Below are 288,358 nucleotides of genomic sequence, written 5' to 3'. Positions count from 1 at the left end.
GTCTGAGAGTAATGCAGAATTTACCAGTGTTGTTCCCAGTTTATCTGATCTTCAAAGAGATTTTTCAAGAAAATAAAATGTTGGACCTTCTCTTCAACACTGAAGGTAACAGGTGAAAACCCTAGGATGTCAACCTAACATTGTAGTCTATGTTACTCAGTCCTCATTAGCTCCATTCCACATGACATCTCCATGGTCTTAGCAGCACAGGGACCATATTGTCCAATAAAGCACTTGCTCATCAGTATCTATCCTTCTAACCTGTAATCCTGTTCTTAACCAGATATTCACTCAACTCCCTTCCAAAAGGACTCGATCCACATAGTATGAATTACTTTCAATGTATTCTGCATTTCCACCACCCTATGGGAGACGAGGTGGTAATTTTCATCCAATCTCAATATCCACCCCCTTCACCCCCACCATACTATGACTGCAGTATGTACAGTCTAAAGGATGCACTGCAGCAACTCACCCAAGTTACTTCAACAGCAGTTCCCTCCCTTGTGACTTCTACGCCAAGAAGGACAAGAGCAGCAATGTCGTGAGGATCACCATCACCTCCAGTTCCTCTCTAGGTCACACACCATCCTGATGTGGACATAAATCACCATTCCTTCATCGTCGCTGGGCCAATATCCTGGAATTTCCTACCTAACACCATCACCACACTGACTACAACGGTTCAATGAAACGTCCCACCAGCACCTTCTCAGGGCAACTAGGAATGGGCAATAAATGCATTCTTGCCAGCATCACCCATATCCAAAGAACAAAATTTTTAAAAATCTCATGTATCACTCATACTTGTGGTCTTTTAGATAGGTGGAACACCACCATTCTCGGCCCTTCCCCCTTTCCAATCATCAAGATTTTCATTGTTATTTTTCCTTTAACTTCCCTTCCCCCCCCCCACCCCCCGCCCCTCCAAATCTTCTCCCAAAGATGGTGACATATATAGCGGTACAGTTCCACAGCTGCCGGGCGTCCTTCAGAATCTCGCTCAGGTATTCGTTATTCACGTCTGCAGGCTGTTCAATAGTACAACGCATCTGAGCCAAGCCCGACCTGCGCACACCCAACATCCTACACCTACAGCTCACTCACAGAGCTGTGTGTCCCTTCCCTCGCTCTGAAGCGCTGCGGCCAATTTCCGCATGGCTTAGGTCGGCTGACACAGCAGACTGGGGGATTGTACCCAATGACGCCACCTAGTTCAGAATGGGTTTGGAAGAACATGTAGAGAGAAAAAAATATAAGGGGATAAGAACATTGATCTCTCCCCAAACCTGCTTTTTAAAATTGGTCTCCATTTTGATTTACCTTCAAGGGAAAAGCTTCGAAAATATGATTTTTAATAAACTGCGATGAAATAGAGATGCAGAAATACTGTAAATCACAAAGAATGTTTTAATAGAAGATAAAGTTAATTTAGGAAGATTCCTCTCCTCCCAAGCGCCTCCCCCGCCCCCACCCCATATAATGTCAACTTTCTGCCATTTACGTCTGTTACACATGTCAGCCTCTGGTGAGAATGCACAGATCATGGTTTTGTTTTAGGCTGATAGGGATGGTGCTCGTGAAAGTATTAATGGCCGTCGGAACTGCTTCACGATTTAATTCTTATCAAAAAAAAACCAGAAATGCCTCCTCGTCTGCTTTCTCGTCCCGAAGCTGCAGCATCGTATGTACCCTGGACTTCAAAGTCCAACAGTCACGTTAGTGGTGTCTACACAGCAAATGAGGCTTGACATCAGCCTGTCAGTTTGACGAGCTGGAACGTCGTATAAGGAAGAGCCAAATTCCAAAGAGTAAATATCAATTAAATTCATAACTCCTGATAAAAAGGTGATTAGAACAAAGGCAAAAAAAAAACCACACACACACTGCTTTACTCCCATAGAATTTAAAATTGGATTTTAAAATTTTCATTCTTGTTTTCAAATCCTTCCATAGCCTTGCCCCCACCCCCCACCCATCTCTGTAACCACCTCCAGCCCTACAACCCTCCAAGATCTCTGCGCTCCTCCGATTCTCGCCTCTTGCGCCTCCTCGATTTTAATCGCTCCACCATTGGCGGCCGTGCCTTCAGCTGCTTAGGCCTTAAGCGCTGGAATTCCCTCCCTAAACCTCTCCACCTCTCTCTCCTCCTTTATGACGTTCCTTAAAACCTATCTCTTTGACCAAGCTTATGTCCAATGCCTCCTAATGTGGGTCGGTGTGAAATTTTGTTTGATAACACTCCTATGAAACGCTCTGGGACGTTTTACTATGTTAAAGGCACTATATAAATGCAAGTAGTTGTTGCTGCTGCTGTTGCAGAATCATAGAATCATAGGACGGTTACAGCAAAGAAGGGGTCCATTCGGCCCATCGAGCCCGTGCCGGGTCTTTGTAAGAGCAATCCAATTAGTCCCATTCCCCCGCTCTTTCCCCGTTTCCCTGAAATTTTTTTCCCTTCAAGTATTTCTCCAATTCCTTTTTGAAAGCCATGATTGAATCTGCTTCCACCACTCTTTCAGGCAGCGCATTCCTCATCATAACTACTCACTGTGTAAAAAGTTTTTCCTCATGTCGCCTTTGGTTCTTTTGCCAATCACCTTAAATCTGTGTCCTCTGGTTCTCAACCCTTCGGCCAATAGGAACAGTTTCTCTTTATTTACTTTATCTGAACCCCTCATGATTTTGAACCCCTCTATCAAATCTCCTCTTAACCTTCTCTGCTCTAAGGAGAACAACCTCAGCTTCTCCAGTCTATCCACATAACTGAAGTCCCTCATCCTTGGAACCATCCTAGTAAATCTTTTCTGCACTCTCTCTAAGGCCTTCACATCCTTCCTAAAGCGCGGTGCCCAGAATTGGACACAATACTCCAGTTGAGGCCGAACCAGTATTTTATAAAGGTTCAATATAACTTCCTTGCTTTTGTACTCTATGCATCTATTTGTAAAGCCCAGGATCCCACATGATTTTTAACCTGTCCTGCCACTTTGAAAGATTTGTGCACGTATACCCCCCAACTCTCTCTGTTCCCGCACCCCCTTTAGAATAGTACCATTTAGTTTATATTTCCTGTGAATATATCCCTGTCACTAAATGTCAATTATGTATTGGAAGTCCAGGCAAACAATCTGACCTCTTGACTAACCCATTCTGTTTGCTAACACAATGCACGGATTTGAATTATATACACAGTTAATCATTGTAAAATGATTGATTTAGTCTTTCATTTATCAATGACTTAATTTTGAGAGGACCACACGGAAATTGTGATTTCTGTATAGTGCCCAGGGGACAGACGATTGCCGGACTGTACTGTACTAGCTCGAAAATGCAACTGACTGAGGCAAAAATGCTTGTGGAAATCTAATAACTGGGCCATTTGGCATTAGAATCAGTCAACAAAATGAAAATATTTCAGATTACAGCTACTAGAACTCATTAATTCCCAGAACCTCAAAAAAAGGTGAACACCTTATCTCCCTCAGCCTTCCCTTCCTCCTATCGCTAATTCCTGATGGATCTTGTTTTGTTTTTCTCTTACTTTCTTCAACCTTCCTGTTGTCTGCACTTAAGGCCTTAGTCATTGGCTTGGGATTTTCAAGAAAAAAAACTCGCTGATTTTGCCATTTTGTAAATCTTGGGAATTTCATTACCACTTCTTACCTTATAATATTAGAGATTTTTAAAAAAAAATTGTTCTCAGAATATGGTTAATGCTTGCAAGGCCACATTTATCACCCATCCCTATTTGCCATGAAAAGATGGTAATGGTCCTTCTTCTTGATTGGTTAAGAGTGAACCACATAGCGTAAGACAGTTTAGGCAGGATCACAGGTTCCTCTGAAAGCTGCAAGTTTGGACTATTAGGATCCAACCTGTATTTACATAGATGGATAGATATACACACAATTCACTTAAATGGCATATAAAATGTTGGAAGGTATAAGTAGACTGTAGCATATTAACCTATAGACCACTGGCCAGTTCAGGGAAACTCCTGTCTCCCTGGGCTGGTCAGTTTTCTCATCTCCATCTCCCCACCATTGGCGGCCGTGCCTTCAGCTGTCCAGGCCCTAAGTTCTGGAATTCCCTCCCTAAACCTCTCAGCCTCTCTACCTCTCTCACCTCCAATAAGACCTACATCTTTGACCAAGCTTTTGGTCATCTGACCTAATATCTCGTTATGTGGCTCCGTGTCAAATTTTGTCTGATAACGCTCCTGTGAAGCGCCTTGGGACATGTTACTACGTAAAAGGTGCTATAAAAATGCAGGTTATATAAGGGGTGATGCCAGAAAGCATTTCTTCACACAAAGGGTAGTGGAAATCTGGAACTCTCTCCCTCAAAAAGCTGTTGAGACCGAGGATCAATTCAAAATTTCAAAACTGAGATAGATTTTTATTAGGCAAGGGTATTAAGGGATGCAGAACGAAGGCGGGTAGATGGAGTTAAGATACAGATCAGACATGATCTAATTGAATGGCGGAACAGGCTCAAGGGGCTGAATGGCCTCCTGTTCCTACGTGAGCTGTTGTTGTTGTTGTTTTGTTCAATTTCAGCCCGTACATTGCAAAACTTAAGTGAGCACTAATAGTACAGTAATGAAGTTACTCAAACATCAGGAATAGTTTCATTACTGGATGTTAACTCCCAAAGCATCAAACTAAAGGTCCGAAGCACAATTTAAAATTAAACATTGTATTTGTTTGCCTTGTCATCCCTTTTTACAATCCTGTTCTCTCTCTATTCCATATTATTAAATTAACTTTAATTTTATTCCTTTTCTCATTGATATATAAAAACTGAACATGGTACTTCATTGAAGAAGTAACGGAGAGGATTGATGAGGGTAGTGCGATTGATGTTGTGTATATGTTCAAAAGGCATTTGATAAAGTACCACATAATAGACTTGTTAGCAAAATTAAAGCCCACGAGATTAAAGGGACAGTGGCAGCATGGATACAAAATTAGCTAGGGGGCAGAAAGCAGAGAGTAGTGGTGAACGGTTATTTGTCAGACTGGAGGGAAGTATACAGTGGTGTTCCCCAGGGGTCAGTACTAGGACCACTGCTCTTTCTGATATATATTAATGACCTGGGCTTGGATATACAGGGTATAATTTCAAAGTTTGTAGATGACTCGAAACTCGGAAATGTAGGAAACAATGTGGAGGATAGTAACAGACTTCAAGAGGATATAAACAGCCTGGTGAAATGGGCAGACACATGGCAGATGAAATTTTATACAGAGAAGTGTGAAGTGAAGCATTTTGGTAGGAAGAATGAGGAGAGGCAATATAAACTAAATGGTACAATTTTAAAAGGGGTGCAGGAACAGGGGGACCTGGGGGTGCACATATACAAATCTTTGAAGGTGGCAGGACAAGTTGAGAGGCTGATAAAATAGCATAAGGGATCCTGGGCTTTATTAATAGAGGCATAGAGTACGCAGCGAGTTGTTACGATCTGGAATGCACTGCCTGACTGGGTGGTGGAAGCAGATTCAATAGTAACTTTCAAAAGGGAATTGGATAAATACTTGAAGGGAAAAAAATTACAGGGCTATGGGGAAAGAGCAGGGGAGTGGGACTAATTGAATAGCTCTTTCAAAGAGCCGGCACAGGCATGATGGGCTGAATGGCCTCCTCCTGTGCTGTAACATACTATGATACAATGTGGCTTGTGATGCATTTTCCTGATTCATTGGAGAAAATCTTCAAACGGGAAATACCCTGGATCTTCAAGGACATCACATTCAGGCAACCCCATGATGATATGAGATGAATTACACCACTGGGACTCAGACAGGTCATTTTGTTACGTGTTTTTTTTTTCTTTTTTTATTATTCGTTCATGGGATGTGGGCGTCGCTGGCAAGGCCAGCATTCATTGCCCTTGAGAAGGTGGTGGCGAGCCGCCTTCTTGAACCGCTGCAGTCCGTGTGGTGAAGGCTCTCTCACAGTGCTGTTAGGAAGGGAGTTCCAGGATTTTGAACCAGCGATGATGAAGGAACGGCGATATATTTCCAAGTCGGGATGGTGTGTGACTTGGAGGGGAATGTGCAGGTGATGTTGTTCCCATGTGCCTGCTGCCCTTGTCCTTCTAGGTGGTAGAGTTCACGAGTTTGGGAGGTGCTGTCGAAGAAGCCTTGGCGAGTTATAAACATAATTTAACAGGACAAAGTCAGCATGGCTTTATGAAGGGGAAGTCATGTCTGACAAATTTGCTTGAGTTCTTTGAGGACATAACGTATAGGGTGGATAAAGGGGAACCAGTGGACGTAGTGTATTTAGACTTCCAGAGGGCATTCAACAAGGTGCCACATAAAAGATTATTGCTCAAGATAAAGAATCACTGGATTGGGGGTAATATTCTGGCATGGGTGGAGGATTGGTTATCTAACAGGAAGCAGAGAGTTGGGATAAATGGTTCATTCTCGGACTGGCAACCAGTAGCCAGTGGTGTTCCGCAGGGGTCGGTGCTGGGTCCCCAACTCTTTACAATCTATATTAACGATTTGGAGGAGGGGACCGAGTTTAACATATCAAAGTTTGCAGATGATACAAAGATGGGAGGGAAAGTAGAGAGTGAGGAGGACATAAAAAACCTACAAGGGGATATAGACAGGCTGGGTGAGTGGGCGGAGATTTGGCACATGCAATATAATATTGGAAAATGTGAGGTTATGCACTTTGGCAGGAAAAATCAGAGGGCAAGTTATTATCTTAATGGCGAGAAACTGGAAAGTACTGCAGTACAAAGGGATCTGGGGGTTCTAGTGCAAGAAAATCAAAAAGTTAGCATGCTGGTGCAGCGGGTGATCAAGAAGGCCAACGGAATGTTGGCTTTTATTGCTAGGGGGATAGAATATAAAAACAGGGAGGTATTGCTGCTGTTATATAAGGTATTGGTGAGACCGCACCTGGAATACTGCATACAGTTTTGGTGCCCATACTTAAGAAAAGACATACTTGCTCTCGAGGCAGTACAAAGAAGGTTCACTCGGTTAATCCCGGGGATGAGGGGGCGGACATATGAGGAGAGGTTGAGTAGATTGGGACTCTACTCATTGGAGTTCAGAAGAATGAGAGGTGATCTTATTGAAACATATAAGATTGTGAAGGGGCTTGATCGGGTGGATGCGGTGAGGATGTTCCCAAGGATGGGTGAAACTAGAACTAGGGGGCATAATCTTAGAATAAGTGGCTGCTCTTTCAAAACTGAGATGAGGAGAAACTTCTTCACTCGGAGGGTAGTAGGTCTGTGGAATTTGCTGCCCCAGGAAGCTGTGGAAGCTACATCAGTAAATAAATTTAAAACAGAAATAGACAGTTTCCAAGAAGTAAAGGGAATTAGGGGTTACGGGGAGCGGGCAGGAAATTGGACATGAATTTAGATTTGAGGTTATGATCAGATCAGCCATGATCTTATTGAATGGCGGAGCAGACTCGAGGGGCCGATTGGCCTACTCCTGCTCCTATTTCTTATGCTGCAGTGCATCCTGTGGATGGTACACACTGCAGCCACGGTGCGCCGGTGGTGAAGGGAGTGAATGTTTAGGGTGGTGGTTGGGGTCCCAGTCAAGCAGGCTGCTTTGTCCTGGATGGTGTCGAGCTTCTTGAGTGTTGTTGGAGCTGCACTCATCCAGGCAAGTGGAGAGTATTCCATAACACTCCTGACTTGTGCTTTGTAGAGGGTGGAAAGGCTTTGGGGAGTCAGGGGGTGAGTCACTCGTCACAGAATATCCAGCCTCTGACCTGCTCTTGTACCCACAATATTTATGTGGCTGGTCCAGTTAAGTTTCTGGTCAATGGTGATTGTATGTGTCACCAACAAATCGTTGCCAAGACTTAACTGGATGGGCATGTGTCTCTCGGTGGCCTCCTTTGATAAGTTTTATTTAGATGTCAGCCATCACTAAAAAAGCCATGACTACACAGCCCATTGATAAAAATATCTCCTTACTAGTGCTGAGAGATCAATTTACTAGGCGGGACTAGATTTCCACTGAAGTACATGTTGTATTTAGTAAGTCTTCATCACTTTGTATTCTATTATTTACATTGGCTGCTTGAAGTGGTACGTTACAATAGAGCCAAACAGCATTAAATTAAACCATGATCTCAGATCAGTATTTACAATCATCAGATATGTTGTAGCTTCAGTGACTTTCCTTTGTTACCAACATCACTTAGCCTCCCTATCTAGGCTGACACTCCCAGTGCAGTAGTGAGGGAGTACTGCACTGTCGGAAATGCCGCCTTTCAGATGAGATGTTAAACCAAGGCCCCTGCCTGCCCTCTCAGGTGGACATGAAAGATCCCATGGCACTATTTCAAAGAAGAGCAAGGGAGTTCTCCCTGGAGTCCTAGCCAATATTTATCCCTCAACCAATATCACTAAAACAGATAATCTGATCATTATCTCATTGCTGTTTGTGGGACCTTGCTGTGTGAAAATTGGCTACTGTGTTTCCTGCATCACAATAGTAACTACACTTCAAAAAGTACTTCATTGACTGTAAAGCACTTTGGGACATCCTGAGGTAGTGAAAGCTATATAAATGCAAGTTTTTATTTTTTTTAACATGATGGATATAGCAAAGTCGATTACAATCTCGGCTTTTGAAACCCAAGATGACTTCAGCAAACCACTAGTCCTTGATTTATTTGATTTTCTCTCCTGCTTCTTTCTACATTTGTAGTGCTCTGCACATTGATCTTGGCTCTTCACTCTTGGCTTCTCAATTATAAATATGTAAAGAACAATTGATTGCAAGGAAAGCCCAGGGAAATAATCCAAGGGCAGTATCAGGTAAAACTGCATCCAAAACACACTTCAAAGCTAACATCAGACAGACAGCAAGGTACAATTGCTGAGGGTATCATTTACCACAACAGAAACACAGGTTAACCTGACCTGAGCTTAGAATTTGTTAGCATTGAAGAGAATTATTTAAGTGCACCTCAATTGTTCATGCAGTGCATTACTTTTTACCTGCCGTTTAATCCGTGTTTACAGCCCATGAAACAGAGACTGAAGGTGGATTTAAATAACTGTTTTGAAATGTTATTCCCAGAATCAAAGACCTGATTTCCATTTGAGATCCCACTTGTTCGATTTCCGATGCCCTTACTGCAGGTATTGCAGCTTCAAACAAACAGGATTAGATCCCATTCCCATAGCCACACTTTCGCTGCTTTGAAGCTTCCATCTTTGTGCTTAGTGAGGTGTCAAGTAGGTTAGCTAGCTAACCACAGTACATTTTGCTTAAATCTAATGTACGCCACAGGGCAGGCTCCCATGCCTGTGGTAGGCCTTATGGAGAGAACACTGTTGAATACTGATTAACACACAGATGGGAGCAGACACTCAATCATCAGTAATAAAAAACTACCATCACCCAAGGCAATGTACAGAATCTAAACCATCCACACAATCTAAACAGTCAACTCCTCTAAAACAATCCAATAATCACAATGGCAGTTTCAGAGCATAGTAATCCCATTCACAGGTAGAGTGTGTGTCATGCAAGCAGATGCACCTGACTTTCCTGAGGTGCTATGAGATGCTTACTTCTTTCTCTCTAGGGTTGTGTGGTTGGTGGCTGTTGCTACATACTTGATTAAGACAGGAGTTGAAAGAGGATGGATTAAAGCAGGGTGGTCATTCATAAAAGCTGCCAATTTAACACTGGCTGGACAGCCCCCTGGAATGCTGACTTCCTCCCTCGTGCCCCACCCCACCCCTCCCAACTCCCTTCCCTCAGGTCAGATGTATCGCAGCCCCACCTTGGCTTAACGATACCCTCCCTTTTTGCAACCAGACACATTTAACAAAGCCGCATATAAAGTATCACATTTACCACATAGTCACTTTGTCCAGAGCAGTGGAACCAGAGGACGCGGCCTGCGCGTGAAGTGGGGTAAATTCAACACTAGTCTACGGGGAAACGGTATTTCAGTGAGCGAGTGGTCAATCTATGGAACAGGCACCCTAGCGAGATGGTGGACAGCTGCCTTCTCTCTGTAATTCTGTGTCAGAAGGCAATGTTATAAGAAATATGACCTGCCAGCATCTGGTGGCAATTGGGGTTGCTACAATTGGCCTGACTATCCTCGGTGTTAAAGGGAGGGAAAAATCGGCTGGGATTCCCTGTCTTGATCGCTATCCACTGACCCCCCCCCCCGCTGGAAGTGTGCACATGTCACATGTCAACAATGGGTGAAGACAGGGTGGGTTACAGTCCCACGTGTTGGTCCATTTAAATGCAAATGAGATAGATTTCTTTCAGAAATTAACACTTTGGCAAACAGTTTATGAGTAATTTGAAACATGACATGTGCTAAGTGTAGCATTCTTGGAAGGAAAAAGATGACTTTGGACCTTTGGTTCCCAAATCTCTCCACCACTGGGGATTTCCTCGTGTCATGTCTGGGTCTGTTGTAGAGGAGCTGATAGAGATTGATTGCTATGATTAGTCAACAACTCCATTATCACTGTATCATGCGACTACCTAGCAATCTAGCAATTCCTATGTTCACATGTTCTCAAAGACTCAACTGTCAACCCTTTGTCAAACACAGCATTTTGCAATATTACATTCTTTATACACTTTATAAATTATGTACATTATAATATTTTCTGAAATTCAGTGACATTGCAGTCTCCTCAGGCAAATTATCATAAAAAGACTTCTGATACTTGTAAATATTGTAACAACTACTCTTTGTGATTCATCCTGAGTCTGCTGCCCGTATCCTAACTCGCACCAGGTCCCGTTCATGCATTACCCCTGTGCTCACTGACCTACATTAGCTCCCGGTTCACCATCGCCTCGATTTTAAAATTCTCATCCTTATTTTCAAATCCCTCCATGGCCTCGCCCCTCCCTATCTTTGTAATCTCCTCCAGCTCTACAACCCTCTGAGCTTCTCCAGATCTTGCCTCTTGTGCATCCCCTACTTCCTTCGTTCCACCATTGGCAGTCGTGCCTTCAGGTGTCTAGATTCTAAGTTCTAGAATTCCCTCCCTAAACCTCTCTCCTCCTTTAAGATGCTCCTTAAAACCTACTCTTTGACCAAGCTTTTAGTCACCTGACCTAATATCTCCTTCTTTGGCTCAGTGTCAATTTATGTCTGATAACATTCCTGTGAAGCACCTTGGGACGTTTCCCTACTATAAAGACACTGTATAAATGCCAATTGTTGTTGTTGACCCCATTATATTCTGCAGCTCAGGCAATTCATTCCTCTTCCCTCCTCTCCTGAAAGAGTTAACTTGATGTTGGGTTACAGTCCCACAGGTGCTTATCCCACTCCGGTATACTTCGTGTGGGATCCTAGACAGTAGGCATCTGCAGGCTATTTGACCGTGGGGACAGGCAGGTAATGACAATCCTGTCTTCACCCATTGCTGATTTGTGCCCACTTCCAGAGGTGGTCAGTGATCAGGAGAGCGAACCCCAGCCCATTTCCCCCCCCCCACCCCGCCTCTAAAACCGGTGACAGTCAGGCCAATTGTAGCAAACCTCAATTGCCACCTTGGCCGCGATCAGCCAATTCAGAATAGGGAGGGTATCAAACCTGAAACCTTCCTAGGGCAAGGCTCAGCGACACGTTGCCTCAACCAGCAGAGCCATTACTGGATCATGAAACAAGTCTTCCAGTAAATTGGGAATGTAGAAGAGATGTAAAGACTCAGTAAGATGCAGAATAGGGTTGAAAAATGCTGCAACACCAGATGCTGGCAGATCATATTTCTTACAACATTGCCTTCAGACACAGAATTATAGAGAGGAGGCAGCTGTCTGTGTGAGACAGCTGTGCAGGTGGATGAGGAGAAAAACAAAGGAAGAGGCATTAGGCAGTGTGGGGTTTTTTTTTGGAGGTGTTGTTAAACAAATGGTTCATTGTGAGATGCCAAATGAGAACTGCAAACAGATATACAATTCAAGTAACTGTGCCAGTGAGAGAAATATGTTAGAAGAATATTCCTCTGGAGAGTGGCATTAAAATATATTCAGTTAACACTTGCACTCCCACCCCAAGAATTAATGTGAAATAAGTTTACTGGCCATGTATTTTGTAATGCGTAATCAATTTGTTTGGACAAATGAAATCCATTACAATCGCTGGCTTAATCATGTTGTAATGTATAAATACTCCTAATACAACCCGGGGACCATTACTGGTCATTTCGTGTTACCTGTAATGATGCTCCACATATTACCTGTAATGATGCTCTATGTGTTACCTGTAATGATGCTCTATGTGTTACCTGTAATGATGCTCCATGTGTTACCTGTAATGATGCTCCACGTGTTACCTATAATGATGCTCCACGTGTTATCTGTAATGATGCTCCACATGTTATCTGTAATGATGCTCCACATGTTACCTATAATGATGCTCCATGTGTTACCTGTAATGATGGTCCATGCATTACCTATAATGATGCTCCACATGTTACCTGTAATGATGCTCCATGTATTACCTGTAATGATGCTCCATGTATTACCTGTAATGATGCTCCACGTGTTACCTGTAATGACGCTCCGTGCATTACATGTAATATAGGCTCCACTTGCCTCATTTGTGTGACCTTGGGAATGGAGAATAGGTGTAAAAATTCAGTTTTACTTTCAAAGAAACAGCTTAAAAAAAACTCCTTAAGACACAGAAAATGGTTTCAGGTATTTGCAGCTTGTATTTCTTTTAACATTGAGAAACTACCCTCAGACACAGAATTACAGAGAGAAAGCAGCTGTTTGCTGCTGTGTTTTAGCCAACTAACAGTGCCATCACTTCAAAAAAGCAATTCACTGATTGTGAAGCACTTTGGGACAGATGTGATAGGGTGCTATTTAAATGAAAGCTCTTTCTTTCTATTTCGCACTGCTGCCAGCTTTGAGTTTGCCAATATTATTAATGTTTTCACGCACATTTACTGTAATGAGAACAGCAAAATGGGGGATGGGGAATGGGCGTTTAACCTGGGACCCCAGGTTCACATCCAGCCCAGGCAGGCAAATGAATCTCTCCTCTGTCTTCTGCCTGCAAGGGTCCTATGTGACATAAGTCTCTGTAGCCTCAATCCAATTCTTAGCAGGCATGGACCCAAAGTACAAAACTGCCTCTAATGACTTCATAGTAGAGGATATACTTGCCTTAGAGGCAGTCCTATGAGGAGAGATTGAATAGAATGGGCCTATACTCTCTGGAGTTTAGAAGAATGAGAGGTGATCTCATTGAAACATATAAGATCTTGAGAGGGCTTGACAGGGTAGATGCTGAGAGGATGTTTCCCTGGCTGGAGAGTCTAGAACTAGGGGACATAGTCTCAGGATAACGAGTCGGACATTTAAGACTGAGATGAGGAGGAATTTCTTCACTCAGAGGATCGTGAATATTTGGAATTCTCTACCCCAGAGGGCTGTGGATGCTCAGTCGTTGAGTATACTCAAGACTGAGATCGATAGATTTTTGGACTCTACGGGAATCAAGGGATTATGGGGATCGGACGGGAAAGTGGAGTTGAGGTCAAAGATCAGCCATGATCTTACTGAATGGCGGAGCAGGCTCGAGGGGCCATACTCCTGCTCCTATTTCTTATGTTCTTGTGTAGAAGGTAGGGTTCAAACTCGAGATTGAGGCATAGTAGGAGGGATGGAGCATTACTTTGCATCTTATATGTTCTCTCTGGTCTGAGAACACTTGTTGCACAATCTGGGGGCAGTGTTATATATCCCTCTCCTTGATGCGTAAAAATTCTCCTCATAAAAGCCAATAAAAAAGTGCTAAAATATGTAACAGGCTAAACGGCACCCAATTTGTTTTTTTTTGAAGGGGGGCAGCAGGTAGACAGAAACTTCTCACACTACATCCACAAGTAAATACACCATCAGCACAACACAATATTATCTGCAAAAAGGACGACTGCAATCCAGTCCTTGAACAGTCCAGCCTTTATGATATTATCCTACACATCATTGATGAAGACATTGAATAGGATGGGTGACAGTGGACAACCTTGCCTCCAGCCTCTTTTCCGAGAGACAGATTCAGTGAGTCTCCCAGCTACCCTGGCACAGATCTTGAACCTGGAATACACTTCCCCAATAGAATCCAAGATTTAGCTACGTGCTCCCATAGCTTCCACCTTCTTCGCGAGGACCACATGAGGGGCACTAGGACAAAAGCCATTTGAAAATGTATGAAAGCAATCTGAGTGGGTTTCCCTTAAGCTTTGAGATGCTCTGTGATTTCCTGCAAAGCCATCACTTTTCCTACACATTCTTCAGGACAGTGAAATCCAGACGGTTCCCCTATGAATACCTCGTCGAGCTCCTGAGCATCTGCTATGCATGTCATGACTAAAGACATGGAGGATGATTTTAGCCTGGAAAAATGGGTGGGTTGGGGACGGGGGGACAGTAACAATTACAAAAATCTAAAACCCGTCCCCAACCCGCACGTTTCCGGTTTTCACAGAGGTGGGATGAGGGGCGGGCGACCAACTCGCTCTCAGGAGGTGGGTCGGGCATTAAAAGCTTTTAAGGAGACTGCGGGCCTCCATTTTCAAAGCTTTTTTGATTTTAGCTCTTGGGGGCCGGGATTCCTGGGCCTTCTCCTTCACGCCACATGAGAGGAGGCAAGAAGGCCCGAAACTGCAGGTAAGTGCCTTTATAGCACAGCTTTATAGCTTCTCCCAGGCCCGACAAGCCTACCTGCAGCAACACCCCCCCCCCCCGCCACAGTCTCGGACCCCCCCCCCTACAATCTCCGACCCCGGGAAGACTCCACCCCCCAATGACTGGCCCCCCATCCCGGTGACCCACGACCAGCCCCCCCCCGATGACTGCCCCCCCCCCCCCACCGATGACTGAACCCTCCACCCTGATGACAGCCCCCTAGATGACTGACGGTCCCCATTGGTGGCCCCAGACCTCCCCGTGTCCCCCGACCCCACCCCCGCCGTGACCTCTGACCCCCCCTCCCCCTAATCTAACACCTACCTGATCACTTCTTCTTCCTTGCTCTTCTCCCGTCTGACTGAGAGCCAGCCTGTCAATCAGGCCAGCCTGTGGGACGGGAAACTGGCATTCTTACGTCAAAATTGGAAGGACATCTGGGAAACCCTTACTTCTGGGTTTCCTGACAGGAATTTCACCCCCCCCCCCCCAACTCCCGGGCTAAAATCATGCCCATAGCGTCTGAAAGATAAAGACAGGTTTAAGGTGGAGCTCCTCATGGAGAAGGGTCCGCACTCACAATGCCATGTCTCCACTCAATACGTTAACCTATCATTCTCTTTGAAAGCTGATTTAAACCTGCAGTGAGTACCATCATTGCCTGTTTTTATATCAATATTTCATATCACAGTATCATAGTCGGTACAGCACAGAAGGAGGCCATTTGGCCCATCATGCCTGTGCCGGCTCTTTGAAAGAGCTATCCAATTAGTCCCATTCCCCTGCTATTTGCCAGTTGACCAGCAAATTTCATCCCTTCAAATATTTATCCAGTTTTGGCACTTTACAACCTTCCGGACTCAACAATGATTTCAATAATTTCAGATCATAACCACTGCTCCCATTTTTTCACTCAGCAAGTGCTGGTAATGGTTCTGCTGCTGCCATTTACACCTTTTGAAAGTCACTATTGAATCTGTTTCCACCACCCTTTCAGGCAGCGCATTCCAGATCATAACAACTCGCTGCAAAAAAATGATTCCTCATGTCGCCCCTGGTTCTTTTGCCGATCACCTTAAATCTGGGTCATAAAAACAGAAAATGCTGGAGAAGCTCAGCAAGTGGAGGAAGAAACAGAGTTAACATTTCAGATCGAAGACCTTTCATCAGAACTGGAAGATGTTAAAAGAGTTAAAGTTTTTAAGCAAGTACAGAGCCGGGGAAAGGTGGGGAGGGAGGGAAGGGGAGGGGAGGAAAGAACAAAGGGGAAGGTCTGTGATAGGGTAGAGGGCACGAGTGATTAAATCACAAAAGGGATGATGGTGCAAGGAAAGGAAGGTGGTAATGGGACAGGTTGAGAAACAGAAGATTAGTCAGGAGCAGCTGTGAATGGCAGCAGCAAAACCATTACCAGCACTAGCTGGGTGAAAAAATGGGAGCAGTGGTTATGATCTGAAGTTATTGAAATCAATGTTGAGTCCGGAAGGTTGTAATGTGCCTAATCGAAAAATGAGGTGCTGTTCCTCGAGCTTCCATTGAGTTTCATTGGAACAGTGTAAGAGGCCGAGGTCAGAGTGGGAGTGAGACGGGGAATTAAAATGGCAAGCGACCGGCAGGTCAAGGTCACACTTGCAGACAGAGCGGAGGTGTTCAGCAAAGCGATCACCCAGTCTGTTTTTGGTCTCCCCATTGTAGAGGAGACCGCATCGTGAGCAGCGAATACAGTATAGTAAATTGAAAGAAGTACAAGTAAATCACAGTTTCAATTGAAAGGAGTGTTTGGGCCCCTGGATGGCGGGAAGGGAGGAGGTGAAAGGGCAGGTGTTGCGTCTCCTGCGCTCGCACGAGAAGATGCCGTGGGGAGGAGAGCGGGTGTTGGGGGTGACGGAAGAGTGAATCAGGGTGTCGCGGAGGGAGCGGCCCCTTCGGAATGCTGAAAGGGGAATGGAAATGTGTTTGATGGTGGGATCGCGCTGGAGGTGGCGGAAATAGCGGAGGATGATACGTTGAATGTGGAGGCTGGTGGGTTGGAAGGTGAGGACAAGGGGGACCCTATCATGGTTCTGGGAGGGAAGGGAAGGGGTGAGGGCAGAAGTGCGGGAAATAGGACGGACACGGTCGAGGGCCGTGCCAACTACAGTGGAGGGGAATCTTCGGTTGAGGGAAAAGGAAGACGTATCGGAAGTGCTGGTGTGGAAGGTGGTATCGTCAGAACAGATGCAATGGAGACAGAGAAACTGGGAGAGGGGAATAGAGCCCTTACAGGAAGCGGTTGGGAGGAAGTGTAATCAAGGTAGCTGTGGGAGTCGGTGGGCTTATAGTAGATATTGGTTGACAGCCTCTCCCCAGAAACGGAGATAGAGAAATCGAGGAATGGAAGGGAAGAGTCAGAGATGAGCTATGTGAAGGCGAGGGAAGGGTGGAAATTGGGTGCAAAGTTGATGAAATTTTCCAGTTCAGGGCGAGAGCAGGAAATGGCACCGATACAGTCATCAATGTACTGGAAAAAGAGGTGAGGGAGGGGACCTGAGTAGGACTGGAACAAAGAATGTTTCACGTATCCCACCAAAAGGCAGGCATAGCTAGGACCCATACAGGTTCCCATAGCGACACCTTTTATTTGGAGCAAGGGAGTGGAGTCAAAGGAGAAATTGTTCAACGTAAGAACAAGTTCAGCAGGCGGAGGAGGGTGGTGCTGGATGGGGGCTGGTTGGGCCTCCATTCAAGGAAGAAGCAGAGGGGCCGCGGGCCCACTCGGTGGGGGATGGAGGTGTAGAGGGACTGGACATCCATTGTGAAAAGGAGACGGTTAGGACCGGGGAACTGGAAACTGTTAAAGTGGCGGAGGGTGTCGGAAGAGTCGCAGATGTAGGTCAGAAGAGACTGGACAAGGGAAGTAAAAATAGAGTCAAGATAGGAAGAAATAAGTTCCATGGGGCAAGAACAGGCTGAAATGATGGGTCTCCCAGGGCAGTCCTGTTAGTGGATCTTGGGATGGAGATAGAAGCGGGCTGTGCGGGGTTGGGGGACTATGAGGTTGGAGGCCGTGAGGGGAAGATCTCCAGAGGAGATGAGGTCAGTGACGGTCTGGGAACTATGCCTTGATGTTCGGCGATGGGGTCATGGTCCAGGGGAGGTAGGAGGATGTGTCGGAGAGTTGACGTTCAGCCTACGCAAGGTAGAGGTCTGTTCGCCAAACAACAACAGCACCACCCTTGTCAGCAGGTTTAATGACAATGTCAGGTTGGACCTGAGAGAACGGAGTGCTGCAAGTTCAGAGGGAGGTAGGTTAGAGTGAGTGAGGGGAGTAGAGAAATTGTGACGGCCGATGTCACGCTGGCAGTTCCCAATGAAAAGATCAAGAGAGGATAAGAGGCCAGAGGAAGGGGTCCAGGTGGAACGATAATTCTGAAGAAGGGAGAAAGGGTCCGTTGTGTGGTGTTGGGGGGGGAAGACTTCTGATCAAAGAAGTGGGGGCGGAGGCGAAAGTGATGGAAGAAGAGCTCAGCATCGTGTCGAGCTTGAAATTCATTGAGGTGGGGGCGTATGGGGATGAAGCTAAGGCCTTTGCTGAGGACTGATCATTCGGGGTCAGAGAGGGGAAGGTCAGAGGGGATAGTGAAAACACGACAAAGGGTAAGATTGGAGGGGGGGATGGGGTCAAAGGATAGTGTAGGGGAAGATGGATCAGGAGAGGCGTTGGTATCTAAAATCTGTGTGCTCTGGTTACCGACTCGTCTGCCACTGGAAACAGTTTCTCCTTATTTACTCATGATTTTGAACACCTCTATCAAATCTCCTCTTAACATTCTCTGTTCTGAGGAGAACAACCCCAGCTTCTCCAGTCTCTCCACATAACTAAAGTCCCTCATCCCTGGTACCATTCCACGAAATCTCTTCTGCACCCTCTCTATTTGTGTGCGTGGTTTTTTTTAAAATAACTTTACCAGGTTACTTTGGATGGCTGTTAGATAGGTACATACTAAACCAGAAAGGGCCATTGCAATACATCTGATAACAATAACTCGCAATTATATAGCGCCTTTAACATAGTAAAACATCCCAAGGCGCTTCATACGAGCGTTAGCAAACAAAATTTGACACCGAGCCACATAAGGAGGTATTGGGACAGGTGACCAAAAGCTTGGTCAAAGAGGTAAGTTTTAAGGAACGCCTTAAAGGAGGAGAGAGATGTGGAGAGGTGGCGAGGTTTAGGGAGGGAATTCCAGAGATTAGGGCCTTGGTAGCTGAAGACATGGCCGCCAATGGTGAAGCGATTAAAATCAGGAATGCGCAAGAGGCAAGAATTGGAGGAGGGCAGAGATTACTGTGGGTTGTAGGAGCTGGAGGAGGTTACAGAGATAGGGAGGGGCAAGGCCATGGAGGGATTTGAAGTCAAGGATGAGAATTTTTAAATCAAGGTGTTCCCGGACCGGGAGCCAATGTAAGTCAGCGAGCACATGGGGTGATGGGTGAACGGGACTTGGTCCGAGTTAGGATATGGGCAGCAGAGTGTTGGATGAGCTCAAGTTTATGGAGGATGCAAGTTGGGAGGCCAGCCAAGAAAGCATTGGAATAGTCAAGTCTGGAGGTGACAAAGGCATGGATAAAGGTTTCAGCAGCAGTTGAGCTGAGACAGGGGCCAACTGGTCCAATACCACAAACAGTGCTACACTCCATCTCCTATACCTCTCAATTTCACCAAAAAAGTATCTAGTTCCCTCTTGTACATGGAAACACCATCCAGGTGGGTGTCTGTTCCACACATTCACCATGTATGAAGCAGTTAAATCTAATGTGCTCACCTTCCCCCTTCTGATCTCACAACCGACCCAAATTTATTCAGGTTTCTTTTTGTGATCAAGTTGTTTATTTTGGATACACCAGTGTTAAGTGAACAGTGAAAATTGCCAACAAAGAAATTTTTTTTAAAACCAAAAGAAAGTACAAAACACATGCTGGGAGTACAGAAAGCTGGAGCCAGTCAAAACCCTTGGTTGTCAGGGAGTGATGGTGTGAGTATTTTTCTGCCTTCATTCGAGTGAAATAGAAATGGATTTTAATCACAGAAGCCATTTTCAGTACGTCGCGCAGCTCGCTGTGTACTGGAACACTCCATCTCTTGTAATGGGCGACCGGGCAGTAAGGTCATCGGAGGAGACTGGGTGGCACAGTGTCCTTTCACCTCAGAAATCTGTGCAGGCATTCTCCTTTGGCTACATAGGCTGTCAGTGGATTGACCTCTCCCTCCATTTACATCAATCTGTAATAAAAAGCTGCCCATGAATTGGCACTAACTGGCAGTCTCACTCTGAATGCCCACAAAGGTTGCTAGCCTTGTGAAAGAAAGAAAAAAGAAAGACTTGCATTTATATAGGAACATAGGAACAGGAGTAGGCCATTAAGCCCCTCGTGCCTGCTCCGCCATTTGATAAGATCATGGCTGATCTGTGATCTAACTCCATATACCTGCCTTTGGCCCATATCCCTTAATACCTTTGATTGCCAAAAAGCTATCTATCTCACATTTAAATTTAGCAATTGAGCTAGTATCAATTGCCGTTTGCGGAAGAGAGTTCCAAACTTCTACCACCCTTTGTGTGTAGAAATGTTTTCTAGTCTCGCTCCTGAAAGGTCTGGCTCTAATTTTTAGACTGTGCCCCCTACTCCTAGAATCCCCAACCAGCGGAAATAGTTTCTCTCTATCCACCCTATCTGTTCCCCTTAATATCTTATAAACTTCGATCAGATCACTCCTTAACCTTCTAAACTCTAGAGAATATAACCCCAATTTGTGTAATCAAATTATATAGCGCTGTTCATGACTTCAGGATGTCTCAAAGCCTTTTACAGCCAATTAAGTACTTTTGAAGTGCAGTCAATATAGGAAACGTGGCAGCCAATTTGCACACAGCAAGGTCCCACAAACAGCAATGTGATAACGATCAGATAATCTGTTTTAGTGATGTTGGTTGAGAGATAAATATTGACCAGGACACAGGGGAGAACTCCCCTGCTTTTCTTCGAAATAGTGCCATGGGATATTTTACATCCACCTGAGAGGGCAGACAGGGCCTCAATTTAACGTCTCATCCAAAAGACGGCACCCCTGGCAGTGTAGCACTCCCTCAGTACTGCACTAGAATATCAACTTCGATTTTGTGCACAAGTGGCTGGAGTGAGACTTAAAACCAAGACCTTCTGACTCAGAGGCGAGAGTGTTACCCACTGAGTCACAGCTGACAGCTGGTAAGGTAAAGGTTAAGGTAAACCTCTGGGCAGAGCAGAGAACGCTTCACCTGACTTATTACTCAAATTGTAGTTGACTATGTCAGGCTTGAGAAGTTTAGTTCTCCATTACGCATTTCTGATATCCCCTCACACACCAGGTAAATATTTCCTGGCATTATAACACTGACTGCACTTCAAGAATATTTAATTAGCCGTGAAGCGTTTTGGGACCTCTTGAGGTCGTGAAAGGCAAATGCAAGTTCTTTCTTCTTTTTCTTTCTTTAAATAAATAATTTTTTTAAAAAGCTGACCACAATTAATTGGTCTTTACCTGCATCAATGCAATGTGCCAGATCGCCAGCACCTTCAGGGAGGGAAGCAAAGAGTAATCATTTTGCAGAATAAAACACTAGGGTCTTGAAATTCGGCAGCGCAGCACCCGTGGGTGCCACCGGGTCCAACTAAGACCCAATATGGCGGGCAGGAAGCGCGCGCACATTTCTGAACGGTAGGAAAGGACTAAAAATCATCGTGTGGTGCTCACTCCTGAAACAAGCATTAGTCCCTTTGCATATGTAAATAAGGGGCCATAAGACTGTTTGAGGTCCCCACTGCAAGGCTGCACTCAGGAATCTGCACTGTGGGAGAACCTTCACCACACGGACTGCAGTGGTTCAAGAAGGCGGCTCACCAACACCTTCTCAAGGGCAATTAGGGATGGGCAATAAATGCTGGCCTCGCCAGCGATGCCCACATCCCATGAACGAATGAAAAAACTAGACCTTGGGACCCTCTGTTACCTACAAGGTACATCTTTGAAATACGCTCACCTGAATGTGGAGCCAGGAAGAGTAGGGGTGCTCCATGTGCCCCCCCCACAGGTCGCCACCGCTCCCCACGCTGCCCCCCACCCGATCTCCGCCGTTCTTCCCCGACCCAGCCTTCGATCTCCCCCCCCAACCCGGCCTCCAATCTCCTCCTCCCCACTACTCCTCCCGGCCTCCGATCACCCTTCCACTCATCTCGCCCCAGCCCCAGCCCCCCCAGCCTCCAATCTCCCTCCCCCTGCAGCCTCCGATCCCCCTGCCCCGCCCGCGGCTTCCGACCCATCTGAAAAGGAGGGGACTGTACCCCAGTCATGATGGGGAGAAAACTGGGGAAAAAATGGACCGTATATGCTGAATCATATTTTTTGGCGTATTTTGAGAAAGTAATGACTTTTAAAATAGTTTTTCTACAACACTAGGCACGCGTCATATGAGATTCATTGCAAATAGACTAGCACAGAAGAGCCTCTTCTGGTCACACAACAGTAATGACAGATGCAGTGAGATGTGAAGCACTTTATTGCTGGGAAAATCACAATAGCGATCACCTTCTTTTAAGTCAAGGCTCATTCCTTCAATTAGTCCCAATGACAGGTTTATGACAGAGAAATCTCTATAAAGATTTTCCACAGCAGTGTAATCTTGAATAATGTTATATTAAAAAGAAAATCATCTTCAAGGGATATAAGTTAAGGAACAATGTGTGATTCTGCACAGGCAGCTGGGCTGGGATTCTGTCCAGAATATTTCAATTTAATGTGATGTGGGATGTTCTTCCATTGAATTGATGGATTGGACCTTAAGTGAATATGAGTTCTACTCGAAAATAAACTCATGACAATTCATCAACCCAATCAAATCTAGCCATAAGATATCCAATATATACCATACATAAATAAACAGAGACACACACACACAATCTCCCCTGAACGGGGTTAGTTAATCTCAGTTGGGTCAGTGTGATAATTTGCCACAGCACTTCTGGGCTGCAGAAGTTAAGAAAAAAAGATAAATTAGCCACGGTTCCTACTCCTCATCGCTGTCCAGGTTCTCCTCCTAGAACATGTCCATGTGTGGCCATCAGTTGAAGGTAGGATCGGAATCAGCTGTGATATACCATCACCATCCAGGCTCACACATGAAGATTGGGCAGTTGGATGAGAAACCAAGAGGTTGTCAGGAGAAGAGGAACTGTACCCTGGTACAAGTCAGTAACTGTGGGAGAAATGGGAAGAAGCTTACAGTGAGAGAATTTTTTTTTTTAAAAGATAAAGAAAGTACTTCCATTTATATAGCGCCTTTCATGGCTTCAGGATGTCCCAAAGTGCTTCACAGCCAATGAAGTACCTTTGAAGTGCAGTCACTGTTGTAATGTAGGAAACGCGGCAGCCAATTTATGCACAGCAAGGTCCCACAAGCAGCAATGAGATTTATCACCAGATAATCTGTTTTGCTGATATCGGTTGAAGGATAAATATTGGCCAGGTCAGTGGGAGAGCTTCCCTTCTCTTCTATGAGCAGTACAATTGGATCTGTCAGGTCCACCTGAAAGGGCAGATGAGACCTCAGATTAACATCTCATCTGAAAGATGGCACCTTTTACAGTGCAGCACTCCCTCAGTACTTCACTGAGAGTGTCAGCTTAGATTATGTGCTCAAGTCTGTAGAGTGGGGCTCAAACCCACAGCCTTCAGGCTCCAATTGCAAGAGTGCTACCACTGAGCCAAGGTCTGAAACGTCATCTCATTTAGTGATAGGATGACACCAATCACTTCCTTGTAAGAACCTGGCAAATGTACAAGGCGACAATGCCCCTTTTAAGTATGAATACCTCTTATGTCTGCGTTTTTCTCCCCCTCCCTAATCTAGCTTCAGGCAGCATGAGCTGATCTTTAATCAGTCGGCAGGAAGTCCCAGCTGAGCCACTTTTCCTTTTAATTCACAAGATATAATTAAGTGCTGGATGCAACATCTCAACAGGTGCCGAGAGTCTAACAGGCGACAGGAGTAAACTCGAACAGTCCAACGAGGCCACAACAAAAAGTACCGGCGTGCACACCTGAACATGCAAGTCGTTAACACAACACAGCACCCACGCACCAGCATATTTTAGTGGATGTGTATTAACACCAGATGGTTGGTGGACTACATTACACCATATTAAGAAAGTGTTTGGTGGGAAAGGAAATGGACAGGCTTCAAACTAACGATGACAATGCTCTATTTATCCTGGCCAACTCTTGTCTCCAGCTGTGCATTGAAATGAAGACACTCCCGGGTCTTTCCATCAGTTTTTTTCATTACCAACAGTTGCAAATGTGACAGATGCAAGTATCGTAAGTAACTAGTTTAACAGGCTATAAGACATTTCCAATCGACATCAGCCGTACCACTAGCAACTGGGATTTTTATCCTTAGAGCAGAGATGGTTAAGGGGAGATTTAACAGAGTTGTACAAAATCATGAAGGGTTTTGATAGAGTAAATAAGGAAAAACTGTTTCCACTGGCAGAAGGGTCGGTAACCAGAGGACACAGATTTATGGTAATTGGCAGAAAAGCCAGAAGTGAGATGAGGAGAATTTTTTTAATGCAGCGAGTTGTTATGATCTGGAATGCACTGCCTGAAAGGGTGGTAAAAGCAAATTCAATAGTAACTTTCCAAAGGGAATTGAACAGATACTTCAGAGAGAAAATTGCAGGGCTATGGAACTAATTGGTAGCTCTTCCACAGAGCCAGCACAGGCACAATGGGCCAAATAGCCTCCTTCTGTGCTGTAAGATTCTATGATTCTATGGCATTCCAAAATGCTTTGCACGCAACTTATTACTTTTGACGTGCAGTCACTGTTGATCTGTAGGCTAACACAGCAGTCAATTTTCACACAAGGTCACACAAACAGCAAATGAACGACTGGATAATTTATTTTTGGTGGCATTAGTTAAGGGAGGAATGTTTGCCAGTACACTGTACCGTGTACCCAGTCCCCTGCTCGTCTTCGAATAGTGCAATGGAATCTTTATCATCCACCTGAGCAGGCAGATGGGGCCTCAGTTTAATGTTTTACCAATAGACAATTCAGCACTCACTCGGTACTTCACTGAAGAGTCTGCCTAGATTATCCATAGTAGGGCTTGAACCCTAAATCTTGCTCAGAGACAAGTGCGTTACCAAATGAACCAAGCTGGCACTTAGGGGGAGAAGTCAAATTTAAATAGACAATAAATCTTCTTGAATTAGTAGCACAGTCATCTCCAGTAGATACTATGACATAAGAAAGTTCCAGAAGTTTTAGGTGCTTACCACATCCCACTTTTGCTCTCACTCACCCCCCCGCCCCACCCCCCACCAATTCCTTTTGTCTCATGCTTAATCTTCATCTCGTTTTATCTCCTTAACTCTGATCTTTTGAGGTCCTCAATCTCCTACAATGGATTTTAAAATACAGCCTTGCCACTATTCAACTGCATTCTCACCTTCACCCATCTCACCTTCTGAAAAGTCAGAAGGTCATGGCTTCAAGCTCCACTGCAGGACTTCAGCATGTAATTTAGGCTGATACTTCAGTACATTACTGAGGGAGTGCTATATCGTGAGAGCTGCCATCTTTTGAATGAAACATTAAACCATTTGGTGAAAGATCCCACGACACTATATGAAGAAAGGCAGTTGAGGTCTCTCAATGTCCTGGCCAACATTCAACCCTTAACCAACACATCCAACTGATTAACTGGTCATTTACCTCATTGCTATATGTGATTTTGCTGTGCACAAATTTGCCTACATAACAACAGTGACTGCACTTCAAGAGTGATTCATTGACTGTGAAACACTTTGGGACATCCTGAGGAAGCAAAAGGGAAATTCTTAATATTCATTACTACCCGATGTCAAATCTTCCCTTCCTCTCTAAATCCAGGAAGGGAAGATTTGACGCAGCCTAGAGCAGTTGGAGAGGGTGAAGAGGTTTGTTTTGGAGGATAGGGGTTTTACACAACCTAAGATGTACTCTCCCCAATCTCAAGGTGCATGATCTGCTCTATGGGAGTTTGTTACATCCATTGTAAGGAATTTTACAACACCAGGTTATAGTCCAACAGTTTTATTTGAAAATCACAAGCTGTTGGACTATAACCTGGTGTTGTAAAATTCCTTACATTTGTCCACCCCAGTCCATCACTGGCATCTCCACATCATGGTTACATCCATTGACAGAGAAGCAGTTAAAAATAAGTTCCAACAGTAACAAACATCTCCCCTTTTTTTTATTGTAGGAAAGAAAGACAGACTTGTATTTTTGCAGAGCCTTTTCTTGACATCAGGACGTCCCAAAACACTTCACAGCCAATTAAGTACTTTTGAAGTGTAGCCACTGTTGTAATATGGCAGCCAATTTGCGCACAGCAAGGTCCCACAAACAGCAATCAGATAATGACCAAATAATCTGTTTTAGTGATGTTGGTTGAGGGATAAATATTGGCCAGAACACAGGGGAGGACTTGCCTGTTCTTCTTCAAAATAGTGGCCATGGGATCATCCACCTGAGAGGTGGGTGGATGAGGCCTCAGTTTAACACCTCATCTGAAAGACAGCACGTCCAACAGTGGAGTGTCAATCTAGATTTTATAATCAAGTCTCTGGAGTGGGGCTTGAACCCACAACCTTCTAACTCAGAAGTGAGAGTGCTACCCACTGAGCCAGAGCCAACATCTTATGGTTTGCATCAGATACCTCAACATCCCTATAGTTTATCTTCATTATTTAAAAAAAAACTTGGATCACATCACTCCTTAATCTTTTTTAGATTTAGTTTCTTTAGCTTCTCCTTGAGCTCAATCTTCTGCTATCTGGAATCACTTTCATTGCACTTCTCTGAGTCTATTTCATTAAGCCTTATAGCACTCTATGTGTGGTCTCACTAATGCTCTGGAGATTATCAGGATCACTTTCTTGGATTTAGTTGTACACCCCACATTTTACTTACCTTTACAACTGGTGCTGTGCACTACGGTGAACAATCTGTGTTCGATTGCCTTGTTACTCGCCCTCCCCTCAACACCTTTCTCATGTTCACATATAGACTATAGTTGCCATAATGAGGCAGGGATCCTTATGAATTGAAAGCTGCATCTTTATTCTTCATATTAATATAGAAAAGTAACCAAATTTACATAATATGTAAACTGGCGTCATTGATCAAAAACATTACAAGACTGAGTCCAAAATTGTCGTAGCTTTTCTCAACAAAGTCTTGGAAACCCAGTCTCTGATGGTAAGTTACGTGAACTAATACCTCACAGAGCCTCCACTAGCCCTGCTCACAGTTTTGCATTTCGCCAGTAACATGGCGAAATGCAAAACTGGCATCTACAAGAGAGTTTTGGGATTATAAGTGTGCCCTTGCTTTGGTGTGAAAGCAAACTCTTTGAAGATCGTCCTTAAACAGTATCTATAGGTACCCGTCACACTAAACAGATGCCTAATGATTCCAAAAAGAGTCTCTTCCTTGTTGTGTTCACACCCTCCCAGTTATACTGGCTCTCGCCACCTCATAAAAGCAGTGATTACATCTTTATCTGTCCTATCACTAGCATTACTTGAGATACCAGGTACCAACAGCACTTTCATCCCAGAACCAACATATATAATGCCCCTTTCCTTTCAAAGAACCAAAAATGTGATTAATTCTGGATCAAAACTTGTTGGGGTTTCCACAATAGAATTGTCACCAAGCAACCATTACAGTCTCCCAAGGAAGAACTTGGACTCCATCTTGAGGTTGCCACTGCTTTAAAATATCTATAATATATTTAAAAATCTTATGACTACATCTTATGTCTTCCTGTCTATAGAGGCTTACTTCCTGTTGTCAAACTTTTGTGTCAACTTTTCTCATTACATATGCCTATGTTCACATTTATAATGGAAACTTCCTATGTAAACTGGTCACGTTGTAATTACACCATCCTGCCAGTGGTAGCACTATAGTACACTCGTTGAGTATCTCCCAGTTACTCAGCCTGTTTTGCAGAGAATATCCTAGGTCGGGAATTTCTTTGGAGCTGCTCCTTGCTCCGCTGCCATAATGGCTCCAGGGATATTCCTGGTCCTATAGTCCAACTAACTCTACTTCTCTGCTTCCCAAATTGGACCAAGCTTTTCTATTTAACAATAGAAAATACAAAATGAAGATATTATATTTTAAAAAGGACAGAATAGGCACTGAATTACACCTGAGCACCCTGGTCCAATTATCCCTCATCTTCTAACCATGGGTCACCATGAAGACTACACTTATTCATAGCAATGTGCCTTGGGACGTTTTACTACGTTAACAGTGCTATATAATGATGTGGAGATGCCGGTGATGGACTGGGGTGGACAAATGTAAGGAATCTTACAACACCAGGTTATAGTCCAACAAATTTATTTTAAAATCACAAGCTTTCGGAGATTATCTCCTTCGTCAGATGATTTGACGAAGGAGATAATCTCCGAAAGCTTGTGATTTTAAAATAAATTTGTTGGACTATAACCAAGTGCTATATAAATGCAAGTTGTTGCTGTATTCTTGACTGCCAGTGTGCAATGCCACAGGAGGTTAATTAGTAATATATTAAAAGTTTTGCATATAGCTCACTTCCTATAATTCCTGTAACACTCCCCTCCCACCCCCATCACACTTTGATGATAACACCCCTACTGTATCAATAAACAACATATCGTTTCACTCACCATCAGCAATGGCACGGGAGGTCTGCTAGTATTACAGAAAACCTGTATCATCAGTTTCATTTTCTCCTCAATCAAATTCCACCAATAAAATTTCCACATGACCATGTTCTACGAAAAATAAATTCTAGCCAACTATAGTGCCAGGAGTTAAAAAAAAATCCTCACCAATATAACCAACCCTGACAGTTCTTCACCCACCCCCCAACTAGAAAACTTAAAAATAAAATGTAAATAAATGAATGAACCTATTAAATAAGTGCAACCATTCAGAAAAAAAAGTTGTCGATCCAATTATCCAATCACTTCAACAATTCCCCTTGACGTACTCAGGTGGACCATGAACACTGATATACCCTCCCATAGTACTTAACAAGACAGCCCAGCCCAGCCTATCTGAGGCCTGACTTGAGATATTCAACCATTCAAAAAACTGCTGCAAAGCCACCCCCCCACCTCTCCCCACCCCCGACTATTTTGCTCTCACGCCCGCGGCACCACCCCCCACCCCCCACCCCGCACAGCATCCATCAAAACTAAGAGTCTGCAGCTATTTGAATGACTCTTCCATTCTCCCTCCCCCAGGCCAAATTTTCAGGGTGTCTGGTGTCAGGAGTTTGCCGGAGGAAAAAATGGCTCTCCACTGAAGAAAAGTTAAAATAAAAAGTCAGGATTTCAGTAAATAAAAGCAATTGAAGTCGGGGCCGCATTGAAACTCCAGCAAGACTCTCAACTTTATTTAATGATCGAGGAAAGCAAACAGTGAGCAAAGCAGTGGCGTGCCCAGTGATGAAGTGTACAATAAATCAAGTCACTGGGGTTGCCAACTCTGGTTGGACATATTCCTGGAGGTGTCATCACATGACCTCCTGCCTCCACCTGTCCCGCCCCCCTAGCTCCCGCCATTGGTCGCCCAACATGCCCATCCTCGCGAAGCACCACGGCCAATCGGAAAGCGAACGGACTCTTCGTTATCCGATTGGATGATTCTTGACCGTCAGTCAAACAGCCTTTTCCTCCCCCTTTTTTTTTACAGCTAATAAACAAAAAAGCGTTTAAAGAATTTTTTTTTAATGCCCTTGTGACTTTTCTCCCGGGTTTTGCTTGCAGCAGTGTCCTGGAAGTTAACCGTTAATTCTTGGAGACTCCAGGGGCAATCCTGGAGGGTTGGCAACCCTAGTCACAACACAGATGTGGACAGGAGGGAGAGTGATGAAGTAACATCAGAGAGAGGAGCGTAGAATGAGCTGAATGAGAATGAGAAAATTTCAGTACAAAAACAAGGGCAACAAACTGGAATAATGCAGGGGTGAGAAAGGTGAGGAGTGAGCTACCTGAGGTGGAAAAAGAAATAGGTTCACAGGAGTGTGCAGCAACAATGGGATATTTCTAACAAGGAGACTGCAAAGTTGCTGTATAAATATGCACTATTAGAGAAGGAGATTACTTTAAGTTTCAGGATGCTGTGGATAAATAAAGAGGTTAGAATGAAAAATCCTCACTGATATAACCAACTAGGGTTTCCAACTCTGGTTGGACATATTCCTCGAGATGTCATTATGCCTTCACCTCAATGGCAATCAGGGATGGGTAATAAACGGTGTTCTTGTCAGCGACACCCACATCCCATGAATGAAGAAAAAAAAAAATCAAAATTAAAGAAGAGGGTACATGGAACCTATAGGGGTGTGACAAAAATGATAAAAGTATGAGAAAATAAGGAAAGAAGTTGAGAGAAGGATAAGGAAAGCAAGGAGGGAGTACGAGGAAAGCATCTTAACAATATTAAAAAGAACAGTAAAATATTCTACAAACATATCAGTAAAAAGAGAATTGTTAAATGTGAGATGGGACCCCTGAGAGGAGAGGACAGTGAGTTAGCAGAGGATGAATGGAAATTGGCTGAGATATTTAACAAGTACTTCATTCAGTGTTTAATAAAAGAGGATATTGAGGAGGAGCTAAATCCTGAATTGGTAAAAAGTTAGATGAGAGAGATTATAATCAATAAAAGGAAAGTATTGGAGAAGTTAGTTAAACTAAAGGAGGACAAAGTGCTGGGACCTGATGGGATACATCCAAAGATGCTTGCAGAAATGGAGGAAGAAATAGCAGAGGCCCGAGAAATTATAAGTCAGTGTTCTACTGAGTGTGGCTGTGTGACAGAGGACTGAAGAATGACCAATGGGAGACAGAGAAAAGAGAAGGCTGAGGGGTGACCTGATAGAGGTCTCTAAGATAATGAAAGGGTTTGATAAGGTAGAAAAAATGTTTCCACTTGTGGGGCAGTCCAAAACTAGAGGTCATAAATATAAAATAGTCACTAATAAATTCAATAGGGAATTCAGGAGAAACTTCTTTACCCAGAGAGTGGTGAGAATGTGGAACTCGCTACCACATGGAGTGGTTGAGGCGAATAGCATAGATGCATTTAAGGGGAAGTTGGATAAGCACATGAGGGAGAAAGGAATAGAAGGATATGGTGATAGGGTGAGATGAAGTCGGGAGGGAGGAGACTCGTGTAGAGCATAAATGCCGACATAGACCAGTTGGCCAAATGGCCTGTTTCTGTGTTGTAGTTCTGATGTAACTCGATGTAAGCAAAATTTTGGAACCTTTAATTAAAGATAAAGAGAAAATAATTAGAAGCAGCCAACATGGATTTCAGAAAGGAAGAATGTGCTTGGTAAACCCGATAGAGTTCTTTGAGGAGGTGATGGATATGGTGGAGAGGGAAAATGCACTGGATGTGGTGCACATGGACTTTCAAAAAGCCTTTGACACGATGCCTCCAAGGAGACCACTGGAGAAGATTAAAAGGCATGGAATTGGGGAATGATTGTTGGATTAAAAATGGTTTAAAAGGGAATAAACAGAGAGGTAGTTTCTCAGAGTGGTTAGAAGCGGGCAGTGTTGTCTCAAAGGATTGTTTTCTGGGAACACATTTGCTCACTGTGTACTTCAATGCTTTGGATATAGGCTTAGAGAGAGTGGTATCCAAATTTGCAGACAATAGTAAAATAGGAGGCATAAATAATAATTCTGAGGACCAAAAGGAAGGGGGCATTGATAAGACGGTGGAGTGGGCAGAAAAGTGACATATGGGGCATCATTAAACTGGGAGCAGCCTTCCCCCTGGGCTGCTCCATGCAGTCATTTTTGCTATTGGTTGCAGCATCTCTCAGTGGAGGACTGCCCCTTTAAATAGAGCACCTCCAGCTGACAGATCTTACTGCGCATGCGCAGCCCGCCCGACGCGCAGATCAGCAGCGGGGAACCCGGAGGAGCAGGTAAGTGGATCCAGTTAGTGGTTTGCCTGCTACGATCGCCCGATGTTAGCAGGGCTGCGGGTTCTCGGTGGGGGGGCTATCGGGCGCGTGGGTAACGCGCCCGGTGAAAGTAGTGGGTTTCCCGCGCGATCGTAGCAGGCAAACCACTAACTGGATCCACTTACCTGCTCCTCCGGGTTCCCCGCTGCTGATCTGCGCGTCGGGCGGGCTGCGCATGCGCAGTAAGATCTGTCAGCTGGAGGTGCTCTATTTAAAGGGGCAGTCCTCCACTGAGAGATGCTGCAACCAATAGCAAAAATGACTGCATGGAGCAGCCCAGGGGGAAGGCTGCTCCCAGTTTAATGATGCCTCACCCCAGGTATCAATACATGGGGTGAGGAGGAGGGGGGGGACAGAGATCTTCCACCCGGCGGGCGGGAGGAAGCGGCCCGCCTCTGCCACCAGGAAGGCATGGCTCAAGGTGGCAGAGGGGGTCACCTGCGCCACCAACATATCGCCCACCTGCACACAGTGCAGGAGGTGCTCCAATGACTTCAGTAGGTCAGCCACAGTGAGTGCACGTAGTCTTTCCCCTACACTCCGTCTGCCACAGCACTGCCCCCACCCCACATCTCCTTCGGCACTGCCAACACTACTCTGTTACATCACCCCTCATACCCACTCAAACCTCATCCTCATCTTACCTGCAGCTACTCACCTCGCCAGTACTCATCCCGCCACTACCACGCAACCCAATTCTCATACAATCTCATGGCTCTATCCCATACTCACCCTCTCGTGCATCTCTCTCACGGCCAGCCTCACTCAACCTGCCACAACCTGTGCTGCAGCCACAGGGCATGCATCACATATGTGCAGTAGGCAGCGTAAGGCAAACGTGTCGTGAGCATGAAGGGGATGCACAAGGGTGTTTGAGGGTTTGTCATGGTTTTTACTTATATTGAATTTCAGAACAACTCGCATCACACATTATATTGGCACCACTACTGCCATATCTTCGCAAATCCTGTCTGGTTTGTGCAATAATGCCCGCTCCTGGGTATCACTATGAGGACCCACCACTGATGCCACCCATTGTGTCACTGCAGAGTGGGTGTAGGTGTATTTGCAGGGCTCTTCTGCGCAGACGACTGAGAGACATCGGCGATGTCCCCGGTTGCACCCTGGAAGGATGCGGAGGAGAAGTTGTGGAGGGCAGTGGTGACTTTGACAGCGACAGGTAGGAAGATGGTGCACGGGCCAGCCAGGAGCAGCTCGGCATGAAAGAGGCTGCAGATGTCCACGGCTACATGTCGAGTGACTCTGAGCCTCCGTGTGCACTGCTGCTCAGAGAGGTCCAGGAGGCTGAGCCTCGGTCTGTGGACCCTGTGGCGAGGGTAGTGCCCTCTGCGACGCATCTCTCTCTCTGCGGTAGCCCTCCCTCCTGCTGTACAGGTGGATGTGTCACAGCACTCTGTTGTGGAGCTCCACGTGTCAGAGGTGGACGGCGTGGATGGTGAGGCTGGTGATGCTGTTCGCCCTCCGAGGAGGTCATGACTGCAACTACGGCGGCCCCCATCCGCAATATGTACATCTGAGGGGGTCCGCAAGATAGGTACATGTCTCTGGACCTCGGGGTAAGTGTGCAGGTTGGTGACTTTGACTGTCAGGAAGAGGGTGGTGGAGGCCAAACTTTGTCCCAAGTGACGGAGTGGCCTCCTACAATGAGTGAGGGTCTCCCCCCCACAACCTGTCAAATGGACCTTTGCAGCTGCCACAGGCTGACGGCTGCAACACGTCCATTCGAGCTGGGAGTGTTTCCCCCAGTGTGGGGAACAGTTCCATTTTGTTCTAAAATCCCACACAGTCCCTTAATCAGGTCAGTTAATGACCTGAAATACCTAAATAAATATTGTCAAGTGGCATCCCGCTGGCTTTAACTGCCTGCGGGATTCCCACCAGTGGGGGCTGTGTGCGCACGCCGGCGCGTCAGCGGGGAACCCGGAAGTGCGCGGGTTCGGGGCGGGCTCCGGTAGCTCGCCGAGATTCTCCGATTTTCGGAGCCCCCCCCGCGGGAAACGCACCCGATAGCGGGTGCTAAAATTGAGCCCATGGAATTCAATATCAGTAAATGTGAGGTGGTACATTTAGGTTAAAAAAAAAGTAATAATAATACTTTGAATGGGAGAAGGCTGGATGAAAAAGCAAGGTAAAATCAATAAAGTATTTGGATGAAAGAAAGAAAAAAGAATAAAGTATTTGGAGTCTGTATGTCTCAGAGGTTTCCTTGACCTTATGTGTTTAAAGCAATTCCATTGATTAGGTTTGCAGAGAATGGCCTACCCATCTGGCAGCAGTAAAGAAAAGGTAAAGTCTGTTCGAAACCCCTTCACAAACTAGTAAGTCAGCCAAAACTCCAAATACTTTATTGATTTTACCTTGGTGGATTTAAGACAGATTTTTTTCACGCCATCAATAGAATTAAGTCTGCATTACTTCTTTTGACCAGAGCTTTCTGAATCTGCGGAAAATCCTCAATTTATTTTGTGCTGGGTTATAAATTGGGTAGCTCAAATGCATAAAATCTCAAAAGAGAGAGAAAGTAAAATATACATTAAATGCAGATTTATGTTGAAAGCGTATCATTTCCCTTCAATGGCAGATTTACTGTCTCATTACTGGATAAGTTCCGTTGCAGTCCTCTCCGCTGATGAATGCCTTTTAGGAACGCTTGCTAGTGGTGGTTTTATTTAAGGTTTGAATGCTATGATAGGAGAAGCAGAGGAATAGTGGCAGTAAAACAAATTTATTTTATTAAAAATAGATGAGGTTGCGCAAAAAAAGTAAAAGAAAAACAAGGCTGAAATGGGAAAGATTCGGTGCTGAAATCAAAAATTGAGTTACACAGAATGTACAGCACAGAAACAGGCCATTCGGCCCAACTGGTCCATGCCGGTGTTTATGCTCCACACGAGCCTCCTCCCACCTCCGCTTCATCTAACCCCATCAGCATATCCTTTTATTCCTTTCTCCCTCATGTGTTTATCTAGCTACCCCTTAAATGCATCTTTATTTTCAGGTTGAAAGCTCAATAAATGTGGCTCTCAGCCTCAGTGAAATCTTAATAATGCTTTCTATAAATTCTCCTGGGTTATTTGATTCCAAACTTAGTCAAACTACAGATTGACATAATGGTTACAGAATATATTTTATTCAATGGCATTTTTTTCTGTTAACACCATACAGCAAATTTTATATCTCATGTTTGTTTCCCCTCAGGCAAAGCCATTTTGGGTAGAATTGAGTTTTCTAATTTAAATAGGTTTTAAGTCCCATTAGCACTGCTTATGGGTTGAAAGAATGAAGTGCACAGGTGTGGAAGGTGGTAAAGATTTATGATTGAGCAGCAATCGAAATTTAGCTCAAATGAAAAAATTCAATGTTTATATGGAAAAGAGAAAGCACAACGTACTTCCAAAATCAACATTTTCTGGGGGGTGCTCCATAGAAAATAAATTTTGAACCATCAGAACTCATTCCCCCTTCGAAGTTTTCTAAATCCACCACTGCAGAAATGACACTTTTGTGCACATTCATTCCCCCCCACCACCCCTTATGGTACAACTGATGAACACTGGGTATAACTGCAGCTCAAGTCATGACAACTTCATGTCCCACTGCACTTCCACTGCAACTATTACTTTTCATATGTCATACCCAAGGCCACTGGGGTTCACAGAAACATCAATTTGAAACGCGAATAAAAATCATGAAATCCAAACGTAACTTAATTTATACAGTTGCCTTGAAGCAATGGTTTTGCTCGTAGGTCTTTATTCAGAGCTGCACGGTGTTTTTTGAGCTGTCAACTATTTTTAAGGCCACTTGTCAGCTTTTTGGAGCTTTGTAGAATCGTTGAATCTTAAAGCACAGAAGGAGGACATTCAGCCCATCGTTCCTGTGCTGGTTCTTAGAAAGAGCTATCCAATTAGTCCCACTTCCCTGCTCTACCCCATAGCCCTGCAAATTTTTCCTTTTCAAGTATATATCGAATTCCCTTTTGAAAATTACTATTCAGTCTTCTTCCACCGCCCTTTCAGGCAGTGAATTCCAGATAATAACAAATCGCTATGTAAAAAATGTCTGCTCATCTCCCCTCTGATTCTTTTGCCAATTATCTTAAATCTGTGTCCTCTGGTTATCGACCTTACTGCCGGTGTAGTTGGCATGGAAGATTAGTACAAATTAATTAGTAGACAGGATTGTTTAAAGCAATGGTACTCATAAAAAGGCCAAAGGATCACTTGCAGCCCACCTCCCTTTCACCTGGGCCCTTCAAGAGACCTACTTCCTCAGGTGTCTCTAGGCCTTCATCCAAGATAAAGCAGCCCGCTTGATTGGCACCCCATCCACCACCCTAAACATTCACTCCCTTCACCACCGGCGCACAGTGGCTGCAGTGTGTACCATCCACAGGATGCACTGCAGCAACTCACCAAGGCTTCTTCGACAGCACCTCCCAAACCCGCAACCTCTACCACCTAGAAGGACAAGGGCAGCAGGCACATGGGAACAGCACCACCTGCACGTTCTCCTCCAAGTCACACACCATCCCGACTTGGAAATATATCGCCATTCCTTCATCGTCGCTGGGTCAAAATCCTGGAACTCCCTACCAAACAGCACTGTGGGAGAACCTTCACCACACGGACTGCAGAGGTTCAAGAAGGCGGCTCACCACCACCTTCTCAAGGGCAATTCGGGATGGGCAATAAATGCTGGCCTCGCCAGCGACGCCCACATCCCATGAACGAATAACAAAAAAGGCTGACCCCACCATTGAATTTCAGGGCTGTCTAAAGCTATCCAGACTATTTTCCTTCTTTTGCTGTCCAATAAGGAAAAGCAATAGATTTCTATCAGGAAGCAGTACTAACCTAGAATCCACAGTGGAAATAGAAGAGCTCTGTTAAACTAGAGGACCTGTAGGTTGAATGAAATACTGAGAATCACACTCCAAGGGGCAATCTCTATCAAAGTTTTAGAGAGGTCAATTAAAATGCTTACAACCTCAAAACAAACTGACATTTCTTTGACCTTGAAGAACAAGAATTTTAAATGAACGTCAACTTTCTGCTGGACAGGGATTCTACGGGGTAGAAGTTAATCCGGGCCCTCCTCCCGATCTAGATTCAACATTGCACAACTAGGAAGCCCGAGGCAGGCCCGAAATTGGGCCTCGGGCCTAGCTAATATTTTATGCGCAAGCTGCTGGCATCTGTCGCCCATTGAAGACGTTGAACGTAAGTCCTGGGAGGGGAGAGTTGGAGCAGGGCAATGGGGGGGGGGGGGGAGGCAGAGGGAGTGAACATGATGACTGTGGAGTCAGGGGAGCAATTCTGGTCCTCCTGGCTCCACAGAAAGGTTTTTTTGAAATTAAATTTTAAAAGAACTTACCTTTCATTTTCTGGCCCTGGGCAGACATGGGCTGATGACTTGAATTCACGCTCATCCAATTTAAGATGACTTGAGATTAAGCAGGAAGGTCAAATTTGTGCCAACATTGAAATTCTAATGAATCATTCACCAGATAGATAATAAATCCAATTCGGACCAATTATGATCAATTCAACCGTTTTGATTGGAATTTAAATGGAGCAACACTCCATTAATCTCTCCTGCTCCTTTAATCAGACGGTTTTATGAAACGGAAATCGTGTTTGACAAATCTATTAGAGTTTTTTGAGGATGTAACGAGCAGGGTAGATAAAGGGGAACCAGTGGATGTAGTATATTTGGATTTTCAAAAGGCATTCGATAAGGTGCCACACAAAAGGTTGTTACGCAAGATAAGGGCTCATGGGGTTGTGGATAATATATTAGCATGGACAGAGGATTGGTGAACGGACAGAAAACAGAGAGTAGGAATAAACGGGTCATTTTCAGTTTGGCAGGCTGTAACTAGTGGAGAGCTGCAAGGATCAGTGCTTGGGCCTCAGCTATTTACAATCTATATTAATGACTTAGATGAAGGGACCGAGTGTAATGTATCCAAGTTTGCTGATGATACAAAGCTAGGTGGGAAAGTAAGCTGTGAGGAGGACACAAAAAGTCTGCAAAGGGATACAGACAGGTTAGGTGAGTGGGCAAGAAGGTGGCAGATGGAGTATAATGTGGGGAAATGTGAGGTTATTCACTTTGGTAGGAAGAATAGAAAAACAGAATATTTTTTAAACGGTGTGAAACTATTAAATGTTGGTGTTCAGAGAGATTTGGGTATCCTCGTATAAGAAACACAGAAAGTTAGCTTGCAAGTACAGCAAGCAATTAGGAAGGCAAATGGTATGTTGGCCTTTATTGCAAGGGGGTTGGAGTACAAGAGTAAGGAAGTCTTACTACAATTGTACAGGGCTTTGGCGAGACCTCACCTGGAGTATTGTGTACAGTTTTGGTCTCCTTATCTAAGGAAGGGCATACTTGCCTTAGAGGCGGTGCAGCGACGGTTCACTAGATTGATTCCTGGGATGAGAAGGTTGTCCTATGAGGAGAGATTCAGTAGAATGGGCCTATACTCTCTGGAGTTTAGAAGAATGAGAGATGATCTCATTGAAGCATACTAAATTCTGAGGGGGCTTGACTGGGTAGGTGCGGAGAGGATGTTTCCCTTGGCTGGAGAGTCTAGAACTAGGGGGCATAGTCTCAGGATAAGGGGTCGGCCATTTAAGACTGAGATGAGGAGGAATTTCTTCACTCAGAGGGTTGTGAATCTTTGGAATTTTCTACCCCAGAGGGCTGTGGATGCTGAGCCGTTGAGTATATTCAAGGCTGAGATCCTTAGATTTTTGGACTCTCGGGGAATCAAGGGATATGGGGATCGGGCGAGAAAGTGGAGTTGAGGTCGAAGATCAGCCATGATCTTATTGAATGGTGACATAGGCTCGAGGGGCCGTATGGCCTACTCCTGCTCCTATTTCTTATGTTCTTATGTTCTTAACCCAAATGTTGCCTTCCACTCTCCACCCTAACAATTCACATTTGCTGCTACACTCCTTTGTCCATTAAAACAATCAACTTAGAATAGAGTTCAAGTAGTGCACGATTTCATTGACTCACCTGGCCCAGTTGGCTATTAAAATACAATGATACATTAACTGTGGAACGACAGCCTTCAACTCCACTTCTATTACAGATGGGGAAGGGGCATTGAATTTGCTGTTCTCAAATGTCCTGAATCCATCTGAAACTTTTCTAAAGAACAGCCTTTTTGACTCTGGTATTTATTCACCGATACCACATTTACACTGTGCCCAGCCTAGCACCTACCCCTCTGACCCACCATGTGCCAATTCTCAGGATGGCACTCACTCATCTGATTTAATGTAACTCTAGCATACACGGTTCCATATGTTTGAAAGGAAAGAGAGAAATTGCATTTATATAGCACCTTTCACATCTTCAGGGCATGCCAAAGCACTTTACAGCCAATGAAGAGCTTTATGAAGTGCAGTCACTGTTGTAATGTAGGAAACACGGCAGCCAATTTGCACACAGCAAGCTCCCACAAACAGCAATGAGATAAATGACCAGATAATCTGGTTTAGTGATGTTGGTTGAGGGATAAATATTGGCCAGGACACCAGGGAGAACTCCCCTGCTCTTCTTCAAATAGTACCATGGGATCTTCCACCTGAGAGGGCAGACAGTTTAACGTCTCAGACACCTCCGACAGTGCAGCACTCCCTCAGTACTGTACTGGAGTGTCAGCCTAGACTATGTGCTCGAGTCTCTGGAGTGAGACTTGAACCCACAACCTTCATTACTTAGAGACGAGGGCACTGCCGCTGAGCCACTTAAGAAAGGAGAAGGGGGAAGGTGGAGAGTCGGAGAGGTTTAAGGAGGAGATTCCAGAGAGTAGCAATTGAGAGAGATAAAGAGAGATAGAGTAGGAATTCACGCACAACTTTACATTTGACTCCTGAAGCCAACGACACACTAAAGCCGCAATAAATTTGAGCTCAGACTGCACGGTCTTTGGGGGAAAACTAATTACTGGAACGGAAACCATTTAGTACCCTACAATTTCAGCACTGCTGTATGACAACATAGAGCCATTATTACTAATTGTAAAGTGATAAACCATAATGACGCCTACAAGGAAACAGATTAATTGCTGGTTTCAATTCTTGGTAATTTAATGATGGCTATGCTTTCGGCAGCAAGTTGTTAATGAAATGAATAATTTCTATTTAATTTGGCATGAGGAATGCAATTAATCCTTCCTCTTAAATTAGTTGAGCAAGCTGACAATTGCCCTTTGACATATTTGGTGTTCAGTATTTGCACAAGATCCCTTGTATGCTTAGAAATGAAGCAGAGGAAGGAGATTAATTTTAATCATTTGGCAGCTTCGTGTTAATCTACTGAAGCTCGCTAGATGGCACTACAACAGAATGTATCAGACCAGTTCTGTGCTTCTCCCCATCAGACAACCTTTCAGGCGATACCTGTAGTGATGTGGTCCAAAGTGGGTTTGCTTTGCTCCGACACTGCAGTTGTAGTGTAAATGCTACCTCAGTGCAGAGTCATAGTCTAATCCGAGCCTGGAGCGAGGCTGCCTGGAGGAAGGAGTAAGTTCGGGCCTTACCGCCCGATCCGAAACCATTGTTACTGAAAGGAAAAAATGAAAGGGGTTAAGGGGAGAATGGGGGCAAATGGAATGGGTAGATCTGTACCTAAGAGTGGCCTAAATTACTCACTCTCTTTACCCAGAGAGAGGTGAGAATGTGGAACTCGCTACCACATGGAACTGTTGAGGCGAATAGCATTGTAGCCTTTAAGGGTGTTGACCAGAGGTCACCGGTTACAGTTATTAGCTTAGTACGAAGAGGAGAAGAGTCAATTCTCTCTTAACTCTCAATTCGCTTTATTCACGCCGTTAGATCATATACATATAGCTTATACGTCTGGTTAAATATAGACATGCAGTTTGGTAACTTACATCCGTACCAAAGGTCTCTGCGATCAGGTAAGTAGCAGATGAGACTACAGGAACAGAGAACATTAGAATATAAGAAATAGGAGCAGGAGTAGGCCATAGGCCCTTCGAACCTGCTTCGCCATTCAATAAGATCATGGCTGATCTTCGACCTCAACTCCACTTTCCCGCCCAATCCCCATATCCCTTGATTCCCTTAGTGTCCAAAATTCTATTGATCTCAGTCTTGAATATACTCAACGGTTCAGCATCCACAGCCCTCTGGAGTAGAGAGTTCCAAAGATTCACAACCCTCTGAGTGAAAAAATTTCTCCTCATCTCAGCCCTAAATGGCCAACTCCTTATCCTGAGACTATGCCCTCTAGTTCTAGACTCTCCAGCCAGGGGAAACAACCTCTCTGCATTTATCCTGTCAAGCCCCCTCAGAATCTTATGTGTCTCAATTAGATCACCTCTCGTTCTTATAAACTCTGGAGAGTATAGGCCCTTCCTGCTCAATCTCTCCTCATAGGCACTCCATATCAGGCACAACTGATGTGGGTTTCTCAGTAGTTTGGTTGCGATGAACCTTAAGTGATAAATTTCCACAGGTGCATCAGACACTCGGCCGATCAAGAAAAGTTGTTAAGCTTCCGCCCGACTTCCCTTCCTACTCCCAACTTCCTCCTTTTTAATTGGTGTCCCTTGACATTTGAACGATTCAAAGAGTGAACAATCTGCACGGATCAATTCGGTCCACCCCATCACACAGGAAGCACCTTGGTCCCCAAAAAGGTCGATTTTAACTCAGGGCGAGAATCGGGGGTGGGGGGCTGAAGTAGATGGTGAACCGTCCACCTCCCTGATGCATGAGATCCAGGAGATTGTAACTCCCGGGCCTCATTAGCATACTGACACCTGCCCGAAACTGGCGAGAATAACGTCACTGCCCGGCGGGCGAGAGTCAAAATTGGTTGGAGGGCAGGGTCAGGCCGCTGCGTGAAATGGTCCAGGGCAAGGTAAGTAAGGACTGGGGGGGGGGGGGGGGGGGGGGTTGGAGGTGGTAAGTCGGCAAGTCCGCGATCGGAGGGCAAGGACCGGGGCAGGGGAGGTCCAAGGTATGATAAGAACATAAGAACATAAGAAATATGAGCAGGAGTAGGCCCCTCGAGCCTGCTCCACCATTCAATAAGATCGTGGCTGATCTTTGACCTCAACTCCATTTTCCCGCCCGATCCCCATATTGCTTAGTGCCTCTAAAGTCCAAATATCTATTGCTCTCAGTCTTGAATATACTCAACGACTCAACATCCACAGACCTCTGGGGTAGAGAATTCCAAAGATTCACAGCCCTCTGAGTGAAGAAATTCCTCCTCATCTCAGTCCTAAATCGCCCACCCTTTATCCTGGGACTATGCCCCCACCTAGTTCTACACTCTCCAGCCAGGGGAAACAGCCTCTCAGCATTTGCCCTGTCACGCCCTCTAAGAATTTTATAACGTTTCAATGAGATCCTTGGTGAGGGCCAAATGAGTATCCTTGGTGAGGCCAGCACTCCTGCTCCTCCTGGCCCACAAGGTCTACTTACCCGGGCCTCCTGTGGGCCGGGATCCTTGCCACTGCCTCCGGCTTTCGCTGGTGTGTTGGAGACCGCGTGGACCGCGGACGGGCCCGTGGTTAAAATGGCGTCATCGGGACACAATGCTGCCATTTTAATTAGGCCACCCCCTCGATCCTCGGGATTCTTGCCTGAATTCAGGTAAGTAAAAATGGTCAGGTGGCAAAGGGGGGGCGGGGGGGGGGGGCGGTGGTGGGGGGATGGGGTGAATACATTAGGAACGTGGCACAAACTCCTCCCCCATCACCTTGTGCCCACACCTCTCCTGCCAGGCATAGGTGGTGGGGAGGGGGGGGTTAAAATCGGCCATAAAGAAAATACGGGAGAATTATGAGATGGGGAGGAACTGGTGGGGGGTCGGGAGAATAATTTCTGTTTGTATAGGGAAAAAAAAAATCTAATCACACGGTCGGACTACTATGACTCTTGGCAGTCAGAACGCTGCACTGGCCGTTGTCTCCGTGCCAGGAAATTGGTCCAAAGACTCAACAATGAAAATGTGGTAAATGTCTTGTGGGGCTTGGGGCGACGGGAATAAACATTCACTTAAAGTAACCCAGCACCCCCTGTTGAGGTGACTTCATTTTGAAAAGCCCCCCCCCCCATCCCATCCCATCCCACCCCACCCCGCGGTGAGATTTCTTGAAGTCACGCTTAACGATTGTGAAAGTGTCAACAGCTCAGCAGTCGAGTTGCCGAACAGAATGGAAGCATTTACAAAAGGGCACCTGCTCTTCCTTTATACAGGTAGGCTAATATTTCACCCCCGCCGTCAGCAGGCAACCAAAAAAAAAACCCCTCAAAATCAATGCATCGATTGTGTATCTCAAACACCTCCCACTTAGAGCATCCCAGGACTTTGGTGGAGTTGGTGAGATGGGAGCGTGAGGTCAAAAAAAAAATGATAGCCCTCCCTCTGGATGATTAATGCCACGTGAAAACAAATCACTTGAAATGTCATCATATTTAACTGTTACAATATTAAACCACTCTGAGAAAAGCAAAGCAGGAAGATACCAAGTATGGTCAGCAATACTGCGATTAAGAAGTCAGCAAATCCAAAATAAATAACGTATTGGAGATACGCAGCAGGGAAGTCCACATCTAAAAGAGAAAGTTTAATGTTTCATAAGGACTGAAAACGAACAGGGACCTCCAGTCCTAATGAAGAAGAATATCTAATCCAAAAGACAGCACCTCAGACAGTGCAGCACTCCCTTAGTACTGCACTGGGAGCATCAGGCTGGTTTTTGTTCTCAAGTCACTAAAGCGGGACTGTGAACCTACAACCTTCTGACTCAGGGGCAAGAGTGCCACCCACTGAGCAACGGCTAACAGCATTCGGTTTTAGTCACCAGGCCTCTAAAGGGACAAAGATGGATTGGATTACGTCCAGAGGGCAGTAGAAAGCTTATTCCCTGATGGCTTTGTGTAATTTTTGGAACTATTTCAGATGCCAACGGACCTGCTGAATTGTTCCAACAATTTTCTATTTTTATCTGCGGAAGATTTTTTTTAAAAACTGTAGCTGATTCACTTCACTTTGAAAGAGCTTTTTGAACAGCGTAGGCTGTGAGCCGCATGTTTCATTGCTAGCGTGATGAGTCACAGAGTTCTGGAACGCAGTAGTGCATTACAGGGTGCAGTAGTGTAGTGGTTATGTTACGTAGCCTAGTAATCTAGTAGACCTGGACTCGTAATTCACGAGACTATGAGTTCAAATCCCACCATAGCAATTTGAGAATTGGAATTCACTTTCAAAAAAGCTGGGAGCAGTAAAAGTGATCATGAGGCTGTTGGATCAGTCATAAAAACCCAATGGCTCACTAATGCCCTTTAGAGAAGGAAATCTGCCATCCTTACCCAGTCTGGGCCTATATGTGACTCCAGTCCCACATCAATGTGGTTGACTCTGAAGTGGCCATGCAGTGGTTCAAAAAGGCCACCTAATCAGAACAACTCAGCATGGTCAATACCAGCCTTGCCAGCGACACCCACATCCTGAGAATGAATTTTTGAAAAACCCTCTCAAACTCAACCAGAAAGCGACCCACTTATCTCCCAACGGACCCCTCTCCCTCACCCAGGAATGGTTGGCCCTTAGACAACTGAAAAGCAGGTTTGAGCCCTTGATAGATTTGTTGTATAAGTCTCCAGTATGACTGAGGTCCAGACAGGAGCTGGAAATGTTTTGGATTATCCCAACACTTCCGTTGGGTTAAATTCGGGAGCTCCAGGAGTAGAGATGCCATCCTTCTTTTTAAAATGCAAATTGCAATGTGGCACATCATAGAATTTACAGCAGGGATGGAAGAACTTTCAATGTCAACAGTCCAGAATCAACGGCATCTATGAATCATAAGTTAAAAGAAAAAAGACTCATAAGAACATAAGAAATAGGAGCAGGAGTAGGCCATACGGCCCCTCGAGCCTGCTCTGCCATTCAGTGAGATCATGGCAGATCTTTGACCTCAACTCCACTTTCCCGTCTGATCCCCATATCCCTTGATTCCCTTAGAGTCCAAAAATCTATCGATCTCAGTCTTGAATATACTCAACGACAGATCATCCACAGCCCTCTGGGGTAGAGAATTCCAAAGATTCACAACCCTCTGAGTGAAGAAATTTCTACTCATCTCAGTCCTACATGGCCGACCCCTTATCCTGCGACTAAAACTCTTAGTTCTAAACTCTGCAGCCAGGGGAAACATCCTCTCAGCATCTACCCTGTCAAGCCCTCTCAGAATCTTATATGTTTCAATGAGATTACCTCTCATTCTTCTAAACTCCAGTGAGTATAGGCCCATTCTACTCAACCTCTCCACAGAGGACAACCCTCTCATCCCAGGAATTAATCTAATGAACCTCCATTGCAACGCCTCTAAGGCAAGTATATCCTTCCTTAGATAAGGTGACCAAAACTGTTTGCAGTATTCCAGGTGTGATCTCACCAAAGCTCTGGACTCGCATTTATAGAGTGCCTTATACAACCTCAGGACGTCCGAAAGCGCTTTACAGCCAATGAAGTACTTTTTGAAGTGTTGTCACCGTTGTGATGTAGAGAAACACGACAGCCAATTTGCACAGCAAGATCCCACAAATGGTAATGTGATAAAGATCAGATAATCTGTTTTTGTGATATTAGTTGAGAGATAAATACTTAGATAAGAATGTGGGTTCCAACGACGTACAAACCAGGTATTCCAGAGTCAGTACGGACAAGGTGCACAAGTGGGTCGCGATCCCTCAACAATTACAATCAATAACAGTGTACATACTTCATCCTTCTCATATTTCTTATTAAAACACACAACTTGTACTCCAGCTGTTAAGGTCATCCAAAACAAGCATCTCAAACAGATGTGTTACAAAATATTTACTTTAACTGCAGTTTATGGTGAGCACACCAGCATATATCCATCACCAAGTCATGTATCTTCAAACCCATCGGGCCCACTCCACTTCCTCAGCATTGCAACAATCTTAGCAACTCACTCGCTTCTTTATCTACACTATGATTAAAATAATAACCAACGACAATCTGAACTCGCCTTACTTTTAAAAGTTACATTGTTCACAATGTTGAATAAGGATGTTCTCAGCTGACATTGTTAAGTAGTGTAGTTTAATTGCACCACTAATAGTGTATTCCCAGGAGTGTGCCATCTGGTGGTTCAAATTGAAAATGGCAAATGTTTCATCTCAGTTGATTGAAGGTTCAAACTAAGGGTAAGGAAACTGTAGACGAGTTTCCGCTAAAGCAAGTCTGGATGTTGTGAATCTGCGCTGTGACAGAGCATTTGTGAGCTGGGCTTCATTTAATTTCTGAAGCAGGTTCCTGCCAAGTTATTCCAGTGTGGTGCACAATGGTGACTGTTCAAGATTGTCCAGGTTCTAGATGTGTCCTGTAGAGCTCCCAGTGTCTAATGGCAGGGGGATAAATGTTCAGTTAGGCTGAACGGAAGAGACAGTCAGATGAGGACTACATTTTAAAGCTAGAACTGTGTTTCATAGAATCATAGAAAGTTCCGGCACAGAAGGAGGCCATTTGGCCCATTGTATCCATGCCAACGGGTACGGTAGCATCGTGGTTATGTTACTGGACTCGTAATCCAGAGGCCTGGACTAATAATACCGAGTCATGAGTTCAAATCCCGCCACAGCAGCTGGGGATTTAAATTCAATTAATTAAATAAAATCTGGAAATTAAAAAAAACTAGTATTAGTAATGGTGGCCAGGAAACTACCGGATTGTCGTAAAAACCCATCTGGTTCACTAATGCCCTTTAGGGAAGGAAACCTGCCGTCCTTACCCGGTCTGGCCAAGATGTGACCTCAAACCCACAGCAATGTGGTTGATTCTTAATTGCCCTCTGAAATGGCCTAACAAGCCACTCAGTTGTAAAATCTCGCTACGAAAAGTCATAATAAGAATAAAACCGGACGGACGACGAGGCACCGGACACGACAACGGCAAACCAATCCCAGTCGACCCTGCAAAGTCCTCCTCACGAACATCTGGGGACTTGTGCCAAAATTGGGAGAGCTGTCCCACAGACTAGTCAAGCAACAGCCTGACATAATCATACCTTTCAGCCGACGTCCCAGACTCTTCCATCACCATCCCTGGGTATGTCCTGTCCCAGGACAGACTGACCAGAGATGGCAGTACAATGATATACAGTCAGGAGGGAGTGGCCCTGGGAGTCCTCAACATTGACTCTGGACCCCATGAAATCTCATGGCATCAGGTCAAACATGGGCAAGGAAACCTCCTGCTGATTACCATCTACCGCCCTCCCTCAGCTGATGAATCAGTCCTCCTTCATGTTGAGCACCACTTGTAGGAAGCATTGACAGTAGCAAGGGCACAGAATGTACTCTGGGTGGGGGACTTCAATGTCCATCACCAAGAGTGGCTCGGTAACACCACTACTGACCGAGCTGGCCGAGTCCTGAAGGACATAGCTGCTAGACTGGGCCTGCGGCAGGTGGTGAGCAAACCAACACGAGGGAAAAACTTACTTGACCTCGTCATCACCAATCTACCTGTCGCAGATGCATCTGTCCATGACAGTATTGGTAGGAGTGACCACGCACCGTCCTCGTGGAGATGAAGTTCCTTCTTCGCACTGAGGACACCATCCAACGTGTTGTATGGCACTACCACTGTGCTAAATGAAATAGATTCAGAACAGATCTAGCAGCTCAAAACTGGGCACCCATGAGGCGCTGTGGGCCATCAGCAGCAGCAGAATTGTATTCCAGCACAATCTGTAACCTCATGGCCCGGCATATTCCTCACTCTACCATTACCAACAAGCCAGGGGTTCAACCCGAGTTCAATGAGAAGTGTAGAAGAGCATGCCAGGAGCAGCACCAGGCGTACCTAAAAATGAGGTGCCAACCTGGTGAAGCTACAACTCAGGACTACATGCATGCTAAACAGCGGAAGCAACACACTATAGACAGAGCTAAGCGATTCCACAACCAACGGATCAGATCAAAGCTCTGCAGTCCTGCCACATCCAGTGGTGGACAATTAAACAACTAACTGGAGGAGGAGGCTCTGTAAACATCCCCACCCTCAATGATGGCGGAGTCCAGCACGTGAGTGCAAAAGACAAGGCTGAAGGGTTTGCAACCATCTTCAGCCAGAAGTGCCGAGTAGATGATCCATCTCGGCCTCCTCCTGATATCCCCACCATCACAGAAGCCAGTCTTCAGCCAATTCAATTCACTCCACGTGATATCAAGAAACAGCTGAGTGCACTGGATACAGCAAAGGCTATGGGCCCGACAACATCCCAGCTGTAGTGCTGAAGTCTTGTGCTCCAGAACTAGCCGCGCCTCTAGCCAAACTGTTCCAGTACAGCTACAACACTGGCATCTACCCGACAACGTGGAAAATAGCCCAGGTATGTCCTGTCCACAAAAAGCAGAACAAATCCAATCCGGCCAATTACCGCCCCATCAGCCTACTCTCAATCATCAGCAAAGTGATGGAAGGTGTCGTCGACAGTGCTATCAAGCTGCACTTACTCACCAATAACCTGCTCACCAATGCTCAGTTTGGGTTCCGCCAGGACCACTTGGCTTCAGACCTCATTACAGCCTTGGTCCAAACGTGGACAAAAGAGCTGAATTCCAGAGGTGAGGTGAGAGTGACTGGCCTTGATATCAAGGCAGCATTTGACCGAGTGTGGCACCAAGGAGTCCTAGTAAAATTGAAGTCAATGGGAATCAGGGGGAAAACTCTCCAGTGGCTGGAGTCATACCTAGCACAAAGGAAGATGGTAGTGGATGTTGGAGGCCAATCATCTCAGCCCCAGGACATTGCTGCATCAGTTCCTCAGAGCAGTGTCCCAGGCACAACCATCTTCAGCTGCTTCATCAATGACCTTCCCTCCATCATAAGGTCAGAAATGGGGATGTTCCCTGATGATTGCACAGTGTTCAATTCCATTTGCAACCCCTCAGATAATGAAGCAGTCCATGCCCGCATGCAGCAAGGTCTGGACAACATCCAGGCTTGGGCTGATAAGTGGCAAGTAATATTTGTGCCAGACAAGTGCCAGGCAATGACCATCTCCAACAAGAGAAAGTCTAACCACCTCCCCTTGACATTCAATGGCATTACCATCACCAAATCCCCCACCATCAACATCCTGGAGGTTACCATTGACCAGAAACTTAACTGGACCAGCGACATAAATACTGCGGCTACAAGAGCAGGTCAGAAGCTGGGTATTCTGTGGCGAGTGACTCACCTCCTGACTCCCCAAAGCCTTTCCACCATCTACAAGGCACAAGTCAGGAGTGTGATGGAATACTCTCCACTTGCCTGGATGAGTGCAACTCCAACAACACTCAACAAGCTCGACATAATCAAGGTCAAAGCAGCCCACTTGATTGGCACCCCATCCACCACCCTAAACATTCACTCCCTTCACCACCGGTGCACAGTGGCTGCAGTGTGTACCATCCACAGGATGCACTGCAGCAACTCGCCAAGGCTTCTTCGACAGCACCTCCCAAACCCGTGACCTCTACCACCTAGAAGGACAAGGGCAGCAGGCACATGGGAACAACACCACTTGCATGTTCCCCTCCAAGTCACATACCATCCCGACTTGGAAATATATCGCCGTTCCTTCATCGTTGCTGGTTCAAAATCCTGGAACTCCCTTCCTAACAGCACTGCGGGAGAACCTTCACCACATGGCCTGCAGCGGTTCAAGAAGGCGGCTCACCACCACCTTCTCAAGGGCAATTCGGGATGGGCAATAAATGCCGGCCTCGCCAGTGAAGCCCACATCCCATGAACGAATAAAAAAAACTGCAAAAGAGCAATCCAGCCTAGTCCCACTTTCCAGCACTTGGTCCGTAGCCCTGTAGGTTACGACACTTCAAGTGCACATTCAAGTACTTCTTTAAATGAATTGAGGGTTTGTGTGAGTTCCAGACTCCCACCACCCTCTGGGTGAAAAAATTTCTCCTCAGCTCCCCTCTAATCCTTCTACCAATTACTTTAAATCAATGCCCCCTGGTCACTGGCCCCTCTGCAATGAGAAATAGGTCCTCCCTATCAACTCTATCTAGTCCCATAATAATTTTATATACCTCAATTAAATCTCCCCTCAGCCTCCTTTGTTCCAAAGAAAGCAACCCCAGCCTATCCAATCTTTCCTCATAGCTAAAATTCTCCAGCCCTGGCAACAGCCTCGTAAATCTCCTCTGTACCCTCCCTAGTGCAATCATATCTTTCCTGTAATGTGATGACCAGAACTGCACGTAGTACTCACAAAGTGGGTGGTAGAAGTTTGGAACTCTCTTCCGCAAATGGCAATTGATACTAGCTCAATTGCTAAATTTAAATCTGAGATAGATAGCTTTTTGGCAATCAAAGGTATTAAGGGATATGGGCCAAAGGCGGGTATATGGAGTTAGATCACAGATCAGCCATGATCTTATCAAATGTCGGAGCAGGCACGAGGATCTGAATGGTGTACTCCTGTTTCTATGTTCCTATGTTCCTCGCACTCAAGCTATGGCCTAACTAGTGTTTTACACAGTTCTAGCATAACCTCCCTGCTCTTATATTCTATGCCTCGGCTAATAAAGGAAAGTATCCTGTATGCCTTTTTAACCAACCTTGTCTACCTGTCCTGCTACCTTCAGGGATCTGTGGACATGCACTCCAAGGTCTCTTTGTTCCTCTACACCTCTCAGTATCCTCCCATTTATTGTGTACTCCCTTGCCTTGTTTGCTCTCCCCAAATGCATTACCTCACACTTCTCTGGATTGAATTCCATTTGCCACTTTTCTGCCCACCTGACCAGTCCATTGATATCTTCCTGCTTTCCTCCTCACTATCAACCTCACGGCCATTTTTTGTATCATCTGCAAACTTCTTGATCAAGCCCCCCACAGTCAAGTCCAAATCATTAATATATACCACGAAAAGCAAGGGACCTGGTACTGAGCATGCGGAACCCCACTGGAAACAGCCTTCCAGTCACAAAAACACCCGTCAACCATTACCCTTTGCTTCCTGCCACTGAGCCAATTTTGGATCCAACTTGCCACTTTCCCTTGGATCCCATAGGCTTGTAATTTTTTGACCAGTTTGCCATGTGGGACCTTGTCAAAAGCCTTGCTAAAATCCATGTACACTACATCAAACGTGTTACCCTCATCGACCCTCCTTGTTATCTCCTCAAAAAATTCAATCAAGTTAGTCAGACACAATCTTCCCTTAACAAATCCACGCTGACTGTCCTTGATTAATCCGTGCTTTTCTAAATGACGATTTATGCTGTCCCTCAGAATTAATTCCAATAATTTACCCACCACCGAGATTAGACTGACTGACCTATAATTACTCGGTCTATCTCTTTCTCCCTTTTTAAACAACGGTACAATGTTTGCAGTCCTCCAATCCTCTGGCACCATGCCTGTAGCCAGGGACGATTGGAAAATGATGGTCAGAGCCTCCGCTATTTCCTCCCTTGCTTCACTTAATGTTTGAATCCTCTTCAAATCTGTCTATGGCCTTATTCCACCCTATCTTTGCAAACTTCTTCAGCCCCCCAATTTCTTCTGCCTCCAGTATACTGCGGAACTCTCTCTCCCTCTGCTCAACCACTGATGGCAGAAACTACACATCCCTGCATTTTGGAATTCTCTTCCCTAATCCCTTTGACTTGCTACCTCTCTGCTCTTCTTCAAAAGCTTCCTCAAAACTCTTTGACCATGTCTTTGTTCATCTTTACTAATTTTCTCCTACTTCCCACTCAGAATTCCGCTCAATATCATTACGCATCGAGTTGTTATGATCTGGAATGTGCTGCCTGAAAGGGCGGAGGAAGCAGATTCAATCGTAACTTTCAAAAGGTAATTGGACAAACACTTGAAAAGGAAAAATTTGCAAGGCTATGGGGAAAGAGCAGAGGGATAGGACTAGTTGGATAGCTCTTTCAAAGAGCCGGCACAGATACAGTGGGCTGAATGGCCTCCTTCTGTGCTGTATGATTCTATGATTCTAAGAAACAAACACATTGAGGGACAGAAGAGGGAAAATACTTCCACCCACAGACTCCTTCCCCCTTTAACCATTTGGCAACACTTCGCTTCTCTCCATATTTCACATCAGCATTCTTGCCTCTGAGTCACAAGGTTGTGTGTTCATGTTCCACTTCAGAGACTTGAGCACAAAATCCTGGTTGACACTCCAATGCAGTACTGAGGGAGTGCTGCACTGTTGGAGGTGCCGTCTTTCGGAAGAGACGTTGAACCGAGGCCCCGTCTGCCCTCTCAGTTGGATGTAAAAGATCCCGTGGCACAATTTCGAAGAAGAGCAAAGGAGTTTTCTCCGGTGTCCTAGCCAATATTTATCCCTCAACCAACCCCTAAAGAAACCAGATTATCTGGTCATTATCTCATTGCTGTTTGTGGGAGCTTGCTGTGCACAAATTGGCTGCCACGTTTCTTACATTGCAACAGTGAATGCACCTCAAAAGCTCTTTATTGGCTGTAAAGTGCTTTGGGATGTCGTGAGGTTGAGGAAGGCACTGTATAAATGCAAGTTCTTTTTTTCTTATAAGGCTCATCAAGTGCATTTTAAATGGCCTGATTTCGTGCTATTGGTTGTAAGATAAATATTGCCCAGGATAGCGAGGACAACTTCTCTGCATGTCTTCGAAATTTGTGCTGTGGGATCTTTTACGTCCACCTAAGAGGGTAGATGGAGGGTTGTAGGGCTGGAGGAGGTTACAGAGATGGGGAGGGACAAGGCCACGAAGAAATTTGAACACAAGGATGAAAATTTGAAATTTGAGGCGTTGCCGGACCGGGAGCCAAGGTAGGTCAGCGAGCATAGGGGTGATGGGAGAACGGGAATTGGTGCGAGTTAGGATACGGGCAGCGGAAAGTCATTCATTCTTCAACGGAGCGAAAATCAGTTCTCTGATGTGTGTCAGTCGCGTGTGAGGCTCCACTGAGTGCAGGATCTGTGCAAAAGCTACCCAGCAGTTGCTGTCTGGAAGAAGTGTTTTGATACTGGTTTCAGTGAGGTGTAGCTTCTGTTAACAAGTTAAAGCCTCGCAAGTAAGTTAAGATGCTACTTGTACAAAATTGTAGTATTTATCTGACTCAAATTGCTTTGCTCAGCTGCACACTGAGTGGAGCCTGCTGAAACAGGCCAAATCATGTGTATTGTCAAGCTTGATTCCAGCATGTGGCTGGGGCTGTACTGATTGATAACCCATTTTCTCTGTCTCCAGAGACTGTTTCGTCCAACTGTGTTCAGCACTCTGTTCAAATTCAGTAACAAAAAAAGGGTGGTGATCCTGCACCATTTCTGCTGCACACACCGTCAGAGAGAAGCAAACTTTAAAACATTCTGAAGCAACATGCTCAGAGGATGTTGCAAAGGCTTTCGTAACAAACGGAATCATAGAAACATACGGCACAGAAGGAGGCCATTCAGCCCATCGTGCCTGTGACGGCTCTCTGAAAGAGCTATCCAATTAGTCCCACCGCCCTGCTCTTTCCCTTTAGCCCTGCAGATGTTTTCCTTTTCAAGTTTACATCCTATTCCCTGTTGAAACTGCCTCCTCTGTCCTTTCAGACAGTGCGTTCCAGATCACAACAACTCACCGAGTTCAATCATCTGCGTTAAATAAGCTGTTTTCCACGAGTGTAACTACATCCATTTTATTAAAGGAATTGTTGCCATAAATGGGCAACAAGAAAGAAAGAGAAATTCTTGCATTTACATAAATCCTTTCACGACCTCAGGACGTCCCAAAGTGTTTCACAGTCAATGAAGTACTTTTTGAAATATCGTCACTGTTGTAATGTAGGAAATGCAGCAGCCAATTTGTGCACAGCAAGATCCCACAAACAGCAATGTGATAATGACCAAACAATCTGTTTTTGTGAAAAGCGAAATACTGCGGATGCTGAAAATCTAAAATAAAAATAGAAAATGCTAGAAATACTCAGCAGGCCAGGCAGCGTCTGTGGAGAGAGAGACAGAGTTAACGTTTCAGGTCGATGAACTTTCATCAGAACTGGGAGAAGTTGAAGATTAAACAGTTTTTAAGCAAATACAGAGCCAGGGAAAGGAGGGGGGGAGGAAAGAACAAAAGGGAAGGTCTGTGATAGGGTGGAGGGCAGGAGTGATTAAATGACAAAAGGGATGATGGTGCAAAGCAAGGAGGGTGGTAATGGGACAAGTAAAGAAACAAAAGATGGGTCTAGAGGAGCTGTAAATGGCAACATCAGAACCATTACCAGCACTTGCTGTCCGAAAAAATGGGAGCAGTGGTTATGATCTGAAGTTATTGAAATCAATGTTGAGTCCGGAAGGTTGTAAAGTGTCTAATCGAAAAATGAGGTGCTGTTCCTCGAGCTTCCGTTGAGCTTCATTGGAACAGTGTAAGAGGCCGAGGACAGAGAGGCCAGAGTGGGAGTGGGACGGGGAATTAAAATGGCAAGCGACCGGCAGGTCAGGGTCACACTTGCGGACTGAGCGGGGGTGTTCAGCAAAGTGATCATCCAATCTCCCCATTGTAGAGGAGATCGCATCGTGAGCAGCGAATACATTATAGTAAATTGAAAGAAGAACAAGTAAATCACAGTTTCACTTGGAAGGTGTGTTTGGGACCCCAGATGGTGGGAAGGGAGGAGGTGAAAGGGCAGGTGTTGCATCTCCTGCGCTCGCACAAGAAGGTGCCGTGGGGATGAGATCGGGTGTTGGGGGTGATGGAAGAGTGGATCAGGGTGTTGCAGAGGGAACGGTCCCGTCAGAATGCTGGAAAGCGAGTGGAGGGGAAGATGTATTTGGTGGTGGGATGGCGCTGGAGGTGGCGGAAATGACGGAGGATGATACGTTGAATGTGGAGGCTGGTGGGGTGGAAGGTGAGGACAAGAAAACTCTATCATGGTTCTGGGAGGGAGGGGAAGGGGTGAGGGCAGAAGTGTGGGAAATAGGACGGACGCAGTTGAGGACCCTGTCAAGTACAGTGGAGGGAATCCTTGGTTGAAGAACCTTCACCCAGTTTCTCCATCACATCTGTTCTGACGATGCCACCTACCACACCAGTGCATCTGATGTGTCTTCCTTTTTCCTCATCTGAGGATTCCCCTCCACTGTAGTTGACAGGGCCCACGACCGTGTCTGTCCTATTTCCTGCACTTCTGCCCTCACCCCTTCCCCTCCCTCCCTCCCTCCCAGAATCACGTCTGCCCTCCACCCTATCAGAGACCTTCCCTTCAGTTCTTTCGTCCCCTCCCCTTCCTCCCCCACCACCACCACCACCCTCGCCCCCACCCCAGGCTCTGTACTTGGTTAAAAACTGTTTAATCTTCAACTTCTTCGATCAATGGTTTTTTGGACTCTAGGGGAATCAAGGAATATGGGGATCGGGCGGGAAAGTGGAGTTCAGGTAGAAGATCAACCATGATCTTATTGAATGGTAGAGCAGGCTCGAGGGGGCCGTATGGCCTACTCCTATTCCTATTTCTTATGTTCTGATGTTGTGACGAAGGGTCATCGACCTGAAATGTTAACTCTGTTTCTTTCTCCACAGATGCTGCCTGACTTACTGAGTATTGCCAACATTTACTGTATTTACATCTGTTTTAGTGATGTTGGTTGAGGGATAAGTATTGGCCAGAACACTTGTGGGGCGAAGGGGGGGGAGCTCCCCTGCTCTTCTTCAAATAATGACATGGGATCTTTTACATCCACTGAGAGGGCTCGGATTAACGTATCATCTGAAAGACGGCACCTCCGACAGTGCAGCACTCCCTCAGGACTGCACTGGGAGTGTCAGCCCAAATTACGAGCATCAAGTCTCTGGAGTGGGGCTTGAACCCATAACCTTCTGACTCAGAGGTGACAGTTGCTACTCACTGAGCCACGGCTGACAAATAAAACAAATACTTGCTGTTCTTTCTTAATATTTGCCCATTTTTCCCCACCCTAATCCAAGGCAGCTGCCTAACTCATTGAGGTCAGCTATCACAGCACAGATCAGGGAAAGAGCCTGAGGCCTTCCCTGGCTGCATGGCTCAGCCCCTTACTATCTCAGCCAACTGAGCCAACAGGGGAGCAGCATGTGTACGTCACGCAACTTCATGCATCTTTTTAAAATTCTAAAATACTAGTGCATCTCCTGCGACATTGCTCATAGATTTGCACGGTCTGGATTCCCATTTCTGCTCCATTTCCGCCATTGACTGATGCTCAGCCGCTGTCATGGCGGCTTTTTTGAGCAGGAGGGTGGGCCTTGGTCTAATTTGTTGGGGAGTTGTCATGGTTACTACACCTCATTTTTTGTAGTATGCGATTGATTGCTTTGGCTATTTTTTTCGAATGTGACTGGCAAATCAGAAGACTCTGGAAGGAGAAAACCTTTTCCATTGGCCGTACGTTGTATGTTTTGTGGAATGTGATTGGTGAGAATTGAAAAGTAGAGGATACTAATCAGAGAGTGGCAAAAACACAGCCACATTAACCAATCAGAAAGGAAAAAAATTACAGATACATAGGCACCAAATAAAATTGATAAAGTTAGAGGTTACGTAATGATGAAATAGTTGTCCAAAATCCAAAATGGTAGACCCATTAATTAGGGAGCAATCGAGATCATTGTTAAGAAATAGTGCTTTTTTAAAAACACAGATTGTTCATGCACAGCCTGGGTGCAAAATCAGGTACAAGAAGGCACTCCTTTAAACATCATTGACTAATAAATGACTCCAGCTGCTCGGGTATTCCAGAGCCCTTTGATTGATATCTGTGCATTTTAAAATTCCACACAGCACCGTGCTGTCAGCAAAATTCGTGAATAGACAGAGTTGGATAAGGGAACGATTTTACATAACCCACAGAGCCTTCCATTCTTGGGAGTTCATGCATTGCCTCGTAATACTCTCCCTGTGCCGGGGTGTGGGGAATGCTGCAATCATAGAATCTTACAGCACAGAAGGAGGCCATTCATCCCATCGTGCCTGTGCCGGCTCTTTGAAAGAGCTATCCAATTAGTCCCACTCCCCCCTGTTCTTTCCCCATAGCCCTGCGTTTCTTTTTTCAAGTATGTATTCAATTTCCTTTTGAAAGTTACTATTGAATCTGCTTCCACCGCCCTTTCGGGCAGCGTACATGCATAACACAGTCCTTGTAAGATTCAAGGCTTGAGATGGCCAGTGGTGAGGAGGATGGCCTTGCAGTTATTTTTGCCATGAAGCTACAATATACGTAGTTGAACAAAAAGGTATAAAAGAACAACTGTATGACTATCGCTCCAAGGCAGGTGTGAGCATGCTTTAGTTCAAAGAGTAATGCAATCTCTTACAAATACAGTAGCTACATCAAGGGCAGTTCAAGCTAGAAAGGAGGAAAGCAAATAACCCACAAGTGACAACAGTTCATTAGAAATTCTCCTTGTGTCAGAGAGCACAGGTGGGCCAGCTGGTATTAAAGGGCCGATTTAAACAAGGGGTGGAATTTGGTGAGTAGTCCCGTCCGCCAGCTGCACATTTTGGGAAATTGTGGACTTGTCGATTAAAAGCAGTGAGTGCAAAGTGGCGGGCAGTGTACCCACGGTTACCTGATAGGCGCATCCAGTGGGCAAGGCCAACCTGCTGGTAGGGGCACATTCGTAAAAAACTGATCTGTTAAGTGTATTAAAGAATCAATTTTAAACAGTTCGACACAGTTTTTAAATGAAGCTGCACCAGGACAATATTCTCCACATTGACTGTCGCCCGTCTCCTCTCCGATTAACGCAAAGTGGCTTTTGCTTTGCTTTGGCACAAAATGTGAGCTCTGATTGTAACCTAACTCACCCGGCAGGCACGGGGCGGGTGCGGGTCGAACGCCCATTTTGCGGTCAACAGAGAGCAAAATCGAGTGGGGTGTAAATCAGGCCTTCAACCAGAACCCGCTGGGCCGATTAGGCTAAAATCAAGGTTGTGGTGCATACGATGGATGAGAAGTCGCCAACTTGACAGTATTGTGCCATTAGGTGTCAGCCATGGCTCAGTGGGTAGCACTATCGCCTCTGAGTCAGAAAGTTGTGGGTTCAGGACCCACTGCAGTGACTTAAGCACATTATCTAGGCTGACACTTCAGTGGAATGCTGCGTTGTTGGAGGTACCGACTTTCAGATAAGATGTGAAACCAAGGCCATATCTGCCTTTTTCAGGTGGGTGTAAAAGATCCCATGGCCTGTGTGTTCTCAACGTACTGTATGCTGGCAAAATAGAGGTTGTGGGGCCCACTAAAGTGTTCCAGGCCAGATTCACAGAATGGAGCATCAAATCTTACAGCATAGAAAGAGGCAATTTGGCCCATCGTGCCTATGCTGGCTCTTTGAAAGTGTTATTCAATTAGTTCCCTGTAAACTTTTCCGTTTCAAGTATATATCCAATTCCCTTTTTGAAAGTTACTACCGAACCTGCTTCCCTCCACCCTTTCAGGCAGCGCGATCCAGATCGTAACTACACCACAAGTCTGAACTTTTGGCCCCAAAAGCATCTGGCCAGCATCACATTTTGCTGCCTCCACCCCTGCCTCCACCCATTTGGTGGGTGCCCAAGATGCGTTAATACTGGCGCGTGGATGCCTACCAGCATGACGCAAATGGCCGGGCCTCAAAAACTCCGATGGAGCCAGACACATGGGTCAATGGAGGGATCGCAGCTCCTGCTAATGGCAGCGGAGTGGGATGGCGGGTATTTGTGCCATGTGCTTCTTTGACAAGTTGTCCTTTCAATTCTTGAACCAGGCAGATTGGTGGAGACTTCCCTGAACATTGGCGAATAAAGCAAAAAAAAACAGAAGTTAAGTTCTAGGTGGTGTCGGAAGAGGCGAGGGTCAGTGGAAGTATTCTCCAGTGTGACGTAGAAAGGGTTGGAGGAGTAATTGCCTTTCGGGAGTGAGCGAAAAATCAGATAATTTTCTAATGACCAACTCTTCTCTATTGGCTGCCTGTCATCTGAGAAGCTAAGAAACGGTTTGCGATGGTGGTGTCATGAACAAGAGGGATGAATACAAAAAAAATGGAAGGAGGACTGCGAATTTTGCCCCTCCTGTATGTCCTGAAATTATGAGATTGCATAAACTTGGTTGGTATTCCCTTGAGTTTAGAAGAGGGGAGTAGGGAAAAACCGGGGAACTACAGGCCAGTGAGCCTAACATCAGTGGTAGGAAAATTATTGGAAAAAATTCTGAAGGACAAAATTAGTCTCCACTTGGAGAAGCAAGGATTAATCAGGGCTCGTCAACATGGCTTTGTCAAGGGAAGATCATGTCTGACTAATTTGATTGAATTTTTTGAGGGGGTGACTAGGCGTGTGGATGAGGGTAACGCAGTGGATGTGGTATACATGGATTTCAGTAAGGCCTTCGATAAAGTCTCGCACAGGAGACTGGTCAAGAAGGTACGAGCCCATGGAATCCAGGGTGCCTTGGCACTTTGGATACAAAACTGGCTTAGTGGCAGAAGGCAGAGGGTGATGGTCGAAGGTTGTTTTTGTGACTGGAAGCCTGTGGCCAGTGGGGTACCACAGGGATCGGTGCTGGGTCCCTTGCTGTTTGTGGTCTACATTAATGACTTGGATATGAATGTAAAAGGTATGATCAGTAAGTTCGCTGATGATACAAAAATTGGTAGGGTGGTAAATAGCGAGGAGGATAGCCTCAGTCTGCAGGACGATATAGATGGGTTGGTCAGATGGGCGGAACAGTGGCAAATGGAATTTAACCCGGAAAAGTGCGAGGTGATGCACTTTGGAGGGACTAACAAGGCAAGGGAATACACAATGAATGGGAGGACCCTAGGCAAGACAGAGGGTCAGAGGGATCTTGGTGTGCAAGTTCACAGATCCCTGAAGGCGGCGGAACAGGTAGATAAGGTGGTAAAGAAGGCATATGGGATACTTGCCTTTATTAGCCGAGGCATAGAATATAAGAGCAAGGAGGTTATGATGGAGCTGTATAAAACACTGGTTAGGCCACAGCTGGAGTAGTGTGTGCAGTTCTGGTCGCCACACTACAGGAAGGATGTGATCGCTTTGGAGAGGGTGCAGAGGAGATTCACCAGGATGTTACCAGGGCTGGAGCGCTTCAGCTATGAAGAGAGACTGGGAAGATTGGGTTTGTTTTCCTTGGAGCAGAGGAGGCTGAGGGGGGACATGATTGAGGTGTACAAAATTATGAGGGGCACAGATAGGATGGATACTCAGGAGCTTTTTCCCTTCATTGAGGGTACTATAACAAGGGGACATAGATTCAAGGTAAAAAGCGGGAGGTTTAGAGGGGATTTGAGAAAGAACTTTTTCACCCAGAGGGTGGTTGGAGTCTGGAACTCACTGCCTGAAAGGGTTGTGGAGGCAGGAACCCTCACAACATTCAAGAAGCATTTGGATGAGCACTTGAAATGCCATAGCATACAAGGCTACGGACCAAATGCTGGAATATGGGATTAGAGTAGACAGGGCTGATGGCCGGCGCGGACACGATGGGCCGAAGGGCTTCTATCCGTGCTGTATAACTCTATGACTCTATGACTCTAAGATTGAGGTGCTTAAAATGTTAAAAGTATAGGATAGATACAGAGAAACTATTTTCTCTAGTGGGGGAATCAAGAACAAGGGGGCATAATCTTAAAATTAGAGCCAGGCTATTCAGTAGCGAAATTGGGAAAAACTTTTACGTACCAAGGGTAGTTGAAATCTGGAACTCTCTCCCCCAAAAGGCAGTGGATACTGGGTGAATTGGAGCTTCCAAAACTGAGATTGATAGATTTTTGTTAGGTAAGGGTATCAAGGGATATGGAACAAAGGCAGGAAAATGGAGATGAGGTGCAGATCAGCCATGATCTAATTGAATGGCGCAGCAGGCTCGAGGGGCCGAATGGCATTCTCATGTGCCTAAGGTTACCATGTTGCTATGAAAACTTGAACTCCTATGGCAGTCATTTCGTAACCGAGTTAATTTTATGGCTTTTACTTGCACTGTCATTGACCCAGATGATTTCAGAACTGCATATTGTCATCTGTTATCTCCTTTCATATGTGTGGGATTTTAAGTCTATTTCTCTCTTTCAGAGATTGGAACAGTAAATCATTCCATAACCCTTAGATTAACCCACACTATAAATGTTATCTAAATACAAAAAGTTCCCACACTAACTATGATTGCAAGATGAGTCTGGAACTCAAGGCTGTGAATTTATCAGTCTATCTTTTTTCTGGAGAGAGTAGTTTGATGGCACAGCATATTGGACTTGGCAATGGCGCACCAATGAATGGTAAGATGCGGAAAAGTCAAGCTAGAACCCCAGAAATTTGGGAAGGAGGAGGATGAGGGGATAACTTTTAAAAAAAAGTTCCCAAATGTAAAAACAATCGCTCGGTAATTATTCCTCAATCTGGTCAACCAAGTACTGATTAAATCGCCTCGCCCATTACATTCATGAATGAAGTGAACTAGTCAATACACTTCTCATGATTTCATAGAACGAGGATTATCATGGGTCTAGCCCGTGCTTTCCGGCAGGGCTACGTAACCTTCCTAAGGAGTTAAACTGGCAAATAAAATTTATTTTTTTTATTTCAGAAATGAGCCACAGTTGTGTGGGAATTTCCAACAGAACAAAGTAGCTGCAGTGATGTCAACCTCCTCTGCAGGGCTGCAAGAATGATGTCGTCTTCCTGGGCAAAACAGGAAGCTGCATCTCCTCAGAACGCAATTACCATGGAAACACTTTTTTTTTTAAAAAGGGGCATCATTATTGTACGGAGGGAGACAAATCAGCAACGGGGCGGCCATCCATTTTGCAGGAAAACATCAGTCGCACATGATGCAACATCTTGCATTTCTATACCGCTCCACACGTACAGAAAGACCTCTCAAAGTGTTTTACATTAAGGAAGCAGGGAATGAGGGACAAAAGGGGAAAACCGGCAGGATTGGGTGGGTGTTGAAAGCTCAGGCAAAGAGAAGGATATGAGGAAATTTTTGAAAGCAAGGGGGGCAGCTGCCAAGGTGGAGGAAACTAGGGAGAGAGTTCCAGAGGGCAGGAGCGTAGCGGTTGAATGAGTACCATTAAGGATGGAGCAAAGGGAGCAGGGAACAAGGACTAACCTGGTGGAGTGAAGGCTGGAAGAGATACTGAGGTAGCAGGCAAACTTGAGGAAGGATTATTGATTCAGCCATGATCTTTCACATGCAAATTACACTCGTTATGCTGCGTGTTTCTAGCCAGCTCTCCATCAACTATCCTGTGAGATAATTCCTCTGTAAAAAGAGGTCAAGAGGTCAGCGTCAAAGCCATATGCTTGGGCCGTGAAGTTCTCTTGCCATTGCCAGTTCCACCTGAACACATCTTGTTGTCACATCTTGCACTGCATTAAGATTTTAGCATGTACCTGTCTCATGTCTCTGCTTTTTGCTCATCTCACCAGCTTGACTTTTCTTTCAAAGTTCATGATCTGATTGCAGGTCATTGCAAAGAGTAGCCGTCAATGACCCCAGTTCACTAAAATCTCCTCTTGGGTTTTCAGCACAGAGATTTCACTACAAGGTCAAATATACACAGCATGTTTCCAATTTAAATTAATCATCTCATGAAGAGGCAGAGGACGGCAAGCTTACTAATGGTTCATTGGAGAGATAAATGTTATTCACACACCTTGATCTTAAATCAAGTCACACTGACAGATTTCCCTATCAAAATGCAGTATGTGTGGTAGTATGTTAATTTTGGATGAACACAATGGGAATTACATTACACTGTCTGAAACGGAGAGAGGTAGTAAATATGCTGAAAATGAGATGTGTATCCATTTCACTTTCTGTCATTTGAATCTGTTTATTGCTCCTTTGGATATTCATATTAATATCTATTTAAAACATGTTCAAAAATGTTAACATGTTAGCATGAACTTAGAACCATACAGCATAGATGGCGGCCATTCAGCCCATCGTGTCTGTGTCGGCTCTTTGAAAGAGCTATCCAATTAGTTCCTACTCCCCTGCTCTTTCCCCATAGCCCTGCAAATGTTTCCTTTTCAAGTATTTATCCAACTCCCTTTTGAAAGTTACTATTGAATCTGCTTCCACCACCCTTTCAGGCAGCGCGTTCCAGATCGTAACAACTCGCTGCGTAAAAAAATTTCCCCTCATCTCTCCCTTGGATCTTTCGCCAATTGTCTTAAAATTCTTGCTTAAAATCCTATGGTTGCTGGAAGGTGATGCCAGACTTTGACAATTACGCCTGGGTGTCGTGCCAGGGGATGAAGTTAAAGCTGGTAAAGTTTAAGAGGTAGAAATGGGTCATCGTTGTGCCCGTTTTCCAGATGGCAAAATGGGGGCAAAAATGGCCAATTTTGCAGGACTATGCTCTGCGCCCCCAAGGAGGCTTGAAAAATGTCGGACGCCATATTGGCCAAAAGACCATTTTCAGGCGTCCAGGCCAGCTATCTAAATTGGGCGCCAGGCACCATGCATATGCTAAGGAGGGACCTAACACCTGTTTTAGGACCGCTCTGAGATATTGGGCTGCCCGGAGCAGGGCGAGTACCGCGCCTGATCTGCTCAAGTTTTCCTGGTGTGGATGCGGCCTACCATCCGACTACTACTGTAAAGCACTATCACAGCACTCCTGAGAGAAAAGGGAAAGAGATACAGAGCAGAGAAAGAGAGACAGAGAAACAGCAACAAAGAAACGACGGAGACAGGCAATAGTGTACAGTATTATCAATGCACCACGAGCAATGCAATGGGAGGGGCACCGGTAATTTTGAAAATGGTACGTCATACTCCACTTGGTTACAGATGCAAAACAATCTTAAGATGCTGTCTAATTCTCAGCTGCAAACTAAAACTGAGAAGCACGTTCCACTCTCTGTATTTCCCTGAGCAAACAACAAATAAGGAAAGAAAGAAGAAAGAAAGACTTGCATTTATATAGCCCCTTTCATGACTCAAAGTGCTTTACAGCTAATTAACTACTTTTTGAAGTGTAGTCACTGTTGTAATGTAGGAAACGTGGCAGCTAATTTGCACACAGCAAGGTCCCACAAACAGAAATTAAATAAATGACCAGATAATCTGTTTTAGTGATGTTGGTTGAGGGATAAATATTGGCCAGGACACTGGGGAGAACTCTCCTGCTCTTCTTTGAAAATTTAGTGGGATCTTTTACATCCACCTAACTGTTCGTGACCTTCTAGCCTGTGTTGGCTTAACAAGTAAGAACTTGGATTAATATAGTGCCTAATCACATCTCTCACAAATGCTTCATATACACAATTAATTATTTTTCACTGCAGTCACTGTGGTTTTGTAGGTAAACAAGGTAGCCATTTTGCACACAGCAATGTCCCTCAAACAACAATGAAATGGACGATCAGTTAGTCTATTTTTGGTGGTGTTGGTTGAGGACACCCCAGAAGAACTCCACTCTCTTCCACAAATACTACTATGGGGTCTTTAACATCCACCCAAATAGGCAGACTTGGGCCTCAGTTTAACATCTCAGCCAGAAACTTTATCAATGTAGCACCCCCTCAGTACTGAAGTGTCAGTCTAGATTACGATTACAAGTCTTGAAGTGGGACTTGAACCCACAACCTTCTGACTCAAAGGTGCTCCCAACTGAACCAAGCTAGCGTTTCATGGCTTGAACTTAAAGGAATACAGCTCCAGTTTAAGACCAGAACAATACATTGTGCTACACATAGCATAACAGTCTTTCCCTAATAAAACAATTATCTAACTTACCATAAGCAATACCACATGAGATCCACAGTATATATGTATATAAAAAAAGTTTAGAAATGCATTCAACACACCTCAGGCAAGACACCGCATGTGTATCTAATTACAGTAATTAGAGCTTGCAGCCTTAAAGGGACATGCCCTAAGGTACACCTAACTCCATTTTAGTAGCTGAATAACGTAGCCAATACTAGGACCTAGCAGTGGCTTGGGAGATCAGGTGTAATATAAAAGTGACGAGAAATCACCAGTTAGGCCTCAGCTGGAGTATTGTGTCCAATTCTGGGCCTACACTATAGGAAGGATGTCAAGGCCTTGGAGAGGGTGTAGAAGAGATTTACTAGAATGGTATTAGCAGAGCTATCTCGGGGCCTGGCCGTCATATTAAGTTGATTGAATACAATGTTCAAATCTAGTACCAGTAAGTCCTGCACCAGACAGGCCACATAGTTCTGGTCTGATAGTACTGCCCTTGCCGTCTGTGACGAGGAATTAAAAACTAAAGACAACTGGAACAGCTAAATGGGCTGAATGGCCCTGGCTCCTTCCCACCTATTATCTGATCACACTTTAATACCCTGATATAATCTTTTCTCTCACCTGGACAATGTAGAGAAATGAGATCTGCCTCTTTATCAATCCTAGCATGGTCCAGGCAACTGAAATATAACAAACAACTGATAGGCTCAGGCAGGAGAGAAGGCAAATTATACAGATGAGTTCAAAGAAAGACTCTGACCAGCAGAAGTACTTTTAGAGAAGCTGGAATTGTTCTCCGTAGAGCAGAGAAGGTTAAGGGGAGATTTAATGGAGGTTTTCAAAATTATCGAGGGTTTTGATAGAATAAATAAGGAGAAACTGTTTCCACTGGCAGGAGGGTCGGTAACCAGAGGACACAGATTTCAGATAATTGGCAAAAGAATCAGAGGAGAGATGTCGAGAACTTTTTTTTTAACACAGCGAGTTGTTATGATCTGGAATGCACTGCCTGAAAGGGCGGTGGAAGCAGATTCAATAGTAACTTTCAAAAGGAAATTGGATAAATACTTGCAAAGGAAAAATTTGCAGGGCTGTGAGGAAAGAGCAGGAGGGTAGTGGGACTAATTTGGATAACTCTTTCAAAGAGCCCGCACAGATACAATGGCCCAAATGGCCTCCTCTGTGTTGTATTATTCTATGATTCTATGAAAGAGTTAATGGAAAATGTGCTTATTAATGTCTTATATAAATCCATTGAGCTTTCAGTCTACTTCAGTTAAATCATTCAACATATTGACATCTCTCAATATACACCACCTTTCGGGGTTTTAATGCAGGTTATTACTCTCAAGTAATGAGGTGAGTAGACCAGAGGTTTCCAGGTTTGACCCCGGGTGTTTGGTGAATCAGCTGATGACAGTTGGATCATTCGTGGGAATGTTACAGCTGGGTTCAGTAATCCAGTAAGAGAGAGTGCTTTCGAGAGAGAAAGGGAGAACATTGTACTGGGAGGGGGGAATTCACTTGTTATTTACTGTCACACCCTCACTTTACTCTGCATCTAACCTGGGACTGCTTTATGTTGACACTAAGTAGTAAAAGAACAAAAATTGTTCAACTTCTAACATCTCTTCGCAAAAAGTGAAAAGGTTCAGGTGGTTGTAAAAGATCTCATGACACTATTTTGAAGGAGAGCAGGGGAGTTCTCCCCGGGTGTCCTGGCCAATATTTATCCCTCAACCAACATCACTGAAAAACAGATTATCTGGTCATTATTTCATTGCTGCTTGTTGGACTTTGCTGTGCACAATTTGGCTGCCGTGTTTCATACATTGCAACAGTGACGACACGTGGAATCATATAACTCAGAAGGAGGTCATTCGGCCCATCGTTCCTGTGCCAGCACTTTGAAAGAGGTATCCAATTTGTCCCTTTCCCCCGCTCTTTCTCCATAGCCTTGCAATTTTTTTCCTTTTCAAGTATATATCCAATTCCCTTTTGAAAGTTACTATTGAATCTGCTTCCTCTGCCCTTGCAGGTAGAGCATTCTAGATCATAACAACTCGCCGCGTTAAAAAAAAAATTCTGCTCATCTCCGTTACTTCAAAGAGAAAGTACTTCATTGGCTGTAAAGCGCTTTGGGGCATCTCGAGGTTGTGAAAGGTGTTACATAATTGCAAGTTCTTTATTTCTCCATACTTCAGTTTTGAGTCCTGAGTTGGAAATATGAAGGAAGGGTATGGGAAAGGGGGTGGGGAAGGGGTTGGGGATAGGGCTGGGAAAGGGGGTGGGAAAGGGGATGGGAAAGGGGATGGGGAAAGGGAAGGGGTTGGGAAAGGGGTTGGGGAAAGGGGTTGGAAAAGGGGGTGGGGATGGGGTTGGGAAAGGGGATGGGGAAAGGGAAGGGGTTGGGAAAGGGTTTGAGAAAGGGGTTGGGGAAAGGGGTTGGGGAAGAGAGTGGGAAAGGGGATGGGAAAGGGGATGGGGAAGGGGATGGGAAAGGGGGTGGGGAAGGGGTTCGGAAAGGGGATGGGAAGGGGTTGGGGAAGGGGGTGGGGAAGGGGTTGGGAAAGGGGTGAGGAAGGGGTTGGGAAAGGGATGGGGAAGGGGTGGGGAAGGGGGTGGGAAAGGGGGTTGGGAAGGGGTTGGGAAGGGGTTGGGAAAGGGGTGGGGAAAGGGGTGGGGAAGGGGGTGGGAATGGGGTTGGGAAAGGGGGTGAGGAGGGGGTTGGGAAAGGGGTGGGGAAAGGGGGTGGGGAGGGGGTTGGGAAAGGGGTGGGGAAGGGGGTGGGGAAGGGGTTGGGGAAGAGGGTGGGAAAGGGGTTGGGGAAGGGGGTGGGGAAGGGGTTGGGAAAGGGGGTGGGGTAGGGGGTGAGGAAGGGGTTGGGAAAAGGGTGGGGAAGGGGTTGGGAAGGGGGTGGGAAAGGGGTGGGGAAAGGGGGTGGGGAAGGGGTTGGGGAAGGGGTTGTGGAAGGGGTGAGGAAGGGGTTGTGAAAGGGGGTGGGGAAGGGGTTGGGGAAGGGGTTGGGAAAGGGGGTGGGGAAGAGGGAGGAAAAGGGGATGGGAAAGGGGTTGGGGAAGGGGGTGGGGAAGGGGAAGGGGTTCGGAAAGGGGTTGGGGAAGGGGATGGGGAAGGGGGTGGGAAAGGGGATGGGGAAGGGGGTGGGAAAGGGGATGGGAAAGGGGGTGGGGATGGGGTTGGGAAAGGGGATGGGGAAAGGGAAGGGGTTGGGAAAGGGTTTGAGAAAGGGGTTGGGGAAAGGGGTTGGGGAAGAGAGTGGGAAAGGGGATGGGAAAGGGGATGGGGAAGAGAGTGGGAAAGGGGATGGGAAAGGGGATGGGGAAGGGGATGGGAAAGGGGGTGGGGAAGGGGTTCGGAAAGGGGATGGGAAGGGGTTGGGGAAGGGGGTGGAGAAGGGGTTGGGAAAGGGGTGAGGAAGGGGTTGGGAAAGGGATGGGGAAGGGGTGGGGAAGGGGGTGGGAAAGGGGGTGAAGGGGTTGGGAAGGGGGTGGGAAAGGGGTTGGGAAAGGGGTGGGGAAAGGGGTGGGGAAGGGGGTGGGAAAGGGGTTGGGAAAGGGGGTGGGGAGGGGGTTGGGAAAGGGGTGGGGAAAGGGGGTGGGGAGGGGGTTGGGAAAGGGGTGGGGAAGGGGGTGGGGAAGGGGTTGGGGAAGAGGGTGGGAAAGGGGTTGGGGAAGGGGGTGGGGAAGGGGTTGGGAAAGGGGTTGGGGAAGGGGGTGGAGAAGGGGTTGGGAAAGGGGTGAGGAAGGGGTTGGGAAAGGGATGGGGAAGGGGTGGGGAAGGGGGTGGGAAAGGGGGTGAAGGGGTTGGGAAGGGGGTGGGAAAGGGGTTGGGAAAGGGGTGGGGAAAGGGGTGGGGAAGGGGGTGGGAAAGGGGTTGGGAAAGGGGGTGGGGAGGGGGTTGGGAAAGGGGTGGGGAAAGGGGGTGGGGAGGGGGTTGGGAAAGGGGTGGGGAAGGGGGTGGGGAAGGGGTTGGGGAAGAGGGTGGGAAAGGGGTTGGGGAAGGGGGTGGGGAAGGGGTTGGGAAAGGGGTTGGGAAAGGGGGTGGGAAAGGGGATGGGGAAAGGGGTTGGGAAAGGGGGTGGGGAAGGGGTTGGGAAAGGGGATGGGGAAAGGGAAGGGGTTGGGAAAGGGGTTTGGGGAAAGGGGTTGGGGAAGAGGGAGGAAAAGGGGATGGGAAAGGGGATGGGAAAGGGGGTGGGGAAGGGGGTGGGGAAGGGGGTGGGGAAGGGGTTGGGAAGGGGGTGGGAAAGGGGGTGGGGAAGGGGGTGGGGAAGGGGGTGGGGAGGGGGTTGGGAAAGGGGTGGGGAAGGGGTTGGGAAGGGGGTGGGAAAGGGGGTGGGGTAGGGGGTGGGGAGGGGGTTGGGAAAGGGGTGGGGAAAGGGTTGGGGAAGGGGTGGGGAAGGGGTTGGGAAGGGGGTGGGAAAGGGGTTGGGAAAGGGGGTGGGGAAGGGGGTGGGGAGGGGGTTGGGAAAGGGGTGGGGAAAGGGGGTGGGGAAGGGGTTGGTTAAGGGGTTGTGGAAGGGGTGAGGAAGGGGTTGTGAAAGAGGGTGGGGAAGGGGTTGGGGAAGGGGTTCGGAAAGGGGGTGGGAAAGGGGATGGGAAAGGGGATGGGGAAAGGGGTTGGGAAAGGGGGTGGGGAAGCGGTTGGGAAAGGGGATGGGGAAAGGGATGGGGAAAGGGAAGGGGAAAGGGAAGGGGTTGGGAAAGGGGTTGGGGAAGGGGTGGGGAAGGGGTTGGGAAGGGGTTGGGAAAGGGGTTGGGGAAGGGGGTGGGGAAGGGGTTGGGAAACGGCTGGGGAAGGGGTTGGGAAGTGGGTGGGAAAGGTGTTGGGAAAGGGAGTTGGGAAAGGGATGGGGAAGGGGCTGGGAAAGGGGTTGGGGAAGGGGTGGGGAAGGGGGTGGGGAAGGGTTAGGAAAGGGGGTGGGAAAGGGGGTGGGGAAGAGAATGGGAAAGGGGTTGGGGAAGGGGGTGGGGAAGGGGTTGGGAAAGGGGTGGGGAAGGAGTTGGGAAGGGGGTTGGGAAAGGGGGTGGGGAAGAGGATGGGAAAGGGGTTGGGGAAGGGGGTGGGAAAGGGGTTGGGAAAGGGGGTGGGGAAGGGGCTGGGGAGGGGGTTGGGAAAGGGGTGGGGAATGGTGTGGGGAAGGGGTTGGGTAAAGGGTGGGGAAAGGGTTGGGGAAGGGGTTGTGGAAGGGGTGAGGAAGGGGTTGGGGAAGGGGGTGGGGAAGGGGTTGGGAAAGGGGGTGGGGAAGGGGTTGGGAAAGGGGTTGGGAAAGGGGGTGGGGAAGGGGTTGGGAAAGGGGTGGGGAAGGGGTTGGGAAGGGGGTGGGAAAGGGGTTTGGAAAGGGGGTGGGGAAGGGGGTAGGGAGGGGGTTGGGAAAGGGGTTGGGAAGGGGCTGGGAAAGGGGTTGGGGAAGTGGTTGGGAAGGGGGTGGGGAAGGGGTTGGGAAAGGGGGTGGGGAAGGGGTTGGGAAAGGGGTGAGGAGGGGGTTGGGAAAGGGGTGGGGAAGGTTGTGGGGAAGGGGTTGGGAAAGGGGTGGGGAAGGGGTGAGGAAGGGGTTGTGAAAGGGGTTGGGGAAGTGGTTGGGAAGGGGGTGGGGAAGGGGTTGGGAAAGGGGGTGGGGAGGTGGTTGGGAAAGGGGTGAGGAGGGGGTTGGGAAAGGGGTGGGGAAGGTTGTGGGGAAGGGGTTGGGAAAGGGGTGGGGAAGGGGTGAGGAAGGGGTTGTGAAAGGGGTTGGGGAAGGGGTTGGGAAAGGGGGTGTGGAAGGGGTTGGGAAAGGGGCTGGGGAAGGGGATGGGGAATGGGATGGGGAAGGGGGTGGGGAAGGGGGTGGGGAAGGGATTGGGGAAAGGGGTTGGGGAAGGGGTTGGGGAAAGGTCTGGGAAAGGGGTTGGGGAAAGGAGATGAGGTAGGGGATGCTAAGTTTTGGGTCCTGCTTCTCCTTCCTTTGCTGGTGGCTGACGGTCCTCACTGCTCTTGATAACTTTGAAAACCATAGAAAGGAAAGAAAGACCTGCATTTATATAGCACCTTTCACTTCCCAAAGTGTTTGTAACCAATGAAGCACTTTTGAAGTGTAGCCACTGTTGTAGGGTTAGAGATGGGGTCGAAAGTTCAGCGTCGGACCTGGGTATCACAATTCTCCATCCAACGATTCATAGCAGCTATACTTTTGTGAATGCAATGCAATCTCATTATTACAAACCCCCTCATTATAAATAACTTACCGCCTGCAGCTCTGGCTTCTATAAGCCCAATCTCTGGCATCAGAAAATAGTTTTGCTTTTCATCGGGTGTCTACCTGCATTTGAAATATTCACAAATTTATATTCCATACACATTATGAGTAAAAATCTCACCCAAATTTTTTTTAAAAACCTCTGACAGGTTTATTCTGCCCAGGCAGGTATTGTCTGGAACCACAGACATCGGAATGCATTTTAATGCACTTTTTTTCTCGAAAAGAAAACACACACAAAGATTTCTCAAAAAAGGTTTCAGTTCGCACGAGTTGTAAAGCCAGCCCCCAGCGCAAACTTGATCAAAAGTTAAAAAAAGTAAGGGTGAATCATTGTCTTACTGATGCTTTTTTTTTAAAAAAAGGTTAACGTTAACCATTTAACTGCCATAAAGTAAAACAAAAAGATTGGATAAAACACCTCCAGGAACGGGAATTACTTTGCAAGCAAGCACGGAATTGCCAGATATGAGGACTTGTTGAAATCACAGAAACAGGCAAGTAACTGCAAAGTGGTTCCCCAAGTTGGGATGTCAAGGGAGACAAAGGAGTACATCCGCAGTATTTGCTTTTGTTCTTAGTGAACCCGGCCAGTGCCAATGCCCGGAACTTGCATTTATATAGTTCCTTTCACAATCTCAGGATGTCCCAAAGTGCTTCATGAAGCCAACAAAGTACTTTTGAAGTGTAGTCACTGTTGTAATGTAGGAAACACGGCAACCAATTTGCACACAGTAAGCTCCCACAAACAACAATGAAATAAATATTGCAGTGATGTTGGCTGAGTGATAAATATTGGCCAGGCCACTGGGGAGAACTCCCCTACTCTTCTTTGAATTGTGTCGTGGGATCTTTTATATCCACCTAAGAGGGCCTCTGTTTAACATCTCATCTGAAAGGCGGCACCTCTGACAGTGCAGCACTCTCTCGGTATTGCATTGAGAGTGTCAGCCAAAAGTTTGTACTCAAGTCTCTGGAGTGGGGCTTGAACCCACAACCTTTTAATACATAGGCAGAAGTGCTACCACTGAGCCACAGCTCACACCTACAACAATGAGCTTTATAACAACGATCTTTATAACAACATGCATTTACATAGAGCCATTAATGTAGACAACTCTCTCAAGGCGCTTCGCAGAGAGAGGAATGGTTGCTGTGCCTCTGTGGGGAGTTAAGAGTGGTGACCAAAGGTTTGGTCTTGTATTTGGATTTATTAAATGAGGGGAGAGAAGTAGAGAGGAGGAGGGTTTAGAGAAGGAGTTCCAGAGAATAGGACCAAGGTATCTGACGGTTCTGTTACCAACAGGTCAGTGAGGACAGAGGTGGAAGGGCAAACACATCATACCGCAGGACAGGATGTGGACGATGGGGTTTTGAACAAATTGGGAGTTTGTGAAGGGTGGAGATTTGTAGATCGGCCAGTAGGGATTGGGAGAAATCAAGTCCAGAAGCGAGGAAAGCACGGATAAGGTTTTTAATGGCTCTGGGACAGGTAGGGGCGGGAGTTGTTGTTATAAATTGGATATGGTGTTTGAAACTCAGCTCTGGGTCAATTAGGATGCCAAGGGCCGGGAATTTCCTTGGAGCGCCCCTGCTCCACCATCGTAGCTTTGCTGGAAGTATGGCGGGAACCTCATTTGCGCGTAAGCAGGTTTTCCACCACATTTACGGCAAAGTTGCATCGGCGGAGCGGGAGCAGCTCTGAGGAAATTCCCGGCCGAGGTTTTGCATATTCTGGTTCAGCCTCAGGAGGACCCAGTGGCAGGGGAGCAGAGTTTTGACCTCCAATTGGAGGAAATTCTGCATCATCCAGGGCATTTGTCAAACAGGCGGTCTGGATGTCAGACATAAATTACATAGAATGTACTGCACAGAAACAGGCCATTCGGCCCAACAGGTCTATGCCGGTGTTTATGCTCCACACGAGCCTCCTCCCTCCCTACTTCACTTAACCTCATCAATATGTCCTTCTATTCCTTTCTCCCTTATGTGTTTTATCTAGCATCCCCTTAAATGTATCTATGCTATCCGTCTCAACTACTCCCTGTGGTAGCTGGTTCCACATTCTAACCACTCCTGAATTCCCTATCGGATTTATTAGTGACTATCTTATATTTATGGCCCCCAATTCTGATCTCCCCAAAAGTGGAAACATCTTCTCTACGTCTACCCTATCGAAACCTTTCATAATCTTAAAGACCTTTATCAGGTCACCAGCCTGTTCACAACACAGAGCAATGGAGGAGTCGAGAGAGGTGGTGGAGAGGTAGAGTTGGCCCTCGTCAGCGTAGGAGAGGCATTGAGGAGACTGGTGTTGTTGATCATATCAAAGGCTGCAGAGAGGTCGAGGAGAACGAGGAGAGATAGTGCACCAAAGTCACAGAGGATGTCATTTGTGACTTTGATTAGGGCTGTTTCAGTGCTGTGGTGAAGTCCTGATTGCAGATTGAAACATGGTGTTGTGGGAAAGATGAGCACGGATTTGGGAAGCAACAAGTTCAAGGAGGGGGTGATGACAGCTATTTGGAAAGGGAAGGGAGAGGGAACCATTTACAATGTCAGCTAGCATGGAGGCCAAGAAAGGAAGTTGGGTGGTCAGGGGTTTAGTGGGGATGGGGTCAAGGGTGTAGGTAGGGTGGGTACATGGTTAAAATAAGCTCGGAGTTGGCATGAGGGAAGATAGGAGAGAAACTAGAGGAAGTCACAGGTTCAGGGCTAGGGTAAGGGAGAGCCTGAGGTGGGGGAGCTTTGGTTTGGCGGGCAGGAGGAAGGGGAGGATACAGCAGAGACAGCTGAATGAAGAGTCTTAATCTTAGTGACAAAGAAATTCATGAGCCCCTCGCATTTGTTGTTGGGGGAAGAGGGTAGAGAGAGCAGGAAAGAGGAGTTTAAGGAGATGGTTGGTAGTGGAGAAAAGAAACCAGCGGTTATCTTTGCTCTCCAGGATGATGCTGGACTAGTGGGCGTTTTTGGCAGAGGACACTTGATGTGGTCCAGCCAGATCTGGTGCTGGATGGCTAAACAAGTTGTGCGCCAGATACACTCAAGTCTGCACCCCTTGGACTTGAGGGAGCGAAGATTGGGACCATTCCTGGGGGAACGACCGGGATGGAAGTGAGTAAACATTTTACTGGGTACAAGACCATAAAAGGTGGAGGTGAGGGAGCGGTTGAGCAGATAGACAGCTGCAGAAGTATTATAGGGAATGGAGGGCCAAATGCTAGGCAGTTGGCAACTTGAAAGTGCAATTGTGATTTCGGGGAAGCTTTTTCCAGGGGCAGACACAGAAGGAAGTCGGGTTGGAAGGGGATAGGATGATGCGGGTAGTGAGCGATAGAAGGAAATGGGCTGAGATGGCTTTTTTTGTGATTGGGTAGAGAGGCCGTGAATATGGGTAGGTGAGTTTATATGGACGGAGAGGTTTAAGGAGGCATGTTTTGAAAAGGAGAAGACAGTGTTGGGGTGAAATGAAGGAAACTGCTAACAATGCCAACAAACATGAGGACCAGGAAAGGGAACTGAGTGGCCAGGAACGTTATGCCCACCTGAGAGGGCAGATAGCGCCTCAGTTTAACATCTCACACCTAAAGACAGCACTCCCCTCAGGACTGAACTAGAGTATGTGCTTTAAATTCTCTAGAGTGGGACTTGACCCCATGACCTTCCTGACCCAAGAGGCAAGAAAGCTATCACTGAGCCACAGCTGACACCTACAGAGAGTGAGCAACACTTGGGATGGACTGGGGTGGAGTCAAAAACCCTGGAATCATTTAAAAAAACAATTGGACGCAGCAATGGGGGAAGAGTAGGGTCATTCTGGATGGATGAATTAAGATGGACTCTCCTTATCCGTAAGTATCCTGTGAAGCCACTGCACCGCCCAGTCCCGAGTACTCATTTCCCTCAGTGTCAGCTTTGAGCACTCCCAGGTCAGGCACAGCACAGTTAGACGCAGAGTAAAACTTCCTCCAATCTGCTCCGACTGGCTTGTTGTGTCTCATGGCGGTTTACTCCGTCTCCTAAAAATGATTCTCTTCATATAAAAATGATCTTGCAAATAAGCTAATGTGTGAGTGCATTTTATTACAAAAAAATTTACAAAAATTAAATATTACTTACAGTATTAATGCACATAAGATAAGCAAACTAAAAACTTTCTTAGTGACATATTGCAACCATTACAATAATTCTGTGTTCCTGCATTGCTCAAACATGGAGAAACCCACTACATGAATTTATTAATAAATTAAAAATGTACAACAGGTAATAATAAAAAAATTATTTTGTTTAAAAAGACCTTTTTTTTTTGCCTTCTAACCAGAATAAGATAATCAGATACAAAATATATAAATTATCGTCAGGGAAACGACAGGCACAGCTAAACTGAGCTGGTTTTTATGCCGACCCTCATTTTGTCCAGGGTGAGCTTAAAATTAAACCCAGCCCCCCCCGATTCCACCCAGTCCACAAAGAACCAGGATTTTCATTTCACTTAAAGCTACGGTGCGGGTTAACCAGGAATGCGACGGAATTAAAACGCTCATGATTCACACTGCAGTTCTTGCTGAAAAACGCACTAAGAGTAGGGCAGGGATCACTGCTCTCTCCTCTCCTCCCCATCCCACACCCCCACTCCCACGCAAAAAACACCACCCCATGTTGCAAAATTCATGACAAAGTTTAGATCTGTCCAGTTCAGAAACCCCTGTCCCCCAGCCCGTAATAAGTAATCTCGTATTTGTTCTGGATTTTTTTGGGGTGGAGTACTTGTGATTCTGCACTGCCTTCAACCATTGGATATTTGTTTCGACTAGTCCTAAGTGTAACAACAATCACTGTCATACTAAACATACTGAACAGGCTGGGGCTCGTTCCTCTAGAAAAGAGAAGACTGAGGGGGTGACCTGATAGAGGTCTTTAGAATTATGAAGGGGTTTGATATGTTGGGACATAGAGATGTTTCCACTTGTGGGGGAGTCCAAAACTAGGGGTCATAAATATATGATGGTCACCAATCAACCCTATAAGGAATTCAGGAGAAACTTCTCTACGCAGAGAGTGGTGAGAATATGGAACTTGCTACAAGGAGTGGTTGAGGCGAATAGCATAGGTGCGTTTAGGGGGTAGCTAGATAAACACGACGGAGAAAGGAATTGAAGGATATGTCGATAGGGTTAGATGAAGAAGGGTGGGAGGAGGCTCATGTGGAGCATAAATGCTGGCATAGACCAGTTGGGCCAAATGGCCTGCTTCAGTGCTGTAAATTCTATGTAAAGGGTGATATCTAGGAAAGAAGGAAATTACATTTATGTAGCACCTTTCACGCCCTCAAAGTCCCAAAGTGCTCTGCAGTCCAGCATCAAAATCTGCCAATGATCAGTTGCCTGATCGAGGCGATGACGCTCCTCCCGTGAGTAATTTTACTGAAAAAAGTAAAAACAGGAAATCCTGCCCAAACGCTGACTTGTCCCACAAGAGGAAAATTATCCGATGGTTCACTGGGTTAGTTAATCAAATGACAGAGGCGATTATGGGTGGCAAAAATGGGGTAGGGTGAAGGCATCTGATGACATTTTGCTGAATGATTGTGTGCGCGTGTGTGTACGTATACGTGTGTGTATGTGTACGTGTGTGTGTGTGTATGTATACGTGTGTGTGTATGTATGTGTGTACGTGTGTATGTACGTACGTGTGTGTGTACGTGTACGTGTGTGTACGTGTGTATGTGTGTGTACGTGTGTGTGTGTACGTGTGTGTGTGCGTGCACACGTTCGGAGTTTCCCTTATGTAGGGGAAAATTGTCAAGTATAAAAGTTGCTCCAAAACGTTTCGAGCGGGTGTCCAGCACTAAGACTCTTTGCCAGGGCACAGGTTTGAGTCCCATTCCACTCAGCTCCCAATCCGAACCTCATCATGCAGTGAGCAGAGGCTGCAATGAGAGGGAAGAGCGCCCTCCGGTACCGCACCCCAAATGGCCTTTTTATCTACACCGCTGGAAGGAGAAATGTCAGGCCAGGCAGATGGAAAAAGGCAATGAATGATAGAAAATAAACGGTGAAACTTACCCAGAAATACCCCAAGCTTGATTAAAACCAATTGAGTGAAATGGAACCTTGTATCTACGACAAGTGATTGGACTTTGCCCTCAGAGAAAGTGACATTTTATCCAATAGGGAGGGTGAAATGCACCTGAATGTAAATATTACCCAAATTTACATAAATAACACTAAGCCTAAAAGGAAACCAACGCCACCAAAAATCTGTCAAATGTTTCTCAGGGGCTGACGTTTTTTCAATAGTCTGTCTCTGTTGCACAGCCGTAGGTTGTCTGGGCCTACACAGGAGGAAAGGCCTGTAACCATGGAAACGGTATCGCAGCCTGTTCGGGTGGGGGGGTGGAGATGCTTGTGGGGCGGGGGGGGGGGGGTTTGAAAAAACAAATTGCTATTTTGTATCACGCGACTCCAGCAATATTTAATCAACATACCGCTGTATCAGACACTCTTAATCAGACTTTGTGCTGTCAATAGGGTTGCCAACCCTCCAGGATTGTCCTGGAGTCTCCAGGGATCGAAGAACTGATATCCAAGGCACAGCTGCGAGTAATCCCGGGAGAAAAATCATTGGGACATTAAAAAAAATTGTGTGCTTTTTAGAAGAAAATTCTTTCGCTTATTAGTTGCAAAAGGCCAACAGAGATGGGAAAAAGGGCTGTTTGACTGAAGTTGAGAATCATTCGGTCTTTTTGCTTCTCAATTGGCCACGGAAAGGCGGTGTGCTGAGAAGATGGATGTGTTGGTAGACCAATGGTGGAGGCGGGGCAGAGGGCAAAGGGAGGTCGTGTGATAAAACCTCCAGGAATACGTCCAACCAGAGTTGGCAACCACTAGCTGTTAACACCAGTTATTTGTAGCAGGGTGCCACTGTGAGATATGACTCGGGCTGTATGTTTACCGTATGCCGCGCTTGTTTTTTACGTTTTGCACGAAATCCCTGACGTTCCGCAGATATCGGGGACATCCCGTGAAACTGATCAATGCCTCCCCATGGCACAATCAAATGAGTTGATCAATTTCAAGGGCTCCCCCTTACTTCCCGGGGAAGAAATGCAGCCCATGAAACGCAAACAGCTGTTGAAATGACCAACTAAACCGTTACTTTGACACTCCTACCCCTGTATCCACTCTACCCACTCCTTCCCCATTCTAATCCCATCTCTTCCCCCTCCCACCACACTCCTGAAGGCACCGAGGTATAGTTCCTCTCTTACTGGACACCTTCCAATATCAAGGTGGAATATTCCTCACCTGCCTGGACAGTGAGTGTCATTGGGTGGGGGGGGGGGGGGTGGGGAAGGGGGTATTCGACCGCATGGTGCATCACAACCACGTCCCAAATCCTCTGGTGCCCGTAACCCCGATATCTACATGCAGGAACTTCTCAGCAGGACTCTGGATAGCGATCGGGAATGGGAACCCCGGTCGATTCTTTTCCTGCAGTAGCCTGGGGAAGGGTGGGAGCGATAGAGTCAATCGTAGCACCCCCCACCCCCCACGACTGCCAAACTGACCGAGATCAGTTGACTCACCGCAGACTATAAACCGCAACTGGGGCCTTCCGGCGTTCAAGGCCCCAGTTCCTCACACCAACCAACTGAGCGGGATTAGTTTAGCAGGGTAAACCACACCTCAGTCCAGCTCTTGGAACGGATTGGACGAGAATCATGTTTCCAACAAAGTTACACTCAGCTGTCTAGCACGTCATTTGCACCCTATAGACTGGTTCCGTTTATTGCCATTGAAAGTTTGTGGGGAGTGGGAGTGGGAGGTGGGGGGGGGATGTTAATTGCACATTTACCCCATTCAGCGTGGGGCCTGGGTGAAATTCCCACAATATGTGGAAACGCAGCGGCCAGGTCTGAAATAATCAGATCGTCGGAAATAACCCTCTTTCAGCGAGCCGGCACAGGCACGATGGGCAGAGTGGCCTCCTTCTGCGCCGCTCGATTCTGTAACTAAGAGCCACAGCACCGTGCTTGCCGTGCGTTTCAGCATCTCAACCCCTCTCCAGCCGTCGAGACAGGTTGTAAAATCCGTGGCATCGCCCGCATTGTTTTATTTATTCTCTTCCCCTCTCCCCCACCACCCGCCCGCCTCCTGACAATCTTTTCTTGAAAACACAAGCGTATCTATTTCCATTTTTAAAAAAAAAACAAAACACCATTTGCCATACGAAGCTGTAGGTTGTTCCTACGTTAAAGGAAGTCGAGGAACGTGATGCTGATTGATGGCTTCAGCAGCCAGCTCAAATTCCTGCTGTAAATTAGCACCACGAAGGGTTAATGTCGCTGTTGCAGCGTTAATGAAGACAGTCTTTCTCCTTCCATCAGTAAGTGCATTATCTTCTCTCTCTCTCTCTCATATAAAGCTTCTGCAGTCCCACATGCTCTCGCCACAGTTTTTTCTCTTACACACAGACGGCAGCAATCAATTGCTGTCCAGAACAAACTGTAAATACTTCTTTTAAAAAAACGCTAATATATATATATATATATATATATTTATACTCCCAGGTAATCAGCAGATTCTCAAACGCTGAAGATGATTCAATTTATCCAGCTGGGCACTCAAAAAAAAAAAGTCATCAAAAGCTGAACTGATAGTGTTTCAATGTCTGTGTAGCACCAGCTGATAAACAGGCCGTTTCTCCACTGACTAGTGCTTCAAGTCATGCTGGATACCGTGTGTCCACCCTGGTGGAGGTGGTGGGGGGGGGGGGGAAGTCGGCCCATCAAGTCCATTGTCCAGACTAGCACCTAAACCACCCTTTTTTGAGGGAATAAAGAGAGCACTGACTTAAAGTCCACCCTTTCGCTGGACGCAGTCAACGCCTCTTGACTAGGACCAATAAATAATCTTGATTGGGGGAGAGGGGGTGCGGGGAGGGAAGGGGGTGTGTTCGGTGGTGGGGGGGGGGGGGGGTTAAGGGAGCATTAAGCGAGAGGATCATCGAGATCAGCGTGGCGGCTAAGATGGCGTCTCGCTATCGGTTGATTTTGCCGCAGGATTTGCAGCACTGCTTGCCGTAGAACTTGTGGCCGCAGACGCCATGTTGGGGCACCAGGTGGCACCAGCTGAAGAAGTCGACGCAGCTCAGATCTGCGGAGAGAAGAAAAATCAGAGCGGTGAAGTGCAAAACTCGCGACGTAAACAGTATCGACCCATTTCCTTATCCACCTCTTGGGTGGGGTCCCGGTTTCACAGGCACAGCAACCCATAACCTCATCCACGTGTCCGCCAGCCAGTGACTGGCGTCACACCCAAGCCCACCCTCTGCACGCACGCATTTGTCCAACAGGGGTCCGCTACACAGTCATCAGGTGTGGTTGTTGTTGTTGTGTCATCATACTCTTCATTTGGAGAGAAGTGTGAAGTAGTGAAAGGATTCACAGTCTGACAGGCCATGACGCAAACACTCCTTCCACAACCATAACCACATCTTTGTACCAGCTGATAGGTCGGTTTGTCTTATACGGTGGGAGGGTTTTATGGGCTTCCACAACCCATATGATGATGGAGGAGCTACTGGACCCACTGGACCCCAGCATCCTGCTAGATGTCAAACCAGAATTCAGAGTCAGAGCTCGTGTCTCCACTCGCCGGGACTGTCTGGAGCTCCCGTCTCCACTCGCCGGGACTGTCTGGAGCTCCTGTCTCCACTCACCGGGACTGTCTGGAGCTCCTGTCTCCACTCGCCGGGACTGTCTGGAGCTCCTGTCTCCACTCGCCGGGACTGTCTGGAGCTCCTGTCTCCACTCGCCGGGACTGTCTGGAGCTCCTGTCTCCACTCGCCGGGACTGTCTGGAGCTCCTGTCTCCACTCGCCGGGACTGTCTGGAGCAGGGCTTGAACCCTACACCTTCCAACTCAGAGGCAGGAATACAACCACTGAGCCAAAGGCTCGCTCCATTTGGTGTGTGGGGACACTGGCTGATTTTTCCCCTCTCTAGCCCATGGTTGGAAATTCAAGTAAAAAAACCAAAATCTCGGTTTGGGTGAAAGGAGAGGTGTGCTAAAGTTATCGACAGGGGGAATTTCATCCACAATGAGCTCAAAAAGTAACTTCTGTTTAAAAGGCAACAAAGATATAAAATAGACTAGATAAACTTAGACAGGAAAAGTAAAATTACATTTTAAAAAAGATAGGAGAGTGAGAATGGGAGAGAGGACTGAGGAAAAAAGAGAAATATTTTACAAAATTATTTGTTTTGTATTTGCAATTAAAACAGTTTTCTAAACATTTCATAGATAATCTGGTGTTACAGTAATAAAACTACTCCTGACGTTTGAGGGCCTTTAACGTTGCAATATTAGTGTTTATTCCTGTATCTCAGTGCCATCAGTTAAAAACAAATAAAACTGTGCGGTCCAGGGAGACAGCTGTTTCTCCGGACCTACTGGCAGTCTAAGGGTTAAAAAAAAATCAATTTAACATTGTCCAGTTTAACAGACGCTTTATTAATTTCGAACCGCCTCAAGTTGCTTCATGTATAAAAGCAGCACCACAGCACATGCCACACATGTGTCAGCCATGGCTTGGTGGGCAGCACTCTTACCTCTGAGTCAGAGGTTATAGGCTGAAGCCCCACTCCAGCAATTCAAGCAAAAAAATCTAGGCTGGTGCTACAGTACTGAGGGAGCGCTGCACTGTCAGAGACGCCGTCTTTTGGATGTGACTTTAATTGGAGGCCCCATCTACCCTTTCAGGCGGATGTTAAAGATCCCATAGCACTATTCGAAGAAGAGCAGGGGAGTTCTCTCCAGTGTCCTGGGCCAATATTTATCCCTCAACCAACATCACTAAAACAGATTATCCGGTCGTTATCTCGTTGCTGTTTGCGGGAGCTTGCTGTGCGCTAATTGGCTGCCGTGTTTCCCTACATTACAACAGTGAATGCACTTCGAAAAGTACTTTCATTGTCTGTAAAGCGCTTTGGGATGTCCTGAGGCTGAGAGATCGACCTCAGGGTGGGGTTGAGTTAGATGTGGATGCGGTGGGTCTGGGGGAGAGATTGCTGTTGCTTGGGCAGACCCTGAATCGAAGTCTGGGCATACCTATCCCCCCCACCCCTGGTGAAACCCATCTCATTTGATTTTATTTCTGACCTCCTTTTTGCTTGTTCTTCGCTCTGGGTTCCTGCTGTTAACATGTCATTCACAGGCAACCAGCATGGATTTCACGCTCACTGCACTTCAGTCCGAGGGTCCGTCCCTCTGTGCTTTTGGTGCACATGGTCTTCTTAATCCGTCCTTTGTTTGCGTATTCATCCCGAGCTTTTGAATCTCTCAGCCTGTCACACTGGTCACTGTGTTTCACCTCGGATTACAGGCTGTGTAACTAATTTCAACAGGCCATTTACATTCCGGTTCAAGAAGCATAAAGATGCATCTTCAAGTTGGTGCTGAGGTGTTTCATTTTAGTGCAATGTGTTGAAGTTAGTCACCCAGCCGGTTAGATCACAGGCCATGTCCTGCGTTATGTATGTTATGGTCCAAGGCTCCTCATCTCCTCTGCAGTGGACGGCAGTCATCAAAAGAGTCAATCTAACCCGAACGATTATGGCAAGTTCATGAACCCCAACAGTGAAGTTTAATGGAAAATAAAATCGGGCGGAGTATGAAACAGGCTTCCGATGCGCTGTTCCCGTTTTGCGCTACCGGTCAAGGCCGATTTCCATCGAGTTCTGAAGAAGAGCCAGTGTCTGTGTGGGCCCCACGACAGTAGGTTTCAGAATCACACAGACTGTTTTATAAGCAATGATTGTTAAAAGGTCCCCCTCACGGAGCCCAGGAATTACCTGCTTTATCCCAATAATTTCAATGTTGTGGGGGGGCGTGGAGGTTGAAGTGGGGGGAGCGTGGACACAGAGGAGGGAGATCCTGATAGAACATGACACACCTCCAACCATCAGACAGGTGTTGGGTTTATTGAAAGAGAATGAGAGCGGTTTCTTTAACCTGTCTTAATACAAAACTATCGACAAGGCAAATTAACAATGGGTAGCCTGTGATATTATTTCTAGTTTTCCAGATACTACTCGTATGTTGTCAGCTTTATATAAATTTTGGTCAAGATTTTATTACCCCTGTGTCTCTGTTAAACAGTATCATTAGCAACATAGGTACAGCAGCAGGCCATTTGGCCCATCCTGCCTGTTCTGTCATTCTGTTAGCCAATTCCTCATCCTTTCTCCATATCACTTAGCAGCCTTCACTTCCCAAGTTATTACCTCACTCCACACTTCCAATTCCTGTTGGAATGTTCCCGTGTGAACAATTTTCTCTGCACTCATTTTTTAAACTGGCCTAGTTTGAATTCTAAGATCACGGCCTCTTCTTTAAATTCCCCTAAAACCTGTCAATTCCCATCACTGTTTTAAAGATCTCAATTAGATCACCCCTTGACCTTCTCATCGCCAAGGAATATAATCCACGTTTATCCAGTCTTGTCATAGCTGAATCCGCTCCTCCCCTGTACCAAAAGCAAAATATTCCGAATGCTGGAAATCTGAAATAAAAACAGAAAATGCGAGGTATTTCCAGCATTTTCTCTTCTGCCTCCCATGTACCATCCTGGTGAATCATTGCTGGATACTCTCCAAGTTCAGTGTTCCTTCCTAAGGCGCGGTGGCCAAAGCTGAATAAAATATTCCAAATGAGGTCTGATCAGCCCTCTCTATAACTGCAATCGTACCTCTTTGCCTTTTATCATGGATTTTACAGCACAGGAGGCCATTTGGCCCATTGCATCTGTGCTGTCGTTGCTCGAATCCCATTTCCCTGCATCCGTTTCTAGTCTTCACTTTTCAAATATTGATCCAATTCTCTTTTAAATGGTGTTTATAGAATCTGCCTCAATAGCCACCTTTTGTAAAGCATTCCCTGTTCCAATAACCTTTTGTCTTACTTCTTCTAACTTCCTCCTTTGTTTTTCTAGTGATAATCTGCCTAACAATGGAAACAATCTTTCATTAGTTACTCTCTCAAAACTTTTCATAATTTGAAATCCTCTATTAAATTCCCTCTTAACTTTCTCCAGACCTAATTTTTCCAAGCCTTTCTTTGTGACGATGACCTTTCATTCTTGGTACCATTCTAGTAAGTCTTTGCCGTACCCTTTCAATGGCTCAAATATCTTTCCTATAATGGTGTGTCCAGGAACTCCCTGCAATTCTCCAACTGTGGCCGATCTAATTTCTTGTTATTCATCATTCATTCCACTTGTGCCTGTGTGAAAATCACTTGGAAAACAAAAGAGATCCCAGCACAGATCCCTGGAACAAGCACTACTGTGGTCATCTTTCTAGCCATCTAACCACCCGTCTATTCCTATGTCTACATTCCCTTGAGTACCACGAGCCTTTTCGTCCTCCTGAAAATCGTTTATGTTCTTAGCTCAAGTTATGTGATGAGGGTCTAAACAGTACACATAGCCCAGGGGAAAGGGAGAGTGAGAGAGCAAATGAGATCAAGATTTTGATAGAAAAAAGAAATGGGAGTCAGAGTGGCCGGTACTCACCGGCAGTCTTACCTTTCCTGGGCGACGGGCAGAAGCTCGTATTACAAGCTCTCGACACGGCTGGCTTCTGGTGGGGTAGACATCCCGCTGATGGCCGGCCCTGCCTCAGGCAATGCGCGGAGCGTATCTGGACCCCTCCCCCACAGGTTACTGTACACTGCACAAGAAAACGGGAAGCACCTTTATATAAAATGGAAGGAGAACCACACATTCTCATCGAAAGCCATGACATTCACGTTCAGATGGGTTATGAGATGGATGTCAGTCAGCTCTGTGGAAGTACTTCATTCAACTCAATAGGCCCAACACCACCTGCACGTTCCCCTCCAAGTCACACACCATCCCGACTTGGAAATATATCGCCGTTCCTTCATTGTCGCTGGGTCAAAATCCTGGAACTCCCTACCTAACAGCACTGTGGGAGAACCTTCACCACACGGACTGCAGCGGTTCAAGAAGGCGGCTCACCGCCACCTTCTCGAGGGCAATTAGGGATGGGCAATAAATGCTGGCCTTGCCAGCGATGCCCACATCCCGTGAACGAATAAAAAAAATAATAAAATAAAATAAACCACCGCTACTAAATGTTGTCGGGGGTCACGATCCCAAACAATCAGTTTCTCGACGGTCACTCTCAGAAATATTGCAAACGGAATGATAGGGGCATGCTTGTGATTCCCCATACAGTGGACTCCTGATTTTAGGTGTCAGCCTTGGCTCAGTTGGTTGCATTCTTGCCTCTGAGTCAGAAGGCTGTGGGTTTAAGTCCCACTCCAGAGAATTGAGCACAAATTCTAGGCTGACACTTCAGTGCAGTACTAAGGGAGTGCTGAATTCAGTTCCTCTGTCCTTATTTATCCCCATTCTCTTAACAAAATCTCTGCAGTTTTGAAAAATCACACTGCGGTTAAAGGATGCAAACACTTCTGCCTCATCCATGGGTGCGTTGGCTTCGTTATCACCAATGTGTTGCCATGCAACAAGGTCCCATCACATGCTCCACGTTGACCAATGGTAACTGGAGTTGCCACCTCAAGTCGAAAACTGGGCAGGGGGGCAGAATAGGAAGAGGGTTGGATTACAGCCAGAGTTCTGACATTTGCTTTGCTATGCTGCTGATGGAAATTCATTGACAACCTTCAAATGTTAACACCTCCACATCAGAAGACAATGAAGGAATGGAAAAAAAGAAATGACCATAAATTGTAGCAATTTCTGAACACCCCATTCAAAAATAATCTTAATGCTGACACTGGTATTATACAACGCACCCATAGTTCAGCCTTGGCCTACCTACCTGTTGCCATGGTGATGCATACCACGCTGAAGCAGCATTGTTGAGTATTCGATCCATGGAGGTTTTGGGGCAGACTCCCAGATTACAAACACGTTCAAGATCGACGTTTGCTTTGGGTAAGTGACGACATCGTCTCTGAGGAAACTCAAGGTATTTTCCAGATAGACTTTTCTCACTGCACTTCAGCTCTCTTTTTTGTAGGCCAGGACCACAGGATACTGAGCACTACACAACGCAAAAAATATATACAGAAACATATCTTGGAAAAACAAGTACAGTGAGTTTTTAAAAGCTGATGATTTTGATTTTTAAATAATGTGCACATCTAATAATTTCTCATATCCAAGATATGGAAAACCCTTAAAGATCAACTCCAGTTCCTCCCAATGGCAAAGTAAGTAGAATCAGTGTCTGATATGGTATAATATCTTGCAGACAAGAAGACCACAGGTTCAATTCCCCATCTTATGATGAGTAAGCAAGAAGGTTATTGGAAATTTGGCCTTTTATCTCAAGGGATCTGGAATACAAAAAGTGAGGAAATGATGTTTCAGTTGCACAAAGCTTTGGTCAGGCCCCATCTGTAGTATTGAGTTCAGTTCTGGGCTCCGTATGTGAGGAAGGATATATTGGCCTTGGATGGGGTACAGTGCAGATTCACCAGAATGATACCAGGGCTTAAAGACCTAAATTATGAGGCCAGGTTGCATTAATTGGTTTGTATTCCCTTGAGTTTAGAAGATTGAGGGGTGATCTAATTGAGGTGCTTAAAATGATAAAGGGATTCGATAGGGCAGATACAGAGAAACTATTTCCTCTGGTGGGGGAATCCAGAACAAGGGGGCATAATCTTAGAATAAGAGCTAGACTGTTCAAGGGTGAAATCAGGAAGCACTTCTTCACACAAAAGGCAGTAGAAATCTGGAACTTTCTCTCCCAAAAGGCTGTGGACGCTGGGAGACAATTGAAATTTTCAAGATTGAGATCGATTTTTGTCAGGTAACGATGTCAAGGGACGTGAAGCAAAAACGACAATGAGTTACAGATCAGCCATGATCTAACATAACCGCGGAACAGGCTCGAGGGGCTGAATGGCCTACGCCTGTTCTTTTGTTCCTATGAGTCGGCGGATCTCAGCTGGAGAAAACAGAGGCTTTACAATTGGCTTTACTGTTCCTGGGCTGGGGAGGAGAATAAATCAGTCAAGGTTCCTGCCTTCGATCACTATCCAGTGACCCCTGCTGGCAAGTGTGCGTGTGGACGTGGGAGGAAGACTGGACTGTGCTGGGCTGTGATGTGCACACAGTTTAAAAAAAAAGACCTGTTAGCATTCACTGGACTTACAAATGAAGAATGGGAAGAACTTAAGAAGAAAAATGGCAACAGCACTTTTTCGCCCCAAAGGTATTCTTCACTTGGTTTCTGACTTTTAAGCAAAATGTATTGATTTGTAAATAAAAATTTCCCTTTTCAATTAGCTCTCATTGTGCCACGAACCATAGTAACCACCCCCAACCCCTCCCACTCCCATTGAGTTGTCTATCCTGTTCCTGAATTAACTTCTAGGAGGAATGCAAGCTGGGCCTTGTTTGAGCCAGCCAATTTCCTCTCTCGTCCTGTGGGGAGGATGCAGCAGCCCACTTGCTCTGCATCTCACTGGGATGGGCTTGGCGGAGATCGGAGACTCGTGGCACGGTGGAGGGGGGGGGGGGGGGGGGGGGTCATGACCTAGCAATTCGACCAACGTTACCCTCCAATGGGCGCTCAGCCTCCAATTTGCCTCCCTCCGGGGATGTCCCTGGCTCAGCTCAGCCAGTCATGAACTCATAACCTGAGGGTCGATGGCCCACCGCGTGGGAGCAGCGGCCTCCTAATCTCTAAAGTTATTTTCAGTACCTCAGCCCAGGTCGACGTGATCCACCGCAGTCTGTCGTTCTTGGGGCACCTCCTGAGCACGCAGATCTCCTGATTCTTAGGCTTCAGTTCCTGGTTGCACAGGCTGTCCAGTATGACATGAGGCTTTGATGTAGGGTTTGTGCTTATACAGTAGACATCGCGCTTCCTCATTCCCCGGCCACAAGTTTTGGAACACTGGAGACACAAGGCATTTGGTATTAATTTGACAAATGCATACGAGGAAAGAAAAAAGGGTTTACATGTAAATAATGGCTCAGTGTAGCTCTTAGGAACATCTCAGAACATTTCGTACACGAAGCAGATACTTTCTGGTGTCAGCTGCGGCTCAGTGGGTAGCACTTTTGCCTTTAGAGTCAGAAAGTCCTGGGTTCAAGTCCCACTACAGGGACACGAGTGCACAATCCAAGCCGGCACTTCAGTGCACTGCTAAGGAAGTGCCGCACTGTCGAAGGTGCCGTCTTTCGGATAAGATGTTAAACCGAGGCTCCGTCTGCCCTCTCAGGTGGACGTAAAAGATCCCATGACACTATTTCGAAGAGCAGGGGAGTTCTCCCCGGTGTCCTGACTGATATTTATCCCTCAACCAACATCACTGAAACAGACTATCTGGTCAGGTATCTCATTGCTGTTTGTGGGACCTTGCTGTGCGCAAATGGCTGTCGCGTTTCCTACATTACAACAATGACTACCCTTCAAAAGTACTTCATTGCTTATAAAGCGCTTTGGGATATCTCGAGGTCGTCAAAGGCGCTTTATAAATGCAAGTCTTTCTTTCTTTTGAAGTGCCATGGCAAAAATGTTCAGCAGGACACCAGGAGAATTCCATGCTCTTATCTGAATAGCATCATCAGATCTTTAACATCCATCTGAACCACTGGAACAAGCACAAGGGGCCTCAGTTTAGTGTCTCATCTAAAGGACAGTACCTCTGACTATTCAGCACTCCCTCAGTTCAGCCTGGATTATGTCCTGGAATAGAGCTGAAACTCAGAGTCTTCTGATTGAAGAGGCGAGTGTTTTACCAACTGAGCAAAGCTGATATCCAACCATCTGAGCATTAACCGGCAGGAAGAAAATACTTAGTGGCTGAGTTACAATTAAAAGATTATGCTGTCTAATTGCAATTTATTGATAATAATCTGTAAAACATAATGACCTAAAACACGATGAGAGTTCCTACAAAAGGAACCATTTCATTATTCCCTCCCATTTACTTGGGTTTTTTGGGGGAAAAAGAAGAGGGGGGGGACCAACAGAAGGATTCCAGGCAGGTCAGGCCACCTGGTGGACAAAACTGAGATCGATAGATTTTCGTTAGGTAAGGGTATTAATGGGTACGGAACCAAGACGGTTAAATGGGGTTAAGATACACTTCTGTCATGATCTGATTGAATTGCGGAACAGGCTCGAGGGGCTGAACGACCTACTGCTGTTCCTATGTTCCTTCCTGTGTACTTGCTTCCATTTGTCAGAGACGTTCTGCCTGCGGATGTCGTGATTTACAAGGGACCTTGTAACCGATTTGTGCTGCATGTTCCAAGCTACCCTGCTGCAAACTCTTCCACGGGCACAGCACTGTCAAACTCACAACTCCCTTTACTTTTATGCATTTGGGATCACTCCAGGCCAGCACCGATGGCATGAGCAACATTAGAAACAGCCATTCGCAGATGTATAAAGCAATCGACCAATGTCTTCTTTGCTCAAGCAAGTGGTCTCATCTCATACCTAATGGACAACCAACAGAAAGAGTGAGAAAGCTGTACAATTTTACAGAGTGGCAGGGTTTAAAGTAGGATCAAAGTTCAGAGGGTTATAAATTGCACGCACATGGTCCTACAAGCTCCCTCAGACAATGTCACTAGTTACGTGAATAGGAAAGGATTGTTTTGGATGGTCAATCCACTTGCAACAATCAGCACCACATTATGCAAGTCAAGATGGCTTCATTTTAAGGAGCATGCATCCACCAGAGTAATCATCAAGCAGATCCAGGTGAGCTCTGCAGTCTGGTCCGGTTGCAAAACGGGATCCAAAAATTTGACAACGAGCCAGATAAAGAGATATTAAGACAGGTAGTCACAGAGGTAGGTTTTAAGGAGCACCTTAAAGGAGGAGAGAGAGGTAGAGAGACGGAGAGTTTTAGGGAGGGAATTCCAGAACTTAGGGCCTAGACAGCTGAAGGCACGGCATGGAGTGATGAAAATTGGGGAAGCGCAAGAGGCCAGAATTGGAGGAGCGCAGAGATCTCGGAGAATTGTAGGGGTGGAGGCGATCACAGAGATAGGGAGGGGCGAGGCCATGGAAGGATTTGAAAACAAGGATGAGAATTTTAAAATCACGGTGTTGCCGGACCGGGACACAATGTAGCTCGTGGAGCACAGGGGTGACGGGTGAATGGGACTTGGTGCGAGTTAGGATACGGGCAGCAGCGTTTTGGATGAGCTCAAACTTGGCTCTTCAGAAACTAGCAGGGCAGGTCGGGACCAAGATACGTTAGCCCAATTTCCTGCCCTTCCGTTGCATTCCCACCAGACTTACAATAGAAGTGCTCTGGAAGGAAAGTGAACTTTTGGCCATATATTTCTGGCTAAACTACAAATTATTACTATAAATAAATATACACAATGGAAGTTCAACCAGGATCTAAAATTAGCAGTACTTCACTTTCATCGGTACACTAACTGTTTTCTGAAGTTGACAGAACAAGCTTTTGGGAATATTTAAAATCCTTTTTTCCCCCCAGAATCTCAGTTAAAGCCATGGCATTCCAGCTCACTGCTGAGAACTGGAGCCAAATGGATGAATCATATAAAATGAAAAACTGGCCAACACTCATGCATTCATGTAATTATCAGAGCCTAAAGAGGCCATGATAAACAAAGCTGTCAATCAAACCACCTTCAAAGATACAATGGGGCATCTTGACCACGCCAGTCGTCTGATTGAACGCCCTGGTTTGCATCTCGTCCAGGTCTTGCAAACTCAATTAAAGCCTCGACAAGGCATTGGATTAAATCTTGGGAAGGACATTCTGAACCTGACTGATTTATAGCTCAAATCACACAATTTGATTCAAAAAACTACCGCGCCTTCCTGTCACAGAACCTGCAAGTTGGCAGTCCGATGATCAATACTGATCATTTCTATCACCTGGGGTGGATGAGCAAGAAAAAATATTTCCCCGGCCGTCTGGTGAATTGGTTGGTTGCTTTGTCAATAAGGCTCTCAAGTCGAGACAAAGGAAATCTCAGCAGACACGGTTTTCATGTTAATATTCCAAGGCAGGGGCTTGGCTACAAGTTCACACCAAAAGGTAGTATGTTTGAAACATAACTGATCCCTGCCTCCATCACATAAATGACTCAAACTATTTCCCAACGCGATGAACTCACGCTTACCGCAAAACTTAGCTTCCACGGGCAGGCCTGCATTTGATCTATGATCTGAGATTTGACTTAATGAGGTAGATTTTGGAGACCAGAACTGCGCACAGTATTCCAAGTGAGTAAAAGATCTGCAAATGGATTATTTTCATCTGCAGTTTAAAGAAATCCCGGTCCTGGCACAATGCCGTTGGTTGGGATTCATTGGCGGTTAAATCGCTGTCACTGAAACACGAGCACTCTCAAGTCAGGGCCTGTGTATCTCCGGAGGGCAGTGAGTTGCAGATCGCAGCCCGCCGACAGCCCATTAGGCCAAAGCAGGTGCGTGGGTTTCTTTCACAGATGTCGCCAGAAGAACAAATGAAATCCTGAACATGACCTTTGGAGGGCAGCAAAATAATGTGATAGAACAATAAAGGGCTTTCAGAAAGGCCTCCCTTTATACTTCGGTGCAAGGTGCTCCCTCTAAAACTCTAGTAGGAAATAAAAAGAAGTTTATAGATCTTGGAACACATCCAATAAAGGCTTCTATATCGGAGAATATCTGTGCTCAAAAGGATTTTCACATCAGGTCTTACTGGAGTTTTTAAAATTCCTAGCGGGTAATTTTATCAGAAATACTTTATTAAACACTAATAATCTGCAGCTGCTTTAGATGGAGGTACTGAGTACTGTAACTTTATTTAAAGGATAAGATAACTCAACAGGTAAATCTATCCTGGATAAGTACTTACCTACAAATTCGTTCTTGTACTATTGTTTGTGGGGAATGACCCACAGAGCTCCTCCTGTATTATTACTGTTAGGTACTTACACAAGTTTTACACAAAACAAGAAACTCTGGCAATATTCCGTGCAATGTATCTGTGGACACATAACATGGCACTTAAAATAATCGGCTGTTGCACTTTTCATAAATGGACCTTCAACTTTCTCCTTCAGCCAGTTCTGATTGTGCAGATATTCTCTGAGCAACATTGAGTTCCAGAGAATACTTCCGAGCTCTTCCGTGAAATGCTAGCATTTTTTGCATTTTGTGAAAACTCATCATAAATGATGCAGTTGTGCAAATAAAAATTCAGCTCCATATTGCAGGCTTCTTTTGATCCAAGTATAGAATTGTGGCAGTTGAAAGGCTTCGTGCTGCCTCCATATAGAATTTTTTTTTAAAATAGAATCTTACAGCATAGAAGGAGGCCATTCGGCCCATCGTGCCTGTGCTGGCTCTTTGAGAGAACTATCAAATTAGACCCACTACCCTGCTCTTTCCTCATAGCCCTGTAATTTTCTCTCCTTCAAATATTTATCCGTATAATATATTAAGGATCTTACTTCTGCACAAAGTTTCTGTCAACTTATTAAGCCTTCTGTCTACCTCTATAATGGGAACGGTGCATGTAAACTTGTCACGCTGTAACTGCTCCCCTCCTCCAAGTGGAGGCGCTGCAGCATCACCACCAGCAGGCAGAGGTGTTATTACAGTGTGACACGTTTACATAGGCAGTTCCCATTATAAATGTGGACACCGGAATTTCTAATGGAAATATGAAAACAAGGACAGAATGTGTGACTTGAAAATGGAGACTGCGCAGCCTGATCCAATTATTCGCTCAGCCTCTAATCCCTGCTTCAGCTGACGGCCAGGCTTGTCCTTGAATCCCTGCGTGTAACGCCACGGGGGGCGGACTAGCTACGAGCAACGTCTACCTGCGCCCATGCTCCGGTGCTCCACTCGGGTGGGCAGTCGTGGATGTGACAGGGCTGTATCTGGGCGGGTGCCACCGCGGGACACATGGAGCGTGGTACTGCCTCGTCTCGCTGGAAAGCTGCCTTGCGGAAGCACTGGATCTGCCGGGTCTGCTTCCCCCCTCCGCAGGACCTGCTGCACTCGTTCCATTTGCCTGTAGACCAGCTGCAATTAAAAACAAAAACCAAAATAAATTGGAAAGATGATTGGCACAGGATGAAGAGCGAGGCAAATATGGACGTCCCAAAATGTCAGCACGTCTAGAAATGTGAGCCAGATGTCTGTTTTCAGACTGGGTACATTTTTAGTCCCCTGTCCTCTAAGATAATCAGATGCAACTCTGTAGTAGGACAAAGATTTGTGGTTAGGCTTGGATGTGACTGATTTTAAAAAAGATTTGGAACCCATCTTAAACATTAAAGAAAAGAACTTGTATTTATATAGCGCCTTTCACAACCTCAAGATGTCCCCAAGCACTTTACAGCCAATGAAGCACTTTTGAATTGCAGTCACTGTTGCAACGGAGGGAAACGCGGCAGCCAATTTGCGCACAGCGAGATCCCACAAACGTGATATGAGATAATTACCAGATAATCTGTTTTAGTGATGGTGGTTGAGGGATAAATACTGGCCAGGACACCGGGGAGAACTCCCCTGCTCTTCTTCGGAATGGTGCCATGGGATCTTAAAGAGTTACAAAGAATCATGATCCGACATTGAAGATGGTAGAGTTGGGATTCTGGGCGGAGGAGATCAAGTAGACTGAAGGACCTTCTTCATCCAAACCTATGTTGTGATGATAAATGTCTTTTTCTTTATTTATTAACAATTACTAGCAGACCTCCTGTGCTGTTGCTGATGGTAAGTCAGAGGATCTAATGTTTTATAAGGACAGGGGTGTCACACAATTAAAGCACTATTCTACTTTCTTAAGTCAGTCAGAGCTGTGTCTCTTTAAGGCATTAATGCCTAATTGCTGTTCAGCAGACACAGGTCAATGACCGTTTGATCGTTCCTTGGTAAGGAAACTTTGCAGGTGAGACAGTGTTGGTAGATATCAGCTCCAGGTCAACAACTGGCTATTTTTCTTTTTGCTGAAGATTGCTTTGCCTTTGTAACGAAAGGGGGTGAGTTTCTCAGGGCGTGTCTCGCTCCGCCACCGTAACTCCGAATTTATGAAGCAGGTGAAGCCCCAAGGAAACTTCCCGGCAAAATTGTGAGAGTTTGAATTTTGATGCCTGATTGTGCCTAGATGGAAGACCATAAATAGATTTGTTTTTGTTTCAACAGGGAGCGTTTTGTGACATGTGTTGTATTGATTTGGAGACGCTATCGAACTTGAATTAACACGGTGTTGAGGCCTTGGATTTGGGGCTGTTCTCCGAAAATGACAATTCAGAGCTCCCACAGTTGGGCTGAACAGATCCAACAGCACGCGCAGCTTGAAACAAAACACATCAACGGAAGAAGGCAGATCAAAACAAAAAGGAATATCAACATTTACTATCCTTTGTAACTAGTTTCCTGTTAAAGAAGAGTCCTTGAAGGCAAGGCTCCTTCTTGAAGTATTTCTCGGACTGGACACAAATGACCTGCAGTCTGGTCCATCGAGCAGCAATTCATCATGTTTGCATCTTCTGCTAACGTGTCTGATCGCCAGTGCCAATGTGTAAATGTTTCTGCACGGATGACAACTTTAACTTGGCCAAACAGACGCTTCATTTTCCTTTTAGCTGGACACAAAAGAGAAGAGACTGGAACAACATTTACTTTGGGCAGAAAGACAATGTCAAATTAGTATTCGGACAACACAATGGGCCCGTTGGCAGACACTAGGAAGGGCTGAAAGGAGATGTCATGTGGAATTGGAAGATCCAGTAGATCAAAGTTAGCACAGATAGAGAGTGGGAAGGAGGGAGGGGGGTGGGGATGGGTTGAGAACACGAGGGAGGGGGTGAGAGAAAATAAGGATGCTGTTTCTCAAGGTGCTTTTTATAAACATTGACCTTTTTGCTGCTAGAGCAAAATGTAATTAATAAATTAGCATGAGGGAAAGTTATTTTCTTTGTTTCTTCATTCTTTTATTTTAATTTCCAGTGTCACGTATCAACACTACCCGAGAGCTGGGACTGGGGACTTGGCTCTGTCAATATCGCTCTGGAGCTAGCTCCGGATATATGTGACCACTATACCAGGCTGGGACAGGGTCGGAGGGGAGGCCGGAGGAGGGAGGAGGGTGTTAGCGGTGTTATTTGCACTCTTATCCACCCGCTTTGCTTTTGTTAATTGTCCCTTGCCTTTCTCTCCCTATTCTGTCCTTTATTTTTATTATTTTAACATTACATTTTCATCCAATCTAATTGGAAATATGTATTTCGAGCTCCACCCGTTTTCCTCCTCCTCTTCGGTCCCATTGTGCATTTTGTTGGTAGAAGCCAAACCTTTCATCCACCTTTGTCCCAAACCCGACTGTGCCCAAAATATGGGTTTTCCCTTCATTCTTTGTTCATTCTGACTCCAGGAAGCGGAGGGGCAAGTGTCTCTGACTCCTTCCCCATGCAGAGATTCACCAGCAGGCCTGTCAACCAAGCCGACCACCCCCCCAAGTCGCAGGAGTATATTCTCCGCAGACACCCCATGTTGTGCCCGCATGGATAGAATCGTCCTCACCACAATGGGCGTGAATATTTGTTCACCTGAGGCAAGATAACAATTTGCTTAATGGCTCCGGTCGTTTTGTGGAGATCTCTACTGTGTCTGGCTCATAACACCTCTGTCTCAGTGCTGTACGTTTTAAACCTGTGTAAATTCAAATTGTTTTTTTTTAAAAACGCAAAACTTAAAACAAAATTCATTCTGTGGAAAAATGGTCAAAAAATCCCAAAATATGACACCTGGCATCCGTTCCTAATGCTGACAGACCTGTGGACCCCATTCTACAAAGCAGCACACTCAAGTACTATGTCCCCCAGTTCACCAAACCCCACATTCTAACCTACAGTTCCGCCAATGACCAGATTGCCCCCTTCCACAGGCCGACAAACCCCAGAACCCTCTCCCACCACTACCAAATCCCGGAACTTTGATCTCACTGCGACCAAACCTCGGGAACGTCCCCTCAATGCTTCCAAACCCCGGCATCCTGCCCCAATGCCACTAAATTCCAGGAATATCCTCTGTGGTACGAAACCTCAGTGGAGTTGAGGCCAGAATCAGTTCAGCCATGATCTCATTGAATGGCGGAGCAGGCTCGAAGGGCCAAATGGCCTACTCCTGCTCCTATCTCTTATGTTCTTATGTAGCACTTTGAACACATTCCTGCCAAATTGCAAGGTGGCCACCCCAGTTGTAAGAAAACTCCAGGACCATCATCTCCAGTGTTACCAAGGTCCAAGGACTCGAATGCTACGAAACTCCATGATTTCCCCCCCCCCCACCATGTTCCTTGCCAGGTACCTATTTCCAACCTAATAGATCTTATCTACCATCTTCCTGTGCTGTGAATTCTGTGCTTTAACAATGGTAAGTGGTAAAAATTGAGAATACAGGTAAAGCAGTGTGCAGTAATACCCAAATCCACTCATTTATGACGAGGTGAACATTTGACCCCAAAACACTGGTTAAAAATTCCAGAAAACCGTGTAATAAAAGTTCAGTCACTATAAAACAGTAGGCCTGATATTAATACATTGGCCATTACATGACATAACACACCTCTCGTTATTAACCACCGCATCTCCGACTCACTGTAGTGGCGTGCGAGCTCTGTGAGTATATATCTATTCAGTAATATGAAAAATCTCAAGTTTAAGTATAATTCCTGTCAACTTTTACCATTAGAAATTCCTATGCCCCCATTTACAATGGGAATTACCTATATAAACTTGTCATGCTGTAATTGCATCCTCTGGGTGGAAGGAGTCAATGGAGTGCGCTTTAAAAGGACAAACCTGGTTCCCACAGCTGTACTTTAGCAGCAGAATACTAGATTGTTTGTTACATGTTAGAACTCCCTACCGAACAGCACTATGGGAGCACCTTCACCACACAGACTGTAGCAGTTCAAGAAGAAGGCGGCTCACCACCACCTTCTCAAGGGCAACTAGGGATGGGCGATAAATGCCGGCCTTACCAGTGATGCCCATCATCCTGAGAATGAATTTTTTAAAAAGGATGATATTGCCCTTCTAATATTGTGTATCCTGCAACTCACAATAAGCAGTGCCACAGGAGATCTGTTTTTATAAATTAAATGGTTATTCAGCAAGAAAGTAGAGTGCGACAGAGTGCAGCAGCAACAAAACAGGATTAATGTAAGGCCACTTCTCCAATCAAAGCCGACAACTATGGTTATAAATTCCTTCAAAAGAAAATGGAAAGTTCTCGAGATAGTCTCGAGTGGGGGAGGGTTAAAAAACCAAAACGTGAACTTCTGACTGCAAGAGATACATGTACCGACTGCATTCCTGGCACTGCACCTTTCGTATTTCCACCAAGTCTGAACCTGATGAAAGCTTGTGAGACACTTCACCTGGCACAAGTCACACCGTGAGTTCACACGAGGAGAATTTATATATGGGATGCTCCCCCTCCACTAGCAACTCCACTATTAGAACTGGTATCAGCATCAAACAGGGTCAACAGGGTCACACCGTCGAGCTTTTGTTTGATTATTGCTTCCCTGTTAGAGGTGCAGCACTAAATACCAGTCCTCTGGACGGAACATTAAACTGAAGTTCTGTCCCATAGAAATATTTGAAAGAAAGCGAGTTCTCCTGCTGTCCCGGCAAACATTTGTCCCTTATGCAATACCACTAAAAGTCATCTTAACTGGTCATTCACCTCACGGATGTTGGTGGGATGCTGCTGTAGAATGGTTGCAGCAATTGTCAACATAGCCTCACAAGATCACAAATTGATTAGAGGAGGAATGGTCATTCGGCCCATCTTATTTCATCCATCCTGAAAAACCCTTAATTCCTGCCTTTGTGGCATCTAATTGGTTCTTAAAATTATCCCACGGTTTTTGGTTCCATTACTCAACCTAGGAGTCCATTCTACGTGTCGATCACTCTTTGTGTTGAGAAAAACTACCATAGAGCTGTAGCTCGTGGCAGCACTCTTGCCTCTGAGTCAGAAGGTTGTGAGTTCAAGTTCCACTCCAGAGACATGAACACATAATCCAGGCTGACACTCCCAGTGCAGTACTGAGGGAGTGCTGCACTGTTGGAGGAACTGTCAAACTGAGGCCCTGTCTGCCCTCTCAGGTGGATGTAAAAGATCCCATGGCACTGTTCAATGAGAAGGGGAGTTCTCCCAGTGTCCTGATCAACATTTATCCCTCAAGCAATATCAGTAAAACAGATTATCTGGTCACTATCACATTGCTGTTTATGGGTGTTTGCTGTGTGGAACTTGGCTGCCGTGTTTCCTACAACAGTGATTACATTTCAAAAGTACTCCATTGGCGGTAAAGCGCTTTGGGACGTCCCGAGGTCGTGAAAGGTGCTATATAAATGCAAGTCTTTCACTTTTTTCTTTCTTACCTGACATCAGTCCTACATTTGCCTTTTACTCGTTTGTAACTTTGTCCCCTTGTCCTACTCTCGCAATTTAAAGTAATTTTCCAGATTTACCTTTTCAATACCATTTACTATCCTATACACCTTGGTGAGATCGGCTCTCAGTCACCTCCTTTCAAGGCTGAAAAGTCCAGGTTACTCCAATCTTTCTTCATGACTCAGACCTCTTCACACTAAGGATCAACTACATCGCTGTTCTCTGCACTGCCTCCAGTGCTTGAATGACTCCCGTGTCTCTCATCAAACAGAACTGGACACTGTACTCAAGGTGTTATCTGGTCAGAGCGGTACAGGAACATAGGAACAGGAGTAGGCCATTCAGCCCCTCGAGCCTGTTCTGCCATTCAATTAGATCCTGGCTGACCTGCAACCTAACTCCATCTACCCACCTTGGTTCTGTAACTCTTAACACCCTTGCCTAACAAAAATCCATCAATCTCATCGTGAGCATGACTTTCTACTGTTTTAGCTATCGTCAGCATTTTATTGGCTTCACTGCAAACCATTATTCATTGTATGGATCAATGTGAGGCATTTCATTGCGATAAGATGCCACATAAATGCAAGCAGCATGATTTTTTGAACAAAACATACTGCCCAGACTGATGGGATAAAAGGCTCAACTCTCTAATGGCTGTAACGTTGCGACACAAAATGTGTCTGGGCAGCTTCAGCTCCTGGTAGGCATCAGTCCACAGCACAAAACTGATTACCATCAATTTGGGGAGTTAGCGGAAAGCAATGATGTGCTTCTGACGGTCTGAGGAAGCTGATTTAACATCAGTGCAGATACAGTAATTGACTCAGCAGTGCTTCAGTGCTCTTGTTATTTCAATTGTGTGTCTTGTTCATTCTGAACCCTCTGAATCAATGATTTCTCTCAGACAGTTCTGAATGATGAAGTAAGACTATCTCTTTGAGTACAGTCATGCAAGCCATTTGAAACAGATACTGTGGCTGGAGATGGGGCACACTGTCTTACTATAGTAGAAGTGCAACAGGTCCTTGGGAACTAAGGTTACAGTTAAGTTGGTGATTTCCATCGTCAGTCGACAGTAGTTAAACCAATTAGTCTAATATGTCTAGTAACCAGCGATTAATAACAGTAAACATAATACTTGCATATATACCGCATGTTATCAAACACAACCTGCTTTTGTATAGAGCCTTTAACGTTGTAAAATGTCCCAAAGCACTTCACAGGAGTGTAATCAGACACAAAAAATAATTCACACCAAGCCAAAGAAGGAGACATTAGGTGAAGTGGCCAAAAGCTTGGTCAAAGAGGTAGGTTTTAAGGAACGTTTAAAAGGAGGAGAGAGAGGCGGAGAGGTTTAGGGAGGGAATTAGGGCTTAGACCGCTAAAGGCACGGCCGCCAATGGTGGGGCGAAGGAAGTCGGGCATGCACCCATATAACGGATTATCTTGGGTACAGTGACTGTTGTTGTGTAGGCAAACAGGACAGCCATTCTGAGCTATCAATGTCCCACAATCAGCAGTGAGGCAAGTGACCAGTTAACCCTTTTTTTTCATGGTTGAGGGAGGAAGGGTTGGCCAGAACATTAGGACTACTTCCTGCTCCTCCTCCAATTGTGCCACAGGATCATTGCTTTAACATCTCAACTGAGGACACAGACAATACATGGCTCCTACCATGTTGGTCATTTGCCTGGCATTAAAGGGGACTGATACATCTTTCAAAATATGTTTCCAAATGAGAGTCAATGGATAGGCAGGTCATTATAGAGAAGGTTGCACAGTATTGCGATATCCTTGTAGTGATATACTGTCATTATTAAGACTGATGGGTGTGCTGGTCAGTGCTCAATCATTGATATGTTTTAAAAATTTTAAAAAGACTTGTATTTATATAGTGCCTTTCACAACCTCAGGATGTACCAAAGAGCTTTTACAGCCAATTAAATACTTTTGAAGTGTAGTCACTGTTGTAATGTAGGGAAACACTTATTAGAGTACAATAGATTTTAGATCATAAATTGAATCTGAAAATTGACCAAAGCTTCAGACTAACCAACAATTGCAAACCAAACAGGTTGAATGTAATGTGGTTTTCCAACTGTTTAGACATCTGTTTTTCATAGAATAGATCAGGCTTGTTGAAATGACTTCTGGCCTCCCTTAGTGTGGGTCACTACATCAGATTAAATACTGAACACTGTCATACAGTGGAGAGTGCAGTCTTGTACAGCGTGTGATGGGTGAAATGAAAGCATTATTACTATTACACTCTCTTCACTTTCTCTTCCCCCGCCGCCCTTTCCTGACCCCTTCCAGATATTCCATGACTTTGCTCTTGTTCTTGGGAAGAAATTGTTAGGAGGAGCACTCCATTGCAGGGCAGTTTCTAACCTCAAGGTGAAACCAAAAGAAAAATGGGTGCAGCTGTCTCACAGGAAAGTTAGGAAGTCCTGCAGAGTTATGAGCATAACAAGAAGGAAGAACAACAAAGGTCATACCAGTCTTGCATACAGCTGGAAGAGCACCTAAAGATGCAGTGTTGTCATCATGCTCATTTAGCATATTGGCACTGATGTATTGTAAAAAATAATCCCACTTAAGCCAATAGGCTTTAACGTCTGATCCTTTCAGTCATCTCCGATTGCTCCCACCACTCCACCACCACCACTGCTTCACTCCAGTGCTTTGCAGCTCAAAATGCTCTCTCGAGAATCAACCAAATTTAGGAATGATCTGCTGAAAAGGTCATCGACCTGAAAAGTTAACTCGGTTCCTCTCTCCACAGATGCTGCCTGACCTGCTGAGAGCTTTCCAGCATTTTCTGTCTTTATTTCAGATTTTTTTTTCTCAAAGTTTTTTGGATTGGATTGGATTGATAATTATACGGCTGGGTGTTTAGACGGTTCAAGTCTTTTATTTATTCTGGGGAAAGTGGGCAACCCTGGCAAGGCTGCATTTATTGCACACCCCTAGCTGCCCAGAGGTGGTGGTCTGTGGCTATTGTTTGTACAATTGAGTGGTTTGCTAGGCCACTTCGGAGGTCATCAGGAGTCAAGCACCTAGTGTGGACAAGAATCATGTGTAGGCCAGACTAGTTAAGGGGTGGTTGGTCCCCTTCCTTTAAAGGATATTAACAACAACAATTTGCATTTATATAGTGCCTTTAACATAGTAAAACGTCCCAAGGCGCTTCACAGGAGCATTATCAATCAAAATTTGACACTAAGCCACATAAGGAGTTATTAGGACAGGTGACCAAAAGCTTGGTCAAAGAGGTAGGTTTTAAGGAGCGTCTTAAAAGAGAGATAGAGAGGGAGGTAGAGAGGCAGAGAGGATTGGAGGTAGAATTTCAGAATTTAGGGCCTAGGCAGCTGAAGGCCAATGCTGGAGCGAAGAAAATTTTGGATGCACAAGAGACCAGAATTGGAGTGGTGCAGAGATCTCGGAGGGTTGTAGTGCTGGAGGAGGTTACAGAGACAGGGAGGGGCGAGGCCATGAAGAGATTTGTAAACAAGGACCGAGAGCCAATGTAAGTCAGCAAAATGAAGAAGATGGGTTTATAAAGACAATCCCACAAGTCATTTTTTTTTACAGATGCACTGAATAAAATTTCATGACTTGGTGGCATTTAAGCTCTGGGTTTCTCGTCCAGTACCATAACCACTAGAAAATGGGCAAAGTCTGAAAATCTTACTTCACCCACTGTTTTAAGCTTTACTGAATCCCTAGGGAGGAAAAAAAAGAGCAGTGCAGTTGCGTTAAAACCCTGAACACCCACCATTACAATTCCCTGAAATCCTAGTGACACCGAGAAGGATTGACTTATGTCAGGAACAAATTGGGATTCTGCACCAATTTCCTGTTACGGGGAGTTGCCAAAAGTGTTCTTATATCAGCTTTACTTTTATGTGGATTTAACTATGTATTGTATTACTTTTGGGTTGAGAATTTTTAGAAGCCCTAAGGAGCGTGGACTATATCACATTATATTGCCAGTTGTAATAGCTACTTGGCACAGACTCAGAAACCTGTACCTGATCTAATAAATAAGCTATGGTCAAATGACTTTTTGCAAAGGTTTAGTGATGTCGTTCTGGATTCCAGTCAAGCTTTCATACTGGGCTAAATTCTTTGATGAGGTTCCAATTGGCCACAATTTTCATACAACAAGGTTTCAAGACTTTAGCTCTTCAACCTTCAAGGAAATATTCAATTTTGAACAGTTTAAAAAAAAAGAAAATGACTGTAACAGATATAACTGTTGGTCGACAGTTTTTAAGAGGTTGCCTGATTCAGTGCAGCCCAGATTCTAGATTTTAGGGCTCATTGTTGAAAATGTCCCATACGATGGGGGAATTTAGATAGATTTTTAAAAACAAAATGCCAAGTTTGAGGACTCAACAAAAACAACTTGCATTTATATAGCGACTTTAACGTAGTAAAACGTCCCAAGGCGCTTCACAGGAGCGATTATCAAACAAAATCTGATACCGAGCCACATAAGGAGATTTTAGGTCAAGTGACCAAAAGCTTGGTCAAAGAGGCAGGATATAAGGAGCGTCTTAAAGGAGAGAGAGAGAGGTAGAGAGACGGAGAGGTTTAGGGAGGGAATTCCAGAGCTTAGGGCTTAGGCAGCTGGAGGCGCGGCCACCAATGGTGACCCGATTAAAATTGGGGAGGCAAGAATTAGAGGAGCACAGAGATCTCGGAGGGTCGTAGGGCTGGAGAAGGTATTTAGTTTAAAAAAGAAAACGTGGAAATAAAAAGTTGGTACCAGTAAAACTGACCAAGAAGCTGTCGGATTGTCGTAAAAGCCCAACTGGTTCACTAAAGGGAAGGGAACCAGCCGTCCTTACCCAGTAGGGCCTATATGTGACTCCAGACCCACACTAAAGTGATTGACTCTTAAACTGCCCTCTAAAGTGGCCTAGCAAGTCAATCAGTTGTATTTAGGGCAACTACGGATGGGCAATAAATGCCAGCCTTGCTAGTGATGTCTTCAGCCCGAGAATTAATTAAAAATAAAAAGAACTTGGCTACTAATTCTAGACGATGGGTTTGAACACTGCAAAGTTCAATATTATCTCATGCCAAGTAGGAAGAGTGTTCGATTGAAGCAGGATGAAGTTTTCTCAAAGCAAGACCATCAGGGAATCAGGTGCTTAGAAATGGGTGCACAGGCCTTCTTGGTAGACCAGACACTTGGCCACATGCAGTCACAGGACTGCCAACGATCTCGCTCACACACACCATCCTGACACATGTACTGGATTAGTAGAATTTTTCCCCATGTTTTTCTTTATCCCTCCCATAACTGGAACACAAGGGACTTACAAGTGCACCAATAGTTCACAAGCTCCAGAGCTTGCCTTATTACCAGCTGTGCCAAGCTGGCCCATAAGGAGGAAATCACCCAGTTAGTGAACATCGCAAAAAGAGACAAAACATTCCAAATGAAGCCCTCTTGACAGAACCCTGAGCAAAGAAGGCAACTTGCCTGGATGGGGGCAGCCGCAACAACACTTCAGAAGCTCGACATCATCCAGGACAAAGCAGTTCGCTTAATCGGCAGACCACCCACCCACTTTAAACATCCACTCCCTCCACCTCCCGCCCACTGTGGCTGCTGTGTGTACTATCCATGGGATGCACAGCAGTAACTCACCAAGGCTTCTTCGACAGCACCTCCCAAACCCAAGACCTCCACCACCTAGAAGGACAAGGGCAGCAGCTCCATCACCTCCAATTCTCTTTCAAGTCACACACCATCCCGACTCGGGAGATATATCAGCCGTTGCTTCATCGTCGTTGCTTCAAAATCCTGGAACTCCCCACCTAACAACATTATGGGAGAACCTTCACCACACGGACTGCAGCAGTTCAGGAAGGCGGCTCACCACCACCTTCTCAAAGGCAACTAGGGTTGGGCAATAAATGCCGGCCTTGCCAGCGACGCCCACATCCTGAGAATGAATATTAAAAAAAAGTGGCTCAGAATCTGGCACCAAAGATCCATTTGCACTAGTTTCCATGGCAGTCAGTCCATGGCTGAAGAGCCTCAAACACAACTGAAACTGCGACTGCAAGACATACCCATTTAAAACTGGGCAACATTCCAGCCAGGTGACATCCCCCTCGGGTTGCTAGGGAGGAAGGATGGATGGGTAAGTCTGGATCCAAACAGCGCCCATCAGAAAGGCAGTGATTTTAATTAAAATTGGAATATTACAAATAGCCTCCCATCTATAGTGTGACAGAAACCCAGCCAACCACCCTGATGAAAATCTTGATGAAATATAATGAAGGTTTTTAATAATAGAAATGCAGGCCTGATATCGGGGGGAGGGAATTCCTGACTGTAGACAAGCATGTACAGTGAAAACAAAGTTAAATATATCAGTGGCACTTGATCTGTGACTGAATGGAATTGAACACTGGACTTTGGAATGGTAGTTTTGGATAGTAGTGTTACATTATCGGAAGTCTGAGTTTGCACTTTATGTGTACATAAAACTACGTGTGGTATACAGCCTCTTTGAACTGTTTGGATTTCGGGGCTGGAGTCACAAAACGAAAGAGAGGACTGATTGAAAGACATTCTGAGTAACAGCCACCGTCTTAAATATAAGAAAGAAAAGAGAGAAAGACTCTCATTTATATAGTGCTTTTCAAAACCTGAGGACGTCCCAAGAGGGCAGACGAGGCCTCGGTTTAACATCCCATCCGAAAGACAGCACCTCTGACAGTGCAGTACTCCCTCAGTACTGCACTGAAGATTTTGTGCTCAAGTCTCTGGAGTGGGACCTGAACCCACAACCTTCTAGACTCAAAGGTGATAGTGCTATCAACTAAATAAGACACAAGAATCAGATGCTAATTCAACTGCCAATATATGTGCTGAAATGATACAGTACAGTCCCACATATCTATGTAGTTTCATAGTATGATGCAGCAGAGAGGGAGGCCATTTGGCCCATCGTGCCTGTACTGGCTCTTTGAAAGAGCTATCAGGAGTCCCACTCCCCTGCTTTTTCCCCATAGCCCTGAATTTTTTTTTTACTTTCAAGTATTTATCCAATTCCCTTTTGAAAGTTATTATTAAATCTGCTTCCACCTCCCTTTCAGGCAGTGCATTCCAGATCATAACAACTCACTGCGTAAGAAAATGCTTCCTCATCTCCCCTCTGGCTCTTTTGCCAATCATTTTAAATCTGTGTCCTCTGGTTACCGACCCTCTGCCACTGGAAACAGTTTCTCCTTATTTACTCTGTCAAAACCCTTCATGATTCTGAACATCTCTATCAAATCTCCCTTTAACCTTCTCTGTTCTAAGGCGAACAACCCCAGCTTCTCCAGTCTCTCCACATAACTGAAGTCCCTCATCGTGGCATTATTCTAGTAAATCTCTTCTGCACCCTTTCTAAGGCATTGACGTATGCCTTGAAGTCAGTTGTACATTCTCTATCCATGATGTGGAGATGCCGGTGATGGACTGGGGTTGACAATTGTAAACAATTTTACAACACCAAGTTATAGTCTAGCAATTTTATTTTAAATTCACAAGCTTTCGGAGACTTCCTCCTTCCTCAGGTAAATGTTTCAGGCTTTACCCTGAAACATTTACCTGAGGAAGGAGGAAGTCTCCGAAAGCTTGTGAATTTAAAATAAAATTGCTGGACTATAACTTGGTGTTGTAAAATTGTTTACAATTCTCTATCCACTCAGCGCTGCAAGTCTCTGGTAAACTCGGATATAATGGGATTTTATTTCCTTTGTGCATTAGTTTTACAACATTTTCCCATTACATTCCGGCTACTTTCCCCCAGTCATTAGCCGTTTATTTTGAAGAGATTAATGATGGTGTTAAAATAACACAAAGAATGTAATATGAACCTGCTGTACTAAAACGACCTTCCGGAGATACCCAAACCTGCCTCGTACTTGGCTTGATGAAACATACGAACTTACGAAATTGACGGACAGGAAAAGACAAGCCAGTCCAGCAAGCCTGCCCCACACACCATGATGGTTGTGGCATTATGACTAAGCACTTCCCCCACAGCCAATTAATCTCCTGGGAGAGGCAAACACAAAGAGAAAAAACCCCAGGCCAATAAGGGAATTAAATACACTGGAAGATTCCTCCCCCACCCCTCAGGCAATCGAAACCAGTCCAGATCACATGGACCAAGTGTTATCTTGAAACGAGCCAAACACACCAATTGCTCTGGTTTGCTTCCTACTCTGGGCTCCGCTGCAGATGCACAGGCACCTCTGAGTGATACAGCACGTGAGTCCGGGCTGACGCGCAGTATCACTCTGGGTTTCAGAGGGAACTGAAGTGCGTTTCTGTGCAGTCTGTATACCAACCTCTCTGATGGATGTAAAAGATCCCACGACTTTATTCGAAGAAGAGCAGAGGATTTTTCCCCAGTCTCCTGGCCAATATTTATCCCTCAACTATCACTTGAAACAGATGATCTGGCCACTTATTTCATCGCTGTTTGTGGGAGCTCGCTGTGCACAAATGGGCTGTCGCATTTACTACATTACAACAATGACTACACTTCAAAAGTACTTTGTTGGCTGTGAGACGCTTTGGGACGTCCTGAGGTTGTGAATCGCATTATAACAACAATACAAGTTCTTTCTTTTATTTTTAACTTAGCCCAAGTGAGTCAGCATTGTTAATGCACCTTATGCCAATCCCCTGCATTCAATCTGCAGGGCCCAGTCTAATGTCTCTAAATTAACCTAGCTCTGCAGCACTTCTGCACTGAGCAACTGACCAGAAGACCAGAGTTCAAATCTCCATTATCAAAGGGCCAAGACCCCCAACAGAAGATACTATCAAGAATGAAGGGTCAGACAGAAGTCGAGAAGAGTCTGGTGATGTGAGGTGTTAACAAGCTTGGGTTTTTAAAGACTGTATGTTGTCAGAGGAAGGGAAGGCTGAGCAAGGTAAGGAGTAGCACAGTATTGAGATCCAGGGGGGAAATGTTAGAGCAGGGACAGTGTGGTGAATCTTGATAGCAGCACGTTGGGAATGTAAGGACGAGGGAAGCAAGTGCTACGGCATATGGAGTTTAGGACTCTAACTAGACAGGCACTCGCACGCAAAATTCCCAGGGGCAGGATGATGAAAGATGTCTGGGATCCACGATATTAGGTGGGAAGGGTCCCACCTCAAAGCTGCCTTAGCGGAATGACAATGAACGGGAACTGACCCCCATCTGTTGCGATGTCCAAACCTTGGAGGAGCACCAGCCTCCTGGCCGAGGATGAGTACAACAAGGAGGCTAATGTGGTTAGGAGGAAGAAAGTAAAAAAAAACTCTTTTGATCTAATACTATGTATGTTCGACAGAATACTCCTCACTTCAACACTGATTCCAGTGCGTTAAACCACAACATAATCTACAGATACAGACAACTACATACAGTATAGTCTTTGTGTAAATTATACAGGGTAACTTATAGGCTTCAACATGTCCGTCACTTCAAACAACAAAGTGAAATTCATACTGCTCAAAATCAGAAATTTGCTCAGGGGGCCACTGCAAATGGATTTGTCCAGGCCTGATCAAAATTCGAAGCCGAGGTGCTTTTGACATCCCTGTGGAATTCTACAGGAGCGTTTCTGTTGATCCTTCCGCGAAATATTATCCACTTGTGGGGCTGTACATCAACAAGAAAAACCAAACCACAACAGATTGACAATAATTACAGTTAACAATCATCTGCGGGTGACAGAGTAATGAGATTGGATTTCAGGTGCACGTTGAAGTCATTGGTTCACCATGGTGGGACAATGAAAAGAAAGGTTTAACCATAAACACCAGGAAACATAGGGATAGGAGTAGGCCATTCGGCCCCTCAAGCCTGTTTCGCCGTTCAATTCGATCGTGGCTGATCTGTACCTCAGCTCCATTTACTCGCCTTTGATCTATATCCCTTGTTACCCTTCCCTAACAAAAATCTGTTGATCTCAGTCTTGAAGGTTTTAATTCACCCAGCATCCAGAGCCTTTTGGGGGAAGAGAGTTCCAGATTTTCACTACCCTTTGCGTGAAAAAATGTCTCCTGATTTCACCACTAAACGGCCTAGCTCTAATTTTAAGGTTAGGCCCCCTTGTTCTGGATTCCTCCACCAGAGGAAATAGTTTCTCTCTATCTACCCTATCAAATCCTTTAATCATCTCAATCACCTGATTAGATCACCCCTTAATATTCTAGACTCGAGGGAATACAAGCCTATTTAATGCAATCTATCCTCATAATTTAACCCATTTAGCCCCGGTATCATATATCATCGTATATTAATGCCTCCCGTATCTTCCGCCATCGCAACATCAGGGTTAAACACGCCTCTAGCAACCAGTGTTGCTTTGGCGCGAATGATGGAAAATATGTCATATAATGCACTACCCTCGTCTGCATCATACTGAAAGGTTGCTGGTGGGAAACGCAATGGATAGGGATGTGGCGGAGTGCGTTTTCCATCCAACTATCCACCCCAGCTTCAGCTAGAAAATCGGCAGAGAGAAGATGTAAGAGCCTCAGTATCGTATCTAGGCTCCCACGTACAGAAGTTCCGCCTGGAGTCACCTGTGATGTCTCTTATGGTAGAATAGTCTAATGACACTTAGCATCTTGACTCACACCCAAAGAATGGCCACTTGGGCAAGCAACTGGTGGGCCCATGCGACCTGACCAACTGTATCCCAGCAACATGTCAACACTTTCAGGAGAGAAGGAAGAGGGAAAATTGGTAGCCCATAGGGAGGATTGCACACACAAGTGGTTTGTACAATATCCAAGTCTCAAAGACTTTCATTTGTTTAATGAAAACATGAACATTCCAACTGCTAAGGGAACTCTTTAGTAAGAGACAGTGTAATTTGGGACAGTGAACTCTGAAATCCAGTGATTTCCAACGCTCCTGAAGCAGGTGGAGTCAAAGGTGACAGTGAGTTAGAATCATAAAAAGGTTACAGCACAGAATGGTCCTTGACCCTTCTGCCAATGGGAATAGTTTCTCTCTATCTACTCTGTCTAGACCCTTCATGATTTTGAATACCTCTAACAAATCTCCTCGTAACCGTCTCTGTTCCAAGGAGAACAACCCCAGAGTTCATGACACTAACCGTTTATCATCAGGGAAAGAGTAACTGATGAATCATAAAAGGAGGACAGATCCTTCTTCACAGAGAAAAGGGGAACTTGGACCTCGACAGCTCCCCCGAATACTCAGTCACTAAGTGGAACACCGAGCCAGTCTGTTAGCACTCACTGTCTGGACTCGCACATCAAGAACAGTCACCTGTTGAGGCGCTGGAGAGCCCCCACCCCCACTGTGCATGTGGAACCGTAGCCCAACAAGAGTCAATATTTCCAGAGCAGGAGGAGAGGAGAAAACTGGAGAAAGGAGCGAATAAAGGAGACAGTTGCTCTCATGCACCTCCTATTGGGCGGTTTCAGAACAGCATTAGTAGGGCGCGGGAAGAGTCACGCACTCACACCTGGCTACAATTGTGTGCAATCTAAGTGGGGAGAAAGGAGAAACTGACTTATAAATTTCCCTCAGAGAATAATCCTGCAATTCCACTGGCAGGAACAGTGGGCATCAGCACATGACAAAGAGCCTCTACTATGATCAAATGTGGCGGCACACGAGCATTTCATGGGATTGTGCAGCCAAGAATCCACAGTAAAACAGCCCCTTGGAGTTGAGAAAAGAAAGAACTCGGCAAGGGTTCCAGTTCCTGATCGCTAATCATTAATCAAGCGTGGTTGGGTGCGAGTCTAGACAGTGAGTGCTAACAGTCTGGCACCTGGGACCTTCCTAGTCTGTATAGCTGAGTTACACACTCGGTGTTCCACTTAGCGACTGGGTAATCGAGGGAGCTGTCAACGTCCAATTTCCCCTCTTCTCTGCGAGGAAGTATTTGTCCTCCTTTCATAATTCATCAGTTACTCTTTTCCTGATGATAAACAGTTAGTGTCATGGTAATACCCTGCCCCAACTCCCCACCCTGGGGAATAACCTGTTCACACTCACCGTCAATGCTCACACTTCAAGAACGACCCATTGGGTGAAAAAGTTCATGCCTATGGAACTATACCCTAGGATGTGTTACTTCCTTCAGCAGACGACGATACAAAATTGGAGGTTAGGCCAATGGGTCTGTCTCCAGCCCTGGCAAACATCTAGAGCAAGAGCGCGGAGTTGCAGAGAAGAAACATGATACTGGAAACAAACTACTAAATGTTAAACCATTTGATTAAATAATGATACCCTATGAAAAATATTTTCCAATGCAGTTTGTAAGTTTTTTTTCTCTTCCCTCTGTTGGGTCTCTCCACATTCCCCAGCACTCCATGCTACATAACATTCCCTGATCAAAGAACGAGGCAGATAACCCAGCTCCAAGGTCTCTGCCAATGCCATTAGAACCAGCCACTTTCGAGGTACAATAGCAGTCAGCTGCCCTGTCCCTCCTCAGGGCAGCATTTCATTCCTGGCAGCCAGCCCATATCTCAGCAGTTGAGTAATAATAAGGGAGGGGTTGGATCCTGAACCCCAGCACTCAAGATACATACAGATAAGGAAGTCCAGTCTTAGCTCATCCACCCAGAAAGACCCTACAGTCTTAGAATCATAGAATGGTTACAGCACAGAAGGAGGCCATTCGGGCCATCGAGCCTGTGCCGGCTCTTTGTAAGAGCAATCCAGTTAGTCCCATCCCCCCTTCTTTTCCTGTAGCCCTGCAAATTTTTTCCCTTCAAGTATTTATCCAATTCCTTTTTGAAAGCCACGATTGAATCTGCTTCCACCACCCATTCAGGCAGCACATTCCAGATCATAACTACTCGCTGTGCAAAAAAGCTATTCCTCATGTCGCCTTTGGTTCTTTTGCCAATCACCTTAAATCTGTGGCTTCCCATCGTGTCATCCAGTTGTTTCTCATCCAAATGATTGCAGGATTTTTGCCTCCACGACTCTATTTGGAAGTCGATTCCATGTATTGATCACTCTTTGATATCAGTCCGAAATGTTAGTTTGCTAGTTTGAATTTGTGTCTCCTTCTGCTACTTTCACAATGTAGCTTGAAGTACTAGTCCAGATCTACCTTTTCAATACTGCTTATTATCTTAGAGACCTTTATAACTTCATCTTTCAGTTGCCTCCTTTCAAGGATGATCTTTCCATATACCCTATACTAAGAGTCAGCCTCTTAGGTCGTCTCTGAAGTGTCTCTAGGGCTTCAATGTCTCAACAAGCAAAACTGGACACAGTATTCAATGTGTAGTCTGACCAGAGCACCATACAGTTTGAGCACAAATTTATCTGCCTTGTACTCCACTGTTTTGCCTATATAGTTCACCATTCTATTTACTTTGCTGATTACTAAGATATTAAGGATGGAGTTGAAAGACACAGCCAGGTCTCTTCCAACTTCATCATTTGGACATCATTCTTCGAATGCTTATGTCATCCATGTTCTCTTCCTATCTGTAATATCTGGCACTTGGCCACTTGAACCTTCCTCTGCCATTTGTCCAAGTCATTCTATAGTTCTCAAGCTGCCTCCTCAATCAACTGGCCCTCCTACTTTAGTATCATCTGCAAATTTGACTAGTTTGCATTGAGTATTTGAATCAAAGCAACTGATATTGGAGAGGGTGCAGAGGAGATTTACTAGAATGGTACCAGGGATGAGGGATTTCAGTTATGTGGAGAGACTGGAGAAGCTGGGATTGTTCTCCTTAGAGCAGAGAAGGTTCAGGGGAGATTTAATAGAGGTGTTCAAAATTATGGCAGGTTTTGATAGAGTAAATAAGGAGAAACTGTTTCCGCTGGTAGGAGAGTCAGTGACCAGAGATCACAGATTTAAGGTAATTGGCAAAAGAACCAGAGGGGAGATTAGGAGAATTTTTTTCACACAGTGAGTTGTAATGATCTGGAAAGCACGGCCTGAAAGGGTGGTGGAAGCAGATTCAATAGTAAATTTCAAAAGGGATTTGGATAAATACTTGAAAAGGAAAAATATGCAGGGCTATGAGGAAAGAGCAGGAGGATTGGGACTAATTGGACAGCTCTTTCAAAGAGTCGGAACAGATACGATGGGCCGAACGCCCTCCTTCTGTGCTGTACGATTCTATGATTCTAAGATTTACACTCCCCTCCCGGGGTCCTGCATTACTTTAACAGGTTGTACTGCAAACCACTGAGGTATTCTTAGATTACATTCGGTTGATATTCCCCCATTAAAATAACCTTACTGTTTTCATGTGCTCCATAAGGTGAGCTGCACTCCTTTCTCTCTTGACCCTGGCAGTCTGTGGCACACCCTAAGTGTTAGCTTTGTCCTTTCACATTGAAGAGGTCTAACCAGAGCGGGTTGATTGTGTAACTTTTCACCTCCCACAGGATCGACGTCCTCAGCCTCCCAGGTGTCCCTGACATCTCGGGCTACACCACCTCCTTTCCTGAACACTCTACACCACTGTAGGCTGTATTCATTACCAATCCCTGGGGTCGGCCATGTTTCTGACATTGTTACTGCGTCTTAGTTCCCCAACTCCAATTCAGACATTTTATTCCTAATGTTACTCGCATTCATGTTTATATATCTTATTGCAGGTCCCGACACAGAGCATTAGCACATCAATAATGCACCCCTCCCCCACCCAGATCCAGTTAATTAAATGTTAAAATAACGTATACAGAAACCCCATACATTTGATTTTCAATGTCACAATAGGTACAAAGACCGCCAGCCTTGATGACACTTGCACAGAGACCACCTCCGAACCTCAGTGTCTACTAGACCGAACAAAACTTGAACCAGTTCTAAATGAACCTGCATTTGGATACAACGGCTACAAGAAACAAATCTCAAAGATGATTTTCCCAAACCATAAGGTAAAGGCTTCACGTACCAGAAGTGCATATCGGGAATTCCAGCCCATGTCCTATCCCTGACTCCCAAGTTTTTGCATCCATAAAGTGTCAGCTGTGGCTCAGTTAGCAGATTTCTCACCTCTTGAATCAGAAGGTCGTGGGTCCTAATCCAGAGACGAGAGCACAAAAATCTAGGCTGACACTCCAGTGCAGTACTGAGGGAGCGCTGCACTGTCGGAGGCACCGTCTTTCAGTTGAGACATTAAACCGAGGCCCCGTCTGTCCTCTCAGGTAGACGTAAAAGATCCCACGGCATATTTCGAAGAAAAAACAGGTGAGTTCTCCCCGGTGTCCTGGCCAACATTTATCCCTCAATTGACACTTAAAACAGATGACGTGGTCATTTATTTCATTGCCTTTTGTGGGACCTTGCTGTGCGAAAATTGGCTGCCGCGTTTCCTACATTACAACAGTGACTACATTTTTTTAAAAAAGTACTTCATCGGTTGAAAAACGTTTGGGACGTCCTGTGGTCTTGACAGGCGCTATAGAAATGCACGTTCTTTCTTTCTAGTCTTTCTTTCTAGTCATTTTTAAGGATGGGAAATTGTGAGGGCCATGAATCCAGAGTATGTCCCCATTCCCAATCTGTACTCCCGCCGGCTGAAACTCTGCGGCGACAATGCTAAAGATAAAAATGTTGCCTCTTTTCCCCCCCCATACAAGAGTTGGATTTCCTCAGGGTATTATTTTGGCAAAGGTGTTATCACATCATTTTTTTTTGTTCTTAAACAGGTGTTAAAAATTAATGCTCGTGGGAAAACTTAGCCTCACAGACAGCCAGTATGTAGAATGCTGGGACTGTCCGTTTTTAGTTCGGGCCCAACTTCTACAAAGCGCTCAATGAGGAAAGTTTAGTGCTGAGATCATTTACCTGCTGTATAAATCAACAGGAAACGTTAGAAAAACTTGTCTCTTCAGCCCAGAAAGAAGACGGATGAGAGGGGACCTGATGGGTGTGTAGGTGGAGTAGAAATGGTTAATCCTGAGCACTACTTCAAGGTGAGCCCCAACTGCAGGACAATGGGACGTAGGTACGAACTGGTAAAAGGCACTTTGAGAACTGATGTCAGGAGTGAGTTCCTCATAGTGATCCATACCTGGAATGGTCTTCAGGTAAAGTAGTGGAAATAAAGCACTGCCGTCAATCAGGCCCCAAGCCTGTTGTAGTCGCATATAACTACTGATTATGAAACATCATGGAAAATGATTACACAATTATTCTTGATATCATCAGAAAATGGAAATACTCAGTAGTTCCACTAGCATTTGTGAAGAGAAAGTTGGCTTATTCTTTCGGGCGTTTTTAAAAATTCATTCTCGGGACGTTGGCTTCGCTGGCAAGTTGGGCATTTATTGCCCATCCCTGGTTGCCCTGAGAAGGTTTGACAAAACTGAGTGTCTTTGCTGGGCCACTTCAGAGTCAACCACATTGGTGTGGGACTGGAGTCACATATAGGCCAGACCAAGTAAGTAAGGACAGCAGGTTTCCTTCCCTAATGGACATTAGAGAACCAGTTGGGTATTTACGACAATCTGACAGCTTCATGGTCACTTTTACTCATCCCAGCTCTTTATGTCCAGATTTTGTTTTAACTGAATTCAATTTCTCAAACTGCCATAGTGAGATTTGAACTCATATTCTCTGGATTACTAGACCAGTAACATAACCACCATACCCAGAGCCTGCCTTAAGTTCTGAAGAAGGGTCTCCTCTTGAAATGTTAACCCTTCATATTTCTTTACAGATTAGCATTGCTGTTATTATTGTTCTTATTTAAAGTTCTAGCATTTGCAGTTTTTTTTTAATCTCTACTGTGAGTTTGGCTCACTTGGTAACACTCTCGCCTTGGAGGCAAAAAGTCGCAGGTTCAAGCTACATTCCAGGACTTAGGCAGGTATTCTGGGCTGATATTTCAGTGCAGTACTGAGGGAGTGCTGCACTGTTGAAGGTGCCATTGTATGGATGAGATATTAAACCAAGATCCCACCTAACTTTCAAGTTGATGTAAGAGATCCCATGGCACTTATTTGATGAAGAGCAGGGGAGTTCTCCCCGGTGTCCTGGCTCACATTTATCCCTTAACCGAAATCACTAAAAAACAGATTAACTGGTCACTTATCTCATTGTGGGATCTTGCTGTGCACAAATTGCCTGCCACGTTTGCCTACATTACAACAGTGACTACACTTTAAAAGTTAATCGGCTATGCAACGTTTGGGATGTCCTGAGGATGTGAAAGGCATGACATAAATTTCTTTCCATTATAAATACCCATAGTTTTTTTTTAAAAAGAGCTCTTAACATGTTTATGGATTTATTTTAAATACTTACCTTGCAGGGCAGGGCTGAGTGTTGCAGGTAATTGTTCCTGTTACAGGTCTTGTGCGTGCGAGGCACAAGGAGGTGTTGACTTTAACGAGGTGGTCCTGTAGACAATAAGCCGTAGTCATCATTTTCCCTGCAAGAAAGGCAAACGCTTGTCAACATCTGAATTAAGTCCAGCCAAAGGTAGCCCTTTTTCTTCCAACTGATGTGGTATTGAGTCATTCGTACTAAGAAGGCACAGCCTCAAGCTCTGGGCTGAATTACCTGTGATGCAACAATATGGGGAAATAACACTCCTGTGAAGCGCCTTGGGACGTTTTACTACATTAAAGGCGCTATATAGATGCAAGTTGCTGTTGTTGAAAAAGCAGGGGAGTGGAACTAATTGGATAGCTTTTCCAAAGAGCCGGCATAGGCACGATGGGCCGAATGGCCTCCTTCTGTGCTGTATGCTTCTAAAGAGGCAGCAAGTTCGCTCCAAACAACGAGGCGGCCTTTTGGTGATGGGTCAAAAGACAAATCTAATCAGCACGTTGCGGTTTCAGCCGTGGCTCAGTGGGTAGCACTCTTGACTTCTGAGTCAGAAGGTTAATGGGTTCAAGTCCCACTCCAGAGACTTCAGCACACAATCCAGGCTAATACTCCAGTACAGTACTGAGGGAGTGCTGTTCTGGTGAGATGTTAATCTGAGGCCCTATCTGCCCTCTCAGGAGGATATAAATATCCCATGGCACTATTTCAAAGAAAAGCCGGGGAGTTCTTGCTGGTGTCCTGGCCAATATTTATCACTAAAACAGATTATCTGGTCATTATCACATTGCCGTTTGTGGGAGCTTGCTGTGTGCATTTTGGCTGCCGGCATTTCCTACATTACAACAGAAACATAGGAACAGGAGTAGGCCATTCAGCACCTCGAGCCTGTTCTGCCATTCAATTAGATCATGGCTGATCTGTATCTTAACTCCATCTACCTGCCTTGGTTCCGCAAACCTTAATACCCTTGCCTAACAAAAATCTATGAATCTGAATTTTGAAATTTTCAATTGACCCCCAGCCTCGACAGCTTTTTGGGGGAAGAGAGTTCCAGATTTCCACTCCCCTTTGTGTGAAGAAGTGCTTCCTGACATCACCCCTGAATGGCCTAGCTCTAATTTTAAGGTTGCGTCTCCTTGTTCTGGACTCCCCCACACCAGAGGAAATAGTTTCTCTGTATCTACCCTATCAATGCCTTTAATCATCTGAAACACATCATTTAGATCACCCCTTAATCAAGGGAATACAAGCCTAGTCTATGCAACCTGTCCTCATAATTTAACCCTTTTAGCCCCAGTATCGCTCTGGTGAATCTGTGCTGCACCCCCTCCAAGGCCAATATATCCTTCCTGAGATGCGGTGCCCAGTGACCACACTTCAAAAGTACTTCAATGGCTGTAAAGCGCTTTGGGATATCGTGAAAGGTGCTATATAAATGCAAGTTCTTTCTTTAAATATGAGGTGCAAAATAGATACTTAATCTGAGTCCATCTTATTGTGAGCCTCGGAAAATTCTCAGAACTCCTTACAGCAGAGAAGGTTAAGAGAAGATTTGATAGAGGTGTTCAAAATCATGAACAGTTTTGATAGTGGCAGGAGGGTCGGTAACCAGAGGGCACAGACTTGGAATAAGGGTCATGCTCTTTCAAAACTGAGATGAGGAGAAACTTCTTCACTCAGAGGGCGGTAGGTCTGTGGAATTTGCTGCCCCAGGAAGCTGTGGAAGCTACATCATTAAATAAATTTAAAACAGAAATAGACAGTTTTCTAGAAGTAAAGGGAATTAGGGGTTACGGGGAGCGGGCAGGAAATTGGACATGAATTTAGATTTGAGGTTAGGATCAGATCAGCCATGATCTTATTGAATGGCGGAGCAGGCTCGAGGGGCCGATTGGCCTACTCCTGCTCCTATTTCTTATGTTCTTAAGGTGATCGGCAAAAGAACCAAAGGCGACATGAGGAAACATTTTTTTTTAACGCAGCGAGTTGTGATGATCTGGAATTCACTGCCTGAAAGGGCGGTGGAAGCAGATTCAATAGTAACTTTCAAAAGGGAATTGGATAAATACTTGAAGGAGAAAAACGTGCGGGGCTTTGGGGAAAGTACAGGGGGAATGGGGCTAATTGGATAGCTCTTTCAAAGAGCCGGCACAGGCACGATGGGCCGAATGGCCTCCTTCTGCGCTGTAACATACTATGATACTATGAACTGGGGGGGCCTAGACATGCCACAGTGTGTGCTCTAAGACGGTTTTTTGAACTTTTTCTTTCTGCCCGCCCACCCACCACCCCCTCAGAAAAGATGAAACTGTAGAAGCTGACGCATTGTCTGATGGAAACAAAAAAACACAGAAGAGGACAAAATAAAAAATCAAAATCACTTTGCGTTTCACGTCACCGTTGCCGTGCGATTGTTCCGTGGCCTACGGCAGCGGATTTTAAATAACAACACAAAAAAAAAATGGAAGCAGCACTTACTGGCTTGCTTTTGCTAAGCAGGCCGCGGGCTATAAAAAGGACAAAGCTGCACTCTGTGTGTTTTTAGAAAGAAAAAAAAATCGTCCGTTTGTCTCTCTCTCTCGGAAAAAAAAAAGAAGCTTTTTCTTCAGATGAATGGGAGAGTTACTCACCTCCTGCACATGAAGCCGAGCAACCTGATCTCACGACCACCCAGGTGTAGTTGTGTCTCCGAACAGTGGTCTTGCTTTCATTCACAGCCCTCGGTAACGTGTACTCCCAGGCCATGCCTGGATTCTTGCCTTGTAAAAGGATCTGAAGTTTAAGAGGAGGGGGGGAGAAAAAAAGAGAGAGACACTGAATAGGTTTACTGTGAATTGCTCTCCCCACACACCACTTCCCCTCCCAACCCTACCCCAAATCAAATGTTAAGGGGAGATTTAATAGAGGTGCTCAAAATCATGAACGGTTTCGATAGAGTAAATAAGGAGAAACTGTTTCCACTGGCAGGAGGGTCGGTAACCTGAGGACACAGATTTAAGGTAATTGGCAAAAGAACCAGGGGGGTGGGAGAGGAGGAGAAATATTTTTATGCAGAGACTTGTTATGATCTGCAATGAAAGGGCGGTGGAAGCAGATTCAATAGTAACTTTCAGAAGGGACTTGGATAAATACTTGAAGGAGAAAAACGTGCAGGGCAATGGGGAAAGAACAGGGGGAATGGGACTAATTGGATAGCTCTTTCAAAGAGCCGGCACAGGCACGATGGGCAGAATGGACTCCTTCTGTGCTGTGTCAGTCTATGATTCTATGAAATCCCCTTTTTCTTTTCTCACCTCCATGTCGATGAGTGAAGACGTTTAACCAGGTAAAACGTGATGCACCTAGTGGGAAATGGGTCAGGCAACGAGAGCTGACAAATCGTCATTCTGTAGAGAACCCTGCCATGTAGTTCCACCTATAGCAACGGCAGGCTCCTCTTTCCCCGTGCCCTCTATGCGTGTGTGCCTTTCTTGAATTTCAACCTGAGATAAGGTGTCTTGTTTATTCACTGGTCTGTGCTCAGAATTCATGAAGCAACGTGCTTCTAGATGGTGCGTCAAAATTGGGGCGACCTGTCCCGACTGAACTTGTCTGTGCTCTGGGATCTTTCACCGGGGCACCGGAAACGGGCAGTCTCTGTGGCAATGCCGCTGCCTGCGAGTAACCGCAGCTTGCCTGCACTCCGAACCCTTTCGAACAACTGAGGGGGTTTAAGGTTAAAACACTTATTGAAAGGCTGCAACAGTTTGGGGGGGGGGGGGTGGGGGGGGGGGAGAAATGTTACGTCTTGTGATCTGCATTTTAGCCGCTGGTGGTGCCGTGAGCTTGTCAGTATTCATTCCTGCACGGCGTGGCTTCAAAACCCTCGTGGGAACGCTGTACGGTTAATGTGAGTCCATTCAAAATCACCAACACCACTGCTGGTGAGGGCCAGACTGAAGATAATAGAATTGCTGGGTGGTGTAGTGGGTCTGACGCTAACTTTTCACCTCCGTGATCCAAGTTCAGATCCAGCCCAGACCGAGGGGATTAAAGTCTCGGCTGTTTGCGAGAGTCCTACGTGAAATGTATTTGGATGGTCTCAATCCAGTTCCTGGTGGGCATGGGTCCACTGTCCCAAATTCAGCACTTATTGGCGATCTCGCTCAGAGAGGCTACAGAATGACTGGTGTGGGAAATGGAAAAGAATATCAGTGTCCTCGGAGGTGAGGGCTGAGACATATTGTTGGGGAAGAGTTCTTGTTGTAGTATGTACGCAGCCTCATTCATGATACAGCACTGCTCCATACAAAGGGCATAGAATGTGTGAAGCTTCTTTTTAAGATTTTGTGCTCATACAAGGTGAAAGATTGTCATGCTTTCCACTTTGGGCATCCAGTGACAGCATGAAGCACCCCCAAGCCAAGCATAGCACTGAGTAAAGCTTCCTCTACTCTTCCCTTGTGTTGAAGAATTGAATATTGAACAGGCTGGGGCTCTTTTATCTAAAAAAAGAGAAGGGTGACCTGATAAGATTATGAAAGGGTTTGATAAGGTAGACGTAGAGAAGATGGTTCCATTTGTGGGGGAGACCAAAACTGGGGGCCATAAATATAAGAGAGTCACTAATAAATCCAACAGGGAATTCAGGAGAAACTTCATGAAGGAGAAAGGAATAGAAGGATATATCGATAGGGTTAGATGAAGAGGAATGAGAGGAGGCTCGTATGGAGAATAAACACTAGCATGGAGCAGTTGGGCCGAATGGCCTGTTTCTGTGCTGTACATTCTATGTAATTCTATGTAACAGACAGGGTGAACCGGGCGTAATAGGCACTTTTGCTATATAAAATGGGGCCTGTTCCTCTGTACCGTGCCCTCCAGTCTCAAGTACGGTATAAATGAATTTCAAGCCTGTTTTCTCATGACAATTTCTGCCGAAGTTCTGCAAATGTGAGTGTCAGCCGTGGCTCAGTTGGTAGTACTCTCACCTCTGAATCATGAAGGTTATAGGTTCGAGTCCCACTCCACAAACTTAAACACAAAATCTAGGCTGGCACTCCAGTGCAGTACTGAGGGAGTGCTGCACTGTCGGAGGTGCCGTCTTTTGTTAAACCGAAGCCCCGTTTGCCCTCTGGACGTAAAAGATCCCGTAGCACTATTTCCAAGAAAAGCAGGGTAGTTCTTCCCGGTGTCCTGGTCAATATTTATCCTTCAACCAACATCACTAAAACAGATTATCTGGTGATTATCTCATTGCTGTGCACAAATTAGCTGCCACGTTTCCTACGCAGTGACTACATTTCAAAAAAAAGTTCTTAATTGGCTATAAAGCACCTTGGGACATCCTGAGGTTATGAAAGAAAGAAAGACTTGCATTTATCTAGTGCCTTGCATGACCTCAGGACTTCCCAAAGTGCTTTATAGCCCATTAAGAACTTTTTTTGAAGTGTAGTCACTGCTGCAATGTAGGAAAGGTGCTGTATAAATGCAAGTCCTTTTTTCTTTCCAGTGAGCAGGCACGCATCTGGCAGTGGCAGGGCACAATCCCGCTGCCAAATGCTTTGCACTTCAGGACCACTGGAACAGCCAACACACAGCAGTAGCCTGTGCTAACCCCAGGAAACAGAGACACTGAAAATACACGTTCGGTTACTAATGGGCTCAGTGTTCACAGTAAACAGCGCCGACTGTGACAGCCAAGTGTGAAGCAACTCAAGCGCAGCAAAAACTAAACTAAAACATACTGGCAAATGCTGACGAATGAGACAAAAAGAGATTAATGAGTTATCTCTGCCTCGATGTCATGTTGGGTGAAGGATTTTATACTTATCAGGGTGAGGGATGTCAGTGCTAAGAAATGGAAGACTTGCCCACTTCAGGTGCTCAATGCCAACATCAAGTGCGCCTAGGTCACGCTTACAACATGGTTACGACGCACAGTGAAGCTCCTTCCACTCTACGCCAACAATGTGGCTCAATCCCAATCACCAACATACTCCCTCTCCTGCACCAGCGTGATCCCTCTTCCACCATCCTTTTGGCCTCAGTGAAACTGCCAAACGAACGGTAGTTTTCTCCTGTGGGACGATGCCCACTAAGAACTGGGTAGAGAAAGCCCAAAGCCCATTTTAGATAGCCAATGGACAGAGGAGACTGTGACATCTCACCGCCAGGTGTATTGCCTTTTTTAAAAAATTCGTTCATGGGATGCGGGCGTCGCTGGCGAGGCCGGCATTTATTGCCCATCCCTAATTGCCCTTGAGAAGGTGGTGGTGAGCCGCCTTCTTGAACCGCTGCAGTCCGTGTGGTGAAGGTTCTCCCGCAGTGCTGTTAGGTAGGGAGTTCCGGGATTTTGACCCAGTGACGATGAAGGAACGGCGATATATTTCCAAGTCGGGATGGAGTGTGACTTGGAGGGGAACGTGCAGGTGGTGCTGTTCCCATGTGCCTGCTGCCCTTGTCCTTCTAGGTGGTAGAGGTCACGGGTTTGGGAGGTGCTGTCGAAGAAGCCTTGGCGAGTTGCTGCAGTGCATCCTGTGGATGGTACACACTGCAGCCACAGTGCGCCGGTGGTGAAGGGAGTGAATGTTTAGGGTGCTGAATGGGGTGCCAATCAAGCGGGCTGCTTTGTCCTGGATGGTGTCGAGCTTCTTGAGTGTTGTTGGAGCTGCACTCATCCAGGCAAGTGGAGAGTATTCCATCACACTCCTGACTTGTGCCTTGTAGATGGTGGAAAGGCTTTGGGGAGTCAGGAGGTGAGTGTTTCATCCTGTGTGCTGGACTTTCAAGGTCCAGTTGGATGCTAAGATAGGAGAGTTAGAGAGCTGGAAGGCTAAGATTGATAAGCAGCATAGCCTTTTCTCCTCCTTGGCTTTTGTTCCATGTTTTTATGTTTCAGAGGCAGAAAACTACATCTACCTATCTGCTTAAATTCTTCACTGCTATTCTCTGTTGAAAGAATTTACAAACGTGGACTGCTTTCAGGCTCTGACCTACAACCTCACTAGGCCCAAACATTCCAGAGTCGTCTGACCAGTTATCAGCTCTTTCCAAAATTTATGGCCGACATAAAAAAAAAATATATCGGCATCTCCATGTCCTTGATAGAGAGTCTTTAACGTCTGCCTTTACATGCCAGTGACTGACATTAAACACAAAACACTGACCTCTTGGCCACAGGATTTCAGTGCAATAAATTTTACAGCTTCCTAAATCCTGATAAACACAAGCTATGGAATTGGAATGAGGCCGCCATATATATATTTTTTTCGAGTGCACATTCCTGTTGAGGCTACGCTTCTGAGAATTTAGCTTAAGGCAAATGTGGAAGACAATGAGACAACAGCATCCTCCAGAGTAAATAATTTGTTTCTCATGTTCAATTATCCCTTCAAGGCGGAGCATTACCTTTATGGCCAGCTGTGCAGGAATTGTTCCATTCCCCACCCTTTGGGTTTTTCTGCTGTTTGAGGGGTTGATTCTGAACAATGCCCTTGGGCTAGGGAGGGCGGAAAGAAACAGCCAGAGTTCCTGCTCCCAGTCACTATCCAGTGATCCTTACTGCAAAGTATGTACGTGTGCACATTGAGAAACAAGCTTGGGTTTGGTTCTGCCGCTGCCAACCGTCAAATAGCTTACGGTTAGCTTTTGGGAACAGGAATCAGGAGAAACATCTTCACCCAGAAAGTGGTGAGAATGTGGAACTTGCTACCACATGGAGTAGTTGAGGCGAATAGCATGGATGCATTTAAGGAGAAGCTGGATAAACACATGAGGGAGAAAGGAATAGAAGGGTATGCTGATAGGGTTAAATGAAGGAGGCTCGTGTGGAGCATAAACACCGGCATAGACCAGTTGGGCCGAATGGCCTGTTTCTATGCTGTAAGTTCTATGATTTTCATCCTCTTTGCTTAGAACTCTTTTTAAAAATTCATTCTTGGGATGTGGGCATCACTGGCAAGGCCAGTCATTTATTGCCCATCCTTAGTCGCCCTAAGAAGGTGGTGGTGGCCTTGTTCTTGAATCATTAGTAGTTTGGTACAACTGAGTGGCTTGCTGGGCAATTAAGAGTCAACCACGTTGGTGTGGGAATGGAGTCACATATAGGCCCAGTTCAGGTAAGGTCAGTAGGATTTCCTTCCCTCAAGGACATCAGTGAACCAGTTGGGTTTTTAACAACAGTCCAACAGCTTCACAGTCACTTTCACTAACTAGTAACTGCTTTTTATTTCCAGACATCATTTTAACTGAACTCAAATTCTCAAACTGCCATGGCAGGATTTGAACTCTATGTTTCTACTGGGTTATTAGTTCAGGCCTCCGGATTACTAGTCCAGTGACATAGCCATTATGCTACCCTACCCGTATGAACGCACAGCCCTAAACAGTCCTCAAAATTGGCCTTCAATCAAAAAAAAACTAGCGAAATTGCCCCATTGTAGGGAACATTTTCAACAATAAGCTGGGGACTGCAGAAGGTGTATATCCAAGTAAAATGGTGGATAACTAACTTTGTTTTTCTTTTGTTTTGATGATCAACATGTATTTCTCTCTCTACACATGAGAAAGAGCATCTGCTGCCCTTCAAACATCACATTTCAAAGCATCAAAGGTGCCAAGGCAAAGGGAAAGAAAACTTGTCCAGAGTAGGCCGATTGATTACTTGGGCATTTTAAGCTAGAATTTCCTATTGATGATACTGTCAGACGAACACTTCTTGTATTTTTCTGTGCACTGTTGTACTGAAGGCACTAAACTTTAAATGGGTTAATGCTGCAGGGAGAGGAATGGCCGTTAAATCATCAACAGCTCATCCACTAATATCACCAAACAGTAATGTCTCACCTGCCATCTTTTAAAACTCCCTTAGTGGTGGACGGTGGATTCAAATGCTGGCCTTCGTTCCCGAGTCACCATTTCAGCTTTTCTTAAATTTAAAAATGATTGAAGCTTTACGCTGGCGGGGAACAGGAAGTGGGAGAGACCTCGCACTCGAGAGAAGACTCTCAACATAGCGGCGATGTGATAGGGTAGTTCAAAGGTCAAAGGATTCCATTTTGGTTTTATTTTTGAGGCCAAGTGTCCTCTCAAGTCCACTTTACTCACTGTACCCAACAAGCTCTTTTACAACGGCTGCTTCAGAGGCTCCTGGCCTCTGTATCTAGTAATAACTGCCTGTAACAACCATCTGAGACATGCCCTTCAGGGTACCCATTAAGAGATGTGTTTGGATGTTGCACTCCAGCTGGTTTGACAAACGACTTCAAACACAGCGCCGTGCTTTCGAGGCAAGGCACTTGATTGCAGCTTATATCTTGAACACTTGTACAAACATTCGCCCTCCCCACAAAGCTCTCCAGTTAAGCGATGGCCTCTGACAGAACTCACATTGCTTATCGCCCCCCTCTCCAAACACCCAGAGACTATCTTCTGGAGAGCACTTAATTTTTTTTTAAAAAAAGAATATTACATTTTTGATATAATGCATAAGAAAGCAATCACCCTAATAGTTCTGCTGCTAAACACAACATCCTGTGTGGAACTCAGCCACATAAACCAGGAGGATCCCAGGTCCAATCTCCAGGCTGCATGGAGTTAACCGATTTCAGTCAAGGTGACGTAGTTAGCTGAATTCAACCAGAGTTACGTCGGGACGCGACATCCCTGGATTAGGGAGGGAAAAATAAAATCAGCCAGAATTCCATTTCTTGAACAACCATGGGAGGCATCACAGCTGAACCTGATCCTGTCTCCCACAGCAAGTAGCCTGTTGAAGCTCACTGTCTGCGCTCATGCATGAAGATACTGGAAGACCACAAGGTACTGGAGGGCTAGTGGGACCCATGGAACCACAGAATACAAGAGGGATAATGGGACCCATGGAACCACAGAGTACAAGAGGGATAATGGGACCCAAGGAACCACAGAATACAAGAGGGATAATGGGACCAATGGAACCAGACAGTACAAGAGGGATAATGGGACCCATGGAACCAGACAGTACAAGAGGGATAATGGGACTCATGGAACCTGACAGTATAAGAGGGATAATGGGACCCATGGAACCAGACAGTACAAGAGGGATAATGGGACTCATGGAACCAGACAGTACAAGAGGGATAATGGGACCCATGGAACCAGACAGTACAAGAGGGATAATGGGACCCATGGAACCACAGAATACAAGAGGGATAATGGGACCCATGGAACCACAGAATACAAGAGGGATAATGGGACCAATGGAACCAGACAGTACAAGAGGGATAATGGGACCCATGGAACTACAGAATACAAGAGGGATAATGGGATCCATGGAACCAGACAGTACAAGAGGGATAATGGGACCCATGGAACCAGACAGTACAAGAGGGATAATGGGACCCATGGAACTACAGAATACAAGAGGGATAATGGGATCCATGGAACCAGACAGTACAAGAGGGATAATGGGACCCATGGAACCACAGAATACAAGAGGGATAATGGGACCAATGGAACCAGACAGTACAAGAGGGATAATGGGACCCATGGAACTACAGAATACAAGAGGGATAATGGGATCCATGGAACCAGATAGTACAAGAGGGATAATGGGATCCAAGGAATCAGACAGTACAAGAGGGATAATGGGACCCATGGAATCAGACAGTACAAGAGGGATAATGGGACCCATGGAATCAGACAGTACAAGAGGGATAATGGGACCCATGGAACTACAGAATACAAGAGGGATAATGGGATCCATGGAATCAGATAGTACAAGAGGGATAATGGGACCCATGGAACTACAGAATACAAGAGGGATAATGGGATCCATGGAACCAGATAGTACAAGAGGGATAATGGGACCCATGGAACCAGGCAGTACAAGAGGGATAATGGGACTCATGGAACTACAGAATACAAGAGGGATAATGGGATCCATGGAACCAGATAGTACAAGAGGGATAATGGGACCCATGGAACCAGGCAGTACAAGAGGGATAATGGGACCCATGGAACCTGACAGTACAAAAGGGATAATGGGATCCAAGGAATCAGACAGTACAAGAGGGATAATGGGACCCATGGAACCTGACAGTACAAAAGGGATAATGGGATCCAAGGAATCAGACAGTACAAGAGGGATAATGGGACACATGGAACCAGACAGTACAAGAGGGATAATGGGACCCATGGAATCACACGGTGAAGCAAAGCTCCATGCCAGAAGCAGAACCTCACATAATTATCCCTCATATCCTTTACTATCCTTGCTCCAAGCCCAGTGTATTGTTCCCAAGGTGGGGCACCCAAAACTGAACACAATGTTCCAAATGAGGTCATACTAGCGCTCTGTCTAAACATAATGGTGCTTCCTTGCTCTTATATTCTATACCTCTTGTGACAAATCCCAGCATCCTATGTCTTTTTGATCACTTTTTGCACCTGCAAACTAGCTTTTAATCACTTATGTACCAGAGGCCATAAATCCTTTTGTTTATCTAACCAACCTTTCCCTCCCCCCCCCGTTCCACCCCAAACCAAGTGCTTCACTGTTTGGATTGTCCCCTATCTGTTATTCTTACATCCATCTTGTTGAGTATAACTCCAGCAGCCATCGTTTAGCCCACTTACTAAATCTAGCTTCGAACTTTTCCAATCTCCTGTTCTCTTTTTCAAAGAGTACTGTACCTCGGAGCTTAGTGTCATTGGCACAAACTTGAGTATACTTCCCTCTATTCCCAAATCCCCGACAGTTTTATGTGGAGAGGAAAATCTGGGGCCGTAGCATCACAGCCAAGCTGGGAATGTACCTTTTATCCCAACTCTCCGCCTCCCACCTCCCAATCAGATTCCTATCCAGGCTGCAAGGTTGCATCCAGTTCTGTGTGCCTCAGTTTCAGCAATCTCCTGTGAGGAACCTTATCCAATGCCTTGTTAAAATAAAACAGTTATACAGCATCCTCATCCATCCGCCCCCTCAGCGGCTCTGTCAAAACACTTTATCGGAACATAATCGTAAAGTTAGAGTGAATGCAGTCAGTGAATGAAGGCAAAATTTCTTCACATGAAGGGCTGTGACACACTTAATTATCCTCAAAGGCACTAAATTCAGATTTTTAAAAGGGAGATAGCAACTTGCTTACACAGCGAGGGCACTATTTATCCCTCGACCAACATCACTAAAACAAATAATCTGGTCGTTATCGCGTTGCAGTGTGTGGGAGCTTGCTGTGCGCGATTTCGCTGCTGCGTTCCCTACATTACAACAGTGACTACACTTCAAAAGTACTTCATTGGCTGTAAAGCGCTTTGGGACGTCCTGAGGTGGCGAAAGGCGCTATATAAATGCAAGTTCTTTCTTTCTTTTAGGGATATGGGAAAGGGCTGGGAACTAGGGTTAAAAAGATAAAGAACTATTTGTCTCAGTGGGTGTGAGGGACTGCTGGCAAAGCCTCATTTTAATTGCCCATCCTTAGCTGCCCCTGATGAAGTGGTAGAGGAGCTGGAGGTTAGAACGTATGGGTCATGGACATGCTAGGTTCGGGGTCCGGAGCGGGGGGGGGTGGGTGTGGGAGATGGGCAAGAGGCATTGGAAACAGTCCCTCGAAGTGAGCTGCTGCCTTCTGGGAAAAGAGGAGAAAGCTGGCCATTTTAAAGTTTAAAAAAAAACATGTAGAAATGATTCGCCAAGGAATCGGATCAATGATGGGCTGAACGGCCTCCTTCTGCGCAGTGTGATTCTATTCTATGAGGAGAAGCACTCATCCTTGGACCTCACCAGGTCCTTGTGGGGAGAGCTTTATTCGCTCCCATTTTCACACAGAGAAGCGAGCACTCCAGTTGAGCACAGCAAGATTAATGGGACACTGTTCTGCTCCTTTGACAAAGGCACTGTTATTCTGCCCCTGGAATCAAGTATCAGTTCAGAGGCCCTGGCTATGAAATATATTCCCCTCTGCACTCCCCTGACTTGAGGTACTGTCCTTGAATTACCCACAGATAATGACAAATGACATCCAAAAGGTTTGGTTCTGACACTCAAGTGATATTTATATGTTTATGCCTTGCTCTTGGCGTAACCCTACTCTGGGAACAGTCAGTGGGGTTAACCTGCAACATTGATTCAGGATACTCCGGGAACGGGCCACACGAACAATGCATCAGGCTAAAGCCCTTCGCCTTCCAACTGTTTCTGTTTGCTTTTAACACTGTAAACAAACGAGAAAATTGCCTTTTCCTTTATCGTGTCCTTTAAGATCGATAGCATCCCGCCCCTCACTGCCGTGCCTGTGTAACATGAATGCAACTGTTTCACCATCAGTCACAGCAGAGCACTGGTGACATTTAGTTGAGTTCACAGGCCGACTACTAAAAACAGCAACGTGCTTAAGATTTAGAATCTTAAGAGACGGGCCGAAGCCCATACTGCAGAAAACTATCAAAGTCGAGGAGAGTGGACTATTAGTTAAATCAAGTGATTATGTTTGACACCAAACTTGAATCTCGGCTTGGAGTGTACATATCCTAAACGTGATTGTTGAACGGGACTTGGTGCAAGTTAGGATACAGGCAGCAGAAAGTCATTCTTTCTTCAACGGAGGCAAAGTCAGGAGCACCAGTTCACCCATCACCCCCTGTGCTCGCTGACCTACGTTGGCTTCCGGTCCACCAACACCTCAAATTTAAAATTCTCATCCTTGTGTTCAAATCCCTCCATGGCCTCACCTCTTCCCTATCTCTGTAACCTCCTCCAGCACTACAACCCCTCCCGAGCTCTCTGCGTTTCTCCAATTCTGGCCTCTTGCGCATCCCCGATTTGAATCGCCCCCTCCATTGGCGGCCGTGCCTTCAGCTGTCTAGGCCCTAAGCTCTGGAATTCCCTCCCTAAACCTCTCCCCGCCTCTCTACCTCTCTCTCCTCCTTTAAGATGCTCCTTGAAACCTGCCTCCGTTACCAAGGTTTTGGTCGCCTGTGCTAATATCTCCTTATGTGGCTTAGTGTCAAATTTTGTTTGATAATCGCTCCTGTGAAGCGCCCAGGGACGTTTTACTACGTTAAAAGCGCTATATAAATGCAAGTTGTTGCCAACCTAAAACTGGAGCAACGACAGGGGAAATTGAATTTTGTGCTCTCAGGGGGACCTGACTGACTGCCTCCAGTCGGGGATTTGTAATCTATTACACTTTTACAGATTATTAATGTCACTCCTCACATTTCCCCGTGGATGTAGGGCTGGAGGAGATTGCAGAGATAGGGACGAACAAGGCCAAGGAAGGAATTGCTGGCAAGGATTTTAAGTTGAATGCATCAGGGAATGGGGAACCAGAGCAGGTCATTGAGGACAAGATGATGGGCCACCGGGAATTAGTGTAGGACAAGATACTTGTGGCACAAGTATGGTATTAGTGTGGACAACTTGGAGTTTGTGGAGGATGGAGGATGGGAGACTGGAGAGGACAGCATTCAGAGTGGTCAGTCTGGAGGTCACGAAGGCATGTGTAAGGGTTTCAGTGGTGGAGTGGTTGAGGCAGGGGCAGGGGTAGGCAATGTTTTGGAGGTGGAAGTAAGCGACTTTGGTGATGGGTTGGATGTGGGAGCTGAAACTCAGCTCAGGATAGCAAGTCTGTGAATGGCCTGTTATCAGCCAGAGTGTGTGCTGGGGAAGGGGATGGAGTCAGTGGCAAGATTTACCCTCTTCTCCTACCCCAGAATGACACAGCACTTGGTCAGCAGCCCCATTTTCCTCTCTCCCATCAGGCAATCTACCCAATTTCCATCCAGGGCCCAATCTGAATTTGGGGCCCTCTGTCTTTAACCTTCCTTTAACCTTTAGAACCTGGTTCCAAGTCACCACAGATAGATGGGATGAAGATCTCTCTTTCTCTTTGGGGGGATTGGATTGCGTACAAGATCAGAGAATCATGTACAAGAAAACGAACTTTTCTCCTTTGAATCTTGGTTCCACTTGGACAAAAATAAAGGTTTCAATGGAGGAACAGATTGCATAGAGAGGAAAAGTCAATGCTCTTGCACTCCCAATATAAATCCTCACTCAAAGAGTGCAGGGGTGAGCAATAGGGTTACAACACCAAGTCGCTGATTATCCTATCCATGCGTCCTTTGACTGAGGATGCCCACTGGGAGCGTAGAGTCGCTGAATTTACCCAACAATGCCAAGGAAATGTCCTTTCACCTCTGCAAACCTGACTCCAAAATCAGCCCAGGACAAATGTAATGAAGGTTTGTCCCTGACAGAAAACTGGATGGTGGCGGGTACCCTTTTCTTGAAGGGCCATAGGTCCCAAATCTAGACGTAAGGTTGCGATCAAAATCGTCTCTTTATCCACAAGAGGACCAGGTGGTAGAGTGTACTGGTACACTGCCACCTCACCTCCAGATCAGGGTTCCAAAGTAGCCCAAACAGATGGGAGGAAGATCTCTCCGTGTGTGAGGGAAGTGCGTTGTCACGTAACACTGGGAAATGAAGGTCTCCTCTCTTTCACACAGGAGGATTTGCTTGCTTGTACCTATGTTGAGCTATCTGGGCGATACATTTTATGACAACAGGCAGAAACAGCAGTCAGTATAATGATACACTATGCATCAAAACGAGCAAACTGCAAAACCGATCATCAAAATAAGAAGTAAGTACATTATTAACAGAATCCCATAAAACTACTTCTTCCTTTTCCATCCCCATCTTTTGATTAGAATCTTTCTTCCCCCCAATTAAAAATGCTTTGAGACACTCACGTCGATATTTTGTAACTTGTTGCATCCAATTAAACACTCCTTTCATCTACCCCTCAAGATGAGGACCCAGCCATTACATCACACTGTCTGGGATTTTAATTTTCATTCCGAAGGCAAAAAAAAAACAAAACACAACAGTTCCTTTTCAAAGCCAAGCATCTAATGATGAAAATATTGTACGCGGTGTTGACATCATCCTTTTATTCCAACATCTCCGCGGTGATTAAGCGCTCACCATTTGGAAAAATTCTATAGTCGAGCAATCTTTCTCAGAATACAAGGCTGGACTGTAATTAAATGCGACTAAACGGGGGGGCCCTTATGTCACTGAATCCGACTGAACTCGGCAGCACACTGCCAACCTGTCACGGCTAATATAGCGGCGGACACAAGTGATGGAGTGAACAAGGAGGGGGAGAAGAAAAGAAGCTTACTTCAAAGACGAGCGTCTCATTAGTCGGTCCGGCCGAGTACAGGCTCTCTGGTTTGTTAAACGAGCGGCGGTAGTCAAACACAGCTCCGGCGAAGTCGAATTTCCCCGGCCAGTCCACTGTCCAGTCCCCCGTTAGATGGTATTTGCCCTTCAGGTTGCGCGCTGCCAAGTAACTCGTTGAGATCTCCAGTTCGCGTACATGAATGCTGCGAGCCCCGGCCGGTACCGTGACGACGACGTAGTACTCTACGAAACAAAAAACAAAAAAAGAACATGTGTTACATGTACCGGAATATAAAGGGGAGGAAGTTATGCTACAGTTGTTTAAAGCTCTGGTTAGACTGCATCTGGAGATACTGCGTTCAGTTCTGGGCACTGCACCTCAGGATTGGCCTTGGAGGGGGTGCAGTGCAGATTCACCAGAATGATACCGGGGCTAAAAGGGTTAAATTATGAAGTCAGGTTGCATAGACTAGACTTGTATTCCCTAGAGAAAAGAAGATTATGGGTTGCTCTAATTGAGGTCTTTAAGACGATTAAAGAATTTGATAGGGTAGACAGAGAGAAACTATTTCCTCTGGTGGGGGAGTCCAGAACAAGGGGGAATAACCTTAAAATTAGAGCTCGGCCGTTCAGGGGTGATGTCAGGAAGCACTTCTTCACACAAAGGGGAGTGGAAATCTGGAACTCTCTCCCCCAAAGAGCTGAATGGCCTACTCCTATTCCTGTGTTCCTACACTGTGGTAAGCAGTATCCAGATTCACATCAGTCAAGTTCGTTAAATGTCAGAACCGTACAGCTGCATTGAGAAAGAACCAGATACGGAATAAGATAGGATGGAACCCTTGATCAGATGAAATGTCTTTGCTCTTTCGATTTTCTTTTTTTATTATTTTAGGTTTTCACTATTCACAGCTTTACTTTTCATCTCTAGTTTCTGTATTGCAATTCAGAGTCAAAGGATAGACCATCCAACATGCTAAACAGCGCAGATCAAAACCATTCACAGAAGTGTGCTTTGTATTGTAGTTTATGACCTTATTTTTCCTGCGTTAAATGCAATGATCGGAGAACTCCTCACCTTATCAAAGTCAGGGATGGCAGATCTGAGTAGCAGACAACACTGGGATCACAGAAAGGTTACGGCACGAAAGGAGGCCATTCGGCCCATTGAGTCCCCACCGGCTCTATGCAAGAGCAATCCGGCTAGTCCCACTCCCCCGCCCTATTTGAAAGCAAAACCACAGCCCTGCCTTGATGGTGTCGTAGCATATTTTTAGCTGATAACGGAATGATACCAGATTGATACTGGAGCTTAGAGGGTTAAATCAGAATGAAACCAGGGCTTAGAGGGTTAAATTATGAGGTCAGGTTGCATAAACTCGGCTTGTATTCCCTTGAGTACAGAAGATCGAGGGGTGATCTGATTGAGGTGTTTTAAGATGTTAAAGGGACTCGATAGGGTAGATGGAGAGAAACTATTTCCTCTGGTGGGGGAATCAAAAACGAGGGGACACAATCTTAAAATCAGAGCTAGGCCATTCAGGAGGGATTCTGGAAGCACTTTTTCCACACAAAGGGCAGTAGAAATCTGGAATTCTCTCCCCCAAAAGGCTGTGGTTGTTGGGACAATTGGAGCTTTCAAGACTGAGACCAATAGATTTTTGTTAGGTAAGGGTATCAAGGGATATGGAGCAAAGGTGGGTAAATGGAGTTGAAGTACAGGTCAGCCATGATCTAATTGAATGGCAGAGCAGGCTCGAGGGGCTGAATGGCCTACTGCTGTTCCTATGATTGGAAATGATGTGGAGATGCCGGTGATGGACTGGGGTGGACAAATGTAAGGAATCTTACAACACCAGGTTATAGTCCAACAATTTTATTTTAAAATCACAAGCTTTCGGAGATTATCTCATTCGTCAGGTGAGTGACGAAGGAGATTATCTCCTTCGTCACTCACCTGACGAAGGAGATAATCTCCGAAAGCTTGTGATTTTAAAATAAAATTGTTGGACTATAACCTGGTGTTGTAAGATTCCTTACATATGATTGGAAAGACGAGGTGTAGGGCCAAAGCCTCTAGTGCAGGACACCACCAAGGTCAAAAGAGCATAGGAAAAGATGAGGTGACGCACAAAGTAGTGATTAGGTGATACCAAATGTAGGTCTTAAAGTTTGAAGGATGCAGGAGGAAGATAATTCTGAGGGAACTGGTGGGTTCCATAATTTTGTGCTGCTGGGAATACTGATACTAATAAAGTTGTTCTATTCAATGAGAACCTGTTCATTGGATTCACTGGCCTCAGATGTCAACAGATAATATAATTTGCCAAAAATAAAGGATTCAAAACAAATCATATTTGGATGGATTCACGCTTTCTAATCACCTCCAGAAGCCTTTTTTTTTTTACAATCAGTTAAAGAACGATGGCTAATATTAACAAAGTTTTGTTGAATTTTGACCAAGGTTTTTCTATTCTGCTAATGACATCACCGGGGGAAAATGCCCAGGATGAGTTACCGTGACGAACAGTCCGAGGGAATTGGATTGGTGTTAACGTAGGGTGCTGGCTGGGAGGGGTTACTGAAGATGAACGTGTGAAGGGAGCTGGTTTAACATCAGAAGGGATACAGTCGGTGAAAAGGGTGTTGAGTGTAAGGGGAGACTAAGCCCAACACTGTGAGGAAGATGCAGTGATAGCCAGCAAAGAGCTAAGTCATCAAACATGGAGTAATTCAGTTTCAGTTGGACACGTTGGTTCGGCTCGATCACAATGGAGGAAGATTTCCTCTCACATTACGTGCAACAGAATCATGAACCCATTTATAAAGAACAAATGTGCAGTTTTGTTAGATAAATCACACAGAGGAAAGTAGTGGAAATCTGGAACTCTCTCCCCCATAAAGTTGTTGAGGATGTGGAGGCAAGGGAAAATTTCAAAACTGGGATTGATAGATTTTTGTTTGAGGTAAGGGTATTAAGGGATTTGGAACCAAGGCGGGTAGATGGAGTTAAGATACAGATCAGCCATGATTGGATTGAATGGCGGAACAAGCTCGAGGGGCTGAATGGCCTACTCCTGTTCCTATGATGCTTGCCCCCGCTGAGGCTCTGGCCTAGCAACCTCCCATAACATTGTCCGTATTCATTGTTTGAAAAACAAAATACTGGAAAGATCAAATATGTGTTTAAAAGTAGTTACTCAAACTGTTTTTCTGTTGGTGACATGTGCTCAAGAAAATTAAAATGGGTTGGGTCTGTGCTCCAAACTGATTTACTTCATGTCCACCCCGCTTTTACGAACATACGAAAAAGGACAGGAATAGGCCAACTGGTCCGTCACGCCCATCTCACAGTGTGGCTGACATGCACCAACAACCTACTCCCCTCTCCAGTAATGTAATCGCATAGGAACAGGAGGAGGCCATTCAGCCCCTTGAGCCTGTTCCGCCATTCAATTAGATCATGGCTGATCTGTACCTCAACCCCATTTATCCGCCATTGCTCCATGTCCCTTGAAACCCTCACCCAACAAAAATCTATCCATCTCAGTCTTGAAAGCTTCAATTGATCCAGCATCCACGGCCTTTTGGGGGGGAACAGAGTTTCAGATTTCCACTACCCTTTGTGTGAAAAAGCACTTCCTGATTTCACTCCTGAACGGCCTAGCTCTAATTTTAAGATTATGCCGCCTTGTTCTGGATTCCCCCACCAGAGGAAATAGATTCTCTTTATCTACCCTATCAGGGGAAAGGCAAAAAAAGAGAGCAGTCTGATACTGACTAGCTCAAAATTACAATGCATCTTTGACACTGTTAGAAAGCATTGTTATTCTATGAGAATGCATGGCTGCATTAACCAGAATTTGGCCCCAAGCAGTTTGTGTCTTTCGAGATTCCTTTTCAAAGGGATACTCCCTTAAAGTCCTCTCAGGATCCCTGTCTGGAACCCGTGATATTCTGTAAGACAGGAGATCTTTCTGAATTCAGTCACTAAGCAAAATCTGCCAACAGCATTTCAACAATGTTTTGCAACAGACAATATTAACTGAATGTACAACGCAGTCCTCTAGTACTCTTTGCTTCTGATATACTTGCCATTCGCCCGGTGCTGTTGATGGTACTGCCCTCTGAAGAACTTGCAGGTTGAATTGTCTCCATTGCATACTCCGCAAGCATCCACCACGGCCTTTGACCCCAGAACACGGTCACATCCCACTGCCTGAAGGAAAATTTTGCCAATTAAGCTTAGATCAGCGACCTTAATACAGATTGGGGATCATACCCAAGGCCTTTCCGTTCTGTACGGCTCAGCTAATCGTTGCCTTAACCAGCCATCAAGGGAGCCCTAACCAACATTATTTTCAACACCCACGGTGCACGTCAATCCTTGGCGGTGAGCACGGTAAGACTTCTTGGCTGCTGGTAATGTTTCTCGAGAAGAGGAGAAGCACAACAGCAGCCTAGGAAGACGAGCTGGCTGATCTGCTCTTCCTGTGAGGAAGTATTTAGCTCCTGCTCTGCTCATCCTCCAGCTAGACTCAGTTGAGAAACTCTTTGTGCAGTGAAGATCAGCGAGATCTCATGTTCTACGAGACCATGGCAGAGTTCACTGAAGTAGTAATGCTCTGTTTCACATGCAACTCTGTATTTTTTTTTAATATATTGTGTGACAGTTGAATGCTGTAACCTAGGGAATTGAACGCTTACATTTGGAGATCCCAAGTTTAAATTCCCCAACGTGACTGGAATTTACAGTCAGGATTTGCCTAGGAGTGATCTTGTTGATCTTGACCAGGATCACTTGTAGGAGGAAGATTTTTTAAAAAGGTGGGATCCATCTACCCGCTATTTTTACAACAAATGGACTGTGACCAACAACTCAATTGATGTAGTCATGAGGAGTTGACTCAAAGAAAAGGAGGAAACAGAAGACAACACACTAAGAATGAAAGGAAAAGTTATGTATTTTACCTCACAAATGCCATCAATGCAAACATCAAATTTGTTCTCTACACAGGGAGTTCCATCTTTAACTTTGTTGGACATTGCAAAGAAGAAGTCAAAATCTTCAGCTATGCAGTACAACTTGCAAACATCTTCATCTGAAAACACAAAAGTAAGGGATCATGTCACTTAAAAACACCCCCCAGGGAGGTCTGCAAAGGCTGTATTTATATAACCATCAGCAATTAAAGCCGAGTCAATTTGCAACAGTTTTTATGGGCTGCAGATTGTATCTCATCAGATGGTAACAGGAACAGACACAAGACAGACACATCAGTTTCTGGGCTTGACATCAGCTTGAGCCACAGGCTAATCCTGCAGGCACTTCTGATAAGACAATTTTAAACAGTAGTAAACAATGGGCAGAATCCGTCAATGAAAGCAAACCAGCAATGGAATCCAAGGCATTAGGAACAGATACTTTATAGCCATGAAGACGCTGCTTCAGGAAACTCCACGGTAAATATGCCATGTCTTCTGGGAATTGCACCATTACATTACATAGAATTTACAGTGCAGAAACAGGCCATTCGGCCCAACTGATCAATGCCGGTGTCTTCATGCTCCACACGAGCCTCCTCCCACCCTGCTTCATCTCACCCCATCAGCATATCCTTCTATTCCTTTCTCCCTCATGTACTTATCTTGCTTCCCCTTAAATGCATCTATGCTATTCGCCTCAACTGCTCCATGTGGTAGCGAGTTCCATATTCTAACCATTCTCTGGGTAAAGAAGTTTCTCCTGAATACTTTATTGAATTAATTTATTAGTGACTCTCTTATGTTTATGGCCACTAGTTTTGGACTCCCCCACAAGTAGGGGAGTCTATAACGAGGGGGCATAGATTTAAGGTGAGAGGGGAGAGATACAAAAGGGTCCAGAGGGGCAATTTTTTCACTCAAAGGGTGGTGAGTGTCTGGAACGAGCTGCCAGAGGCAGTAGTAGAGGCGGGTACAATTTTGTCTTTTAAAAAGCATTTGGACAGTTACATGGGTAAGATGGGTATAGAGGGATATGGGCCAAGTGCAGGCAATTGGGACTAGCTTAGTGGTATAAACTGGGCGACATGGACATGTTGGGCCGAAGGGCCTGTTTCCATGTTGTAAACTTCTATGATTCTAAGTGGAAACATCTTCTCTACGTCCAACTTATCAAACCCCTTCATAATTTTAAAAACCTCTATCAGGTCACCCCTCAGCCTTCTCATTTAACAGAAAAGTGCCCCAACCTGTTCAGTCTATGCTGATAGTTATAACCATGATGTGGAGATGCTGATAGTTATAACCATGATGTGGAGATGCTGATAGTTATAACCATGATGTGGAGATGCTGATAGTTATAACCATGATGTGGAGATGCTGATAGTTATAACCATGATGTGGAGATGCTGATAGTTATAATCACTCAGTTCTGGTATCTCTTTAGAGTTTTCACTCACAATATAGCTGCGACTGGGTTCCGTTATAATAGGGGCATCCCTGGGCGAGGGAGAGGGGGAAAAAAGTCAAATTTCCTTTGTCCAACTGGTATCCAATTGACTCTTTCTAGAAAGTGCATGTGTGGATAGATTGCAGGAACATAGGAACAGGAGTAGGCCATTCAGCCCCTCGTGCCTGCTCCGCCATTTGATAAGATCATGGCTGATCTGTGATCTAACTCCATGTACCTGCCTTTGGCCCATATCCCTTAATACCTTTGGTTGCCAAAAAGTTATCTGACTCAGATTTAAATTTAGCAATTGAGCTAGTATCAATTGCCGCTTGCTTAACTGTGAAGCCCCTCTTGGTTGAATTGCCCACTGACGCACACTGTCTCAGCTCAAATATGAAGAAGGGCTCCTGGCGCAGTGAACCATGTCCTGGCAAAAGTCCGCCCATTCAGGAGAGAAAACATGGACAGTGGTCAGGGACTGAGGTGGTGCAACAGGTTAGTAATTTATTCCTTTAGTTCTGGGACCTGGGTTTGCACAGCCCAACTCATGGGATGAGCCTCTTCTTTCTCTCGCTCCCAATCGCATTCCGCCCTCTCCCGATCGCCCCTCCCCCACCCTCACCCTTGACTCACCCGAGAGTCGCTGCCGCTGACGCTGACTCGGCAGCCTGAATTCCAATGCTGATTTGGCAGCGAGCTGCCCGAGGATGGCCCAGAATGTGTCCACAGCTCATCTAAATCAGGCCCGAGGCCCAATAGTAGAGGTGTCTTGGGCCTACCCGTCCGGGCTCAAGGAACGTTCCCTAAACCCAGCAAACCCCGCCCCCCGCCCCCACCCCACGAGCTCATGGGCACTGCGGGCCAATTGAAATGCTCATATTAGCCATACCAGCTGATATTAGTACAGACTGAGGACATTATTGATCCGCTTGGGTCATCCGGGGAGGTGTGTTGAGCAGTTACGGGGAGCACGCAGAAGAAGGGGACTGGACTTACGGTGAAGAACACCAACAAGGGTTTGATGGACCTCACAGAATCATTGGGGGGTCATTTTAACTTTGGACAATGATGTAGAACGGGCAATATCGAATTAGCCGCCCATCATACACGATTTGCCTGTCCACTGAAGTCAACAGAAAGGAAGATCCGATGGGACAGCTAACTCAATAATAGGCCATTTCACACTATCGCCCAAAGTTAAAATTACCCCCAGTCAATCCTACTGCACTCAATGAACACCTATGATTCTACTGAATGAGCCACCTGGGCAGCATCAAGTAAGTTTTAAGACCCTTTAGCAAACATTTGCAGAATTTAACTCTTTGAACACCAATACAAGTGGCGTTCAAATAGGCTACAATATTAAGTAAGTAGCGTGGGTGGAGGGGAGTGGATCCATGTTTGCCGGTGGCCCAGGAAAAAGAACTTGCATTTATATAGCGCCTTTCATGACCTCGGGACGTCCCAAAGGGCTTTACAACCAATTATGTACTTTCGAAGTGTAGTCACTGTTGTAATGTAGGAAACACGGCAGCCAATTTGGGCACAGCAAGATCCCACAAACAGCAATGTGACAATGAGCAGATGTTCTGTTTTTTTTTTAAAAGTTATGTTGGTTGAAGGAGCTGCACACTTACAGCTGGTCCCAGTACCCTGTGGGACCACTCAAATTTCAACTGGGTAGGATTGCAGCCCCTAAATTATCAGGATGTTCATTTCTGTTTGCAAACTTCTGGTCCTTATTTATGTGATTGACCATTTAGAAGTTACAGAGGCCAGGCTAATACTTACCCCATCAGTACGATCCCTCAGAGTGTCACTACTATCTGAATACATCATGGCAATAAATATGGCTGTGTATTTTTTATTTCGTATTTCCCCCACACACATAAATTCCTCCCCATCTCTCCTGAAAGCACTGACTCGTGTTGAAGTCCAGTTCCACAGACACTGCTAGTCAGGTACCGAAACCAAGTGATATTTTTCACTTGTTAACCGTGGAAAGCATCCCAATCCCGTTCTCTTCCCACATGCCCTTGTCAGCAATAACCCCTGTAGCCGCAAGCCGGAGTGGGGAACCCTGGCTGATTTTTCCCTTCCTAGCCCAGGGTGCTGAGGCCTTTCGTAGCAGCTTAACTGTTGCCCACCAAAGAGAGCAGATCACTCAGCAGAGGCTGGGGACCCAACCTGGGGCCTTCGTGGTCTGTGCGGGACAGAACCGCACAGAGCTTGGAGGCGTCTTCTGTGTGTAAGGAGCATTAAAGGAATCTAAAGTTGCTGTTCGCTTTTTTACTTGTAGGTTGATAATGGTCGAGTGAAGGAGAATGAAGGGAACGAGAGGAGGGAGGTGAAAAAAAAAGTGTGGAGAAAGTGAGAGAATGAAACAGAGGAGCGATAAAGCAAGAGTGAGGGAGGGAATGGGGAGGGAAAGGGACCAAAGAAAACTCCCCCTGGCAGGCAAAGCACAGTCTAACGGGACAAAAATCTCCCCTACCTGTTGACTAAATCTGGGCCAAATTTGGGCCATCTCGATCCAACTCCTAACAGGCATGAGGCCTACAGCACAAAGCTAGTTTGTTTGACAGAGTCTGACCCAACCTGCTTTGCTCCAGGCTTTATTTCTATTTGTTGTGTCTCCAACCGATTCTTCGTCTTGACTTTCTGACACGGCTCAACATTTTTTTTTAGAGCTTATCTGCAGACCCTCAACTCAGGTCCTGTATTGGGTGCGTGGTCATCTTTTGAGGACGAGAGCGGAATAAACAACAAGAATACGGCGGTAGCTTATTCTGTGACGAGAGTGCGGCACACACTGAGCTCTCCTCCTGAGCTATGTTTGGTCTGTATATTTGGCTCCCAAATTAAGCTGCGACTCTAAATGTACTATCCAGCAGGGACCGATTCAGGCATCAGTCCAAGTGACTGCACTTCAGAGTGGGAGATCCTGTTGGCATCCTTTCTTGCCAAGAGACACCTGTTGCCAGGAGAGCCCTGCCCTGCCAACATAATAGAAACTAAGACTGGCTGGGCAGGAACGGCGGTCAGACGCTGACCTTTCACCACTGGGGTCCGCACTCAAATCCAGCACAGACCGACAGGATCAAAAAGTCTTGCATCGAAACTGCAGCTGCTGGTCCTACGTGAAATGAATTTGGGCTGTATTGACCCAGCTAGTCCTTAATTTAGCAATCTGATTCATAAAGGCCGCAGGATGAGCGATGTGGGGAAACAAAAAAGTGTCACGCCGTTAAGTTCCGAGTTTGGGACCGAGACACCTTGTTGCGCAAAAGATCAGAAGCTTCACTCAGCACCTTGCTGAAAATGCTTGATGCCAACACTGGATTGGTAGAGTGTTCCATTCCCCAGCATTCAGCTGCTGAGCATTAAATACATAAATCAAACACATACACAAATCTTTGAAGGTGGCAGGACAAGTTGTAAGGCTGTTAATAAAGCATACGGGATCCTTGGGTTTTTTCATAGAGGCATAGAGTACAACAGCAAGGAAGTTATGGTAAACCCTTAATAAAACACTGGTTAAGACCTCAGCTAGAGTATTGTGTCCAATTCTGGGCACCACACTTTAGGAAGGATGTCAAGGCCTTGGAGAGGGTGCAAAGGAGATTTACCAGATTGGTACCAGGGATGAGGGACTTCAGTTATGTGGAGAGACTGGAGAAGCTGGGGTTGCTCTCCTTAGAGCAGAGAAGGTTAAGGGGAGATTTAATCGAGATGTTCAAAACTATGTGGGGTTCCGATAGGGTAGATAGGGAGAAACTGTTTCCACTGCCAGGAGGGTCGGTAACCAGAGGACACAGATTTAAGATAATTGACAAAAAAGCCAGCGAGTTGTTATGATCTGGAATGCGCTGCCTGAAAGGGTGGTGGAAGCAGATTCAATAATAACTTTCAAAAGGGAATTAGATAAATACTTAAAAAGGAAATATTTGCAGGGCTTTGGAGAAAGAGCAGGGGAGTGGGACTAATTGGATAGCTCTTCCGGAGAGCTGGCACAGGCACGGTGGGCTGAATGGCCTCCTTCTGCGCTGTATGATTCTATCCTAAATAAAAAGTTAACAAATTAGAATTGCATCGCATGTGTGCTTTGTGGCTGCTGGGAACAGCAGGGAGTCTCATGTATGTGGGAAGCACGCTGCAGGGAGTATGCATTAGTCTGAATTCAATCAATAGGCTCCAGGAGCAGACATGTTCCCACTGCCACTGATGCCTTATGCTGCAGGTAAGGTGCCAAGTTCCCTCTGCAGTGCATTTCGACTCACTTAGCTGTGACGCTGGCTGCGTTAAGTATTCAAACAACAAGAGAAAAATGCTTGTTCCTCAAAGGGATTGAACCTGAACAAGTCCCCACAAAAAAAAAATCCCCCGATGAACTGCACAGGCCGACGGACATCAGACCCTACAGCACAATGCTGCCTTTTCCTGCCCTCCGCTTCTCAGGCATGGGGTTTCAGCCAGCTAATGGGCAGGAGACGGGCAGCAGATCGCAGCGAGATCCATGTCAACGCATCACCCTGTTATCAAAAACTCCTGGTATAGGAAAGACGTGCATTTATAAAGAGCCCATTAAGTTTCCGCATGGAGATATTTACCATCGACCTTTGTGTAGGGCTTCCACTTGTAGTACCATCCCCTGAAGGGTTTGCTGTTGTACTCGGCGCATTGCCGCGCTCGAAACAGGACGCTACCGTGCTGACAAGCCTGGATGTTGCACATCTGATAGATACGGTTGGAGCCGTGGCAGAACTTGCCGCCATACTGAGGCCTGAAGAAGAACAGAAAAAGGACAAAGCCTGAGTGCAACTCAGAATGGGCAGTGCAAGTAATTCAGACTTCTTAAAAAGGAACCGTCAATTAATCGCAGGCAAGCTGAACATAAGACTTTAATATTTAATTCATTGTTTACTTTAACACTACCAATTTCCTCCATCCAATCTCAAGGTCTTGGTTGGCTCTTGAGATTTGGTTTCACCAGTGCCAGTATCCTCCCATACCTCACCCAAAGGCCCATTATTCACGTGAACCTAGACAATGAATATTGGTGGACTCCATCACAGCAAAGCCCAATCCCCACGTTTGTGTCAGTCATGGCTCAGTGGGTATCACTTCTGGACTCTTGAGTCAGAACCTCGTGGGTTCAAGTCCCACTCCGGAGACTTGAGCACAAAATCCAGGCTGACACTTCAGTGCAGTACTGAAGGAGTGCTGCACTGTTGGTTGTGACGTTAAACCGAGGTCCCGTCTGCCCTCTCAGGTGGATGTAAAAGATCCCATGGCACTATTTCGAAGAAGAGCAGAGAACTGGTGTCCTGGCCAATATTTATGCCTCAAGCAACATCACTAAAAACAAAATATCTAGCCATCATCTCATTGCTGTTTGTAGGATCTTGCTGTGCATAAATTAGTTGCTTTGTTTCCTACACTTCAAAAGTACTTAATTGACTGAAAAGCACTTTGGGATGTCCCAAGGCCGTGTAAATTGCTATATAAATGCAAGTTCTTTCTTTCTTTTCATCTGATGTCTATAAACATACATGTCCGACGGGAGTCACTGGATAAATAGGATGTGGTCAATTTTTCTCTCTCACAACCAGATGCAGAAGAGCTAACTGCAGTCCCAGCTGGGATTAGCTAATGCAGCACAGACTGAGGTTCGAACCTGGCATCTAACCTGGTGTGTACGGTGAGCACCGCACTGAATAAACCCGCTGTGCCATCAGGAGAGTACTTAATGCAAACGGAAACAAGGTACTGAAGATGTAAAATCAGCAATGGCAGTTACAGGCACAATAGAAAAACATGTTGGGGCTCTGGCCCACTGAGGTGTGGAGTGGGTGGGCTGCAGGACTGAGTCCAAATTCCCTCATTTAGAGGAGTTCCCAATCTCCGTCACGTTGGAGACACTAAGTGGCGGTTCCGTCTTTCACAACGAAAGGAGACGGAGGGAAAATATGAGGGGCAGTGACTCCTCCTGCTCCTCCTCCCACCCCACTAAGGATGGAATTCATGGAAGCTCCTTATGCCAGAGCAACATTGCCTGAGGCCAGGAAGCAGGGATCTTACTTATCCTTGTTCAGTCGGGCAATCGTGGCTCTGAATCTCCATCTTAGAAAAGCTTAACACGTTTGTCTCAAATTCCTTTTTCTGCTATTCTGGAGGAGGCATTAACCTGTTTAAAACCTCCACTAAAATGGCAGTGAGAAGAACTTCAACCAAAAGCGTTGAGCGTTAGCGTCCCATGGTGAAATTACATGGCCGACGTTGGGTGGGGGAGGGGTGGGGGGGGCTGAGGAGAGGAGTGAACCGAAGGAGCAGATAGGAAATACCTTGGAGGAAAAATAAAGACAAATCGTTTCGCAATGTAACATTTAAGTAAATACGTGAGCATCAGACAACATACAAGTCGATTTGTTACAGAAACCTTTTGGATTTTCACCTTTACAAAGGACTATTTCCAAAATACATGACTTATTAAAACTTTTCTCACACAATGCCCACACACACCCCTGGGGCAAACCTTAAATCATTCCCTAAGGTTGACTGAACAGATTTTATTATTATGATGATGGCAGCTTTCCAGCTGCACGAATACAGCTGTGCAGGAAGCCAAGATTCCCACCTGGGCTCAAACACAAGGGCTAACCTTCAGTGAAGCTCAAGAGCGAGATTAAATATACTGGCACACCGCACTATTCCGAGATGACTCCAAAGATATTGTCAGGCACCATTTTCATGTGGAGAAATCATCACTTTATAATAAATATATCAATATAATAAAGAGTGTGAAAATTTACAGGTGCTGCTCATGAAATCGCTTCACAGCAAAGGAATGAATTACTGGACCATCTCCAGTTTTACATCAGGACTGCAGTCGATAGCATCAGTCTCACTTTACTGCAAAGTAGACTCCATTGAAAAGAACGTAATTAGTTCAGTAACCCCCTTCACCACCGGCGCACTGTGGCTGCAGTGTGTACCATCCACAGGATGCACTGCAGCAACTCGCCAAGGCTTCTTCGACAGCACCTCCCAAACCCGCGACCTCTACCACCTAGAAGGACAAGAGCAGCAGGCACATGGGAACAACACCACCTGCACGTTCCCCTCCGAGTCACACACCATCCCGACTTGGAAATATATCGCCGTTCCTTCATCGTCGCTGGGTCAAAATCCTGGAACTCCCTACCTAACAGCACTGTGGGAGAACCTTCACCACACGGACTGCAGCGGTTCAAGAAGGCGGCTCACCACCACCTTCTCAAGGGCAATTAGGGATGGGCAATAAATGCCGGCCTCGCCAGCGACGCCCACATCCCATGAATGAATAAAAAAAACCGCTCTGCCCGGTGTGGAACTGAACCAGAAAAGGATGACCAAAGGTCCCAGGTGTGATCACTGATCTGGGCTGAGTTAACTGATCTTGGCCAAGGTGCCTGTTGGGTTTCAACATCAAGACTCAACATTCCCAAACTAGGGGACCAATGGGGAGCAAAAACAACTTGCATTTATATAGCGCCTTTAACGTACTAAAACATCCAAAGGCTCTTCACAGGAGCGATCATCAAAATTTGACACCGAGCCACAAGGAGGTATTAGGAAAGGTGACCAAAAGCTTGGTCAAAGAGCTAGGTTTTAAGGAGCGTCTTTAAAGGAAGAGAGAACGGTGTAGAGACGAGGAGAGGTTTAGGGAGCTAATTCCAGAGCTAAGGGCTCAGACAGCTGGAGGCACTGCCGCCAATGGTGGAGCAAAGTAAACCGGGGATGCACAAGAGGCCGGAATTGGAGGAGCGCAGAGATCTCAGAGGGTTGTAGGGCTGGAGGAGGTTACAGCGATATGGGGGGGGGGGGGGGGCGAGTCCATGAAGGAATTTGAAAACAAGGATGAGAATAGGGGAAGAGAGGAGAAAAAAAAATTGTAGGGTTCCTGATCACTGTTGTGAAAGAAAGAAGAAAGAACTTGCTTTTATGTTGCACATTTCATGATCTCAGGATGTCTCAAAGCACTTTAGAGTCAATAAAGTACTTTTGAAGTGTAGTCACTGTTGTGATGTAGGAAACGCGGCAGCCAATTCGCTCACAAGAAGATCCCACAAACAGCAATGACATAATGACCAGATAATCTGTTTTTTTAGTGATGTTGGTTGAATGATAAATATTGGCCAGAACACCAGTGAGAAGTCCTCTGCTCTTCTTCGAAATATTGCCATGGAATCTTTTACATCCAACTTTGACGTCTCATCCAAAAGACGGCACCTCTGACAGTGCAGCACTCCACTGGAGCGTCAGCCTAAATTTTGTGCTCAAGTCTCTGCAGTAGAACTTTTGAACCCTTCTGACCTTCTGACTCAGAGGCGAGAGTGCGACCCAGTGAGCCACGGCTGACACTTTAGTTTAGAGCAGGTTGTTCATTGGCTATCCTCGGTGTCTGGGCTATTACCTGGTGGGCCTTTCTCTGACCCACTTAAATAACCCCATGTTCAATAAACCCTGCTGAACATGTGGATGTTGGGGATGGGGAGGATTGTCCGGAGCTCTTGAATAGCCTTCCGACGCTCACCCTGAGGGTCACACGTGAAGAATGACCATTTTGGCGAGGAACCAAAGGAGGAGAGGGCTCATGAAGCTGAACCTCATCAGCTTCAGATGAGGAGAGAAGTACTGTGAACATACAAGGCGACAGAAAGATTGGATCAGCTGTGAGCCAGTTCTCTCTCTCTCTCTCTCTCTCTCTTCAACATCCTGCCAACAGGAAATGTCTCTCTCACCTCGTATCCGGGATGTGCTAGAATTGGAACAGCTGTGCTCATCTGTAGAGAGAAGAGCTGAAATTGGACCTTCTTTTACAAGTCTGGATTCCGATACAAATAGCATTCCGTTTACAAAAATGGAACTGAATGGGAGCAGTAGTTTGGAGTCACACCTCCCTGATCAGAGAGATTGTGGAAATCTTGCACAAACAATCAGCAACAACTTGCGTTTATATAACACCTTTAAATTATTAAACGTCCCAAGGCACTTCACAGGAGCGTACTCAGACAAAATAAATTGATGCCGAGCCAAAGGAGGAGATATTAGGACAGGTGGTCAAAGAGGTAGCTTTTAAGGAGCGTCTTAAAGGAGGAGAGAGGGGTAGATTAGGGTGGGAATTCCAGAGCTTAGGGCCTAGACGGCTGAAGAAACTGCCGCCAATGGTGGAAGGAAGGCGGGATGTACAAAAGGTCAGAATTGGAGGAACATGGAGTTCTCAGATGGCTGGAGGAGGTTACAGAGACAGGGAGGGGTGGTAGATACGGAGATCATTATCTGGCAACTGTTCTTCACAATTTAATAGCGAAGTTATTTTTGAAACCTTCATTGCTGTCAATATTCAAGCGGAGGTAGTGGAGAAAGGCCCCTTCGCTCACTAGTTAATAACTGGGCACAGAGGATAACCAATCAACAACCTTCTCTGGAATACACAAGTGACAAAATGCACTTTTAAACTAGAGAGTTCAGACTGCTCGTGAGCAGTGTGTGTGCAGAGGTACAGAGTTTGCATTGCTACATCATCTTATTCTGCTGGAAGAATGGCATACCCCTGGAAATATGGGTCCGCAATTGTGCTGTTGGGAAAAGGAGGCTGCTTTTTGCAATCTAAATGCCGAGGGCTTGGCACACTGACACCGGTGTCCCACAACCTCAACTAAAGCACCAAAATAAACATGTTTCAAGTGTCAAAGTCACAAGTGGGTAGGATCGGGTCAGACAGTATGAATGTGAACGTGCAAGTGATTGTGTGTCAGAGAGTGGGAGAGAGTGGAGGAGAGTGGAAGAGAGAGGGGGAGTGAGAGTGGGGGAGTGAGAGTAGGAAGAACGAGTGGGAGAGAGTGAGCGGAGGGAAGTGAGTGGGAGAGAGTGATTCTGAGTCAGAAGCTCATGGGTTCAAGTCTTACTCCAGAGACTTGAGCACGTAATCTAGGGGTGAACACTTCAGTGCAGTACTGAGGGGGGCTGCAATGTCGTAGGTGCCGTCTTTCGGATGAGACATTAAACCGAAGCCCCATCTGCCCTCTCAGGTGGATGTAAAAGATCCCTTGGCACTATTCGAAGAAATGCAGGGGAGTTCTCCCCGGAGTCCTGGCCAATATTTATCCTTCAACCAACATCGGTAAAAAAGATTAACTGGTCATGCATCGCATTGCTGTTTGTGGGAGCTTGCTGTGTGCAAATTGGCTGCTGTGTTTCCTACATTACAACAGTGACTGCACTTCAAAAGTACTTAATTGGCTGTAAAGCGCTTTGGGACGTCCCGAGGTCGTGAAAACGCTGTAGAAATGCAAGTTCTTTCTATTTCATCTTTTCAACCCATTTCTGCTTCATGGCCCAGTCTCTCCAATTTACATAAAATGCGAAGTATTTTACAAGGTCTGATGGACAATTCCTTAACAAGCAGTAGCAGCAAGACTCTGTTAGCTGGAGTTGCAGCTGACATTATTTATTAACCTGCTCTGCTTTGCTTGGCAACAGATCAGATTTGCCCGTGCTGCGCTCTGTAGAAAACCTGCTGTGGAATGATTATTTTGAAACAGCTTAACCCTTCACACTCGTACTTTCATTCTGATCACTTTAAATAGACAGGGTCTGCAGAATGCTCCATAGGGCCAGAACCTGTTGGTGTACAAATGCACTGTACCAGAGTAATACCACCCTCAGGATCACGCCCAGGACTTGCTGCAGATCTCAGGCCTGCTCCCATGGGCAGGAGCTGAGTGGAGGCGACAGACAGAGCAAGAGAAACAGAGACAGAAACAGAGACAGAGAGCGACAGAGAAAGAGACAAAGACAGAGACACAGAAAGAGTGAAAGATTGAGAGAGAGACAGAGAGAGAGATAGAGACAGAGAGAGAGCAATAGAGAGACTAAGAGCGACAGAGAAAGAGACAGAGAGAGAAACACTCAGCCGAGTCATTATTATGCTGTCTGATCACTTGGTTTTAAAGCAATATTTGCAGAAGCCTTAAAGTACAACACCCAGCATTCCATCCATCCTTCTGACCAGAGATGAACTGCAGAATGAGAGAACCCAAGGAAAGAAGTAGCTTCCCCCTCAGATATAGTTTGAACCTTCATTTATGTAACTAAGTGTGCCGCCTGGTGCTGTACTGAGCTACACAGACCAGTAGGTCCCAAGGTTCAGTCTGTGGTCTGTACTGAGTTAATTGATCTCCAGCTGGGACAGCTGTTGGGGTGCTCAGCTCTGTAACTGGTCACAGCATCCCTGTACTAGGGATGTATGGGCAACAAGTGAAGGAGCGGATGGGGTTCAGCTGTGAAGCTCCTCCGTTGACAGCCTAATCATGCAGATGAAGAGGGCCCACCAGGGTGTGGTACCAGACAGTACATTGAGGTTACAGTTCCACAAGAACAAAGAGAAAAACAGTTTATTAAAAAAGTACTTTTAAAATGTGTTCGCTCCACAAACCCCCTAATCTTTTCCTCTTTGTAGGATCTTAGCACCATGCATTAACCCTTCACCTGTGAGAAGGGGTCACGGGCTCTTCAGTGTCAGCTTCCCTGTCCCTCTGTGCTTGGCTGATGTCTAGAATGTTTATATTGGAAACTGACTATGTGCAATTGTCACACCGTAATTACACTATTCAACCGGCTATTCAACCATGGAAGGCATCAGAGCCAAGACCTAAACCCGGCATCCAATCATACACACATTTTCCAGTAGGAATAGAGATTTATGAAATGAACCCGTTAGTCTGATACTATAACCTTGATACAACGGTTGCCGTGCCAACAAAAAACTTGCTTCTACACACAGTTCCTGTCATCTTTTTCCATTATAAATTCCTATGTCAACATTTATATTGGAAACTGACTGTGTAATTGTCACACTGTAATTACACCCTCCTTCTAAAGGAGGTGCTGTCGTGCCACCAGAGGCAAGAGAGAGTAATTACAATGTCACAAGTTTGCATAGATGGTCTCCATTATAGAGGTGGACTTCGGGATTTATAATGGGAATAGGAAAATAAGGACAGAATGTTAAAATGGGGATTGAATCAGATCTGTACACTCTGGTCCAATTATCCCCTGGCCTCTAACCCCTCCTCATCTGAAGAATACACCTGGTCTTGATTACCTGTGTGCAACACCATGGGAGATCAACTAGTATAGATAACACACTCCAAGTTCCTACATGATGTGGAGATGCCGGTGATGGACTGGGGTTGACAATTGTAAACAATTTTACAACACCAAGTTATAGTCCAGCAATTTTATTTTAAATTCACAAGCTTTCGGAGGCTTCCCCCTTCCTCAGGTGAACGATGTTCGTTCACCTGAGGAAGGGGGAAGCCTCCGAAAGCTTGTGAATTTAAAATAAAATTGCTGGACTATAACTTGGTGTTGTAAAATTGTTTACAAGTTCCTACAGATAGTAATCCTGTAAGTATTTACAAAGAAAGAGCTTGCATTTATATAGTATCTTTCACGACCTCAGGATGTTCCCAAAACCCTTTACAATCAATGAAGTACATTTTGAAATGTAGTCACTGTTATAGCATAGGAAACAGGGCAGCCAATTTGCACACAGCGAGCTCCCACTAACAGCAATGTGATAATTACCAGGTAATCTGTTTTTAGTGATGTTGCTCGAGAGATAAATATTGACCAGGGTGAACTCCCCTGCTTCAAATAGTGGCATGGATTCTTTCACATCGGCCTGAGAGGGCAGACAGGGACCTCAGTTTAACATCTCATCTGAAGGCCAGCACCTCTAACAGTGCAGCACTGGAGTATCAGCCTAGATTGTGTGTTACAAAGAACTCTGGAGTGGGGCTTGAACCCACAACCTTCAGACTCACCCTACTACACATTACTGCCGTCCCTTAGCCCATGGATGCTGAGGCCGATGAGGCCCAGGTTTTTAATATCTGTACTACAGAATTGCTCCGTATGGAAATGTGATTGCCCAGGGAACACTGTAGCTTTCATACCACCAGAAATGACATCTGTACTGTATCCAAGGGTGTGGCTTTATTCCCCCAAAAATTCCCAAAGGATTACTGTACTTCTGCCAACTTGACATCTTTACTTCTTTTTAATTAAAGCAGATACTCTTCAACCTTGGCATCAAAGCTGTCTTTTCTGTACTTACTGATTAATGTTTATATGAAAACACACACGCGCATACACACACATACACACACACACCCAAACATTTGAAAACAGAATCAAAAGGCATCGTGCGTTGGTGCCAATATGCAGTATTCCCAAACCTTTGTCAGTGAATAACCGCGAGATGAGCGATGTTGGGTGACTGTTCCTCAGTAAATCGGAGAGCCCAACTTCTGCTGTAAGAAAGGCATAATGGTCCGTCTATGGCCAGTGGGATTATGGCCCCTGGGGTCAGCTGATTCAGACGCACAAAACAACTACAATATCAGGCACAGCAACAATAGTGAGGGCATTGTGAGCAGAATCATGGCACCAACTGTTGTTTATCAACAAACACACCCACTCCTGACATAAGCCACAGATGGGATATAAACTACCCTTCCCCTGAGGAGCCCATTCTAAGGAAAACAGCTGGATTAAATGGAGTTTCTGCCAATTTTGCTTGCTACGTCTTACTTTGGGCTGTTGCAGTGTCTTTCCTTGTAGGTTACTCCACCTCCGCATGTCCGGGAGCATTCCGACCACTCTGCCCAGTTGGACCACTGACCATTAATGGGCTTGGGGCCGTCGTCTCCATATTTCAAGCACTGACCTCTCCGACACCACTGTGAAGATAAAAGGAGTTTTAAGCTTGAGGCTGTGGCTACTTGCCAGTAGTAACCTTCCATAATAGGCTGTAAACACCCGTAAACGAACAGCTGATGGCAGCATAGATGAAAGGAAATGAGGCCCTGTGCCAAGGATCTGTGGCCGAGGGATTCGTCCTTGTCCGTGTGCAGAGAGTCCCAGATCTGTTCTCCTGACCAGAGGACCAGCACTTCCCTGCAGAGAGGGACTCAAAATCGGAACGTGAGGTGTCCCAGGGGTACCCTCTCTCAAATTAACACATCAGCTTGCTGCAAAGCAGTATGAGCTCAAAGACCTATGTGTTGCTCACCTACCAGCCTGGTTTGCTAGCTCATCGGACATGCTATAAGACAGAGGGGCTCACAGCAATGGCATTGAAGTAATAGATCTCTAAATAACAGACAGCAAGGAAGCTTAGCTCTCCTTGCTAAGTATCCCCAATTCTTGGCTTCTACAGGCCAGCACTTTAGTTCACAACCTAGACTGTCCAACTGAGCTGGAGGCGGCAACGCACATGAGCAACAATTTATTTTGTAGTTGTATTTCTCTCCGCCATTTCTAACCTTCACTAAGAGAATTAACACTTGACATAATTAGGGGACATTAACTGATTGATACCAGCTGAGATAGTCAACTTGGCACTGACCATGGATGTTTATTCCCGTCTATGGAGACCCCCCTGCAGCAACTAAATTATAATCATGTGATAAATTTCACGGTCCAATTGTTGAGGAAGAAAGAGATACAGTATAATTAACGTTAGCAACTAGGCCTTGGCGAGGCGCCAACCTTCATCTTGTGCCTTGAGTCGAGAGCAGTATTGTACTCTGTAATTTATCATTCAACATTTCCTCCCAGCCTACAAACCTATACATATACATGCTGTACACAGAATATTGGGCACACGGCTACAATCTGATCGAGGGGTTCAGTTGATGATATGAGCCTGGAGGATGTCATCGGAACACAGAGTAAGAAAACAGACCTTTTTTTATTTAAATAGATTTTTTTTTTACATCTCAAACGTTCTTCCCTTCTCTCCCGAAGGCACTGACTCATGCTGGTGTCTGGCCAATGTGCTGACAAACCAGGCTTGCAGGTGCGTTCCTGGCCCACACTGCCTGACTCCACGGAAGCCAGTTGCCACCTGGTGCAGGCAACAGGCACCCTTCGAGACTGAGCCCTGGGGCATCTGAAGCCAGTTGGAGATCAGTTAACTCAGCATAGATGAGGGATTGGACTGGGAGAAGCTTCCTGGTCTGCAACGCGATGGGTGGTAAATTAAGCCATTGGGACATCTGGGGAGCAGCATTGAAGTACGGTTTAGAATGGGAGAGATTGTTTCATTTTGGTTTTGCTCTTGTACTTCTCCCAAGGGTATCCTGACAGACACCGAAAGCCTGAACATTCCATGCAATTAACATAGACCTTAACTACATTTGATTACCAGATGGCAATGCCGGAGGTGCAGGCTGACGCACACGAGCCACTCACCTTGTTGGGTCCACAGACTGTACCCTCTGCAGCTGGCATGAACTTTGTTTCACATCTGTGGCCACTCCTATGGCACCAAAGCGCTTTGCAAATGTCCTACAGTGAAACATGAAAGCACGAACATTATTTCAGCAGAACATTCCACTCCTGCACCAGAAACGCAACGATGCTGAAACCCCCCCTCCCCCAGCCCTGTGGCCAAATGTTTTTACAACTTGTTTTTTGCATTTTTAGGGAACTTTGTTAGTAGGAATGGCTCTTGTTCCAATTTGAGAAACTTAGCGCACAAGATAGATCTGGATGAGGGAGGTCATTTACCCCAAGCTAGCCTAGCTCAGCCATTCGGAAAGAAAAACTATTTCGTACGATTGTGTCAGTTTGATTCAGTTGATAGAAATTTTACTTCTGAATCAGAAGATTGTGAATTTAAGCCCCTGCTCCAAGACTCCAGCACATAAGCAAGGCTGATATTTCGGGGGGGGGTGGGGGTACTGCGCTGTTGGAGGTGCCACCTTTCTGTCTGTTCGTGGCTCATGTGCATGTTAAAGATCCCAGGCCATTATTGGAAGAGGAGCATTATACTCTCCCGTCCTCCCCTTCAAATACCACCATCAGTAACAGATTATTAGTGACTACACCTCTAAGGTAATTCTTCAGATGTGAAGCGTTCCGTGGATGGTAATAAGGAGGTCATTAGATGCAAGTCCTTTCTCTCTCTCAGTCCATCACATTATCGATTGGTTTCTTCAATAATTTCGGGATTTTTGTCTCCACTACGTGAGTGTGGGATACCACCAAGAGTAAAAACAGTAGAAGAAATAAAGCAAGCAGTAGTTGCTAGGTGACACCAAACTTCCATTTTAAAAGCCGATAGATTGTAGGAAGAGGGAGAAACTGAGAAAGATGAGGAAAACTGAATGGGAAGGAGTTCCATAGCGCTGAGGTACTAGGAAAGGATGAATTGAGAACACAAGAAAAAAGAGGGATGGGAAAAGGCCACTCAGCCCCTCGAAGCCTAAGTCTCAAGTGTATTAACTCTCTTATCATGGCATCTCATTGTATTTTCAATAACCACAAAGATTTTGTCTCACGTTACCTTGTTTGGTAGATGACTGTAATCATTTCACATTCTTTCTCGATGTCTGTCTTAAATTTACTTTCCATTTATCCCTCTCGTCCTAATTTCCTGCCGTTCTGAAAGTAATATTCTGGGTTTACCCTATCTATACCTTTCAGCAGCATTTTATACAGATAAGTGGGTTTCCCCACCACTCTTAACTGCCTTCGTTCTGGACTGTAAAGCTGAAGTTCCTATAATCTCTCTTCGTCGCACATCCCCTTCAGTCTAAGGATCAGTCTGGGGTCAGTCCCCCTGCTCTTCTCTGCATCCCGTCTGTAGCAGGCATGTCCTTTTATGGTGGGGTGAACAAAACTGAATACAGCAGGGCGAATTCTGCAGGGAGGCTGCGCTCAAAGAAAGCAATGGGTTGGAGATAGGGCTTCAATATTGCAGGTCCCATTACCCAATCCGTGCTCCCCATGGGTGCGGCTCCCTCACTGAGAGCACAAGATCAGAGAATTAGCCGTAGTATTCGCAGTGTGATCTGACCAGTGCCGTGTAAAACATTCGGGTGGTGAGACCACACTGAAAATGCCTACTGCAGGCTTACTGCCCTAATTATATATTCTATCAGCTTTTCACCCCATTGCCGCGTAAAGCGATGGGACCACGGTGCAATTTATTCAATGATTTGGCGACACACAATCTCATGGGCTTTCACATGGTTGACCTATTTAATTTAAGGCCTACATTGGCCAAGGCACTGGGAGCTCCTGGGGATGGGAGTCATCTGACTGGGTGGAAGTCCTAGCCATCCAATTGAACCGGTCCAAAAATCAGTCAGAAAATCTACAAGAAACCTCCTCTTCCTCTTTCAAAGTTAATTGTTAAATCAATTCTACTCATTACAGTTGAGGTACCATAACTGGCTAAGAGGTGGTCTTGGCCTAAGGAGGTCAAAAGTCAGTCAGGGTCCTTGCTCCTAACTCTGTCCACTGACATTTTTAGACATCAGGTGAAGGTTAGGGTCATCTGTGTTGCAACCCATGATGGATTAGCCTGCTGACACGCACCGTCTATACAGAATGGTCATGTTCTCTCGATGACTGTGCAGGTTTATCCAGTGAATAGCTGATCAGGAAGGTCCAAGTTTCAATGCTCGCCCAGTGCTGAGTCAGCAGCTGGAGCAGTAAAACAGGACCCAATGGCTCTGGGCTAGACATGGGGGAAATTCCTCCAGGACTCCTGCTCCTGATGATCATCCAGCGACTCGTAATGAAAGAGACTGACGCCACGAACTGCCAAGGTCCGCGTACGAATAATGGGCATTTCACAAGGTACCGAACGGAGTGACCAATACCATGAAACCCGTAACTAATCAAAGGCTTCAGTAGAGGACAGAAGGGGGGAAAATTGACAAGGAAAAGAGTTGAAAAATGGCCCCTTTGATGAGGCATGAAAAAGCCACTGGCTCCCATACAGCCGCACTCCAGAATGAGTCAACATCCTCGAGGGTTCTGAGGAGAAAACTGACAGAAAAAAAAACAATTGTGTTCACTGGTTTCCATTCAAGGGCCCCGATTCAGCAATCATGTCCGTCTACAAAAGCACAAGGACGAGTCAAAGACTTCTTACTGCCGTGCATTCTAGGGAACGTTAAGAACAATCACCTCTTTATTGTAAGTGAGATATGGGAAACCTGACCATCAATAACAGCGACCCATGTGATGATAATATTATTAAACATTAGGCTTTGAGTATACAGTCTTTGGAATTTTAATTTAAACTAGATTGAAAGTGGTTGCGTACAAGATAAGTAGCAGTTAGCCTCTGTTCCGAGGGCATCACTGAATAAATGTACCGATTTGGGGTGAGCTTTTCATCTACCGCGGATCATTAAAGGACTGTTGGCGAGATTTTATGTTCTGTTAATAGACATTCCATAATCTTCAGTTTGAAGTTTATTTTTCGTTGGCCTTAGACAGGCACTTTAAGAAGCTTTTCCGAAGAATATAAGAAACAATCCAACAAGAAAAGGCCATTCGGTCAATCAAGCCAGCTCCTTCCACATCCCATTTACAGTCCACTCTATTATTGACTCTACCCAACCCATTTAATCTCATGAAGTTGGTTCCGGAAGATTTCTCTCTCCCCTACCCACCCTCACACAAGAGGAAATCAAGCAAAATCTTCAGAATCCAAACCCACATCCGACATTATTCGTCCTTGACCAGTTGCCTTTCTTGGTTCTACATTCCTACGTTCCCAGCAGCTCAAGAACCATACTGTTCCATAGGGCTTTTGAATATCACCATAAGTGTCAACCGTGACTCAGTGGTAGCACTCTCGCCTCTGAGTCAGAAGGTTATCGGTTCAAGTCCCACTCCAGAGATTTGAGCACAAAAAATCCAGGCTGACACTTCAGTGCAGTACTGAAGGTGTGCTGCGCTGTCGGAGAGGCCCGTCTTTCGGACAAGAGGTCAATCCAAAGCCCCGTCTGTCCTCTAAGGGGGACGTAAAAGATCTCATGGCACTATTTCAAAGAAGAAGGGAGTTCTCCCTCAACCAACATCACTAAAACAGATGACCTGGTCATTATCACGTTGTTGTTTGTGGGACCTTGCTGTGCACAAATTGTTGGCTGCACATCATTGGCTGCAAAGTGCTTTGGGATGTCATGAAAGGTGCTATATAAATGCAAGTCTTTTTCTGAAATACTTAGAACCCTCAATCCCATCCTGGACCGTGCAGCAGTGGGGTGTCGGTGGGATGAAGGGGGAAGTCAGCTGGGGTTCCCACAACTTGGCGTCGATCATCTGGAAAATTAGAGGAATTTTGGGGGTAATTTCGCCGTGTGATTTAGGTTAAAATCGAGCGCAAAACAAGCATCCAACCCGTTCTCGCCGGGCGGGCTAGGTTAAAATCAAGTGTAAAGCAGGCATGCAACCCTGACCCAGCCCCGTTCTCGCCGGGCGGGTTAGGTTAAAATCGAGGCTTCTGATTCCGAAAATGATAAATTGGACCCAAGAGGCACAAGGAGAAACAGGTTAATAATTAACTTTTTTAAAAAGTGAGTAAAATATTTATAAAATAAGGTATGTTAGACAGAAATAAAAGTAGAGGTGACTTAAAAATAAAACGGAGCAAATGGGAGAAGGCAGGTCGAACAAGAATTGAAGATTTTTAATTTAAATGGTTTTGGTGATTATCTAAATTAGCAGTTTAATATTGTGGCTACAAACTTACTTATGACATTATGAATGGCTTTTACAATACTAGTATATGTTACAGGGAAACTGAAGTCTCCCACATCTGCCAGCTGTTTAATGGTCAATGAATTATGGGATGGTGTTTCTCAGTAATCCTTTTCAGATTAAATTCCTGTAACCTTGCAGCGATGTTTTCACGAATACTTTAATGGTGTGATAACATGTAAACGTTACAAATGACATCGCTTCTGTTTAAAAGAGTGGGTGAATGGGGCGACTGCAGTGAAAATAATCTCAACTGGGGCTCAGAGGACGTGACCAAAATCCCTTGTCGAAAATCATCTCAATCGCTTCCAATATTCTGTATTAACTCCAATCACGTTACCAATGGTTTAACTTGTCCCAGCGTGCTTTTCTAAAGGCGTGGTGGGAGGCTAAGTTTAAAAGAAACAGGGGACCTCGCACTCTTTGGAGCAAGTTTTAAACCTGACGCAGCGGATCGATCGATTGCCAAAGAAACCCTCTGAAAATAGACTACATAATAGTTGGAAAACCGGGCAATTAAAGTTCATTTTTTTAATTAAAAAGAATAGCGAAGGAGAAGAAGACTGAGTACAGCTAAAGGCCTAGAAATTTGACCGCACAGCGCCCATCTCTAGGCCGCAGTGTTTATGGGAGTGACCTTTCAACAGCAGCATTTTTGGCAGTTATTGGGGGCAATAACTTGTGTAGCCCACCCGAAATCCTGACTCACACTCTTGGCAACTGAAGAACTATACCGGGAGCACTACGGTCCATACCTTACCCTACTGCTTTTACTTACATTTTTAGGCGAAAATGTGCTTTAACGGCAGTTGATGCTAGCTCAATTGCTAATTCTAAATCGGAGACAGATAGCTTTTTGCCAGCCGAAGGTATTAAGGGATATGGGCCAAAGGCAGGTCTATGGAGTTAGATCACAGATCAGCCATGATCTTATCAAATGGCGGAACAGGCTCGAGGGGCTGAATGGCCTACTCCTGTTCCTATGCTTGCGGGATTAATTTGCTCTCTTGAGGTCAATCTTGCCATCCTAAAACTATTCCCCAATACTGAGCAGTTTTATTACTGCCACATCAGTGTTCCAATGTCACAGTGCGCGAGCTGAATACAAACCCGGTGAAACAGGGGGTTTCCCTGAACCTGTCAGCAGACTCAGGGTTAAAAATAAAAAAAAGATAAATAATGCCACCATTTATCTATTATAATCCTACATGTACAATGGCAACTGATGGAAATTACACACAGATGAGAACAATTTCTGGAGAAGACTCGTGCTTTAAGGATTTCTCTTTATCCCAGCACAGGCCACCGAGGACAGTGGAAATGAAAATTGGACTATTTCTATAATGGGAGACCGATCTGTAACACCAGTGTTACGCCCCAGGCGGTTAAGTTTGAGAATATATCTGCCTCCATGAGCATAATACGACAGTAAATGTAGCAGCGTCAGCCGTGGCTCAGCACTCTCGCCTCTGAGTCAGAAGGTCGTGTGTTCAAGTCCCATTGCAGAGACTTGAGCATAAAATCTCGGCTGACACTCCCAGTGCAGTACTGAGGGAGCGCTGCACTGTCAGAGGTGCCGCTTTTTTGGATGAGACATTAAAATGAGGCCTCATTTGCCCTCTCAAGTGGATGTAAAAGGTCCCATGGTACTATTTCAAAGAAGAGCAGGGGAGTTCTCCCCAGTGCCTTGGCCAATATTTAGCCCTCAAGCAACATTACTAAAACAGATTATTTGCTGTTTGTGGGAGCTTGCTGTGCGCAAATTGGCTGTCACACTTCCTACATTACGAAAGTGACTACACTTTAAAAGTACTTCATTGGCTGTAAAGCGCTTTGGGATGTCCTGAGGTTATGAAAGGTTCTACATAAGTGCAAGTCTTTCTTTTTTTCCTTCTTTCAGTTAAAAAGGGACTGGCAATATCTTGGCTTCATATTTACATACTTAACCTAAGTCTTTTTTCAAAAAAAAATCAATCTTTTCACATCCTTTGGATAAAGTAATACTTTAATAAACAGCGTGGATTGGATCCAAACTAAAAGCTGGCCCTGTGCCATGCCTGGCAGCGTTCCTCATTAAAGCTGGCAAAAAAATGGCACAGTTTGAAAAGTCATTCTTTCAAAGCCTATCTCACCGAGCAATCAGTGCTAAAAAAAATCTATTTGCTTCACACTGCGAAGCTCGTTCACTTGCAATGCTCATTAAACTTAGTGCGGTCACATGACATTGCTGGAGCCTAATCATCTGTGAGCTGCCTGAAGTCCTTTTAAAGCAAAAGCTTTGCATTTTCTGTTTGCCGAGGACCGATATGAAATTCCCACGAGCCGCGTGCACCTTTAATGGAAACGCAAAAAGTTTCCTGAGGGATATCGCCAGCAGTGTCACGAGATTTATTGGCGCCAACACACATTCTAACAGCGTCAGCTTGGGCTCAGGTGGTCATGGATTCGAATCCCACTCCAGGACTTTTGAGAGCACAAGCTTAGCTGACACTCCAATGCGGCACTGAGGGAGTGCTGTGTTGCCAGAGGTGTCGTCTTTTGAATGAGACCTCAACCTGAGGCCCCCCGCACCCCCCTCCCACCCCCATTTAGGCAGGTGTGAAAGATCCCAAGGCAATATTGAATAAAACAGCTGCTAATTCTCCTGGTGTACTGGCCAACGTTTATCCCTCAAGCAACACTTCCAAAAACAGATTTACTTCAATTTCCGCTGTGCCAGAGGGATCCAAGACACCCAGGGCGGGAAGGGGAAAACCAGCATCAGAGCGTACGTTGCCCAAGTGAGCTTAATGGGCTGAATGAGCTTTTCTTGATGCGTGCTTCATTACGTTCTTATTAGTTCAATATTAAGTCAAAGGTAGTTACTGGAGGCATAAATCAGCTTCTCGTTGCAAGCTGGTTACTAGTAGAATAATGCCAACTCATTACTGCTCAATCGAGAGATTGAGTTCAGTCAGGGCAAGCTGCCCATTAACTTATTGTCACCCAACATGGAATAGCTCATTTGCACAACACAGATTCTTTTCTTCCCTCCCAACTCAACCCACCACACGGCATTGACTACTTGATAGAATACGGTTCCAAGGATGCCAGTCGCCCTCTGGTACCCACCCTCGAGCGGGCAATAGTCACAGGTGAATCTCAACAGTGTCTGCGGGTTATATTACTGCGGGGAGGGGCACGACAGTTGTGTGAAATCTGTTTGACGAACACACACTCACACACACTCAAGCACGTGCATACACGCACGCGCACGCACATTTCTAGCAGCCAACTGTAGCACATCTCCCAACACTCCAGATGAGATCAGCTAGCAGCCGAACCAGGGATTGAGCCTTGTGTCCAGCTGGATTACCCAGTGATTAGCTCAGTCATACAATCCAGCAAGAGAACCACAAATGAGATTTGACCTAACTCACTCAACTAACACATCTGAATTGCAGTGTCAGGGCAGCCTGACAGCATCGTCCTTCTGTCTTAGAGTTGTTTCATTCAATTGCTTGGTTGACCATATCTACCTGTGTTGTGTCAGTACACTTATTCAGCACATTGATACACTATAGTAATACAGAAATTCCCAATTAAGCCAATACGAATGCATTGCCGGCTGGTGTGGTTGCGTGCTGACTCTTCGCAAACCTTCAAAAGGGAGCTGGACCGTTTCGTGACTGGGACAGAGATCGCATCAAATATAGAAGGTAAGCGGATTAACAGTTAACGTACACATGGTCAACGTGATCTCCTGGACTGGTTTCGATCACCCGAGGGGGTCGGAGAGGAATTTCCCAGAGTTTTTTATTCCCTTATTGGCCCTGGGTTTTTTCTCTTGTGATTTTGCCTCTCCCAGGAGATTACATGGCGGCGGAGTGGGATTAGGAAGTGCCTAGTCTTGATGCTCCAGGCATTATGAGTGTGGGGCAGACTTGATGAACCAGCTTTTCCTGCCAGTCATTTTCGTATGTTTTAGCGTGTGACAAAACGTTGTGTGTAACGCTCTTAATTCATCACTTCAAATTGCTCCGACTACTGCCACCACCAGCACTTCACTTATGCTTCAAGATGCATTCAACCAACCCAAGTTTCAAAAGGAAAAATAAAACCTCGAATTGGGACCGCTGGATGTTTTTCAGTTCAAGTGGAGATGGTAATTCTCAGACCCATTATTAAGTTTTACTCCCTTAAGTATAGAAGATTAAGGGGTGATCTAATTGAGGCGGTTAAGATGATTAGAGGATTTGATAGGGTAGATAGGGAGAAACTATTTCCTTTGGTGGGGGAGTCCAGAACAAGAGGGCATAACCTTAAAATTAGAGCTAGGCCGTTCAGGGGTGATGTCAGGAAGCACTTCTTCACACAAAGGGTAGTGGGATTCTACAACTCTTTCCCGGAAAAATTGACAGACTTTTGTTAGGTAAGAGTATTAAGGGATTATGGAACCAAGGCAGGTAGATGGACTTAAGATACGGAACAACCATGGTCTAATGGAATGGTGGAACAGGCTCCAGGGGTTACTCCTGTTCCTATGTTTCTACAATAACTCCTAGTGACAAAACTGCCTACAATCAACAGTTTACTGTGCTCGATCCAAAAACAAGAGCTGGAAACCAGGGAAACGGTTCAACGTTACAGCAGGCAGGAATGTACCTTCACAAAGTCAAGGGAGCACAACTTGGCCTTTGCTCCAAACTGCCACTTGCATTGCGTGTCGGCATCGTAAAGCTGCCCTGGCAGCCCGTCGGGGTACTGGTACTCCCGCACTTGCTTCGGTTCGTCGACCAGGCAAGAAGCCTGAGCTGTACTGTGAACAAAACACATTTCAGACACATAAAAGGAGAGCAAGCCCGAGGAACAACTAAATCTGGCACGGCCGAGAGGCGACTAAAAGGTGAGACGAGCCAAAGACAAGACAAGCCCAGAGGATGTTGTAACGGATTTTGTGTTACTTGGTAAACACAGCACTGCAGATTATGTGGTGAGTGATGACATTTTGTTGGCAAGATATTTTCTGGTATCTCACTGCCCAGAATGTTGTCGCATACAATAATCTACAGCTAAACGATTCCTCTGTCATGTTATAATTCACACCCTTGATCTGTCCAGTTAAATATTTAATGCGGGGGGGCTTGCATTCATGAAAAAAAAAGCGTTTTACTTGGGGAGGGAGAAGAGCTGGTGGAGCAGTGTGTGGATTAAGATTACATAGAATTACACAGAATTTACAGCACAGGAACAGGCTATTTGGCCCAACTGTTCTATGCTGGTGTTAATGCTCCACATGAGCCCCCTCCCACTCTATTTCCCTACTTCATCTAACCCTATCTGCATAACCTTCTATTCCTTTCTCCCTCATGTATTTATCTAGCTTCCCTTTAAATGCATCTCTGCTAATCGCCTCAACTATTCAGTGTTGTAGTGAGTTCCACATTCTCATCACTATCTGGGTAAAGAAGTTTCTCCTGAATTCCTTGTTGGATTTATTAGTGACTATCTTATATTTATGGCCCCGAGTCTTGGACTCCCCCACAACTGGAAACATCTTCCTTACGTCTACCCTATCGAAACACTTCATAATTTTAAAGATGAGGTGCGTCACTGCGTTATGGAACTTAGAGGCAAGCACAGAAAAGGTTTGTAGACACCGTTTTTTTTTTTGTGTGTGTGTGTGAAAGCCTGACTTCTTTTCCCAGTGAGCCAGTTTGTAAGTGTCTTGGCTCGGCTGCTATATCTGGCTTTGTTCGTGAAGTTCAAGGAAAATTCTTTCACTAGACTGGGGCGTGATTTAGTAAGACAATTTCTCTTCCAACTTTACATATAGGACATTCTGTATTCGGTGCCCAGTCTGTATCGAGTTAGCTGATCCCAGCTGGGTTAGTGGTTGAGGTGCTACCATTGGCCTCGCGGTTAGATAAGGGGTGAGGTGGTGGTGGGGAGGTGGGAAAGCAATCAGCCAAGGTCCCCTTGCCCGATTTTTAAAAAATGATTCATTCTCGGGATGTGGCCATCACTAGTAAGCACGGCATTTATTGCCCATCCCCAGTTGCCCTTGAGAAGGCGGTGGTGGTGGGCCTTCTTCTTGAACCGCTGCAGTCCGCGTGGTGAAGGTTCTCCCACAGTGCTGTTAGGTGGGGAGTTCCAGGATTTTGACCCAGCGACGATGAAGGAACGGCCGATATACGTCCAAGTCGGGATGCTGTGCGACTTGGTGGGGAGCTTGGAGGTGATGGTGTTGTTCCCATGCACCTGCTACCCTAGTCCTTCAAGGTGGTGGAGGTCGCGGGTTTGGGAGGTGCTGTCGAAGAAGCCTTGGCGAGTTGCTGCAGTGCATCCTGCAGATAGTACACACTGCAGCCACGGAGCGCTGATGGTCCACTATGTTTCTCCGCTGCTCTTGTGCATTCCAAAGTTCTGGTGATTTCTGCTGGGCAGCTCGTGTGTGAATTCATCGCAAAGGGACAGAACCAGGCAGCAGTGATGTCCCCCATGGTGCAACAGTCTGTTAAGGCTTAGACTGGAAGAATAGCCACTTGGAGGGTACTTGTTGAACCGTACCCCGGCAGGAGTCAGGGTCTTCGGGAGAGGAAGTGGGGAGAACATCCTGTGGATGTTCCTTTCAGTTTGTGTCAGGGATGGAAAGGCAGGCCGTAAGGTGACACGTTTATTAATTTATTTCTGAATTAGGCGACATTATCTTTACTGGATTCGATTTGTTAGTCTCTATTTTTGACTTCGAGTGAAGCCCATACAGCCCTTGTAAACTGACAGGTTTAAGAATTTATTAAATATTTCAGTCAGAGCCAGAAAGGAGCACTTCTTTTAAAATAAAGAGTTGATCACCCCCATGGCTTTTGGATCCAGGTGGTCTTAAGTAGTTGACATCTTGGACTGGGCTTGCCGGTAAATTGACTCCCAGGTTTGTCAAGAGGCCCAGGCCATATCCTCAGTTAAAACTTGAATTGTTAAACGGTTACAGTTGCAACTTAGATACTTTTTTAATTACATCTTTGAATGGCGAAGAGTTTTGCCAACTTACTTACATTTTTCAGTTCTTGGTGTGGAAGCTGCTTTCTGTGTTCGTAGTGCAACCTGATTCTTACGTCTTGACTGGTCCTCGCTGACCACGTGACCAATAATACTACGTGGTTAGCACAGGACAGATCAGAAAGCAATTAAAACACACAGGGATTATATTAGATAGATATGTAATTATTAAGGCTTCGGCCTACCTGAGGAACCTGTTGAGATACTGCCGACTGCACGCAGACCATGAGAAGATTCCATTGTTCCCAGCCAGGGTCGGTGACATGATGTTACCCTCAGTTTTCCGACATGGGTTCCCTTCTCCATCGTGAATCATGCCGAAGCTTTGATAAAAAGGCGTACAGATGCTGAGACAAATCAATCAGCGCATTCCGGGTTTTTAACATGGGATAAGAACATCGGAAAACCCAAAATTTAGTTCTCAATTCCTACAAATTAGGACCGGAAAGTTCTATTTACCAGTGAAACTGCAATGAGTTCGCTAACATCTCTGGTGAGGCCATAAAAAGAGGGGCTTGGCAGCTTGTGAGTGACATCTGTGTGCTTCTTAAGCAATAAATTATGTTCATTAGTTTCATGGTTTAGTACAGGATAGGTATAAGAGGAGACTCGTGTGGCGCATAAACAACGGCATGGAGCAGTTGGGCCGAATGGCCTGTTTCTGTGCTGAACATTCTATGTAATTCTATGTGAGAAATATGCTAATTAATGGGTCATGAGCATCGATATTTAAGTTTTTGGGCCAGCGTCCTAAAACAGCGGCAAACTAATCTTGAATTGACAGCACTCTTTCTCTCAGTGACACTAGGGTAAAAGAAGAAAGAACTTGCTCTTACAGAGCGCCATTGACAGGACGTCCCAAAGTGAAGTACTTTAGAAGTGTGATCACTGCTGTATTGTAGGAAACGGGGCAGCTAATTTGCGCACAGCAAGGTCCCACAAACAGCAATGAGAGAAATGACCAGATAATCTGTTTCCAGTGACGTTGGTTGAGGGATAAATATGGGCCAGGACACCGGGGGAGAACTCCCCTGCTCTTTGTCAAAATAGTGTCGTGAAATCGGCGGGGGGGGGGGAAAAGGAGAGTTCTAGCATTGATATCGCAGCAGTGTTAATTGCAGCTGTGCAGGGCTGGATACTGCAACATCTGGTCTGTGCATATCACTTCCAGTCCATAGTCAATCCATGCTTCATGCCTCAATGACAAGCAGGATACGCCCTGCAGTTAGTAACTTCTGTTGCTGCAGTACGGAACAGTAGCAGTAATAGTAAAAAAAAAAAAATTTTTTTTAATGGAAAGTCTTAACTTGCAGCCAATGGAAGAAAGAACAAAGCCACCTTATTTGGAAGAAAATGGGTGCTCTTCAGTAACCCGCTTGGCTCTGACTGAGCAACAGAAGTTACGTCCAACAGCAAAACACCATAATTAAACCATCATTGTCTGAAAGAAACCAGTTTTAGCTTGAATGAGAGGATCCTCCTTTTCGTTTGCTTTCCAGACCATAATAAATATATAACACGGTTTTTTTTCAACCCCTCCCCCGCCCACCCCTGCTCTTCTCCTCAGCAGCTGACAGACTCACACCAGCCTACTCTCGGAGGCGATCGCTGACTCGCCACATCTGTCTGGAGCCTGAACAGGCTTGTTATTAATCTTTTATTATTGTATATTTTTCGGGGTTTTTCTTAAAAAATAATAGGAGAACTGCTTTGAAAAGACGCGAGCTGCCAGGCAGGTTGGGGGGGAACTCGAACCGTTTGGTTTGTGCTGCTCGCAGAGACTGCACCTGCCGTCGACCGTTCCTTCATCGCTGAAGAGCTCGTCTGACATTGCTCCAAGGGCAGGTCCTGTCGTGGCAGCAGATGGTGTCACTTCTCCTGGCTGTGCGTTAGGATTAGGATCCTGCAGCACAGCCAACAGCAGCGAGCAGCAGCGAATGAGCAAAGGCTCTTCTGGTTACCTGGCAGTAGCCTACAAGAAAAAAAAGAACCTTTCAGGTCCAGGGTCCACGTGTTCTCCTGGACTGGTTTCGATTGCCTGAGGGGGAGTCGGAGAGGAATTTTCCCATATTGGCCCTTGGGTTTTTGGCGTCTCCCAGGAGATCACACTGGGGGAGGGGAGGAGTAGTAGGAAGTGTCTAGCCATGACATTCCAGCCATCATGAGTGTGGGGCAGGCTTGATGGAATAGCTGGTCTTTTCTTGCCCGCCATTTTCGTATGTTCTGATGGCCATTGCTAATGGCAATGTATAAAGCCACGTGGAACGGGAGGTCAGTGCTAAGTTAGCTTTAATTGAGCTCAGCACCCTCAGCTGGGGGGGTGGGGTTGGAGATTTCTCCACCTAATTGCCATCCAGTGACTTCTGTAGGAAAGTGTAAACATGAAGGCGAGGGCACGATTGGGATCGGGATCAACTCAGCTGGGAATACCGTGTCAGCAACTTACATTGGCTCCCGGTCCCGGAACGCCTCGATTTTAAAATTCTCATCCTTGTTTTCAAATCCCTTCCTGGCCTCGCCCCTCCCTATCTCTGTAACGTCCTCCAGCCCTACAACCCTCCGAGATCTCTGCGCTCCTCCAATCCTTGTCTCTTGCGCATTCCCGATTTTAATCACTCCACCTTTGGCGGCCGTGCTTTCAGCTGCCTAGGCCCTAAGCTCCGGAATTCCCTCCCCAAACCTCTCCGCCTTTCTATCCTTCTTGAAGATGCTCCTTAAAACCTGCCGCCTTTGCCATGCTTTTGGTCACCTGTCCTGATATCTCCTTATGTTGCTCGGTGTCAAATTTTGTTTGAGAACGCTCCTGTGAAACGCCTTGGGACGTTACTATGTTAAAGGCGCTATATAAATGCAAGTTGTTGTGGTAGTTGTGTAGGTTCATACATGATGAACGGCCAGGTGGCAAGGTACTGAGAGGCAATTCTACTCTCACCTGACAACCACATGCACTCACTTTCCAGCAGGGAGTCACTGGATAGTAAGCAAACCGCCGAGGCCATGTGTTGCCCTGAGATCATGGAATGATACATGGCAGGAGGCCATTCGGTCCGTCGTGCCTGTGCTGGCTCTTCGGAAGAGTTATCCAATCAGTCCTACACCCCTGCTCTTTCCCCATTGACCTGCAAATTTTTCCTTTTCAAGTTATTATTGAATCTGCTTCCACCACCCTTTCAGGCAGCACATTCCAGATCATTACAACTTGCTGCGTAAAAAAATTCTCATCTCCCCTCTGGTTCTTTTGCCAATTATCTTAAATCTGTGTCCTCTGGTTACTGACCCTCCTGGCAGTGGAAAGAGCTTGTCCTTATTTACTCCACCCAAACCCCTTCATAATTCCGAACAGCTCTATTAAATAGATCAGCCAACTGAGCTAGACCACCATCAACGTGCAGTCAAATAGCACCCTTAACACAGAAAACATCCTAAGACGCTTCAAAGGCGCAGTGTGAAAAACAGATGCCAAGCCAAGGAACAAGAGATTTACGAGTGGGCGGGGGGGTGGGGGGAATCAAAGGCTTGGTCAGCAAGGTGGGCCTTGAGGAGGGTCTTGAAAGGGAGGAGGGAGTTGAGGATCTGGATTGATGGAAGTCCAGGAAATGGCGCCAAGGGTTGAGTTCTTCTCTTCTCCTTTAAGACACTCCTTAAAACTTACCCCTTCTTAAAATTTTGTCAGATTAGGCTCCTGTGAGGCGCCTCGGGACGTTTTACTGGATTTGGAGTCCAAAACTAGGGGCCATAAATATAAGATTGAAGAAATCACAAGAAAATTCTTTACCCAGGGAGTGGTGAGAATGTGGAACTTGCTACCACATGGAGTAGTTGAGGCGAATAGCACAGATGCCTTTAAGGGGAAGCTGGATAAACACATGAGGGAGAAAGGAATAGAAGGATATGCTGATATCTGGGGGTGGTGGGGGAGGAGGCTTGTGTGGAGCATAAACACCGGCATTGCCCAGTTGGGCCGAACGATCTGTTTCTGTGCTGTAAATTCTATGTAATATAATGTTAAAGGCGCTGTATAAATGCAAGTTGTTGCTGAATGTCTTTGTTGTAATATTGGTTGGTGCCATTGCCCACTGGGGCTTGAGGGGAGGTTTCACTATTTCCTACGGTGTCAGAAAGATTGATTTAAAAAGACGGGAGGTGTTTTGAACGGGAACCTGTTTTAGATACAGCGAATTTTCAGTGAATTGGTTGTTCAGGGGAATATCTGGCATCATTTCGAAATGGTCAAATTGGAAGAATATCCCAAGAAACTCGTACAGCTGAGGAACACCGTCTGGGATGCTGTTTATTTCACTCTAATTCAATGCAGATATCTCAGCTGGCGTTCCCCAACTCTCCAGCAAGTAAATTAAATCCCGACTCATGCAGAAGCCACTCCCTGCAGCCCCCTCACATGCTACGCCACACTGTGCAAGTATCCACAAATGCCAGCTCGCCAACTGCTCAGAAAGACGGTGACCTTTTAATGAAACGGATTCATCAAAGCAAACCCAGAACGTCAATCAGAATTAGGGCACTGTCTGTTGCTAAATAACTTCGCACAGATTTATTCCACTGGAGGAAAGTTTTTTTTAAGAAAAAAAGAAGTTAACACTTTCCATGTGATTCAGGGAGGGGAAAAAATAAACCTCAGGGCCCCGTGAACGAGACCCACTGACAGTAGAGTGACTGTAAATGCAGAACCTCGCCAGTTTGACTGATGCAGAATTGAGCCTGCACAAAGCACAACTGGCAGCGATTAAATAGGACCGTGTCGTTGGAAATAGCACTCGAATTGAAAGCCAGCGATCTCTCAGGGCTAGGCCGGATGACTCCAACTTCTGGAGCAATCATTAGAATCGTACAGAACAGAAGGAGGCCATTCGGCCTATCGTGCCTGTGCCGGCTCTTTTGAAAGAGCTATCCGATTAGCCCTGCTCTCTCCCCCCACAGCCTTGCAATTTTTTTTCCCCCTTTTCGAGGATATTTCCAATTCTCTTTTGAAAGTTACTACTGAATCTGCTTCCCCCACCCTTTCAGGCAGTGCATTCCAGATCATAATAACTGACTGCGTAAAAAAAATAACCTTTCTCCTCATCTCCCCGCCCCCCCACCACCCCGGTTTTACTGCCAGGCCCCGGTCTGGTCACAACGCATGTTCACGATTGTCATTACTTTGTTTTTTTACGGATGGAATCGGGAGCGCGTAATCCCCGTCAACAATCCCGCAATCCCGTGTGATAAAAATGGAGTTTGACTTGTTTAGACATCGTGAAAAAAACTGGTAAAAGAATCGGAGGGGAGATGAGGAGAATTTTTTTTTTAACGCATCTGGAATGCGCTGCCTGAAAGGGTGGTGGAAGCAGATTCAATAGTAACTTTCAAAAGGGAATCGGATAAATACTTGAAGGGGAAAAATTTGCAGGGCTATGGGGAAAGTGTGGGAATAATTGGATAGCTCTTTCAAAGAGCCGGCACAGGCACGATGGGCCGAATGGCCTCCTTCTGTGCTGCATCAATGTATGATTCTATGAAACTAGTGACTCGTCATATAAGGATTAATTTTGAAAGGCTCGCTGCTACTTTTACATAGCCAGTGCCTGTCGGAAACTCGCAAGTACATTGCCTGCGGCTGTCCGATACGTGTAGGAGGTCTCGGTGGCATGGGATTTTGGAAGGCGTACACCGTGATGTATTCCCAGTACTCAGAGGTCCCAAAAGGCACTTGCACACTGGCACTCGTTTAGCTCAGATCGCAGGACAATGGAATCAGTGCGTCAGCTCCCGCTCCCGCTCCCACCCCCGTGTGTTTGCATGGCTAAAGCCGTTGCTCAGCGGGCAGCACTCTCACCTCAGAGTCCACTCCAGAAACTTGAGTCCAAAATCTAGGCCGACACTCCAGTGCAGTACTGCCTCTCCCCGCACGCATCATTCCTCACCGGCAGCATCCGGCCGAGAAATCAGCGCTTCACGTCACAATGAGAACGCTCTGAGCCAGCTCGGTGTGTTTTAGCAGCACGACCACAGCCGTGGGTCTACAAAGGGGCCTGGAATCGGAAGAAGATCGTGGCAAACACCCTTACAGTCCCAACTGCATTGGCAGCTGACGTCACTCGCAGAAGGTAAAGGCAACTTGGCCTGTGCTACGCCCGGCCTGGAAACGTTTTGACGATGGGTGGTTCAAGGAAAAGGAACAATTGTACCACTCCCCACTCACAAACATCACTCACCCTGGTGAGAACATGCTGGTAATTTCTCTGCCCTGTCCCCCCCACCTCCACTTTCCTCTCCTGAAGGTGCTGACTAATGTTGTTTCACAGGTTCTGGCAGATCTCCAGCACTTCGACCAAATGACCATGCTCTATGCGGGAGCCTCAACGATGGGCTCCACAACTGTGGAAAAGGATCACAAGCCCATCCCTGCCCTCGTGTGGCCTCCGCACCCCCGTGCTTTCCAGCAGGCATCACTGGACAGCTACCAGGAGCAGGAAACCGTGGCGGACTTTCCCCGTTCTCTATTCTATGGGACATCGAGGCCGATTGTAGGCTACCAGCTGTAACAGCACAGGCCAGGGATTGAACCAGTGACGCTCCCAGTCTATTGGTGCATTTAAACCCGCTCAGTCATTGGGGGTGGAATACAAAAACACGCCAGGTTCTTTTACTCTTCAAAGGATGATGCGGTTTTTGGAAACAAGCCTTATAAAACTGACGTGGTAAAATAGAACTGATATGCGCTCCAACAAACAGGAAGAACTTTAGTCCCCCGTCGCCAACAATGCATCCCTGAAGCTCTTGGCCTGAGGTGGAGCACGTTTATGGACAGTACACACTTTCAGTAAAAAAAAAATCCGCAAAACCATTTTCTCCACATAGGGTGAGTCCTAATGACTGGAAAAGAGGAAACAGCAGCTTCCTCAGATCGTTTCCTGGACCAGATCATTATTTTGCAAACTCCAACCCCTTTTTCCCCTCAGATAAATGACTTCTGATGAGATAAGCTTTCCTTTTGCAACACGTCCCATTGCCAAAACAGGTTTTTCTGTTCCAGTACCTCTCCTAATTTACGCAAGAACCTGGGCCTCCCCACCCCACCCCATCCCGTTAACAACTTTATCTGGCACCGAGTCAGAACCAAAAGTGCAGCACTTTGTATTCCAGCTTCCACCCCTCCTCCTTTAAAAGCGACTCTTTTGGAGGTTTTAGGGGGGAGGGGCTCTGATCCATGGATTTGAACAGCCCTCCGGTACCTCGGGTCAGTGCCCGGTCCGTGTCTAAAGGCATAGACAATGAATGTTGGCAGGCTATTTGGGAGTTGGCATCTTAGCCAACTCCCCCCGGTCGTGCCTTCACTGGATACCCACACTCTCGCACGTTTCAGAGGTATGATAGACAGTGATCAGGAGGAGCGGCCATTGGTCCTTCCCCTCACTAGGGTCAAGGAACAATGAGGCCAGTAGAAGCTGATTGTTGCAGTCCCAAATAGGAATAAAATCAATACAGTAAAAATAAATCATATATATACATATCTATATGAGCATTTGGGAGTACTCTGCACAGTTCTGGTCTCCATATTATAGAAAGGATACAGAGGCACTGGAGAGGGTGCAAAAAAGATTGACAAGTATTATACCAGAACTGTGAGGATATACCTATCAGGAAAGCCTGAACAAGCTGGGGCTTGTTTCTCTAGAAAAGAGAAGGCTGAGGGGTGACCTGATAGAGGTCTTTAAGATAATGAAAGGGTTTGATAAGGTAAACGTAGAGAAATTCTTTCACTTCAGAAAGGATGTGAAGGCCTGAGAAAGGATGCAGAAGAGATTTACTGGAATGATTCCAGGGATGAGGGACTTTAGTTACGTAGAAGCTGGGGTTGTTCTCCTTGGAACAGAGACGGTTGTGTGGAGATTTGATAGAGGTATTCAAAATCATGAAGGGTTTAGACAGAGTAGGTAGAGTGAAACTGTTCCCATTGGCTGAAGGGTCAAGAACCAGAGGACATAGATTTAAGGTGATTGGCAAAAGAGCCAAAGGTGACATGAAGAAAAACTAACTTACACAGCAAGTGGTCAGGATCTGGAATGCACTGCCCGAGGGGGTGGTGGAGGTGGATTCAATTATGATCTTCAAAAGGGAACCGGATAAATACTTGAAAGGAAAACATTTTCAGGGCTACAGGGATAGGACAGGGGAGTGGAACTAGCTGGATTGCTCTTGCATCGAGCCGGCACGGACTCGATGGGCTGAATGGCCTCCTTCCGTGCCGTAACCTTTCTTTCTATGATTTCTACTTGTGGGAAATCCAAAATTAGAGGTCATATATATATAAACAGTCACTAATAAATCCAATAGAGAATTCAGGAGAAACTTCTTTACCAATAGAGTGGTGAGAATATGGAACGCGCTACCACAGGGAGTAGTTGAGGCAAATAGCATAGATGCATTTAAGGGGAAGCTGGATAAACACATGAGGGAGAAAGTAATAGAAGGGTATGCTGATAGGGTGAGATGAAGTAGGGAGGGAGGAGGCTCTTGTGGAGCATAAACACCGGGATAGACCAGTTGGGCTGAATGGCCTGTTTCTGTGTCGTAGTTTCAATGAAGCTCGAGTTCAAGGATGTAATCGCCTCTCGCGGTTAGGGCGACAGTTATCAACCCTTCAATCTCATCACACCATCTGAGCCCTTCAGTGAGATTACTGCATTCAGGCATTCCCAGGCATCCATTATTATACGTTAAATTAACAAAGCCCCTTCATTAGCTTCCCGCCATCAAGTGTTAGGTGCCTTTTGATTTAAAACACATCGATTGCTCCCACACTCTGGAATTCTCTCCCTGATTGCCTGCCATCGAGGAGTCGGACGTGGCTCAATTGATAGCATTCTCGACTCTGATGATTGTGGGTTCAAGTCCCACTCCAGAGGCGTGAGCACATAATCTAGGCTGACACTCCCAGTGCAGTACTGAGGCAGTGCTGCACTGTCAGAGGTGCTGTCTTTTAAATGACCCGTTAAACTGAGATCCCGTCTGCCCTCTCAGTTGGATGTAAAAGATCCCATGGCACTATTTCGAAGCAGAGTAGGGGAGTTCTCCCTGGTGTCCTGGCCAACATGTAGCCCTCAACCAACATCGCTAATTATCTGTTTGCTGTTTGTGGGACCTTGCTGTGCGCAAATTGGCTGCCGCGTTTCCTACATTACAACAGTGGCTACACTTCAAAAGTACTTCATTGGCCGTGAAGCGCTTTGGGACGTCCTGAGGACGTGAAAGGCGCTATATAAATGCAAGCTCTTTCTTTTCTATCTCCTCCACATCGCTACGTCCCACCCCACCTTCAAAAGCCTCCATCCTTGAACCATCCCTTTGGTCACTTACCCTAGTTCCTGCTCCGTGTCGGTTTCTTCCTCTTCCTCTTCCCCCGCCCCCCCCAGCACCCCCCTCCCCCCCCACCACTATTTGAAGCTCGGTCAGGTATTTTGCTACATTAAAGAGGTCACGTAAATGCAATTGGCTGGTTGTTGCATTGAAGCAACAGAGCTAGAAAGTTGCCAATGGGTTTTTATGCCCTTTATTGGATTAGCACTGTACCTGCTCCTGGGAGTTCACTCAGTAGCACAGTAACTAATTGCCATGAGCCCTTGTAATCTGAATTATCAATGCACTCCACTCTCCACAGAAACTACTGAACTAACACAAACCAGAGAGTACGGTCTCTGTAACCAATTTAATATGCTCAGGGTCCCTGTTGGATCAATGACATTGCTCAGTCGAGCGCTTCTTTTTTTGGCTTGGAAGCAAAATATTTATCCCCTGCAGGCATCTATAAACTACATCTTGTGCTTTCCTTATTTCCTCCCCCCAACCTTGGGTTAACTCTGCTCTTGTTGGAACCAGAAACAATCGAACCTGATGTTATCCTGGGTTAAATTACAATGATTTGAAGCTTGGACGATGCCTTGACGTGTAAACATACCAGCTGCTGCCATACAGACCAAGGTGACCTCAGATTCCACTGCCAGTCTGTGCTGATCTCTGCCATGGCCACAGTTGGCCTCAGTACTCCTGGAGCAGGGAGAAGGAAAATAAGCCAGGGTTCCTGCCCCTCGCCCCTGGTTACCCTGTGACCCTTACTGGAAAGTGCCCTTTGGGCGGGCATTGCGTGAGGAAAATAACTTACAGAAACCCAAGAGGTCATTGAAAGAGTGCTGAGACATTAGAATAGTGAAAAACAGTAAGATTCAAGAGACCTAGCATAAACATTCTAAGACCAGATTACGGGGAAAGGCTACGTAAACACTAAGACATTAAACAATCCTTGGTGGTTTCTGAGAGTCAGCAAAGTGGGATGGTTTATGACCATAAGACCAGCAGTGCTTACATACAGAACAACGCAGCCCAATAGTATAAAGATAAGGCATGCTCCCTCCCAAAAGTTAGAGCTCTCAAGAGGGGACGGTCAGAAGTCGATTCCCACAGACAGTCCACGAAGGCTAAGTCTGATCAACTAGGGTTTGAAGGACAGATCGGGTTGTATTAATTGCTTGTCATTAATGTGATCTGTAGACAGTTGTATTATAACTATAACACTGTTGAATGCAATGTTGAAGACAGCTGCAATGCAACTCTGTTGTAAGTCAATCTATTAAATTTGCTATTTTGTAACCAGCCGGGTGAGAATCAAGCAGAGGTTATTGTTGATGGATTAACAACCTGACAATCTATAGTTGCGACAGTAATGGGAGAAATCCACTAACAATCGAATTTGGCCGTTATGCCTTCCAGGGTTGAATAGGCTATTGACATACATCGTTTTGGCTCGCTCATGAGGAATGCCAACTTGGATGAGTTAGTGGGGCCAAGAATCGGCATGGGGGAGGACTGAGAAGTGGATTAAAAAGAGAACTAAAACCACTTACTTATGTCCAGATTCATGAGCAATGGTGAATGCCAAGCCAAGGCCTGTATCTTCATTGATGGTACAGCTACGGTACCTACTGCACATTCCACTTATAGGAGCGAAACCTACAAAAATAAATCAAAGTTTCAGCAACCCCACTAAAGAGCAGGCACAGGCAAACATCACACACCTCAAATCTGAAGTATATATTTTAGTTACGGTTCCAACAAGTTCTTGCTGAGCTTTATCCGGAGGGTGGGAGCTCTCCCGCAGTGTTTCCTACATCTCTTCTCCACACCCACTCTTCCTGGCGTGAACTTCCCTGCTGTTCTAAAAGGCTCCACCTACCACCTAGCAACCCAAAAGATGACTGCTCGTAAGCACTGCCTCCACTGACCTAAATAATATCAGTCGAGGCCAGAAGTTCAAATAAGGCCATCTGCGAGAATTTCCAGCCATGCCAACATGTAAAAATGGCTAAAAGTGGCATGCAAGAACTGCAGGATATGACCAAATAATATTAATATCTCCTTTTCACTCCTATTTCTGACTATTTTTCTCCCTCATGTTTTACTCACTTTCTCTTTCTTCCTTTTGCCTACACCACCCACTTGCCCAAAAATGGTCACGGCCCAGTTTCTAGGCCATTATCCACTCACCCTTCAGACTCATGAATTACATCTTCCTGATGTGACCCGCTGAACTATTTCCCATATTCTACCTCCCCCATTGCTAATTCAAAACTACAACCAAACTGACAAGCCACATAAGATCAGGTTACTCGTACTGTTTTATACATAATATGGACTCCCCTACCTTCTCCTGTGTCCCTCACCTGACTTGCTGTTCCATGTTCCTCTAGGTCTCCGCTCATGGCCTCCCTGGCTGTAGGATGTTGACAGAGCTGGGATTCTGTCCAGTCCCTCTCCTTGTCTCGCACTCCACAGCAAAAGGTGGCAAGGGAATATCTTTCAGAAGTGGGATTATCCCAACTTTCATATAGCAAGTGAAAGAACTTGTGGACTGTGTTCAGTCCTGCTCACTGAAGCTCAAGGGAAACTTCCAACTATACAGAAGGGTTAAGGGGCCGATTCCTCGTCTGAAGAGGCCTGGACTTTGAGGAAAGGTACCTGTTACCAACCTACTCCACGATAGAGGCACCAATCCTATCCTCACCTGCCCAACCCTCACTACCCCAGAAACACTCTGGTCAATTGCGAGACCCCGAACCGTCACCGTGGCTGAGATCTACTAGCTCAGCACAGACCAATGATTGAAGCTGGGACATAATAACATTAGGAACAGGAGTAGACCATTCAACCCCCTTCAGCCTGGTCCACCATTCAATTAGATCAGGGCTGATCTACATCTCAACTCGATTTGCCCTCCATAATCGCTTGACACCCTTACCTAACACAAATTGGGGAGCTTTCTGGATTGTGTGGTTTTTGGTGCCAAGGGGGAAGCACATTTACCTTCTCGAGTCTTCAGGGACTCCCTGGGCATCCCATCAAAAGCAGTGAGGAAACCCAACAGTGGGGAGCACTGCATGCATGGCCGGCTTACCCAAGGTGTCACAGGGCTCGTTCTTCCAGGAGCAGATGTCCAATCCGGTAAGCAACACCGCGTGATCGTGGCGTTTGCCATTCTTTCCCATCAGCCTCGACTGCCACTGACAGAAGCTGTTCAACGATTGGTCCGCGTGATGGTTGATCACTAACCCAGGCTGGGAAAAAAAACAAGACAACCCAATTTTTTTTCCCCACAATTACTTCTGCAACCGTGACACGCGTCAATTATTTGTTAAAATTCCACCCGACACCAAAGGCAATTCGTTTTATAATTAGCTGAACAGAACTGAGATGGGTGCACATATTTTGACAGTGTCGTCCATTTAGCAAATGGACGATCTTCGTACATGAGTGTCAGGAGAATACTTGAGCCAAGAGAGGACATCGCAATTGAGCCAATCACACCCTCTTGTCACTAGATAGTAATCAGAAGCAGAAATTTTCCTCTCCCTAGTCCAGGGGCATGCATCACAGATACTTAGCAACATAGAACAATGCAAAGGACTATTGGGGTCCACTTAGCTGGTCCCATACCATATTCCATCTCTCATACCCCTCAATCTCCTTCTCTGTCAAATAGCTTCCCTCCTGAATTGGCCAAAACTGACTGCCTCCCTGGGCATTCTGTTCCAGTGCCCACTGTCGGCCAGTGGGTAGCACCCTTGCGTCTGAGTCAGAAGGTTGTGAGTTCAAGTCCGACTCCAGAGACTTGAACACGTGGCCTAAGTCGTCTCTTCGCTGCAGTACTGAGGGGATGTTGCACAGGCAGAGGTGCTGTCTTTCAGACAAGATGTTAAATCGAGGCCCCCTCTGCTCTTTCAGATGGAACTAAAAGATCCCATGGCAGTATTGGAATTCTGACCAATAATTATCCCTCAACCAATGTCACTAAAACAGATTATCTGGTCATTAATTTATTGCTGTTTGTGGGAGCTTGCTGTGTGCAACTTGCTGGCTATGTTTCCAACATTACAACAGTGATTACTTCAATGGTTGTGAAGCACTTTGGGACATCTGAGGTCATGAATATATAAGTGCTATATAAGTGATGATGTGGAGATGCCGGTGATGGACTGGGGTGGACAAATGTAAGGAGTCGTACAACACCAGGTTATAGTCCAACAGCTTTATTTGAAATCTCGAGGGCAATTAGGGATGGGCAATAAATGCTGGCCTCGCCAGCGACGCCCACATCCCGTGAACGAATAATATAAAAAAAACAAGCTTTCGGAGCTTTCCTCCTTCGTCAGGCGACTCGCCTGACGAAGGAGGAAAGCTCCGAAAGCTTGTGATTTCAAATAAAGCTGTTGGACTATAACCTGGTGTTGTACGACTCCTTACATTTGCTATATAAGTGCAAGCTCTTTCTTTCGTCATATATTCGCCATCTTCTGTTTGAAGTAGAGAAATCAGATCTGCTGACTGACCTTCCCTCTCCTAAGCTGGAGTCTGTGTCCTCCCCTGTACAGTTTGTGATTATCTCAAACATATGGTTAGGGTTCGGCTCGGCTATACCCCTTCAAGTATAGATCAGAAGGTAGGAACATGAAAACAACCTACTGGATCCTGCTCCAGGAGTAACAGGCTCACAACCACAATCCTTATGTCACTTCCTATGGTGCCATCTTTGAAAAGACTGGAAACCTGTTGGGAATGAAGTCAGTGTGTCACTGCATAGAATTACATAGAATTTACAGCACAGAAACAGGCCATTCGGCCCAACCAGTCTATGCCGGTGTTTATGCTCCACACGAGCCTCCTCCCCACTATTGGCTTCATCTTATCCTATCCTTCTATTCCTTTCTTCCCTCTTCTACTTATCTCGCTTCCCCTTAAATGCAACTATGCTATTCGGCTCAACTACTCCCTGTGGTAGCGAGTTCCACATTCTCACCGCTCTTTGGGTAAAGAAGTTTCTCCTGAATTCCTTGTTGGATTTATTTGCGGCTCTCTTGTATTTATGGCCCCTAGCTTAGGACTCTCCCACAAGTGGAATCACCTTCTCTACGTCCACCCTTCATAATTTTAAGGACCTCTATCGGGTCAACTCTCAGTCTTCTTTTTTCTAGAGAAAAGAGCCCCAGCTTGTTCAATCTTTCCTGATAGTTGCATCAGTTGTTTCAATGCCTGGCTAAAACAGAGGAGCAGGGTAAGAAACAACAACGTCTGCTTCACGCCTGTGGAAGGTGCAGTGAAGCAATTATGGGCTGTCCCTCACAGGCGAGATAAATCTCAATTGGACATTGCCGGCAGCAATATTCTGCTCATTATATACATCCTGGAGGGAAATATATTTTGACACTTTGAAATCTTATAATTTAAAGGAGAGGAATGGTCCAAGAGTCTCCTCATCCCATGTCTCTGTAAAAAATATATAATAATTGGAAAAATACTCGCCACCGCTTTTGAAAAAAACGTTGAAATTTCCTCAGCCACTGGCAACCCTGAAGGACTGCCTTGTCTCCAGTAAAGTTGCAGGAACAATAGGAGGCCACTCAATTAGATCATGGCTGATCTGTATCTTAACTCCATTTATCTGCTTTGGTTCCATATCCCTTAATACGCTAACCCAACAAAAATCTACCAATCTCAGTTTTGCAATTTTCAATTGACCCCCAGCCTCAACAGCTTTTTGGGGGACAGAGTTCCAGATTTCCACTCCCCTTTGTGTGAAGCAGTGCTTCCTGACCGTCCTAGCTCTAATTTTAAGGTTATGCCCCACTTGTTCTGGAGTCACACACCAGAGGAGTCACTGTTGGGGAGGAGTTAAAGGCATCCACTGAAAGAGGGGGCAGCGAAAGGGGCCCGACAATAACAGAACTGGTCAACGGAACTACTGACCCATTAGTTTTTCTCCCTTTCTTCCGGTGGCCAAGCGTCTGATCTCCAGTTGGGAACTGGCCACAACGGCACCATCGAGACCAGGAGCTCACCATGTGAGGAACCGCAGACCCGTACCCCATTAATACTCCAAAACTCCAGCGTGCTGCAGCCTCCCTGGAGTAAGACTTTGGTTGGGACTGTGGCCCCTGACAACAAGTTAATGAGTAACACTGCCCTGTAGATCAATTCTGACTGAACACTAATTTCCAACACTGAAAGAAAAAAGGCACAAAGAAAATGGCTGCTGCGGTCCCTCAGGTACAAGCTCCCACCGATGTGCAGCTGGTAGCCCTTCTCACCCGCTTACCATGTTCATAACAGTGAGGATGTAGGTGGTGATGTTCTCCTTGCCGTGTTTCTCCATCATTTTCTTGTCTGCCACCACCAGAGTTTCGACAGTCAGTCCCCGGCTTTTCCGGGAATCTAGGTCGGAGCGTTTCAATCTGCTCCTGGAGCTGTATTCATCGGGCAAGATGTGGATATCCTCTACTGGAGGTTTAGGCATGTCTAAAGAGGGGGAGGGGTGGGGAAGAGAAGAAAGCAGAGAACGTACAGTTCCAGAGAGAAGCCAAAGTACATTTATTGTGTTCCCCTGCGCATCTGCGAAAAACAGAAACTTATTGCATGGCAAACAAGCACAATGAAACAAAACCTTGAGGCAGTCTTCGATCCACAATGCTGACCAACTTTAATCTCCTACCTTGTATTGGAAACCCAAGTATTCATTTACCTCCTGCACCCTCCAGAGTGACCCACCATTCCAGGCATCAAGTTCACCGGGGAGTTATAAAATTCAGCAGTGAACGGGTCAATATGGTCAAGTGACGATCAGAAGCAGTTTGGCGGATGCTAACTCAAGGGGGGCTTGAAACGTCAGTACAGAGTGCACAGCTCCCAAATCGCATCTCTGCTCTCTATTGCGTTAGCCAATCTCACCTGGAGCAGTGATGGAATGCTTAATTGGCCTCAGTGTCACGGAGAGAGGGGAGAGCGGGAAAAAACAGCTAGATCCATTTTGGCTGCTACCCAGTCACAGACCCCCGCCCCTTCACCTACCCACCTACCTCGCTGCATGTGGATCTCGGGCGAGGGTAGAATTGTAAACAATTGGCATTTATTTTGCATCTTTAACGTGGAAAAAACATCTCAGTGCTTCACAGAGGCGCAACCAAAAAAATGGACGCCAACCCAAAGAGGGTGACTTTAGGAGGGGTGGCCATAAGAGGTGGGTTTTCAGGAGTCTTAAAAGGAGCAGAGGGAGACGTCAGACGTGAGGTAAAGCAGGGGGGGGGGGGGGGGAACGGAGAGTTCAGAGGGAGGTGGGGTTATAGGACTGGAGGAGGTCACGGAGATAGGGAGGCAAGCGTCCAGCTGACAATCACACGTGAAAAATGGGCACTTAGTTGAGGTTTGAGAGTGTCCGTAGGACCATACCTCAGCAAGAATCAAAGTGCTCGGGAGAGAAGGGGAAGAAATTATGTTTAAGAAAAGAGATATTACGGTATCTGCTGACTACGCTAAACACTAGTGCTGTTTGGACAGTGCTAAATACTTTCTCTGACTGACAGGTTTCCCTGCGTTACCTCTACCTTGCTATGATGAGGCCTCACCAGAAAAAAGCCCGAGGAAATACTTATGGGAATAAACTTCTTGGCAAGAGAAAGGCAAAGCGAGCCCCTGGAGCAACAATAGAAGATCAAGCAACTAATTTACCAGCAGGATGAACGGTGTGTTCACAACGCGCAGGGCCATTATAGACCAATTCCCTTCTCCCTCACCCACCCTCCCCCCACCCTCCGCTGCCACCCCCCCCACCCTCAAAAGATATTACGACCTGCAAACCACAGCCAAGAAAATAAAGGCGAGAGATGCCAGATCCACACAGGCCTGTGGGGGGGGGGATGTGAGATATGATACATTGATTGACCAGGAGAGTAGGATTTAACAGGTCTCATGCTGAGAGCTGTGCAAGGAGCAAGGAACTGTTGAAACGGAGGCAGTCCCTGTAACTCGATGCCCATCAAGCATGTTCCTCGATGATTACCGACAGACACCTTAATGTGTCACAGCTGAAGGCAAAAGAAGCGGTTCTCTCACTGCTAACTGCAGTCAGAGATACTATAGCCCCCGACTCACCGTGTGGAGCTGGTTTAGCGCGCCATGACACAGTGGGCCAACGATGCGCCCCGGCCACCATATTAGATGCTTCAGCACCCATTTTGACCCTGAAAAATGGGCACGCGCCAATGAACGTTTAGGCCAAAGGAGTTGTTTGGACGATGGAATGTCCTCCCAGTAACAGTGGGGTCGGTGGGGGGGTGGGGGGGGGAAGAGGGGAGAGCAGAATCCAGAATTAGCTTTCGAAAGGGAGGTGGATGAATATTTGAAAAAAAATGAATGTTTGCAAAGGACTATGGAGAAGGGCAGGGGAAATGGGACTAGACAGAGGGCTCCCCAGGCGCGATGGGCCAAATGGTCGCCTTCTGTGCTGTAAAACCCAACGGCAGGAGAAAAAAAACAGTTCCTGTAAAAGCTAATCTTCTAATTTTAAAAACCTGTGGCATTGCACCAGGGACAAGTTACCGGGTAACAATCAGTCAGCACTGCGCTGGTATCAATACTGAACGTGGTCCAATCCACACATCTCTGCTATATTTCAACATTAAGACAGTATAGAGAAGGAACTTATTATGAGCAGAACGAGCGTTTGTATGAGAAAAGTGCTGGCTTTAAAGTCTACACATGCACAAGAGTTATTTTACCAACGCCTTTTTTTTTGTTGTTGACTAAACTATGGTTATAAATGCTAAAAAAGGTTCCTTACATACATTTCTTTCGCCGCCCACAGTAGTGTTGCTTCTGGTCTCTCTCGTGGTGCTGATACTTTTGTTGGTGGTGATGGTGATAGCGGTGGCGGTGGTGATGCCCGCCACCCGCTGGGCGCTGCTGCACTCTGTGCTCCACCGATCGCTTGTAGAGGGCATGAGGTCGATGGTCAGCAGCTGAGGTGTGGTTGTGTCTCAGTGCCAGGTGATGAGGTAATGGAGTTATAAGGTATTCATTTTCTTGGCTCCGTATTAAACCTGACTGGAAGACAAATGGGATTTTTTGGGGGTTTTTTCTCATTTGTTAAAACGCACCGAAGGCTGCCAGATAACGTCTTAAATCTCAAATATCTTGAGAACCCCGTGCGTCAGCAGTTGGGACAGCTGAGCGACTTTGTTTGGGTCCTTGTTCTAGTCGCGTCAATTTAACAAGCCACAATCAAGTCCGCTAAGTAGTGGTATTCAAGGCAGTTAAAACAAAACAGCCCTGGTGTATAAAAGCTCAGTAGGGACTGTGGGGGTTGATGGCCAAAGACCAAGAAATATTACTACACTTTCGGAGTTTTATGCCTCTTTCTTTTTAAAACTTATTCTTGGGATGTGGGTGTCACGGAAAAGGCCAGCATTTATTGCCCATCCCCAACTAGCCCTTGAGAAGGTGGTGGGCCTTCTTCTTGAACCTCTGCAGTCCATGTGGTGAAGGTACTCCCACAGTGCTGTTTGGTAGGAAGTTCCAGGATTTTGACCCAGCAACGATGAAGGAATGGTGATATATGTCCAAGTCGGGAGGGTATGTGACTTGGTGGGGAATTTGGAGGTGATGGTATTCCCACACACCTGCTGCCCTTGTCCTTCTAGGCGGTGGAGGTCGGGGGTTTGGGAGGTGCTGCCGAAGAAGCCTTGGTGAGTTGCTGCAGTGCATCCTGTGGATGGTACACACTGCAGCCAGGGTGCGCCGGTGGTGGAGGGATTGGATGTTTAAGCCAGTGGATGGGGTATTATGGAGTTTATCACTGTTGTACTGTAACCTTTCAGAATAAGCATAAAATACTGTCCAGAACACACAGAGAAAGCAGAAAATGGAAAGAAAGGCTGGATAGAGTGCAAGGGATTCTAGAGAGTGGGACCATATTTCTTTTAACGTGGGCTGTTCAGATGTAAAGTTTCCGTTTCTGAACTGTATAGAGCAGGAAGGTCTCTGGTTTAATCTCTGATCTGTGTTGAGTAAGCTGTTCTCAGCTGTAGCAGAGCTAGGACTATCTCTATGCTCATGGGCAGGGTTCTTGCTGCCCATATCCTGACTCACACCAAGTCCAGTTCACCAAACACCCGTGTGCTCACTGACCTACAATGACCCCGGTCTAGCAATGCCTCGATTTTAATATTTTCATCCATGTCTTTGAATCCCTCCGTGGCCTTGCCCCTCCTCATCTCTGTAACTTCCTCCAGCCCTACAACCCTCCGAAAACTCGGTGTTCCTCCAATTCTGGCCTCTTGTGCGTACCCGATTTCCTTCGCCCCTCCATTGGCGGCCGTGCCTTCGGCTGTCTAGGCCCTGAGGTCTGCAATTCCCTCCCTAAACCTCTCCGCCTCTCTCTCTTCCTTTAAGACGCTCCTTAAAACCTAACTCTTTGAAGAAGCTTTTGGTCACCTGTCCTAACATCTCCTTACGTGGCTCGGTGTCAAATTTTGTCTGATTACATTCCTGTGAAGTGCCTTGTGACATCTTACTACATTAAAGGCACAATATAAATGCAAGTTGTTGTTGTTGTTCCTGCTCCTGATTGTCGACTTGAAGTGGGTGCATCTGGACACTGGGTGAGAACAACATCAGGTCTGGCTGTGGAGTCCTACAATGTCCATTGCTTCTTGGCACCCACCATGAAGGCTCAGTGACCAAGAACGGCCATTTAGGCAAGATGCCAGAAGGTGCCCAGTGCTCAACTGAGTCGGTCAATGCCTCCAGGAATGGGGAGGAAAAAACTGGAGAGGAAAAATAACAGGGGAGGTTACTGTGGCCTGACAGTGATTTAAAAAAAAGAAAACTCACAATTAGAACGTGGCAAAATGTCCCATGACGCTTCACAGGCACACAAGGTCAATCAGACGCCAAGCCAAATGGACGAAAGATTAGGGGGGGACCACCAAACATTTGGTCAAAGAGGTTGGGTTTGATTAAGAGGAGATGGAGGAGGAGAAGAGGAGGCGATTAGGGAAAGAATTCCAAAGGTTGGGGATTTGGCAGCTGGAAGCACGGCCACCAATGGTGGGCAAAGGAAGGGGGAACGCAAAAGAGGTCAGTGGAACGGAGAGTTTGGTGGGGCGGGCTGTAGGAGGTTACAGAGTTAGGAAGAGCGAGGCCATAGAGGGATTTAAACGTAAGACTCAGGTTTCCATCTATTTTTTTCTCCCTTATCTCCTGAAGCCACCATCTCGTGTTCCATATGTGCTATAAGCGTTCCAGAATCTTGCCCAAGTGGCTACTTATCATGTGTGTAAGCCAGGATAATGAGCGTCAGCACAAACTCAACTGTGGGGCGCATCACAGCTGAACCTGATGCTGCCCTCATCCAACATCTGCAAATGTTCCTATTTCCCCCAAACAGAGGTCACTGGATAACAATCGGAGAAAAGAACTCTGGCCAGTCTCCCCTCCCTAAGATCCGAAGGTAATTACAGATGAGGCAGGTCGACCAGCCCATCTTAGTTGACCCATCCAGAAAAACCTTAAAGTCCATTGTAGTATCCAACTGGTTCTTAAATGATCCCAGCGTTTCTGCCTCCACTACTCAGCTGGTGCCAGGCCTGTTCCGTTTAGGATTTTCCAACGAAGTGAAAGCTTTTTTTTTAAATGTACGAGTAATCGTTGCGGTGGAGCCAGGAGCAGCAGAAGCATTCCCCCTTCTCCACAGCCCTCCCGATTGGCCTCCCACTCATTGCCCGCCTCCCGCGCCTCCCCAACCCCTCCCCATCGTGGGACTTAGCTTCAGGACAATGCCATCGAGTATCAAATATTGATTTCTTCAACTGTCAGCGGAGATGCTGGTCGCTCAGCAACGTTATTGAAATGAGGCCCAATTTTGGGCCGGCCTTGGGCCTCCCCCTAGTTATGGGCCCGAAATGGGGCCAAAACCAATTTTCACCCCCACAAGTGTGTTCCAGGACCCCAGGCTTCCTGTGAGCATCGCCACTGGAGATCAGTCAGTAATTACGAATAAACTGCAAAAAAAAACTTGATCTTCATACAGAGCTACCCACACTGTCAGTGAGGTCTGTTCAATTAATTAACATAAAATGCTGGCCATCAGGTTCCGATTTTTCTGACAGTCAGAGAATTGCACAAACTGCAGATTGTCTCCAAAATCACAGCCTACTTTGTTCAGGAAAATAATACCAGATTGGCTGCCAAAATATACTTTCTCCTGACAGTGACAAGGAGCTAAAAGGTGCTGGTAATCCAGCTTTTAGCATGCTAGTGCCCGTCTTAGCACTTGACTTCCCCTCATCCCAAAATGAACACGAGTGTGCTGAGCCCTAAAATAAACGCACACATTGTAATCCCTGTGAAAACACAGCATGACAAATGCAAAGGCTTTACCTGTCTTCGGTTTTGTATAGCTGTAAAGTGTCTTACCTCTCCTTGCTTCACCAGCGAAAGCAAGACCTTGTATCCTTCAGTAATACTTTGTCTTTCTTTCGTTCCTGCCAAAGTTTATTTTAACTACACACACTCCACCTTCAGTTCACAAAGATAGGCCACAGGCTTCTTAACGGCTGTTGCCAATGCTACTTTTGTTGGGACAACACAGATGCACCTCTGAAGGAAGGACTGACTGATTTTCCTCCCTTCTCTTTCCCTTTCGATTAAGTATGTTGAAGTATGGAAAGTCAAGGGCAACAGTGAGACTCATGCAAAAAGGGAAGTGAAACCAAGTGGCCATCAAAGCTGTGATTCACGGTAGCAATTATTTGGTTGGACGCTGTCAAACACTGCGGCCAGGACTACAAAGTGGTCTTCACTGACCAGGCTTCTGAAAAACTCGACAACCCCCCGAGACCTCTGCACTCCTCCAATTCTGGCCTCTTGCGCATTCCCGATATTCATCGCTCCACTATTGGCGGCCGTGCCTTCAGCTGCCTAGGCCCTAAGCTCTGGAAATCCCTCCCTAAACCTCGCCCCCCCCCCTCTCTACCTCTCTCTCCTCCTTTAAGACGTTCCTTAAAACCTACCTCTTTGACCAAGCTTCTGGTCACCTGTCCTAATATCTCCTTATGCGGCTCGGTGTCGAATTTTGTTTGATAATAGCACCAGTGAAGTGCCTTGGGACATTTTACTACATTAAAGGCGCTATATAAATGCAAGTTGTTGTTGTTAGGAGGAAGGAAAATCAGCCAGGGATCCCGATCGCTACCAGTGACCCTTGCTGCAACGTATGCACATTGAGCAAGGAAACCATCTGGCTTAGCCCGCTACACTCGAATGGTCTGCCAATGCTCACTCTTTAAGCGCACACATGAAGAAGGGCAAGATGCCCAGAGGGCTTGCGTTAGGGTTAGGGTTAGGAATGGCATTTAAGCAAGGGTCGTATCTTGAGAACAGGAGTGGAGAAAACTAGACAAGATGTAGGCAAGTCAGGATTTTTGTACAGTCGCTGCGGCCTCGAGGGCCGTGCAATCAGGTCACAGGTGTGACACCTTGACTGGTTATCACCAGTCACAGGAATGTGACTCGATATCATGTGGCTACAGTCACCTTTCTGTATTCAAATCTCAGAAAAAGTTTTGAAAAGACTCTTTAAAACTGCTAGCAAAGAAAAACAACAAAACATTTCAAAAAACATGTGGAAATAGCATCAAAAGTGCCTACAAAAAAACCCTGAGAAACGAGTCATTATTCAATCCTTTAAGGACAAACATTTATATGCACCAGCTGTGATCCCCAACTTCACAGACAATTGTTTGTGCCATACAAGAAAGAAGAACTTGCATTTATGTAGCGCTATTAACGACCTCAGGACGTCCCAAAGCGCTTTACAGCCAATGAAGTACTTTTGAAGTGCAGTCACTGTAGGAAACGCAGACTTTGGTCATCTACTTGGTAAATGTTCCTGTTGGGACAGTCTAACCATGGCAGCTTCTTTAAGGTGTAGATCTGTTGCCCATCATGCAGGTACTGCACCAAGGACTGACCCAGGGCACAAGCTCCTGCCAGGCTTCTTTACCCAGAGAATGGTTAGAATGTGGAACTCGCTCCCACAAGGAGCAGCTGAGGCGATTAGCATACATGTACTTAAGGGGGATCTGGATAGCTACATGAGGCAGAAAGAAACAGAAGGTTATGCTGATTGGGTTAAATGAAGTCGGGTGGAAGGAGGCTCGTGTGGAGCATATACACCAGCAAAGACCAGTTGGGCCGAATGGGCTGTTTCTGTGCTGTAAATTCTATGTAATTTTAGGCATGCTGCGCTGCTGATCTCCAGGGATGGTGCACCGGTGAGTGCCAAACAGGGTAACCCTCCCTGCAATCACCTCATGCAGCAGCACCTCCATTTCACCAGCCATCAAACAAGGGGTTTGGGGGGTGCAATGCTCCATCATTTGCCGGACATGATTTCCACGCCTCTAAATTTATTTTGACTGTCGCTTACCTTTTGGCCAACAGAGCAGCCCTTACCATCCTCCCACCCGGTAATCTCCTAGCGATGAACTAATCCAAGTTAACTAATAAGGTTCAACTCTCGAAAATCCCCTCAGCTTGGCTCAGCAGGTGGTCAACTTATGTTAAACTCCAATATGTAGTTTTATGCACCAAGGAAAGGAGTTGAAATAAAATAAACACAAAGTATTTTTAATGTCTCACGTAACGCATCGTCCCACAAAAGTTCTGGCAGATAATTGGAACATAGGAACAGGAGAAAGCCATTCAGCCCCTCGAGCCTCCACAACTCTTAACACCCTTGCCTAACGAAAATCTATCAATCTGAGTTTTGAAATTTTCAATTGACCCCCAGCCTCAACAGCTTTTTGGGGGAGAGAGTTCCAAATTTCCACTACCCTTTGTGTGAAGATGTGCTTCCTGACATCACCCCTGAATGGCCGAGCTCTAATTTAAGGTTATGCCCCACTTGTTCTAGACTTTCCCACCAGAGGAAATAGTTTCTCTCCATCGGCCCTATCAATTCCTTTAATCATCTTAAACACCTCAATTAGATCACCTCTTAATCTTCTATACTTAAGGGAATGCAACCTGTCCTCATAATTTAACCCTTGTATCCCAGTTATCATTCTGGTGAATCTGCGCTACACCCCCTCCAAGGCCAATATATCCTTTCTGAGATGCGGTGCTCAGAACTGAATGCAGTACTCTAAATAGTGCAAGTGATCAATGTTTCAGTGTAATAGAAAACTAGACAGCACAGGAGAGGAAAAAAAGTTTTGTCCCAGACCTTAAACACATGAATTTCTTTGAGATAGAAAGTGGAAGTGAAACAATAAGTAAAGTGGCTGACAAAATTAAGGTAAATGATTAATTGAATATGCTAATCTAGGATAAAAAGTGTAACCCTGCACCCGTTGACTTCCAACAAAAGCTTTTGTGTTGCCATGGCAAATAGCTTCTGTTGGGAGCCAATGGGTGCAACATTACACTTGTTCTTTTGTGTTGCCATAGCAAATAGTTAATGCTTTGCCCAAATCTTGGGTGGCCGACCACAAGATCTAAACATTTTTTTTTGGTGGCCAACAAAAACAGAACCAAAAAAAAAGTTTTATTTGGGCCACATGCTTTGTAATGCATGTCTGGTCAAAAACTAAAACAAAGAATTTCCTTATTTAATTAAACAAAATGTCTCTGTGAATGTCTAACATCAGGCTTCTAAAGTAAGAATTTTGCCCGGGGACACTTGTATCCAACAAAAATCAAATTTGAGAAGGGAAATTAGTGTCAGGCTCGACTTGTTATGTTACAGTTCACTGTGACTTAAGGGACAAAAAATGAAAACTTTGGAACATCAACTCCAATATTGTGATTCATGGGAGGTCAAAGTGATGGCCAGTGTCAGCCTCTAGAGTTAGACAAGATTGTTTAATTGTATGCCAATCACAGCCATGGTTTCCATCAAAAGGAGATAATGATGTCGACAAACTCCTTTACAAGATTCCAAATAGATACAAACGAGGGAGGCCATTCAGCCCATCTTAGGCAATCCATCCAGAATAAAAAACTACATCACGTCATCCAATTTTCTCTTGAATGATACAAAGGTGTCGCTTCGACTACCCTTCCCATAAAAGCATTCCAAGTGATCAGACTTTGTGTGAAGAGGCTCTTTTTGGCATCTGTCCTGAACTATCCCTTCTCTAATGTCCCTTGTTCTAGTATCCTGGCATATATAAAAGTGGTGCTTCAGATGAACCATTTAATATCTTGTATACTTCCATACCACTCAGGTACCTTATTTCAAGGTTAAACAGTACAAGTAACTCCATCCTTTGATTCCAAGGATTAACCTCATGGCTCTTCTCTGCACTGCCTGCATGAACTTTTCCTTTATGTCTTGATGACCAAGGCTGAGCACAGTATATCCATTTTTCCTATCAATATATGGAACCTTGAACTTATCTGTATTGGACTTCATTTGTCACTCATTTGTCCAGTTGAAGATTTTAATCGCATTTTTTCTGTAGGTCCCTAGCTGCATTATCTTTCTGAACATCACTCCCCACCACCTTTCCAGTTTAGAATCATCTGTGATCCTCATCAGTTTGTAATGGGTTTCTGTATCTGAGTAATTAGTATAGATTTGAAATAGTAGGGGACTCCCCAACAATGCACCCTGGAGGCTTCCACTAAGTCCTCACCCCACCACCCTGACATCACTCCCTTAACAAGTACCTGCTGTCTTGTTTCCTTCTCCCAATTCCTTACCCACATTCAGATTTTCTCTCAAATTCCCACTGTTTCCAGTTTCAGCAGCTGCCAGTAACAAGGGATTTTGTCAAAGGCATTTTGGACATCTAAGTATACCACGACATAGGGGTTTCCACTGCCTACTCAGTATGGGCAATAAATGCCGGCCTTGCCAGCGACGCCCACATCCCGTGAACGAATAAAAAAAAATTTTTTTTTAAATGTCACTTTGTCAAAAGGTCAAGGAGGCTTGTCAAACAGGATCTTCCTCTTCTAAAGCCATGCTGGCTACTATTCATTACATTATTCTCACAAAAGTACTCCTCAATTTTGCTCCATTATTTTACCAGGTATAGTTATTTGACTGATGGGTCTATTGTTATCTGGTTTAGACTTGACCCTTTGAGTCCTGTGTCAGTTTATCTCCAATGCTGTGGTATGCCCCCAAAACTCACTGACTTTCTAATGATGGTTGTTAGCACGTCACAAATTTCGTCCCAGTCTCTCTTAACACCCTGGGACAGATCCTAAACATCCCAAGGGATTTGTTAATTTTGAGCTCTTTAAGCCTTTCTAAAACCTGCGTCTTATTGATACTGACACCCTTAAATCTGATGGATTATTTCCCTAAAGGTAGGGCATGTTGCTATAGTCTTCTCCAGTAAATACTATTCATTGAGCATGCTAACTATTCTCTGCTCATCCTCAGTTTCATCCCCATTGATGTGCATTTAAGTTCTCACCTCTTCTCTGAGCGTCCTCTCGCTGCTGTGATGAGCATTTGCAGTTATGCTCATTGCCAGTTCCCGCCTTGCGCCTCTGATCACTGCTGCGACTTGCTTCTAAAGTTTCTTGTAACCTTCCTAGTAGACTCCCTCCCTGCAGATGCTTGGTCCAGTTTGACATCACCCCTTCCCCTTCCCAGCTTAGCATCATACAATTGGCCGTCTTCAGGGTCCAAGGGAAGTATCACAGTTTTCCTTTGGAAGAATTCCCTGTGGATTCACCTCCACCAGGAGACTGTTAAGTTGGAGAGAATCCATGACAGTGCAAATCATAGATCCGTTTGCTGGCAGTACTAAGCTGACAGCCGTTCCCAATTCCACAACTTCTTCTATTCTTCTGAAAAGCATAAATGCTACTGCATTTGGCAAAGTGTCCTCTAAGAGTCTTTTGGATTTGTAAACGGACGAGTATGATGACACAAACAGTGAGAGACTGACTTCACTGTATGACCAAATGTGTCTGACACTGTGGGGTGATTTTCTCAGTGGGAGCCTCATCGGCAGCAGTGCGAATCTGAAATTCAGGCCCGCGCTGTGCACCATCTTCTGACTATTTACAATAATAGTTGAAAACTTGTGTGCCTGAATTTCCAATAAACATTGCTCGCAGGGACAGCTCCCATTAACAGTGCAAAGTCAGAAAGTTGCCCCTTTTAAGTTTACGATTAACATTCAACAGAACCCAGGATAAAAGTTTGAATTCATCTCAAGCTCACGCTTTTATTTCTCAAAGTGGAATAACGAGTTTAGGAGTAAATCCATGGGCATAGCACTGCTAGATGTGGAGCAATACCTTGTAGCCATTTGCAAAAGGGACTAACCATCAGCTTCTAGTCCTGATCACAAAATTCAACTGCAAAGGACCACACAGCCAAGAACTGAGATGATCAAGGATAAGATTGTTTGCAGTAGATCTTGTCCTAGATGCTGCAATGTTGGGAAGGGGGTGAGGAATTGTTTCGGGTGGAGGGGGGTCTTCTCTACGTGGCACAAGAGAAAAAGAACATCAAGGGAACAAGTTACTCCGTGCCCGCTCTCGCAAATCCGAGCATTTGGCTCAAGTCCGACATTGGCACAGGTCTGGGTGCAGGTTGGCTGGCTGCCCTTGTAAAACATTTCATTCACTCCTTCACTCACTGTCCAAGCATGCAACACAGTTTTAAACAGATCACGCTTTCATCGTTACTGGGGGCCAAAATCACGAGTGTCAGCTGCCCGCTGGTCAAGGGAGGACAATGAAATGAAGAACATCCTACACTTGACCAAGGGTTAACAACCGTGTTAAAGCAGTACAAACAGGAATTCATGCAGACTTGTGAACCAGTACACTAGGACTAGCACACATAGGAAATCAATCCCACTGATGTTTTACAATTCAGATAGAAGATAACATACAGGCACACACACACACGAAAGCAAGCCATGATCCATCAGCACCTGCATAACCGCTAGGCTAAAGAAAGAACTTGCATTTATGTAGCACCTTTCATGACCTCAGGATGTCCCAAAGCGCATTACAGCCAATGAATTACTTTTGAGGTGTAGGCACACAGCAAGATCCCACAAACAGCAATGAGAATGATGATCTGTTATAGTGATCTTGGTCAAGGGATAAATACTGACCAGGACACTTGGAAACTCCCGTGCTCCTCCTCAAATAGTGCCGGAGGATTTTTTTACATTCACCTGGGGAGGTAGCTAGGGCCTCAGTTTAACGTCTCAACCGGAAGACGGCACCTCCAACAGTGCAGCACTCCCTCAGTATCAGCCTAGATTATGTGCTGAAATCCTGAAGTGAGACCCATTACCTTCTGACTCAGGCAAGACTGCTACCACTGAGTCAAGGCTGACATTTAGGTTGCAAGTTACAAATAATGCGCAGAATCTCAGATTACAAGCAAAATAAATTTTGAGTTTGTGGTCTGTTCTCTAAACTCATTCGATAAAACACGAGTCATTCTGGCCCCAGTGCTCAGAGTTCCCTCCTCGCTGCACCATGACAAGCCACATCTGTTCACAGAAGGAATGGGTAGTTGCACCACTGAAATGCCACAGATGTTCTGAGACAACTCCAGCCCATGGAAATATAACCTCTGTTAAAAAATGCTGGGGAATAAAATATTTTCCATTTCGAGCACCCAGTGCTGGTACCAAACATTCCAAAGAAAGAAAAAGCATAGTTTAGTGCAGGGTAAAGCTCCTTCTACACTGCCCGAACAATGTGTTTCAGGCCCAGTCTCAGAACAACACTATCTTCTCCATTTTGTGGGCATTCTCCATTCCCCATGGCAGTCATTTTTGTGGCCACTCCGAACGAGCTTGCTTTTCTACTGCTGTTTTTTTCCTCCTGCACTTTTTTTTAATAAAAGAAAATAGACTACAACTTCCAAAATGCCTGCCAAAATCAGACTGACTACATCTAAGCCTTTTTGTGACTTTTTTTTTTGTTGGTTTACTTTTTTCTTCATCCTCCAACAGGCACAGAGTTGCAGGTCCAGGGTTTGCACTGTGCTGCGTTGTACCTGTGGGGCCAACTGCTGACAGGTTACTCATTTGAAGTGAGAGACGGAAGACGTGAAGGAAACAACAAAATAGCAGAGAAGCCATTCCAATCGATGAAGTTCACGTGCTGTCATTTAACGCACATTGCTGTGTACATCCTTTGTACGCAGGTCTGTCTATATTAAGGTCAGCACCTACGAGTAAACAATGCGTCCAGGAATGTAGGACATGTGTATTAGGACAAGGGAAACACAGAAGGAAAAGGAACTGAAGGAAGAAACAGTAAGTTATAGACAGGGTATGAATGACATATCACATTAAATTTACAGCACAGGAACAGGCCATTCGGCCCAACTTGTCTATGCCGGCGTTCATGCTCCACACGAGCCTCCTCCCATCCTGTTTCATCTAACCCTATCAGCATATCCTTCTATTCCTTTCTCCTTCATGTGCTTATGTAGTTTATTATTATCTAGATATTAGGAGTATCAAAATTCTGATCTAAGCAAATTGGTGAGAAAAAACAAGCACAGCAACAACTTTAGCCTTTCTTCACATTTTCTTTGTGGCCTCCCACTCGCAGGGAAATCATCACTTTAAAAAGAAAACACAGGAAGAGAGAGAGGGGAACATGAGCACACAAGATAATGAAACCATGATACTGCAGGCTAAGTACAAATGAGAATGCCTTTTGGTCCATTTGATCTCTTCGCTCCAAAATAACCAAACCCAAGGTCTTCTCATTAGAACAAATGAGAGAAACAACCTTCCCGTCAAAAGTAACAAGCAATTGAATCAAACAAACTTGGATAACAGCTGAAGACACCATTTTGGGATTAATCATTTTACAGGCAACTATAGACAATCCAAGAACACCAACATACCAAAAACATCACATTCACTCCCATTGTATATAATTGCAAACCCTTTTTCTGTTGACTCCCATTGTGCAGAGCTCCACTGGACCAAACCCCTTCTCTTCCTATTCCACTGTATATAATTTCAAAGGACTAAATCCTTTCCTCAATGGCTCCCATCGCAAATATTTATAATGGGCAAAGCCCCTTCTCATTCACCCCCATTATGTATAATTCCAATGGATGGAACCATTTCCCACTTCCTCCCATTATATAGAATTTCAATGGACCAAACTGCTTCCCATTCACTCTCATTTTACAGAATTCCACAGCTCTTAAATACAAAATCCCTTCTCTTCAATACTCCATGCAGTGAATATAACCAATCCGCTCCCCACCATTGCTGAGATAGCATTACATCTTGGAAGTGAAACACTTTTGTATGAAATATATGCTTCCTGCTCAAAATGTTCAGTGGGCTTTACTCGAGCTGAATGGGCTACAATGCAAAGAAAAGGGCAATTTCTTTTTTTTAATAGAATTGACAGAACTCCTGATCCCAGCATAATCCTGATCTAAGCATAAAATTTCTTGGCAAGCTAGTTATGCTTTTTTTTTCAGCATTCAACTGTACTTACAATAAAGCGAGACAAAGGAACTTTGTGTTCTCAGCATCTGTTTTAAACCAATAATTATTGCTTAAAGCTGGACTCAATAGACTTAAGCCAGCCCTGCAGCAAATGCTCAGGACTGGTACTCAGGAATGGAGTTACTGGGAACAAATTAGTTTGAGGAACACAGCCCTGACACTAATATATAAATAAATGGGGGGTCAGATTGGATTCAACATGAAGATGGCATGATTGGTGCGGTCTCCTCCAAAATGTGCTCGGAGGTTGTAATATGCTCAGATTCATGCTACCAAACCAGGTATGATTTACATTATGGTAATTCAAATCAGGAATGACGAAGTCCAAAGGACTGAGGGATACTGACTTTAGCCTGGACTCAGCCCTTCGGGACCAGATTGAGAAGGAGGTAAAAGGGCTGTTTGGTCTCTCCTTAAAATCACAAAGTCTAAAAATAAGTGAGACCTGCAGTGCAGAAAGCATGTGTTCATCATGATTCAGAACACATAAGCATGCAATGCAAGGACTTCATGGCCTCGTATGCAAGACCCAGGATCGTGCTGTGAGGTGGCAAAAAGATCCAACGGTTGCTGGGAGGGAGAGCTCCTGACTAATGCCGACTTGTCAACGGTATCTTGGAGGAGCAGTCAGTCAGGAGCAGCAGGCATCACTCTTTGCCAAAGGCCCTCACACGAGGGTCTGGGTTAAACAGTCAGTGATACAATAAGCCCGATATGACGCACTGGACTGGGACACCTCGAAACGTCGTGGGGACTGGCAGATCACAAGCCATTCTTCCACTGTGCTTGGAGTAGTTGTCATCACAAAGCTGATGAAGTAACTCAGACTTGGAATGGCAGCTTCTGGAAGCATTGCCTGGATGCTAGCTATCAATAACATGTGCTCTTGTATCCAGGGCCATACCTACCACATTTGGGTAGCAGAGTGGCAAACACTTGTTGAAGGTCTGAACCTCCAACTGAGTTATGGTGTGTATCCATGCTGTGGTGAGAGAGATGTTAACAATACACTCACCATTATGTGGTGCCAGCTGTGGCTCAGTTGGTAGCTGCATTGCCTCTGAGTCATGAAGGTTGTGGGTTTATAGTCCCACTTGCAGAAACCTAAGGGCATAATCCAGGCTGACACTTCAGTGCAGTACGAAGGAAGGTGCAGTCTTTCAGATGAGATGTTAAACCAACACCCTGTCTGCCCTCTTGGGGATGTAAAAGATCCCATGGCACTAAAGAACAGCAGAGGGGTTCTCCCTGATATCCTAGCCAATATTTATCCCTCAACAAACATCACTAAAACACATTATCACATTGCTGTTTGTAGAACCTTGCTGTGTGCAAATTGGCTGCTATGTTTCCTGCATTACAACATATCTAAAAATATTTCATGGGCTATAAAGCACTTTGGGACGTCCTGAGGTCGTGAAAGGTGCTATATAAATGCATGGTCTTCCTTTTTTAATGATATCAAAAACTGATCCTCAGGAACAAAATTCCAAATATCCCTGTCCATTGAATTTTTAATAATAGTTAACTACTGCTGCAACTAGTATTTACATAGCACTTTCAACATAGAAAAAATGTCCCAAGGTAATTCACAGAGGTGTAAGGAAAAAACTGGATGTTGAGCCAAAGGAGGAAATATTAGAAGGGGCGACTACAGGCTTGGTAAAAGAGGTGGGGTTAAGGAGGGTCTTAAAGGAGGAGAGGGAGGTGGAGAGGCAGAGAAATTTTGGGATGGAATTCTACAGCATGGAGCCTTAGAGGCTGAAGGCACGGCCGCCGATGGTGGAATGAAGGTGGGGGTTGCACAAGAGGCCAAAGTCAGAGGAGGAGAGAGCTCGGGGCACTTGTAAGGCTACAGAGATAGGACGAGGCCACGGGGGATTTAAATGCAAGGATGAGAATTCACAGGTAGGTGGACAAGAAGTAGCAAAGTGTACAGTCACACACTTAAAGAGCAGGTGAATGTTTCAGGTTTAACCGTCTTCACCAATTCTGACGAAGGCTCCCAGCTGAAGCATTAAGCCGCCTTTGTTCTTTCAGATTCGAATGCTGACTGACCTCTCTATGTGTTTGCAGCATTATTTGCTTCTATTTCAGATTTCAATCATCTGCACTTTTTCCTTTTAACTCATCGGCCTGTAGCTTAATTGTTCCACTAAAACCGACTTGGGATATAACCACTGAACAAAGCAGAGTGGTGCTTAGGCTAAAGGCATCTAATCTAACATTAGTCTCACGGATACATGATCACGTACGTCCATCAGACCCAACCACAACTTTTGTTGTTAATGTGTTTGAGTTGGCACCGAAACATCCCAATGGTTTTATGCAAAATTCCTTGGCAATCTAATTGAATTTTGTTATATCGAAGTCTTGTTATTACTGACCTCCCACAACATCCCTGCTCCCATCTTAAGCTCCCTTAAGAGTCAGTAGCTGAACTCAAATTTTGATAATAAACTAGACTTTGCCAGTCTGCGGGAGCCTGCAGTGCGAACAGCTGACCGTATCATGTACTCTTAAAAGAGTAAGAATGATTGTATAGGTGTCACAACGGAATTAGTTATTTCAATGCAAGGAAACATTGTGCTCAAGGTGAGCTGAAGAATGGAAACACTTTTCCGCATTTGGCACCCAGCAGTCTATTAGTATAAATTTCAATTGGTGTCTAAACTTTTCCGTACATGATGCGCACCCGCATGTATAGAGAGCTTTAGACACAGCTTGAAACTTAAGACTACCAGAGTGCTGTATTGTCAGATGATACATTAAACAGGGGCCCCGTCTACCTATTCAGGTGGACGTTAAGGATCCCATTGCATTATTCAAATAAGAGGGAGTTCTCCTCCCAGTGTCCCAGCCAACATTCCTCCGTAACCATCACCACCAAAAACTGGTTAACTTGTTATTTATTTCATTGCTGTTTCTACGATCTTGCTGTGTGCATAACAATCACTGCCCTGCTTCATATGTGAAGTGCTTTGAGATGTTTATGAGAGACAAAAGGAGGGGGGATTTTAACTCACTGCACCTGGTGGAAACCGGGCAGAATGGGAGTTAAAATCGAGAAGCTCTTCATCCCATTTCGATACCGCCTCATGGTGATTTTTACGCCGAGTGATTGAGGCGTTCGCCCGAGTCAGGGGGACATCTCGTTAATATTTGCTAATCGGGTTCAGCTAGGACCCCAAGGCAATTTTAATGGCCTACTAGTCGGAGTGGCTGGTGAAATCAGCGGAGGCTCCACGAGATAAGCAAAAAAAACCTTTTCTTTGTGGTGGCAGGAGGAGCAGCAGTGTGCCTTAGGGCAACACAAGGAAACTCTGGGCCTCCACCCCAGGCTCCCCACCGTTTCCCACCCATGGAACCCTGCCGAGCCCATCCTCCTCACTCACGACTTACCTGAGTGCTGGCAGGTGACCTCCGGCCCACCAGATCCTCGCCTGTCGGCTGCTTCTTTACACCTGTTTCAGGTGGGCAGCCGACCGACAGGATATTAAAATCGGCCTAGTCTCCCACAGGGCCTCCCAGGGTGGGGAGTTTGGCTGCTTCCCCTCCCGCCCTAGCTTTCCACCCGGGAGTTAAAATCCACGCTTAATCCATAAGGACGATTCCAGGCACCAAAAGAATGTGATTCTCATTCCAGCAGATTGGGTTGGATATAAAACCAGGTCCTTGATGTGAAAGAACAGCATTCAAACCCACAGTGCTTCCCAGTCAACTTAAATTCAGAAGGTCAAATGTATTAAAGTTATTAGTGAGCCATGAGAAATGCAGACAATTTTTTTTTGGACTCTGCACAAAAGTAAATATTTTGTCCCCTTGACAGCTGGTGTCAATGTGCTAAGTGACGCTCTGGAAGCATACTCAACAATCTATAGATGACGTGCAACTGGAGCATTAAGCAAGTCATGTCATAGAGAGGAATAACCATGCACCTGAGCTAAATTAACAAACTGCAGTGTTGCCACGAAGATTTCGTTAAAATGCAACGGTGACTACGAAGTTTTTGTAGCACATCTACTGGAACTGTGAAAAAGAAACACCCCACAGCATAATTACAGGGAATGTCCTTGCAATCCAGAGGGAGCGTTTTGCACCATACGACACTGGGAGGAAGTAGTGCTGGCTATGAGTCCGTCACGGATGGTGGTAATGTGGGAACTGTCCAAGATGAGGAATTAACAGTCTCTCACACAGGAAGCATATCACACAACGTTCAAGGGAAGATTGTCCTCTCACTGTGCTCGGCTGATACCAGAGCTGAGAGGTTGTAACGATCGGGAAAGACTGGACAGGCTGGGGCCCTTTTCTCTAGAAAAGAAAAGGCTGAGGGGTGACCTGATAGAGGTCTTTAAATTAGGAAGGGGTTTGATAGGGTAAAGGTAGAGAAAATGTCTCCACTTGTGGGGGAATCCAAAACTAGGGGTCATAAATATACGATAGTCACTAAAAATTCCGATAGGGAATTCAGGAGAAATTTCTTTACTCAGAGAGTGGTGAGAATGTGGAACTCGCTACCACAAGGATTGGTTGAGGCGAATAGCATAGATACATTTAAGGGGAATCTAGGTAAGTACATGAGGGAAAAGGAATAGAAGGTTATTTTGATAGGGTGCGATAAAGTTGAGCGAAAGGAGGCTCGTGTGGAGTATAAAAACACCGACATAGACTTGTTGGGCTGAATGGCCTGTTTCTGTGCTGTAAATTCTATGTATAGGATCGTCTAAGTGCAGTGCATTGAGGAACCCACCTGATTTTCTGTTCCACTCATTTGAGTGGATGGAAGAATGGAGTGGGCTCCGTTATGGGTGTTGAATCCTCTCCGATCGATTTTCCCCTTTCCACTGTGCCCAGACCATCCTTTATGCCAACGCACAGTGAGAGGAAAATCTGCCACTCAGTGCCTTTCTTTTAAAAGGAAACATTTTTTTTTTGTTCCTCAGTTCTCTCACCAACACAAAACTAAAACACGGGGCATCAAAGGCTCGAGATATCGGGAGGCGAATTCCCGCAGGGGTTTTTCCCGCTTATTGGCCAGAAGTCCAGCCATGGAAACCTCGGAAGAGCAGCAAATTGGAGCTGAAGAACGGGAATTTTTTCAATTCTGAAAACAGGTCCAGGTTCACACCTGTATTCCAGGTGTGAACAGAAATGAGGTTGAAGAGCACGAGAAACAGTCGAGGTGCCCGATGCAAAGTGAAGCTCGGATCACAGACTCACAGGCGTTGCAAGGTGTGCTAATCTTCACCATCTGGCTGCTGCTCACAAAACCTACTCGCTTCTCAAATATCATTCAACAACCCTTTACAGAAAAAAAATACTCTTCTTTAAAAGGGAAAGGAAACCTCAAGCATTTTGTTTTGCGGCGTTCGGAACGACCACTAATTTCAAATGGAGTGTTGAGGTCACTACAAGAGCCGTTAAACTGCCCAGCTGCAGGATGGAAATTGGTGCTACAACTGGCTAAAGGCAGCACTCTGGAAACCTGGTACAAGACGTCAGGTGAAGGATGTGTCGGGCTGGTGATCGGCACTCCCCCAACACTCACTTCTGCCCAGTCCTCGCGTTTGCCTGCCAGCACTTTCCGGTGGTTTCCGTGCCGTGCAACGCCGTGGCGAGCTGCCACAGCAGAGCAAACCATCGCCACGTAAGAACGTAAGAAATCGGATCAGGAGTGGGCCATATGGCCCCTCGAGCCTGCTCCGCCATTCAATAAGATCAAGGCTGATCGTTGACCTCAACTCCACTTTCCCGCCCGATCCCCATAATCCCTTGATATACGCAAGAAAAAGCCCCGCCTTGCTGTCACTTGGCTTTTATTTCCAAACTTATGGCAGGACTGAGAATAACGTGCTGTCTAGTTTTACCAGCCTCACGTACGTACGCCCAAACTGCTCCCGCCATTGTTGGCTAGCTGCCTTGCACTAGAAGGTGGCGTAGACTGAAGGCTAAATGGCCTTGAAATGCTGCTGAGGGATATTAGCAGACAAGCGTTGGACGCATCTTTCTAAGATGTATTAAACTTAGAACGTATGTCATGCACTTAATTGGGCTATCACCATTCTGTGACATACACAGTCGCACCTGCAGCTGCTACCCTACGACCAGAAGATGGAGCTTCACAAGCTCCAGATCCCCGTATCTACAGGAAGCAAAATAGAGACCTTGCATTTATATAGCACCTTTGATGACCTGAGAATGTCCCACAGCGCTTCGTAGGCAATTAAATACTGCTGATGTGCAGTCACTATTGTAATGTAAAGAAATCCAGCAGCCAACTGCGAGACCCCACAAACAGCAACAAGGTAAACGACTAGATAATCTGTTTTTAATGCTGTTGGTTGAGGGATAATTCTTGTGTCAGGACACCAGGGGTATTCCCCTGCTCTTCTCTGAATAATGCCAAGGGATCTTCAATGTCCAGCTGAGGGGCAGACAGAGCCTCGGTTTAATATCTCATCTGAAAGTCAGTACCTCTGATGGTGTAGCACTGCACTGAAGTGTCGGTCTAGATTATGTGTTCAAGTCTCTGGAGCAACTTGAATCCATGACCTTCTGACTCAGAGGAAAGAGAGTTGGCATCTATAGCATCACTACTGCAGTGTAATGGGAAATTCATTTTGGCCTAACTTCCTGTGAGTAAAACCACAGGAACAAATGATGATGGATAATCATCAATTTCCATTTATAAAGCACCTTTAATGTAGAAGGACATCCCAAGTGGCTTCCCAGGGTTTGCCCATTTATTTCAAACAGGTTAAAACAAAGCCAATTTGTTGTTGTCAGAACCAAGCTCCTCCTCAATGTTTCTGTGATTCGATACATTTAAATTCACGGGGTGGCAAGGGGAATGGGGATATGTGTAGGTTGCACCAGGCAGGGATTGAACAAGCTCGATCAAAGAGCAATTCTTCTCCTGTCCAATCTCTGCACATTAACAGCGTTCGGCTTTGCCAATGTAACATTTACAGTTTCTATAAATGAATTCCTCACACTGAACCAGACTGTGTGCAACCTCGTTATCCTGTTCTACCCCGAAGTGGACCTCCTGCCCTAATACCTCGACCGCCTACTTTTACCTCCGTAACATCATCCACCTCTGCCACTATCTCAGCCCCTCTGCCACTGAAACCCTCATTCGTGCCTTTGTCGCCTCCATATTCGATTACTCCAATGCTCTCCTGGCCAGCCTCCTATCCTCCACAAACTTCAGCTTGCCCCGTATCTGATCTTGCACCAAGCCCTGCTCACCCATCACATCTGTCCTCATTGACCTACACTGGCTCCCCATCTCCCAGTGCTTCAAATTTAAAATCCTCGTCGTCATCCTTCATTTCCTCACCGTTACCTATCTCTGTAACCTTAACAACCATCCCTCCAGTACCCACGTTCCTCCGACTCTGGCCTCTTGTGCAAACACCCCTCACTTCACCCCACCCTTATCGGCCGTGTCTTCAAGATCCTAGGCTGTGCACTCTGGAATTCCCTCCTTAATCTCCTCTCCCTCGACAGCTCCCTCTCCTCCGTTACGACCCTTCTTGAAACCCCCCTCTTTGGCCATGTTTGTGACCATCTCTCCCGATTTCTCCGTCTTTGGCTTGGCATCCATTTCCCTTATGCCTCTGTGAAGCACCTTGGGATGTTTTCCTGCGTTAAATGGCGCTATATAAATGCAAGTTGTTCTTGTTGATCGTGGTTACGTTAGCTGATCTCAGGCAGCGCTGTAGTAAGGGTGTTACAAACAACTTCAGCACCATTCGGGCTTGGTGGTGGGGCATCTCAGCCAAGGTTTAACAGTGAGCAGAATAACCAGAGATCTCACTTGCATCCTTATTAAACATTCATTTAATACTGTACAACTTGGTTCAGCGTAACAGGGGCATTAGGCCATTTCTGTTTGGAGTTAGTATTCTGTGTTCAATTTACTGGTAGGAGCCCCTTTCTTCCCTTTGCATGTGTTTCTCACTCTTGTCAGTTTTATAAATGTGATGTCTAATTGTTTCCGTGCTTGGTGTAATGTATTTTTATTGCAAACCAGTATTTAACATGGCTCGCAATAAACAATGGGTTTAATTTCATTCCCTTGAAGACCATAATTATGGAAATATCAACACAACACTCATAGCTATGGCATGTTAAAAGGAAACAGATTTTTAACAGAACTCTCCGCTGACATCTTCCTCTGACTCCTGGAGATAGTTTACAGGTCTCTGGTAATGGTAAGATCCAAGTCAAAGGGTAGTCAAAAAAAACTGAGAGGTAAATCAAATGAATCTGTTGATGGCTGCTGCCTGGAGATGGGAAGGAATGTAATGGGAGACAGGGAATATTCACCAATATTACAGGTACAATGAGGCCATCAAGCATTGTTCTTTCATCTGTCCACACTCCAGCATTGAGTTCAATATTCAACAGCACAGAGACGGAGGACATCAGCCTGTTTTGGAATCAATTACCACCTGAAAATATAGCCCCCCCCCCCCGGTTCATTAGGGAGAGTTTAATGAGATCCCTTCATTATTGGATTGCTTACAGGTGTGGGTCCATTAGTGGAAAAAGGGGGACAATCAGGACGAGATCTTTCAACTCCCCTGAGGACTGTACGTTTCTAGTTCTACATCACATGGGATGGGGGTGGGGAGTAAACTACCTAAGGAAGAAATCACTGAATCAGTAATACCGCAAAGGTTTCCACTCAATACATCCTGGGCTAGTAGGGGGCAGTCAGCGTACAGAGGAAGAAACAAGTTGCTCAATAATGAGCAAGTCCATGAAGGTCCACCAGTCCAGTTTATTGGAGCAAAGTGTTCATTTAAGTGACTCAGAAACTGAGATTGGGTGGTGTGATGGATTGAACACAGGCCTTTTATCCTTAGGACCTGGGTTTGAATTCAGTCCAGATTGTTGGTCTTTTCTGTCTGCTGGCTACAATGTAAATAAGAATCCGTGAACTTACACAGCATATTTCACATGACACTTTGCACAATGAATTACATTTGACACACAGTGACTGCTATATTGGCAGGAGCCAATTTGCACAAAACAAGATCCCACAAATACCAATTGATTGAATAACCAAGTAGTTGTTTTTCTGATGGTGTTGGCCGAGGGTGAAATGTCGGCTGGGACACCAGGAGAAGCAGCGTACTCTTCTTTGAATATTGCCGCTGGGCCTTTCATCTAAACGATCAGACGAACAGGTGGACCAGACCTGGGTTTCACAACTCATCCAAACGACAGCATCTCAGACAATGCAGCACTCCCCCAGTATCACACTGGAGGCGGGTCCGTCTAAGTTTCTGAGCTCACATTCTGTGTTTTGTGTGAAATGAGTTACATGTGTGATGGTGCCCATGGCACAAAACTGGCCTTAATTCGGCATTAGCTGATAGAAAATTTGCAGTCCTGCTCAAGGAGGCCTCACGAAGGCCGGTGTGGAAAATGACACAGTGTGGTCATAATGTTCTTCAGATGGTGGCTCTGAGGCGCATTGCTTGGGCAGAGTAGAGAGAGAGCTCTCCTCTGCATCTGGCTGTCTTGTACAAAACTTGGGGAGAGCCCGAATGCTGGAACTGGATGCCCAAAATGGAAAATGCTATATTTCCCAAGCACAGACATCCCTCATGTTAGTGAACGTAGCAAAAAAAAATCCCACAACAAAACTTTAAGAAACTGATGTCAGGCCGCAGGCATCACTCTTGTGAATGAATACGAATTGGTATGGACAGGTGATACTAATATAAAGTATGGCACGAAAGGATAGATGACAAGCAGAATTGCACTGGACTGGATCAAGTCGTCCTATCATGCAGGTATGTGAACCGAGCCGGGGAACATTAATCAGACCAGCATCAGACAGGCCAGCCATTATGACATTCAAATATGCCACGGTACTGCATCTGTTAAAGTCATTCTGGTACTTTTGAAAGATCGTATGACAGCAATGTATCTGCTAAAAATTTCTATCTGCTTTTCATTTCCCATTATAAAGTTACCACATAGATGATTTATCCCTTGGGTTCCATTTGTTAGTTATTCCAACCATATGGAATTAAAAAAAAACAATTCAATGTATGTTTTCTTTGCCTTTGCCTCGAATCTCTCAACGCACACCATCTCCACCCATGCTCCATATGCCCAAAGTCCAATCAATGCCACCGTGAAACTGCCCCCAAAGTTATCTTCAGGGTAACTCTTCTCCCAATAGTTTCTCCCCTTGAGGAAGCTCCTGGTCTGCACTCATGGGGACTTGACCAAGACTTGAAACTCAGGGTCTGGAAACAGCCTCAACATCAATACTGTCACTTTGGATCGCACGCAAGTTCGGAAATTAAACGTGTTGCAAAGTCCAACGTCCATTGCCCAACAGTATACTGGGATGTAATGTTTTCCGTGGCTAACCTGTCTGAACACCAACGACACCTTTGATTGCTGTGATCGTCTCCCAGCCTATATATGCTATGCGTTTTTAGAACCCTTCACTCACCTGACGAAGGAGGTAAGCTCCGAAAGTTTGTGATTTAAAATAAAACTGTTGGACTATAACCTGGTGTTGTGCAAGTCCTTACTAAAATTTCTGTTTGCAACTGCACTGTAATGACATTTCTAAAGCTTAGCCAACTTTTATTCTCATTTCTTTCACTTTGTTAACTATTCTTTTGTGCATCATTGTGTATTACTGTTCTTTTTTGCTAATTTCCATTCTGTCTTGAAAATGCCATCTATTGTTGTGTACAATTCTTCCCATCTCACTCACTGAAAATTCTCAGTCTCTCTCCCTGTGATTTTCAGTTCTATCTAGTACAATCTCTGTCTCACTCCCAATCAAAGCACCCTGTGGACATCTTATATAAGACTGCCTGTGTCTCTCTGGCAGACACTGGACCATTACCAAAGGTTCCCATGCTCACCTCCCAGTCATCTTTTATGCAGGATATCTATGATGCAGGTTGACATTACGCGACACGGGTGGTTCCATTTATTGATGGCAGATGTTACAACATTTAAGAAACATCTGAGAGCTGAGAGCTGATCCTGTTAGCGTTTCCTTACTCACTGTTAAAACATGCTGATCGACAAAGAGAGCTCCCTTCAATCTCTCAGGCATGTCTCTCTCCACACAACACCCTCCACTGGCGAGTATTTCCTGCAGTGTCTGGAACATGTCAAGATTGCTCCTCGTAGTCAGCAGTGATATGAGCTCTCAAACTCAATGACTAATAATTACTAGGGCAGGGTTAAGAATTTTTTTTTTTAGGAACAGTCAAAGGCCATTCGATCTAATGACAATAATTTGCATTTATATAGTGCCTTCAAAGTTTAAAAAGAAGTCTCAAGACACTTCACAGTTAGGTGTAAAGAAAATGATCCAGAAAAGAAGAGATTAGGAGGGATGCGTGGTAAAAAAGATGGCTTCTAAGATGGTTTTTAAAGGAGATCCCTTTTTCAGAGGTCATCCCAAGTTAACCACAATATCTCTCAATCCTTTTCACATCCAGAAATGGATCTAATTATTGCTGTAGCCCATTTGTACTGTCCACTTTGGTCGTAATGTATTCCATAACACTATTACTATTCGTATGAAAAACTTCTAATACCCTATTTACATGACAGTGCCACCACCCATAGCAACTCTACAGTATAAATGAAGGATCCCTACTGGCACCAGAGAAGCCAAGAACTGTCACCTCAGGAGATGTTTTTTTAAGACTGCTGTGGAGGTAGCAATCTCGCACAGTAGCTCAAGTAAATGGAGGCTACCAACATCATTAAATGTCACAAGCTGCAATGTTCTTCAGGGTAGGGGTGGGCTGAGCAGTCAGTCTGCCCCTGTAAGTCAGCAATAAGGTTATTTACATTGCTGACCTTCCACCGACACTGGAAAAGCTCCCTGGCCAACAAGTTAAAGTTGTGAATGTATCTCGGCAACAACTGCGCACATGAAAGCTAGTGACTGCACAGCTGTTTCCAAATCACAACTGCTGCGTACCTTACAAGTTCCCCAACAGAATCCTAGATGTTCCAACTAACATCTCCCAATATTGCAAGGGCAGCAGGTGCATGGGAACACCATCAGCTCCAGGGTCCCCTCAAAATCACACACCATCCCGGCTTGGATATAATCACCGTTCCTTCATCGTCGCTGGGTCAAAATCCTGGAACTCCCGACCTAACAGCACTACCGGAGCACCTTCACCACACGGACTGCAGCGGTTCAAGAAGACGACCCACCACCACCTTCTCAAGGGCGACTAGGGATGGGCAATAAACTCTGGCCTTGCGAGAGAAGTCCACATCCCAAGAATGAATAATAATTTTAAAAATTCCAACCGCATTGGTCCATGGTTCTAAATGGAAAGTTTACCGTCCACAAAAGGTGATCCACCATCCCATTAGATTGCTTTTAAGTCATACTCTGTTTGAACTAATCATACATGCACACACACAGTCCTACAAATGGGCTCATTCAAAGCACTAGGAGCCAAAGCATGTTTCCAAATCATCTAAAGCTATTCAGCTGCATAAATGCAAAAACGGTCTCTAAAATACCTGCAACATTCCCTGGAGGCCTAAAACATTGATAGAAGAAGTCCAAGATTTGACCAGAATAGCTGCTAATAAAGAACAATTTTATTTGATCATGCAACGATGGTGATTTTTTAAAAAAATGCCACAGTAGAGATTCTTACTTTGAAGTAACGCATTTGAATTCGCCATTAACTTCAATCGGAGAATGTTCAGTCAAAGTGATGGGCACTTCAACTTGTAGCTTTATGGAATTCCTCAGATTAGCCTGCTTAATTTTGATTAGTCATCTGTTTTCACTTGGTTTTAAATGGAGCAAACAGTTACTGTTCCCTGGATCCCAGATATACTGCATTAACTTAGCAGTGCAAAGGATGTTATCCAGCAAAGCATCCTATTTCTTGCAGTGCTGAGTTTTTTTTAAAACTGTGTCCACCTCAATCATTTCCTGCTGGTATCTGCTGACCTGGAGCTGGGAATTTACAGGCAGCTGCTCATTGCAAACCTCCCTCCCCAACTGCAGTTAACCCTCAGCTGACCTCAGGATATCCACGTTCACAGTGATTAGACTTTGCGGCCTAACCGCTCATGGTTAAACACGGCTGCAAATTAGCAGCAGAATAATACGTTGTGCCTCGCCCAGCGACGCACTCCTGTTGTTTTAAAACAATGCATCACCCAGCCCACTCTGAGCAACGTCAAGAGTAGATCCACAGAGAAAGATTTACCCTCCAACCGACTTCTAGATGTATCTACGGGTAAGTCGCCTGTAGTAATTTACCCCAACCGCACCTGGTGGCTTTGAAGGGGCACACACAGCTCCACTATAGCAGCAGAATACTACATTGGGGATGTTATGTGGTATGATGCTCCTGTCAACAAAAGCATCTGACTTACTGTAAGCAATGCCATGGGAGGTTCACTCAATCGGGTAGAAATTGGTATGTGCAAAAACAGGTGCAAAGCATAACGATTCAGCAGTGGGATGGTCTGTGTCCAACCTGCGCAGGTGTCGGTCCCGTTACTAAATTAAACGAGCCTCATTTTTTTAGGTGTCCCAGGCGGCCTGTTTCAGGACCTTTTCTCAAAACTAGTTCCCGGTGAGCGGGGCAGGGGCTGGCAGGCCAGCTGACCCTTCTCTCACGGCCACTGCCGAAAGTGAGCCTCCATCAACAGAGTTTGGCCAGGGCCGTGGTGCCTCACCCGGTTGAATAACCCGTCGACACTCACCGTGGAACCACATTTCAGGAAAGGGCCAACCTTCAGGAGAGATGGGGCGAAAAGAAGAAAGAAAACCGGGAGGAAAAACATGAGCGTGTAAAAAGGTCAAGGATAAAGAAAGGCCATTCAGCCCATCGAAGCTCATCCCCCCACCCCCCCCCCCCCCCCCGTATCTTAACTCGATTTTGGACGTCTCCAACCGGCAGCTCATTTCAAACATCTATCGAGTTGCTATGGTGAAGTCAACAAGAAATGAAAAGAAAGTTTTTCACTTTTTCTGAGAGGATTAAAGGATAAACTTTTCTGGTTACATTCTCAGCGCAGGGCTTCACGCGACTAGATTGCACATGAGGAATTTGGGAGAGTGCCCAATTCTCAGTCTGCATGGTTGTCCATCCGTAAGTGTCATTGCTGTAACAATAGTCCATAAAGTAATCTTTTGTTCACCACATGGACTGCAGCAGTTTCAAGAAGATCCTCCACCATCTTCTCAGGGCAACTAGAGATGGGCAATAAATGCCAGCCTTGCCAGGGACGCCAGCATCTCAAGATTGAATAGAAAAGAACTTCCTTTCCTAAAGTATGTTGTATAATCAATTTTACATGAGATCATACAGTATATTTTCATATTTCCAGGGGGTCAGCTGGGTGTTTGACACAAGCAAGAACCTATCACGGGTCATTTTCAGGTTGGCAGGCTGTAACGAGTGAGGTGCCGCAAGGATCGGTGCTTGGGCCTCATCTATATTAATGACTTGGATGAAGGGACCAAGTGCAATGTATCCAAGTTTGCTAACGGTACAAAGCTAGGTGGGGAAGTAAGCTGTGAGGAGGACACAAAGGGGGTGATTTTAAACCCCAAGAACGGGTGGGTTGAGGGCGGGTGGGAGTTGAAAATAGTTGTTTTTTTTGGGTCGCAACCGCAAAATTTTCGGACTTTGCATTTCCGGTGGGAAGCCTGGACTTTTACACGGTGACGTTAAACCCGGAAATAAAGCCGGGTTGCGGTCGCAACCCAAAAAACAACTATTTTCAACTCCCACCCACCCCCAACCCACCCGTTCTTGGGGTTTAAAATCACCCCCAATGAGTCTGCAAAGGGATATAGACAGGTTAAGTGAATGGACAAGAAGGTGGCAGATGGAGTATAATGTGAGGAAATGTGAGGTTATTCACTTTGGTAGGAAGAATAGAAAAACAGAATATTTTTAAATGGTGAGAAACTATTAAATGTTGGTGCTCAGAGAGATTTGGGTGTCCTCGTACAAGAAACACAAAACGTTAGCATGTAGGTACAGCAAGCAATTAGGAAAGCAAATGGTATGTTGGCCTTTATTGCAAGGGGGTTGGAGTACAAGAGTAAGGAAGTCTTACTACAGTTGTACAGGACTTTGGTGAGACCTCACCTGGAGTACTGTGTACAGTTTTGGTCTCCTTTTCTAGGGAAGGATATACTTGCCTTAGAGGCGGTGCAACGAAGGTTCACTAGATTGATTCCTGGGATAAGAGGGTTGTCCTATGAGGAGAGATTGAGTAGAATGGGCCTATATTCTCTGGAGTTTAGAAGAATGAGAGGTGATCTCATTGAAACATATAAGATTCTGAAGGAGTTTGACAGGGTAGATCAGGAGAGGTTGTTTCCCCTGGCTGGAGAGTCTCGAACTAGGGGGCATAGTCTCAGGCTAAGGGGTCAGCTATTTAAGACTGAGATGAGGAGGAATTTCTTCACTCAGAGGGTTGTGAATCCTTGGAATTCTCTACCCCAGAGGGCTGTGGATGCTGAGTCGTTGAGTATATTCAAGGCTGAGATGGATAGATTTTTGGACTCTTGGGGAATCAAGGGAAATGGGGATCAGGGGGGAAAGTGGAGTTGAGATCGAAGTTCAGCCATGATCTTACTGAATGGCGGAACAGGCTCGAGGGGGGCCTTATGGTCTACTCCTGCTCCTGCTCCTATTTCTTATGCTTCTTATGTTACCACCGTGTTCAACAGTCTCTAATTCAAGCGAGTTGGAAATTATACCTCCTGTACAATTTCTGATTGCCCAACTTTGCCGCACCCTTGGCAAACCGTGCTTTTAGCCATCTAGGCCCACCACTCTGGAATCCCCTCCCGAAACTCCTCCATCTCTCCAAATCCCTCTCCTACTTCAAGATCTTCTGTAAAACCCACCAATTTAACCAAGGTTTTGGTCACCCCTCCTAATATCTCCTTCTTTGTCTCAGCATCCATTTTTCATCTGATTATGCCTGTGTGAAACGCCTCGGGACATTTTTCTATTATTAAAAGTGCTATATAAATATACATTGTTGTTGCCGCACATTCTCTCCCCAGTAGGATAAACACCACTCACCTAAATCCAGAGAGTTTGGGGCAGGTAGGCAGAGCCAAGGTTTAGGGACCCACAATTGCTTCGAGGGATCCTGCTGGAGTTTAACCAGCGCCTTAACAGGACAGAGCACTGGTAAGTTTCTCAACTACTTTCCTAGCTAGAAATGTCCGACGCGTTGGTACTTTGCCTCATGGGACTAATTGGAGCCAAGGAGCAAGAATCCTGGTACCAAGTGCCAGGTCTATCCCTTCAAATTCCATCAGTGAGCCAGACTGGTTGGTCAACCATTACTGAGCGTAGCGGGGTAGGTCAACTTGGTTCAGAGCTTCCATCATCAGTCTTGTCTTCTTGGAGCCATCTCAGCCTCAAGAAGATCGTGCGTACCCCCTTCGCCCCCACCCCCCCCCCCAAGAAGGACAGTCACCAAAGAAAATTTGTGTAAATGGAAACGTAATACTAATCCCTCCCTTCCCTGAGTACATTTTGCAATTTCATCAAAATAATGAAAATTACAGACGGTCCCCAGCGAGTGCCTCTTCCAAATTTCACAAGGCCAGGGCTCAAGGCAGAGGTTTCGCAATGTTAGAGAGTGGGACACCTCCAGGTGCTCTTTAAATACCGCACACTCCCCGAGGGGCCTCTGTCCTAACTTCTAAAAGCCAGGGCCGTCTACTCCAAAAAGTTATGCTAGCACCTCAAAAACACGTTTCAAATTAGTATAAAGCATCAAAATAATGTGTTACTACGGCAACAAATACGAACAAAAATATGCAGAAACCTGATGACATTCAGCTCCCTGAATGGCTCCAGGTTATGATGCACAGGGATGTTTATGACATGTAAGGGCGTTTCTGATATGTGGCGGTGATATCTCTTTTCAAATGAATCTATTTAAACAAGCAAAAAGTCTGGCTCACACAAGTTGTATCTATATCAACATACCAGACGCACCCTCCACATTTCAAAAGTGTCAGGCGTGCCTCAGTCGGTAGCACTCTCGCTTCTGAGTCAGAAGGTTATGGGTTCAAACCCCACTCCAGAGATTTGAGCACATAATCCAGGCTGGCACACCCAGTGCAGTACTGAGGGAGTGCTACATCGTACTAAGGTGGTGTCTTTCGGATGAGACGTTAAACCAAGGTCCTGTCTGCCCTCTCAGATGGATGTATAAGATCCCATGGCACTATTCGAAGAAAAGCAGAGGAGTTCACCCCAGTGGCCTGGTCGATATTTATCCCTCAATCAACATCACTAAAACAGATGATTTGATCATTATCACATTGCTGTTTGTGGGAGCTTGCTGTGTGCAAATTGGCTTGTTGTGTTTCCTACATTACAACAGTGACTGTACTTCATTGGTTGTAAAGGGCTTGAGTTCATCCAAAACTCTGCTGCCCATACCCTACCTCGCACCAAGTCCCATTGACCCATCACCCCTGTGCTCGCTGGGCTACATTAGCTCCCGGTCTGGGAACACCTCGATTTTAAAATTCTCATCCTTGTTTTTAAATCCCACCATGGCCTCGCCCCCTCCCTATCTCCGTAACCTCCTCTAGCCCAACAACCCTCCAAGATCGCTGCGCTCCTCCAATTCTTGCCACTTGCTCATCCCCGATTTTCATCGCTCCACCACTGACAGCCGTGCCTTCAGCTGCATCAGCCCTGAGCTCTGGAATTCCCTCCCTAAACCTCTCCACCTCTCTCTTCCTTTAAGATGCTCCTTAAAACCTACCACTTTGACCAAGCCTTTGGTCACCAGTCCTAATATCTCCTTATGTGGCTCGGTGTCAAATTTTACTATTTTTTTAAACACTCCTGTAAAGCGCCTTGGGACGTTTTACTACATTAAAGGCGCTATATAAATGTAAATTATTGTTGTTGATTTAGTGGTTGGGCACCAATCGAGCAGATTGGTTGGTATTGGATGGAGTCGAGCTTTTTGAGTGATTTGACAGCTGCACCATCCAGGCAAGTGATGATTATTGCACTGCATTCCTGACTCGAGCCTCGTAGATGATGGAGAGATTTTGAGGTGTCAGGTGGTGATCCGCTTGTCGCAGAGTACCTAGGATTTCCCTTGCTCTTATAACCATTACTGGTCCAGCTTTAAGTCCAGCTGAGAGGGCACACAGGGTCTCGGTTCAACATCTCACCCGAAAGACGGCAGATAGAAACAGACTACGGATTGACATTTAACTTTAAGCACCTCCATCAAATCACCCCTTAGCCACCTCTGTTCTGACAAATACTGCCTCATCCTTGTGAATCTGCACTGTACCCTCTCTATTACTTCCTATATGGAGCCCAAAATTACACACAGTACTCCCAACTGTAGTCTTACTAAGATATTATATAGATTCACCATTACATCGCCAATTTTATGTTCTATGCCTCTTGCCAAAAGACCCAGTATTCCATGAGCTTTTTTCTCTCCTTATCCACTTGAATTGTTAACACTTCGTTACAGGATCATCATTAAGATTTGAGTCAATTAAACTGGTCAAATTTCCTAAACTGTCCACTTAAATAGGGAACAGCCTCTGGCACTTGTATCTTTCTAAGCCTGAGCTGCATCTGGATTGACGATTTTGAGCTTTAGAGTACAAGATTGAAGGGTTATTGGTCACAGGTCAGTCACTTGTGGTGGCAATGTGGGAGCTATTTGAAGTGATGAATTATGACTATTAAAGTGAATTAGAGAAAGTATGATTTTTCTCTCATTCAGTGCATCCATACACAGAACAAATCTGTTCCTATATTGTATATGAAATATTTTCTAATGTATCACATATTAAACGCCTTATGGTGTGCCAAACACCAATACATGCTGTATTTGTTTCCCCCAAATTGGCCTGAGTTTTTATCTGGTTTTTTACCTCTCCCAGGAGATCACATGGCTTTTGGGTGGTGTGGGGAGTGTGTATAATGCGATGCACAAGGTATCGCAGTGGTGTGGGACAGGCTGGGTGGATCAGAGGGTCTTCTGCTGTCTGTCATTGTTCGTATATAGTGTTTAAATTACTCATTATAGAGTACCAAGCATATAAAGCAGTCAGAATCAAGGCTGGTATTATTGAGTCGGATTAATGTACCATCATATTCTAAAGCTGATTATGCTTTGATCTATTTTATCCATCTCATTACTTTATAAAATATTAACTACATCACACAAAGAGCAGGATGTGCATTGCCGTGCATTTGAGGCAGTAATTCAATATCGAGGTTCTATCGTCATTGCCCTGCATCCAGTTGTGTGACAAAGTCTGTTTAATGTATTGATACCAATACAGCGTGGGAGCTAAAACACTGCAACGTTTTGTGACGCACTTCTTGTATTATCTATTGGTTTAACCCCTGCGTTACACAGCTTAAGACGCCCTCTCCAGTCACAACCCAAGTTTTTTGGAAGGATGGAATCCATTCCTGGGCTCTTTTCACAGTTCAAGTGGACATCGTGTGAGGAATTTCACCTGCCCGGTTGAAATCCCACCTCAAGTGGCAGATCCGTGCTTCTTTGTAGCTAAAGAGAGCCGTGGAGGCCGACTTACGATCTACTTAACTCACTAAGAGAAATGTTTCATGCTGCGCGTGACGAGCAGCACGCAAGATAGATGCGCTGTGGATTTTGGAGGAAGTAAAACAAATGGGCTGGCGACCACAACGCAGAGAAGAGAGTCAGGGAAAAAAATAAATACAGATGAAGAACAGATGAAGATTAATCATTTAAGAAGAGAAGTGAAGCAAAACGACATGTGCCACGACATAAACTGCAGTCATTTCCCCCAGACTACGGACCGGAGGGTGGAAGGATCTCCAAGGTAACAGGCAATATTTCAGCTTTGATTAACTCTTTATCTCACAATCTTTTGTTAAATTAAACTGCGTTGTGGTACAAAATAAAAAAACACAACATAACACAACACACATACAAAACACACACACAACACACAACACATACAAAACACACACAACACACAACACACAGCACACAACACACACAACACACACACACACAGCTCTGGGAGGTAGCGCACGGTTTAAAAAAAGTGATGAAATCACACAAATTTGAAGGCAGCCACCCTATTTGAGGAAACATCTGGTTATGATCTAAATGAGAAAACTCAAAGTGAAAACGTTTATTTGAGGGTTGCTAGAAAGTTTTTTTTTAAAAAAAGGAGATTATATAAAACAGCCGGACTTCAAAAGGGTCCAAAGAGTGAATTTGATTTTCCCATTGAAGTGTCAGTCAATATCCCCTCTCTCACTTTGGTTAATAAATATGTTTCTTTTTTTAAAAAAAAATGATTCCCCTGATGGCTGAGTTGATAAATGGATTGTGGTGTGACAGTGAGCCACACAGAATGAAAGGACCCTCTCCCCAACTTGTTTCAATCCCTAGTCTGTGCTGAGCTGGCTGTTACCATCCAAGGTAACAGCAGAAATTGTACAATTGGCCTCCTGAGGTAGGGAGCTACGAAAAAAATCAATCAGGGTTCCTTGATCTGATCATGGTCGAAAGACTTGCATTCATATAGCATCTTTCACGGCCTCAGGACGTCCCAATAAAGTACTTTTGAAGTGTAGTCACTGTTGTAATGTAGGAAAAGTGGCAGCCAATTTGTGCACAGCAAGGTCCCAAAAACATCAATGAGATAATGACCATATCATCTGTTTTAACAATGTTGGTTGAGGGCTAAATATTGTCCAGGACACCAGGAAGAACTGCCCTGCTCTTCTTCAAGATAGTGCCATGGGATCTTTTACATCCACCTGAGATGGCAGACAGGGCCTTGGCTTAACATCTCAGCCGAAGGACGGCCCCTCCAACAATGCAGCACTCCCTCAGTACTGCACTGCAGCATCAGCCCCAGAGATTTTGTGCTGAAGTCTCCAGACTAGGGCTCGAGCCTGCAACCTTCTGACTCAAAGGCGAGAGTGCTACCCACTGAGACACAGCTGACACACACAGATGTCAGGTGAGGAGACGGCACCACAGTCAAATAGCCTGCCAACACTCATCATCTAGGATCATACAGGAGGGCTGATTCTGTACTCACAGCAAGGAAGCAATGCTCACAGGGAAGCTCGTCGTGGAGAATTTGCAGGTGCATGGCCTTTGATTTCCTGCAATGCAATGCCTAGGAGCAGCTCTACGAAGAGTGGCCATTTGACTGAGGTACCAGACTGGGCAGCTGGACTCACGGGAATCACAGCCCTTGTGAGCGAGCAGCTCCTGACAAGGAAGGGGAAGTTGGGGAAAATATAAAAGCTGGGCCGTTTTTTCTTCTTCCCTACCTTAATCTTGCCCGTGTTGCCAACGACGGTATCTCAGGAAGAGGGTGAGTTGATGGCGCACTCGTCAGGAGTATTCAATCACTGGCCACTGGAAGGCTGTGCCCGTCTTACCCAGGCTGACCCTCTCAATGATTTCTATTCCCTCCCTGCCTTCCAGCCCAGAGACTCCATACGACAGTATGGCTGAGATCAAGAAGGCACCAAGCGAAGCAGAGTGCAGCCATATCTGAGGCACAACTCACAAAGCTCTGATAAACTGCACTACAACCGCCACATAGAGTGACACCACTATTCCCGGCTAGAATGGAGATGACTGGGTAATTCCCCCATCAATCACGCCTGGAGACCGCACTGCTGTAAGTGACTGGGATTGATTTTATGTACATAACTTGTATTATGTAACTATCCTCAACTCTCTGCGTTTTTCTGGAGAAATCATCCTGCTTTTATTGGGAGACGTTGCTGCAGTTTCGGTCAAGAGTTCTGTTTGCTGTAGTTCGAAGCGACTCCTTTTACATAGACTCTGTAGACTGTTTGCTGTAGTGCGCTGTTTAAACAGACTCTGTTTGCTGAGTAAATAGATTGTTTGCTGTGAGTCCTGTCTTGAGTCCTGCCCCTGCCTCCAACTCACTGGCTGGCACAATGGTGTCAATAGACACTCTGCACTACAACACACCTATCTGGTGCCACTCACTTGGAATGGCAGTCCCTCACTGTAGATTAACGTGAACTATTCACTAACTGTCACTCTGAGAAACATAAACAACTCTATGGGGGTATATTTTCCAACCAGCATTGTTTTAAATGGGTTAATGCCATTGCTAAGGGCATTAAGCATTCTTACAAGAATAGTACAGGCAGAAATGTAGTTAAATGGGTTTACAATTAGCTTCACTCCTGATCGGTAATAAACCACAGTCCAATCCTTTCCCTGGCGTCGTCAGTGCTTCTATTAACATGCTCCCTTTTGACCAGCCCCATCACATTGTTTCCATTCCAACAGCTTAAACCCCTGCAAAAGTAAGGAGGAGGTGGTATACTTTAAGTCAATTACAGTAATTCTGGCTGGCGACAAGAGAGAAAAAGTGAGGGTCCACCTGACTGTATGAGAAAGAATGTTAATTGAAGGAGACTCGAAAATGTAGAGAGATTGAAACACAAGAGAGCCTGGAATGAGAACCATGCACCAACAAGTCTGCTTCTGGAATTATAGAAATTACAGCCCACTGCACCTGTGCTAGTGCAAGCTGTACAAACTAAGCTATCTGCCACAATCCCATTCCCCAGTTCATTCTTTAAAGAGCTGCACAGAACTACACGCAGTACTCCAAATGAGGCTTGACCAATCTCTTGCACAAATTCAACATCACTTCCTACTTCTGTATACTTACAACCCACAATCCTACTTGTTTTCTCTAATGACCTTTTCTACCCCTATTCCCACATTTCAAGATCTATGTATCTGCGCCTCACACATTTCACTGTTCCTCCACTCTATCTTCCCTTTTACACCAACACCCATATCCGGCTAATCCAAAAAACATCCATTTACCCCATTTCTCGGACCATCAGGCTAGATTCCCTATAATGGCGCATGCTTTCACTTTTGCAGTAAGTCTCTCATGTAGCACCATATTTAAATGCTCCTGAAGATCCTTAAATACATCCACCCAGTTCCTTTTATCTGCACAGTGTATGATTTCCTCAAAAAATTCATTTAAATTAATGAAGCACAGCCTGACCTTTACAGATCCTATGTACAATCTACCCATTCATGGACTCTCCCCCACCTATTTAATTTCCTGAGGGAAAGTTTTGCATTAATCCTCCCTGTTCCAAAGGTAATCAAGGAATCTTCGCTATTCCGCAATTCAACTCTAGCCTACTGCCCTTCAGGCAACATTCCTCCTACCCCAACAGAAGAGGAACCAGTGTGTGACAGGGAATATTTGATCCTCCCTATTCTCTGTACTTTCCCCTACAACCAGCATTCCCCATTCCCAATCGGATATTTATGCAGCTGCATTTTTAGGGGGTTACGTGTCTAAGTCTGATTTGCTTTTTGCTTCAAGGCGGTTTCACATATCCTCTGGTGATTTTACATGAGGCAGTGAAACATAGTGCTGAGGCAAACTGCAACTGTAGACAGTCACTTACAAACAAGATCTCACTCACATACTGTAATCTCTGCATCTCAGATAAAAAAGAAACAGAACTTGCATTTATATAGCGCCTTTCACAACCTCAGGGCGTCTCAAAGCGCTTTACAGCCAATGAAGTACTTTTGAAGTGTTGTAATGAAGATAATGTGGCAGCCAATTTGTGCACAGCAAGATCCCACAAACAGCAACGTGATAATAACCAGATAATTTGTTTTTTAGTGATGTTGGTTGAGGGATAAATATTGACCAGGACACCAGGGAAAACACCCCTGCTCTTCTTCAAAATAGTCCACCTGAGAACACAAACAGAGCCTTGGTCTAACCTCTCATCCGAAAGACAGCACCTGATAGTGCAGTGCTCCCTCAGTACTGGCACTAGAGTCTCAGCTGAGATTTTGTGCTCAAGTCTCTGGAGTGAACCCAAAACCTTCTGACTCAGAGATGAGTGTGCTGCCAACTGCGCCACGGCTGACACTGTCATGTTGCATTGAAACACTTTGTGCGGGCTCCCCTTTATGGGCTCAGCAGATAACTGAGTAATGCTGATCAGGCAGGTCCCAGGTCCGATCGGCAATCTGTGCCGAGACGGCCCATTTTAGCCAAGGCACCAGTAGGGGGCACTTCAACTGGCATTACCAAGGCTAGACAGAGGGACAGAGTAGCCCGAGTTCAGACCCGTGATAATTATCCAGTGACTGCTGCGCGTATGTCAGTGTGGGTTGAGGGCAGGATCGTGCTTGGATGTGATACCCTCCAAAGTCAAATAGCCCGCCGACACAATCTACGCTTGGATACAGTACCGGAGAGAGGAACCGTGCTCCGGAATGATTCAGGCAAAGAAGGGGAAAGAACAATTAGACGGCAAAATGCTTTGCAATCACTCCCTGAATCTCCCGCCTAGGGTTTTCCAGCTGATAAAATCTCTCAAGTTTTACCAGTGTCACCTCATTTGATTTTTAAAATCCTTCATTTATCAGGCACCTCTGTTGAACCTTGAAAACGTTGATGTTCGTTTGTGTTGAAGGTGTGATTGGTAGGGTCGCCAACTCTGGCCGGCTGTATTCCTGGAGGTCCCATCACATGGCCTCCTCCCTCCAACTGCCCCGCCCTCCACACTCCCCTCATTGGTCGCCCATCACATCCCACGGCCAACTGGAAAGCGAACAGACTCTTCATTGCCCGATTGGATGATTCTTGACTGTCAGTCAAACAGTCTTTTCTTTCCCATCTCCAACATTTTTATAACTAATTAACAACAGCATTGAAATAATTTTTTTTAATGCCCCTATGATTTTTCTCCTGATTTTGCTCCCAGCTGTGTCCTGGAGATTAATCTTCAATTCCTGGAGACTCCAGGTCAATCCTGGAGGTTTGGCAACCCTATTGATTGGGGATTGTTAGGCCTGGGTATCCCCTTCACTCCTTTCTCTCCCTTCATCTCGCTCTCTCTCTCTCTCCTGCTCTCCCTCCCGCTCTCCATCCCTCTTTCCCATTTGAAACAGGATCCTAACATATAATCCCTGCGTATGGAAATAGCACAACAACATTCCTAAATAAAGACAGTGAAAGTCTGAACTCTACTCTTTTGCATCAGCAAATTTTTTTTTAAGGTTTCCTCATATCCTTCATCAGAGTTCACAGGCGCCCTCTGCTGCTTCCCACCAGCGGCCTCTCCATCATTCACAGACCAGGCTTGCTTTGTGCAATTCATGCAACAAGACTGCTTGTGCCGAGGCTTTTATGCTTGATCCCTTATGCATCGCATCAGCCGGTTAGGTCCAACCAACCGGTCTGATCACTAACATTAACTGATGACTTCGATTAATGTAATGGGGCCTGCAATGAAGCTTTCAGTATAAGTGTCAGCCTTGGCTCAGTGGGTAGCACTCTTACCCCCTCAGTCAGAAGGTTATGAGTTCAAACTCCTCTCCAGAGACTCTTGAGCACCTTATCTGGGCTGATAGTCCAATGCTGTGCTTTTTCTCAGATGATATGTTAAGCTGAGGCCCTACCTGATTTCTCAGGTGGACATAAAAGATCCCATGGCACTATTTGAAGAAGAGCAGGGGAGTTCTCCTGGGTGTCTTGTCCAATATTTATCCCTCAACCAACATCACAAACAGATTATCTGATCATTTATTTCACTGCTGTTTGTGGGACCTTCACAGGAGCGTCATCAGAAGGAGGCCATTTGGTCCATCGTGCCTGTTCTGGCTCTTTGAAAGCTATTCAAATGGTCCCTTTCCCCATAAGCCCTGCAATTTTTTCCCTTCGGCATAATTCTTAAAAAACAGTGGGGTAGTTGCATTGGTTATATTACTGGAGTAATAATCCACAAGCCTGGATTAATAATCCAGAGAATGTGAGTTCAAATCCCACCATATCAGTTTGAGAGAGAGAGAGAGAGAGAGAGAGAGAGCATAAGAAGGAAAGAAAGAACTTGCATTTCTATAGTGTCTTTCACAACCTCAGGACGTCCCAAAGCGCTTTACAGCCAATGAGTACTTTTGAAATGTAGGAAACGCTGCAGTAAATTTGCACACAGCAAGCTCCCATAAATAGCAATGTGATCATGACCAGATAATTTTTTTTAAAAAGTGATATTGGTAGAGGGATAAATATTGGCCAGGGCACCGGGGAGAATTCCCCTGCTTGTCTTCAAAATAGTGCCGTGGGATCTCTTACATCCACCCGAGAGGGCAGACAGGTTTAACGGCTGATCCAAAAGACAGCACCTCCAACAGTGCAGTACTCCCTCAGTACTACATTGGAGTGTCAGCCTATATTATGTGCTCAAGTCTCTGGAGTGGGACTTGAACCCAGAGGTAAGTAGTCCTACCCACTGAGCTACAGCTAACAACTCAGAATTTGAATTCAGTTTAAGAAATCTGGAAATAAAAAGCTGGCATCAGTAAACGTGACCATGAAGCTGCAGGGTTGTCATAAAAACCCAACTGGTTCACTAATGTCCTTTAGGGAAGGAAACCTGCCGTCCTTATCCAGTCTGGCTTATATATGACTCTAGTCCCACATCAACATCACTGACTCTTAACTGCCCTCTGACATGACCTAGCTCTCCCCTCAGTTGTATCAAAGTGGCACCACCCTCTCCAAAGCAACTAGAGATGGGTAATCTGGACCAGCCACATAAATACTGTGGTTACAAGAGCAGGACTGCGGCGAGAGACTCACCTCCTGACTCCCCAAAGCCTTTCCAACATCTACAAGGCACAAGTCAGGAGTGTGATGGAATACTCTCCACTTGCCTGGATGAGTGCAGCTCCAACAATACTCAAGAAGCTCGACACCATCCAGGACAAAGCAGCCCGCTTGATTGGCACCCCATCCACCACCCTAAACATTCACTCCCTTCACCACCGGTGCACCGTGGCTGCAGTGTGTACCATCCACAGGATGCACTGCAGCAACTCGCCAAGGCTTCTTCGACAGCACCTCCCAAACTCACGACCTCTGCCACCTAGAAGGACAAGGGCAGCAGGCACATGGGAACAACACCACCTGCACGTTCCCCTCCAAGTCACACACCATCCCGACTTGGAAATATATCGCCGTTCCTTCATTGTCGCTGGGTCAAAATCCTGGAACTCCCTACGTAACAGCACTGTGGGAGAACCTTCACCACACGGACTGCAGCGGCTCACCGCCACCTTCTCAAGGGCCAATTAGGGATGGGCAATAAATGCCGGCCTCGCCAGCGACGCCCACATCCCATGAACGAAAAATAAATAAATGCCTGCCTTGCCAGTGACACCCACATCATGAGAATGAATTAAAAAATAGCTCTTCCACAAACCTATTGATTTGGACCGTATCACAATTGACATGAACCAACTAGTTCTCTCTTCAATGTACCGTTTATATTATATTTATACGCCAATAAAAGTCAACTTTAACCCATCGTTCAATAGCAGAATCACTTCCACCTGCATTAAGTCTTGTCCAACAGTAAGAACTTTTAAACCATGGAATGAGAAAAGACGATTCAGCCCATGATACCTGTTCCTTTCACACATTATGTGCAGTCTACACTGTCGTGGGATTCACTCCACTCCTTTAATCTCTCGAGGGAAAGTTCGATGTAAATGCTCCCTCACGCACAAAGGTTATCAAAAATATTTGTCTATTTCCGCCATTCGAACCATGCCAGCTATGCTGAAGACAAAATTCTCCCTCCCCCCACCACTATTCACCAGTAGTTTCCACCCATCAGCTGCCATAACTTCCTACTGCCAATGAAGTACTTTTGAAGTGTAGTCACTGTTGTACTGTAGGAAACACAGCAGCCCATTGGCAAGATCCCACAACAGCAATGCAATAATGACCAGCTCATTTATGTTAGTTATGGGGTATATATTGGCTGGGAGGACTCCTTTGCTCTTCTTCGAATAATGTCACTGGATCCTTTACGCCCACTTGAGAGGGCAGACGGGGCCTCGGCTTAACTTCTCACCCGAAAGATGGGACCTCCCGACAGTGCAGCACTCCCTCACGACTGGCACTGGAGTGTCAGCCTGGATTATGTGCTCAAGTCTCTGGAGTGGGGCTTAAACCCACAACCCTCTGACTCAGAGGAGAGAGTTGTACCCACTGAGCCATGGCTGATACCTTGTAAACTCCTGAGGCCAATTGCTCGTAAATTTTAGGCTCTGGGTCGGCAGAGCCCCATAACTTTCTTTATTTTTTTTAATATAAAAGAAAAGCATCTGTAATAAAGTGTGACACCTGCAGTGTGATAAAGGTGCACTGGATATGTAAAGAGTATGTCTAGCAAAATTTTGCTAAAGGAATTCGTCACGACATTATTTAAAATGCTGCTACACCCAGCGACCAGAAGAATAGTTAGCCTCAAAGCAGTAATTCCCATGGCGATATCAGTAACGTAAAGACAGGCAAGATGGCACTGGATGGAGTTTGGAGGCTAGAGTTGAAAGGAGGATTAGAACTGTCCACGTTATAGACATTTGCCCACCTGAACCAGTGAGAGTGTTTCACAGCCGAAAATAAACTCTTCTCCTTCCACCCAACCAAAGAATTGTGATGCAAATTATTTTAACTGACAACCCTAAATCTGTTTCTTAAGACTAGTTATGACATTACACTCGCATTCCTCATATCAACCCTTTTCAATCACATCAATCCAATAATGATTTCTGAAATTTGGGTGCTTCAGATCTCGAGAGATGCTGGCAATAATCCAAAAAAATATATATTTCATTTTTAATTAAAATTGAAATTGAACAAGCCCCTCCAAAAAAACATCATAACTCCATGAACACCCGTGTGATTAAATATTGGGTGGGTACACAAAAATTGGACACGTTTTCTAGATTAAGTTGGACACATTTTCTAAATTAAGATATTAAAGTTTCCCTGCCTGTGTTTTTGACAGGGGAGGTGCATGGCAAGAGGAGAGTATAGACAAGGATAAAATATCTTTGTTTTACACAGCTGGTAGGCTCCCTGCTCCGTGCTGAGTTAGCTTATCTCAGTTAGGGGTGTTACAATTGGCCTCTCTACTCACAGGCTATGAAGGGGGAAGAATCAGGCACAGGATTCCTGCAATTATGAGCACCATCCGGAGGCACCCCCGCTGGATAGTGTGTCGACATCAAGTGTGGACAGTGTCGCCTTGGCAGCAACACCACGCTCGATGAAAGGGTCCGTCACCATTTACCACCTGGGCTCTCGCAGAAAGAACCACCTCTTGGGCAACACACAGATGACTGTTGAAACACATGGCACTACTTCCCAGCACAAGTCGCCACCTTAAGGAGGAGGGAAATCCAGGGAGTGTGGACATGAGACATTAAGAAAAGGGAGAATCTCGGGGGGAAAAAAAATTGATGTGGTAGTTTTTTTTTAAAAAAGATTGAACGATAAAGAACTTGCATTTATCAGCCATGTCTCAGTGCCTCTGAGTCAGAAGGTTGTGGGTTTGAGCCCCACTCCAGAGACTTGAGCACAAAATCAAGACTGACACTGCTGGGGCAGTAGTGAGGGAGTGCTGCACAGTCGGATGTGCAGTCCTTCGGATGAGACGTTAAACCGAGGCCCCGTCTGCCCTCTCAGGTGGATGTAGAAGATCCCATGGCACTATTTCAAAGAAGAGCAGGGGTGTTCTCCCCAGTGTCCTGGGCAATATTCATCCCTCAACCAACATCGCTAAAAGGCAGATTAACTGCTCATTATCACACTGCTGTTTGTGGGATCTTGCTGTGCGCAAATTGCTGCAGCATTTCCTACATTACAGCAGTGACTACTCTTCAAAAGTATTTCATCGGCTGTAAAGCGCTTTGGGTCGTCCGGAGGTTGTGACAGGCGCTATACAACTGCAAGTTCTTTCTTTTTATATTGTACCTTTAACAATTTGAGGACTTCACAAAACACTCACAACCAGTGAATTACTTGTGATGTGCAGTCACTGTAGTTATGTAGGCAGACATGGCAGCCACAAACTTCAAGTGAGATTGTTTAAATGTTGGCTAGGACAATGGGAGAACTCCGTGCACTTCTTTGAACAGTGCCAAAGAAAGAAAGGACAAATGAATGAACAAAATTAAATTTATATGGCATCTTTTACAACGCCTCAATAAGAATATAAGAACTAGGAACAGGAGTAGGCCATACAGCCTCTCGAGCCTGCTCTGCCATTCAATCAGATCATGGCTGATCTTCGACCTCAATCCACTTTCCCGCCCAATCCCCATATCCCTTGATTCCCTTAGAGTCCAAAAGTCCATCGATCTCAGCCTTGAACATACTCAACGACTGAGCATCCACAGCCCTCCCGGGTAGAGAATTCCAAAGATTCTCTGAGTGAAGAAATTCCTCCTCATCTCAGTCTTAAATGGCCGACCCCTTATCCTGAGACTATGCCCCCTAGTTCTAGACTCTCCAGCCAAGGGAAACAGCCTCTCAGCATTTACCCTGTCAAGCCCGCTCAGAATTTTATGCATTTCAATGAGATCACCTCTCATTCTTCTAAACTCCAGAGAATATAGGCCCATTTTACTCAATCTACTCAAAACTCTTTAAAGGAAACAGTGATTCATTGGTTGTAAAGTGCAGTCACTGTGGTCATGTAGGTCAATTTTGCTCAGAGCAAGGCCCCACAAACAGCACATCAATGACCAAATCAATCTATTTTTGGCAGCATTAGGGAGGAATGTTGGCCAGGATTATCATCTTCAAATAACGCCATGGGATCTTTTACATCCACTTGTACAGGCTCAACGAAATTACGTCACTTCAGACAATGCAGCATTGAAGTGTCAGCCTGGATAATCTGATCAAGTGGAATGGGACTTGAACTCACAATTAACTCAGAGGTAAGAGCACACCCAGCTGAGCCAAGTTGACGCATCTAAAGACTCTGGGCTAGGTGGCCAGTTTCAACAGAGTCTTCACAATCAGGAAGGAAGAAGTAGGAAATTCTGAGTCAGGGAACAAGTGAGCATGAGAGCAGTGACACTCAATAGCCTCATACAGCACAGGAGCCTTTGCTGAAAACATTCCATGTCAACCCTCCAATCCCTCAGCTGGTAAAGGCAGTGCATAGCTTAGCCATACCTGGTCCATGCTGGTGGCTGATCTCAGCCTAAAATGACAGGTCAATTGACCTTCGCACCCTTAATTAGCGAGGGACAAATCAGTCAGGATTTTAAATTACTGATCGTTAAGCAGTGACCCCCCCCTCCTTGAAACTGTGTGCGGATGTCGGGTGAGGAGGTCTCAGGCTCAATTATGATCTCCTCCATAGTAAAACAGTCCACCAACACTCACTCTCCAGGTTGGCGGATGAAGAATGGTCATATGGTTGAGGTAGCAGAGGACTGCTAGCAACCTTGGAACTGTATCCCAGCAAGAGTCAGCACCTTCAGGAGAGGAGGAGAGAATACTGGCCACAAAATGAGAAGTACTGTACTGTGTCGGTGCGTTAACAAAGGTTCACCACACACAGACTCTCATTTGCGTGACCAGTGCAAGGCCTCAACCTCCACCGGTATGGGGAACCCTCTTCAAATATCGACACACGCTCAGGGACCACCCCCACCCCACCCCCCAAGTTCTAACTCGCAAAAGACAGTGTGAGCCGCGCAAAGGAAATTAGTGCGATCGCTGAAGGAGTGGACAATCTATGGAAGAGACGGTGGAAGCAGTTAGTATTGATTAATTCAACGCAAATTGGACAGATTTCTTTTAGAAAATAACATTTTGGGATACAGTGCGTAAGTAATTTGAGACATGAGATGTGGTAAGTGTAACATGCTCGGGAGGAAAAAGGTGACTTTGGATCTCTGGTTCCCAAAGCTCTCCACCACTGGGGGGTTTCCTCACCTCATGTCTGGGTCTGTTGTAGACTAATTGATAGAAATTGATTGCTACGATTAGTCAACAATTCCATTATCGTTGTATCATGCGACTATCAGGATGGTAGAAGGCGAACTAGATGGACCTTGGTCTTTTTCTCGTCTAGGAATTCCTATTTTCTTAAAGGGGTTTTCATTAGCGAATGGTAACAGAATGCCCGTAAATCAATAAATAAAGCAAATTATAAATAGCGATGACAGACACACATTCTGGGATTCCCCTCGTGGAATCCCTAGTGTCCGGCGACCCTGGTTTGAAAACCTGACGCCTACATAAAAACAAATTCCTCCCCCATGCCAAGAGCATCAAAAAAAATGTTTTAATTAATTAAAATCCAAAATCCAAATAAATAATTTCAAAGCAAAACATGATTGAGTCTTAAACAGAAGACTAAGATGCTAAATCTTTGGGTTTTTTAAGCTCTACTTGTGAGTCACAAGTGAATTATGCATTTGCGTCAGTTGTGGAATCAAAAATTATCACTGTGTTAAATCACTATCACCACAAAACACCCAGAAGGCTTCCTAAAGGTTCAGTAATTTATTATGTGTTAAAAAAGAGCAGCGATGTAAACTGATGGGAAACAGACATGACACCGTGATGTCTTTACGGGTGGTGTGTTCAGCAAATGGTTTGGAGACAGCTGCAATATTCAGGCTCGATATGTGGTTTGAAAGGAGAAGATAAACGGCAGGAGCCCTCCAGAAGTGAGCAGTTGGGTACTTCCATGTTCTTGGGCGCTTTCTAAGTACTCGAGGTGTTACGACAACAGCAACTTGCATTTATAAAGCTCCTTTAACAGAGTAAAATGTCCCAAAGCGCTTCACAGGAGTGTTATCAAACAAAATTTGACACCGAGCCACGTAAGGAGATATCAGGATAGGTGGCCAAAAACATGGTCAAAGAGGTAGGTTTTAAGGAGTGTCTTAAAGGAGGAGAGAGAAGCAGTGAGGTTTAGGGAGGGAATTCCCGAGATTAGGGCCTAGGCAGCTGAAGGCACAGCTGCCCAATGGCGCAGCGTTTAAAATCGGGGATGCGCAAGAGACCAGAATTGGAGGAGCGCCAAGATCGCGGGAGAGTTGTAGGGCTGGAGGAGGTTACAGAAATAGGGAGGGGGCACGGCCATGGAGGGATTTGAAAACAAGGATGAGAATTTTAAAATCGAGGCGTTGCCGGACCGGGACCCCACGTAGGTCAGCGAGCACAGGGGTGATGGATGAACAAGACTTGATGCACGTTAGGATACGGGCAGCAAAGTTTTGGATGAGCTCAAGTTACTATCTAGTCGGTCATGCTCTGCATTCAAAATAGTCCTGCATGCACAACGCTGTAGTGGAGAACTTGAGCGAAGGTATTCTGTAGCGTGCTACATAGAAGGAGACAGACATACTGCTGCATGCACTCTGATGTTTACTCTCAGGGGCGGCTGGGTGCATGTAAAATGTGCGTGTGGAGGTACTTTTTTGAGAATTCAATTCTAAAAAAAATCAATCTCCTACAAGGTGGAGTAGTGCTATTTTTTGAGAACCAATCAGAGGGAGAGCATCTTAAATTGAAGATACCTCTTTCGATGGCTACCTGTGGTGTGAATTTCAGAAGCTACACTCGTTTGGTTCAGAGCAAGAGTAGGAAGCCAGGCCTCTGCTTTCTTGGTTCCCATTTGGCCAAGTTCAAGAGGTTTATCCTGTACACTGGACTGCGGGTTGTGAATGATTTTAAAGCTGCTCCGATCTCTGGTGTACAGGAATGCTGTGCTATTACTCTGCTATCGGAAGGTTTCTCTAAAGCCTCAACCTCTCATGTGCAACCAGTCACACAAGTATTAATGAGAAGTCTATATCCAAAAATGACCCTTAATTGGAGCCCTAATCCCTGAAGCAGTTTCTGTTCACATCAACAGTCCACTTTAATCAGACACACACAACCCAGCAGGTGCCAACCTATGGTCCATTGGATCGCTTTGCAACTAATCGCCATGTCTCAACGCAAACGAATCGTCTGCCTGCTAATTAGGACCAAAGGTGTGGGAATGGCAGACTCCTGGAGATGTTTTGGCACTCTGGGGTGTGAACGAACACAGAACATGGGATTCCTCATTCACTGGAAACACTGCTGCCATTATCTCCCTCCCAAAATCAGCCAGGTCTATGCTGTCGCTTCAGTCACATTGAGTACACCAGCCTCACTGCCTTTCTATGTGCAGCAACTTTAAATCACGTGTTCACTGGCAGGTTAACGTGGCCCAGGGAATAATTCACACTTTGTCGAAACGTCAGTAAGTTTACATCTGGACTGATCAAACAAAATCAAAAACCCGTAAGCCAAGGCTTCTGTTTCCATCTAGGGCCAACACAATATGTTGTCGGATACAGACAAGCTTTTTGCCTCAAATTAAATAATTCACAGGTCTCTCGGTGAGGTGCAGTGTATGATGTTGCAACAGAGAATTACACAGATGATGCTCTTAAGCCTAGTAACCTCCACGAATGACCTAGAAAATACATTAATAGTTTTGGCCAGGAAGCAAAAGAAAGAATTTGCATTTATATAGCACCTTTCACAGCCTCGGTCTTACGTCTCATCCGAAAGACGGCACCTCCAACAACGCAGCACTCCCTCAGTACTGCACTGGACTATCAGCCTAGATTTTGTGCTCAAGTCTCTGGAGTGGGATTATGAACCTACAACCCTCTGACTCAGAGTCCTACCCACTGAGTCACGGACGAGAACGTGGCACACCAACAGCTCAGGGCTGGTCCTCATTAACTTGGGGGTAAGGATGGTAAGGGGTGAGGTGTTTACAGCATTAGTTGGCATCACTGTGCTAAGCAGTTCTTGTTTATTCTGCAGGGTAGGGGTTAAACCATTAGCAGCACTTGTGCTCACAAGGACTTCCTGTTGATTCAGCAAGATAACGACAGGAAAATCCAAGGGCTTCCCCCCAATGATTCAGCTGAGAGGCACTGCCCGGTACGATATTGAGCCCTACGGACAAGGATGGTCCCGCATTCAATCCCTGGTCGGCACGGAGTTAACTGAAATTAGCCGGGGCAGTGGTGCAAGTGCTAAAGTTGGCTTCGGAAACTGCGATTCAGGACAGGTGAAAAGTAACTTAACCAGGGTTCCGTCTTCCTGAACGTAACCCCTCGCACGTCTGTGGATTTCGACGTGGAAGGGTTTGATGTTGATGCTCAGCAGAAAAGGGGAGAGATTGGAGAACATTTGAGCAGGAGTAGGCCATTCAGCCCCTCGAGCCTGTTCCGCCATTCAATGAGATCATGGCTGATCTGTACCCTAACTCCATCCACCCGACTTGATTCCATAATCGCTCAATACCCTTGGCTAGCAAAAATCTATCGATCGCAGATTTTAAATTATTAATTGAGTTAGCATCTGCTGCTTTTTGTGGGGGGAGAGTTGCACATTTCTACCACCCTTTGCGTGAAGAAGCGTTTCCTAACTTCTCTCCTCAACGGCTTGGCTCTGATTTTAAGGCTATGCCTCCTTGTCCTAGACTCTGCCACCAGCGGAAAACGTTCCTCTCTATTCACCCTATCACTTCCTTTCAAAATCCTAAAAGCCTCAAAGAAAAACAAAACACGAAAGCACCCTCAAACTCAGAAGGAAAAGAAATTCAATACGTGCTTTAGGCACAGAGTCTCTCCCGTCGGGAGGACATCATTAGAAATTGTGCAGCCCGAGAGTTTGTGCCCAAAAAGGATGGAAAATCGTGGGGCACGGAGGCATGATGTCAGGAGAGTCCACTCTCCGTGAGCAAGGCTCCATGCTGGGGGTACGCAATTAGAAAAAGTTAAAGCTCTGTGCCTGTATGCTCTTGTTCTTACAATTACCACTATACAATGCTTGACTGTCAGCCATGGCTCAGTGGTAGTAATCTCACCTTTGAGCTAGAAGATTGTGGGTTCAAGTCCCACTCCAGAGACTTGAGCACATAATCCAGGCTGACACTCCAGTGCAGTACTGAGGGAGTGCTGCACTGTTGGAGGTCCCGTCTTTCATAGGAGACGTCGTTAAACTGAGGCCCCATCTGCCCTCTCAGATGGACATAAAAGATCCCATGACACTATTTCGAAGAAGAGCAGGGGCGTTCTCCCTGGTGTCCTGGCCAATATTTATCCCTCAACTTACATTGCTAAAACAGATTATCTGGTCATTATCTCACTGCTGTTTGTGGGACCTTGCTGTGTGCAAATAGGCTGTCGCGTTTCCTACATTACAACAGTGACTACACTTCAAAAGTGCTTTGGGTCATCATGAAAAGCGTGATATAAATGCAAGTCTTTCTTTCTTTTTCTCTAAATATGACCAACTACTAAGAAAGTAAGTAGGTAAATGCATGCTTCAGATGGAAAGAGAACCACCAATTTCTCAAGCAAACTCACACTAAAATGATACTCTTAACCTGCTCCTTTCACCACTGGCTACAACCCAGCAAACTCTTCAAATGATGCAGCTACTCTATACAAATCAATAATGACTATGCTTCAGAAGTATTGTTTTCTCTATAACCAGATAGCCTGGTTACCATATCAATGCTAGATCAATGAGATAATGGGCAATACTTGTGAGAACCACATACCCCTATATCCTGAGTACCTGGGGTGAAGAGTGACTACCCTGGAAGATTTGCTGATATATGTTGTTCCTCTGTGCTGTACGAGCAATGGTGGTCCACTCAGAAGAGATAAAAATGGCCAACGTCAATATGTAGGTTGGTCTATTTGTGTTAAACTACAAGTACCTGAGGAAAACTTCCAACTTGCCTGCATCTTGGTGTTCTTTTAACCAAGATATTAAGTTCCTAAACTCCTCAAGACAGTGAGGAAAATTTTACTGTATGTAATGCAATTTTGTGCCACTGTCTTTCATTATGTTAGGCTAGGGCTTAATGCCTCACCACACTGTACACAATACCACAAGCAACGAAGGGGTAAAAATGCCTTGGCACACTGCAAATCGCAAAATTACACTTTCTCTCCCCACAGTTTTCTATCCTTTAAAGTTAATGGATGGAAAATCGCAGGCCAGGAGTGCGTCAAACAGAAGCACATTGGAATTTTAACCCCAAACTCCCTTCATAAGTGATGCATCAAGAGGACCCAAGCCACTAATGACATTGCCTTTTCAACTAACACAATTAACATTTGTTGATGTAAAAACACAGGCAACCAAGGCTCACATTCACCAAGCAGTTGCATGGATTTTGTCAGCTAACTCTCATTTAAAGGGGATTTGGATTTACAAAGATGCATCTGTTTCACCAATTCAAGGTGTCACATACATAAAATGGAACACATCTTTCTGTTAAGGCTATGTGCAAGGAGGTACAAGATCATACAGATTTATTCAATTGAAAGGTACCTACAATGGAGCTAATTTTCATCTTCATCTAATGCATCCTTAACCACTTAAATTATCTTGGCTTCTCTCCTATTCCTTTCATCCTGTCGATAACCTGTATCATGGCCCTTGGCCCTTCACCTAAGTTTCCCATTATTATAATTTGGTTGCCTGCTGACTGGACTGAGTAGGACTTCAATTTCAAAAACATTTCAGCCCAATAGTATTCAAAGATCCACATCTTCCCCATGTTGCATTAAAAGCTGATTTACCCGAAATGTCTAACTGACTGTTTCAAAGACCCAAATTCAAGGAAAAAAAGATTCAAATCTGTAAACCAGTCGATGTTGGTGTTCAACGGCACAACAATTCACTTGTTCCTAATGCCAGCGCCTCTTCTTGCAAGGGTCAGTTCATTTAATTCTTCAATCTGAATTGATGCCTAAATTGGAACAGAACATGAAAGGACTGGCTGTAAGCAAAGAGGGGTCCTTTCAAACACTGGTAATCACCGTTCCAAATCTCTTATCAAGCAAAACAAACAGCCAACACAAAGGGTTGAACAAACAAACATGGCTCCGGCCAGTTTAATGAACAATTTATACAGTAAAACCTTGACGAAAGCTTCCCCTTCCCCTTTCCTCCCCCAACCCCACCACCGCCCCCCTCTCCACTCCGCTCCACTCCACTCCCCCAAGACAGTTAATTGAGTCAGAATCTGAATTAACTTCCCGAATGTAAACAGGCCTAAGGCTCATCTCAGAGCCAGTAAACACAAGCTTGATCATGAACAGAATCGTATCCTCTCACACAGGTCAACAATGATGACTTTTATCCCATCATGGACTAGGTTAGTAGTTGCAACTAGAATCCTGTGGTGAACTGACTTAATGGTTTTGACTTAAAACCTGTAATATTTTGCCTGGCGAGATTCTCAAACTCTCAGAATCATACCTCAAAAAGGATGAGTGTCCTTTACTATCTGGAGAAATGTATTGGATCCCTTCCACAGAATGTCTTTGGGAAATGCATAAAACATGCTGCAGAGATAGATGCGCTATAAAGAGTGTGTTTCCAGCAATTTCTCTGTTAAACAGTGAACCATATCTCACTGTAAGAACCGTTCATTCAACTGTCTGCAGTATTTTTGTAGGAGACATAGTAATACATTGGATATAGTGTTATACAGATGGGCTTCTTGTATGTACCTAAAACATCTGTGAAGACTGTCAAACATTTAAGGCCCTGTATCATCCCACTGGTTCACCCGAGTTGATACACGATGTCTGGAACAGTCTAGGCTGTCTCCAAAATTGATAACATCTGCACGACATCCTCCACACTACAAGCGGACAACTACAGCACTGCTACATTCGACAGTTCTCGAGCTGGGCCTGCAGGAAATCGACCTCTGTGCACCAACTCACCCATCATTAAACCAGCACCCTTACCCTGATAGCAGGATCCTGGACCCACATTGTCATGAGGCTACGATTCTGGCATCAAGATTAAGGGAACTGGTTTTAGCACTAACGTAAGGAGCCGCTGCACAAAAAGGAAGAGGGGGGGGGGGGGGGTGAGGGGGAGGGCCCCCAAGAGGATCCAGTGATACATTGACCACATAAAACGTAGGGGCCCCAAACCAAACCGTTGCACAGCTCCCCACCCCACCCCCACCCACCCAAGGCAAACGCCACCCCTGACCACATGGATCGCAAGAACCCCACAATCCAAATGTGCAAGCAGCTCCACACAAAGAGCATAAGGAGATAGGAACAAGAAAGAATCCATCCAATTAAAGTCGCTCACCTCCCGTCTGCTTCAGCGACAATCCTTTGCCCCTCTACTTCCTGGTGAATCGTGAATCTGCCTGTTCATTTCTTCAACCAAGAATTAAGTTGCATTAAGTGGCAGCTTGTTCCATTAATTGTCAACTGTAATGCTGTATTTAGATTACAGAAACACTTCAAAGAGCAGAGGCTGCCGAATCCACTCCCTCCACCACCAGCGCACCATGGCTGCAGTGTGTACTATCTACAGGATGCACTGCAGCAACTCGCCAAGGCTTCTCCAACAGCATCTCGCAAACCCTAGAAGGACAATGGCAGCAAGTGCGTGGGAACACCATCACCTCCAAGTTACCCGTCAAGTCACACACCATCCCAATTTGGACATGTATCGTCGTTCCTTCATCGTCACTGGGTCAAATTGACTGGAACTCTTGACCTAACAGCATTGTGACAGCACCTTCACCACACGGACTGCAGCTGTTCAAGAAGGTGGCTCACCACCACCTTCTCAAAGGCAACTAGGGATGGGTGATAAATGCCTTGCCAGCGACGCCCAAATCCCCAGAATGAACATATAAAAACATCAGGGAATGGATTCCATGGCACCGGTAGCAATAGACAAGCAACCTGCACATCTGCAGTTCTTTCAAACCCACGATTCACATCTTTACTTTCTTGATGCAAGACCTTCCCCAATGACTAAGGAAAGTCCTGATCACTGATGGGAAAAACCTCATCATTGGCATTGTACAGGTGAGCTCGGCCAAAAGGGTGCTGGCCACTACCACCGGAGGTATGATTGACAGTGCTGGTCCCATGTTGCGGTCTCTGGAGTCCCCAAAACAAACATCTCTGTCGGAATCTCTGTCTCCTGGTGAAGACCAACCGCTGATTTTCCGCACAGCACTGCCACCGGCTGCTGTGCTGTGGTGTAAATGTGCCATGTGCAAAGTAGTTACTCATCACGGAGACAACCGCGGTGCTTTTAACAAGGAAACGTCTCAAGTTACTTCACAAACTGGCCTAAGGAGAGCAGTTGCTGAGCCAATAAGTGAGGGATTCGGAGGAGTGACCAAAAGCTTGCTCAGAAAGATGGGGTTTGAGGTTTTTTTGTAAAAGAAAAGGTAGAGAGGCAGAAATGTACCAAATGTGAGGAGGTTATGGACCACTTTATCTTCCTGATCAAGACCATCCTTGCAACTGCCTCTTCCTCCTGCCCACTGTCCCCTATCTTTTCCAAGTCTCCCATTCCCAGAGAGGAACTTCTGGACAGTAGGACTGAGAGAGGCAAGAGTGCTACCACTGAGCCAAGGCAAATACCTAAAAACTGTCCCTAATTTGGAATTAATATTGATGATCTCACTAAAGCCACTGGATGGCTAATGTGGGAAATGGGGTGGGGGAATTATATTGGTGCAGTACAGGGTGCCCCTCCAAGGGTGAGCAGTGTGGATGGATCTAACTGTGCTAATAGAGGCCTGGGAGCAGTCAATGCCAACACTAGATACTCAAAGTAGAAAACTGTTCCATTCCCCATCATTAATATCATTCACCTCCATAAGATTCGCAAAAAAAATAAATTAAGTCACAGAGTTTCCTCAACTCTTAATCATGTCATCTAGCTTTCTGAACTCTCATTTCATATCCTGAGTAGTTGAAAGCTTTTTGACTCACTCAACTCTACTAATCCTTTACAAGATTATGAAGCTTACAATTTATGACAAATCTTTGGACCAATCCTTCTATACTCTCAGCTGGAGAAACACTGCACCAGAGACATTCTTTACTTAAAAATCCTTAAGATGGCCGCACGGTGACACAAAATGTTGGTGAACTCATGTGGAGCAGCACAAGATTTACATCCTCCAAGCTGTTGCGCGCTCCCATGAGGGCAGCAGAATTGGAGAACATGTTGTCCCTGGCCTGCTCTTTTGCACCTCCAAGGCAGCCGTTTTGAGCAGCACTAGGACTTGCGGTAATTCACCCATTCACCTTCATCACACAGATCGTCCATGGGGTGGTGACACTGAGGCGACTGGGGGTGGGGTCGGGAGGAAGAGGATGAGAATAATTAGGAGAATTCAATGCCTCTAGGTTAGAGAGGGGTTAAACCAATCAGGCTCACCCCTCCTGGGCACTACTGGAAGTTGCACATGTGTGGACATTGAGCAAGAACAGAATTGGGCTCGTCTGTGATTTTCCCTGGTTGGTACTTGGTTCACACACGAAGAATGGCCACTTGAGCAAAGCACCAGGGGGAGGCCAGCATGTGTGGAACTACACCTAGCAACAAGTCAAAATCTTCTAAAGCCCTGATTAGACCACACCTGGAATACTGTGTTCAGTTCTGGGCACTGCATCTTAGGAAGGATATATTGGCCTTGGAGGGAGTGCAGCATTAATTTACTAGAATGATACCTGGACTCCAAGGGTTAAATTAGGAGGAGAGATTACACAAACTAGGGCTGTAGTCCCTGGAATTTAGAAGATTAAGGGGTGATTTGATCGAAGTTTTCAAGATATTAAGAAGAATTGATAGGGTAGATAGAGAGGAACTACTTCTGCTGGTTGGGAAGTCTAGGACTAGGGGACATAGCCTAAAAATTTGAGCCTTTCAGGAGCGAAGTTAGGAAACACTTCTACAGAAAAAGTTTGGAACTCTCTTCCGCAAACAGCAGTTGATGCTCGCTCAATCGTTAATTTTAAATCTGAGATTGATAGATTTTTTGTTAACCAAATAAGGGATATGAGGCTAAGATATATGGAGTTAGGGTACAGATCAGCCATGATCTCACTGAATAGCGGAACAAACTCGAGGGGCTAAACGGCCTACTCCTGTTCCTAAAGAAAATTGATCGGGAAAAGGGGAGAATATTGATAGAAAAGGAAGAAGAAAAAAATAAATCTACGAGCTAATTAGGTGTCATTTCATAGGTTAAAGTAACCCACATCTGACCTTTATCAATATTGTTATGACGTACTTCTCCATGACAATTATTTGAGGTACCAAGTCTTTATGTCTTTCTTTTAATTTGTTCTCAGGGGGTACATAATGCCTTCAAGGCTGCAATTATTGTCCATCCCAAGTTGCCCTGATAAAGTGGTGGTGGGCCTTCTCCTTAATCCGCTGCAGGCCTTGTAGTGATGGTGATCTCTGTACCTAGTCTACATTACAACAGTGACTACACTTGAAAAGTACTTCATTATCTGTAAAGCGCTTTGGGATGTCTTGAGGTTGTGAAAGGCGCTATATAAATACAAGTCTTTCTTTCTTTACAAAATAGTAATTTTAATAATTAAAGCAAGTGGGCTGCTATTTTAAAAGTTTCTTCATATTAAAGTGTCAGCCATGGCTCAGTGGCACTCTTGCTTCTGATTCGGAAGGCTGTGGGTTCAAGTGGGTTTAAATTTAAAACAGAAATAGGCAGTTTCCTAGAAGTGAAGGGAATTAGGGGTTACGGAGAGCGGGCAGGAAATTGGACATGAATTTAAATTGAGGTTAGGATCAGATCAGCCATGATCTTATTGAATAGCGGAGCAGGCTTGAGGGACCGATTGGCCTACTCCTGCTCCTATTTCTTATGTTCTTACGTTCTTATTAAGTCCCACTCCCTTGACTTGAGCACATAATCCAGGCTGACACTTCAGTGCAATGCTGAGGAAGTGCTGCACTGTCGGAGGTGCCGTCTTTCAGATGAGACGTTAAACCGAGGCTCCGTCTGCCCTCTCAGCTGGACATAAAAGATCCCATGGTACTATATCAAAGAAGAACAAGGGAATTCTCCCGGTGTCCTGGCCAATATTTACCCCTCAACCAACATCACTAAAACAGATTATCTGGTCATTATCTCATTGCTGTTTGTGGGATCTTGCTGTGCGCTAATTGGCTGCTGCATTTCCTACATTACAACAGTGACTACACTTCAAAAAGTATTTCATTGGCTATAAAGTGGTTTGGGATGTCCGGAGGGCATGAATGTCGCTGTATAAATGCAAAATCTTTGCTTTCTTTCTTTTACAGTGCCCTTTCCTAATAGTGGCAGATTGTTGGAAGAGTGTTACATAGTGTATGTTGAAGTTGTCAAATCCCACCATGGCAGTTTGAGAATTTAAATTTAGTTTAAAAAACCTGATATCAGTAAAAGTGGCCATGAAGCTGTCAGATTGTCGTAAAAACCCAACTGTTTCACTAACGTCCTTCAGGGAAGAAAACCTGCCGTCCCTACCCGGTCTGGCCTATACGTGACACCAGTCCCACATCAGAGTGGTTGACTCTTAACTGCCCTCTGAAGTGGCCTAGCAAACCACCCAGTCATAACTAACTAGGGGATAGGCAATAATTGCCGGCCTTGCCAGCGACGCCCACATCCCGAGAATGAATGAGAAAAAAAGTTTTGACGCCCTGTCAATTTGACTCAGTGTTTGGAAGAATTCTTGTAACCTGTTCTATTGCACTTGTTCGTGTGATTATATGTATCCAACTTTTGAGAAATGTCCTGGTTTGGATTACAGCAGCATGGGGTGATCTAACGGCAGACTGGAGCCAAATGCTAAGAGGGGGAAAAAAAACCCACCAAACCATTAAAAGAAACTCTCTCTACTGCGTGTGCAATTGACAGTCAGAAGACAACTAAATAATTGGACCCCTGCCCGAATCATCCCAAAAAAATTAGATCAAAGAGATCCTTAAATCTTTTCAAATTCAGTTCACATTGTGTAGCTGAAAGAATGGGTCACTAGCTGGTTTATTGCCGGGTGGCTGGGGGGGGGTGGGGGTGGGAACAATAAAAAAAAGATTAGAGCTTTCGACCATACAGAAGAGACATCAGTTTAGCTTAATTGAAGTGGGGAAAAGAGGTGAAGAAAGCAACAATAGAGCGGAATTGCAGAGAAGACATGTTAATACTTGCAAACCATTAGAGAGAGGCAGGATGTACTGACTGAGCGATGGGAAAACCAGCACTCACCAACCCCTCGCATGTGGACACTGCGACCGAGGAGGCACTGTGATTCCTTATAGATCCGTGATAGAAGCAGTTAACGTGGGACGCGGAGACAGGTCTCTCGGTGACACCTTCCACGCCCAGTGTGTGCACCGTGAAACCTTTCGCCAGCAGGTTCGACGGCCTTAAGTCCAGGTGCAATTCTTGCCCAGAAAAGGAAAGTTTGTAGTGCAAGGAATCCAGAGGCGCTGATCTTTCCGCTCTGCTCTTCTGCATCTCGTTCGACATGTAACCTCCACCGGGATCCACTTCAACAGGTGTCACCAGTATATAATCTGAAATCAGAAAGACTTTTACAGTGAATGTCGATATATTTAAATTTCCCCCAACTGTGCAAAATGGCCCAAACTGACTCTAAGCCCTTTTAAAAAAAATGTTATTTTTAATGTGTTATTATGATTGCCACGTGCTGCTGTGTTTCTAAGAGGCTGAATCTGCCAAAAAAAAAAATTACTACTTTTAGGTAGAATTTTTTTTTTTGTGGCGAGATGATTACAGTCTTTAAGAAAAAAAATCACTGATTTAAGTGTCCGGTTGACACAACATACGAGATCCACTAAAACTGCAAGTTGGACAGAATTAAAAAGCTTTTTTTGTAAAGAAAAAAAACAAAATAAAGTAACCCCTTCCTCCCCAGCCTCAACCTGATCACCCCTGCTTATTCCATGTAGCTTGGATTGCTGAAAGTTAAAAATATTTCCAACTCGACCTGTCTTTTTAAATCCCAGCTAGACACTAGAAGAGTTTCACCCCCCCTCAAGTTTCGATAGCAATAAATTCCCAGCTCCGACAGTCAGCCAGAGGCTGCATTGAAAGAGTGAATCCCAGCCTTAGATTGACGTGTGGTATCCTTAAGCTAGTAATAACGAGTCTCTCTGGCTGTGTGTGTCTCTCTCTCTGTCTATGTGTCTGTCTGTTACATACATGAATTACAATCTTCAATTCCCACACTAGCATTCACAAACATAACTGCATTTAAATTGTGCAAGTTATATATATATATATATATTACAAACCATCGTTTATTCCAGTGCTCTCAGGACGGTATGGGGACCTCTGACTTTCAGGAGTCGCGTAACAGAAGTGCAAACTCTGCGAAATGGAGGAAAAAAGCTAGTCAAATATTAAAATAGGTTAAAGTTTAGCACATAAATCTCACTACTGTACATGATCGCACTGTTTACAATCAGGGTGTCTCCTGGAAGAGATTTTAAATATATTAGATATATATATAGCACGTTTAAAGCTTGCATTTAACTCATTTTTTTAAAAAAAGGATTAAATTCATAGCACCTGCCTGCATAACATTCCCAAGCCAGAACGCTGTAAAAAGTTGTACTGCCGTGTTGCTGAACGGTGCAGGTACATTCCATATCGCCAGGAAAAGACCATCCATTTTAGCACTTCTTTCACGCAAAACAAAATGTTTGTTTTAAAAAATGCAGCAGCCTGTTACCTCCTGGAACACGAATGCACGAGTGAGCTTTGCAAACTGGGACTCCGTTGGTTCAACATTTTGGGTCGTGCTGTTTTTGCTTTAAACGGTGTCCCTTTGGATTTGGCGGTGGAGGTGCTTTTTTGCATTGGTTTGTTTTGCGGGCAGGTAGTGCGAGGCTGAGTAAAAGAGAGAGAGAGAGGAGGGGGCTGTGCCGGTGCAGTGCTGGATGTGAATACGATGCACCTCTTGTCTGTCTTTGCCCGATTCTATGAATGGGGAGAAAATCTGGGCTCGCGCTCACTTGCAAAGCTCTGGGACCAATCACCGGGCAGCACTGAATGAGCGTAAGTTCGTCCCTGCTACACACACACACAGACAGACAGACAGAGCTGTATCCTGCTCCCGGCACTGCATTAACTAATATTCTTTACTTGCAATCCAAAGGTGTGTGGATATGATCCCTTTGCACCGTATACAATTGGCCTCAGTGCCCCCGGGCTGGGAGAGAACGTATTAACCGGGACCCCCACCCCCACCTCTTTCCTCTGGTCGTTATCCAGTGACTCCTGCTGGGAAGTGGGCACCTGTGGATACAGAGTGAGAACAGGGCACCACCAGACCCACCGACTGCGCAGGTTCACCTGCAGAATTGCCCCTTGGGTGGGGTTCAGAAGGGCTCAACTTTCTGTTTATTTTGGGAGGGGGGGGGGGCGGAAATATATTTATCAGATGATATAAACATAGTCCCAGACAATCAAAAGTTGACCAATTGGCTAACTGACCCTCTACCATAGGTGGGAACGGTTTCACAGTAGTTTGGTAAAAATGTAAATCAGATTGCCAAAGACCATAATCTCTCAGTTTGGTCAGAACAATGGGAGTGAAACTGGTTTTCGGCAATAGTGCAAAACGGGCGGTAACGAATCGGCAGGCCGGTTATCTTTACCGTTCAAGTCAAATCGGGCGGCGTGTTAAACAGGCTGCCAATTCGCTATCGCCTGTTTCACACTACTGCCAAGCAGCAATTTCACCCCAAACGACTCTCTAGTATATAATAATGTCGAAGCATTAACATAATCTCAAACTTTATAAAATGTAATATTTGTACACCTTCCCTGAGATTCCGGCTAACCTGTTGTGCATTTCCGGCATTTTATCTTTTTATCTCTGTACACTTATCCATGCCATTTCAGTCACACCTTGTTGCTCTGTTCTGCATATTGATGCCACCCATTCAAAAGCCTCTTAAGCTGTGTTTAATTTTACAATGCGCAGTCCTGGAACGTGACTGTGTTGTAGGGGAACACATGCTCGGAGCTGGCCGTGACATTCTGACCAGCATGTGGGCTTGGAATTGTGACATAAAAATGACCTGCATTTATATAGCGCCTTTCACCATCTCGGGACGACCCAAAACGCTTTACAGCCAATTAAGTACTTTTGAAGCGTACTGACTGTTGTAATGTAGGAAATACGGCAGCTAATTTGAGCAGAGCAAGGTCCCACAAACATTAACGTGATAATGACCAGATAATCTGTTTTAATGATATTGGCTGAGGGATAAATGCTGTCCAGGACACTGGGGAAAATTCTCCTGCTCTTGAAAATAGTGTCATGGGATCTTTTTACATCCACCTGAGAGGGCAGACGGGGCCTCGGTTTAACATCTCTTCCAAAAGACGGCACCTCCGACAGTGCCGCACTCCCCCTGTACCGTACTGTAGTGTCAGTTTAGATTTTATGCTCAAGTCTCTGTAGTGAAACTTGAACCCACAATCTTCCGACTCAGAGGCAAGATTGATACCACTGAGCCAAGGCTCGCACCTATGAAATAACAGGAAAGGCCATGTGTGATGCCAGTGTTTAACACAGACATTATATAGAGAGCTCCCCCTGAGAGGGTTTCCATTCCAGGGATGAATGAGTGCTGCTCACAGCCCACCCACCATCCCCATTAATTGTGTGGAACTCGCTCGATTGTATCAATTGCTGAATTCGCTTATCACCATATGATCAGTGAATCCCGATAAACACATAACTACCCTGGCAGGAACCATTCTGCCTGGTTCAGGATATCGCTTGAATGAGATTTCTATAAACTGTGACTAGAAAAGGCAAATCTCATGATCTTTGTACCACAGCTCATTTGATTGTACATTCAGCAAATCCAACTGAACAGCAACACATACTGAGCGCACAAGTGCGTGAACTGCCAAATAGTCCTGTTGCCTCTATATAAAGTCTAGTTGTGCCAATTGAGCAGTTATGGTGCGGCTCGTTGGAAACATTGACGCCGGACCCCATGAAATCTCGTGGCATCAGGTCTAACATGGACAAGGAAACCTCCTGCTGATTACCACCCACCGCCCTCCCTCAGCTGATGAATCAGTCCTCCTCCATGTTGAGCACCACTTGGAGGAGGCACTGAGGGTAGCAAGGGCACAGAATGTACTCTGGGTGGGGGACTTCAATGTCCATCACCAAGAGTGGCTGTGTAGCACCATTACTGACCGAGCTGGCCAAGTCCTGAAGGACATAGCTGCCAGACTTGGCCTGCGACAGGTGATGAGCAAACCAACTCGAGGGAAAAACCTACTTGACCTCGTCCTCACCAATCTACCTGTCGCAGATGCGTCTGTCCATGACAGTATTGGTAGGAGTGACCACCGCGCAGTACTCATGGAGATGAAGTCCCATCTTCGCACGGAGGACACCATCCAACGTGTTGTGTGGCACTACCACTGTGCCAAATGGGATAGATTCAGAATAGATCTAGCAGCTCAAAACTGGGCATCCATGAGGCACTGTGGGCCATCAGCAGCAGCAGAATTGTATTCCAGCACAATCTATAACCTCATGGCCCAGCATATTCCTCACTCTACCATTACCAACAAGTCAGGGGATCAACCCTGGTTCAATGAGGAGTGCAGAAGAGTATGCCAAGAGCAGCACCAGGCGCACCTAAAAATGAGGTGCCAACCTGGTGAAGCTACAACACAGGACTACATGCATGCTAAACAGCGGAAGCAACATGCTATATACAGAGCTAAGCGATTCCACAACCAACGGATCAGATCAAAGCTCAGCAGTCCTGCCACATCCTGTCGTGAATGGTGGTGGACAATTAAACAACTAATGGGAGGAGGAGGCTCTGTAAACATCCCCATCCTCAATGATGGCAGAGTCCAGCAAGTGAGTGGAAAAGACAAGGCTGAAGCACTTGCAACCATCTTCAGCCAGAAGTGCCGAGTGGATGATCCATCTCAGCCTCCTCCCGATATCCCCACCATCACAGAAGCCAGTTTTCAGCCAATTCGATTCACTCTACGTGATATCAAGAAACGGCTGAGTGCACTGGATACAGCAAAGGCTATGGGACCCGACAACATCCTACAACACTGGCATCTACCCAACAATATGGAAAATTGCCCAGGTATGTCCTGTTCACAAAAAGCAGGACAAATCCAATCCGGCCAATTACTGCCCCATCAGTCTACTCTCAATTATCAGCAAAGTGATGGAAGTTGTCGTCGACAGTGCTATTAAGTGGCACTCACCAATAACCTGCTCACCAATGCTCAGTTTGGGTTCTGCCAGGACCACTCTGCTCCAGACCTCATTACAGCCTTGGTCCAAACATGGACAAAAGAGCTGAATTCCAGAGGTGAGGTGAGAGTAACTGCCCTTGACATCAAGGCAGCATTTGACCGAGTGTGGCACCAAAGAGCCCTAGTAAAATTGAAGTCAATGGGAATCAGGGGGAAAGCTGTCCAGTGGCTGGAGTCATACCTAGCACAAAGGAAGATGGTAGTGGTTGTTGGAGGCCAATCATCTCAGCCCCAGGACATTGCTGTAGAGTTTCTCAGGGCAGTATCCTTGGCCCAACCATCTTCAGCTGCTTCATCAATGACCTTCCCTCCATCAAAAGGTCAGAAATGGGGATGTTTGCTGATGATTGCACAGCGTTCAGTTCCATTCGCAACCCCTCAGATAATGAAGCAGGCTGCGCCCGCATGCAGCAAGACCTGGGCAACATCCAGGTTTGAGCTGATAAGTGGCAAGTAACATTCGCGCCAGATAAGTTCCAGGTATTGACCATCTCCAACAAGAGAGAATCTAACTATCTCCCCTTGACATTCAACGGCGTTACCAGCACCGAATCCCCCACCATCAACATCCTGGGGGTCACCATTGACCAGAAACTTGACTGGACCAGCCATATAAATACTGTGGCTACAAAAGCAGGTCAGAGGTTGGGTATTCTGCAGCGAGTGACTCACCTCCTGACTCCCCAAAGCCTCTCCACCATCTACAAGGCACGAGTCAGGGGTGTGATGGAATACTCTCCACTTGCCTGGATGAGTGCAGCTCCAACAACACTCAAGAAGCTCAACACCATCCAGGACAAAGCAGCCCGCTTGATTGGCACCCCTTCCACCACCCTAAACATTCACACCCTTCGCCACCGGTGCACAGTGTGTACCATCCGCAGGATGCACTGCAACAACTCGCCAAGGCTTCTTCGACAGCACCTCCCAAACCCACGACCTCTACCACCTAGAAGGACAAGGGCAGCAGGCACACGGGAACAACACCACCTGCACGTTCCCCTCCAAGTCACACACCATCCCGACTTGGAAATATATCGCCGTTCCTTCATCATCACTGGGTCAAAATCCTGGAACTCCCTACCTAACAGTACTGTGGGAGAACCTTCACCACACGGACTGCAGCGGTTCAAGAAGGCGGCTCATCATCACCTTCTCAAGGGCAATTAGGGATGGGAAATAAATGCTGACCTTGCCAGTGACGCCCACATCCCATGAACGAATATAAAAAAGCTGGATGATCCCAGATTTTATTCCCTCATTTCCATTTTTCTCCTCTCATCTTCTGAAGGTGCGGACCCATTTGGGCTGGGGATTCACAGGTGGCAGGCTCATTCCGGGAGCTCATTCCTGTAGACAAGACGCTAAACCGAGGCCCTGTCTGCCCTCTCAGGTAGACATAAAAGAGCCCACGGCACTATTTCGAAGAAGAGCAGGGGAGTTCTCCCCAGTGTCCTGGCCAATATTTATCCCTCAACCAACATCACTAAAACAGATAATCTGGTCATTATCACATTGCTGTTTGTGGGACCTTGCTGTGCGTAAACTGGCTGCCGCGTTGCCCTACATTACAACAGTGACAACACTTCAAGTGAAGGACTGAGTGGACGGACGGCAGGCACCCTGCTAACAATGAAAACTGAGAGCTGGAGAACTTTAAAATTGCGCATCATACCATCTGCAGTTATACCGCAGCTGGTGCAAAGCTGAAGGGGTCTGCGACTGACTCCTCCAGCTGATCTGATTATTGCCTGAATTTGATTTGCGTCACTTCAGATGCAAGTTATACCATACATTTTTCATCAACATGAAACCAAAACTGCTTTGCATTGACATGAAAAATATGATGTTACTGGCCTGTTACAAACTGCAGCAAGCAGTTAATAATTGTAGGAGAATTGCAACTTAATACACTCAACAATAGCCATTACTGGCCATTTTAAAATACAAAGTCTTATCCATAATGTTACTGAGCACTGTGCTGATTTGATTTGGTGACAAGTCCTCCCCTTGTGCATGCTCTCCTGGCCGGCCTCCCATCTTCAACCCTCCATAAACTTGAGCTCGTCCAAAACTCTGCTGTCATAGAAAATTTACGGCACAGAAGGAGGCCATTCGGCCCATCGTGTCCGCGTTGGCTGAGAAACGAGACACCCAGCCAATTCCCACTTTCCCGCATTTGGTCCTTGGCCCTGCAGGTCATGGCTCTTCAGGTGCACATCCAGGTATTTTTTAAATGAGTTGAGGGTTTCTGCCTCTACCACCACCCTCTGGGTGAAAACATTTTTCCTCATGTCCACTCTAATCCTTCTACCAATCACTTTAAATCTATGCCCCCTGGTGATTGACCCCTCCACTAAGGGAAATAGGTCCTTCCTATCCACTCTATCTAGACCCCTCATAATTTTGCACACCTCAATCAAATCACCCCTCAGCCTCCTCTGTTCCAAGGAAAACAATCCCAGCCTATCCAGTCTGTCATCATAGCTAAAATTCTCCAGTCCTGGCAACATCCTCGTAAATCTCCTCTGCACCCTCTCAAGTGTAATTACATCCTTCCTGTAATTTGGTGACCAGAACTGTGCGCAGTACTCAAGCTGTGGCCTAACTAGTGTTTTATACAGTTTCAGCATAACATCCCTGCTTTTATATTCCATGCCTCGGCTAATAAAGGAAAGCATTCCATATGCCTTCTTAACCACCTTATCTACCTGTCCTGCTACCTTCAAGGATCTGTGGACATGCACTCCAAGGTTTCTCACTTCCTCTACACCTCTCAGTATCCTCCTATTTATTGTGTATTCCCTTGCCTTGTTTGCTCTCCCCAAATGCATTACCTCACACTTCTCCGGATTGAACTCCATTTGCCATTTTTCTGCCCACCTGACCAGTCCATTGATACCTTCCAGCAGTCTACAGCTTTCCTCCTCACTATCAACCACACGGCCTATCTTTGTGTCATCCGCAAATTTCTTAATCATGCCCCCTACGTTTAGATCCAAATCGTTAATGTATACCACTAAAAGCAAAGGACCTAGTACCGAGCCCTGCGGCACCGCACTGGAAACAGCCTTCCAGTCGCAAAAACACCCGTCGACCATTACCCTTTGCTTCTTGCCTCTGAGCCAATTTTGGATCCAATTTGCCACATTTGCCATGGGCCTTTACTTTTTTGACCAATCTGCCATGTGGGACCTTGTCAAAAGCCTTGGTAAAATCCATGTAGACTGCATCAATTGTGCTACCCTCATCGCTGTCCGTATCCTAACTCGCACCAAGTCCTGTTCACACATCAAGTGCTCACTGACCTACATTGGCTCTTGGTCCAGGAATGCCTCAATTTTAAAATTCTCATCCTTGATTTCAAATCCCTCCATGGCCTCTCCCGTCCATACCTCTGAAACGTCCTCCAGCCCTACAACCCTCCGAGAATCTCTGCACTCCTCCAATTCTAGCTTCCTGCGCATCCCCGATTTTAATCGCTCCACCATTCACAGCTGTGCCATCAGCTGCCTAGGCCCTGCGCTCTGGAATTCCCTCCCTAAACTTCTCCACCTCTATACCTCTCTCTCCTTCTTTACGTCTTTCCTGAAAACCGAGCTCTCACCAAGCTTTTGGTCAACTGTCCTAATATCTCCTTATGAGGCTCGGTGTCAAATTTTGTTTGATAATGGTCCTTTGAAGTGCCTTGGGACATTTTACTACATTAAAGGGGCACGGTAGCATAGTGATTATGTTACTGGACAAGTAATCCAGAGGCCTGGACTAATAATCCAGAATCATGAGTTCAAATCCCGCCACGGCAGCTGGGGAATTTAAATTCAATTAATTAAAATATTAGTATCACTAATGCACCTGAGGGAAGGAAACCTGCCGTCCTTACCCGGTCTGGCCTATATGTGACTCCAGACCCACAGCAATGTGGTTGATTCTTAATTGCTCTCTGAAATGGTCTAGCAAGCCACTAGGTTGTACAATCTCGCTAAAAAAGGTCATAATAAAAATAAAATCGGACGGACCACTAGGCACCGCAGTGACAAGACAAAGGCAAACCAAGCCCACTTGACCCTGCAAGGTCCTCCTCACTAACATCTGGGAACTTGTGCCAAAATTGGGAGAGCTGTCCCACAGACTAGTCAAGCAACAGCCTGACATAGCCATACTCACAGAATCATAACTTTCAGCCAACATCCCCGACTCTTCCATCACCATCCCTGGGTATGTTCTGTCCCACCGGCAGGACAGACCGACCAGAGGTGGCGGTACAGTGATATACAGTCAGGAGGGAGTGGCCCTGGGAGTCCTCAACATTGACTCTGGACCCCATGAAATCTCATGGCATCAAGTCAAATATGGGCAAGGAAACGTCCTGTTGATTACCACCTACCGTCCTCCCTCAGCTGATGAATCAGTACTCCTCCATGTTGAACTCCACTTGGAGGAAGCACTGAGGGTAGCAAGGGCACACAATGTACTCTGCGTGGGGGACTTCAATGTCCATCACCAAGAGTGGCTCGGTAGCACCACTATTGACCGAGCTGGCCGAGTCCTGAAGGACATAGCTGCCAGACTTGGCCTGCGGCAGGTGGTGAGCGAACCAACACGAGGGAAAAACCTACTTGACCTCGTCCTCACCAATCTACCTGTCGCAAATGCATCTGTCCATGACAGTAATGGTAGGAATAACCACGCACAGTCTTCGTGGAGACGAAGTCTCGTCTTCGCACTGAGGATACCATCCAACGCGTTGTGTGGCACTACCACCGTGCTAACTGGAATAGATTCAGAACAGATCTAGCAGCTCAAAACTGGGCATCCATGAGGCACTGTGGGCCATCAGCAGCAGCATAATTGTATTCCAGCACAATCTGTAACCTCATGGCCTGGCATATTCCTCACTCTACCATTACCAACAAGCCAGGGGATCAACCCTGGTTCAATGAGGCGTGTAGAAGAGCATGCCAGGTGCAGTACCAGGCATACCTAAAAATGAGGTGCCAACCTTGTGAAGCTACAACTCAGGACTACATGCATGCTAAACAGCGGAAGCAACATGCTATAGACAGAGCTAAGCGATTCCACAAAAAACAGATCAGATCAAAGCTCTGCAGTCCTGCCACATCCAGTCGTGAATGGTGGTGGACAATTAAACAACTAACGGGAGGAGGAGGATCTGTAATCATCCCCATCCTCAATGATGGCAGAGTCCAGCACGGGAGTGCAAAAGACAAGGCTGAAGTGTTTGCAACCATCTTCAGCCAGAAGTGCCGAGTGGATGATCCATCTCAGCCTCCTCCCGATATCCCCACCATCACAGAAGCCAATCTTCAGCCAATTCGATACACTCCACGTGATATCAAGAAACAGCTGAGTGCACTGGATACAGCAAAGGCTATGGGCCCCGACAACATCCCGGCTGTAGTGCTGAAGACTTGTGCTCCAGAACTAGCTGCACCTCTAGCTAAGCTGTTCCAGTACAGCTACAACACTGGCATCTACCCGACAATGTGGAAAATTGCCCAGGTATGTCCTGTCCACAAAAAGCAGGACAAATCCAATCCGGCCAATTACCGCCCCATCAGTCTACTCTCAATCATCAGCAAAGTGATGGAAGGTGTCGTCGACAGTGCTATCAGGTGGCACTTACTCACCAATAACCTGCTCACCAATGCTCATTTGGGTTCCGCCAGGACTACTCTGCTCCAGACCTCATTACAGCCTTGGTCCAAACATGGACAAAAGAGCTGAATTCCAGAGGTGAGGTGAGAGTGACTGCCCTTGACATCAAGGCAGCATTTAACCGACTATGGCACCAAGGAGCCCGAGTGAAATGGAAGTGAGGGGGAAAACTCTCCAGTGGCTGGAGTCATACCTAGCACAAAGGAAGATGGTAGTGGTTGTTGGAGGCCAATCATCTCAGCCACAGGACATTGCTGCAGGAGTTCCTCAGGGCAGTGTCCCAGGCCCAACCATCTTCAGCTGCTTCATTAATGACCTTCCCTCGATCATAAGGTCAGAAATGGGGATATTCGCTGATGATTGCACAGTGTTCAGTTCCATTCGCAACCCCTCAAATACTGAAGCTGTCCGAGCCCGCATGCAGCAAGACCTGGTCAACATCCAGGCTGGGGCTTATAAGTGGCAAGTAACATTCGCACCAGACAAGTGCCAGGCAATGACCATCTCCAACAAGAGAGAGTCTAACCACCTCCCTTTGTTATTCAAAGGCATTACCATCGCCGAGTCCCCCACCATCAACATCCTGGGGTCACCATTGACCAGAAACTTAACTGGACCAGCCAAATAAATAATGTGGCTACAAAAGCAAGTCAGAGGCTGGGTATTCTGCGGCGAGTGACTCACCTCCTGACTCCCCAAAGCCTTTCCACCATCGACAAGGCACAAGTCAGGAGTGTGATGGAATACTCTCCACTTGCCTGGATGAGTGCAGCTCCAACAACACTCAAGAAGCTCAACAACATCCAGGACAAAGCAGCCCGCTTGATTGGCACCCCATCCACCACCCGAAACATTCTCTCCCTTCACCACCGGCGCACAGTGTGCACCATCCACAGGATGCACTGCAACAACTCGCCAAAGCTTCTTCGACAGCACCTCCCAAACCAGCGACCTCTACCACCTAGAAGGACAAGAGCAGCAGGCACATGGGAACAACACCACCTGCACGTTCCCCTCCAAGTCACACACCATCCCAACTTGGAAATATATCGCCGTTCCTTCATCGTCGCTGGGACAAAATCCTGGAACTCCCTTCCTCACGGCACTGTGGGAGAACCTTCACCACATGGACTGCAGCGGTTCAAGAAGGCGGCTCACCACCACCTTCTCAAGGTTAATTGGGGATGGGCAATAAATGCCGGCCTGGCTAGCGGTGCCCACATCCCATGAATGAATATAAAAAAAATAGAAATGCAAGTTGTTGTAGCACACACCATTGTCAATTGTAAGTTCGTCTGTAGCTATGTGAGTTGTGCTATTACATTACATGCGCGATGCATCATGTCTGCGATGACAACTTACTGAATGAGGTAGAAAGAGTTAAAATTACCGTCACTGAGAACTGGGTGGTGATGAAATGATTAATCAAGGCCTGAAAGCTCTCTGAGTTGGATGTAAGAGATTTCGCGGCACTATTTCAAAGAAGAGCAGGGGAGTTTTTCCTGGTGTCCTGGCCAATATTTATCCCTCAACCAGCATCACTAAAACAAATTATCTGGTCATGATCACATTGCTGTTTACGGGATCTTGCTGTGCGCAAATTGGTTACCGTGTTTCCTTACATTACAACAATGACTGCATTTTAAAAAGTACTTCGTTGGCTGTGAAGTGTTTGGGATGTCCTAAGGCCGCGAAAGGTTGCTATAAAAATGCAAGTTCTTTCTTTTTTTCTTTTTTAGATTAGGCACTAGGCTTTCACTCTGGATACCTGGGTTCGAATCAGCCCAGCCTGATGGGATGAAAGTCTCCTCTAGCTGTAAGGATCCTATGTGAAATGAGTTTGGATAGTCTCAATCCAGTCCCTCATGGGCATAAACTGACAGCACAAAACTGTCCCTAACTTGGCACTAATTAGCAATCTGACTCAAGGCCCACAGCATGGCTGGTGTGGGAAATGGAGAAAATGTAGGTGCTGTAGCGGTTACTGTTGGGTCTGAGAGGTACTGTTGGGTCTGAGAGGTACTGTTGGGGCAGAGTGAGTTTGAGGGGTGGTCCGATCAAAGTGTTTAAAATGTCAGGCCAGGACCTGACTGTGGAGTTTGACTGTAACTTTAAGTATCGCTGCAAAATGGAAACTACATTGCAGTGGCAGTGAAGATGCTGTATGAACACCCTTGAAAAGAAAGAGTATTCCATTTTTGGAAAACGTCCATAACTCACACTCCATCTTTCATCGCAAGTACCAAGGTTGTTCCAAAGATTCACAGTCTGGAATCAGAACATTAATTAGCATAGAAATGATTAAAGGATACGAGTATATTTTGGTAGATAATATAACAGTGCTGAGAAGAGAACAGAAGCTTTGAAGACCTCAAAGGTGCTCAGGTGTTTCAGCTAGGAATGAGTCAAACGACTTGGACTTGGCATGACTCTTTAAAGCTACAGCACCCCATAATTAAGACTTCTATGAATAGATACAAGCTAAAGAAGTCTATCTGTGGGAAAATAAAATCTTTCAAACATTGGATTTGGTTTCAAAAGGGGCCTTATTCTTCCAGGAAAATTATGTTTGTGTCACTTTTCAGTTGAAGTGCACAATGACGCAATGCATCATCAATGAAAATCGTCATTAAAAATGTTTTTAATTTTAATTGAGAAACTAAGGTGAAGGCCCACAGCGCAGGACATGACCAAGGTTGCAAAGGGCAAGGGAGACCATGAGAAGTAGTGGTTTGGTGACACCAAGTTTGGGTTACAAAAATATAGATTATGGGAGAGGAGGGAAGACTTTGTGATGAACCATCTTTGTTATAGAACACCACATTTTCTGACTCCTCGTGAGCGATATTATAGGAGATCTGCTTGTATGTATAAAAAGTCTTGTGACGAGCACACATTTGCCATACTCCAGATGTAAGTAAGCTAATAAGTGAATCCTTTTCCTCTATTTCAAAATGATTGAGAATGACCTGTTGTGATGGGCCTATGGGCAGGTTGGACAACGGTAAGATTAATACTCTTCCCAAAACCAATTCTGTTGCTTCCACTCATCCTTACATTTCACCTACAACTTTTTTATATGGATTCAACAACTTTCTAAGACATGCATAATGGGTAGTCAATGACCATGGGTCAATAACATCTGGGGACTTGTGCCAAAATTGGGAGAGCTGTCCCATAGACTAGTCAAGCAACAGCCTGACATAGCCATACTCACAGAATCATAACTTTCAGCCAACATCCCAGGCTCTTCCATCACCATCCCTGGGTATGTCTTGTCCCACCGGCAGGACAGACCCACCAGAGGTGGCGGTACAGTGATATACAGTCAGGAACGAGTGGCCCTGGGAGTCCTCAAAATTGACTCCGGACCCCATGAAATCTCATGGCATCAGGTCAAACATGGGCAAGGAAACCTCCTGCTGATTACCACCTACCGCCCTCCCTCAGCTGATAAATCAGTTCTCCTCCATGCTGAGCACCACTTGGAGGAAGTACTGAGGGTAGCAAGGGCACAGAATGTACTCTGGGTGGGGGACTTCAATCTCCATCACCAAGAGTGGCTCGGTAGCACTACTACTGACCGAGCTGGCCAAGTCCTGAAGGTCGTGAGCGCAAAAGACAAGGCTGAAGCGTTTGCAACCATCTTCAGCCAGAAGTGCCGAGTGGATGATCCATCTCAGCCTCCTCCCGATATCCCCACCATCACAGAAGCCAATCTTCAGCCAATTCGATTCACTCCATGTGACATCAAGAAATGGCTGAGTGCATTGGATACAACAAAGGCTATGGGGCCCGACAACGTCCCGGCTTTAGTGCTGAAGACTTGTGCTTCAGAACTAGCCGCGCCTCTAGCCAAACTGTTCCAGTACAGCTACAACATTGGCAACTACCCGACAATGTGGAAAATTGCCCAGGTATGTCCTGTCCACAAAAAGCAGGACAAATCGAATCCGGCCAATTACCGCCCCATCAGCCTACTCTCAATCATCAGCAAAGTGATGGAAGGTGTCGTCAACAGTGCTATCAAGCGGCACTTACTCACCAATAACCTGCTCACCGATGCTCAGTTTGGGTTCCGCCAGGACCACTCGGCTCCAGACCTCATTACAGCCTTGGTCCAAACATGGACAAGAGAGCTGAATTCCAGAGGTGAAGTGAGAGTAACTGCCCTTGACATCAAGGCAGCATTTGACCGAGTGTGGCACCAAGGAGCCCTAGTAAAATTGAAGTCAATGGGAATCAGGAGGAAAACTCTCCAGTGGCTGGAGTCATACCTAGCTCAAAGGAAGATGGTAGTGGTTGTTGGAGGCCAATCATCTCAGCCACAGGACATTGCTGCAGGAGTTCCTCAGGGCAGAGTCCTAGGCCCAACCATCTTCATCTGCTTCATCATAAGGTCAGAAATGAGGATGTTTGCTGGTGATTGCACAGTGTTCAGTTCCATTCGCAACCCCTCAGATAATGAAGCAGTCCGAGCCCGCATGCAGCAAGACCTGGGCAACATCCAGGCTTGGGCTCATAAGTGGCAAGTAACATTCGCGCCAGATAAGTGCCGGGCAATGACCATCTCCAACAAGAGAGAGTCTCACCACCTCCCCTTGACATTCAATGGCATTACCATCGCCGAATCCCCCACCATCAACATCCTGGGGGTCACCATTGACCAGAAACTTAACTGGACAAAACATTTAAATACTGTGGCTACGAGAGCAGGTCAGAGGCTGGGTATTCTGCGGTGAGTGACTCACCTCCTGACTCTCCAAAGCCTTTCCACCATCTACAAGGCACAAGTCAGGAGTGTGATGGAATACTCTCCACTTGCTTGGATGAGTGCAGCTCCAACAACACTTAAGAAGCTCGACCCCATCCAGGACAAAGCAGCCCGCTTGATTGACACCCCATCCACCACCCTAAACATTCACTCCCTTCACCACCGGCGCACAGTGGCTGCAGTGTGTACCATCTACAGGATGCACTGCAGCAACTCGCCAAAGCTTCTTCGACAGCACCTCCCAAACCCGTGACCTCTACCATCTAGAGTTTTAGATGCCTTGTAGGGATTGACCACAGAACTATCGAAATTTGCAGCACAGAAGGAGGCCATCCAGATCATTATGTCTGTGCCAGCTCTTTGTTAGAACAATCCAAACTGATGGAGTCGGTATAAAGTTGTCTCAGAGGTCTTGTGCGAAGGTGATACAGAGCACTGATTCCCATCCTAGCACATTAGTAATTTCACAAAATGCAGAGATGGATAAAGAAAGACTTGCATTGATATAGCGCTTATTAAGACCTCAGGATGTCCCAAAGTGCTTTATAGCCAATGAAGTACAGCCAGGAAATGCAGCAGCCAATTTGCACACAGCAAAGTCCTGCAAACAAATGACCAGATAATCTGTTTTTAGTGATGGAATAGATGTTGACTAGGACACTGGGAGAATGCCCCTGCTCTTCTTCAAATAGTGCTAATGGGATCCTTTACATCCACCAGAGAAGGCAGACCTTCTGAACAGCAATACCTCCGACAGTTCAGCACTCCCTCAGTACCGCACTGGAGTGTCAGCCTCGATTTTGTGCCCAAGTCTCTCGAGTGGGGCTTGAACCCACAACCTTATGACTCAGAGGTAAAAGTGCTACCCACTGAGTCACAGTTGCCATATCTGATCCTAAGATGCACCTGGGTTGGGGGTTGGGATGGTTCTATTCCCTGTACTGAAGAAATTAAGCAGCCTCTGAAACAGTGTTGGAGCAAATATACAAATCAATCAGGAACCTGAGTACCAAGTCTTGCCTTTTGGTTTAGAAAATTTGGGAAGGTGCAGCAAAGCTTATTGCAGAAGTAAAAACATAAAATACTGCAGGTCAGGCAGCTTCTACAAAGTCCATCAGTAGTTCTGATGAAGGGTTTGCACCTGCAATGTTCCTTGCTCTTTACAGATTCTGACAAGCCAGATGTGCATTTCCAACATTTTCTCTTTTTATTTCAAATTTCCAACACTTCCATTTATTTTGTTTTTATTTGTAAAGTTTATTGCAGCTGTCAGCATCCATATCGTCTAACCTGTAATATTCTTGAGTTCGGAGCTTTTCTAGTTTGACCCAGTCCAGCTAGGATAACAAGTCCTTTCACTGGAAAGTACTAGCAGGGGCATCTATGAAGGGCCCGACTGCACCTCTCTATCTAAGAAGCTTGTCCATGACTCCATTATTCCATAGCTTTGATGGTACAAATTCAGAGGGATTTTGGAAATATCAAAATAGAGTAAAGGAACACCAGCACACCTCTTTTTAAAATCAAAGAGCACTACTTCTGTGTTGTTATTGTAAACCTAATTGAAAGCTGAGCTCCATAATGCAGGACACTATCAAAGTTGGGATACTCAGATTAGTAAATTGCCCGTGGCACTGCCCATAATCAGTTGCTGAATTTAATGTTTTTTTTGTATAGAAAATGGGAATCGAATTGGCAGTGTTCAGAAACTTGCTCCACAGTGCATCCTATTGGCCAGAGCCTGCAACTACATTGTGACAGTTGACATAACAAAATTCAATGGGAAATATTGGCACAGCAATTTACAAAGGAAAATGCTAACAGAAAAGCATGACCAAAAACTGGGGCAAAATGAATTGGCACTTGGAAAAGTATGGGATAATAAATGAAAGTCAGCACGGATTTGTTAAAGGAAAATCATGTTTGACTTGCTTGATTCAGTTCTTTGATGAAGTAACGGAGAGGGTTAATGAGGGTAGAGTGGTTGATGTTGAGTATATGGACTTGCAAAAGGCATTTGATAAAGTAGCACATAATAGACTTGTTAGCAAAATTAAAACTTATGGGATTAAAGGGACAGTGGCAGCCTGGATACAAAATTGGCTAGGGGACAGAAAGCAGAGAGTAATGGTGAACGGTTGTTCTTTAGACTGCAGAGGAGTATACAATGGTGTTCCCCAGGGGTCAGTATTAGGACCACTACTCTTTCTGGTATCTCTTAATTATGACCTGAACTTGAGTATACAGGGTATAATTTCGAAGTTTTCAGATGACACGAAACTGGAAAATGTAGTAAACAATGTGGAGGATAGTATCAGACTTCAGGAGGACAAAGACAGTCTGGTGAAATGGGCAGACACATGGCAGATGAAATTTAACGCAGAGAAGTGTGAAGTGATGCATTTTGGTAGGAAGAATGAGGAGAGGCAATATAAACTAAATAATACAATTTTAAATGGGGTGCAAGAACAGAGAGACCTGGGGGTGCACATACACAAATCTTTGAAGGTGGCAGGACAAGTTGAGAAGGCTGTTCAAGAAGCATATGGGATACTGGGCTTTAATTATAAAGACATAGAGTACAAAAGCAAGGAAGTTATGCTAAATCTTTATAAAACACTGGTTAGGCCTCTGCTGGAGTATTGTATTTAATTCTGGGTACCACACTTTAGGGAGGATGTCAAAGTCTCAGAGAGGCTGCAGATGAGATTTACTAGAATGGTGCCAGGGATGAGGGACTTCAGCTATGTGGACAGACTGGAGAAGCTGGGGTTGTTCTCCTTAGAACAGAGATGGTTAAGGGGAGATTTGTTAGAGGTGTTCAAAATCATGAAGGGTTTTGATAGAGTAAATAAGGAGAAACCGTTTCCAGCGGCAGAAGGGTCGGTAACCAGAGGACACAGGTTTAAGGCAATCGGCAAACAAACCAGAGGCGACATGAGGAAACATTTTTTAATGCAGCGAGTTGTAATGATCTGGAATGCACTGCCTGAACGGGTAGTGGAAGCAGAGTCAATAAAAGCTTTTAAACGGGAATTGGATAAATACTTGACGGAAAAAAATTTACAGGGCTGGGGGGAAAGAGTGGGGGAATGGGACTAATTGGATAGCTCTTTCAAAGAGCCGGCACAGGCACGATGGGCCGAGTGGCCTCCTCCTGTGCTGTACCTACTATGACAGTATGAAAATTATGATGAGAAGAAGTAAGGTTTGTGGACAGGAGATGAGCACCCTTTGCAAGATTTTTAATGAAGTACAGGAGACTAGATAAATGAAGGATTAGTGATTGGGTGTTACAACATTTTGGGCTTTAAAAGCCTCTCATTTTCAGCAGGAGGGCTAGTTAGAGACTCACCCACTGCAAACCCATATCAGAAAAATCACTCCCCACAATTTCCCATCCATCAGAATGTTGGTCGGGAGCACAGCCAGCAGAAGCTCTATTGAGTTACTCTGTTCCTCGTGGTTTAGGGATTTTGGATTCTTGGGTGCTTCATGAAACTAGGTTTCCAAGGGCCCCACTTTTGAGGGCATGAAGAGTGGTATAACTGAGTTAAAAAGCCCGAAACATTGGCCTCATGCATGTTGGGAGGGATAAGTGCAAAGAGATAGAATTTACACAAACCAATCAATACAACGCATCAAGCAAAAGATATCAAACTTAACATAGGAACAGGAGTAGGCCATTCAGCCCCTCGAGCCTGCTCTGCCATTCAATTAGATCATCCATTTATCCGCCTTAGCTCCTTATCCCTTGATATCCTTAACCAACAACAATCTATCGATCTCAGTTTTGAAAGCTGCAATTGTCCCACCATTTTTGGGGGAGAGAATTCCAGATTTCTACTACTCTTTGTGCAAAAAAGTGCTTCCTGATTTCCCTCCTGAATGGCCTAGCTCTAATTTTAAGATTATCTCCCCTCATTCTCAATTCCCCCTCCAGAGGAAATAGTTTCGCTGTATCTACTGTATCGAATCTTTTTAACATCTTAAACACTTCGATTGGATCACCCCTCAATCGTCTATACTCAAGGAATAGAAGCCAAGTTTATGTGCTTATAATTTAACCCTATGAGCCCCGGTATCATTCTGGTGAATCTGTGCTGCACATTTGTAAGAAAAGGAATGAATAAAATGAGCTAGTAATGATCAGTATATCACGAGCATGACAAACTTAACCTTTGTCCTCTTGCACCATTGTGCTGTGCAATGGTGCACCAACATACTATGACACTATGTCATTCTCAGTTTTTAACTTTTTTTGAATGAGACGTCTGCCCTCTCAGATCGACGTAAAAGATCCAATGGCACTATTTAGAAGAAGAGCAGGGGAGTTCTCCCTGGTGTCCTGGCCAATATTTATCCCTCAACCAATACCACTAAAACAGATGATCTGGTCATTATTTCGTTGCTGTTTGTGGGACCTCGCTGTGTGCAAATTGGTTGCTGTGTTTCCTACATTACAACAGTGACTACACTTCAAAAGTACTTCATTGGCTGTAAAGTGCTTTGGGGCGTCCTGAGGTCGTTAACGGTTTTTATATAAATGCAAGTTCTTTCTTTTCTTTAAAATGTACTGCATGTGTATTGGGAGCTGGTCAGTGTGATAACCCTTGAGAACTTTTACTGTGTTTGCATTTACTGTTAAACACAAATTTTTAATAAAATGTCAGGTTTTTACCAACAACATAAATGAACAAGTGAAGACACAGACAAAAAGAAAGACTTATTGTATATAATAATGGATACAGGGGAGTGAATTACAGGCTGGAATTTAAGTGAGGGGATCAGATGGTTTATACAGAGTAATAAAAGCTCAAGAGCAAGTTATAGGCTGGAATCTAATCAAGGGAGTTGGATGCTTTATATATAGAATATAATGGATACTCAGGACTGAGTTACAGGCTGGAACCTAATTGACAAATTCTGATGGTTTATAAAGAGAACAATAGATATGTAGAAGAAACTACTCAGCTGTGGTCTTATTAAGCAGCATTTACATGATATTGTAGACTACAAAAACAATCGTAACTATCATATTAACCCCTGACCTGGAATTACTGCCTTGCAATTCCTTCCATATATTTTTATTTTTAAAAAAAAGAAAGCCTTGCATTTATATAGTGCCTTGAAAGATAGGATAAGTTAGAATAATTAGAAAATGAGTAAAATTAAAAAGTAAAAAAAAATAAAAATTGGACAGAGCGAATGCTAAGGTGAAATAAAGAAGGGAGGGCAATCAGAATTCAAGAACTTATTTTTAAGCAAAATTGGCTCAGAAATTATGCCACAGAATATTAATGTACAAATACTTAACGCGTTCGTCTGAAATTCTTCTCTCCACTAATCTGTTTAAAATGAATCAGTTCACGTCTCCACTAATGTAGTGCAGTGAGGCATTTCAGACAACACATGTGAAGTGGTCACCTGCTAGTGTTTCACAAAGTGATTTCAGGGCCATTTTTCAAGTGTGGATTTTAATTCTATTGCACATAATAAAGCTATTCCTGATTTTTTGACCAGTGCTATTTTCAGCTGCACAGAGAATGAGCTGAAAAAAGAAAGAAAAACTTGCACTCATATAGCACCTAACATGACCTCTGGACATCCCAAAGCGCTTTACAGCCAATACAGTACTTTTGTTTTGTAGTCACTGTTGTAATGTAGGAAACACAACAGCCAATTTGCACACAGCAAGGTCCCACAAACAGTAACACGATAATGACCAGATAATCTGTTATTAGACATTGGTTGAGGGATAAATATTGGCCAGGACACCGGGGAGAACTCCCTTGCTCTTCTTTGAAATAGTGCCATGGGATCTTTTATGCCCTCCTGAGAGGACAGATGGGGATGATAACCTCTCATTCAAAAAACGGCACCTCCGACAGTGCAGCACTCCCTCAGTAATGCACTGTAGCATCAGCCTAGATTTTGTGCTCAAGCCCCTGGAGTGCGACTTAATGTCATCCCCCAAGTTTCAGAAATGTTTACTGGAAGGACCCTTCTTTGCATCTGGAACAAAGAGACAGCAAAACCCAACAAATTGGATTGAAATAAAGCATGTTTATTTTTGTAAGTGTATTGTTTTCAGTTAAGGGATTACTTTGTGGGTGTGTTCAGAAAAAGGTTTGTTGGCCGTAAACCGTCACTCTGGCTCTTGGCGCCGGTTCAAAGCTTGACATCATTGGCACTATCAGTAGAGTAGCTCTTCTTTTGCCCAGTCCAGGACTGGGTGGCATTTAAAGCACTGCTGTCCTGGCAGAAGAACCAGGGACGAGATGAGGAGAATTTTTTTTTTATGCAGGGAGTTGTTACAATCTGGAATGCACTGTCTGAAAAGGCGGTGGAAGCAGATCCAACAGTAACTTTCAAAAGGGAATGGGACATATACTTGAAAAGGAAAAATTTGCAGGGCTGAAGGGAAAGAGCAGGGGAGTGGGACTAATTAGGTAGCTCTTTCAAAGGACCGACACAGGCACAGTGGGCCGAATGGCCTCCCTCAGTGCTGTACGATTCTACGTGTGAAAGGGGTTCCACACATGGATTCACAAATGTCAAAGGGGCCCTTCAGTGAATAATCGGACATGCTTGGACAAGGGCACAGTGTTCTTTTTCAAAGTAACAACTTACCATCTGATTTCCGGTTGCCATAATTACCGGCTGGCAATTCTGAAACCAGTTCTGTGGTCAACCCAAATCTGAGTTGTGCAAAATTTGAAATCCTTTGGGCTCTTTTCTGGGTAAATTTTCCCTTTTTCTGCAGTAATTACTTTACCATCTTAAGTCGGGCATCTTGTAGTTGAAAAGGCACCAGCAGCCAGTTCCTAGGCAGATGGTAGCATATTGGGGGAATTATAGCTAATGATGTGGAGGGCTGCACCAAAATACAGGAAGGTTGACGGATACACGGAAAATGAAATTAAATATAACGATGTGTGAGGTGGTTCATTTTGGAAGGAGGAATAAAGAGGCCACATTCCTTGGAAGGGAGGAAACAAAATGGGGTAGAGCAGCAAAGAGATCGGGAGTAGGAAAAGAAAGACTTGCATTTATATAACATCAGGACGTCCCAAAGTGCTTTACAGCCAATGGAATACTTTTATTTTGTGGTCACTGTTGTAATGTAGGAAAAGCAGCCAATTTGTGCACAGCAAGGTCCCACAAGCAGCAATGAGATAATGACCAGATAATCTGTTATTAGAGATTGGTTGAGGGACAAATATTGGCCAGGACACCAGGAGCACTCCCCCCGCTCTTCTTTGAAATAGTGCCATGGGATCTTTTACATCTACCTGAGGGGGCAGACATGGCTTTGGTTTACCATCTCCAATGAAAGGCAGCACCTCCAGCAGTGCTACATTCCTACAATACTACACTGAAGTGTCAACAGCAAGGCTCTGGAGTGGGACTCGAACCCACTACCTTCTAACTCAGAGGCCGAACTGCTACCACTGAGCCACAACTGGTAGCTTGAATGTTGGCTGGTTGCTTGGCCACAAGGGGGTGTCACAGCTGAGTCCGATCCGGTCCTCGTCACACATGCAGCCGAGTTGACTGGGTAGCAAACAGGAGCAGAAGCTCTAGCTGATTTTTCACTTCTCTAGCCCTGGGCGGTAGCAATCACTTAAACCATCTCTATTGTCACCCAACTTGAGATCAGCGAACTCAATACAGACCAGAGGTTGAATGGGGGGATGGGCAGGGGGAGGGGCTTCTGATCTGTTGGGGTTGTTGCTGCACCAGGCAACAGCAACAACAACAACTTGCATTTATGTAGCGCCTTAAACATAGTTAAACGTCCCAAGGTGCTTCTCGGGAGCGATTATCAAACAAAATTTGACACCGAGCCACATGAGGAGATATTAGGGGATCAAAGATGTAGGTTTTAAGGAGCATCTTAAAGGAGGAGAGAGAGGTAGCGAGGCGGAGAGGTTCAGGGAGGGAATTCCAGAGCTTAGGGCCTGGGCAGCTGAAGGCACGGCCGCCAATGGTGAAAATCAGGGATGCGCAAGAGGCCAGAATTGGAGGAGGGCAGAGATCTCTGAGGCAGTTAACTTTTTCATGCAGAAACTGTAACACATCTCACTCTCTCTCACTATATTTTCGTTTAAAACCTAGAGACTCAGCAAGACCGAGGAGAGTGGATAAATTGTACAATTATTACCAATTACTGTCAAAAACGTGCTGAGAAAATCTGATTATTTGTTGCTATAACATTAATTGCAGGGGCAAATTTAGAAAAACTGGGCGTTGCCTTTTGGCAGGCAAAAAAGATTAATTAAAAGTTAACAACAGATTGATACAGATGATGTAGCTAAAATCATTATGTGCTTAAAATCATTTTTTAAATGCATTCTTCTACAGTTTTCATGTTGCATCTGAGAGATTACTTCAAAGCTGGAAAATAATTGTCTGTCAAATGACTGTGATTTTTTTAAAAAAAAATTCACCACACATATCTTATTTCAACATTGATATATCTATCTGCTACCCTCCCCCAGCTCCATGCTTACGTTGTGAAGTTAGTTTCTGGTGTAGTGTCTCAAAAGCTTTCTAAAGCACTGTGATTTTTGATCAAACTTCAATGTTGCTTGCTCTGAATGTGCTTGGAGCCTTACTCTTGACTTAAATCATTTTAATATATTTTTTTTACTCATTTTAGTTTAAAGACACATTTGCTTGGACATTGTCCGAGGAACTCTCATCAGCGCCTGAGAGAGGACTGATGTACGGTAACAGCGAAGGCGGAAATCACCGGCCCCCACCTCAAAACTCTACCTTACAGCCGTGTTGGTGGCCCCAGGCCATTTGAATCTGATCCAACCCATCCACCTGGCTGCAACCTGGAAACCTGCCAAGCCCATAGTTACTGCTGTCTGTCACTCTGAATATTACTGTCTTCACCCCAGACTGTGGGTCATTGAAGATATTGCTCTTGCCTGCTGCGAATTAAAGGAATATTCCAGAATAAACTCGTGTAATGGCCTATCCCGGACTTGCCTTTTATGTTTTTGCAGCTTGTGTGAAATTCTGCCATGTTTGTGAAAGCTATATATATATAACTTTTTTTTTAAAATAAGCATTTCTTTATGGTACTGTGTTTTACTTCTCTCTATTATTTTTCAGCCCACCCGACACAAACGGGCAATAGGAGGGAAAGGACACCTACTCTCAGGCCTCCACCAATGTGACTCTACAGCCTGCCACTAGAAGGTATGGGCGAACAGTGGACGGGCCTACTCTTTGACAATTTTCAGAGATGTGAATGTGTGAGAATGGAATACTTTCGAATTAGGGCCCACCAAGCACTCTCAGCTCGGGTATAGTGCAGCCCAAAGCAGAGTAAAGCTCCTCTGCTCCACACCCAACAATATGCCACAGCCCCAACATCGAAACAGTAATCTCCATGACTTCAGTGTGGCATTCTTCCACTTTCCGCACCAGCCATTCTGTGGCTTTTCTGAATGAGACTGCCAAGTTAGTGACAAACTGGGGGGGGGGAGGTTTTGTATCCTGGACCCACGCCCCCCTCACCCAGGGTGTCTGGCTCGAGACTGCCCAAACTCGTTTCGTGTAGGATCCTTACAACCAGCGTACAGGAGACTTCAGTTCAAAATGTTAGTGTCTAACCCACTACACCATCTCCACCCCAAGACTTTTTCTTGGTCTCCGACCTCTGTTGAGCATCTCTTCAGGGTGGTACGATTGAGATCAGGAATTCTCTGTCGGAGTATAAACGCACAACATACATGTCATTCCTTCTCTCTGCACCCTCAATCCAGTTCCTCTTTAGTTGGGGCCTACAGCGCATAAACCCATGTCTTACTATCCTGTGGTGCATTGCATCAGCTGCCTGCTGAGCTTCCATTGTGTGTTTAAAAATTTGTTTGTGGGATGTGGGCGACATTGGGTAAAGCAATGTTTATTGCCCTTCTCTGGTCATCCTGAAGGTACTGAGTAAGAGTAAACCATGTGGAGTCAGATGTAGGCCAGACTGGGTAGGGGTTGCAGGTTCTCTTCCCTGAAAGGCATTAGTGAACCAGTTGGGTCTTTATGCCTATCCAGCAGTTTTCATTGTTGTTTTTTTGTACCAGCACCATAAATAACCAAATTTATTGATCTCAATTTCATAACTTGCCATGGGTGGGATTTGAACTCACTAAAAGTGAGGTGAAGATATGTACCGCACGATAGCACTGTGGATAAATGCACCCGTATTGTAGTACCACATAGACTAAAAAGGTCTCATGTTCGATCCATGGTTGGGGTTAGCTAGCTGATCAGAGCAATGGTGGAGGTACAACGTCTGTGGGCTCAGGAGGAAGGGAAAAGAATCAGATGGGGATCCCACCCTCTGACTCAAATGAGTCAGATTTGACTTTGATACTACAACTCCCCATGGTTGAATAGCCGGTTGACACTTACTTTCCAGACTCACATGTGGAGGAGTGGCTGATTGGCCAAGCTACGAGAGACCTGTCAGTGTACACGGAGCAGCAAGCAAGCGAGGGCGACTGACAGAATTTTCAGTACCCTTTTTATTCCTGCTCCTGATGGTGATTTGTGATTTCCACCCACATTTGTAGTTAGTCGAGACAGCCCTGCTCCTGGCACTGACCGTCAAAGTTATATTTCATACGTGTGGCTTTATTGCTACGTTAATGTAACATCTGCAGAAATGATTTGTGCGACTTGTTTAAAATGATAAAAGGATTCGATAAGAGCAGATGCAGAGAAAGTTATCTCCTCTGATGGGCACATTCTTAAAATTAGAGCCAGGCCAGTTAGGAGTGAAATCCGGAAGCACTTTTTCACACAAAGGCTGATGGAAATCTGGAACTCTCTGCAAAAGGCTGTAGATGCTGGGGGTCAATTGAAATTTTCAAGACTGACATCGACAGATTTTTGTTAGGTAAGGGTATCAAAGGATATGGCTCAAAAGCAGGTAAATGGAGTTGAGGTACATTTCAGCCATGATCTAATTAAATGATGGAACAGGCTTGAGGGGCTGAATGGCCTACTCCTGTCCCTATATTCTTATGAATTTTCAGTGGTATTATAAAATAGAATGATAAAGATGTAATAAAAACAGAAAATGCTGGAAATACTCAGCAAGTCAGGCAGCATCTGTGGAGAAAGAAACAGAGTTAACGTTTCAGGTTGAAGACCTTTCGTCAGAACTGGAAGATGTTAAAAGATTTAAAGTTTTTAAACAACTCAGCTTCCCACCCCGCTTCCTGTAAGGACTCTATTCCCTTCTCCCAGTTTCTTCACCTCCGTCGCATCTGTTCTGACGATACCACCTTCCGCACCAGCACTTCCGATATGTCTTCCTTTTTCCTCAACCGAGGATTCCCCTCAACCGTGTCCATCCTATTTCCCGCACTTCTGCCTTCACCCCTTCCCTTCCCTCCCAGAACCACGATAGGGTCCCCCTTGTCCTCACCTTCCACCTCACCAGCTTCCACATTCAACGTATCATCCTCCACCATTTCCGCCACCCCCAGCGCGATCCCACCACCAAATACATCTTCCCTTCCCCTTTCAGCATTCCGAAGGGACCGTTCCCACCACGACACCCTGATCCACTCTTCCATCACCCCCAACACCCGCTCCCCTCCCCACGCCACCTTCCTGTGTGAACGCAGGAGATGCAACACCTGCCCCTTTCACCTCCTCCCTTCCCACCGTCCAGGGTCCCAAACACTCCTTCCAGGTCAAACAGTGATTTACTTGTACTTCTTTCAATTTACTAGACTGTATCCGCTGCTCACGATGTGGTCTCCTCTACATTGGAGAGACCAAACGCAGACTGGGTGATCGCTTTGCTGAACACCTCCGCTCTGTCCGCAAACGTGACCCTGACCTGCCGGTCGCTTGCCATTTTAATTCCCCGTCTCGCTCCCACTCTGACCTCTCTGTCCTCAACCTCTTACACTGTTCCAATGAAGCTCAACGTAAGCTCGATTAGGCACTTTACAATCTTCCAGCCTCAACATTGATTTCAATAACTTCAGATCGTAACCACTGCTCCCATTTTTTCGGTCAGCTAGTGCTAGTAATGGTTCTGCTGCTGCCATTTACAGCTACTCCTGATCAATCTTTTGTTTCTTAACCTGTCCCTTTTGCCATTTAATCACTCGTGCCCTCTACCCTATCACAGGCCTTCCCTTTTGTTCTCTCCTCTCTTCAACCTGAAACTTTAACTCTGTTTCTTTCTCCACGGATGCTGCCTCACTTGCTGAGCTTCTCCAGCATTTTCTGTTTTTATTTCAGATTTCCAGCATCCGCAGCATTTTGCTTTTGATTGAGCCTCCGTTAAGTGTTTGATTCCCATGGTGCAGATTCAGGGCCTGTCATTTTTTATCAACACCAAACGGCCAATATTTATCCCGCAACCAACAGCGCTAAAAAAAAATTATCTGGTCGTTATCACATTGCCTGTTTGTGGGATCTTGCTGTGCACAAATTGGCTGCCGCGTTTCCCTACGTTACAACAGTCACTACCCTTCAAAAGTACTTCATTGGCTGTAAAGCACTTTGGGACGTCCTGAGGTTGTGAAAGGCGGTGTAATAATGCAAGTTCTTTCTTTCATCCAAGCATTCTGATTTTTAAAAATAATTGAGATAGGATAGTGCAGGACATCACCAAGGTTTTATAAAGTAGGAGAAAACACGCAAGTAGTGAGTAGGCGACGTGAAGATGGTGTTTTAAAAGCCTGCGTACTGTAAAAGGAAGGGGAGACGGAGGGAGATCCACGCTTTTGAGGAGCTGTAAAAGAATGAGTACGAGGCAGTGAGAAGAGACTTGCTTTTAACACGGAGGAAGAGTGCGTAGGATGACATGTTTGGAGCTCAGTGACAATAAACAGCTTTTTTTTGCGACTGATGGAATTATCTGAGCCCCTCAGTCCTATTGTTCTCCTGTTGCCATTGTTTCTGAGACAGCTCCTTGGCGCACAAAGGATTGGGTTTCTGTCTTGTTCCTCTCTCTTCAGTGATATGTGTGGAGCTTTCTCTTCAGCTTTCTGCTGGGTTTCAATCATTCCTAACCGTTCTAAATCTCCCCAGGCCTCCTAGGTATTCAGAGCACGTAATTACTACAAGTGCAGTAAAACCCATTTTGGGGGGACTTGAGAGGCAGGTGAAGGAAGCATTCCACAAGGTGTGTGATCAAAAATCTAATGAATAAAACATGTCTCTCTCCAGCAGGGCGATAGTGGGAGCCCTGAGGACATTGTTTTTTTTATATAAAACTCACACTTTCGGAATATTCACTTAGAAGAATCCAGAATTTGAGGCACAGCCAACGATGAAACAGGGGCACCCTCCCAAAAAAGCATGTGTGTAAACCAGGTCCCGAAGGAGAGGTTCCCTCTTTAAACAGGGGATGGATTGTAAACGACTTCCTCTTCAATGAGGATGCAGAAAGGAGGCAGAGCATGTAGAATAGCATGCTACTATTTAGGTGTCAGCTGTGGCTCAGTGGTAGCACTCTCGCCTCTGAGTTAGACGGTCATTGGTCCAAGTCGCACTCCAGAGACTTGAGCACATAATCCAGGCCGACACTCCCAGTGCAGTACTGAGGGAGTGCTGCATCGTCAGAGATGCCGCCTTTCGGATGGGACGTTCAGCTAAGGCTCCTTCTGCCCTCTCAAGTGGACGTAAAAGATCCCACGGCATTATTTGAAGAAGAGCATGGGAATTCTCCCCAGTGTCCTGGCCAACATTTACTCAACATCACTAAAACAGATGATATGGTCATTTATTTTATTACTGAATGCGGGAGCTAGCTGTGTGCAAATCGGCTGCCACATTAAATCATTGCTGTTTGTGGGATCTTGCTGTGCACAAATTGGCTTCCGCATTTCCTACATTAAAAGAGTGACTACACTTCAAAAGTACTTCATTGGCTGTAAGATTCTTTGGGGCAGGTCGTGAAAGGCACTCCATAAATGCAAGTCTTTATTTTAGTGTGTTTTAATAAAGTAGTATTTTATAACATAGAGTGTAGTCTTTTTTACTCTTGCTATTCGAGGAGAAGGTCAACCATCACCTTCTCAGGACAACTAGGGCCGAGCAATAAATGCAGCTTTGCCATCATTGCCCAAATCCCGAGAAAAAACTCCGACCGCTTTAGTTATTGTTCCTCTGGACTTTGTCCTTTCATACCTCCTAAACTGCCAAGTGTAAAGATAGAAGAAAGACTCGCATTTATATAGCACCTTTCACAACCTAAGGATGTCCCAAAGCACTTTACAGCCAATTAAGTATTTTGAAATGCTGCTGTAATGTCAGGAAATGTGGCAGCCGATTTGCACACAGCTAGCTCCCACACACAGTAATAAAATAAATGACCATACCATCTGTTTTAGTGATACTGAGTAAATGTTGGCCAGGACACCGGGGAGAACTCCCCTGCTCTTCATCAAAATAATGCCGTGGGATCTTTTACGTCCACTTGAGAGGGCAGACATGGCCTCGGATTAACATCTCATTTGAAAGACAGCACCTCCGACAGTGCAGCACTCCCTCAGTACTACACTAGAGTGTCAGGTTAGATTTTGTGCTCGAGTCTCCAGACTGGGGCTTGAACCCACAACATTCTGACTCAGAGGCGGCAATGCTACCTCTGAGTCATGGCTAACACCTCTAGTGTACTAGTCTAGTACCATAACCACTGCGCTACCACACCCCATGTGCAAGCATGTAACACAGAGGGGCAAAAATGCAGGATTGAGGGGTACCGAGCTCTCAGGATGCAATGAGTGGAAAAACATAAGGTCTAGCAAATTATTTATATGGTGAGTGCTTGGATTGAACTTTCAGTTTGTTTCTTTTGGATCTTTATTATGGATATAGAAAAAAAAATCTGACATTTCATAAGCAAAGTAAACTTATAGATGAAAGACAATAGTGCGTAACCAAGCAGTTCCAATCCAAATGCAGTGTATTATAATTCCTGTCAGTATTTTCAAAGGCAGCATTAAAGGCTCTGTGCATCACATACCTGTCATTTTTGCAGTTATTATGCAATTAACGGCAGAATGACAGATGCGATTATGTGCGGATATGTCATGAGTTAGTATTTTAATCATTGCAGGTATTGAAAAGGTAAGTAACCCATATATCAGTAACCACTGCTACTGTGACTCTGTGCCTGTGCCGAATACAGCAGACCGTCACTACAATGCTGTCCACACAATATAGGGGACATCGGATATCACTCAGTCAGTAATCCAGCTAAGGGATTTTGCCGCCCAAGTTCGTAACATAGAATCATAGAATCATGGAATGGTTGCAGCATGGAAGGAGGCCATTCAGCCCATCAAGTCCGTGCTGGCTCTCTGCAAGAGCAATCCAGCTAGTCCCGCTCCCCCGCCCTATCCCAGTAGTCCTGCAAATTTCTTCCCTTCAAGTACTTATCCAATTCCCTTTTGAAAGCCACAATTGAATCTGCCTCCACCACCAGGCAGTGCATTCCAGATCATAACCACTCACTGTGCAAAAATGTTTTTCCTCATGTCACCTTTGGTTCTTTTGCCAATCACCGTAAATCTATGTCCTCTGGTTCTTGACCCTTCCGCCAATGGGAACAGTTTCTCTCTATCTACTCTGTCTCGACCCTTCATGATTTTGAATACCTCTATCAAATCTCCTCACAACCTTCTCTGCTATATTGTAAACAATTTTACAACACCAAGTTATAGTCCAGCAATTTTATTTTAAATTCACAAGCTTTCGGAGATTTTCTCCTTCCTCAGGTAAATGTTTCAAGATCTCGAAACATTTACCTGAGGAAGGAGAAAATCTCCGAAAGCTTGTGAATTTAAAATAAAATTGCTGGACTATAACTTGGTGTTGTAAAATTGTTTACAATTGTCAACCCCAGTCCATCACCGGCATCTCCACATCATGACTACCTTCTCTGCTATAAGGAGAGCAACTCCAGCTTCTCCAGTCTATCCACATAACTGAAGTCCTTCATCCCTGGAACCATTCTAGTAAATCTTTTCTGCACCTTCTTCAAGGCCTTCACATCCTTCCTAAAGTGCGGTGCCCAGAATTGGACACAATACTCCAGTTGTGGCCGAACCAGTGTTTTATAAAGGTTCATCATAACTTCCTTGCTTTTGAACTCTATGCCTCTATTTATATTTGTTTAACCTCTTTCTCAACCTGCCCTGCCATCTTCAACAATTTGTGGATATGTACCCCCAAATCTCTCTGCTGCTGCACCCTTTTAGAATTGTACCCTTTAGTTTATATTGCCTCTTCTCGTTCTTCCTACCAAAATGTGTCACTTTGCACTTCTCTGCGTTAAATTTCATCTGCCACGTATCCGCCCATTCCACCAGCCTGCCTATGTCCTCTTGAAGTCTATCACTATCCTCCTCACTGTTCACTACACTTCCAAGTTTTATGTCATCTGCAAATTTTGAAATTGTGCCCTGTACAACCAAGTCCAAGTCATTAATATAGATCAAGAAAAGCAGTGGTCCTAGCACTGACCCCGAGGGAACACTACTGTACACCTCCCTCCAGTCCGAAAAACAACTGTTCACCATTACTCTCTGTTTCCTGTCACTTAGCCAATTTTGTATCCATGCTGCCACTGCCCCTTTTATTCCACGGGCTTCAACTTTGACGACAAGCCTATTATGCAGCACTTTATCAAACGCCTTTTGGAAGTCCATATACACCACATCAACTGCATTGCTGTCACCGACCCTCTCTGTTACCTCATCAAAAAACTCAATCAGGTTAGTTAAACATGATTTGCCTTTAACAAATCCATGCTGGCTTTCCTTAATTAATCCACACTTGTCCAAATGACTGTTAATTTTGTCCTGGATTATCATTTCTAAAAGTTTCCCCACCACCGAGGTTAAACTGACTGGCCTGTAGTTGCTGGGTTTATCCTTACACCCTTTTTTGAACAAGGATGTAACATTTGTAATTCTCCAGTCCTCTGGCACCACCCCCGTATCTAAGGATGTTTGGAAGATTATGGCCAGTACCTCCGCAATTTCCACCCTTACTTCCCTCAGCAACCTAGGATGCATCCTATCCGGATCGAGTGACTTATCTACTTTAAGTACAGCTAACCTTTCTAGTACCTCCTCTTTATTAATTTTTAGCCCATCCAATATCTCAACTACCTCTTCTTTTACTGTGACTTTGACAGCGTCTTCTTCCTTGGTAAAGGCAGATGCAAAGTACTCATTTAGTACCTCAGTCATGCCCTCTGCCTCCGTGAGTAGATCTCCATTTTGGTCCCTAATCAGCCCCACCCCTCCTCTTACTACCTGTTTATGTTTATATGCCTATAGAAGACTTTTGGATTCCCTTTTATGTTGGCTGCCACTCTATTCTCATACTCTCTCTTTGCCCCTCTTATTTCCTTTTTCACTTCCCCTCTGAACATTCTATATTCAGCCTGTTTCTCACTTATATTATCAACCTGACATCTGTCATATGCCCCCTTTTTCTGCTTCATCTTACTCTCTATCTCTTTCATCATCCAGGGAGCTCTGGCTTTAGTTGCCCTACCTTTCCCCCTGGTGGGAATGTACCTAGACTGTACCCGAACCATCTCCTCTTTAAAGGCTGCCTATTGTTCAATTAGTTTTGCCCGCCAATCTTTGATTCCAATTTATCCGGGCCAGATCTGTTCTCATCCCACTGAAATTGGCCTGCCTCCAATTGAGTATTTTTACTCTAGATTGCTGCTTGTCCTTTTCCATACCTAATCTAAACCTTATCATACTATGATCGCTGTTCCCTAAATGTTCCCCCACTGACACTTGCTCCACTTGTCCCACCTCATTCTCCAGAACCAGATCCAGCAATGGGCCGGAAACGTACTGGTCAAGAAAGTTCTCCTGAACACACTTCAAAAATTTCTCCCCCTCTTTGCCCTTTACACTATTACTATTCTAGTCTATATTAGGATAGTTGAAGTCCCCCATTATCACCGCTCAATGGCTTTTGTACCTCTCTGTAATTTCCCTGCAAATTTGCTCCTCTATCTCCTTCCCACTAGTTGGTGGCCTATAGAATACACCCAGTGATGTAACGGCACCTCTATTGTTTCTTAACTCTAACCAAATAGATTCTGTCCTTGACGCCTCCAGGACATCCTCTCTCTCCAACACTGCAGTATTCTCCTTAATCAATACTGCCAACCCCCCTCCTTTCTTTCCTTCCCTACCTTTCCTGAACATCTTGGGGGAAAAAAAAATTGGATAGGGCCTATTTTTGGACGCGGGTAGCGCGAACCGCTATTACCCCGTGTCCAATTGCCCCTGCGCAGGCAGGACGAGACTTTCGTGAGGCCTGAGGACTTACCTTCAAGCAGCGTTCCGAATCGCATTTACCACCAGTAGGGGGACCCCAATCTCTTGAGGGTGGGTTGTCTTTTAAAAATCTCTTAAAGGTAGCAGGTACCTGTTATTTGTTGAAAATAACAGTCTGCTGTCTGCACAGAGCCTGAACGGAGATCAGACATCGCACATGCAAAATACAGATCTAGCTCCCGTCCCTATATTTACAAACTGATGAATTATGTTAAAACATTGAATAAAGGTTGCGCACTGTTAAATCCCATATCCTCCAATCTGCAAGCCAGACCTCACCAATCCACTGATCTGAGTTGGTACCGGGCCTGCGAGAGTGCGTGCACCAAGGTTTTCTGTTAATGCACTAGAGACCTTGGTCCAAGAGGTGGACAGAAAGAGGGACGGAAGCGGTGGTGGGGGTGGTGCGAGAGGCTCTCCAGACATATACCCAAAAGGCAGTGGGAGGCAGCGGGGGACGAAGTCAATGCCAGGCGCACAGCATCACGAGCATGGATGCCGTGTAGGAAGAAGTTCAATGCTTTGACATGAGTGGTCAAGGTGAGTGAGATCAACTGTCAAGTGGCTTCTCCCACCAATTACACCATTGGCCACATCCACTGCTCCACACACTACACCCCCATCACCCACATACCAACAAACTCTCTCCATTAGTACTCAACTCTTCCAATCAGGTGCCTCTTCTTCCCCTACGCATTACCACTTTTGCAAGCCACCTACCCACAACTCACAGGCCACACACACTGGCAGCTATTCAACCATGACAGGCACATCACCCAGACACACGGCCCGCTTTCTTGCAGGGGAAGGTGGCGCAAATCAGGAGGCAGCAAGTGGCAGTGGCATTTATCTCCGCCATCCAATGAGATCATGGTGGACCTGTGACCTAACTCCATATACCCGCCTCAGCCCCATATCCCCTAATACCCTTGGTTCACAGAAATCTATCAATCTCAGATTTAGAATTCACAATTAAGCTAGCAGGAGCATTCCAAACTTCTCCCACCCTTTGCGTGTAGAAGCATTTCCGAACTTCACTCCTGCACGTCCTGGCTCTAAATATTAGGCTATGTCCCCTAGTCCTAGTATAGGAGACCTCCAAACAGAGTTACAAATGTCTCAGAAGCCAGAAGCATAATCCAGCCACTAACCTGTAAATCCTGCATGGTCCCTTTAAATAGCGCTGGTGGGGTTCCTCCAGGCATTCTAAGACACGTTCAGATGGTTGGGGTTAAGACTGTGCGTTGAGTTGAGTGTTAAGTCCCAAAATGGTGTCTATCACTTTGAATCAGCGTTGCACACAGATTGTATCCATTTTCTCCTTACTTTACATGCTTTCAGTGTTCAGTATTTGAGCATTCGCTAACTCCTATACCAAGATGGCATCTGGTGCACATCACACTGGAAACGTGCGTGTGCACCCAAGATGCCATCTTAGATGTTGGAGAGGCCGTGTAGCACCAAAACAACGGGTGTTACACGGCCCAATTTAGTGCCCCTTGTATCCAGGAATATTTAGTACCCAATCCTGCCCTCTTTTGAGCCAAGTCTCCTTTATTGCCACAACATCATATTCCCATGTGACTAATTACGCCTGCAGCTCATCAACCTTATTTACTACGCTTCATGAATTTACACACATGCACGATAAACCTATCTTAGATCTTCTCATATTCTCTCTTAGTCTGATCCCACCTATTCTTGTACTATTTCTTACTCTAGTGCTATCTGTCTCTTCCAATCCTTTGTGCATCTTGTTTCTCCTTTCTAATATTACATCCTGGTGCCCATCACCCTGCCACATTAGTTTAAACCCTCCCCCACAGCACAAGTGAACCTCCCTGGGAGGACATTGATCCCAGCTTTGTGGAGGTGCAACCCGTCCAGCCTGTACAGGTCCCAGAACTGGTCCTAATTCCCCAGGAATCTAAAGCCCTCCCTCTTGCACCATCTCTCCAGCCACGCATTCATTTGATCTATCCTCCTATTTCTATAGTCACTAGCGCGTGGCACTGGGAGTAATACAGAGATTACTACCTTTGAGGTCCTGCTTATTAATCTCTTTCCTAGCTCCCTAAAATCCGCCTGCTAGACCTTATCCCTCTTTCTACCGATGTCGTTGGTACTGATATGGACAACGACATCTGGCTTTCCCCCTTTAGAATGTTCTGCAGCCGCTCAGTGACATCCTTGACTGTGGCACCAGGGAGGCAACATACCATCGTGGACTCACGTCTGCGGCCGCAGAAACACCTGTCTGTTCCCCTAACTATTGAATCCCCAAGGGCTATCAGGCATTTTTGTGTGTTTTTGCTTGTCGTTAAAGGAAGATGAAATGTGACACCAACAAAAACTGACCTCCTTCGCAGATATGCTCCTCATGTGGTCCAGTGGCTAAGTGTTGGGCTCCTGGTTCGAGACCTCCCCCACCACCCCACTTCCCCCCACACCGCCCCCCCCCCCGACCCCCACCACCGTCTTACGCAAGAGGTGAACCAATAGTGAGCTCCAGCCGCCTTAGCTGATAAATGGATATCATGGCTTCCATTGGCAGGAATTGCATGGTCCTGGTCAGAGGCCTACAAAAATAAGACAGTGACATACCAATGGCTGCTGGCTGCAGAGTACTCTGTGTTTGGCCGACAGACTGACCTGCTTCAGGTACTGACCTCACTCCGTCTTGGTGTAAACAAGATGCATCTTGTGCCATGTGGGAACTCCAGGGCGCTTCCCGTTTCCTGGACAACCACAGGTGCAGGAAGTGTCGTCAGCTGGAGAAACTCGAGCTCAGGATTTCGGAACTTGAGCGGCAGCTGGCGTCACTGCAGTGCATCTGCGAGGTTGAGAGCTACGTGGATAGCACGGAAATTTTCTATGATTCTATGATGCTATACTAAATGATGAGCCACATCTTAGTCATGAGTAGGACCTACATAACTAACTTTCACATGCACCACTTATGAATTATTGAACCAACTCACTCAAAGGATAAATGCTGGATTGAAATCATCAAGAATTCACTCTTTCTCTCTTGCTTGCCTCTGTCTCTTTCTGAACACATGGATAGATAAAGAGGCAGATAGCTAGATGGATCAAGGTTCTCCTGATCGCTTTGCTATTAGTTTCTTATTTTAGATGTCAGCCTTGGCACAATGATAGCACTCCCACCTCTCAGTCAGAAGGTCATGGCTTCAAGTCCCACCCCACAGACCTTGAGCACATAATCCAAGCTGACACTCCATGCAGTACGAGGGAGTGCTGCACTATAAGAGGTGCCGTCTTTCAGATAAGACTTTAAACCAAGGCCCCGTCTGCTCTCTCAGGTGGACGTGAAAGATTTCATGACACTATTCGAAGAAGAGCAGGGAATTTCTCCCCGGCGTCCTGGCCGATATTTATCCCTCAACCAAATTCACTAAAACATATGATCTGTTCATATATCTCATTGCTGTTTGTGGGAGCTTGCTGTGCGCAAATTGGCTGCCGCGTTTTCAATGTTAAAACAGTGACTACACTTCAAAAGTATTTCATTGGTTGTAAAGTGCTTTGGTGCGTCCTGAGGTCGTAAAAGGTGCTACATAAATGCAAGTTCTTTCCTTGCTGGTTAAGGCACTGAATAGCTGAGCAATATAGGCTGGGAAGGTCTTGGGTTTGATGCTCAGTCTGTGTTGAGTTAGTTGATCTCAGTTGAGAAGCTGCAATTGGCCTCTGCATCCCCTGGGTTTGGAGAAGGAATGTTGACCGAGGTTCCCGCTCGTGAGTGCCGTCCCTGCCAGAAGTGCGTGCTTGTGGCCTTTGGGTGCTTGTGGAAGATAAGGTTTTGCTCAGTTGCAAAGACCCTCTACGGTACAATAGTCTGCTGGCATTCACCGTCAGAGAACGCATATGATGAATGGCTATTTGGGAAGGTATTGAGGGCAACTGATGCCTGCGGAATGGTGTTGGAGCAAGGAGTCAAAGCCGTCAAGAGAAGAGTGGGGAGAAAAAGGAGTTGGAAAATAAAAGATAGATGGGCAGATGGATAAACACACCGGGAGAATTCCACCATCGGACGGAGAATGACAATTGCAGGAAGCACACCGAGGAGAAATGTGGACACACAACCCACGATTTTCCGTCTATTAATACATGAAGAATCATTGACTGCATGCCCACAATTGCCCCAAGATACCATTCCCAGTCTGAAGCGCCAGGTTGTGGAATCACCTCTACAGATAGACTGACAGATTGATAGATAAATAGGGATATAGATAGTTAGACAGAGACAGACATCTCTAAATGGATTTTATCTCTAGTGGCTCTTGAGATTTAGTTTCAAGGGTAAGAAGCAGTTGATTCAAGGCGAGACATGTTGTATCTTATGTGGTTTTGTATGGATACAAATTAAAAGGTGTAAAGTAATGTAAAACATACTACAAAGTGTAAATAATATTCTTAATTATATATTTCATGCAGCTTTCATCCAGTTTCAAATAATCTGTAATCATAGGCTAACGATTGCTCTGTAATATTTGTTTAAAGGTCAGAAAATAAAATGGAGACTTACAAGCATCTCCTATTTGAGTAAATGTAGCTACAAACAATTCAAAGCCTTAAAGGGACATTGCCCTTATGCATAATTGTTTGGCAACATCAGCGAACTCCTCCAGCTATATATCCCGGTTCTGTGTCCTTTACTCCTCCTGCACCCTCCGCTCCACCATCAGAGACCAACATTTCAGTCACCACCACTCTGCTCTTTGGAACTCTCTCCCAAAACCACTTTGTCTTGCATCTCCCTTCCCTGCCTTCAAAAGACTTATTTTAAAACTTTATCTCTTTGTCCCTAGTTTCAATACAATATTGGAAAATGTGAGGTTATGCACTTTGGCAGGAAAAATCAGAGAGCGAGTTATTATCTTAATGGCGAGAAACTGGAAAGTACTGCAGTACAAAGGGATCTGGGGGTCCTAGTGCAAGAAAATCAAAAAGTTAGTGTGCAGGTGCAGCAGGTGATCAAGAAGGCAAACGGAATGTTGGCTTTTATTGCTAGTGGGATAGAATATAAAAACAGGGAGGTATTGCTGCAGTTATATAAGGTATTGGTGAGACCGCACCTGGAATACTGCATACAGTTTTGGTCTCCATACTTAAGAAAAGACATACTTGCTCTCGAGGCAGTACAAAGAGGGTTCACTCGGTTAATCCCGGGGATGAGGGGGTGGACATATGAGGAGAGGTTGAGTAGATTGGGACTCTACTCATTGGAGTTCAGAAGAATGAGAGGCGATCTTATTGAAACATATAAGATTGTGAAGGGGCTTGATCGGGTGGATGCGGTAAGGATGTTCCCAAGGATGGGTGAAACTAGAACTAGGGGGCATAATCTTAGAATAAGGGGCTGCTCTTTCAAAACTGAGATGAGGAGAAACTTCTTCACTCAGAGGGTAGTAGGTCTGTGGAATTTGCTGCCCCAGGAAGCTGTGGAAGCTACATCATTAAATAAATTTAAAACAGAAATCGACAGTTTCCTAGAAGTAAAGGGAATTAGGGGTTTCGGGGAGCGGGCAGGAAATTGGACATGAATTTAGATTTGAGGTTAGGATCAGATCAGCCATGATCTTATTGAATGGCGGAGCAGGCTCGAGGGGCCGATTGGCCTACTCCTGCTCCTATTTCTTATGTTCTTATGTTCAATTCCCACCCCTTAATCCCTTCCCATCCCCTGCTTGGTTCCCTTCTTCATGGTGCAAGGATAATTGTTGTTTTTCCATTTGTTTGTCAAACGCATGAAATAAATCACATTGAAATTCCTCATTCTCTTACAAAGATATTGGGCCGAATCTTGCCGGAAAAATAAGGTCCCAGATGCTTCATTGCCCTCGCAATATCAGCTTATCACATTATCAGCTCGCACTTCCAGCAAGTTACTGCACAAAAAAATTTCCAGCTGAAGGGTGCAGGAAAAAGTCTAAGGGTGCACATCGCAAGATGCCCCAATCCTGCAAGAGCTGGCCCAATATTATTTCACTTGCTGATGCAGCTTCATGAAAAAAACAGTGCCCAACTCTTCTACCTCGCTGCTGGTGACCAGCAGGCACAAGTAGACATTTCAAACTTGAATAATGAGTTATTAGAAGGTGCACATGAAGACTATACTTGGCTGTCACTCCTGAATCCTTTTCATCCTCCAACAATCTTCACATTTTTAAAACTTAATTCTACCATCATCTCATCACAACTTTGTGATTTACCTTGCCTCCTCTTTTGCTTTAACCTCGATGGACCTTGGTCCTTCATTGCAATTCCTCAACAATAAGAAAGAATCTTTGGGGGTGTTTTTAAACCCGAAGAACAGGTGGGTTGGGGGACGGGTGGGAGTTGAAAATAATTGTTTCTTGGGTCACGACCGCAACCCGGCTTTATTTCTGGGTTTAATGTCGGAGTGTAAAAGTACAGGCTTCCCACTAGGAATGCAAAGTCCGAAAATTTTGCGGTTGCGACCCAAAAAAACAATTATTTTCAACTCCCACCCGCCCCCAACACACCCGTTCTTGGGGTTTAAAATCACCCCATTTTTAAATGTTGCATTCAATGTGCATTTTGCCCGTCACACTTCAGTTTTTGTGTAACACCTCAGGCGTCACACTTCAGGTGTCACACTTGCTATGCATCACACTCGTGCCCAATTGGCTCAAATATCACGTTCACAAGACTGCAACAAATCACAACTAAGCAGGTAGAGAACGTACCAATGAACAAAGAGCAATAAAAACCAACAATGAAGAATTCTAAGAAACTACAGGCGGTAATTTTCAACATCGTCACTTGTCTAGTAACCTGGTGGAGCAGATTGTCCACCTGTTGTAGAACCTGCCTGATTTTCATCCAGTTGAAATCAATGGGATGAGAATGGAGGGGGCCTACCATGGGCACCGATCCGTTCCACCAGATTACTGCCCAGGGAACAAAGCTGAAAATTACTCCCTGTAGTTCCTTCGAATTTGTGATTGGCGGTGGCCAGTCAGCAATCAGTTGGCAATGACAAAAAGCTGAAGGTGAACCAATTAAGTCATTCCAAGTACCTTCTGAAAATTCTTTTGTCTGTCACCTTGTATTTGCTGACAGAGATCAGGAATAGTATCTGGGACCTCCAGGTCCGTTTCGTACGGTAATTACACTGGGAGGTACTTCTATGTATTAGACCACCAGAGCAGCAAATTTAACAATTTTATTAACAGGACAGCACACCGTGAGATTTGTTTCTTCTTGCAAACAAACAACATCATCGCATCATATAGAAGGTAAGTGGATTAACAGATAATGTACACACGGTCAATGTGATCTCCTGGACTGGTTTTGATCGCTTGAAGAGGTCAGAGATGAATTTTCCACAGTATTTTTCCCCTTTATTGGCCCTGGGTTTTTTTTTTTGCCTCTCCCAGGGGGTTACAATGGCTGCAGCGGTCGGTGGTGGGGGGAGAGGGGTAGGGGGTAGGAAATCTCTAGTCTTTATGTTTCAGGCATCATGAGTGTGGGGAAGGCTTGATGGGCTAGATGGCCTTTTCCTGCCCGTCATTTTCGTATGTTCGTAGCATAATGCCGTCACTCACGCCAAAATGCATCGAAGCATCAATTGGGCGTTACACCTTAAGACTCTGTTGGGTCTTGTACCACCTCAAATATAGAAAGATGTGCTAGCCATTTTTCCTCTGTAGATGATGCCCCCTTTATGTAAGAAAATCATAAACTGAGCCTGGTCGCTGTGCTTTGGTAAAAAATTGCAGCTGTGATTCGTTGGATGGTGAGTTTCCGTGTGCCAGTGCACGTGTGGGATTTCTAATAACATATGACCAGTGAAGCTTTAAGAATTAAATCATGGATTGGTATCGACGCAGGAATTTAAATTACAAAGGCAACCACATTAAAATGTTACTTTAATGAGCAACTTAGATTAAAAAAGGCATTGAACATTAATGAGGCTCCATTAATGCTGTAATATACCAAGTAGCTGAGAACATAACAGTAGGACACAGTCGAAGCTTAAGCAACACACAGCTAGATTTATGCTTCCCCATGCACTGAACAACAGTCAATAATCCCTATTATGAACCGAGGGAGTGCTGTTGGATACACCGTCTTTTGGATGAGACGTTAAACTGACGACTGCACTCTCAGGTAGATGTAAAAGATCCGATGGCACTGTTTCAAAGAAGAGCAGGGAACTCTCCCCGATGTCCGGGCCAACATTTATCCCTCAACCCGCATCGCTGAAGCAGATGATCTGGTCATTATCTCATTGCTGTTTGTGGGACTTTGCTGTGCGCAAATTGGCTGCCGCGTTTCCTGCATTACAACAGTGACTGCACTTTGCGACGTCCTGAGGGCATGAAAGGCGCTACATAAATGCAAGTTCTTTTTTTTTACTTGAATTTATATTGCATCTTGTCGTGTGGAAACATCTTAAAGTGCTTCATACAATGAATTTGTCCCTGACGTGCAGTGACTGTTGTTATGGAGGCAAATGTGACAGCCACTCCGCACTATCAACACCCCACAGACAGGTAGTGAGATAAATGACCAGTCAATGTGCAATTTGCAGTATTGGCAGAAGGAGGAATGTTGGCCAGGATACTGGGAGTCTCCCGGCTCTTCTTTGAATAAAGCCATCAGCAGTTAACATCCACTCAAACAGACAAACAGGACCGTGATTTAAAATCTCATGTGAAGAACGACGCCTCTCACAATGGCAATTCTCCCTCACAATTGCACTGAAATGTCAGCCTAGATTATGGGCCCACAAAGAACCCACAATCTTCTGACCTAGAAGTGAATGTTACCAACTAAGCCAAGGTGGCACACAAAATCATAAGAATGTTATACAAACGTGAAATATTTAGACTTAGAACATGAGGTGCAACAAACCCAATCCCTTTTCATAGATCTAGCCCATAAACAAAAAATATTTGTCCATTCAGATTTATGATTTGAATGATTGCGTGTTGGCCTTGGCTCGGTTAGTAGCACTCTCACCTCTGGCTTTGAGAGTCCGTACTTGGAATCTTGTATGTTTCAATGAGATCACCTCTCATTCTTCTAAACTCTAGAGAGTATAGGCCCATTCTACTCAATCTCTCCTCATAGGACAACCCTCTCATCCCAGGAATTAATCTAGTGAACCTTTGTTGCACCGTCTCTAAGGCAAATATATCCTTTCTTAGGTAAGGAGACCAAAACTGTTCACAGTACTCCAGGTGAGGTCTCACCAAAGCCCTGTACAATTGTAGTAAGACTTCCTTACTCTCATACTCCAACCCGCTTACAATAAAGGCCAACATGCCATTTGCCTCCCTAATTGCTTGCTGTACCTGCATGCTAACTTTTTGTGTTTCTTGTACGAGAGCCTTTTCATAGATCTATCCCATAATACCCAAGTCTCTCTGGACACCAACATTTAATAGTTTCTCACCATTTAAAAAATATTCTGTTTTTCTATTCTTTCTACCAAAGTGAATAACCTCACATTTCCCCACATTATACTCCCTCTGCCAGAGTGTCATCGTCGAGTGCTCCTAAGTCAGGCATTAGCATGATTAGAAACAGAGTAAAGCTCGCTTCACCCTGCTTCAACACTGTGCCCAACTACAGAACACTTTCCATTTTCCACACTAGCCATCCAGTGATCTCTCTGATCGAGACGGCCAATTTAGTCCAGTTCAGGGTTGAATTTCAGGGCTGGAACTCCGTGCTCAGAACAAATTGGATTGAGACTGCCTGGCTGCAGGTTTTAACATATCATTTTCAACTTACTTTCCATGCAAAAGTATTTAGAAAAAAACTTGCAACAAAGCAATACAGTGACTTCATCGTCACTGAACTAATGCAGCACACATCAGCCTTCATCCTTTTATCCAATACTCTCTCCCTTTGTACCTGCACCAGTCCAAAAATGGCACCAAAGTAAATGAAGTGGCTTTAATACATTTGGAGCTAGTACCCAATGTGTTGTTGAAAGATTGTAAACAATTTTACAACACCAAGTTATAGTCCAGCAATTTTATTTTAAATTCACAAGCTTTCGGAGGCTACCTCCTTCCTCAGGTGAACGATGTGGAAATGAAGTCCTCGAAATGAAGTCGCATTTATAATTCACAGAACAATGCTTGGTGATAACAGACAGTTTTTTCAACTGCCTGTTGCCAAGCATTGTTCTGTGAATTATAAATGCGACTTCATTTCGAGGACTTCATTTCCACATCGTTCACCTGAGGAAGGAGGTAGCCTCCGAAAGCTTGTGAATTTAAAATAAAATTGCTGGACTATAACTTGGTGTTGTAAAATTGTTTACAATTGTCAACCCCAGTCCATCACCGGCATCTCCACATCATTGTTGAAAGATCACATTTTTGTGAGGATTCTTAATGAACCAGCATCAACAACAACAACCTGTTTAGGGAGGGAATCCCAGAGCTTAGGGTCTTGGCAGTTGAAGGCTCGGCCGCCAATGTTGGAGGGATGAAAGTCGGGGATGCCCAAGAGGCCAAAATTGGAGGAGAGCAGAGATCTCGGGGGGGTTGGAGGAGGTTACAGAGATAAGGAGGGGCGAGGCCATGGAGGGATTTGAAAACAAGGATGAGAATTTTAAAATTGAGGAATTCCTGGACCGGGAGCTAATGCAAGTCAACGAGCACAGGAATGATGGGAGAACGGGACTTGGTGCGAGTTAGGATGGGGGCAGCAGAGTTTTGAATGAGCTCAAGTTTACAAAGGGTGCAAGGATGATCGAATGATGAAGGATTATTATGCTTGAAAAGTTTACATTGAGCAGCTCATTGCTAGCTTACAAACTCCATGATGCAGATTGACTCACGTCTCCAGTATGGATCTAGCCAGTTGCTTAATTGCAACATTGATGCTTAAGAGAAGACCTCTAAATGCTCAAAGTCATTGCCAGCACTAACTATCAAAACAGGTGTTGTTGGCCTGAACCTGCGATATCGACACTGCCTCTGATAGCAACATAATACTCTTATCACTGGTGGCCCACACAAAGCAGTTTTGATCCCACACGCTCATATGGACTGTCCCCAGCCATTAGAGAAGGTGGTGGTTCCCAGTAAAAGGTGGCAATTTAACAACAGTGGCTCATTCACGGCTGTGTTCAATGTGGATCTGACTCTGTAGAAACCGCTCTGCAGATGGAAGCAGTGTGGTTTCAATCGGTGTGTTTGCACTGTGTGAAACACGAGCTAGTTCCATCAGGTTCCTGAAACAAGGATCTTAGGCAAGCCAAAGTTACAATGGCTGGGATTTGCTCAGACCAGCTCCTAAGACGTTAAACCAGGGCCCCGTCTGCCCTCTCAGGTGGATGTAAAAGATCCCATGGCACTGGTTTAAAGAAGAGCAGGGGAGTTCTCCCCGGTGTCCTGGCCAATATTTATCCCTCAACCAACATCACTAAAAAAAAAACGATTAGCTGGTCATTATCACATTGCTGTTTGTGGGATCTTGCTGTGCGCAAATTGGCAGCCGCGATTCCTACATTACAACAGTGACTAAACTTCACAAAAAGTACTTCATTGGCTGTAAACCGCTTTGGGACATCGTCATCCTGAGGTTGTGAAATGCACTATATGAATACAACTTTATTTCTTTGATTTCTGGCTGCTGCACATTCCCCCAGTGGTGGTGTGGGAAGGGCCTGTGCAGGCTGGAGCTACGAAAGCTGCATGGGCAGGCTGAGCAGTCAGCCAGAATAAAATGGCGGTGGGCGCTGATGGCAGCTGTGGTTCTCCCCTGCCAGCGGTGGCATTGCCGCTCCAAGAGTAGTGGGCAAACACCTTGTGCCGTGGTGGTTCTCTGATCTACCAGAATCTGCGTTTCCATCCTCGTTTATACAACAGCAGCGATGCCACTGCAATCAGGGCGGGTGAAGAGGAGAAAGGGAAAGAAGTAGAGATATTAAAAGAAAGAGGTTTTAGAAGAAAAAAAAATATGCAAACTGTTGCAGCATTTGTCCAAGAAAAACAGGATTTGCCGTTTATTAACACAGTTGTCTCACATGGATGTGTTGATGCCAGTCCCACACAGCAGGCACATTTAACCCAAGTGTAAAGAAGTCATTTACTCCTGCACAGGACACACTAACACCTGTTTAATGGGATTCCTGCTACTTATGTTCATTTCCTTAGGTAAACATTAATTCCGTTCTCTTTCAGACAGTTCGGTTTGATTAAATGAGGCTGTTCACCTTTTTCTCCAGCACAAGTGCCCACTTCTCCTTTGCACTCGTGCTGCTTTTAGTTTGGGTTCTGGGAGCCGTGCCCTGTTGGATCGGTTCAAAGCGTCTGCCCTGTTAAAATCAGTCCGCCTTAGCCCAGTGGCAGAATCGGAGGCGTGTACAAGAATAAAACTGGGTCTACCCTTCTGCTGCTGGAGTGAAGGATGTGGCTTTAATGCTGCAAAACGCTGGAACCTGACTCACAAACATTCTCCTTCCCAGAATCCAAAACAGCACAAGCGCGAGAAGCAGCTTAAATTAAAGTGTGGACTTGTGCTGGAGAAGGTGCTAACAGCATCAGTGTTCGCCGAAAATGAAAAACGCACAGGCCCTGATTTTAACTCCCCTCCACCTGGCAGGAACCGACTGCATGTAAAAACATTTAAACAAAAAAACTCTGGGTCCTGAACTGCCTGAAAGGGCGGTGGAAGCAGATTCAATAATAACTTTCAAAAGGAAATTGGATAAGTACTTGAAGAGAAAAAATTTACAGGGTTATGGGAAAGAGCAGGGGAGTGGGACTAATTGGATAGCTCTTTCAAAGAGCTGGCACTTGCAAGATGGGCCGAATGGCCTCCTTCTGTGCTGTATCCTACTATGATACTGTGATCCTCTCCTAGTGGGCAATGGAGGGGGTCCAGACCATGATCCCAATCTGTACCCCACTTTTTGTCAACCCGATATGAATGGTATTGCTGAGAGTACCAGCCGGTGATCCTGCCCCTGCCAACTCAGGGTTCGGGAACTCTGGCATTTGGAGTCTCCCTCCTTGAGCTCACCCTCCGGACTTTGTAAGGAGCAGGCCGAGGCTCCAGCCCTCACAAGGCCAAGCAGGATTTCCCACACAAGGCCATGACCTGTCGTATCCTGGTCCTGACCCCGGTCCCTGGCCGTTCTGGTGCGGTCCCTCTGAAGTTACAGCAGGGGTGTACCAGAAAGGCCACAGATGTTCAGGTCCATTGATTACCTCATTAAAGGAGCTTGTAAGAGCCACACAGAGACATTAGAGACATTGGAGGCGTGTAGAAGAGAAAGGAGGCAACGACAACAACAACTTGCATTTATATAGCGCCTTAGCTCCATATCACGTTTGAAACATCATCAAAGCGAACTCATTAGTATCTTAAAATTCTCATCCTTGTTTTCAAATCCCTGCATGGCCTCGCCCCCTCCTTATCTCTGTAACCTCCTCCAGCCCGACAACCCTCCGAGATCTCCTCATTCCTGCAGTTTTGGCCTCTTGCACATCCCTGATTTTCATTGCTCCACCGTTGGCGGCCATGCCTTCAGCTGCCTAGGCCCTTAGCTCTGGAATTCCCTCCCTAAACCTCTCCGCCTCTCTCTCCTCCTTTAAGACGCTCCTTGAAACCTACCTCTTTGACCAAGCCTTTAGTCACCTGTCCAAATATCACCTTATATGGCTCAGAGTCAAACATTGTTTGATAATCACTCCTGTGAAACACCTTGAGACATTTTACTACGCTAAAGGCACTATATAAATGCAAGTTGTTGTTATTGTATTCGATCTACTTTTTTTAGCTTGCAGGAATACACTGTCCTTTTAAAATATAACATCTGTGGAAAATTGGTCAAAAGATCCCAAACCATGATAATGAGACAGAACGAATGAGAGCGGGAAAGAAGCAGAGACAGTTTTACTGTCATTTTATTTTTGTTGATGAGCAATGCCTTCTTATCATAAACTAGCGTGTCCTTTGACTCAGTAGTATCAATTTCAAAATTTAATAAAAAGCACATCACCAGTTTCATTTTGGCAACTCTTCAATAAGAGAAGAAAAAAGTTTACATTTGGGATTGAGTTATTGGTAGCTGTAGAGCAGCACAGCTTTGGGAGGGGCGCCTATAAGACAGCCCTTCAGGATAAATTCCCTTTGACTTTAAAATCTTAATTATGTCAGTTTAAGATGCGAGTTCTACCGCCTGGGGAGTTCATAAGATAGATACGGCTGGGTAAAATGATTTGGCCTATTTTTGCCAATCCATCCGGAAAGGCTCCCTATCACAGTATCCAGCTGTCTCTGAAATGATTCCAGGCATTTTTCCCTCCACCTCATGAGTGGGTAGTGTCTAAGACAATTAATTTGTTGGTGGTCAGAGATTTGTTCTTGGAGACCAATGTTTTCACTGCTCCGGGGGGCTTTTATGCAAAGTTATGGTCGTTTGGTGTCACAGTTGATGTAGAAATTGGTAGGGTTTTATTACAGAATTGCATACTGCACCAAGTTACCTAGCTTGTTTATTTCAACGACAGCAACTTGTCTGCCCTCTCAGGTGGAGGTAAATAATCCCGCGGCACTATTTCGAAGATGAGCGGGGAAGTTCTT

General features: G+C 45.4%; 1 protein-coding gene across 1 annotated transcript; it reads right to left on the bottom strand.

Annotated features, from left to right (window-relative positions):
* Nucleotides 1-79,073: 79,073 nt before the first annotated feature.
* adamts18 (ADAM metallopeptidase with thrombospondin type 1 motif, 18) lies at nt 79,074-241,289 on the bottom strand. Its single transcript, XM_067997525.1, has 23 exons — nt 241,191-241,289; nt 240,910-240,985; nt 239,858-240,168; nt 183,111-183,369; nt 180,590-180,789; nt 178,960-179,043; nt 177,395-177,554; nt 175,848-175,953; nt 165,132-165,269; nt 162,553-162,706; nt 153,595-153,690; nt 151,930-152,078; nt 142,899-143,071; nt 136,824-136,954; nt 135,948-136,071; nt 131,851-132,095; nt 118,327-118,468; nt 115,670-115,796; nt 92,767-92,971; nt 87,653-87,847; nt 85,757-85,981; nt 84,472-84,616; nt 79,074-80,040 (listed from the first exon to the last, which is right to left on the bottom strand). The coding sequence occupies exons 1-23, from the start codon at nt 241,287-241,289 to the stop codon at nt 79,925-79,927; spliced, it is 3,660 nt and encodes a 1,219-aa protein (XP_067853626.1). The 3' UTR covers nt 79,074-79,924.
* Nucleotides 241,290-288,358: the final 47,069 nt, after the last annotated feature.

This window comes from Heptranchias perlo, chromosome 16, assembly GCF_035084215.1.
Source record: "Heptranchias perlo isolate sHepPer1 chromosome 16, sHepPer1.hap1, whole genome shotgun sequence".
Taxonomy (NCBI): Eukaryota; Metazoa; Chordata; class Chondrichthyes; order Hexanchiformes; family Hexanchidae; genus Heptranchias; species Heptranchias perlo.
This window is presented reverse-complemented; position numbering and strand designations above follow the sequence as displayed.

Coding starts and splice junctions, on each gene's coding strand:
- adamts18 (XM_067997525.1), bottom strand. CDS start 241,289: ATGGATGGTCTTTTCCTGGCGATATGGAATGTACCTGCACCGTTCAGC. Junction 152,079..153,594: donor CAGTCTGTGGACCCAACAAG/GTGAGTGGCTCG, acceptor TTATCTTCACAG/TGGTGTCGGAGAGGTCAGTG. Junction 92,972..115,669: donor ACTCAGCCCTGCCCTGCAAG/GTAAGTATTTAA, acceptor TTTTAATTGCAG/CTGGTCTACAGGCAAATGGA.